We start from the raw sequence: 288,358 nt of genomic DNA, 5'->3' as shown, positions 1-288,358 counted from the left end.
AATTTCCCCTTCAAAATAAATATAATTGTGTTTGAGAACTATACTCATCATATCGATGATGAGACAGATTTTGTCCCATTCATAATCAGCATATTTTCTCATACTTCTAGCAAATGCTTCTAACCCCTCATCTTTCGGTATACATGTAAATAGGTCGATTACATCAATGGTAACAAATCTTAGACCCTCATTAAAGGCAGTAATAGGGTACTGGGAAAGAAACTCCCACGAATCTTTCACTAAATGAGGGATTTTCCATAAACAGATTTTAACATAGTATCAATAGCAACCCCCAATGGGAAGGTTTTGGATCTGCTTCCTGAAACAATCAGTCTAAACGGCGGATCCTCTATATTTCGAACACAATTATATTTATTTTGAAGGGGAAATTTTTTTCCATTTGTGTTATCTAGTTGCTGCGAACGCTGTTTTTTTGGTCTTCACAATGGGGGCTATAACATCCTTAGACCTGGATGAGATGCCCTCACTTATGAGGTGCACAACATAGAATGCTTTCCTTACCACAGTGGAAACTTGGTGGTCAAAGTTCAGATTGCTATCTACATGCGTTCCTAGGTCTTGTACAAATGGGTTTGAGCTTAGAGGGGTGTTGTCAATACTGTAGTTAGTGGAGAATTCTACTTTGCCAAAGGAAATAATAATGCACCTTTTTCCATTTAGTTTTAGACCGTGGCTTTGGCACCTATCATTTGTCTGTGTTAGCCCTTCCTGTACAGTAGTACGTTAACATCATTGGGGAACTCAGTGATTGCACCCAATTTGTAATCATCAGTGAACTTGGTAAGCCAGAAGCCATCTAATTTAGCTTGGATGTCTGAGAAGTATATTCCAAACAGTAGAGGACCCAGTACAGAACCTTGTGGTACATCACAGGTGATGGGTCTACTGGTACAGGTGGAGTCACCAACTATGACAGTATGTGTTTTGTTTGTGAGCCAATTGGCAACCCATCTAGTGATGTAAGGGCTAATCCCCAACTGAGAGAGTTTTTCAATGATATCTGAGTGGAGGATTGTATTAAAAGCTTTGGCCAGGTCAAGATAGGTGGTATGCACTGTCTTACCTTCATCCTGGGCTTTGGTGATGTTCTCAAAGAAATCCACCAGATTTAATAAGCATGATCTACCCTTACTGAGGCCAAACTGGGTTGGGTCTAGAGATTGAAGGTCGACTGTGTCTTTGTTGATAAGGTCTATGATGATTTTTCCATGGCCTTGCAGTTGATACTGATTAGACTTATAGGTCTATAGTTCCCAGAGTCTGTTGATGGCCCCCTTTAGTACAAGGGGCTTACTACTGCTGTTCTCAACTCCATTGGAATAAAGCCATTTCTCAGGCTATGGTTAAAGACAAAGAGAAGTTGTTCTGCTAGGTGCTAATTTAGATTGCTTAATAAACATCCTGGGATGTTATCTAGTCCCACTGAGGCCATGTTTTTGGCCTTGGAGAGCACAGATAAGACCTGATCTCTAGAGATACTAGGAAGAGGACTGGTGTCAGGTATGCTCTGGGGTATGGCCTCTGGGGCCAGGGAGGTGAAGTTTGCACCAAATCTGCCAGCTAACAGGTTGGTGATTTCTTCTGGTACAGAGTGGTACAAAGCTGGGAATTCCCTTTTAGGTTTTGTACATAATTAAAGAGTGCCTTATGATTATCCTTAGCTAGGGACACTATTTTAGCTTCATACTTAGCTTTAGAGGATTTAATAAGATTTCTGATTTGCTGGTTTAAGCTGAGGAGGGAATTCTTCCTCTGTTGAGTCAGTTCACTCTTATATTCTTAGACATCAGTTTCTATACTTGAGGTCCACCATGGTGGCTTGTTTTTTTGGGAAGACCTGGTTTTGATCCCGTCAGGTACAGCTGACTCTATACAGCTGCTGAAGTGTTTGTAAGGGGCATCTGAGTGCACCTCAGCATATAAGTCATTGTTGTCTGTCAGTGCAGGGGATATAAAACTTTTTATACAATTGCTTAGTAGTCTGAAGTTTGTTTTGGAAATGTCTTTAGTTTTTTGCTCCTGTGGGGATGTCAGGTCCAATAGTTACTTTGAACAAGACAGTTTTATGGTCCGTCTTTACCAGAGAAGATATCACACAGGGGAGAGTGCAGTGACTCCCCATGTTGGTGAGTAGTATATCTAGGTCATTTGAGCCCCTTGTAGGGGTGCAGGCTATCTGTTCCAGACCATTTGAATTAACAAAGTCTAAGAACCTCAGGGCAAGTGTAGTTAGTTAGTTGATAGAAAGATAGTTGGAATCACCCATAAATAAGGTGTTGGGCTACATGGAGAGTGATTCCAGTAAGTCCAAGTAGTCAGTGTGCTTTTCTTGGTTCATGGTGGGGGACCTATATCTAGCAATGATGTAGTAGGGTATTTTGCCTAGACTTAATTGGACATGGAGTAGTTTGAGAGACATACTCTTTGACCAGTCACGAGGTGTACTTGGCTTTAATGAAGATGGATTCCCCTCCACCTTTGTTTTTTTCATGCTCATTTTGAGGTCTGAACATATGAACGGCATTGTAGCCTTGCATGGCTGGGGTACTCTCCATGGCCTTGAACCAGGTCACAGTGACTAGACAGACATCTTCATCTTCCAAGGTGAGGAGTGCTTCCAGAGAGTGCAGCTTCATGTTTAGACTTCTAGTATTAGGCAGCAGAACATTGAGTTTGCCTGGGGTGGATTTTGTTTTGTCTGAAGTTTTACTGTTTCACCATTACTTAAAAAAGATACTGTGGGAGCAGCAAGCATCTTTGCCAGTATCCCAAAGCCTAGAGGAGACAGGTGCAGACCATCTTTGGTAAAGCAGCGTGACCTGTCGACCATGTCATCCCAGGCTGAAAGATACTTCGTCCCTCTGGACTGATACCAGAAGCTAAGACATTTGTTGACATCAGTTATTTTTTGTTTATATTGTGTCATTATCCTATGAGAAGGCAAAATGCTGCTTAGGGCTAGGGTCATACCTGCCTGGGATACACAGTCTGATAGTTCAGTCATGTCTCTCTTCATATAGTCCAGAGAAGTACATCTCAAGTCATTCACCCTAACATGAACTTTGACTGAGTCATAATGGTACTTGTTATTGAGTGACTTGAGTGCATGTGTGATCTGATGGATCCAGGCATCTGACAGGCAGTTGACTTTGACCTTCTCCTAGTCCATCCTAGTGAAGGGAACATCTGTGTGTCTCACTATGGAGTCACCTATGACCAGGACATTTGGTTTAGAGGTGTTTTGCTTTAGAGGCTTATTTGCTGAGACACATTTGTATGTGTTATTATGTGTAATTGCTTCTATTTGCGTAACAGTGTGTGCACTTTGTTTACATTTGGGACGTCTCTGAACTTTTGGTAGACTTCTAGTGAGTACCTTTGCTTATGTGGGTCTATGTGTCATGTCTTTAGTTTGTGTGAGAGGTGAAGAGTGTGCACTGACAACCTGTTTGGTATCCGGTCTGTTCTTACACGAGAGAAGTGATTCCAATTTCATACTGTACTTTCATCTCTCACATAGGGTATTTGCTTGCTGTAGGAGTAAATGGTTGACAGTATACATGAGCAATTACTACATTGCCTCAGTATTCCCATGTCAATCAGGCTAGCTGGAGAAATGGTGAGAAATTGTCTGTCCTTTATAGCAATTTTTTACCATATGAGCTATTAAGGAAATGAGTGGGCTAGATTGACCAGTTTTTGTACTAGTACTTTCAAGGGCTGTTCAGTTCAGGGTTGTGAATGATAGGTGTGGCAATGCTGCTCAGTGCTCGACTAAGTTGCGTTAATGCAACAGATAAGCTTGTGAGGTTTCCACTGACAGTTGTCTGGGGTAAAAATTAAACAGTTTTAAGCTAATCTACCAATAGGAAAGTACACAATGAACCTTCCTCCAGCAATCCGCAGCTCAGACAAGGCTGGATTCATACTCTTCTGCTACAAGGTTGCAGGGGGAGCCTTTCTTAATGTAAGATGGCTGGTTTAGTGCTCAAGTGTAACAAAAACAGACTATATTCAGCAGGTCTGAATCTAGACTGTGAAATCTAGGCTGAAAATACCATTAAAAACACGTATAGAACAAATGCAGTCACTACAGTAATAAACGGAAATAATTCAGTGACTGCAATTAATTGTACATTTAACTTAGAGAGACTCCATAACATACTTCACAAACATACTTCACAAAAAGGAACACCAGTTTTACCCTCAAGACTATTCAGCCTTCCTGTTATTTGATCAAGTTTTTGTGACTGGGGCTCATATGACTGGAAGTATGACAAAAGTTTGGGTCACAGGTCCAACGTTCACTTTACAACTTTAGGAAGACTCCTCCAATGACAGGAGGTATGATGCACGACTATAAGTGGCTCCATTTCAACAAAAAAAAAAAAAAAAAAAAACAAAACTCATTAAGTTTCTGTTGTCTCTGTGCCCTAGGTGAAAAGTGACAACAAATATCTGATATTAAGTCTTCTACTGGTGATTTCAGTCTTTTTACACCTGATTTGATGCAAAAAGTCTACTGCATGGCATGATAGGGTTGCCACCTTTCAGTAAGGCTAAAACCGGACCAAGGCCACACCCCCTCACATCTCCCATAACCCTGCCTGTCTCCTCCCTCTCTCCACCTACTTTCTGCTACTTTTTTGATGTCATCATCATGTCAGCTGAGGGAAATGCCCTCTTTTACCCTTTTCTGATGCTTTTTTCTGTCACTTTGCTTTTCTGTAAAACAACATTGTAACTTGATTTAATAAACTCTGATAGTCTGTTTCTTTTTTTTTTTAAACAGAATACCAGAGTTTGTACAGTGCTTTCTGGACTACCAGACAATTGGGTTTGATTTCCAGATAGTCCAGTAAAAAAAAAACAGATATGTGGCAATGTTATGGCATTGACAATCCATAATGAAAAAATCAGGACTAAGCACCTTTCATCATGACAGTACATAATCGTGTTTAGCAACAATGTCTGTAGCATTGTCTGATGAGTATGCAGCTATGTTTAAGAGCCAAACCATATTTCCACATTTTGCATGGTCAAAACATTCAGCCAGAATCACAAGGAGTTTATCTCCTAGATCAGTGCTCTGATCTAAATAAATGCAGTAAGGCTGCTTCCGAAAAACTGCCACATCTTTCTCATATTTTGATCCCAAGATATCTCGTGCAAATGTATGCAACCTTAGTGGTTCCACAGCTTTTCCTCAACATTTCAAGATCACTAACGTGTTTTCATGTATTTCAGCAGATGATCCCCAGCATTAATAGCAGGTTGTGCTCTGCAAGTAAAGCAATAAATCTCACCAGCGTATAACACTTTCTGAGCTAAGCTTGATTGTCAGGCTTGGATGGTTAACATCTTGGTTACGTTCCTTCCAGGTGCAACATGCTTTGCATTCAGCCTGCATTTCTTCGAATCCATTTGCCTGTGCAGATCATGGTTAATGTTGCTGTAACAAACTTTGCCAAAGTCATACGCTTGAACAAGCTTGCTTTCACTTAGTTAATGAAATGACATCGTCCAAGTTTCTTGGAAATAGGAATTTTTTTTTTCTTACACAAGATGACCTGTTTAAAAAAAAAACACTTAACCTCCTCTAAGCATGAAGACACCAGTTACCTTCCAAATCATTTTACTAATAATGAGATGTATAATTAAGAGAACATCTCTTTCCTTTTCTGACTTTAAGCAGCATCTCTTCCACCAATTGCCCTTTAGAATGCGGGATCACTGGGTCCTTAGTTGCTTTGCTTGTGGTTGGTACAGCTACTGCAGGTGCAGCTTGGAATGAAGACACACTTTTTCCCTTGATGAGACCAATTTGTAAAAAAAGAAAAAACTTCTTAACCTCCTCTAAGTATGATGCCAGAAATTATGCTGGAAGCTACATTTTACTAAAAATTTATATTATTGAGAACAGCTCTTATGTTTTTCACCTTCAGCCATGTCTGCTTGTCCTTCAGAATGGATGGTGGAGGCTGTGCTATTTGTATTACCTGAGACTGGTGCTACAGGTACAGCAAGTGTACTTTGTGAACTCCTGTAAAATCAAAGTGCAACATCATGCAGTTGCCGGTCAGTGCAGTGTACAACAAACAAGGAGACATGGAACAGTTTGGGCCAGCTAGCTGATTGTGTGTGTGTGTGTGTGTGGGGGTAACTGTGACTTTTGACATCTTTACTTTTCAATCAAATTCGTTAAATAGACAGGTTTAAGACACACACACACACACACACACACACACACACACACACACACACACACACACACACACACACACACACACACACACACACACACACACTAAAGTCTACATAGAGAAATTGGCCCAGGTTATTGCCTGTATGTATGTTGAAGAGTAACTGTTCTGCTTTTACACTGTGCATGTACAATCTAAAATTAACTTGCAAAGTATGTATGATTCATGCCTATTAATTTCAGAACAATGTATTATGAATAATGGTATGGAAGCAATGTATCCCAGCTAAAGATATCTTCTGAGCAAACTTTCAGATTAGATGAAATGCTTTACAATCAGTTCTGAAACACAAGAAGCGAAATAAGAATTCATTAAAAACTCATGGCTTTATACTGGCTGCCACACAATAACTAGAAAATATTCATAGTAGACCAAAAATCAAGTGTACTGTTCTCTATCTGATGGTTCACCTAAGCAAGGCCTGCAATGAGGACCCCATAAACTTCTTTAAAAACAGCAGACATGTCAGCATTGCGATCCTTAAGAAATGTCTCACCCTTCAATATTTCTGAAAGCAGAAAAAGTAAAATTATTCCTGAATATTGTTATTGTATTTTAATACAAGCAATCCATTAATACTGTGCTGACAAGTTCAGAAAAAGGGCAAATTATTTCATATATGCAGTTGGGGTTTGGCTTTATTGAGATGAGTGAGCCATTAAAAGCATAAAAAAGTTATGAGCATTCACGAACCATTATAGGTGAAACACACTGGAGTGCTCTTAAGGGGCTATTTGCAAATATTCTATAGATAGGAAGTGTAAGGCTGGGCAGGTGTATTGCAATGCCACATCGTGCAGTGGAATCCAAAGTACAGGTATGTGAATTCTAAGCTTGTGGGCCCCCAAACTGCTTCTTCTTTCCTATCTGGCAGGTAACACAGAGAACTAAAGCTCTGACCTTTTAATGAGCTGTTTCCTATGCCAAGGGTACAGGGTTTGAAGATTTCCACCTTCACTTGCCTACTGCATGACCCTGAGCAAGTCATAACTAGATACTATTGTGGGGAAATATGGGGAATGTGGGCTAAGCTCTTTATCAGTCTTCTGGGCTGCATGCCTAGTAAATACCTGTGTGAACCTATACAAGTGAGAATCTTTGCTAGAAAACCTTTACAACATTTTAAGTATGTCTTTACAGCTGATACTATTGTGTAAGTATATTATGATGATACAGTAGAGAGTTGATTATCTAAACTAATTAGGACCTTGGGTAGTTTGAGTAATCAAACTGTTTGGATAATCAAACTTATAATTGAACTGGATAAAAAACTTCTAAAATCTTGCTTTTTCTGCATGCAGGAATATACTTTGCAACCATTAAGCGATTTTACAGGGTACAGGTACAGGGTTTGAAGATTTCCACCTTCATTTGCCTACTGCATGACCCTGAGCAAGTCATAACTAGACACTATTGTGGGGAAATATGGAGAATGTGGGCTAAGCTCCTTATCAGTCTTCTGTGCTGCATGCCTAGTAAATACCTGCGTGAACCTATACAAGTGAGAATCTTTGCTAGAAAAAATTTACAACATTTTAAGTATGTCTTTACAGCTGATACTATTGTGTAAGTATATTATGATGATACAGTAGAGAGTTGATTATCCAATCTAATTAGGACCTAGGGTAGTTTGAGTAATCAAACATATAACTGAACTGGATAAAAAACTTCTGAAATCTTGCTTTTTCTGCATGCAGGAATATACTTTGCAACCATTAAGCGATTCCAGTGGACAATAAAGAATATTTTTCACATCCGAGCTGGCTACAAGCTCAAAAAACATGCTCAAGTGAATGCGTATGTTTATATATTCAGACTTTATGATTTTTCCTACATGAAATCTTTGGAAGGCTGGCTCTGATAATTGACGTTTTGGATAAATGATGTTCAGATAATCAATGTATTGTATTACTGTCTGGCCTGCACTTGCGTCTGAAAATAGAACATAAATGTCCAGGCCAGCTATACCTAGCAAAAACACTAAGTAACATACTTTTTTTTCACAGAATATCCAGATTTTTGCCTTTCTGAGAAATCACTGGCAAACCATTGAGGACTGAAGTCAGAAAATAATGGCATACATTTGAATTTCAGACTTCATATTCTTCAAAAAATGCATGTGAATGCAATACTTATGAATCCATCAACTTTCTAAGTTAGTAATAGCACTATTTAAAGAGTGCCCCTATTCTTGGGCCTTTGTTCCCCCAGTATTTGTCAATTTGTCCAGATTTCTTGCTCTAAAGAGGTTAAGAGGTATGCTAAGTAGAAAAAAGCATACTGTTTTCCACTGAGGTTGCATGTGAAAACAGGACTGTAAACATCCAGACCAGCTACCCTCTTTAACTGTTGCTTCTCAGATTTGTATCAAAGGTATAACATGCTTCCCATACTAGCACACCTGAGTGGTTTAATGTCAAAGGTCAACACCTTAGGACTCCTCACCCCTTGTCTCATGTGTCATTTGGTAAGAAAGTCTGTAAAGCTGTCACACCATCTTTTGTTCTTTACTTCAGCTAGCCTGCATAAGTAGCACATACAACAGATATTTCCAATGCAAACAAATAAAATTAACTGTAAAAGGCATGAAATATAAAAACTACTATGGCTTACTGATGCTGTTCAAACCTGTTGCACATTTGTAATGAAAATGCTTCATAGGTTCATAGGTGTGTACTAGGCTAATGGCCCTGGGGCATTTACAAACCTAGCCATAGAATTACCCTGGCATTGTGCCACCCGACCTTAGTTCCCAGTGCCTGTGTCGAGTAGAGCCACTGGAGTTATCCCCGGGGTGAATTTCTATTTCCCATCTACTCATCAGGATTTCTCTTGAAGGGGGCATGGCCAAGATGAGCACTGAGTAACAGCACTTTATCTCTGCTCTGCTTTTTCAGAATATCTATAACAGGATTTTTTGAATTTATCTATCCTATTTTTTTTTTTTACATATTTGGACTCTACTAATCATCCTCTAGGATAGTATATAAAATGTTCTATAATTTGTATATTTTTTCCTGTCAAAATGTACTAGAGAAAATATTTTGACTCCAGGCTACAGAATGAGCTTCTCCAAAAGTTAAACTACTGTCCAAGAAACAACTATTAAGAAGGAATTTCAGTCACTATTATCTAATATTCAAGAATTGACCACAAAAATTGATAGAATAGATGTAAAATTGGACAATTTCAAAGAAAAATGTTCCCAACAAATGGACATGTTACATGAAGACCTCAAACAAAAGAGACAGATTACAGGAATAGAAACTTCACTGAGTGATATGGACACTAGAATTCAAGAAGGTGAGCATAATATAGACTTTCTCTTAAAACAAAATACCCTTTTACAAACAAAAGTTGATCATCTAGAGAATAGATCAAGAAGAAATAATATTAGGGTCTTTGGACTACCTGATAATGTCAAAGAAGGTAATATGGAAAAATTCTTAACTTCTTGGCTTCCTGAGGTATTACAGCTTCCTGAAGCTCTCTCATATGGGATAGAGAGAGCCCACAGGTCCTTGGCTTCTTCAAAAAAAAGATAAAACCAATTCTACTAAATCTGTTATAGTAAAGTTTTTATCATCACATGATAAGGAGATAGTGCTAAAGGCTGCATGGGCTAAATCGCCTATTAAATATAAAGAAAATGTCATACGCTTTGATAATGATTGCTCATCTTCTGTAATAGCTAAAAGAAAACTTTTCCTGCCAATGCTTAAAGAACTTAAAGCCCAAATAAAATCTCACCTATTATTTCCAGCCAGATTAAAAATATTTCTTCAAGATGGTCAAAAAATATTTTATGACATAGAAACTGCCATCACTTTTATCAAAACAAGAAAACTGCTTGATAAAATAGAGGATATGGATTGGGCAAATGCCAGTCTTAAAAGAAATTCTGATAACAGTTCCTGGAAGATCTATTAACATAAAAAGAAGCTCAAGAATAAGTGATTAATTAAAACATTTTACACTGGCCTGTTTTTATTCAAGATTTATTACATAACCCAGAAGTTAGGGAGATGGAAATGGTTCAACAGGTGAGTTTTCATTGTTTAAATTTTTTTTAATGGTACATAGCTATTTCAATGGCATTTTTATAGTTTATTATTAGTAAATCTAGTTCACTTTATTAAATGCGGCTTGATAACTATAGCAAGTAAATGCTACTTAGTTTATTTATTATTCTCTAGTTTTATTTGCTGATTGTTATTATAAGATGCTCAGTATAACTGGGGAATTAATTCTGTGGTATCTTGGTGACAAAAACAAGTATGGAGACTTAAAGATGGTAAAACGAGTGTCTTTGGTACTGTAGAAATTGTTTTCTGTATTATTTTTGTTACCTTATCTCTATTTGACGAGAGACTTTTGATAGATATTATTTCTGTGAAGCTACTTTGTTAATAATATATATTTTTTTGTTGTCCTGGTAGTGAAGTTTGTTGGTGGTTGTTGGAAATACTTTTTAGTAAATGTTTTAGTAAACTGATATGACTTGGTTTTGACCTTGGGTGTTTGATTATAACTGGGACTGTATAAATGTGATGTTAAATGGATGGTTTCTATGTAGTTAATGGTAGAAAGATTCCTTGATTATCAGATTATAGAATAGTTTTAAATTTTGTTAGTATTTGTGATAGAGAAATGGAGGGTTTGCTGTTGGTTGATACATCCATGGTGATCTGGTGGTTTATTGGGTTTGACAGATGGAATTTGTCATGTTTATTGTATTGAATGTCATCTCTCTCCCTCTCTCTCTATTTTTTGTGTGTTTTGTTTTGTCCCGGAGTTGCCTCAAGGTAATCAGCCACTTATGTTTTCCCTCCTGGGCCTCATGGATTTGACTTGCAAAACTTACCTATGATGCAGTCGCACTACGGCTGGTAGATGTGAGGGCAGAAAAGAGTGTTGTTTCCATGGAAACATATACTATACAAACTCTGTGCTGAGGAACTTCACAACACAAAATAATAGCCTGAATAGTCAGTCTATAATGCCATCTACAAGAGAAAAGAAAGAAATGCAGTTAAGTAATCTGCATAGAATGACTATGCCAATGAAACATTTGCTGACGTTTATGAACATTTAGTTCTGATATATTTAAACTCTTGTCCTTTTAATACATATCTTCATAGTTTGTGTTTACTTAAGTAGAGCATTCGCTGTATTATATAACAAACATATAAATGCCTAGCAACATCACTAAAATGCTGTAAAATCATTACTTGAGACCTGTACTGAATTTTATATTATTCTTACAGAGGTTAGAAGTCAGATTTGGAAACAATTCTAATGATTTTGTAAAAACCCACCTTTTGAAAAAAAAAAACTGAAATGGATGTTAAATATCTGAATGCAAGTCATTTATTACACACAGTGTGGGTGACCTGAGATGCATCTGTGTGCTTTTACAGGTTGCAGCAACATAGTCTTCTTTAGGTGATTTAATTTCTGGTATATTAATTAATGTTTTGCTGTATTCTGCGGGAGATGAAGACTGATTGAGGTTAGGAAAGATTTAAAAAAAAAAAGTTAATTTCCTGGAAAAGTTGTCTCTTTCCTTATGGTCGCTTCCCAGTCCTGGACCATCCTCTACTAGTCACAAACATATGTTGCATTCCTTCTTAGAAAATATAGAGGAATATGGTAGGAGTTCACTTTTATGGTGGGGTAGCTATATGTCAGGATTTATTGCATCCTTGCTCTGAGTTATATGGAGATGAGGTGGTGGTGTTACTAGTTATTGTCTCAGTGGACAAATAGATGGGGGAAGGTGGACTATAGGCTTGTAGAATGTCCATGTGATTGAATTATCTCCTCAACACTGTCTACACACTTAGACTATTGCTAAAGGACATCTACCATTTTTGACACTCATTTAGATGTTTTCAGAAAGCATTTAAATAGCAAATTTTTTTCTGTTATATTAAAATCCTTTCAAAATCATATATATGCTTGGACTCTAGAAGTAAATCTGTTTAACATGATCAGTTTGTGAGAGTAAGTTTATTCGTTTCAGCTCATAATGTCAAGCTATCAGTTGTCAAAACACAGGTCCAGCTGTCAGCAAAGGAAACTCTTTCTGTGCTTTATATTCATCACTATAGAAAAATATACATATACATATGAACATACACAATTGAATAAATTCATGAATATAAGAATAAACAAAATATTTACTTTTCCTTATACCTAGTTTTAGGAATAGTCCAAGAAATCCTGACTTTACCAGAGTCTCACAGTAAGGATCAAAAGTTCTTCAGGGTATAGCTTGCTTACGGACCATTATAGCAATTTACTGTAAGTGAATTAGTTATGTTTTCTATCTTAGTAGAACCCTTCTTACTTTGTTTGGGGGAAGAAATTTGGTAATTCATAATTTGTTTTCAAGCTAGAAGTGTCTAAAGGCCATACAGATTGAAGTTTACCTTTGAATACAACTTAAACATTTCATGTAAAACGAAGGACCAGGTGCTTATGTTAATGGAAACAAAATATCCTGAAAACACTTTGGTGTTGGTTCACTGTAGGACATTCTAGCTATCTTAAATAACAGATTTAAAAAAAATCCATGATTTTGTTATAATCTTTATTTTATATTTAAAACATATGGTTGGCCCTTATGATATTTTAAACTCAATCTCATTTACATAAAGAGGAATTTTCACAGTACATATTTATTATATATATATATATATATATATATATATATATATATATATATATATATATATATAATTTATGATGGCTTGAAGTGATATTAAAAATGTATAACATCATAAAATCAAAATGAAACAGTTACATTTGATATGTTTTAGTATGTTTCTTGAATGATTACATACAAATGTTATGGAAGTATTTTATTTCATAATTTTTCTTTTTTAGTCCCATATACTGCCTAATAATGCAAAAGTATGTAACAGCAGATATATCTGGGCGGAGATGAGATTAGTGTTGTTACTAGTTAGATGGTCAATTTGAGTGACAGATGTCACTCAAATTACGAGTTTTCAACTCCAGGGGGGTTTTGGATAGTCTTTATGTTATGTAAATTGTTGTTAATAATTATTATGATGTTCACTAAATCTCACAAACTTTAATTTGATATAAAGATATCTTATTGGGAAAAAGTTGTATGTAGTTCATATGTAACTTATAATTGTATTCCTTATAGTCAATTTCTATTGTGTTCTAAAACATGGAAAAAAGGGAAATTTAATCAACAAGTAATATCCAGAAATATAAACATTTTATGGCATCTTTAAAGTGTATATCATTAAACATTAATGGATTAAATAATCCTAACAAGAGATGATCTTTGAATACATATCTTAAACTACATAACTCTCAGCTAATATTTCTCCAAGAAGCTCATCTATTAACTGAAGATATGACAACATTGGATACCAAATCATATAAACTTTTGATTAGCTCTGAGCATACACAAAAAAAAGAGGAATGGCCATACTATGGAAAAATACATTACCTATGCCTAAAATAATTGATACATATAAAGATAATAAAGGGATGTTATCTTTGGTTGTTATATAATTTAATAACAAACAAATTTTTACTTTAATAAATATATATTGGATTCCTGGCATTGGACTTACAACAGTAAAACAACATATAGATCATATAGTACAGTTTTCTAAGGGCAATATTATTCTTGCTGGAGATTTTAATTGTATCTCAGATATAAAATATTCTAATACTAATGGCAAAAGGAAAATTCCAGCAATAGCCAATATGTTAAATGAATTCTCTGATTCATATATGTTGAAGGATATTAACAATTTTGCAGATATTAAATCATTGTTTTATACATTCTACTCACATATACATAATTCATATTCAAGAATAGATAGGATTTTTATTTCTAATAATCTGACTCCCTATTAAACTCAAAGGTTATTTCATGTCTTCTTTCAGACCATAATTCCATAACATTTGATTTTATAATAAATTCCACATTTAATTTTCAAATTAAATGGATATCCATGTATATAACTAAACTAAAATACTTCATTATTTTTATCTCTATAGAAGTACAAAATGTTATTGAACTTAATAACACAGAGGGGACTTCTGAAATATATATCTGGGATGCTCTAAAAGCTTACCTATATGGTAAAATTATTGATTGGTATACAAAGAGAAGAATCTCATGGGATAAAGAACTCCAAGATATACAATCAAAGCTAGATAGTTTAAGACTTGATGGTTCAAGAAATTTAGATAAGAAAGCTAGAATAAGTGAAATAAATACTTTGAACAATAAGTATTTAGAAATATTAAATCATAAAACTGAATAATTTGGAGAAATATAAACTTGTAAATTGTTCTGTAAATCCTAGATCTATGAATATTCTAGCTAACAAAACTAAAAGGTTAAATAAGTTAAATTAAATTAATGAAATATATTCTTCAACAAAAAGAAAAATGGTTTCTGGTTTATCTAATATATTAAAAGAGTTTAGAGAATGTTTCTTAAAAATAAATCAATCCAATATTATAATTAATGATACAAGAGATATTCAATCATTTATCAATAATAACATAAAGAACAGATAATCAGGTGCACAAATAAAGCTAATAGATAAACAAATATCATTTAAAGATATACAAGATCAAATTACTAAACTTAAACAAAATAAAACTCCATGTAACGATGGTATAATTTCTGAAATCTACAAAATTTTACCTACCAAAGCTTTAACTTTGTTACACACAGTATTCAATATAGCTCACAATAAAAACATTATACCCCTTCTTGGAAAGGGTCTATATTGAATCAGCGAATGCTTAAAAAAGCGAATGCTGATTCATCAACACTATTTAACTGAAAGCTTACAATCCCGAACACCCAGAACAGCAATTTTTTTCCCAGGGGAAAAAAATCGCTGGGCCAGTTTCGGGAGTTTGCCATTTCCTCCACTATGGTGTGATCTTGGAGTTGGTATATTTAAGTAGGGGGGATGTGGGGGTACAGCCCCCCACATCAGGGGGTGTGGGGGTGAACCCCCCCACATTAAATACTGATTTAAGATTTTTTTTCTTTGTGGAACAGCGATTATTTTCCCTGGGAAAAAAAATAGCTTTTCCGAGTGTTCGGGATTGTAAGCTTTCGGTTAAATAGGGTCGATGAATCAGCATTCGCTTTTTTAAGCGTTCGCTGAGTCAATATAGACCCCTTGGAAATATACCTTTATTTCTCCTATAATAAAGCCTGATAAAAACCCTAAAAATGTTCGTCATATAGGCCCATTTCATTGTTAAATACAGACTATAAAATGTATACGTTTATTTTTGCTGACAGACTTAAACATTTTTTACCTTCCCTGGTAGACATGGACCAAAGAGGCTTCATAATCAATAGAACTTCCTATGATAACATCAAAAGAACAATAACTTTAATTGAATCAATGAAAATCTTAAGGAATAATTTAACTCTAATCAGTTTAGATATCAGCTGTGCTTTCGATTCACTTAATTGGGATTATCTTTTCATTTTATTGAAGGAGTTGAAATTTTCTAATAGTTTTATTAATCTTATCCCTCAGTTATATAATGGAAGTCAAGCCTATATAAAAATTGGTACAAATGTATCCCAGAACATATATATTGTAAAAGGAACCAGGCAAGGTTGCCCTTTATCTCCTCTTTTATTTACATTATTTATGGAACCTTGGGCAAACTTAATAAAAGATAATAATATTATACAAGGTTATAGACTAAACTTCAATGAAACATCAAAAATTCAAATGTTTGCTGATGCTGTATTAATTACTCTTGGTGATACTAATCCTACTTTACAAGAATTGTTCAAAAAGGGTCTATATTACATCACTGAATGCTTAAAAAAGTGAACAGTGATTAATCGACCCTATGTAAGCGAAAAGCTTACAATGTCGATCTGTCAGAACAGCTTTTTTTTTCCAAGGGAAAAAAAATCGCTGTTCCAAAAAAAAAAAAAAGAAAACCCTTTAAACATTACATTAAGTGGGGGACTTTACCCCTCACCCCTACTTATAAATACCAACTGTGAGCCGAATACGGCAAAGTAATGAAGCAGCCAAGCGAATTCTTTCCCAGGGAAAGAATTCGCTTAAAAGCTGCTTCAATATTTTGCCTTTTCAGTCTTTTAAGTAAGACTCAGATGCATTTGAAAGAATGTGCCTTCGGTCTTCTAATAGGAACCAGTTCAAAAATATGGATATATTTAAAAAAAAATTCTGGTCTTACGTTTAATATCAGTAAAACCCAAATTCTTTTAATTGGTTCAAAAAGTTATAATGTACAAGATGAATATAAAAAATATATATCAATCCCAACAAATAACATATTTAGGTATAACTATAACCACTAATAATAAAGATATTTTACAAATAAATTGTAGTAATAGTATATCAACTATAAAGAGTTTAATAAGTAAATGGAACAAAATTCCATTCTCAATGGAGGAGAAACTTTCCATTATAAAGATGATATTGCTTCCTAAAATTTTGTACATAATACAATCTATATCTATTCCCCCTACAAACTCTTTAGTAAAAAAAAATTAACACACTGATTAAAAAAATTCATGGCATCCAATAAAACCTAGAATTGCATTATCTCATCATATGTATAGTTGGGAAAATGGAGGCATATCTTTACCAAATTTAGAAATTTACTCAGTCTCATCAGTAATTAAGACAATTTTCTATCTTATAGATGGAGAATACTTAGCAAAATGGAAAGAGATTATAATTAATCTCAGAATACTAAAAATAATGTTAATACTCATCTGTCAAAACTAGTAAATAATTAATTTATATGGAGTTTAAAGGACTACTTTTCCAATTATTCCACTCATACATTTAAAGCTTCTTATGTAGTTTTAATGCTAAAGGCCATTAAGAAGGGTCTATATTAGATCAGCAAATGTTTAAAAAAGTGAATGCTGATTGATTGACCTTATGTAAGCGAAAGCTTACAATCTCAAACTGTCAGATCAGCAATTGTTTTCCTAGGAAAAAATATCGCTGATCCAAAACACATACACACAACACAAGCACACCAAACAAACAGAAATCCACACACATACACCTAAAATCTGACACCTAACCCTACACTAAACTATGCACACACCACTAACTATCCACTTACCGTAACCCAAACCCTAACCCTAAGGTCCGTCACTATCGCACACTCACCTCACCCGCTCCCTAACCCTAACTCACCTAAACCCACCCTAACCCTCACATCCACACAATCGCACACATACCTAACCCAAACCCTAACCCTAACTCACCTAACCCACCCTAACACTCACATCCACACAATCGCACACTTACCTGAATCCAACCTGGAACTTTCCACCACAGCACTGAAAATACTGAAACAACAGAAACGGACAACTGAATTCTTTCCCTAGGAAAACATTTGAGTTTCTGTTGCTTCGATATATTTAACTTTCGCTAAAATAAGGTTGATCAATCAGCGTTCGCTTGTTTAAGTGTTTGCTGATCTAATATAGACCCTTTAAGAACTATATATTTAGGTTTAGAATGTTTGAGAATTGGTTGTTTCTCATCTTTCCTATTGCCTATACAGAAGAGATATTATTATCTACAGATTATTCTAAAATGTCACTATTCAAACAAAATCATTTAATATTTTGGCATCGAATGATAAATAAAAATGAGGTAAAATCTATTAATACTCTTATAGAAGAATATAATTTTTATACTATACCTTGGTTAGAATTTCAAGAATTTTGAAATTATATCTAGATAAACTAGATTTAATTCCCTCAAGTGCTAAGAATTCAATACCCAAACTTATTCAATATTTGATTTTATCTATCCAGCATAATTTCTGAGTTAAAAATAATGTATCATATATTTATAGAGCAATTAAACAAGATCTAGATGTATACTCAGATAGCTTTTGGATTCATTTTCTGTAAGCAATAATTTTAATCCTTCAGAGAAAGACAAATTTAATTTTCTTCAGTCAGCCAACAAAACTACTACTCTTAAATGGAGAATCTTCACATGGAAATTCTTACATTAATCCTTTCTGACTCCACAAAAAAAAAAAATTAGTAGGATAATTAAAGAAGATATTGTTTGCTGGAGATGTAGCACAGAAATAAATGCTGATTGGAATCATATTTTCTATGATTGTCTATTATTAAAAAGATTTTGGGAAGAAGTTAATATGTTTTTACAGGCAATATTTACAGATATTTTTTTACTCATCAAATCATTTACATTATTCAACACAACAGTTCCAGACTGTATAAAGAAAAGCAAATATTCTTTGTTCTGGTCTATATTGTCCATTGCCAGGAAAATAATAACAAAAAAACTGGAAGTCTTCATCTATTCCTTCACTTAAAGAATTTAAAGGTCTTCTCTTGGAAATATCTGAGTTAGAAATGTTGACTATTAAATCCAAATCTACGAGAAATACAAATTTATGTTATCACTGGAAAGACATACATGAACTATTAGCTAAAGAACTAGATTAATGATTAATGCAGTAATCTTTAATTTTTTTCTTTATCTTCTATATTATTTCCCTTATATTTTTTTCTATAAAAATATTAATATAACTGATTTTGCTGTTTGATATATAGTGAACATCATTGTATATAGTTCTGCGTTATTATAAATATTATATTAATATTTTCTATTTTTAAATTTTGTCCTAAAAAAAATTTTGTTCAATCTTTTTTCAAAATATTTGTTCATTACAATAATGGTTTTAATAAAGCTGTTTTTTTTTTTTTAAAAAGATTTCTCTTGAAGAGGGTAAGCAAGGTGCTCTGCTTGACATGTATGGGAAGTCTGTTCCATGGATAGTCTCTGGGTTATGAACCTGTCCCTCCAGCATGTTCTGTTGATTGTGGTAATGAGGTTGAGGTCTCTGGAGTGTGTGGTGTGGAGGGATTGGGATTTCTTTAGATGTAGCATTTGTAACAGAGCTGGGTCAGACATAGCTTTGTAAGTCAAGCAGAGATCACCTCTAAGTAGGTGATATGAGGCAAAGAATAGTTGGAGTTTTTTGAGTCTGTCCATATAGGACAAGTGTTTAAGGCCTAGAATCCACTTTGTGAGGTACTTTTGTGGCCTCTCCAGTTGTTGCAGGTGTCTAGTGAGGTACATGCTAAATGGGGCATTGTACTCGATGATTGGCCTAATGAGGAAGAGTAGTGGGAGACAATGAACTCTTTCTTCCTGGATGCAAAACCCTTAGTAATGAGATGTGCCACATAGAAAGACTTTCTGACTACAGTGGCAATGTGGTGATCAAAAGAGAGTAGCTATCAACCTGTGTTCCCAGATCTCCTATAACACCTTCTGCGTTCAGTGAACTACATTCAATGTAGTAATTCATGGGAACCGGGTTTTTCCCAAAGGGGATAATGACACATTTTTTGGCATTGAGTTTAACGCCATGGTTCTGATACCAGTCATTGGTCTCAGTGAGGCATTCTGTAGGATGTCAACATTACTTGGGGAGTTAATAATAGCTCACAACTTACAATCGTATGCAGACTTTGTCAGCCAGAGTCCTTTTGTGTTGGTCTGGACTTCAGAGAAGTAGATACCAAACAGTAGAGGACCCAGGACCCAACACTGTGGGACTCCACTCATGCCTAGTCAGTAGTCTGACTTGGAGTCAGCTGCTTTCACACTGTGGGTTCTATCTGTGAGCCAGTTTTTAACCCATTTATTGATATAGGGGTTGATGCCAATCTTAGTGAGTTTTTCTACAATTCCTGAGTGGGGAATGGTATCAAAGGCATTGACCATATCAAGGTAGGCTGTATGAACCACCTTGCCTTCATCCACAACTCTTGTGACTGACTCAAAGAAGTCGACCAAGTTGAGCAGGCATGATCTACCCTTCACAAAACCAAACTGTGTGGGATCCAAAGTTTGGAGATTGCCTATATCCTTGTTTATTAGGTCCATGATAATGTATTCCATAGCTTGCATATCAGACTCATCAGGCTAATGGGACAATAGTTCCCAGGGTCTGTAGTTGCACCTCCTTTGTGCAGAGGGATGACTATAGCAGTGCCCCAATCGTTAGGGACAAAGCCTGAGGTGAGGCTGTGATTGAACAGGCCATACAGGTGAGGTGCCAGTTCACTTTATAGTTCATGTAGAACACAGCCAGGGATATTGTCAGGTCCCATAGAAGCTGTAGTCTTGGCCTTGGACAGTGCTGTTTTAACCTGTGCAGCAGTAATACTGGGTGCCTGGCAATCTGCTGCTATTGTGATTGATCCTTTGGGGGGGAGAGGGGTAAAGTTGGCACTGAGTCTGTCGGCTAGTATATTGGCAATATCTGTTGGCTCGGTATAGGAGGTACCATTTTGCAGTAGCTCAGAGCAAATCTGGGTACTGCCATGGAGATTGTTTACATAACTATAGAAGGCATTGTGGTTGTCTTTACTGTCTGCTATAATTCTTCTTTCATAACTAGGTTTAGAGGATTTGATGAGGGATCTCAACTTTTTGTTGAGGCTGATACGGGAGTTTTTCCAGTCTTGGGACTTCATCTTATTTTGCATCAGTTTCCTCCTTCTGTTGTAGAGTTTGTTTATGGCAGGGGACCAACAGATTGGCTTCCTTTTTATGGAGGAGAGCATTTTGGTTCTATTGGGTATGGCGAGATCCATGCATTTGTGCACATGTTCGTACAGTGCATTGGTGTATGATTTGGCAGTCATGCAACTATTCCCCCATTTGCATGGGTGCCGTGAAGTTAGCCATCTCTGTTTTTAGGAGCCCAAAGTTAGCTTTGGAGATGTTTTCCATGGTGATTACCTTTGCAGGGAGGTGGGTGGGAGTGATGTTGATTTCCAAGGTGATTAGTTTGTGGTCGGATCTAACCAGGGAGGAGCTGCCTATTGGTTTAGAGCAACGGTCGCCCATGTTAGTATTAACCATGTCAAAGATGTTGCTACCTTTAGTGGGGGTAAGAATGAGCTGGTCCGGGGCATTGGAATTAATGAACTCAAGGAAACATTGGATAAGTGTATTGGTACATGAATACTTTCCCCAGTTAATGGAGGGGTAGTTGAGTCACCTAGTATGAGAGTGTTAGGTTGGATCCTAATATTCCCCAGGGTGCTTAGGAACATGGGGTGTGAGTCTTGCAATATGGTTGGTGACCTATAGCAGGCTACAACCTGAATTTCTGTCTTACCCAGTGTTAGCTGCACCTGAAGTATCTCTGATGTGTTATGTTGGGCTACCAGGCTGGAGGTGTGTGCATCCTTTATAAATATGGAAACATCACTGCCTTTGGAGCTTTGGCCCAAGTTCTGGAGCTGAAAGTTGTGGAAAGAATTATAGCCTGGTAGTGTAGGGGTGCTTTCTGCTGCCTTGAACCAGGTCTCTGTTACAGCACAAATGTCAATGTTCTCCATTTTAAGGAGTCCTTTAAGTGAGTGTATTTTGAGATTTAGATTTCTAGCATTGAGCAGCATGATGCCCAGATTGCATTTGTTTGTAGCTGTTACGGTGGTAATTTGGTTTTGGAACACCACCTAAAAAAAGTACTATAGAGGTGGCAAGAGCCTTGGCAAGTATCCGGAAGCCCAGTGGTGACAGATTTAGGCAATCTCTGGCAAAGCATCAAGGTCTGTCAATCATGTCATCCCAGGCAGACAGATACTGGATCCCCTTAGAGTGACACCAGAAACTTCGCCATTTTTTGAAATCAATCATTTTATGCTTATACAGTGGTATCATTCTGGGTGATGGTAGGAGGATGGTCAGAGCTAGGGTCATACCCGCCTGGGCTACATAGTCCGAGAGCTCCTCCATGTCTCTTTTCATGTAGTCCAGGGAGGTACATCTCAGGTCATTCACACCCACATGTACAATGACTGAGACATATTTGTACCTGCTGTTGAGTGACCTGACTGCGTGCATTATGTGGTGGATCCTGGCACCTGACAGGCAGCTGACTGTTACTTTCTCCTTATTCAACCTAGTGTGCCTCACTATCGAATCACCTATGACTAGTGTGTTGGGTATGCTGTTTTGCCTTAGGAGCTTTGGTTGAGTGGCACCATGTTTAGGAGAGTTATGTGTCTCGTGATTAGTGTTGCGATGTGGTGGTCGAGTGCATTTCTGCCTTAGAGGTCTCTGTTGTTTAGGTAGGTTTTTGCTGAGAGCCTCCACAAAAGTGGGTATGTGGTTTGTGTTTTTATGTGAAGGCAGTGCTGGTGTGTGTTCTGGGGGGGCTATGTGTTCCATATGGTGTGGTACAAGTGTTGACCTTCTCCTCTTGACTAGCTGTTTTGGTCTTGGCTGGAGAGTGCATGGCTTCCAATTTGGATATATAAGTGCATCTCTCACAAGTCTGAATGTTGGGAAGTAAGAAGAGAGGGTTGCCGGTGTACATGAGGCAATGGCTACATTGCCTCAGGATGCCCACGTTCACCAGGTTAATAGGAGAAAGCACAGGGAACTGACCTTTAGACATGCCTGGAGGGGTGGGCATTAATAATAAGTACTGGAGCTGTTTCCTTCTAGAACGTTTAGTGCTGATAGCACTTTTGTGTGCTACAATGATTGCTACAAGAAGTCTGGTAAAGTGCCAGACTAATAAGCTAGTAAAAGTGCAGGAGAGGAGAGAACTAGCAGATCTAAGGAAAAAAAATGAAGAGCAGACTTTGGCACCACTCAGAAGCCTACAAACTGTCCTGGATACAGCAAATCTGTATCTGGACTAGACTAGTTACAGGAAAGGTGGGAAATGATTGCAAATGCAGGCTTTTAAGCCAGAAAGTTGAAAGAGATGGAAAGACTGCCCAAATGGCCAATAAACTACCATTTCTGGGCCAGAATCCACTCTTCTTGTGGTAGATAGGTGACCTAGTGCTTACCACTCCCACTGAAAAGCAAGAAGGCTTCCTTAAACAAAGAAAGGTTTGGGGGGCTCAGAAGCTTACATACAGTCTTGGATATAGCAAATCTGTATCTGGACTAGTCTAGTTACAGGAAAGGCGAGCAAAGCACAAATGTGGGCTTTTAGACCAGAAAGTTGAAAGAGATGAGAAACTGCTCAAACCACCAATAAACTACAGTTTCTGGGCCAGAGACCACTCCTCTTGTGGTAGATGGCTACCTAGTGCTTACCACTTCCACTGACAAGCTATAAGGCTTCCCAACAAGGCTTGGTGGGGGTCAGAAGCTTACAAACAGTCCTGAATACAGCAAACCTGTATCTGGACTCGACTAGTTATAGGAAAGGTGGGAAACAAGCACAAATGCAAGCTTTTAAATCAGAAAGTTGAAAGAGATGGAAAAAACTGCCCAAATGGCCAATGAACTACAATTTCTGGACCAGAAACCACTCCGCTTGTGGTAGATAGGCTGTCTAGTGCTTACCACTCCCACTGATAAGCTAGAAGTCTTCCCTCCAAGACAGAAATGCTTGGGGGACTCAGAAGCTTACAAATAGTCCTGGATACAGCAAATCTGTATCTGGACGAGACTAGTTACAGGAAAGGTGGGAAACAGGCGCAAAGACGGGCTTCTAAACCAGAAAGTAGAAAGAGATGGAAAAACTGCCCAAACGGGCAATAAACTATCATTTCTTGGCCAGAAACCACTCTTGTGGTATATAGGCTTCCTAGTGCTTACCACTCTCACTGATAAGCTAGGAGGCTTCCCTCCAACACAGAAAGGCTTGGGGGAGCTCAGAAGCTTACAAACAGTCCTGGATACAGCAAATCTGTATCTGTACTAGACTAGTTACAGGAAAGCAGGAAACAAGCTTAGAATTTTTTTTTTTGCAATTAAATTAACAAATGACTAAAAACAAGTGCAGAAGGCAGTAAATTAGGAGGCTACTAACAAGCAGTAATAAGTGCAACATAAGAGCAACTGAACAGATAAGAGCACACAGAACAGCAAACTAAGACAGTTACAGTAAGAACTGCCGAATAAAGTAATTTTTTTTCGGTGGGGGACAGAGCAGGATTAAGAGGCTACAGGGTTTGTCCTTCCCAAATGCTCTCTCTATACACCCAGTAGATAAAGCTGAAGATATGAGACTAGCAGGAGTGTCTGAAATCAAGATATGGTCTCACTGTACGCAGTTGAATGAGCAAATGAGGTGAGCCTCGAAAGAGTGTCCAAACACAAATTTACAAGAGGGGCATGCAATTTCAAAGCCACCAAGATAAACAACTGTTGAGACACAGAGAGACTACAATATTCAATTCAATTAATATTCAATGAAAAAATCAATAAAATGCAGTACTATATGAAAAAAGTGCAGATAAAAGTGTACTTAATTTAGCTTATATGTCAAGCTGATTGCAGGTTAATCTTAGCCAGACAACAGCTTAGATATTTAGCAGAAATAAGAAAAGATGTAACACTTATATTCAAGACAAACCCCTAGGCTAGGAGCTAAACACAGAATATCAAAGATGTGAAACTACCTCAACTGTTACCACTGGCTACACTTCTAACAAGCTCCTTGTAGAGACACAGGGAGACTACAATATTAATTCAATTAATATTCAGTGAAAAAAATGAATACAATGCACAAGAATAGGGCGGGTGGGGAACCGACTGTAGAGAGACAGAGAGACTACAATATTCAATTCATTTAATATTCAATGAAAAAATCAATAAAATGCAATACTATATGTAAAAAGTGCGGACAAAAGTGTACTTAATTTAGCTTATACATCCAGCTGATTGCAGGGTTAATCTTAGCCAGCCAACAGCTTAGATAGCTGGCAGAAATAACACAAGATGTAACACTTATATGGCAAGACAAACCCCCTAGGCTAGGAGTTAAACACAGAATATCAAAGAAGTGAAACTTCCCCTACTATTACCACTGGCTACACTTCTAACAAGCTCCCTAAAGAGACACAGAGAGACCACAATATTCAGTTCAATTAATATTCAGTGAAAAAAATGAACAAAATGCACAAGAACAGGGAGGGCGGACGAGGAACCAACTGTAGAGACACCAAGAGACCACAATATTCAATTCAATTAATATTCAGTGAAAAAAATCAATAAAATGCAGTACTATATGAAAAAAGTACAGATAAAAGTGTACTTAATTTAGCTTATACATCCATTTGATTGCAGATTGATCTCAGCCAGCCAACAGCTTAGATATTTTATGGCAAGACCCCTAGGCTAGGAGTTAAATACAGAATTTCAAAGAAGTGAAACTACCCCCAATGTTACCACTGGCTACACTTCTAACAAGTTCCCTGTCGAGACACAGATAGACCACAATATTCAATTCAATTAATATTCAGTGAAAAAAATGAATACAATGCACATGAATAGGGGAACCAACTGTAGAGACACAGAGAGACCACAATATTCAATTCAATTAATATTCAGTAAAAAAAATCAATAAAATGCAGTAGTATATAAAAAAGTACAGATAAAATGTACTTAATTTAGCTTATACATCCAATTGATTGCAGGTTAATCTTAGCCAGCCAACAGCTAAGATATTTAGCAGAAATAACACAAGATGTAACACTTATATGGCAAGACAACCCCCCCAGGCTAGGAGTTAAACACAAAATATAAAAGAAGTGAAACTACCCCCACTTTTATCACTGGCTACACTTCTATCAAGCTCCCTGAAGAGACACAGAGAGATCACAGTATTCGATTCAATTAATATTCAGTGAAAAAAATCAATAAAATGCAGTACTATATGAAAAAAATGCAGCTAAAAGTTTACTTAACTTAGTTGATATGTCCAGTTGATTGTAGGTTAGTCTTAGCCAACCAACAGCTTAGATAGTTGGCAGAAATAACACAAGATATAACACTTATATGGCAAGATAAACCTCCTAGGATAGGAGTTAAACACAGAATATCAAAGAAGTGAAACTAGCCCCACTGTTACCACTGGCAACACTTCTAACAAGCTCCCTGTAGAGACACAGAGAGACCACAATATTCAATTCAAGTAATATTCAGTGAAAAAAATGAATATAGATGCACAAGAACAGGGAGGGCAGGTGGGGAACCAACTGTAGAGACACAGAAAAAACACAATATTCAATTCAGTTAATATTCAATGAAAAAAATCAATAAAATGCAGTGCTATATGAAAAAGGTACAGATAAAAGTGTGCTTAATTTAGCTTTATTGCAGGTTAATCTTAGACAGCAACAGCTTAGATATTTAGCAGAAACAAGACATAACACTTATATGGCAAGACAAACCCCCTAGGGGGTTAAATAGAATTACTATTCAGTGAAAAAAATCAATAAAATACACATGAACAGGGTGGGACCACATAGCACAGATCAGAGGCTGTTAGGTGGTGTCTTGCTCTGAAAGATCAAAACAAGTGCAGACAGCAGATCTCTCAGTCTCTTACCACAACAATCAGTGACAAAGCCAAAAATATAGGAGGTGGAATAAGGAGGCCAGAAGTCAGGGAGACAGTTTAAATATCACCCTTATCAAATTGTTAGAATAACAGGTTTTGCATTATAATGCATTTTCTCAGTAGTATGAAGTCTAACACTAAAAGGCACCTGCCTTTATTTTACACACTACAGTCCTCAGTTTGCTACAAAATCACACATTTTGCAAGAAAGAAAACAAAAATATTAGACAAAAATAAGGGATATTCTGCAAAATCACAGGAACTGTTACCAGATACAGACAGTACAGTGACTAAAAAATGCTGACAACACATTGAAACTGAAGATTTTTTTGTCTTCATGCCATATCAGGCACCTTAGCAATATTACTATTAGGACAGCAATCTGTGTCTGTATTGTATAGACGTGGACAATAACCATACCTTGAATACACATGCATAAAGAAACTGGAAGGAGCAGACTGTATTATAAAAGCACAAATAAGCATCTGGACTGGTATTCCACAGCAGGATTTGTTAACTGAAAGGGCACATTGTGTGTATGCTCCAAACATGGCCATGGGAAAGAAGCTAAGACCCATTAGTTAAGATGCAATCATACCAGAAGAAAAAGCTGATCCTGGCAAAATTGTGGCAAAAGGGCAAAGTATCAAACACTGTAGACAGTAGAGTATTTGTGTAAAATTATTCAATATACACAGGCAGAAGAGAAACAAATTAATCCCAGCAATCAGGGAATGACAGGAGGCAGGTGTGAGATTCAAGCTACTGTGTCCACCTATCTTCAGAATATTTTTTCTTGGAAAGATCAAAATAATTTTTTGATGCAGAGTAGGCTACAGAGGAAATACAAAAGTTTTTCCAACAAAATGCGGGCCATCAAACATAAGGGGCACTCTGCTTTTCATTAATTTAATAATAAAGCTCATAGAGAGACTTTGCCTGTAAAACCTTTTCCAGTGTTCCAAAGGAAAATGCTTAAGAGGCAGAAGACTAGTAACAGCAGAGTACCTTTGCTTCAACCAGAGTCTGAGGTTGTGATATGGAGATGAACATGAAGAAGAACAGCAACATTGAAATTAGTAAATAACTAACTGTAAGTTGGGTGCTGTCATTGACTCCCAGTTGATGTTAACATACTGCAGGAGGGTCTCACAGCTACAAATAACTGGTGCCAAAGTCATGGCCTTAAGTTAAATGGATAAAAATGTATTGTCATACCATTCTGCAAAAACACATCCCCTACTGATTACCACATCAACGGCAACCCCCTAAGCACACAACCTGTTATGAGAGACCTGGGTACTCAGACTGACAACAATTTCACATTCAACCATTATGTGGCAGCGGTGGTCAGAAAAGCCTTTTACTTGGTTCATCTCATAAGTAAAGGGATTGCATCCAGAAAAAAGTAGGTTATTACCTCTCTGTACTCCTCCCTTATTAGACCTATAATTGAGTATAATGCTCCATTTGGTATGTACCTCTCCAAACACCTGCACCAACTGGAAAGGCCACAGAAATACCTCACAAAGAGAATCCGTGGCCTCCAACACCTATCCTATATGGACAGGCTCAGATTACTATCATTCTACTCTGTATCATACAGATTGTTCAGAGGTGATCTGTGTCTCACCTACAAGGCAATGTCCGACCCTGCTCTACTAGAGATGCTCCATATCCGTAGGTCTAATTCCTAGAGCATTACCTGCTTGATAGACCTAAATCTAATATGCAACATCAACAAAACCTGTTGGAGAGACAGGTTCATCTCTCAGAGGCTTTCCCATCTTTGGAATAGACTTCCCATACATGTCAAACAGAGTACCTCTTCAAATGCAACCTTGATGAGTGGATGGGAAACGATAAATATGTCCATGGGGTTCCACCTTTGTCCCTCACTGACAGGGGTGACAGGTGCTGACTGAGGTTTCTTTTTTTGGGGGGGTAATCTCTTGGCTAGGCTTGTAAGGGCCCGAGGGCCATTAACCTAGTAATCTCCTATGATCCTTTGATAAGAGACTATAACACGTCAACCACATTTGTGAAGTATGGCCTTACAAGAAAAAGTGGATGAGAAAGATTGGAGGAGGAGTGAAGTTTATGGGAAGGCAGGAATTCAGCAGTTTATGTAATGCTGGATTGATGATAGTTATACAAAATACATGATATATAATGTTTCTTACTGTGAATGTGTTAACATAGGTTCATAGGAGATTACTAGGCTTTCGGCTTAAGGGCCTTTGTCAGCCTAGCCAATATAATGTGATTTTACCCAATATATGGACCCTAGTGGCAAGAAGATGGCATGGATTTGTGCATGTGCACTGAGTATCTTACAGATTGCCCCCATCCATAAGCGATATAGGCACTACTTCAGGTGTGACATTGTGACTCTCCATCCATTTATCCAAACTGTATTTGAAAAGGGGTAGGGATGGGCTCTGCTTAATGTAAAGAGGAAACCTATTCCAAAGAAAGGGCAATCTCTGAGACACCTATCTGTCTCTCCAGCATGCTTTGCTTCAGTCACTGACTAAGTTTAGATTTCTAGATCAGGTGACCCTCATCATGCTTCTCAACCTCTTAGATCAAGAAATCTGGACAAAACCATAAATTAAAAGGTACAAAATCCCAAAATAGGGATACTTTTTTAAATATTGCCCTTAAAAACATAGAACATTGATAGAATAACAGGTTTTACATCAGCATGAATTTTTTGAATGGCATGGAGTCTGAAACTCACATATGAATCATTATTTTCTGACTTCCACCCTCAATGATTTGCCAATGATTTGCCAGAAAACTAAAATTTTATGAGAAAAAGAACAAAAATATGAGTCACAAATCTGAACACCCTGTGAAAATCTGTACAGTTGAGAGGGATGTCCTCATGCTGTTTGACTTTTGGATGTGTAGCTGCTCTAACAGGGTTGGATTTGTGAGTGCCTTATAGGTCAAGCATAGGTCACCCCTTAATAGTTGGTAGGAGACAGAGTAAAGGGATAGGACTTTTAGTCTATCTGCATAGTTCATGTAGTATACACCCTGTATTTTCTTTGTGAGGAACCTCTGAGGTTGTTCCAACTGCTATTAAGTAGCTAGTCAAGTACATGTAAATGGTACATTGTACTCCATTATTGATCTAATGAGGGCTGAGTACAGCGGGACTATAATTTCCTTTGATCTGGATGCCATACCTTTACTTATAAGCTGTGCCGCATAGAAGGACTTCCTCACCACTGTGGTCACATGGTAGTCAAAGTTCAGGCTACTGTCTACCCGTGTACTTAGATCTCTCACTTCTGAGTCTACTGTAAGGGATGTGCTATTGAGGTTGTCATTTGCAGGGGTATTTGACTTCCTAATGGGTATGATAATGCATTTTTTTTGCATTTAGTTTTAGGCCACAGCTCTGGCACCTCTCATTTGTCTGATCTAGACCATCCTAGAGGATATCTACATCATTGGGGGGTCAGTGATCGCCCCCAGCTTGCAATCATTGATGAACTTTGTCATCCAGTGGCCTTCCACATTTGCTTTAACTTCAGAGAAGTATATTCCAGACAGGAGTGGTCCCAGTACTGAGCCCTGTGGCACACCACTAGTTAACTGGCCTCTTTCCAGATCTGGATTCACCGACTTTAACAACATGTGTCCTGTCCATGAGCCAGTTGACTATCCATCTGGTGACATAGGGATTTATACCCAGTTTTATGAGTTTATTTATAATACTTGAGTGGAAAATTGTATTAAATACCTTGGCCATGTTGAGGTAGATGGCATGTAGTGTTTTGCCATCACCCATGGTCTTAGTGACTTTCTCAAAGAAATCCACCAAATTTAGTAGACATGACCTGCACTTGACAAAGCCTCATTGGATTGGGTCCAGTGTTTGGAGGTCTCCTATGTAATTATTTATCAGGGCTATGAGTACTCTTTCCATGGCCTTACATATAAGACTAGTCAAATGTATGGGTCTGTAATTTTGAGAGTCAGTAGATTATGCAGAGGTATGACTGTTTCTGTCCTCCATTCTACTGGGCCAAGTTCAGTGCAGATGCTGTGGTTAAATAGAGATCCTAATGGGTCTGATAAGTTCTGATTTAAGCTGTTTAAGAGGCAATCTGGTATATTGTCAGACTCCACTGAAGCCATGTTTTTAGTTGTAGAGAGCACAGCAGCAACTTTTTCTTTGGTGATAATAGGTAGTGGAGTGGTGGAGGGCATTTCTTGGGGAAGAGCTCTGGGTGATGAGGAAATGAATTCTTAACTGAATTTGTTAGTCAGCAGATTTGCTGAGTATAGGTGATGCCATCTACAACTAATTCTACATATTGCAGACATAACTGAAAAGGGCTTTATGGTTATGGTTAGCTTTGCAGGCTATTTTTACCTCAAAGTCTACTTTCAGAGACTTGACTAGTTCACTGGTTCACTTGTTTAGACTAATAGTATTGCTCTGTTGTGCACATTTCCTCTTACTTCTCAACAGGATTTTATTTCTTTTGTTGTACAATCGATTAATACCAGGGGTCCACTAGGGTAGCTTGTTTTTGCGGTTTGACCTGGGTTTATTTTATTCTGGTACTGTTGTTTCTATGCAGTTGCTTACATGGTCATACAGAGCTTTTGTGTATGCCTCTGCATAAGTTTCTGTATTTTCTCGATGTGAGGGAGCTTGGAAACTAGCTATGCCATTCCTTAATAGGGGGTAATTTACCTTAGAGAAGTTCTTAAACTTTTTGGGGTTAGGCGGGGGTACTAGTTTTAGCTTTATTGTGTTCTGATCTTACCAGTGAGGACATAACACTAGGGGGGGGTGCAGGCTAGCTGCGTCAGGGCATTTGAAATTACAAAGTCAAGAAATCTTTGTGTCTGCATGCCAGCGATCATTTATGTCCCCAATTAATGGAGGGGTAGTTAAAATCACCCATGAATATGGTACTGGGATGGATGATGAGTGATTCTAGTAACTTCAGGTATGATATATGGATTTCCTGGTTCACAATGGGGGACCTGCAGCTAGCAAGAGTATGGTAATGGACTTTTTTCCATAGTTAGTTGGACATGGAGGTGTGCTTATGTAGATGGATACACCTTCTCCTTTTGCTCTTTCATGTTCAGTGGGTTGTCAGAATGTATTATAGTCATCCACTGTTGGAGTGCTATCCATGTTATTGAACCATGTTTCAGTAACTGCACAGACATTAGCATTCTCCAGAATGAGGAGAGTTTCCAAGGAGAGCGGTTTCTTGTTAAGACTCCTAGCATAGAGAAGTAAAATCTTTAGCTTGTTTTGAGCAGCTTTTGTTATATTTGTCAGGTTTGTCTGTTTGGCAATGTGTAAAAAAGGTGCTACAGGGGTGGATAATGTTTTGGCCAATATACCAAATCCTAGAAGTGACAGGTGAAGATCACCTCTGACAAAGCAGTGTGGCCTATCAACCATGTCATCCCAGACTGACAAGCATCCCTTTGGAATGACACCAGTAGTTAAGCTATTTGTTAAAATCGATAATTTTCTGCTGGTATTCTGGCATTATCCTCGGAGATGGTAGAATTCTGCTCAATGTTAGGCTCATACCTGCATGTGACACATATTCTGACAGCTCAATTATGTCTCTCTTCATATAGTCCAAGGAGGTATATCTCAGGTCATTCTTGCTGACATGGACTTTGACTGAGTCATACTGATACTTAGGGGTACATGACTTGAGTGCTTCTGTGATCTTGTGAATCCTGGCCCCTAACAGGCAACTAAATGTAGCCTTCCTCTTATCCAGCCTGGTAAGAGGGATATCAGTGTGTCTCACAATGGAGGCTACTATGAACAGAATATTGAACTGTAGAGTGTTTCACCTTATGGGCTTGGTAGCTGAGGCACAATGAGATGTGACTTTATGTGTTATGATGGGAATTATCTTATTTGTGTACATACAGAGAGGTTCTGAGGACTGCACCGGAGAGGCCTTTGAGGTTTGGGTAAATTATGTGTGAGCACCTCCACATATGTGGGTTTATGTGTGTGGTCCTTTGCGGGTGCGATGAGTGATGTGTATGAGCCGCTGATGACCTGTTTGTTGGGTTTTTTTGTGTCTGTATGTAAGAGTCTAACCTCCAGTGTCAATGTGTAACTACATCTTTCACATACTGCATTTGTCTGTTCAATAATTAAGTGGTTGTCAGTGTACATAAGGCAATTGTTATGTTGCCTCTGGATACCCATGTCCACCAAGCTGGATGCAGACATAGCAGGAAAGTGATCATTCATGGTTGCAGGTTCTAAAGTGTACTTGAAAGGAATAGGAGTAGAGGGTGTTTGTAGATGGATGAGGGACGGGTGCCTACATGGTGTAATGAGCAGCTACCCTAACCAGCGATACTACCCAGTGTCAAAATCAGATACTCTGTGAGCAGCAATAATCCTGGGTGGTATAATAAAGTAACTAGCACAGTAAACATTTACAGTATAATGAAAATAAGCAAATGTTTCCAGATGTTTGTGTTTGTACAGGGCACTGGAACTCTGAGTAGATATGTGCAAATGTGCCGAATTTATACCAGCACTGGAAATACAGAAAACTGACTGAGCCCTCTACCCTCTGGCCAATACAGTGACTACACTTAGAGCCCTTTTGTGTGCTTCTTATCTCAGATAGATCAGGGAAACACCTACTCCCACTAGATAAGTTATCCCAGTCCTTCTAATGTAAAAGCACAGTGGTTTGTTTCCTTTTATATAAATGCATGTTTGCCTATGTCTTAAGTGATAATTCAAAAAAAAAAAAAAATCTGATACCTGAAAAAAGTATGGCATTATTACTAACTGACTGTAAATCTCAGTGATTTACTAGAAAATCTACAACAGAGCCCATCACAAAACTTGACCAGCCAGGCAGCTACTGGTGTGCAGTTATGTTCTACACCACCAAATACTATTCCTTTACAGTAATTAACTGAAGTGTTATCAGTAAAAACAATAATAACAAAACTAAGCACCATCCAAAGTAATATAAAACAAATAACCAAATAAAAATGTTGGCTAAAGAACTGAGTTAAAAACAATTTATTTCACTAAAAGTTAAGAGCTTTTGTCCCAACCTTTGAGACTTCATCAGAACTAAAAAAACAACTCCATGAAACCACTTTATATAGTGTAGATTCATTAAACTTCTTGTAAAGACAACCAATAACTAAATAACAATTTAATTACAATCAATTACAATGACTTATTTATTTATTTATTTATTTATTTATTTTATTTTACATTTGTTGACCGGGCTAGTCTAACTGGATACATGTCCATTTTCAGTAGAGGCCCGGGGAGATGAGCTTCAAGATAGAACAATGAAATTAGCAAGATAACAAAATAAGGAAACATTAAACAAAAAAATCATATTTACATTGCATATTACAGGTTATCACAGTAAATTCAGCAGTGCAGAATACAGGCATAACATAGCATGCTAGCACAATCAAGATGTTCTAGAGGGAGATAGTATTATGGTTAATAAGGAAGGAATTACAGTTAATGAGTAGAAGGGGTAGGAAGAGCAAAGTATTAAGAGATACATAACTAGTCAGGCATAGTACAGGGGCATAACCACTGTGTTCCGAGGGACACTTTCAATTTGTTTTTGAAGCATGATACTGAGGGAAGTGAGGATAGTTCACTGGGGAGGAGATTCCAGGCTTTTCCAACAATATTAGAAAAGAGGGAGTCACCAGCCTTGTTGTTTGGTTTAGTGGTATGTACTAGATGTCTCTGAGAAGACCTTAAGGATTTCAGGTTTTTATAGGGAGTGATGAGTGTGGATAGAATAGGAGTTTTGGAAGGTTTGTAAAAAGTGTTGTGGGCTATAGATAGTTGATGGAATTTAATCAGATTTTGTAGTTCAAGCCCAGCTGCTTTAAATTAATGCAATGGTGGGTTCTAAATGGGTTGCCTGTAGCAAATCTGGCAATGTTATTGTAAGACATTTCCAATTTGCTAAGATTATTTTTAGATAGATTAGTAAAAATGGGTGAGGCATAAATAAGTGAAGAGATTAGATGAGTGTGTGCTATAGTGGTTTTAGCTGAAGGTAAGAGGAAGGATTTACCCTATAGAGAGAGCCAAGTTTTTTGTTGACAGTTTTTATAATATTGTTAATATGGATATCAAAGTTCAGATTGTTGTCAATGGCGATACCCAACAGTTTGGTGGTTGGATCAGAGGATATAATAGTTTTATTGGTAGAGATAACTGAGAAATCAAGAAAGGACTTATTGGTTGGAGAGAAGAGGAGGTGTTTAGTCTTTTTGGGGTTTAGGAGAAGGCATCTATGTGTGAACCATTGCTCAACTGTGTTAAATACTTGTTGGGTAAGAGATTGAAGTTCAGAAGAGGAGGTGGCTGAGCATATCAGTGAGGAGTCATCTGCATATTGTATGCATGTGGCTTGGGGGATGGCAAGGTGAAGGTCATTAATAAATATGGGAAAAAGTAGAGGTCCTAGGATGGACCCTTGAGGGACACCAAGTTTGACAGGCAGGTGAGTGGAGAGAGACTTGTGCCATAGTATGGCCTGTTGTCTTTTATCAAGGTAGGACTGGAATCACTTTATAGAACATGTATCTAGTGACAGGGATTTCAGTATTTTGATGAGAATTTGGTGATTTACCATGTCAAAAGCTTTAGATAGGTCAATAAATAGTGCTGAAGAAAGCTTGTTAAGATTGCGGTTTTTGTTGATACAATCTGTGAAGGAAAGAAGGGCAGTGGTAGTGCTATGTGAAGGTCTGAATCCATGTGGACAGTTGGAAAGTAAATTATTTTGGGTTAGATGGTCAAGTAATTGTCTGTGAATGCATTTCTCCATGATCTTTGCCAAAGGAGAGAGAAGGGCAATGGGGCAGTAGTTGGAGAGTTCAGTGGAGTGTCCACCTTTATGGAGGGGGATAATATGGGAGATTTCCATAAATTGGGGATATGACTTTCAGTAATAGTTCTATTGATCAGAATAGAAATGGGATAAGCAATAGCTTTGGCTGATTGTTGTAGGAATTCAGAAGGTAGTTGGTCTGCTGAGGGTGAGCATGGTTTTAGTTTCTGTAGAAGTGTTAGAATATTTGTTGTTGGGACAGGTTGAATATGAATATGAAAAGTAGGGGGTAAGGTTGATTTATAGGAAGGTAGAGTGAAGTTATTAGGTGATAGTTGACTAGCTAGTGTTTGTATAGCATTAGTAAAAATTGTATTGAAAGCATGAATATATGGAAAATGAATAAATTGCTAAATTAAATCAAACAATTTATTTTAAAGGGTATTTCCACCATTAACTCCCTTAAAAATGCCAATGCATATTTAAAAATAATATAATAATACCTTTCTATTACAAAACAAATAATGAATAATAAAAATTACAAAACACTATTAAAAATGGACTATTTAAATGTTCAGTTAAAATATACTAGGGTCACAGTTTTGCTGCGGTTATTTTAGTAAACTAACTAGTGAAACAGCATCATTTAATCCTGGTTTTTCACTTGCATCTAATCTCACTTGCCACAAGAATTCCCTGTACTCCAAAGTATGTTCCTATGGACCACTTCTTGGGTTTTTCATCACTTGTTCCAATATGGAAAAAATAAAACTTTTTATTTCTCCTGCAAACAGTATGGTGCCTGTATAAAGCACATATATCCTTATTATTTACATAATAATAGTGTTCATCAATACTTCTATTGAGGGGGTGTTCATTCTTTCCTATATAAAACAATGACAAAATTCACAGAATGCCAAATACACTACCCCCTGCAGTTTTACAGTTAAATCTCTAACAGAATCAGAAAATATATTTCATACTTGGCAACACAATAACATCTTCATAAATACAACTACATTGTTTACATGTTCATACATATCCTCTTCCCTTTCTTCTCATATTGGCAACCTATAACTTGACTTAATCCACCATTCTCAATCTTTTCTTTTAAATTGCTGTATCTTTTTAAACCAAATAACAGTTTATCACTCAAATTTTCTATAATCTCAAGGTCAACCTCAAACTCATTCCAGTTCTTCTTAATAAATCTGATTATGTTATTCTCAGAACCATATTTGAGCAACAGACTGTGTTCACAATTTAAACATGGACCCCCTTCCATCTTATCATTTATTTCTCCACTATTTTTTTCAGGTAGTCCTTTACCTAAAAGTGAAAAGATCTTTATGTTTCTCCCCTTAATAATTTCACTGTGGAGGTCATTTATCATTTGTTCTGGGTAACCTCTTTCAATTAACATTTTTTTCAACACCCTTAATTCACAGTCCAAGTCATAGTCATCAGATATAAGCATGGCCGGCTGAACCATTGGCCCATTACCAATTTTCTCTTTTGCTTAAATATATGACAACTATTAAAATGCAAACAGTAAAGTTGGCTTCCTATATAATTTGTACTTTAATTCCTTTTTATCAAGATTTGTGATTATTAATACAACAAAGTAATTAATATTCTGGCTAGAACAATTATAGGAGAATTTCAAAAACTTAGTAGTATGATTGATATAATCAATAAATTATTTTTATTTTACCTCATGTCCATCCTATATTATAAAAAAGTCATCCACAAACTTTTCATCCACAAACTTTAAACAGGTTATGGAATAGGGAGTGAACATGGACCTAAAAACATATTTCTACTTCCAATTCCACCTAATAATATCATGTGCATAAAGTGGGGCAGATGCGGCACCCATAATGACCCTGCTGATTTTCGTATCAAACCACCTATGAATACCACATGTGCATAAATTAAGCAAGGGATGTAAAGGAGGGGTTTAAGTACTTTTCCTAACCAATTGTGGACCTCTCATTTTATTCAAAGGAGGTACAATTAAAACAATAGCTGCGGTAGCGTTGTCGACTCACAGCAAGACGTTGTGCCATTCACTTCTCAGCTAGAGCGTCTTCTGTGTCGAGACATGCATGAATGGGCATACCTTCATTGAAGGTTGTGCGTCAGGGCTGGCAAACTCGGCACGTAAAAAATCTCCTGCCAATCATTAGCGGACCGGAGTTCCGCTGTGGCGACCCCTAACTGGGAAAAGCCGAAAGACACAAACATATATATATATATATATATATATACACACACACACACACACACACATATATATATATATATATATATATATATATATATATATATATATATATATATATATATATATATATATATATATATATATATATACAGAGAAAGGAAGCCATATTTTTCTAATGACTATTTGCATTGTAATAGTTGCCATCCATTTAAGCAAAAGAGAAGTTTGGTTAAGGACCAAATGGTTCGGCTGGCCAGGATTATATCTGATGACTAAGTCTTGGACTGTGAATTAAGGTTAAAACAAATGTTAATTGAAAGATGTTACTCAGAACAAATGTAAATGACCTCCACAATGAAATTATTAAGGGGAGAAACATAAAGTTCTTTCCACTTTTAGGTAAAGGACTACTTGAAAATTGTAATGGAGAAATAAATAATAAGAGGGAAGGGTCCCAGTTTAAATTATGCACATGGTATGTTGCTCAAATATGGTACTGAGAACAACATTATAAAGAACTTTATTAAAAGAAACAGGAATGTGCTTAAGGACTACAATGAGATTAGGGAAAACTTAGGTGATAAACCATTATTTGGTTTTAAAAGGTACAGCAATTTAAAAGATAAGATGAAAAATGTGGATTAGGTCAAGTTATAGGTTGCCAAGTTGGGAATAAAGGGAGCAGGAAATGTGGATCAAGTAAACAATGTATTTCTATTCATGAAGGAGATGTTATTAAGTTGACAAGTTTCAAATATATTTTCTGATTCTGTTAGGGATTTAACTGAAAAACGTCAGGGGTAGTATATTTGGCATTCTGAGATTTTTAAATTCTTTTTATATAGGAAATATTAAATACACACTCAATAGATATATTTATGAACATGATTATGATGCAAATAAAAAGAAGGAAACAAATGCCTTATACAGGCAATGTACTATTTGCAGGGGAAATAAAAAGCTTTGTTTTTTCAGACTGGATCTAGTGATGAAAACCCCAAGAGATGGCCCCTGGGAACATACTTTCGAATACACAGAAATTTTGTGGCAAGTGTGGTTAGATGCAAGTGAAAAGCACGGATTAAATGATGTTGTTTCACTGGTTAATTTACTAAAATTAAGAGCAGGGAAACTGTGAACCTAGTATATTTTTTAGCAGTGCATTTTAAACAGCTCATTTTTAATAGTTTTGTAAATTCTATTATTCATTTTTCATTTTGTAATAGAAAGGCATTTTGATATTATTCTTAAATATGTATTTGAATTTTTAAGGGATTTAATGGTGGAGGTATCCTTCTGAATAAATTGTTTGATTTAATTTAGGAATTTATTCATATATTCATGTAATAACTCATTGTAATTAAATGGTTATGCAATGAATGGTTGTCTTTAAAAGAGGTCCAATGAATTTACACTATATAATGTGGTTTCAAAGATTTTTTTTTTAGCTCTGATGAAGTCCCAATGGTTGGAATGAAAGCACTTAACTTTTAGTGCAATAAATAGTTTTTAACTCGGTTCATCTGCTCCTTTAGTCAAACTTTTTATTTGGCTATCAATAACAAAAGTAATATTTGCTCTCCTCTGTGTTGGGTAACTTGCTGGTGTACAAACATTTTTATTTGAGCCACATTTGCTCAAAATTCAACCCACTGAGGATCAGAGCTTCTCCACAGGAAATCAGAGTTGGCAAGCTGTGCTGGCTATGATACCCTTTCTGGGGAAATTTCCACCTTCTTTAAATTGGTGCAGTGATGGAGTTGGTACATATATATATATATATATATATATATATATATATATATATATATATATATATATATATATATATATATATATATATATATATATATATATAATCTGTGTATAGGTTTACTATCAAAAGAGCAATCTGACTTTGTTCAATTTACATTAGCCCAAACGCCCAATTCAGTATTAGGAAAGAACAAAAAATTGATTTGCTATTGTGAATTTCAACATTTTAATGCAGATCGTAGTATAGTGGGGATTTGGAAATGTACCCTTTCCCTCACTGTAGTGAGATCTTTGAGTTTGTATATATAAGTAGCAGGGGGTGTGGGAGGTGCAGCAAAAATGTTCTTTGCTGTGTGTTGCACGGCAGCACCACTTGCAGAAATGTAGATAATGTTCAAAATATGTCAAATTCAACATTTTCCACTTCTGTGTTTGACTTTTGTGTCAGTCAATGTTTTTAGGCTCATTTGGTTCATTTAACCGATAACTAGCACAAACTGCGATCAGACAAATGATAGTAAACCATATATATAAGTTGGGGTTGGGAGCTTCCTCTCATATGGAGAAATACAGGGGCTTGTCCCCATGCAAAAACACTTAAAAAGTGGGGGGGGTTGCCTTTTTTGGGCGGAATAGTGTTGAAGGACTTTGATCCTTGGCATGTTTGACTCCATGCACTCATAGTGAAAGCCTATATTTAGTGAAATCAAAACAAAGAAAAAAGTTATGTAGGCTCAGCCAATTTACTTTTAGTAAGTGATTCACTGCCTTTAATCAAATCTATAAGAATGTTGCAAAAAAGAACACTAGATATTCTAAAATTAATGAAAAAATACTCCTGAGATACCCTCTCTCTAAGCAGCTGGGATCAAACACTATTAATCTATTTCCTTCCATGGATGATCTGGTAGTTGAGATAGACTCTCCATCTCTGAGAACAAGACTACCCTTTCTCAGACTAATTTTAGTACTTTAGCTGGTAACAAAGACAACCCAGTCAGTCACCACTAACAACCTACTCACCTAGGTAACAGACATGGGGTATTGCCAAAGGGGGACAACAGAGATTGCTTTCCTTCAGCAAATAAAGAAAAAGGCATCATCACTTCAAAAGTCACTCACTGATTGCCTAATATGCATTGACTGTAACTGCACATCCTGTTTATCCTCCCTTCCTGCAGTGCATGCTATTGTTATTCTATTTCCAATTTTTCTTATTAAAATTTTAAGATAATTTATCTATCTTATTATTTTCCTAATAATAGAGACTTGCTTGTGATCATGTGCATACTCCTTGCTTACTGCTCATATACAATACCAAATAAATAAATCAACAATTAACATACAAGTATAGTGTCAGTGGTGCAACAGGTATCACGCAAGCCTTTGGTGTTGAATGCTATTGTTTCTATTCCAACATTAGGTGCATGGATTGCTGACACTGCAGCATAAGGGGTGGATGCACCCCTGTATGTGTTGGACTTTAGATGAGATGTTAAACCAAGATCCCACCTGACTGAGTTGGTGGTAGCTCAGGTGGGTGTAAAAGATCCCATTGCACCAATTAAAAACAGGAGCGGTCCTTTATTTATATACAAAAAATAATTATATTTACAACATATTTACAAATATACAAATAAATAGAAAAACAAATATATTTATACATATTCATAATTTTACTTACTACCGTATCAGATTTTAGTCACTATTCTACTCCCATTCCTTTTTCCATAATCACCATCTGATTTTACTTAATATTGTTCCAAAAATCCATTTACCATTAAATATAATTCCATTTATTCTTTCATCCCATATAAGCCATAACATAAAATCATTTTTATCTATTCCTTTAACATAACCTTTTCTTCTGTTCTTATAATATCCATATTTAATCATATCCATGTTTATTTTTTCCACTTCTTTTATATCTTTGAAAAAAAAATTTACATAGTTTCCACTATAACTTTTCATGCTTTTATATTACAAAAATACATGTTCAGTATTTTCTTCTGTTTGGCAATTAAAACATATTCTATTACATTTATTTTTATATAGCATATTTTCTTTAACTGGTAATTTATCTATTACCAGCCTCCATATAAAACCTTGACATTCTGCTTTTCGATTTCACTATTTGCTTCTAATTTTTATGGCCTTTTTTCATCTGTTAGATTTTCTCATGGTTTTACACAGTAATGTTTTATCATTACATTCTTATACTATATTTTTCTCTCTTTCACTATATCATCAATTTTTATTTTTCACAAAAATATTCTTTCTTGATAATTTATTTCTTCATTTATACACTCTTTTCTCTTTTACTCTTTTTTACCACACCCCCCAATTTTATCATACTTATATGTATACAGTTTCACTACTAATTTCACATCTTTTTCATGTATCCACTTTAGCACTTTGCACAAATTTAGTGAAACAGCATATGCCACTGGGTTAATTAACCCTAAACCTCCTTCCTCTTTATTTATATACAAAACTCCTCTTTTACTGGGTTTTATCTAGAACCCCACATAAATTAAAAAAAGAATTGCAATAATTCCTTTTCAACTACTGTTGGCAAGATAAATACACTTAAGTATGCCCTATTCAGTACTGGATTTATCAAAAGCCTTTTTTTTCTGAATGATAATGTATTTGTTCTCCAGAAAAGGTATTTGTTTTATTTCTACTTTTGCTTTTTCCCCTGAATTCTACTTACATCTTTATACCCAAATTGTATACCTATCAAAGAAAATGTCATTAATTGCAACATATATACCATCTCTCTTTGCTACATCACGTAAACCTTTATTTATTTCTTTATTTAAAGCCATCCGAATCACATCTAGACACTCATTTGTATCCAAAATATGATTTTTGCAATTATTATAATGTCATCTACATATGTTAACTGAACTGGAATTCTTAACCCTTCACATGTTATATATCCAACTTCTTCATTTTGTAATTTCACATACTACTACATTCATAACTAATGCATAGAACATATAACTCATTGGGCATCACTGTGGAATACCACTCTTCACATACACCTCTTGGTTTAACCAGCTCTTTACACATATTTTTACTTTATTGTTACTATACAGTGACATGCATAAATTCCTAACTTTCTCATTTAAATTATATTCTTTCATTATTCCCCATAATATTTCAGGTTCAGTTGTATAAACTGCCTTATTAAGGTCTCCTATAATGATTTTCACTTCTTTACTATTCATAATATCATCCACAGTTTCTCTTTATACTATATATGTTCCAGTTTAGTTTCAATTTTTTTTTGTATTACTTTCATAAAGATCTTATAATCTGTATTATTAAATAATATTGCCCTCCAGTTTTTTAATTGTCTTCTATCATTCTTATTTCATATGAATTTGTGTATTCCACTACATAATTCATTATATATAAAACCTTTGTTTAACCATTCATTCAAAATCTTTAAAACATGCCTTTTTGCTAATCCCTTAAAATTTTATACATTTCATTCCCTATTCCATCTGGTCCTGCAGCCAAATCTATATTTACTTGACCTAATAGTTTATCAAGCTTATATAAAGAAACCTTCTTTTCCAACTCCTTATTCTCTTTTGTATTACCTTTTTTACTTTCCATGTTTTTTCACCATCTCCTTTTTTCTACACTGTTCATGATCTTTTATTGAGTTATTTGTATTTTTCCTTTTGCAGTTTTTATTTCTCTCACTACACTACTGCCCTCCTTTACTAGTCTGCTTAAGTAACTCAATACTTTTCTTTTTGTTTGTAAAAATATCTTTGCTTATATAACAGTTTTTGTAATTTTTCTTGATTTCTTTCATATAATTCCTTTTCTTTGTCAAAGTACTTTCTATCATTGTTTTTAAATCTTCCAATGCATTATGTATTCTTTTATATTTTTATTTTTCTACTTTTCTTGCATTTTATTGTCACTGTAAAAAAATTATACTCAGACCGATTTTTATAAAGTGTTCTCATAGTAAAATGATCTTTGCATTACTATACTACTAATCTCTTTTCTGCTTCAGTCCATGCTTTCTGATTTATATATTTTTATATATTCCTTGTTTTCTTTTATCTCTAGCCACATTGCAAGATGATCAGGAAAAAGAAGTTATATACTCAACATAATGTTCCATCTGTGTTGTCCATTTTTATTCTTCCTCAACTGATGGGTTCGGATCCGAACCATTGGATCTAACTCAGCTGTTGCAAAAACTTGTGGCAACTTAGAACTCTGAAGCTTCTCCCTTACCCAGAATGCAACAACTCCGATTACCTCAGATCTTGTTTGCTAGCTAAAGCATATAGAAGCAACTCTTGTATAAAAAAAACATAACAAGAGAAAAAGTGAAATGTTAGACAAGGCTGTGTCTGGAGCTTTGTCGTGCTTGGATTATGTCAAGTCATTCATATCCCTCACTCTTCCAGAAAGGCCAAAAGGAGGGGGTTGGTGGGTGGGAATTGAGAAAGAATGAAAATGGACAACACAGATGAAACATTATGGTGAGAACATAACTTCTTTATCTGATGTTGTCAATTGTCATTCTGTCCTCAACTGATGAGACAGAGTCCCCAGAGCCTAGACTCAAGGCAGGATATTCCTGAGCACCACTGAGACAAATTATGTTGGGTTCATATTATATGATCAAATGCTAGAAATAGCAAATGATCTGTTATCAAACCTAAATGCATGAAACCATAAAATGAGGAAGGAACGGATCAGCGATTTTTTTCCCAGGGAAAAAATTCACTTATCCAAAAAAAAATGTACAGGCAACATAACCCCACACCCGCCAGAGTGGGGGGCTGTGTCCCTCACACCCCCCACCTTAAATATACCAACTCCGAGATCACACCACAGTGAAGTAAACAGCAAAGTCCAGAAAAGAGCCCAGCTGGGAAAAAAATTCACTGATCCATTCCTGTGATATTCTGTGGCTTTGTGCATTTGGGTTTGACAAATGAGTGTTCACTATTTCTAACATTAAATCATGTAATAGGAACCCATGATGCTCTACCTCTGGATACCAAATCTACTTTGTAATGAGTGATGAAAGTATGAGGGAAGCCCAAGTTGCTGCTGCACATATTTCATTCATGGAAGTCCTCAAATGAAAAACTGAAGAATTGCTACAGACTTGGTTGAATGAGCACAAGCTTGCTTTGGTAAAGGGCTGTACAATTTTTTATCAACAAAGGAGATGCAGCCAGTAAGCCATCTGGTGAGAGAAATCTGGATACTCGTTTATCTAGTTTCATATCAGCAAAAGAAACAAATAACTGATCTGTAGTTCTGATGTCCTTTGTTCTATGTAAGTTGAAATGCAGTTGCCTATGAGCATCCAATAAATGTAACAAATATTCACCTTTGTTTGAAAAATTTGGAAAGAAAGCTGGTAAATGGATGTACTGGTAATGTTAGATTCTGAAACTGTCTAGGGCAAAAAGGATGCATTATGCCATACTGCAACACTATCTTTCTGAAAAAATTAGATAAGGGGGTTTTACAGATAAGGCTTGAATTTCAGAAATACATCTGGCTGATGTAATGCCTACCAAAAACAAAGTTTTCCAAGAAAGAAGTTTAAGATCACAGTCATGTGCTGGTTTGAAGGGTGGGTGAACCAGGGCTTGCAGTACCAGAGTTAGATCCCAAGGAGGAGTAGGATCTTTAAACAGGGGTCTTAGCAGGTGTGCCTTTTAAAAAGGTCATGAGAAGCAAGTGAGAAACCATCAAATCCAATATGGAAATTAGAAATTGCTGTCAACTGAACTTTAATTGTCAAAGAACTAGCTCCTTGATTGAAAGGAGGAACCGAAAAATCAACAATATTATTAAGCGGGGCAGAAAAAAGTTCCAGATCATTTTGCAGTGTGCTGAGCATATCTAAACAATCCTACCTTGGTTTGTGACTTATTGATCTTTACTGTTAAAAAGAATTGTGACTGCGAGCCATAGTGAGCAGAAGCTGCTACACGCCTTCATGCGTGACCATATATTAAGGACTGGACTGATGAAATAAATAATGTTAGGCATAGAACAAATAGAACACATTTAGGAAACAAAGCATCCATTTTCTGCAAAGATCATTCAGCCCGTATGAAACAAGTCGATGCCCCTGACAACTCTGGAATTCTGGAGGCAAGTATTCAGCAATCTGAGGATCCAGTTTGTTTAGAAGGAAACAAAAAAAGAATGAAAGGAAGAAGTTCACAACAAATAAGAAAGAAAGATAAAATGATTAATGACTGTAAAGGAAAGAGAATACATAGCAAAAAGGCCACTGCTTTGTTAGGTAACACACAGGTTACAGGGAATGATGATATTTTTCTATCAAAAAAACTTCAGTCTGCAAAAAAAGCATCATTTTTCCAATTGAGAAGATAGAAGAAAGAGTTAAGGAGCAGGTGAAAAGGAAGAAATCAAAACTGAATGTGGTAGGACTGAAGAACATTGCTGTAAGAAAAAAGAGAAAGACAGATGTTGACTACATGGCTCAAGCTGTGGATTTACAATATCAGCTGGATGAGAATTTAATACACAATGAAAACAGTGTGATTAATAAGACTAATGGTGATGAAGATCTAGCCGTTGTAACAATTAATAGAGCAGATATCAGTGTATTAGAAGCTGAAGATTATTCAGAGCTGGCCAGCAAAGATATTCTTGTAATTGGTAATTCAAGTATTAGAGGAACTGATACTTATATTTGCAGAGAAGATAATGAACATCAAATAGTGTTATGCTTGCCAGGAGCAATAATAGAAGATGTGCGACAAGCCTTGGAATGTCTAAATGTAAGGAAGTACGGATCCTTTTTATTCATGTTGGTACAAATGATGTCATCTGCAAGGATTCTCTGACTGTGGGGAACTGACAGCCCTCATAGATAGTATAGCTTGTACTGGTGTTAGGACATATTTTTCACAAATCAGCTATAGAAAGGACAATGAGTGAAAAGATTTTTGGGTAAATACCTACATGGAAAAAAAATGTCCTGTTTTAAAAAATGGAAATGTGTAGAGTATCCAAGCCTAGTTTTCAGCACACGTGTTCAGACTGGATGGCGTGCATTTGTCAAGATCAGAGAAGAGAATTTTTGTAGCAGATATTTTGCAATATTTGACAAACACTAGGCAGGATTTTTGCCAGGTTGAAAATTTAACAGCTCACATATAGCAACATTTGATGCATCTCTGATGGTTGTTAATGCTAGGAGCATTAATAATAACGTTTTTTTTTTACTGGAAAATTTGCTAGGTTCCCAATAGAGTGATGTTGTTATTCTTTGTGAAACATCATTAAAGAACAATGACTGGAAACTAGTTCTGTTAGGGTATAAATGTTTTTACTGTAAGAGACATTCTAACAGAAAATCAGGTGGAGGTGTTTTGATAGGGATGAAAAATAATTATGAGACCCATGATTATTACTTGTTCAGTGATAACACCAGTACTATAGACTGTAACTGTGACAATAAAGACAACCCTGGAACATATAACAATTGCTGGAATGTATAGATCATCAAAGTCAAGTGCAGATGAGCTAGAGGAATTTATATATGTCTTGCATGAAACACAGGAGGGAAGAATAATATTAGCTGGGGCCATACATTTACCAGAAACATATATATATATATATATATATATATATATATATATATATATATATATATATATACATAAGATGTGGAAGGAGTGCAGACACACAAATTGATAAACTGTGTGCAGATTCTAAAATTTATTCTCAGACACAACAGATTATAAATATGATATATTTACAAAATCTTATGCAAAACTGTTTGGCCCCACAAATGGGGTGATACGTTGTCCTAGTGATATCCAGGTAACCCCAGATACTGGAATCAAATTAGATTATATTGAAAAAGAATTGTGCAAACTGGATCTAAACAAAGCACAGGGAGGAGATGGAATTAGTAACAATGACCTGAGAACACTTCAGCAAGAACTTACAGTACCATTATATTTGTTATTCACTAGGTCATATAAATATGGGGAGATTCATCAAAACTGGAGACACACGCTTATTAAACCTGTCTTCAAGGGAAAGGGGAGTAGGCCAAACCCAGGGTCATGTAAACCATTAAGTCTACTTTCATGTTGTGGAAAAATAATGGCGAAGGCAATATTGGTTACGTTATTGTCAGAACTGGATAGGTTGGGACTTGAAACCATATATCAGCATGCATATGCTGAAAACAGATCTATTGCCACCTTTAACATGATGTTTTATAACAATATAATAAGAGCTATGAATGAAAATGTGATGTAATGTGTAAAGATTTAACTTCAGCATTTGACAAGGTCACACACAAAACACTGATCAATAAATTAATACAATTGGGTATTGATGTACTCTTGATAAGATGGATAGCTGCATGGCTTACAAATAGGACATGGCAAGTATCATACAGCAAATGGACAGGTGAAATCCTTGGTTACAGTCAGGGTGTCCCACAGGTTATGTACTAGGCCCTTATTTGTTTAGATTGTATCTTCCAGACCTACGTTTTTCATCTGGGGTGTTCTACTGTCTATATGCAGATGACCTGAAATTGGGTAAATTGATTACGTGGTACAGATAAGGCATATCTGCAAAATAAAGTGACTAAATTAACTATTTGGGCACAGGAGAATAATATACTGATAAATGCATCAAAAACTAAGCATATGACATCTGGGAGACATAAATTGAAAGGTGAATATTTAATACAGCACTCAGTGATTGAAACTGTAGACTCATTTAAGGACCTGGGTATATGTGTAGATTCAGCTATGAGTTTTTCTAATCATATCAACAAATTGGTTAATGATAGTTATAGAACTATAACTGACATAAAAAGATTTATAAGTCTAGGAAATCAAAATTGATGAAGTCATTGTATGTTAGTTACATTAGACCCAAACTTGAGTATGGAATAACAATATGGAAACCCTATAAGAAAACAAGCATGAGTAAACTGGAAAGAGTTCAGCAGAAATATACCAAGGGCATCCATGGATGTGAAAATTTAAGTTATTATAAAAGACTAAAATATTTGAACTTGTAGAGTGTCTCTTACAGATATCTAAGAGATCTTATTCAGGGATCTAGGGCATTTACAGACAACTACCTCTGGGAATATTTGGGGTTATCAAAAAGTACTAGAGAATCATCAGACAACCTATGTAGAAGATTCTGTAGGAATGAGAAGTGCACTAATTGTTTCTCTGACAGAGCAGCTGATGCATGGAACAGACTACCAAATTACATTAAAGCAAGTACTAATTTAGATATTTTAAGAACAGCCTGGACACTTATTATGGGAACAAGTGTTTTGGTATATTGGCAAGCTAGAAGGGCATTAATGCCTGCACTTGAAATATTTGTATGCATGTATGTATATATCTATTGTACAATTCTTTTCCATTTACTAGATTAAATTTACTTGTAGATGATTTAAGGGAGGATAACATCTGGTGGACAGGAGACAAAGGCATAGGTTGTCTGGCTATTACTGGAAATGGAGAAACCAACTTGTCAGCTTGAGATTGGGGAAGTTTGGATGCATCGTGAAATGCAAAGAGATCACAGCAAGGCTGGCCCCATTGTAGGAAAATCAATTCCGCTAAATTCCTGTTGAGGGATCATTTGTGAGGTAGTAGTATGTGGCTGCCCAGTTTGTCTACTAACACATTGGACTTCCTGAGAATGTGCATTGCTATAAGAAAGCAGTTGGATGAGGTCACCCATTGCCCAATCCCTGTGCACAACACAAGGGGTAAGATCTGGTTCCTCCTTTTGCACAAAACCTTGTGCCTTGGACTGTCTTTCTCAGGTAATGCCCTCCCCAACCTAGCTGGGAAGTATCTGTAGTCACAATTGCCTTGGGCTGAGGAGTAATGAACAAACAGCCTTGTAAAACCTCTTCTGACTAAATCTGCCACATTAGATCCCTCTTCCATATATTGGTGATCCATATCGGTGCCGATAAAGGAAGGTGAAGTATTGACCTTTGGGAGGCCAACATCCACTGGAGAACTCTGATGTGAAATCTGGTTAAGGGTAGTAATGTTATTGCTGCCACCATTGACCCAGTGCCTAAAGGACCAAATGGGCTGAGAATTTGGTACTGCAAACTATATTTTCTACCTGTGATCTTATTGCCTGAGCCCTGGAGAGGGAGGAGTGAGGATACAGTTGATTTTTTTATATCACGCTTCCTGAACCTGTCCATCACCTGGGGATGAAGAGAGGAACTTTCCTCTGCAAGTTCCTTCTTAGTGGCTGCCACCACAACCATGGCATCAATAGACACACCCTTGGACCAAAACTGCTTATGCTCTGGAACTGTCATTATCTTACCCAATTTTCTGGGGAATGTCTGAATGGTGTTTGGATCCTGCCATGCCCACTGGGAGATCAGGTTAATGAGCTTATCGGCAGTTGGAGTTGCCCAGGAGGTAGATGGGCCAGTATCAAATGCCTCCAGGAGTACATATTCCTCCGATGAAGAGTTGCTGGACTTTCAGCCACCTCTTTGTTTTTAGGAATTCTAGGATGTCTCCGAATGAGACATCATCAGGAGTTGACTGTGGGGACCTTTTGGCTTCATCAAAATCTGTATCTTTGGTGATAGAGTCAGGGGAACCTAAATGCTTCCTCTTGCATGTTTTCTTCCTGGAGACCTCCTCAGCAGGATACTCTTGGGAGGTGTCAGAAGATGTAGGGGTACCCTGATGGGAAGTCTGAGGCTGTGATACTGGCTGTCCCTGTGGAGAGGATAGTTGAGGCTGGAGATGCAGAGATGGAACAGATGTAGACAGAGGATTTGAGGGGTTAGGCACCATCTGAGTCAGAGGGTCAGACAAGGATCTCCCCATGACTGCAAAGGCAGATCGCTTCAGTAAGGTATAGGACCCTGGACCTGAGACAGCCAGTGTCTGATCCACAGTCCCTCCCCACCCTGAGGACAGTCCACCTGAGGCTGAAGTAAGAGCTGAACTAACAATTGCCAAGGCTACAAGATGTAGAGATGGCTCCAAATCCCTCAAAGTCATATGCAACACCTTAGATCTGACAGGATAGAATCAGCTCCAAGATCTCTCTGGTTCTGACTGAACTGAAGAGCTCAGAGCAAGTTTCTGATTCAGGGTAAAGGATTTCTCAAATCTGAAGCAGACAAGCCCTGGAAAATTGGATCCAAGGGCTCCAAAAACTTGAATGGATTCCGAAGAGGAACAGGCAAAATTGGAGTGCTACAAGAACAGATCTCCTGACCCAAAGGGGAAGGAGCCAATATAGGACTAACTGGCTCTGTGCTGAGAGAATTTTCCTCACTAGCCTCTCCACATCATCTTCTGTAAAGCTTCTAGAAGAGCGAGTGGACAATTCTGATGGAGATTTAGGCCTTTATAAAAAGGGGAAGGAAACTCTAGGAGGAACTGGATCGAATGAGGGGGAATATTTTGTTCTGAGTAAACTTATGACATCCTCAGATTTATGTGTCAGATCTGCGGGGGTCTGGTCCAATGTATATTTAATTTTAGGCTTGTTGGATCTGAAGAGGCAATCTGATATGAGGATTGTTTCTTTATATGTCTTGGATCTGAGGATGAAGTCAGATCCATAGATTTTTTTCACTTCTGAATAGGATCTGAGGGAACAGACAGATCCCTAAGAGACGTCTTCAAAGATTTCTCTGAGGACTGAGAAGAAGTTGTGGAAATGCTCGAAGGAAATAAATTTTATTAGATTTTTCTTTAGTTTTTTCAGATAAAGACTCGATAAAGTAGGCTGGATGTAAACCTTTCAATATTAATTTGTTTTTGTGGTCAACCAAATTCCTTGGGATTGAATGCATGACAGATCAAATAGTTGGCGATATTTTACTTGAGGGCCTCACCAGATGCGTAGTAGCAAACCCCACCCAAATCCCACCCCTGTGATATGTCATTCATGAATATGGATTCCCTTCGAATGTACCATCGGATGTCAAAAAAAGAAAACAAGTGCACTGACATGTAATATAACAATAAATAAAACAGTAAAACATTACCAACATCAGTAATTCCCAATATTATCAAACGTCTGAATAATGGCGATATCTGTTGAATTACAAAACTTCAGTGTAAAGATGTACGGACAGGTAGAATATTATAATTTCTTTCATGATAACAAATAACATAAAAAAATAACATACAAGCAGCAAAAAATATTTCATATTGTATCCTTCTAGTGTATAGGAATATGGAATAACACCCATGTACATAAACACTAAAACACCACGTATGGACAGGTAAAATATTATAATTTCTTTCATGATAACAAATAACATAAGAAAATAATGTACAAGCAGCAAACATATTTCATATTGTATCCTTCTAGTGTATAGGAATAACAGAATATGGAATAACACCCATGTACATAAACACTAAAACACCACATAACATTTAATACAGTTATAATAGATTTATGTATGAAACTTGAAAATAAGTTCTTCTCCAAAACAACAACAGTAGGTTAATTAGCTAAAGTCTACTTTTGTTTTTTGACTAATTTGATGATTGACATTAAGGAGACCTCAGGATGTAGTGATCACAAAGTTAAAAGCAAAGATACAGAGGGTTTGAGAGAGAGAGAGACAGATTACTTGAATGCTAATTACATATGCAGACTGGGCTGTCACTCAATTCACGACATGCCCACTTCTGCGCGAAACAAAATGGTGAGGCCCTCAAGTAAAATATCGCCAAATAGTTTTCCTGAAGATGACTGGGACTAAGACACTGCAGACCACATTTTTCACCATTTTTAAGCCCAGCCAGGCTTTTGTGTTTTTCTGACATTTTTGAAAATATTCTGGCAGGAAAAAAAAGCACACAATAACAATAATCTAACAAGAACAATGACTGGAACACTTAGTGTAAAACCTTTAGAGAATCTAAATGTAAAAGTTTATTTTTCTTTTTAAGAAAGAATAAAAAGGAAAGAGAAGGGCTACCTACAAAGCTAATGAAGAGGTATGACGGAAGTACAAGTGAAGGGAGAAGATAATACTAACAATAGTATTAAAAGCGTAATGTATAAGGGAAGGGAGAAGATAATACTAACAATAGTATTAAAAGCGTAAAGTAGAAGGGAAGGGAGAAGATAATACTAACAATAGTATTAAATGCGTAAAGTACAAGGGAAGGTAGAAGATAATACTAACAACAGTATTAAAAGCGTAAAGTACAAGGGAAGAGAGAAGATAATATTAACAATAGTATTAAAAGCGTAAAGTACAAGGGAAGGGAGAAGATAATACTAACAACAGCATTAAAAGCATAAAGTACAAGGGAAGGGAGAAGATAATACTAACAATAGTATTAAAAGCGTAAAGTACAAGGGAAGGGAGAAGATAATACTAACAATAGTATTAAAAGCGTAAAGTACAAGGGAAGGGAGAAGATAATACTAACAATAGTATTAAAAGCGTAAAGTACAAGGGAAGGGAGAAGATAATACTAACAATAATATTAAAAGTGTAAAGTACAAGGGAAGGGAGAAGATAATACTAACACTAGTATTAAAAGCGTAATGTATAAGGGAAGGGAGAAGATAATACTAACAATAGTATTAAAAGTGTAAAGTACAAGGGAAGGGAGAAGATAATACTAACAATAGTGTTAAAAGTGTACACTAGTACAAGACAGATAGAACAATTAAAGAATAAAAATGAGCAAGAGAAATAACAGTACAAAGGAAGAGAAAATTTCACTTATCTAATAATAAAGCTTGAGAGACCAGAAACCACGTCTTTCGCTGGAACCGGCAAATGAGATCTGAGGTAATTGAGGTTGGTGCATTCTGGGTAATAGAGAAACTCGAGAGTTCTAAGTTTCCATGAGCTTTTGAGATGCCTGAGTCAGATCCAACAGTTTTTATCCGAACCCATCAGTTGAGGGCAGAATGAAAATTGACAACATCAGATATTCTGTTTCAAGTGCCTGCTTTTCTCTTATAATTAAACCTTCTGATACTATAAATAATATATTTGAGTTATATGCATACCCCTTTTGCCCATGAATTTTTGCCCCAGAGTTTTCACTTAGCACATCTTATAATTTCTAGCATTCTTCTTATATCATTTCCTTTCTTTTTATGCTTGACTCTTAAATCGCAGTTAAAAGTCTCCAGTTATTATAATATTCATATGTATCACTACATAGTCTAAAACAGAATAAGAGAAACCAGTTGCCATAATGGTTAAAGTCTTCACCTCCCATGCACAAGGTACAAGGTTTGATCCTGACCTCCGACCAATGCCTGTTTGGTGTTTGCATGTTCTCCCTGTGTCTCTGTGGAGTTCCTACCACCTCCAAAAAGTATGCTGACTGTTTTCATCTCAAACTCACCAATGAATGGAGCTGTGTACAGCAGCACAGACTCTACATGGTATCCGATAGGAGGAAGAGTTGTACAGACCAACTGTTTTGGGCATCCACTGTGTATCCTCAAGATAGGAGAACATGGATCAAAGACTGTGTGCCATGGCAGGGCTAGCCACTTGACAGTGTAAAATATGAATATGTGATTTGGTCATGTTGGCTAATGTTGCCAAAATGGGTATGGGACCTACACCAGGGACCCATGCTAATGGAGAGAGGGGTGTATGTGCCCTATTGTACAGCATGTGCTGCCTGTGTGTGCATGCCAAAAGGCCCAGTTATTGGGTCAATAAGCTACAGGCTGTCTGGTGTCCAGTTGCTGATATGATATGGAGGAGGCTGGACATCCTATGTATCCAAGCGAGAACTTGAGGTCAGCAAAGCCACTTGGCCTGGGATCCAGAGTCTGCTACTCAGGATGAGGTGTGGGAATTGTAGTGAGAGAGAGGCTTCAGAAGGCAGTGAGAATATCATCGGAATTAGTGACATATTCATGGCAATCAGACTCCAGCCTACTAATAGGGCAGTAGTCATAGTCTCAACCTATGCCCGTATGCCCCAGGGTTGTGGAAGAAGAATGCATTCATACAGCAGTTGTAGAACCTACTAGATAAAGCAGGACAACATTAATTGGTGTTGATAATGGATGGCTTGAATACACATATCAGGACAGACAGAACAAGACTGCCTGAGTGGGGCAAGGAATAAGGATGGAGAGGCCATTCTAGAAGTCAAAGTAAACTTTATTGTCTTTCAGAATTACACAAGTGCAAAAACTGAACAAAATTCCATATTTTTAGACACAAATGTGCAGATATTGCATAGACTTAATACAAGACATTAATACACATATAACTACTTACTATATACCATAATGTTCTACATAGATAATCCTGATATTGCACATAAATTAAATTCACTTTAACATTTATTATACAGTGATGTCTTTGCTTGCTTGAGTATTGCACAGTACTGAGGTAAGACATTGCATTAAAGACTTACATTGTGTATTGCCCAGAATAAGGCATTCATGAGTATTGCACTGTGACTGAGTTACAGACTAGCATTAAATATTGCAGTATAATGAGACATTTCTCTGGTCTTACTACTACCTCTGATGACCAGTGATTTGGCTCAACTTACTGAGTATTGCACTAATATTGGATTGAGACAGGCAGTCAAGTTATTGCACAATTTAAGATAGTATTCCACATTGAACTGATGGCCCAGACGGTTGGCATGGAGTGTGATTGTTGCCAGAGTTCATCAGTCTAATAGCCTGTGAGAAAAAACTGTTTCTGTTCCACATCTTATGTTACAGAAGCGCTTGCCAGATGATAGGTAGATGAACAATCTGTGAACGGGGGGGGGGGGTGCAGTACTTAATTATTCCTTTGGCCCTGCCTAGACATCTGGACATGTGCAGGTCATGGTTGGCTGGCAAGGTGGCCTTGAATGTCCTTACGGCTGCCTTCACCACTCTCTAGAGAGCCCTGCGCTCAGAGATAGATCAGCTTCCATACCACACTTTGAGGTTGTTTGTCAGGATGCCTTCTATTGTACCCCTATAGAAGGTTGTGAGGACTGTTGATGGTATGTTTGCTCTCCTCAACCTCTCAAAAAGTCACATACAAGAGTAGCCAACATGCAGCTCAGGTAGACTGTCTCCTAGTAAAGAAAGGGCACTGGCATAGAATCAGTGATTGAAAGCCATCCCCAGTGAAACAGTTGTCCCACAGCATAAACCACTTGTTGCCACAATCAGCAGCAAACAGTGGTCAGAGAAGGTTCTGAAATCAACAGAGACGAGGCTGAAGACTTGGAAGTTGGCTGGAGAGAAAGTAGAACAGTTCAAGGAATTACTCAGGGCTCTAGCACCCCAAGAAGAGGAGGAAATAGGTGGAGCTGAAAAAGAAACAGCATGCATGAGGACTACAGAACTGATATCTGGCTGAGCCAAGTATGGGAAAAAGGTACAAAAGAAAACCTTGTGGTCGAATGTAGAAATCTAGCAAGCCACCAAAAGAAAGAAGGAGTGCAGGAAAGAGAGAGATAGAAAAGACTGACCAGGCTAGGAAGGAATACTGGTTGGTAAAAGAAGAAGCTAAGAATGGAGTTGCAATAGCAAGGAACAGGGCATCGAAGGCACTCTACCAGTTTCTGGAAAGTGACTCAGTAGGGGGCACAGAGACACTATATCAGTTTTCAAAACAAAGACAGAAATATAATGAAGATACCATTCATAAGGGATGCCAGAAACAACCTGCTCACCAGTCCACAGAACATCGAAGGCAGGTAAAGGAGTACTTCCAGCAGTTTCTGAATGAAGAAACCCCACATAAGTTGTACTGCCCCAGACACAACCTACAATGAGAGAAGAAGAGGAGCCCAGCACTAAGGAAAATGAAGTCAGGGAAAGCATCAGGCTCAGATGAGGTCACAGCAGATATGATAAAGATGCTGGGAGAGATAGGGGAGAAATGTCTCATAGCAGCATGTAGAGAAAGGCATATCCCAGATGAATGGATAATAAGCATACTCATGCCAGTGTACAAGTACAAAGGGGACTGTGACCAGTACAGAGTCATTAAGTTCATGTCACATTGCATGAAAGTTCTGGAGAGGGTGACTGATAAATGGATATGCAGAGCAGTAGAATGTATGATGGCAGATGTGCAGTTCAGATTCAGATCAGGATGCAGCACAACTGACCCGATGTTTGCAGTGAGACAGATAACTGAGAAGAAGCTAGAGATGAGGAAAGAGTCCAACTGGGCATTCCTAGACTTGGAGAAAGCATATGACAAGGTCTCAAGAAAGATAATTTGGCAGTACTGTGGTGGTTCAAAGTCCCGGAATCACTGGTAAAATAAGGTACTGGAATTTTATCCTGGTCATTTATTTTCAACACAAATTGAGTTGCAGCAGTGTCATTTAGAAACTAAACATCTTGTTATCCTACTTTCAACTTAACAAAAAGTTCTTCTTGATCTACTTGCATTAATGCTCTTATGTTTACTTCACCCCCCGCCGAGTATTATCAGTATATCCCTCCTGACATTTGTTGCCATTCTGGGGTGGCGGTGGTACAGAAACATTGGAAGGATTCTGAGTTTGCTGATGCTGCATTTGTTGCTGTTGCAGATTTTGGCATTCTCCTTTCCAAATGTCTCATTTGTCCACAGTTGTGACAAGCCCCCTCTCCCAGCTTGATTTTGATTTTTTGAACATTCATTGCTCTTCGTCTACTCTGCCTACCTCTTCCCCTTCTTTCAAAACTCTGACTTTGCAATTGCCTGAGTTTATTCTCTGCACCTCATCTCTTTTTATCTACTTGCATCATGTAGTGCTCTGCGAATTCTTTTAACTTATCTATTTCCTACTCCTGCCAAGTGACCTGGTTTAGCTTTACTAATGTCTGCACATTAGAGAAAAGTCCATGTACGAAAGCAAAATTAAAAGTTGCTTTAGCATTGGCTCTGCAGTACCAGAGTGTGCTGAAAAGACTCCTCTAAGTCTGCTAAAATAATCAGCTGGTGTTTCTCCCTTGCTTTGCTTACATACAGTGATTTTATCCCAGTTTGGTTTAACAAGACAGAGTGTCAGAATCTCTTGTAAGAGCTTTTCTCTGACATCTATTAATGCCCTTTTCCCTTCAGTAGTTGAATAATTTGGGTCCTCTGTTGGAGTCAAAATGTCGAAATGATCCCTGCCACAGTCTCCAGTGATGTGAAGCAAAACAAATCAACTTTGGACAGAATGGCACTGGTCACAGCACCAGCTGAAAAGGAATGCTTTTTATCATATAATATCATGCAGCTATTCAATTCAATACACAGGCTGTCAAAGGTTCTGGATGCAAACACATTATTTATTAAAATGTATCATGATACTGGAATATCTCAAAACAGAGAGATTCAACCATATACACAGATGCAAGCCTTTTTATATCTTAAAAATAGAAAAAGTAGATTGGTTAATACAGAGTTCAAAGCTTTCCCAACTTATGATAAAACACAGACTTTCCAAGGCTGAAAGGAGTAAACAGATAAATAGGTATGTACATGGGATGATAGCTTAAAACTTTTCACATCCTTCAATCTTGACGTGGTTTATGTGTTTACTTTCAGCAGACTTATCTCAGAGATGCTCCAAGCAAGTACAAGGTACATCATTTTCTGCCATGGTTACATGATTAAATGTTTCTTTTAATCATGTAACCATAACTTCCTGTCATGGTTACATGATTAAAAGAAACATTTAGCATCTACTTGCTAAGGTGTAATGGACTTTAACAAACATCAAGCTGTTCTTCTCAGATAAAAACAGAAAAATATGAAATAGTTGCAGTACTTTTTAAGGTAAAAGTATATTAAAATAAGCATTAATAAGCATTAAAGAAATATATCCACTACAGCTACTTAAGGACTGCTACTCCTATCAATATTAGGGTCATTTTGCCAAGGGCCATCCTTGATCCTGTTTCCTCTACTGCCAAATATTCAATCCCTGGCACAGCCTTCCAGTACCAACAAATGTCGACTAACCTGTCATTGGTTAGGTCAGTCTCAAGGATGAATGTCACTTCACTGGATCTGAGATGAAGTTGATCTTTTCAACTTCATTTTTGTGTTCAGGATTGTTAGCATCAATCCACTGCTACCTTTTGTCTTAGGTTTGGAGCAGTTGCTGAGTATGACTGTGACTGTTTATGCTTCTCTGCATTATCACTGATGATTCAGGCTATGGCTCAAGGACTTCTCTTACCTGGTGTTGCTGTAATATACCTCTGTCTAGGCCAGGTTAGAGATAACAGCAGTGTCATTAAGAAGTACTGACCATATCTGGATCTCAGTCTTCAATCTCCTTAGACTCTCTCTTTCTTAAGACCCTTTGGAAAACCTAAGTTTAAGGGCAAACACTTAGACTTATATGATTAATCTCACACCTAGATAGAAATAATGAATAGAAGGTTGCATCTTCCACCATTTTCACCAATGACCAAAAATTTGGGAAGATTCTGTCCCAACCATCACCCCCTGTCTTGGTGGTTAACTCATCAAAGCATCTTACTACAGCATTGTGAATCATTCACTGTGCTGTAGGAAGATGCAGTACTGTGAGTCATTCAGCGAGGGTGGAGAGCACAAGACTATCGGTTTATATCTATGCCTGGTTCCATCTGATAGGAAGATGCAGTACTGTGAGTCATTCAGCGAGGGTGGAGAGCAGAAGACTATCGGTTTATATCTATGCCTGGCTCCATCTGATAGGAAGATGCAGTACTGTGAGTCATTCAGCTGGGGTGGAGATCACAAGACTATTGGTTTATAACTATGCCTGGTTCCATCTGATAGGAAGATTCAGTACTGTGAGTCATTCATCGAGGGTGGAGATCACAAGACTATTGGTTTATAACTATGCCTGGTTCTATCTGATAGGAAGATGCAGTACTGTGAGTCATTCAGCTGGGGTGGAGAGCACAAGACTATTGGTTTATAACTATGCCTGGTTCCATCTGATAGGAAGATGCAGTACTGTGAGTCATTCATCGAGGGTGGAGAGCACAAGACTATTGGTTTATATCTATGCCTGGTTCCATCTGATAGGAAGATGCAGTACTGTGAGTCATTCAGCTGGGGTGGAGAGCACAAGACTATTGGTTTATAACTATGCCTGGTTCCATCTGATAGGAAGATGCAGTACTGTGAGTCATTTAGCTGGGGTGGTGAGCACAAGACTATTGGTTTATAACTATGCCTGGTTCCATCTGATAGGAAGATGCAGTACTGTGAGTCATTCATCGAGGGTGGAGAGCACAAGACTATTGACTTATAACTATGCCTGGTTCCATCTGACAGAATTTGCCAAAAACACACATAATTTAACAATGCCCCACTTGATAGAATTTTGTTTTCTGGACACAAAGTCAAAACCAAGCATGAAAGTGAGAGCAATACATTATCTAAGCCTGGAGTGAATCTGACTCACAGCATATGTTTCTATTGAATCAATACAGCCTACATTATCTTTGGTTTTGTCACTCCCAAAAGAATAATTTTCAAGGCTTTGACAAGGGATGCAGAGACCACTGCAGCTTCCAAAATGCTCACGTTCCCAAAGGAAGAGATTTTGGCAGAACGACCAGGTTACCATGGTACTCATTCAGGAAGACATCAATTAACTTCCCAAGGACTTTCCCAGCTGCTCTGATCTTGGAGGCAGTCTGGGATCATCTATTCCTCTACCAGACCACATCATTGGCCAAGAAAAGCAATAGTTGGCTCAGGGCCATAGTATTCAGAAGCTATATTATTTCATTCATGAACTTCCAAACCACAGTGTCTCCTCTTCTGGTTGTACTAAAGCTTCCACACTACAGGCTCATAGCTTGGTCATAGAAACAGCCATCCCAAAGGTCCCACCAGACAACACAGACCTAGGCATCTCCAAAAGTTTTGCTTTACTCCTCAGAAAGACAAATGGCCTTAAGCTTATTCTCAATTTGCATGGCCTCAGTTAACATATACTCAAAGAGCCTTTCACATGGTAATGGTACAGTCTATCTTTCCCTGAAGTCTGAAGGAGACTGGATATGCACTCTGGACTTCCAGGGCTCACAACTGTCCATCAAGTTTGTCAACAAGTTCAGTGGGTTTCTTTGCTTCTGTATAGGACAAGGTCATTTTTATTTCAGGACTTTGACATTCAGTCTCACTGAACTCCTCAAGATAGTCACCAAATTAATATTAGTAGTGTCAGCATGCATGTCTGACTCCTGCAGGTCCAAAATGTGGACAGCCTTACTGCCTCTGGGGATTTCCATCTCATGGTTTTCTAGTCTTTGTGCATAATGCTCAGCTTTGTGAAGTCCAATTTGATGTTTATGCAGTCAATCACCTTCACAGCTTGCACTCTTGGCACTCGGTCATGCAGAACCTTTCTTCTGATGGACAAGATTCCATCTCTCAGAATAACTGTACTATATGTGATTCAGAACATTTCCTTTGGCTACTTTCTGCCCTCGTACATGGGTCTATATTATGATATCACACACTCACAACAGCGAACGACACATAATCGACCCCATGTATGTGACAGCTTACAACGTCAAAACCTCAGAACAGCAATTTTTTTTCAAGGGAAAAAAATTGCTGTTCCGAAATTAAAAAAAACAAACTGTAAAACATTACATAATGTGGGAGGCTTCACCCCCCACACCCCTTGACATGGGGGGCTGTGCCCCCCACACCCCCTATTTAAATATACCAACTCCAAGATTGCACTACAGTGCTGAAAACAACAAAGTAGCGAAAGCAGCCAAGCAAATTCTCTGAAAAGCTGCTTCGCTATTTTGCCTTTTCACACTTTTTGGTTCGATGAAGACGCATTCGACAAACTGCATCAATGACAGAGTAACAGGGAACCTTGTACACTAGACCTTATGGCATCTTCCTTGTACACAGTGATTTACAACAGATTTCACTTGCAGGTTCTTCACTTAATACTAAATGTTTAAAGGAATACGCGTTCAGATATGTCAGAAATTTATATCAGAATATCAACAAAGTGTAAACACAATCTTACATGGTAAACTCAAGAATCCAATCTTTCTATGAACAGACCCTTCCAAGATTCCATTCCCTGAAGACTATGACCATGGAAGCTTCTGCTATTGGTAAGGGCATTATTTGGAGTACACAGTTCAAAGTAAATGGCTGACTTACAGTGCCAACCTGTCCATCAAAATTCTGGAAAATGAAAGTTAGCCTTCTCACCTGGTAGGTGCTGCATGACTTCCTACTAGTAAGAACATAGCAGTGGAATGGTGTATAAACAAGCACAAAGAAATTCATTCTTACCTTCTGTGCTGACAGGGCATGAGAGTTTGGGAGTGGGCTTTCTTACCGAACTAGCATTCTCACTGCCTCTCGTATGAAAGGTCAAATTAATTCTCTAGCGGTCTGTATCAGCTGTTGTTTGCTGATGTCATGGGCATTCCTCTCTGGAGGGATACATTTTATTTTTTGAAATATAAATAATTTGTCTATGTTTGAAGGATGGGTTAAGAAAAATCTATGCATTTATTTATTTATTTTTGTTTGCTGGAGTCTTTTCATTGAAACAAAAGACCTTGAAAATGTGACATGGGTTCAAATGGAGATGAGAAGAAACAACTGCATAAAAGATCAATATGCCAAATATCAGTGTGTGGATGAAAGCTAACAGTTTGAATTTATGCTCCCAAAAGAACTGCCGTGTATGATAGCTGGGAGTAATAGCTTTCTGTCATAACTACTCTGTCTATATTTTCATGGAATGTAAATGGCCTTACAGGTATAGAGAAAAGCAAAGCATATTGAATTATTTTAAGAACAGGATGCAAAGGGCAATATTGAAGGAGACACATTTGGATAGAAATGAGCATATGACTTTGACAAGGAAAATATTTCAGGGTGAACATTCACTGGAATGTCAGGGACAAAGGAAGAGAGGAGTAAAAACACTGGTTGCTAGAGGGATTCCAACAGTGACAGAAGAGGAAAAAAAGATAATGATAGATTTGTGGTGGGAAAGGGTTATTGGCATTAGAAGATGATTACTCTGATGAGTGGAGCTTAAGAGAATTTTGAGAGATATAAAAAGCTTTCAACAGGGAATATTTATGAGTGGAGACTGGAACCTAAATTGCAATAGTGAGGATATATCAAGTGAACCTAGAAAGGAAAATACAACAAAAAGGTAGATTTCTAAAGAAATATATGATACTATTTGGCATAGAAGTTGTGAATTCAGCTATAGAAAAACAGACAGAATTTACATATTATTCCCCAAGGTACAATAACAGAGCAAGACAGTATAAACATTCTAATCTCAACTCTACAAAGCCATCAAATAAAAATAAATAAATAAAATAAGGCAACCCGAAGGAAAAAAAAACATCTTACAGAGATGAAAAAAAAACTTAACAGGATAAAATTAATTCACAATGTTAAGCACTTTAGTCAACAGACACTTTGACTTCATCAGAACTTGTTTTAAACATTAATAAAAAAAATTCACCAAATAAAAAGAATGTACAATCATTTCAATTATTTTTAAAGACAAAGCTTTCAACTTATTGTAAATGCTTGCAGAGTAATTTAAGCCTGACAAGACACAACATTAAGTCTTAACTCCCAATCAGCTTCTTTGCTTTCCAATAAATTATTGGCATCACCAGCACTTAAAGAGAGACTGACAAAACATAAAGTATTGCAAAATAAAAGGTATCTCACAGAACAAGATAAGATCCAGCTGCAGAATGCTAAATGGAAAATAAGGGAGTATTTGGATATAATGCATGAGTTTAGAAAGGTTGCTGTTAAGCAACTATTTTTTATAACAACACTGGAGCACAAAACACTTAGCACAATAAATCTGGCAACAAAAAGTAGAAAGGGGTTTTGCCAAACTTAGGGAGCCTAGAACAAGAAACATAATCAAAGATATATAGAGGTATTAGAGACATCTGTGAAAATTGTATGAACATTTCTATAAACCAGGGGAATGTGGAACTCAAGAAAAGAAACACATGTAAATATTTATGATAGACTTAATTATGCCATGATCTGAGGGGGAAGAGGATCAACAATTAAGAGCTATGATAGGAAGAGATGAGATATAAATAGTGATGTATATTCAATCCTCAGGAAAGTATCCAGCAACAGATGGTATTCCTGTGGAAGTTTGGAAGCTGGAAGGTAAGAAAATGATGAAGATCTAGAAGGTTTTGTTTAACAGTATTTGAAAAGCAGGGTGGGGAGTACCAGCATCTTGGAAGAAAGCTGTGGTTGTTGTAATACAGAAAGAGGGTAAAGACCCTTCACACCCAGCTTCATATAGACCCATTTCAATTTCAAATCATGATTATAATGTGATTATGTCTATAATACTCGAGAGAGTGGTAAAGGTGCTGCGCATTTGACAACATGAACAGAACAATGATGATCAGGAGGGAAGCAGAATGTACCAAAATGCTACTATTTTTGGTGGATATAGATGCAGAGAAAGCATTCGATAGTGTCATAGGTTCATACTAGGCTAATGACCACCAGGATCATTACAAGCCTAGTTGTGCAACCCAACCCAGTTTTGTCTCAGGGTTATGTGGATGCCTGTGTGGTAGGGTAGGTAAGGGTAATGGGGGGGGTGTTAGGTGGGAATTAATTTACTTATAGCTGACCTCTGTCCATCAAGAATACAGGCCCATACTAGTTATGACTATGTGATTTCCCATCCAATGATGAAGGTTTCTTTTGAACAGGGTCAAGGGATGAACTCTGCTTCATGTAGATATAGAGCTTATTACATAACATGGGGATCATTTGAGATACATATTGATCCCTGGATCTAGTGCTTCCTGTGTTGTCTTGCAGATGTGCAAGAGTTTCATCAGAGCTGGATCCGAGGATGCCTTAGATGCTAAGCATAGATCGTTTATCAGTAACCTGTAAGAGACTGAGTATAGAGATAGGACTTTAAGGTGATCTGTGTAGAACAGGGGATCATACCCTAGATTCTTCCAGTGAAGAACCTTTAAAGGCATTCCAACTGTTTCAATTGCCTGGCTAAGTATGTGCCAAAGGAGACATTGCACTAAACGATGGGTCTGAGACAGACTGAGTAGCCTGGATGACATGCACTAGTTTATGTGTTGGGTGACATAAATTATTTTCTCACTATCTTGGCTATGTGTTGGTCAAACGCCAGATTACTGTCTATATATGTTTTTAGATCCCTAACTATCAGGTCAACTCTTAGGAAAGTTTTATCAATGAAGTAATTAGCTTGGGTGGATACTTTATCAGGTGGCACATTAATGCACTTATTTACATTGAATTTTAATCCTTGTGTTTTGCACCAGTCATTTTTCTTATGTTACGCCCTCTTGTAGGATGTTGGTGTCATGGGGGGAATCTATCATCACTCCCAGTTTACAGTCATCTGTGAATCTGGTGAGCTACATGCCTTTGACATCAGCTTTGACTTCCAAGAAGTGGATGTCAAATAGGACTGGGCCCAACACAGAGCCGGGGTTATTCCACTGGTGACTGGTCTCATGGTGGAAGTGGTCTCACCGATCCTGACTTCATGGGTCCTATCTGTGAGCCAGCTGGCAGTTAAGTGAGTTATGTATGGATTTATGTCTAGTTCTGAGAGTTTGTCAACAACACTTGAGTGGAGTATTGTATTGAATGCTTTTCCCAAGCAAGGTAGGCAGTATGCACCATTTTTCCATCATCCATAGCGACGGTGATCCTTTCAAAGAAGTCTTCCAGGTTAGGTAGGCAAGAACTTCCCTTATCACAGCCGTACTGGGATATTGATTATTTTCATGATATTTTGTTCCATGGCTATGCATATTAGACTTGTCAGACTTCCCTTATCACAGCCGGACTGGGATATTGATTATTTTCATGATATTTTGTTCCATGGCTGTGCATATTAGACTTGTCAGACTTCCCTTATCACAGCCGGACTGGGATATTGATTATTTTCATATTTTGTTCCATGGCTGTGCATATTAGACTTGTCAGACTGATGACTGTGTAGCTCACAGGGTTAGTTGATGGCCCATCCTTATGAAGAGGGCTGACTGTTGTGGCTTTCCATTCACCTGGCATGTAACCTGTTTTGAGGCTGTAGGTGACGAGTTCCTGAAGTGGTTCAGCTAGGTCATGGTTTAGGCTATTTAGGAGGCAACCAAACATATTGGCGGGGCCCACTGATGCACTAGTTTTGGCCTTAGTGAGCACGTCCTGAACCTAATCCCTGTCGATAGTTGTGGGGGATATGCTAGAAGGGATTTCACAGGGGGTAGTGGGGAATGAAGTTAAAGGTAACTATATCCTCCAGTAGATTTGCTATGTCACCCTGGTTGGAAAGGTTGTGCCATTTATCACCATTTCTGCACACTGTTGAGTATTACCTGTAAGTTTCCTGACATAGCTGAAGAAGGCCTGGTGATTTTTCTTAGCCTGGGAGGCTATCCTGACCTTGTAATTTGCCTTTATAGACTTTATTAGACCTCTTAGTTTCTTGTTTAGCTAAACCAGAGAGCTGTTATCCCTATGGGAGTTGCTATTGCTGATTCTGACTTTAATTTTTTTCCTTTTGTTATACAGTTTGTTAAGGTAAGGATTCCACCAGTGTGTTTTGTTTTTGGTGTTAGATCTGGGCCTGGTATGCAAGGCATCCTCAATATAGCTGTGTCAGCTGGGGTTTTATGAAGAGGGAAATGGCAGCATTTGCAATCCATAATAGAATAGCACAGTTAATTAGAAGGCTATATGAAGGATCAGATGCACAGATTAAGGTGGGACATTTCCTCTCTGACAAGATCTATTTGAACAGAGGATCCAGATAGAGCGTATCCTCTTCCCTTATTTACTTTATATTTACAGACAAAGAAAACAAAGGAAGGACTCACAAATTCAAGAATATAAATGGTATGGTAATCAAGAAAAGTTAATTTTATTTGCAGATGATACTATTTTGTACTTGATAAAATACAGAAAAGGATATCTTGGTGTTATGAAACATTTTGAGACAGTTTTACGTCTTTTCAGGATCCTTACTATAGAAGTAAACTATGCACCCACACATGGAACTGGTTCAGCAATACCCACATTTATGAAGACATGATCTTCTTCTTATTTCGGCTGTTCCCATTAGGGGTCACCACAGTGGATCATCTGTTTCCATTTCTTCCTAACCTCTGCATCTTGCTCTGTTACACCAACCACCTGCATGTCCTCTCTCACCACATCCATAAACCTTATCTTAGGCCTTCCTCTATTCCTCTTACCTGGCAGCTCCATCCTTACCATCCTTTTCCCAATATACCCAGCATCCCTCTTAAGCACACGTCCAAACCAATGCAAACTTGCCTCTCTGGCTTTGTTTCCAAACTGTCCAACCTGAGCTGACCCTCTAATATACTGATTCCTAATCCTGTCCACCCTCCTCACACCCAATGCAAATCTTAACATCTTTAACTCTGCCACATCCAGCTCTGACTCCTGCCTTTTTGACAATGCTACCATCTCCAACCCACATAACATAGCTGGCCTCTCTACCCTCTTGTATATCTTTTCTTTCACTCTTAATAGTACCAGTCTGTCAGAAATCACTCCTGAAACTATTCTCCACCCACTCCACCCTGCCTGTACTCTCTTGTTCACCTCTCTTCCATGTTCACCATTACTCTGAACTGTTGATCCTAAGTATATAAACTCATCCACCTTCACAACCTCTACTCCCTGCAGCCTCACCATTCCTCTTGCCTCCCTCTCATTCACACACATATATTCTGTCTTAGTCCTGCTGACCTTCATTCCTCTTCTCTCTAGAGCATATCTCCACCTCTCCAGGGTCTCCTCCACCTGTTCCCTACTCTCACTACAGATCACAATGTCATCTGCAAACATCATAGTCCACGGGGACTCCTGTCTGATCTCGTCTGTCAACCTGTCCATCACCACTACAAATAAGAAAGGGCTCAGAGCTGATCCTTGATGTAATCCAACCTCCACCTTAAATGCATCCGTCACTCCTAATGCAGACCTCACCACTGTCACACTACCCTTGTATATCTCCTGTACCACTCTTACATACTTCTCTGCCACTCCTGACTTCCTCGTATAATACCACAACTCCCCTCTAGGCACCCTGTCATATGCTTTCTCTAAGTCCACAAAGATACAATGCAACTCCTTCTGATGTTCTCTATACTTCTCCATCAACACTCTTAGAGCAAGCATCACATCTGTAGTGCTCTTTCCTGGCATGAAACCATACTGCTGATCACTAATTATCACCTCTCTTTTTAACCTAGCTTTCACTACTCTTTCCCATAACTTCATGCTGTGGCTGAGCAATTTTATCCCTCTGTAGTTACTACAGCTCTGCACATCACCCTCATTCTTAAATATCAGCACTGAAACACTTCTTTATCACTCTTCAAGCATCCTCTCACTTTCCAAGATTTCATTAAACAATCTGGTTAAAAAACTCCACTGCCATCTCTCCTAATCACTTCCATGCATTCACAGGTATGTCATCTGGACCAACAGCCTTTCCATTCTTCATCCTCTTCATAGCTGCCCTTACTTCCTCCTTGCTAATCCATTGCATTTCCTGATTCACTATCCCAACATCATCCAACCTTCTTTCTCTCTCATGCTCTTCATTCATTAGCCCCTCAAAGTTTTCTTTCCATCTGCTCAACACTCTCCTCACTTGTAAGTACATTTTCTCATTATCCTTTATCACCCTTACCTGCTGCACATCTTTCACAGCTCAGTTCCTCTGTTTATCCAATCAGTACAGGTCCCTTTCTCCCTCTTTAGTGTCCAACCTCTCATACAACTCCTCATACACCTTATACTTAGCCTTTGCCACCTCTCTCTTCACCATATGTCTCATCCCCTTATACTCCTGTCTACTTTCTTCATCTCTCTGACAATTCCACTTCTTCTTAACCAACCTCTTTCTCTGTATACTCTCCTGTACTTCCTCATTCCACCACCAGGTCTCCTTGTCCACCTTCCTTTGTCCAGATGTCACACCAAGCACCTTTCTCTGCCACCCAATGCTTGTCTTAACTCTTCCCTAAATTCCACCTTACAATCACTCTTTTTCAACTTCCACCATTTGATCCTTGGCACTGCCCTTACACTCCTCATTCTCTTCTTGATCACCAACATCATCCTAAAGACCACTAACCTATGTTGCCCTCTACACTTTTCCCTGCCACTACTTTACAGTCTCCAATCTCCTTCAGACTGGCCCTCCTACATAGTATTTAATCCACCTGTGTGCATCTTCCTCCACTCTTGTACATCACCCTTATGCCCCTCCCTTTTCTTAAAATATGTACTCACCACAGCCATGTTCATCCTTTTTACAAAATCCACTACCATCTGACCTTCTGCATTCCTCTCCTTAACACCATACATATCCATCACTTCCTCACCCCCTCTGTTCCCTTCACTAACATGCCCATTGAAATCTGCTTTCTCACCCTTGGGTACACTCACCACCACTTCATCCAACTCACTCCACAATGTTTCTTTCGCTTCCATCACACACCCAACTTGTGAAGCATAAGTACTAACAACATTCTGCATCACACCATCATTTTCCAGCTTCATAAACATCACTCTATCTGACACTCGTTTTACTTCCAAAACACTCTTGGCATACTGTTTCTTCACGATAACCCATACCCCATTTTTCCTCCCATCCACACTCTGATAGAACAATTTGAACCCATATCCAATACACCTGGCCTTACTTCCCTTCCACTTGGTCTCTTGTGCACACAATACATCAACCTTCCTTCTGTCCATCATATCAGCTAGCTCTCTCCCTATACCAGTCACACTGCCAACATTCAAAGTTCCTACCCTCACAACCACACTCCTAACCTTTCTCCTCTCTTCCTGCCTCTCTTCCTGCCTTCAGGCATGCCTTCCCCCTCTTCTCCTCCTTCTCCTTTGGCCAACAGTAACCCAATTTCTACCAACACCCTGTTGGCTAACAGTACTGGTAGCAGTCGTTGTTAACCCGGGCCTCAACCGATATGCTATGGAAATCTGTATTCTTTGTCTGCATATGTCATTTGGAAAAGGTTTTACACTGGATGCCCTTCTTAATGTAACCCTTCCCATTTATCTGGGCCTGGGACCAGCACAAAGAAATGCACTGCCTTGTGCAGCCCTAGTGGCTGGGTTATTTATGGAGACGTGATAAGAACAAGAATTTAAATGTATGGATTAAAAAGAATTTTGTTGTAGCATCTAAGAATATGTGGGAAGAGACTAAACAAAAGATAAAATGAAAAACAAGAAACTAGAAATGTCTTCAATGTATTTTGATTGGGCTTTATAAACCAATCAGCAGTTCCTTTCCCCTAGCAGCTTACACTGCCATCAAGAATGTGACGAGCATGAGCAGAAGGATCGCCATTACAATAAGGCTGTAATCAAACTTAATGGTTTGCTTAGCACTCCTTCTGACACATCAAAAATTTTCAAAGTATCTTGATTATCTTTTACTGAGCAATCAGCAGTTCCTTTCACTTGACAGCTTAGCGTGCCATCGCCAGGACGGTGCACATGAGTAGAAGGATCACCGATATAGTAAAGCTGTAATCACTCTTATGTTTTGCTCTGCATTCCTTTTGACAATTTAGATTTTTTTAATTGTATTTGGATTATCCTTTACTGACCAATGAGCAGTTCCTTTGCCTTAGGAGTGCACTGAGCATGTGCAGAAGGATCACCATTGCTAAAAGACTGTAATGCAACATAATGGCATTCCTTCTGACAAATCAATTTCAGTATATTTTGATTAGCTTTTACTAACCAGTCAACAGTTTCTTTCCCCTAGAAGCTTAGGTTGCCATCAAGGGTGCACTGCTCATGCGCATCGCTGATACAATAAGTCTGTAATCAAAAGGAATGGTTCGCTGTGCATTGTTTCATAAAGTTTTTTCTAAGTATTCTGACTAGCTTTTACTGACCAATCAGCAGTTACAGGAATTTCTGAGTAGAAGGCCAATATTATGAAGACACAGTGCAAGAGAGAAGAACCAGTGTGAAAACACAGCAGTCACAGTTCAAAATATCCACAGGTAAAACAGGCAGCAAACAGTAAGCAGCAGGTAAAATAAATCCAAGTTTAATGCATATACAAACTGGTAAGTGCTTTCGCTATGGAATCATAGCTTCTTCAGACCCTAATGAAACAACATCTTTACTAAACATTTATATAACACTCATAATACACAGACCAATCAAAAGCTAAAACTAATAAAACAATTAAATAGTTAAAGCTGAACTCACTAAAAAAGTGAACCCAGCAAAAAGGAAATAATTACTTTTTCCTTTTCCTTCTAGCTTGTAAAACAGGTTTCAAAGGTATAAATTCAATGAAGCCCAATCCCATATGAGGACATAGTTTGGCTATCCATCTTGCTTCACATCTTTCTGTTTTATTTTCAATGTTACCCAACCTAGCATTCTCATATATAACATCTAACACAGTAAAAGAAAACCTGTGCATTACCTTGCATCTGAACATGTTTAGCTAAGGCACTGACAGTGTTACCTTTATTCATACAATATATATGATCTCTAATACGTTCACAAAACCGATGGTTGTTTTTTGCCAACATAAAATAAGCTGCATTGCTCAAAGTTGGCTAAATAAACAACATTTATGGTGTCACAGTTAGCCATAACATTTAAAAAAAATAATTCTTCTCTGTCTGTGAATGAACAAACTCATTACTCTCTCTAACATGCTGACAAAAATTCCAAGTACCACACTTTTTAGTACCCTCCCCGTGTTGTCCATAAGCCATCTTATCCGGGTAACACAACAACCTCTTTAAGTTCACCATATTCCTGTAGTAAAACTTCAGAGATGTGCCAACTAATGCTTCAACAGATGAGTCAGAAGTTAAAATATGCCAATTCTTTTTAATTACATCAGTTACCTTATATTTGTCACTGGAAAAGTCATAGGAACTCTTAAAACATTGTCCCTTATAACTTGCCTGCATGGGTCCCGGGTGGGGATCATAGGGTGAATAATAACCAAAGAGAATTGACTCCAGCTAGAACTAGTACTGTTGAGTAACCAGTGGTCAAAAGGAACACTCCTGTTGCTTCAATGGGGTAAGGTTTTTCAACTCTGCCACAGCTCATCAAAACACAAGGGTCGGGCGACCGCTCATGTAGTCGAGCCGGGATGCCTCCTGTTAAGAGTCTGCATGTCCTCCCTACATTCGTGTGGGTTTCTTCTGGGTACTCTGATTTCTGCCCACATTCAGAGACATGCATCTAGAGCATTTCTCCCTGGGCCTCCACTGAAAATAGGCTCTCCCAGTTGGACTTTACTGGTTAACAAATCTTAAATAAATTGTATAAATTCCATAGCGAAAGCACTTCGCAGTTTGTATATGCATTAAACTTGGATTTATTTTACCTGCTGCCTGTTTGCTGCCTGCTTTACTTTTGGATACTTTAAATTGTAACTGCTGTGATTTCATACTTGGATTTATTTTGCCTGCTGCCTATTTTACCTGTGGCTATTTTGAACTGTGACTGCTGTGTTTCCACACTGGTACTGCTCTGTGCACTAATTTTTGATTTCTGGCTACTAATGTGGTTTGTCTGCTGGTGGAATTTTTGTATTTTATATTATGAAGACACAGTTGACAATAATTGTCCACTTCCCTTCAGTAACATTAAAGGACAATTATGGGGAAGAGAAAAGATTAAGTAGAGGGGCAGAGGTATACATAAAGTGAGCATAGAAACAGTAAGGTGCCATATCAGAAGGCATTAGGGAATTGTATGCAGTTTCAAACAGGTATAAAGTTTTAGGACTAGAATTAGATCAGAAGGTACAGGCAGCAAAAAGGTAAATAGCTCCCACACTATTATAATACCACAGAGCCCAGAAAGACAGTTCAAGAAATGAACAGATGTAACTGCCTTGATTTGGGGTAGACAGAAACAAAGAATGGCCTGGGAAAAGTTGAATATTATAAAAGTCTGGAGAGGTTTAGGATTTCAAGAAGTGCATTATTGCATTATTATTATTATTATTATTATTATTACAGAGCAGCCCAACTGACATGGTTTTCTCTTTTTCAGTCTGTGAAATAAATGCCAAAATGAAAGGCAATGTGAACGGCATGGGGACCCAACTAGAATGAGTGACTGGGATGCAGAAATATGGATGAAAATTGAGAGTACAGAGAAAGGCATATTAGAAGGAACCAGGGAGCCAAAAATGGTTAATAAGTGAATTGAATTTGGATGACTGGAGACTTAATGGTGTCTCTTAGGGCTAGTCCTTTGTTCTAAGGGGTTTGGAAAAGTACAATGGAGAGCTAACCATCCTGACATACACCAATCAGGGGAGTACTCAAAATATTTGTTATGGATAAGATTTTTAGGCTAAACGTAGGACTATTCTGGAGAAATTGTGGCTGCACAGGGCAATAAACCAGGAGTATAATAAGTACAGGAGGAGCTTAAATAGGCAAGGTTAACAAAAGTAATATAAGCACGTACTTGGTAACCAAAAGGTGCACTAGGAAATCTTTATACGGCCTTAGTGGAAATTAAGGTTCCAATTAAGTAACCAAGAAAAAAATAAAATGCAACATGATGCTGAGAAAGAAAATGACACCTAAACTATAAATCATGGTATATATTCATACAAGATATGCAGCCTGTTCTCAGAGGTTCAGAATATGTGTAATTTAGTACTTCTACATTTCAGCTAACATGACAAAAGCTTATTAAAACAGTATGTTCATAGGAGTTACAATGTAAATGAGCTTAAAGCCATTTCTGATTTGCTTGTACCCACACTTAGGCCTTACCTATCATTTCAACATGTGCAAGGATAGTCCTACAAGGGATGAATTTCTAAACCAGCCAGTGAGGCACACTACTTAACTTGTTGGAGAAGGTGTTTGTTCCAGAGAAGGGGTAGGTACTATATTACAGTCTATACCGTCTCTTTGTCTTAAATAAAATAAATAAATAAATATTTACATGTTGGAGTAGATTGAGGATCTCTGGCCCTTGTGTTATCTGGACTGTTTGATTTACTGAGGTATATGGGTTCTTGAATTACTGGATTTCTTATGGCCCTATAAGAAAGACACAGTTCGTCCCTAAGGAGTCTATATGAAACCAAGTATAGGAATAAAAACTCCAGCTTTTCATTGTATTTCATATCATTTAGGCCCTTGATCTTCTTAGTTGCAAACCTCTGGGATCTTTCCTATTGCTTGATATGCTTAGTAAGGTGCAACCCAAAGGAGGACATTGTACTCAAAAATGGGTCCAATTAAAGTGGAGTACAAAGAGAATATATTCCGATACGGATGAAATACCTTTTGCTAAGAGCTGTGCAAGGTACAAGCATTTCCTAACCACCATTGCAATGATGGTCAAATGTAAGGGATCTTTTCATTAATTTGCCCAGGTCACTCATGACCATTTCATTTTGGAGTGGTGTGTTATCTCTACTATAAGCAGGGGCTGCAGAGGTGCTTATGAAATGATACAATGTTGAACTTTTGGCACTGAGCTTGAGCCCATTTTTATTACACCAGTTACTGACAAGTGTAAATTCATGTTACGGTGCATGTATGTCAGAGCAGGACTTCACGTCTCCCAGCTTACAATCATCTGCGAACTTTGTTAACCAAAGATCCTCATTTGATAAAAGAAGTAGATGCTGAACAACAGATGTCAAGACACAGATCCCTGTGGAACTCCATGGGTCATACTTATCCTTTCAAAGAACATACCCTCTCCTACACCATGTGATTCCTTTCTCTAAGCCAGTACCACATGCAGGTCAGTTTATACCTTTTTCAACTTGCTTATTTTATTTGCATGTGGTATGGTATTGAATGCCTTGGCAAAGTTAAGGTCCTCTGTGTGGGCAGCGTGTCCACAGTCTATAGTCTGAGTAATATTCTCAAAGAAGTTTACAAGATTCATTAGACAAGATCTACACTTCACAAAACCAAATTTCTGGGGGGGGCGGTTCGAGTCTGATAAAGTTTTTGATATCATAGTTAATTAGGTCAGTTATAGGTTCATAGGTTCATAGGTTCATACTAGGCTATCTGCCCGAGGGCATTTACAAGCCTAGCCCATCGTTTTGTGGCTTATGCCACCCTTTAGTATGGGGAACTATACCCATTATTTTGCTGTGCCTCTGTCGAGCAGTGACACTGAGGTAATCCCATCCATTGGTCAAGATTTCTCTTGAACAAGGCCAGCGAGGTGCTCTGCCTCACATGTTTTGTTCCACAGCATAGGGAGTCTTTGGGTGATGAATCTATCCCTCCAGCATGTCCTATTAATAGGTTTAAGTCTCCGCCTTGTGGCTCTGATGGATCTAGATTTTTGAGGTGAAGCATATTCATCAAATCTGGGTTTGACATGGCCTTGTATGTTAGGCAAAGGTCATCTCTGAATAGAGCTGGAGTTCTTTCAGTCGGGCAGCATAGGACAGATTTTTGAGACCCTTTATCCTTTTGGTGAGGAACTTTTGTGGCCTCTCCAGCTGCTGCAAGTGTCGGGTCAGATACATCCCGAATGGGGCATTGTACTCAATCACTGGTCTGATGAGTGATGAGTAAAGGGAGACTATGACCTCCCTTGATCTAGATGAGAATCCCTTCATGATAAGGTGGGCAATGTAGAAGGTCTTCCTAACTACTTTAGCTACATGGGTGTCGAATGACAGACTACTATCAACCTGGGTCCCCAGGTCCCTGATAACTTCTTCTGTGCTCAGTGGATTGCCACCTATTTGGTAGCTATTTTTCCCAAAGGGTATGACTATGCATTTTTGGCATTTAACTTCAGGGCACCAGTTATCCGCTTCTGTGAGACCCTTCTGAAGGATATCTGTGTCGGATGTGTTTTCTACTATCCAGTTTGCAGTCATCTGCAAACTTTGTCAGCCATAACCCTCCTGTGTTTGCAAAAGTAGATGCCAAACAAGAGTGGGCACAGGACTGAACCCTGTGGGACACCACTTGTGACAGGTTTTGAGTCTGACATGGCGCCAGCAACTCTGACCCTGTGGGTTCTGTCACTCAGCCAGTTTGCAACCCATCTTGTGATGTATGGGTTAACATTTAAGCTGATGAGTTTTTCAATGATACCCTAGCCAGATCGAGGTAGGCTGTATGGACTGCCTTATGGCTTTGGTGACTGTTTCAAGAAGTCAACCAAGTTTAAAAGGCATGATCTGCCTTTGACAAAGCCTGGATCCAAAGTCTGCAAATTCCTATGTCTTTATTTATGAGGTCCATTATGATCCTCTCCATGGCTTTGCAGATAAGGCTTGTCAAGCTAATGGGCGGTAATTTCCAGGGTCTTGTGAAGTGGGACCACAGTTGCAGTATCCAGAGGTAAGACTTTGATTAAACAGCTGTCCTAGCTGTGGGTTTAATTCCTCATTGAGTTCGTGGAGCACACAGCCGGGGACACCATCAGGTCCCATGGATGCTGTGTTTTTGCTTTGGAGAGAGCAGTTCTCACTTGGGCTGGAGATGTTTTGGGGGCCGCAATCGCTTGGTTTATATATCTCTCCTTTTGCACTGAACCTGTCAGCCAGTATGTTGGCAATGTCTGTAGGATCAGTAATCTTCACATCATTTTGAACTAGTTCTGAGCATATCTGGGAGTTTCCTCCTAGGTTTCTAACATAGCTAAAGAAGGCCTTATGATTGTCTTTTGAGTCTTTAGCTATTTTTCTCTCAAAATTTGCTTTTGATGATTTTATGAGAGCTCTTAGTTTTTTACTTATAGTGATCAAGGGTGTCTTACCTTTTAAGGATTTTGCTCTATCTTGTAGTAGCTTCCTCCTTTTATTGTAGAGTTTGTTTATGGCTGGGGTCCACCAGACTAAGAGTCTTTGTTTTGTTTGGGATTGCCTTATCCATGCAGTCCTGCAGGTGCTGGTAGAAGGTGTTTGTAAGTGATTCAGCGGCTTGAGTACTGTTTTCCAAGGAGACCACACTAGTCTTTAGAAGTGTGAGGTCGGCTTTGAGAAGTTCTTTACTGTGGTCTTTTTATTTCAGGTGGGGTGGGATGAGGACCTCCAGTGAGATTAGTTTGTGATCTGATCTCACCAGTGAGGGGTATACTTCGGTGTTGAACATTGTGCTCCCATGTTCGTGATGATGAGATCAAGTATGTTATCTCCTCTTGTGGGGATGGTGACTAGTTGTTCCATGGCATTTGAGTTTATGAATTCCAGGAACTTTTGGGCTAGGGTGTTTGGGCTTGAGTAGTGTTCCCAGTCTATATTAGGGTAATTGAAGTCACCTAGTATGATGGTGTTTGGTGATACATTTATCCCCTCTAGTGTTTTCAGGAAGGCCATGTGAGGTTCCTGAGTTTGTGAGGGTGGCCTGTAACATGCTACAATTTGCAGAGCAGTCTTGCCTATGGTTAATTGCACCTGGATGGTCTCCGATGCATCATGCTTTGCCACCAGTCTTGAGGTGTGGGTGTCCTTGATGAATATGGATACCCTCCTTTCTTGGTATTGTCCAGATTTTGGGGCCGGAACGCATGATATGAGGTAAAACCTGATAGCTGGGGTGCTCTCAGGAGCCTTGAACCAGGTTTCTGTCACAGCACAGACATCGATGTTCTCCATACTGAGAAGGGCCTGCATTTTGAGATTGAGACTTCTGGCATTGAGCAGCATTACATTTAGTTTTTTCCTTTTTGTGTTCTAGGGTGGTAGGTTTAGAATTTGAGCCTTGCCTAAAAAAGCACTATAGAGCCTTTGCCAATATCCGGAATCCCAGGGTGACAGGTGCAAGCTGTCCCTTCATGGCTTGTCCAGCATGTCATCCCAGGCAGACAGATACTGGATCCCCTTTGAATGACACCAGTGTTTAAGCCAATTGTTAAAGCTGATCATCTTATCTCTGTATTGTGGCATCACTCTTGGTGAAGGTAGGATACTGCTCAAGGTCAGGGTCATACCTGCCTGGGCTACATAATCAGAGAGCTCCTCAATGTCTCTTTTCATGTAGTCCTACACCAGCGTGGACAATGACTGAGTCATATTTGTACTTGCTGTTGAGAGACCTGAGTGCTTACAGGCAGCTTACTGTGACCTTCTCCTTACTCAGTCTGGTGAGCGGGACGTCAGTGTGTCTGACTATGGAGTCACCAATGACTAGTGTGTCTGGCATTGTATTTGGCCTTAAGGGCTGTGACTGTTTGACACTCTGACTGTGAGGTCTATGTGTTGCAGGTGTTGTGTTCTGAGGTGGTGGTTGTTTGGGTGTCTGCTTTGGTGGCCTCTGCTGTTTTGGCAGATTTTTGATCAGAGCCTCCGAGTATGTCTTTGTGTGTTTATGTGTATGATTTGAGGTTGTAATGGTGCTATGTGAGACTGGGTCTATAGTGTGTGTGGTAACCTTCTCCTCCTGACTGGTCTTGCCAGTCCTGTGTTGAGAGAGGTCAGCCTCCAGTTTGGCCGTATAGTTGCATCTCTCGCATGTATTTGTGTTTTGTGGGAGGAGGAGAGGGTTGTCTGTGTACATGAGGCAATTGTAACATTGCCTCAGTATTCCCAGGTTCACCAGCTGAGCAGGAGAGGACACTAGCAACTGATCCCTCGACATGCTAGAAGGATAGACAAAAACTTTAAAAAGATTCAGGGGACGTGGGTGACCGAGAAATGGGGGTTACCTTTTGGGGTACTATCTATGACAAGAGTGCAAGGTAATAAGTACTGTAGGAGCAAGTGCTAGGTTTAACAGATAGAGAATAGTCTACTTGGAGTCAAGTGGAGATGATCTTTTAGTTATAGGATACGCTGATTAGATCAGTAGTATAGTTCGAGGAAGGTAGTTTTAAGGGAAAATTTGAAGAGTGGACTTTAGGTAGCCCGAATAGTTTAAACCTGCCTAACCGGCTGCCCTAGTGTGCAACAGTGGCAGCTCTTTATACCAGGGGCTGGAAAAGCTAGAAACTGGCCCAAAACGACCAATAAACTACTAGTTACTGGCTGAAACCTCACAAAACTGGACAAAAGGCAGCTCAATGCTTCCCACTCCCACTGGTAAGCAAGGTAACTTCCTCTCCCCCAAATAAGGCAAGGAAACAGTACACAGGAACTACAACCAAGGCCCAGGAATCAGCAACTCTGAAACTGGACTAAACTAGTAAAGCAGGAAAAACAAGAGATATTTTTTTCTTTTTTTTCTTTTTTTTCACAAAACAGGCAGAAACAGGTACAGCAAACACTTATAAATGCTATGAATCAGCTACTACAGCTTACACAGAAGAATTTGCTACAAATACAGTCAAATAGTAACAAACAAGGATTCCAAGTGCAATATTAAGTTAAATGCAGTAAAAACAGCTTCAATGTAACAGAAAGGCAGGCGAAATACAGTCGCTAGGTATTCAGATGTGGAAAGCAACAAAAATATACTTAGTATCAAGAAAAGTATATGTTTCATGGCTTTGCATAGGTTCATAGGTGTGCACTAGGCTAATAGCCCTGGGGCCTTTACAAGCCTAGCCCATAGGATTACCCTGGCATCATGCCACCCAACCTTAGTTCCCAGTGCTTTTGTCAAGTAAAGCCACTGGAGTGATCCATGGGATGAATTTTCTATTTCTCATCCACTCATCAAGATTTCACTTGAAGAGAGCCAGTGAGGTGCTCTGCTTGACATGTATGGGAAGGCTATTCCATAGCATAGGCATTCTCTAGGTTATGAACTTGTCCCTCCAGCATGTTCTTTGATTGTGGTAATGAGGTTGAGGTCTCTGGAGTGTGTGGTGCGGAAGGACTGAGGTTTCTTTAGATGTAGCATTTCTAACAGAGCTGGGTCAGACATGGCTTTGTAAGTCAAGCAGAGATCGCCCCTAAATAAGTGATATGAGGCAGAGAATAGTGGGAATTTTTTTAGTCTGCCCATATAGGACAAATGTTTAAGGCCTAGGATCCTCTTTGTGAGGTACTTTTCCAGCCTCTCCAGTTGTTGCAGGTGTTTAGTGAGGTACATGCTAAATGGGGCATTGTACTCAATGATTGGCCTAATGAGGGAAGAGTAGAGGGAGATAATGACCTCTTTCTTCCTGGAAGCAAAACCCTTAATAATGAGATGTGCCACATAGAAGGACTTTCTGATCACAGTGGTTGCTGTCAGTCTGTGTTCCCAGATCTCTTATAATGCCTTTTGTGTTCAGTGGACTACCATTGATATGGTAGCTCATGGGAACCGCGTTTTTCCTAAAGGGGATGATGACATATTTTTTGGCACTGAGCTGAAGGCCATGGCTCTGACACCAGTCATTGGTCTCAGTGAGGCCTTTCTGTAAGATGTCAACATCACTTAGGGAGTTAATAACAGCTCCCAACTTGCAGTCGTCTGTGAACTTTGTCAGCCAGAGTCCCTTCGTGTTGGCCTAGACTTCAGAGAAGTAGATACCAAACAGGAGAGGACCCAGGACCAAACCCTGTAGGACTCCACTCGTGACTGGTCTGCAGTCTGACTTGGAGTCAGTACTTTCACACTGTGGGTTCTACCTGTGAGCGAGTTTGCAACCCACCTAGTGATATAGGGGTTGATACCTAGCTTAGTGTGCTTTGCTATGATTCCTGAGTGGGGAATGGTATCAAAGGCCTTGGCCAGATCAAGGTAGGCTGTATGAACCACCTTGCCTTCATCCACAGCTCTGGTGATTGACTCAAAGAAGTTAACCAAGTTGAGCAGGCATGATCTACTCTTCACAAAACTAAACTGCGTGGAATCCAGGGTTTGGAGATTCCCTATATCCTTGTTTGTTAGGTCCACGATGATGCTTTCCATATCAGACTCATCAGGCTAATGGGGCGATAGTTCGCAGGGTCTGTAGTCGCTCCTTCTTTGTGGAGAGGGATGACTGTAGCAGTGCACCATTTGGTAGGGACAAAGCCTGAGGTGATGATGTGATTGAACAAGGCACACAGGTGAGGTGCCAATTCACTCTGTAGTTCATGTAGAACACAGCCAGGGATATTGTCAGGTCTCATAGAAGCTGTATTCTTGGCCTTGGATAGTGCTGTTTTAACCTGTGCATCAGTAATACTGGGTGCCTGGCAATCTACTAGTATTGTGACTGGTCCCATGAGGGGGGAGAGAGTGGTAAAGTTGGCACTAAGTCCGCCGGTCAGTATATTGGCAATATCTGTTGGCTTGGTATAGGAGGCACCATTGTGCAGTAGCTAAGAGCAAATCTGGGTTTTGCCGATGAGATTCTTTACATAACTATAGAAGACCTTGTGGTTTTCTTTACTATCTGCTGCAGTTCTGTTTTCATAGCTAGCTTTAGAGGATTTGATGTGGGATCTCAACTTTTTGTTGAGGCCGATAAGGGAGTTTTTCCAGTCTTGAGACTTCACCTTATTCTATATAAGACTTGTTAGTCTGATGGGTCAATAATTACCAGGGTCTGTTGTAGGACAAAGCCAGTTGGTAGATTTCAGTTGAAGGAGATGAGGAGTGGTTCTACTAATGTTTGCTTAGTGCTACTAATTTGACAGCTGGGTATGTTGTCAGGTCCTATGGATGAAGTATTCTTCATATAGGTGAGTACCTTCATTACACATTTTTTTGTTATGGTTGTTAGCCTGATTAAATCATGGATAACTGGGTCTGGAATAGATGTCTTTGGGCTGAATGTGGCACAGAATTTATTAGCCAGTAGGCTGGGAATATCCATTGAATCAGAGTTAGTACCATTACGAATAAGCTCAGAACAATGTTAAGTGTTATTTCTTGGTTTTATGACTTAATTAAAGAAGGACTGGAAGCTCTCTCTGGCTTTGTATATTTCATCTTTGAATTCTGTGGTATTTGTTTCTGACAGTTTGGAGATTCTGACTGAGGCTACTAATTTATGGTTAGATTTGATCAGTGTGTGGGAGGGGGTATTTGAAGATAATACATAATAAGTTTAAGACCAGGTCAAGTATATTCTGCTCTTAGTGAGTTCATTAAAATTGTTGTCCAGGGAGTTTTTGTTTATAAAATCTAATAATTTTTGAACACATATTACATTGGTAGAATACGTCCCCAAGTTAATCATTAATTAGTTAAAAGCACACAGGATAACAGTATTCTTAACTATGAGGAGTTCATCCAGAATATTTAGGAATGTTGCATGATTCTCTGAAGACACGGAGAAGGTTCTGTAGCATGCTATGAACTGAAAGCTGATGTTATTTAGCATGAGCTGAATTTGCATAAGCTCCATTTGCAGGTTTCTAGATATCTGCCTTAAGGTAATGTGGTCGCTAACAAATATGCATGCACCATTACAGTTTCCACAAGGTATAAATGAGCAGCAGTAAGCACAAAAGACAGGAACTGACAAGGTGCTCTCTGGACAACTGAACCATGTTTTCTAACAAGACATACATGGATGTGCTCCAAATGAAGGACAACCACAAGGTCTGGCGGAATGATGTGTTGATTTAGCATTAAGTAGCACCATTTTGATATGGTCCAATGGTTGACTGTTTTGGAAGTTAAGTTGGGAAGTTTATCAGATATGCAATGCCTAAAAGAAGAGACAATTGGAGCTGCAAAATGTTCTACCAGCATACAGTATGCAAAACCAAGAGGAGTTGTCCAGCTTCTCATCTCATGCCAACATATACTAGATCCCCATAGAATGACAAGAGTTAAGACAATATGTCAAAACCAATTATATTTTCTTTATACCTCAGCATCATTTTGGTAATAGAAGGATTCCACTCAATTCCAGACTCCTGCATTAGTGACCTGCACGGAGAGTTCTGCTATGTCTCTCTCCATATCCCTCAGGGTTCTGCACATCAGATTGTTTAGCCCCAAAATGAGACACCACAATGCTGTACCCATATTTATATGGTTTATGAGACTATTGTAATATCAGCAATCTTGGCTCCTGAGAGACAATTCACTGCCACCCTGTTTTTATCCAGCCTCATGAGTGTAGAATCCTTGTGCCTAACTATGAAGTTTCCAATCACTAGTGCAGTTGTGCTTGATGACTGCTCTTACATCTGCCAGCTGCATATGTGAACTTCAAGCCTTGTGTGTCAACCCACCATATGTAGTCTTTTACAAAGACAGAGCTAAACCTCATTTATTCCTAAGGTTGCCATTGAGACAAATATTGATCAGACTATCAAGCTTCCATTATCCCTCCTATATAGAACTACAACTATTTCAATGTCCAGATGTTGACATTGCCAGTTAACTAGTAGACAAATTCAGCAGTAAATTTACCTCCTCTCCCTTCCAATATTCTCCTGGCTGGCCTGAACATGAACTGTCAGATCCCACCCAAAGGCTATTCAACATTATCCTTAAAGCAGGCCTTGTGCCAAATGAATGGAGGCGACCAACACTCATTCCATTGCATAAAGATAGGGTTACAACATACCCAGGTGATTACAGACTTACAAGCCTGACTAGCTTCATAGGATCCTAGGAGATTACTAGGCTATCAACCTAGAGGTCATTTTAAGCCTAGCTGTTTCAACCCAATGTGATACAATACAAGAACTAGTCAATACCCAAGATTGCATTTAATGAAGACTGCCCATATCCAGGAGGGTCGTGAATGCTATCCCCTGTAAGAATTTATGGTGTCTGATCCACTCATCCAAGTTCCTCTTGAACAGTGTCCTAGAGGTTCTCTGTTTCACATGAATTTGTAGCCTGTTCCAAAGAAGTGGCAGTTGCTGAGAGATAAATCTGCCCCTCCAACATGCCGTATTTATGTCACAGGCCATATTTAAGTCCCTAGAATGGGTAGCCCTAGACCCACTTGATTTATGGATATATATTAAGTTCATTAGGTTTGGGTCTTGGGTTGCTCTGTAGGCCAGGCATAAGTTTCCCCTAAGAAGTCTATATGATATGGACTATAGTGACAGAGTCCTTTAATCTTCTTTTTTAGAAACCTCTGAAGTTACTCTAATTGCTGGAGGTGCTTAGTACAGTGCATACTGAATGGGGAGTTATATTCAATTATGGGCCGGATAAGTACAGAGTATAGGGGGGTTTAACTTCTTTTGCTCTTGGGGCGATGCCTTTACTAATAAAGTGAGCTATGTGGAAAGCTTTCCTTACAATGGTAGACACATGGTGGTCAAAGTTAAGGTTGCAGTCAAACTGTGATCCCAGGTCCCTAACCACTTCATGGATACTTGGGGTTTTGTTATTGATTTGATAGTGTTAAGTGACATTGTTTGTGCTGAAGGGAATGATAATGCATTTCTTTGCATTTAGTTTAAGACCGTGACTAATAAACCAGTCGTTGGTCTGTGTGAGACCATCCTGGAGTATACTGACATCATTTATGAATTCAATGATTGCACCTAGTTTGCAGTCATCTGCAAACTTGATCAGCCACAACCCTTTAGTTTTTACCTGAACTTCTGAGAAGTATATACCAAACAGTAGGGGGCCCAGCACTGACCCCTGTGGCACCCCACTGGTAACAGGTCTGCTGGTTGATGTGAAGTCACCCACTTTGATAGTGTGTGTCTGGTTTGTGAGCCAGTTGGCAACCCATCTTACAACAAAGGGGTTTACATTCAGTTTGCTAAGTTTATCGGTAATGCCTGAATGTGGGATTGTGTCAAAAGCCTTTGCCAATTCAAGGTATACTGTGTGCACAGATTTTCCCCCATCAATGGCCTTGGTCACACTTTCAAAGTAAATCACCATATTTAACAGGCAGGATCTGCCCTTTATAAAGCCAAATTGGGTAGGATCCAGGGTTTGGAGGTCACATATGTCTTTATTTATGAGGTCCATAATGATACATTCCATGGCCTTACAGATGAGGCTGGTCAGGATTATGGGTCTATAACTCCCCGGGTCGGTTGCTATTCTACCTTTGTGAAGGGGAATAACTGTAGCTGTTCTCCATTCTGCAGGAACAAAGCCTGTGGTTAGACTATGATTGAAAAGGGTACTTAGTGGTAATGCTAGTTCATGTTTTAGCCTGTTTAAAAGACAACCTGGGATGTCATCTGGTCCCATAGAGGCCACGTTATTTGCCCTGGACAGGGCTTTGAGGACGTGCTCTTCAAATATGTAAGATGAGTGGGAAGTTTGGGGGAGGGTTTGCTGTAACTTAAGAGGGGATAAGGGAGTGAAATATTCATCAAACCTATCTGCTAGCAGGTTTGCTGCTTCTGTAGGATCAGTATGTGTGATACCATTGGTCACCAGTTCTGCACATGCTTGGGTCCTACCCTTTAAGTTATATACATAGCCATATAAGGTCTTATGGTTATCCTTGGCAGTACTTGTAAGTTTCTCTCAAAGGAGCTCTTGGAGAATTTGACAAGTTGTCTTATTTGCCTGTTAAGGCTGAGGAGGGTGTTTTCCCATTGTCGGGTCCTTTTATTTGTTTTCTTGGACAGCAACTTTTTGTGTTTATTGTAGAGTTTGTTGATGCTGGAAGTCCACCATGGCTGTTTGATTTTACTTGGGGCTCTGGCTTTGATTCTATCTGGTACAGCCGAGTTTATACATTTATGCAAGTGATTGTACAGGGCTTTAGTGTAAGCTTCGGCATAGTTACCACTTTCAATTTGGAGTTGAGCTTGGAATGCATTTATACCTTCACCTAGGAGGATATAGTTTGCCTTGTTGAAGCTTTTTAGCTTGATTTCACCCTTTGTGAGCTCTGGTGTTAGTGTCAGTTCAAAGGTGACTGATTTCTGGTCAGTTTTAACTAATGAGGGTCCAACAGTTGAGGCAGTGCATCTGTTTGACATGTTGGTGAGAACCAGCTCTAGAATGTTTGTTCCTCTTGTCAGGATATGGACAATTTGCTCCAGGGAATTTGAATTAACAATGTCAAAGATCTTTTGTGCTAGTGAGTTTGGGCTGGAGTAAGTTTCCTAGTAGATGGTGGGATAATTGACATCCAACATAACCAGTATGTTCGGTAAAATTTGGATTGTCTTCAATTTGATTAAGTAGGCTTCATGGGTGATCTGACCCATGAAGGGAGATCTATAACCAGCTAAGACTTGAATGGGGGTCTTACCCACTGTAACCTGCACCTGGAATAACTTCATGGAGTTGTCCAGTCTAACTAGACATGAGGAGAATTTTGTCTACTATAGAGTGAAACACCGCCTCCTTTGGTTTTCACACATTCATTTTGTGGTCTAAAGGTGTGAAAGTCATTGTAGCCTTGCAGGGCTGGGTTACTCTCTGAGGCCTTAACCAGGTTTCTGTGATTGCACAGATATCTACATCTTCTAGTGATAGAAGTGCTTCCAGGGAGTGAAGGTTTTGGTTTATGCTCCTAGCATTTAGCAGCATGAACATTATTTTGTTCTGATTGGTTAATTTCACATCAGTAATATTGTTTTCGAGACCTAGCCTAAAAAGGCACTATGGGGGAGGCAAGAGCCTTTGCCAGTAGCTGAAAGCCTAGGAGTGCCAGATGCAAACTGTCTCTGGCAAAGCAGCAAGGTTTGTCAACCATTGATTCCCAGGCAGACAGAAACTGGATCCCCTTGGAATGACACCAAAAACTAAGCCAATTACCAAAAAAACTAATCCAATCAGCAAGGCTACAGAAAGGAACATTATGCAACTAAAATAGAGATATAGGTGACCTACAGACTCTCAACCAAATGGAATGTGGATTTGTCAAGGGCAACTCCTACTTCCTTAGCCTGGTTGACTTCTTCAAAAAAGTCAATGAGGCAAAGCATAAGTCAGTGCACACTGCTTATCTGGACCAGGCAAAGGCATTCAGCACCATCCCACACTTAGGCATCATAAACAAACTCTCCCAGCTAAATGTTAATCCCTGTGTAATTCACTGGGTAGCAAATCATCTAAGAAATAGGATCATCGTCCATAGTCAAATGCTAGCCTACTTCCCCTTTTGATCAATTTTTAAGCCTAGCCAATTTCTCATTTCTGAGAATCAAACCCTATATCTTGTGTTTGGGAGGTAAACACCTTAACCATTACCCCAGCCTTCCAACAAAGTCAAATGTGTGCCACTTGTAACCTATAGGTTCATAGATTAGTACTAGACTGCCATTGTGGACCAAGTTACCCATCTAAGAATCAAACCCTGTACTTTGTGTCTGTAAGGTGAACACCTTAACCAATATACCAACCTCCCTACTTTTGGGTTAGCTTTGACCTCCTAGAAGTAAATGCCAAAGAGAAGTGGCCCAAGGACTGGTATTTTGGAGGAAATAGAAAACAGGAAGTAAAAATGAGTAGCTCTATCTCCTCCAAAAGACCTGTCATTAGTGAAGTGCCCCAGGGATCAGTCCTTGGGACACTTCTCTTTGGCAATTACTTCTAGAAGGTCAAAGCTAATGTGATGGTATTGTGGCTGACCAAGTTGGCAGTTGACTGCAAACTTGGTGTCATCACAAACTCCCCAGAGGGCACCATGATCCTACAACATAGCCTGCTAAAGCAAATAGTCGGTGCCAAAACCATGCACTGAAACTAAATGCCAAGAAATGTATAATAATATCCTTAGAGAAGCATGACTCCCTTTGTAACTACCACATTGACAGCAGCCCTTTGGAAACTGATTCTGTAATTAGAGATCTGGGAACCTGTGCTGACAATGAACTGTCCTTTGATTACCACATATCCACTGTTGTAAGAATGTCCTTTTTCATTGCATAGCTTATATTTCAGTGTATAGCCTCCAGATTCAGAAAAGTAACCGTTCCTCTGTACATGGTACTCATTAGGCCAGTCACTGAGTATCATGTCCATTTAGTATGTACCTGCCTGAGCACTCGTCACAGCTGGAATGACCACAATGCTTCTTCACTAAAAGAACTACAGCCTACATCATAAACACGACACAGACTGTCTCAAAGTCTGTCTCTCTTCTCTGTGTCATACAGACTACTGAGAGGCAAACTTTGCCTTGCATATATGGCCTCAACATATCCTGTTGCATTAGACCTATTATACATTCAGAAGTCTAATGTTATCCGAAACACCAACTCAAGAGACCTAAATCTCCTTTGCAAGATTAACAAAGCATGCTGGAGGGAAAAGTATTTATCACAGAAAATTCCACTTCTATGAAACCAGCATCCCCTCCAGATAAAGTAGAGCACTTCTCTTACTCTTTTCAAATTTAATTTGGATGAAAGGAAGTGTAACTGCAAATTCAAACTGGTTTAGCTTCAATGGCCCTCATGGGCAGGGGAAATGTGTAAATTGCTAACATATACTTACGCAACCTTACTTTGGAAATTCCTAATGCAAAATATAACAGCTAATAATTACCATGGGAATGCAGGGCCTAGGTTTCTAAAGATCCTCATAGATCAATAGTTAGGTAAGTGCTTATGAACCTACTCAGCTGTGTTTCCTATAAACGCAATTTAATAAGGACTTCTTCATTGATTTACTAAGGTAATGCAACTAATCTCTCCTCAAAACTCTGCCTCTAGGTGAAGCCATCAGTCTTTTCAATAACACCTTTCTCTCTAAACAGAAAAAGATAAAGTATTATTGCCAGACGGATATTCAGAGAGGACAAACACCTAATGTCACAGAGGAATAATGCATGGAAGCAACAGAAAAATCTGAACACACAATCTAGACAAGCTTATAATGCACTTTGTAAAAAAATGTAATTAGAAATACCAAGTAGTCATACTTCCAATGACCACTACTACTTAATTACAAAAAATAACATTAAGAGATACTGGACTACTATCAACAAGCTAAGTCAATCCAAGGAGAAATACTATGCCCAACATTCTATCAAAAAACAACATATAAAATCACCTCCAACTTTAAAAGACAATTGACTGATGCAACTAATTCTATTTCCCCAGACTCTAAGGCAATAATTCATTATCTTCTTAATGACCACCATAATTTCTCATTTGAGCTACAATCAATTAGTGTTAGATAAGTCAAAAATCAAGTGTAAGTCTTCGTCTCTAACATCTGATCTTCTTCCTCCAGAATATTGTCAACTCACAGCCGAGACTACTGTCTATCCTGTTGAAATCTATCTCTGCATATTATGTTCCACAGCTTTGGAAAAGATCCTACAAAACCTAGTCTACACAGAAGGCACACAAAACAATCTCACTAAAACAGCTATTAAAACACTTCTCTCAAAAATACTTGAAAATGCAAAACAAATTTTATGCTAATAACCTGTTATTTCCCACAGTATGAATTCATATCAGGCCACAGCACCGAAACCACTTTGATATCCTTCATAAAACATGACACCCACAGCAAAATCTCAAGCCTATTCACTTCCACTGTTTTCCTCAACCTGCCTCAGGCCTTCAACACTGTAGCACATCCAGTACTCATTATAACACTAGCCAAAATGGATCTCAGTAGGAACACATTATTCTGCTTCAAAAGTTTCTTCTCTAACAGGTCACAGACAATTAGAGCGTCTCAATCAGTCTCAGAATTTCAACCCACCAAAACAGATGTCCACTAGGGTTTCATACTTGGTCAAATCCTGTTTAGCATTTTTGTCAACAATATGCACAGCTTAATTCCCAATTCTAAACTCATTCAACATGCAGATGACACCATCATTTTCTATTTTGCCAAATCCCTTCACTAACTACAAACCATATAATGTTGCCTCTTTAGAACACCATCTTAAATAACTCTCAAATCCTACTAGGCCACAATTAAGCAAAACCGGTCCTTTTCAGCTTTGGTGTGATCACTGTTACCTCAGATAGCAGCACATTATTTGAGCAAGTCACTGACACCAGACTTCTAGGACTAATCACTGACCATAAACAAACCTTTAGCAAACACACACTGACGCCTAAATAGTGCACAAAATATAGGCATGCTCCATAAATTCAAGCACTACTTATTGGAATCAACACAACTAAACACAGCTCAAACATTGTCCCGTCCTACCCTACTATAATCTTCCTCTGTTCTCACTAACATTCCAAATACATAACTACAAAAACTAGAATAAACCTATAATAAGGTAACAAATTGCATAGCTAATGTCCCTAATCATGCTAACCACTTCACAGCACTTTAAACAATCAACTGCCTGAAACTAAAATATCAGACATTATCCACGTAACTAAAAATACCCACAACTTGCAATTTAAACTAAACAGGTATCTATTACTATCGACTGTCATCAATAAATCCAATTTTAAACCAGGGATCTATCTTCCTTAACCATTCAGAGGTTAGCAAATTCAGGAACTAGTACAGTGATTCCTTTTATTCCATTCACCTATGCAAACTATGGAATTCCAAACCCCTAGATTTTACAAATGAAGACAACCATAACACCTTACTAAGCAAACTAAAGCATTTCAGCTCCACCTGTTCATATCCATGCTCCTAACTTTCTCTTATAAAAAGAAAACAGTGGTATAATTTTGTCCTTCCCTCTCGTTGACTTCAATATTCAGTTTCTGTTTCACTCCTCCTTATAGCTTCCATTGTATGACACCTACCACCTAGCCATCTTCTCCATTTATCATCCCACTCAACCTTTTCCACATGGACCTTTTATTCATAATTTCAAATAGTTTTACTTGTTATGGTATCATGCATGTACTCAAACCATTTGCTTGTTAATCATTTTTCCAGGACCAAATTTAATGCTTTCTTGTTTCATTTTCATTTCTGCTTATAAATATTTGCAGTTTGCTGCATCGTTCTGTCAAATGCAATTTTTTGGGAAATGTTTCTTGTTGCAACATTAAATGGTGAAGCTATTCTCTCCAGGACTCCTTTGAAAATGGGGTTCTAATTATTCAGAGTATCACAGTTACTGCATGTAAGAAATAAACACAGCAGTGTCAGTTGTGACTCACTCCCTTTATTTTACTAAATCTGTAGTATTGATTGAAAACATATTGCTAATATTGAAAGTCATTATGATTACTATTATTCTTATCCTTAGTATTATTACTGTTATTAGAGGCTGTGGTGGTGCAGCAGTTAGCATTGTCACCTCATAGCAAGAGGTTCTTTGTTTCAATTCTCAGTGGAGAACCTTCTCTGCAAAGTCTGCATATCCTCCCTGCAGTCAAATGAGCATCAAAGACATGCATGTAGGTGCGTGGATGTGTGTGCCGGGCTGGAAACTCAGCACTGCAAAACTCCACTGCCACTCAGTAGCAGACCAGTGATCTACTGTGGTATCCCCTAACTGGGATAAGCTGAAAGACAGCAACATTATTATTATTAATAATATCATTGTGTATCAGCTGCATTTATTATGCCTTCATATACTGCTATGCAATAACCCTGCTATTCTCTCGCTATACATATATATATATATATATATATATATATATATATATATATATATATATATGGGTCTACCTTGAATGATTGAAATTACAAAACTTCAAATCTCATATGGCAGGGACCAGATGATTGAAGTTTTGTAACTTCGAGCATTCAAAAAAAAAAAAAACAAATTAAAACACATTTATGCAGGGGGGCAAGCCCCCCTACACCCCCCACTATTAATATATACCAACTCCGAGATTGCACTACAGCGAGGAAAAGGGAATATTCCTATTCCGCGCTGTATGGAGATCTCTGATTAAGTGTTTGGAGTTTTAAAACTTCGATCATATAGTTTTGGCCATATGAAATTCGAAGTTCTGAAACTTCGATCACTTGAATGGAACCCATATGTGTGTGTGTATATATATATATATATATATATATATATATAAAATGTGCCAGTATGTAACAAGAACACAGAAAGGCGAGTGCAAGAAGCCATACAATTTAAAATAAATATTTGTTTTCCTACCTGATGGAAAAAAAGGCCACTGGGCTATCTCCTCTCCTAGTATTTACTTTCAGCTTAGCAAAAAGGCATGCAGACCCCACGGTACCTCTCACAGAGAAAGAACTTCAAAACAGGACAGTATCCTGATATGGGACATAAAGTGTCAAGAGGTCAAAAAGGGTGATACAATCACAGGATGTGGAAGAAAGCTTAAGATCTTCAAAGCAAATGCCTCTTTTATATCTCAGAATTTATTTGTCAAAGAATAATAAACTTGGGAGAGAAAAACAAGCTGTGTTCTGAAGGCTGGCACTAGAAAAAATATGTGTCTTTCTTCCTGCTGACTTGAGTTATGTACTGCAGACACTTATACAGATTCAGCTATTCATTCCTGATGCTTTCTTCAGTAATAATTGGACAGCCAGTATTCCTGCGGTATTGAGATATTTACTCAGTTTTATTAATTATTCAGCATCCGTAGCAGTTTAAATATTCAGACATATGAGCTACCCAGCTGATGCAGCTACAGTTAAACAGACTTGAAGGAGTCTTGTTGGGGTATATGAATGAGGGGGTATATGAACAAGGGGGTATATGAATGATGACTACAGCCACATTCTGACAAAGGAACTAGAGACACTCCTCCCATTCCCATCTCATCAGCTCATTCTACTGTGTATAGAGTGAGCATTTGGGAAGGCCAATCCCCTTAGTTTCTTAATCTTGAATTATCTTCTCTTCCTTCCCTCTGCACAAAAAAAAAAAGTACACTTTTTATTCTGCTGTATTTATTACTGCTTGTTAGTAGCCTGATTACATTTGTCTGTTATTCTAACCCTCTTAGTTTTGGTTTTAACACTTGGGCTTCAGGCCAGTTATTTTACATTTAAGAAGGTTTTGTGGTCTACACTGTTGAGAACAAATGCTTATCAAAACCCTCTCACCCCAAGTCCATCCAAGTTTTAGAACACTATGTCTAGACAATTCTTATCATTTTCTCTTGCCAGCCTCGTTGATGTGGGCATACTGAGACAGTGTAGCAACGGCCTCATGTTCACTGGCAACCCTCTTCTCCTAGCACATACCTCTTCTACTTGTGAGAAATGCCTCTATATCAGTAAACTAGAATCCATGCTCTCTCTTGCCTCAGTCAGTACCCCTGACAAAGAGGAGATTGCCAGTACAAACACCACACGACCAGCATCACATAGCCAAGCACAGCACACACCCACATATACAGAGGTCCTCAATAAAAACTTACCTAAACAGCAGAGACCTCCAAAACACACTCACAGACATTCCACACACAACACCAAACACATCACAGATAGCAGACAACACACCAGTGTCTCACAGATACAGTCTATAAGGCATAACAATAAACTCATACAGCCCATAAAGCACAAAATTAAACCAAACATACTAATCATTGGCAACTCAGTTGTGAGACACACCAATGTCACCCTCACCAGGCTTGACAAGGAGAAGATCATGGTCGGTTGTCTGTCAGGTACCAGAATCTGCCACATCATGCATGCACTTAAGTCTCTCCACAACAGGTACAAGTATGACTCTTCCATTGTTCATGTTGGTGTGAATGACTTGAGATGTACCTCCCTGGACTATATGAAGAGAGACATAATTGAGCTGTCAGAGTATTTGTCCCAGGCAGGTATGACCCTAGCCACAAGCAGCATTCTACCTTCACCAAGAATGATATCACAATACCAACAAAACATAATTGACTTCAACCATTGGCTTAGTTTCTGGTGTCATTCCAAGGGATCCAGTATCTGTCTGCCTGGGAAGACATGGTTGACAGGCCTCGATGCTTTGCCAGAGATGGTCTCCACTTACCACTCCTGGGATTCAGGATTCTGGCCAAGGCTGTTGCCTCCCCCATTGCAATTTTTGTAGGGAATGTCCCACAGACAATTCTTCCAACATAAAAGATCTGACAAAAAGCAAATTGAAGGTCATGCTGCTTAACGCTAAGAGCCTTAACCTGAAAATGCACTCACTGGAGGCTCTCCTAGCACTGGAAGATGCTGACATCTGTGCAGTCACGGACATTTGATTCAAGGCTGCAGAGAGCACCCCTGCCTTGCCAGGCTATACCTCATTCCACACATTCCAATCCCAAAATGAGGTTGGGAAGACTAAGGGTGGTGGAGTTTCTATTTTCATTAAAGACAAGCACACCTCCAGACTGGTTTGCCAGCATGATGCACTAGAACTTCTTCAGGCGCAATTGACAATTGGCAAGACACCCATCCAAGTTATAGCCAGCTATATACCACCCTCCATGACTCAGGACACCCACTTCTCCTAACTGGACCTACTTGAGTCCATCAAGGTACCCCCTAACACCCTGATCCTTGGTGACTTCAACTACCCCACCATAAACTGGGTAAACTATTCCTGCTCTAATGCACTCACCCAACAATTCCTTGACTTCATCAGTTCTATTGCATTAGACCAGCTTGTCTCATCCCCCACAAGGAGAGATAGCATTCTAGACTTGGTTTTCACCAACATGAGCGACTGCTGCAGCACTCCCATAGTAAGTTCTTCCCTGGTGAGATCTGACCATCTGTCTGTCTCATTCAAAGTGTCTATCCCGTGCAACCACCCCCCCCCCTCCCAGCCGTAACCAGGCTAAAACACTTCTCAAAAACTGACTATAATCTTCTAAGGGAGGGTATCAGTAGCTTCACACCACCGCTCCCCTTCAGAGGATGCAAACAAATATGCTGAACAGTATGCCACTGCAGTATACAAGCACCTGTACAACCACATGGACACAGCCATACCCAGCAGAACTAAAACTTGCTCCTCAGGGAAACACAAACCTATGTGGTGGACATCCACTATCAACAGGCTTTACAACAAAAGGAAGAAACTGTTGTCCAAGGGTAAACAGACACAAATTCCCAATTGGAGAATCTCCTTCCTTAGCCTCAACAAGCAAATTAGATCACTAGTGAAAACATCCAAAGCCAATTATGAATCAAAACTAGACTCCTAAACAAAGGCTAACCACAAAGCCTTTTTCAGTTATGTCAGAAACCTCCATGGCAAAGCCCAGGTTTGGTCTGAATTACTTCTTAACAGTACCACTTACACTGATCCTGTTGACTTAGCCAGCCTGCTAGCAGAAAGGTTCTGTGTAAATTTCACCCCCTGTCCCCCCAAAGGCCCATTTGACATCCCCGATACTTGCCCTGCACCTCAAATCTCTGTAGATCAAGTGTTAAAGGCTCTATCCAAAGCAAAGAACATAGCTTCTATGGGACCTGATAGTATCACAGGCTATATTCTGCAACATCTCCAGCAAGAACTAGCCTTGTCATTGAGTACCCTATTCAACCACAGCCTAAGTACAGGCTTCATTTCAGCAGAGTGGAGAACTGCCATTGTCATCCCTTTGCACAAAGGTGGTGCCACTACGTAACCTGGAAACTGTCACCCCATTAGCTTGACAAGTCTGATCTGTAAGGCCATGGAGCAAATTATTATGGACCTTATAAACATGGACATAGGCAATCTCCAAGCACTTGACCCCACCCAGTTTGGATTCTTCAAAGGCAGATCTTGCCTGTTGAACCTGGTTAACTTTTTTGAGACTGTCACCAGGCCCTGGATGAAGAAAGTCAGTACATACAACTTACCTTGACTTGGCTAAAACCCTTGACACAATCCCCCACTCAGGCATCATTGAAAAGCTAACGCAACTTGGTGTAAATCCCTGTCTCATCAGGTGGGTGGCCAACTGACTCACTGATAAGGCCTACAGGGTCAAGATAGGTGCCACTACCTCTGATAGCAGACCTGTCACAAGTGGTGTCCCCCACAGATCTTTCCTGTGACCCCTGTTGTTTGGCATGTACTTCTCAGAGGTCAAGACAAAGACAAAAGGCCTGTGACTGACTAAGTTTGCAGATGACTGTAAGTTGGGTGCTGTCATTGACTCCCCAAATGATGTTAATATACTTCAAGAGGGTCTCACAGCAGCAAATGACTGCTGCCAAAGTCATGGCCTTAAGTTAAATGCAAAAAAATGTATTATCCTACCATTTGTAAAAAGCATGGCCCCTACTGATTACCACATTAGCGGCAACCCCCTAAGCACACTACCTGTGATGAGAGACCTGGGTACACAAGTTGACAACAATCTCACATTTGACCATCATGTAGCGGCAGTTGTCAAAAAGGTCTTTTACTTGGTTCATCTCATAAGTCATTGGATTGTATCCAGAAAAAAATGAGGTTATTACCTCTCTGCATTCCTCCCTCATTAGGCCAATAATTGAGTACAATATCCTGTTTTGTATGTACCTCTTCAAACACCTGCATCAACTTGAAAAGCCACAGAAATACCTCCCAAAGAGAATCCATGGCCTCCAACACCTGTCCTATGTGGGCAGGCTCAAATCACTATCACTCTACTCTGTATTGTACAGATTGCTCAGAGGTGATCTCTGTCTCGTCTACAAGGCAATCTCAGACCCTGCTCTACTAGAGATGCTCCATATCCATAAGTCTAACTACTCATGTAGTACCTGTTCAGAAGGCTTAAATCTAATATGTGACATTAACAAAACCTGCTGGAGAGACAGGTTTCTGTCCCAGAGGCTGCCCCGTCTTTGGAATAGACTCCCCATACACATCAAACAAAGTACATGGCTGACCCTCTTAAATCACAGCTTTGATGAGTGGATGGGTAACCACAAATCTGTCCCTGGGGTTCTACCTGTGTCCCTCATTGTCAGGGGTGGCAGGTGCTGACTGAGGTTTCTTTTTTGGGGATAAGCTTTTTGCTAGGCTTGTAAGGGCCCCAGAGCCATTAGCCTAGTAATCTTCCATGATCCTATGACTGCATCTTGCTGATTCAGGGCCTGGCCATCTACATATGCAAAAATTCCATCTGCAGTGAAGAAAGTGTGCAATTAAATGTTAATTTGTAAAGGAGATCACATGGATTAGTAAATAATAATCTTCAGTTTTTGGATTCCCCTTGAAAGTAGACACAGAACTCAGGATTGTTTTTTTCCCACAGAGCTCAACTAGTATCAAAGACCCTTAAACAATGAGACTCTGTTAACCAGGACTTTTGGATGGAAAATGAATATTTTCTTTGTTTTGTCTTAGAATTTCAAATGGTGGTATCTGACTTACATGCCAGCCACAAAAAGTTGACATAAGTTTTTTTTACTTATTAATGCTGTAAAGCACTTTTTAGTTAATGTCTACTCATTAATTAAATTTATTTTAATATTATAATAAATTCTATTTTTAAACAAACTCAGCCTGGTGCATGCTAGCCATTTTAATTATTAGCTTGATTTCAGACTAGAACAGCATGTTGGGAAAGGGGTGAAACAAGTGTTGAGTCTACTGATTGTAATCTAAAGATAAATGTATAACTGATAATATGCTACATTATATTCCTCACAACTTGTTCTGTCATATCTTCGCTATTCTTTACAAGTCTTTCATTTATCATTTTCCTTGTAACACTGTATTCAATTTGTATTTAATCATTTGCATTTGATAACTCAGCATATGTAGCCTGGTAAAGTTTATCCTGTTCAACCTTTATACAGATCCCATGCTGCAATGTTTAAAGCATCTCACTGACGCAACATTTACAAAGCTGAAGTTCATGAGCTTTATACCATTTTTGTAATACTCTTCATTTAAAACAATTTACAAAGCACATATTTCAAATTCAGTAACTATAATTTTAAAGCTAATTAATGCAAAGTCCAGTAGTTAATACAAGTCTCTTCACTGGCCAATAATTATTATTTACAGAAATTGCAACTTCCTTAACATTATGGCAGCTTACGTTGTCTAGCTAGTTACAAGTATGGATGACCACAAATGCTGCATGATTGCGTTAAATTACTGCAGTTTACAATGGTTGTGATTATTCAGTAAAAAGCACAGTGAGACAGTTGTACTGGAGAACTAAGACTGGGTGAGAATACGTTTTTTTTTAAATGATAGAATAATGGCAGTTGAGAAGACGGAGAGAACAGGGTTTGTCTAAAGTTCATTTAATCTAAATTAATTTGATTGAGTCCAGTTCATCTAAAACTCATTTCATCAAAAAGTGCAGAAGTCTATAGAAAGCATGTCACAGTGTCATTTTTTTATCAAAGGAGTTACTATGAAAGTGAGTCCAGCAGTATTTCTAGTTTGCAATGGTCATCATCATGTTGTACGGCCAGATTTGTATACTATTGTATTTTTGCTCCAGCACTGATTTCACTGTGTGTTGTGTTTTTATTTTTCTCTGAAATAATATGACCATGAAGTTGGTATATATAAGTAAGGGTGGTGGGGTGCAAGGGGGATGAACATTTTTATGCTATATTTGTTGTGAAGTAAGTTTTTGATGAAACAAACTTTTTATGAAATAAGTTTTAGAACAAAGATCAAATGAATTTAGATGAAATGAAATAAACTGGAGACTGGACTTGTAGTCTTTTAATAGTTCATCCCTTTGGCTAAATATGATGCATTCTGGAATAAAGCCTTCAGAGCTTTCTGCCAAAAGAGAGAGAGGGAGGCTGAGCCCTGAAAGAACAATGCTAGGAACAATAAAAAAAACAAATATCCACACTCTGATATAAAAAGCACACCAAAAAACAAGTGGAATGGAAGAAGGTAGCGGCTGCTGCAGCAGTGATCACATAAACATCTACTGTTATGGTAAGTTTACCTACGTAATTCATAGGTTCATAGGTTCATACTAGGCTATCTGCCCGAGGGCATTTACAAGCCTAGCCCATAGTTTTGTGGCTTACGCCACCACTTTAGTATGGGGAACTATACCCATTATTTTGCTGTGCCTCTGTCGAGCATTGACACTGAGGTAATATCTCCCATCCATTGGTCAAGATTTCTCTTGAACAAGGCGTGCTCTGCCTCACATATACTATTAATAGCCGTGTCGAGGTTTAAGTCTCCCGCTCTTGCCCTTGTGGCTCTGGCGGATCTAGATTTTTGAGGTGAAGCATATTCATCAAATCTGGGTTTGACATGGCCTTGTATGTTAGGCAAAGGTCACCTCTGAGCAAGCGGTGGCGACTAATAGAGCTGGAGTTCTTTCAGTCGGGCAGCATAGGACAGATGTTTGAGACCCTTTATCCTTTTGGTGAGGAACCCAGCTGCTGCAAGTGTCGGGTCAGATACATTCCAAATGGGGCATTGTACTCAATCATTGGTCTGATGTCATGATAAGGTGGGCAATGTAGAAGGTCTTATGACAGACTACTATCAACCTGGGTCCCCAGGTCCCTGATAACTAATAACAGAGTAATTGTACTCTGTTTATCATATTAAGTACTAGTAGCCTTAGCTATTTGTTTAATTGGGTCTACTGCAGCAGAATGAAAACCCATATATTCAAATTCCATATTGCCAAGATGGCATTATTGCCGAAACTGCAAAAGACCGTAAATTTAAAACGCCGAAGCCCACATAACCGAAAAGTGCTCCTTGTATATCTTTGACCAATCCATCAATTTATCATCCTTTAAACAACAAAGTAAAAACTTTCCAGTAACCTGCTAACTTAAAATAACTCACCCTAAACCACAATCACAATGTCCCAGTACACACAATTTCCATAATTCTTTATGAACTTAAAATAGCAATACTGTAATCTAAGACACTCTGTTCTGCTCCTGCACTGTGTGTTTTTATTACAAGCCTACCTCACAGATCACTCTCCACTGAAATGTACGTAGCCTCAATAACACAAATATGACATGGGACTATGGTGGTAAGCTAAAGGCTACAAGTATTTGTTTCCTATGTTTGTGCAGGGGGGGCAAACCCCCCTGTAGCCCTTATAGCCCCCACAACTTAAATATCCCAACTCTAAGATCACACTATCTGGAGGGAAGGGGCATTTTATATCTGTTGTATAGTGCTGCAACTGACTACATATCAGTAAGTTCTTTCACTTATATGGGATTAGACCTTTTAAATTTCCAATCTTCTGCAGTTTCGGCAATGTCGTCTTGGCAATGTGGAATTTGAACGTATGGGTTTTTATTCTTCTGAAGTACACCCATTTAATTACAGGTAGATTATCCAAGCTAACTACATTTAGGAGGTAGAAGGATAAGAGTCCAGGAGACCCTGGGGAATGGTCCTAGCAAAGCCTGATCTGGACCTAAAGAAGGAATTATGTTTGTAGTGTTTTGTAAAAGTATGTACAGAGGAACATGTAGCAGATTCTAGAATACTTCTAGAATCCATCCCTTTCCAAAAAGCCATAGATGAATCCAAGGGCATGGTAAAGTGGACCTTGACCCTGCCTGGAACAGTTTTATCATGGTGAGTATAGCAAAAGGCAATAGACGTAGACAATCATTTTGGAACAGTCTATTTTGACAAAGGTTGTCCCTTCTTCTTAATTTCACAGGAAATGGACAGCAGATCTGAAGATCTGAAAGATTGAGTTCTTTCAAAATAGTACCTGTGGAAATCAAAGGTATGGAGTATCCTTTCTCCCAATTAGGTTCAAGAAAGAAAATGGGGAGATGGATAGCTTGTTTTAAAGTAAACTCAGATACCACTATAGGCATAAAAGCATTATTTCTCAGAGAAGCCCTGTCCCTATGTAAAATAAGATACGGTTGGCTCACCATAAGAGCTTGCAACTCAAACACCCTTCTTTCAGAGATCAAAGCAATCAGTAGAACTGTTTTCCATCTTAAGAACCTCAAGTCAGCCAGGTTAGCTGGTTCAAATGGAGCAAGTGTTAGCCTCTCTAACACAAAATTAAGATCTCAAGAAAGGGCCGCCAGTTTTCCTGGAGGCCTCTTATGCAAATTCCCCTCCAAAAACATTTTGACATGAAACTACATTGAAACTGGAGGACCCATGGCCAGACATGCTGAAATGGCTGACAAATGATCTTTGAGAGAGGAAAAAAAAAGGCCATGGGACAGTAATTTACATAAATATGGTAAAACCAGTGAACAACTAGTCTCAAGTGGCTGCTGGTTATGTTGTGGCACCAATTAGAAATCCGTTTCCATTTGCTAATATATGATTTTGTAGTAGCGGCTTTCTCACCTCCATTAGTACCTGCTGCATGTTCTCAGTAAACAGGTGCCTAAAAGGAATTAAGACCCTTTCATCCACGCAGTAAATTAAATTTGAATGGTGTTGGGGAGTATCAAATAGCCTTGTTCTTGTGTGAAATGTCTGTGGGAAAGCTTGTGGTAACTGCCCCTGGTCATTTCCACAAGAAGGGAGAACAAGGGTTGCTTGGGTCAAAAAGGAGTTACCACAATGATCTTGGGTGATTCCTTCTGCATCTTCAGAACTACCCTGGATATTAGTGGAAAGGGTGGAAAAGCGTACAAGAACATTCCTGTCCAAGGAAAAGAAATGGCATCTGTTTTCCAGGCCTATTTGCATGGAGTCCTGTTACATAATCTTGCTAGCTCATTGTTCAGAGATAAGGTAAAGAAGTCTACTTGAGGAACTCCCTACAGATGGATCAAATCTTGAAAGAACCCCTGATCTAGTTTCCATTCATCAGGGTCTGTCCTGGTTCTGCTCAGCTTGTCAGAATGTAGGATGCCTGTACAGTGTTGCAGTCTTGACTTGTGGGAAGATTTTCAATGCGGAAAAGAGGGAGGAAGGAAATTAGTGAGAGGAGAAGAAAGGATGCCCTGCAGTATAACAGCAGTGAGTGCTGCTCTGGACCTAGAAAAGACTGCCAAGTGGTAGTATTTGGTGAAGGTATGCACAGATGACCAGGTGGCAGCTTCCAAGATGTCTTTAGCAGGGACCCCTTTCAAGAAGGCAGCAGAGGTTGCAGTAGCCCTAGTGGAGTGTGACCTGACAGCCTCAGGAGAGTTTTTTGCCATGACGTCTGTAACAAAAGGAATACAGTGGGAAATATATTTAGAGATAGCCAGTTTAGAAGTTGATTTTCCCTTAGAACGAGGGGCAAAAGTCAGAAAAAGCTGATCAGACTTTCTCAAAGCTCAAATGGAGACAATGTCAATTTCTCCTGAACAAAGTTAAGGCCCCATGGAGAGGTAGGTTGCCTCCTGGGTGGTCTGATGTGGGAGACTTCCCTAAGAAATTGCCTTAACAGGGGATGTGAAAAGACAGGAGGAAGAGCAGGTATATGGACCAAATGACATGAATTTTAATGGAGGAATAGGAAAGACCCTAATCAACAAGACTATCTAGGTAATCTAGAATGGTATCAATCTGGGCTGAATCAGGATTGTGGTGCTGCTGTTGGGACCAGATGAAAAATTTTTCCACTTATCTGAGTATGATTTCCTAGTGCTAAGATTTGTAGATTCCTTGAGAATCTCCTGAACCTGTTTGCTTAGGGTAAGCTTGTTCCTGAATGCTGTGGAATTAGCCAAGCTGAAAGGATGAGCATCTGCAGGTTGGGGTTCACAAGTTTTCCCTTGTCCTGAGTGAGAATGTCAACTCTCAGAGGAAACAGCCATGGACTCTGGTTGGTTAGTTCAAGAAGCAGAGGATACCAGTGCTGCCTGGGCCAGTCTGGGGCTATCAGTAGTGCCCTTGGGCCCTCTTCCCTTTTCTTATCTTTGGAAGTACTTGAGGTAGTAGGGATATTGGGGGGCATGCATAAATGAAGAGATAAGTCCAAAGGAAGGAGCAGCCATCTGTTTTCCAGGCTAATTTCTGTTTGATCCTGGAATAGAATCTTTCCAGTTGAGCATTTCCTTGGTGGTGAAAAGGTCTATCTGTGGGACTCCTCATCTCTGAGCCATGCTAAGAAATATTTTCCAATGCAGGTGCGATTCATGGGGGTCCATCAGATTACTGATGCAGTGATCTGCCAGTGTGTTTTGCACCCCTGGAAGGTATTGTGCCAGAAGGTGCAACCCAACTGAATGAGCAGTTTCCCAAACTTGCATTGCTAGACAGCATATAGGGTAATAATGGGTGCCCCCGTGCCTGTTTATGTACCACATAACTGTGTTGTTGTCTGTTTTGAGTAACAGGACCCCTGGTTCCCATTTTGCCTTGAAAACTATCAGGCCTTTTTGCACTGACATAAGCTCTTTCCAGTTTATGTGCCTGTCCTTGAACTTAGTGTTCCACTTCCCTTGGGATTGGAGGCATTGAAAGTGACCCCCCCCCCAGGCTATCTCTTAGGCATCTGTGGTGAGAGTTTGGCCCTGGGGAGTGAATCTGAATGGAAGGCTCTGATTTTGGGCACAGGCCTTTTTGACACAAGGGATCAGCTGTATCTCGGTCACCAGGGGCTGGTATATTGGCACCATACATTTTGAGCTACCACTCCTCATGTGTTGCCTGCCCAGGGGAACCATGAGCATACAAAATGCCATGTATCCCAGTGCTCAGAGAAACTCTGTGGCCAAGATGCATTGTTTCTGATGGATGCTTAGAAAGTAGTGGGTGAAAAAGGAGAACTTGTCTGGGGGAAGAAAGTCTTTTTGAAGTGAAGAGTCCAGGAGTGCCCCCAGGAAGACTATCTTTTTGGTTGAAACAGCGCTGGATTTTTGCAGATTTATTGTGAAGTCCAAGGAGGACAGGAGGTCTTGTGTAAACTTCAGATCCTTGTGAAGTTTTGATAGATTTCTGGCCTGTATCAGATAATTGTCTAGGTATATTTGGACCCCTCTGGTCCTGCAGAATACAATTGCAGGGGCTAAGCACTTGGTGAAAACCCTTGGAGCAGTAGACAAGTCAAAGGGCAGTGCTGAAAATTGGTAGTGTCTAGAACCTGCTCTGAAGTGAAGAAAGCTTCTGTGCGATTCTTGAACTGGAATGTGCAGGTAGGCATCTTTTAGATCCATAGAAACCATAAAGGCCAGTTGGGCTATCATGGGCAGGAGTTTTTGAAGAGTCAACATTTTGAATTTGGAACCAGGAGAAACTGATTGAGGTTGGGAAGGTCTAAGATAGGTCACCAAGAGCCTTCTTCTCTGGAAACCAGGAATACCCTGGAATAGACCTTTTGCCTTTTTCATGTTCTGGAATAGGATCTACTGATCTTTGAGAATACAAAATTTGAATTTGAGAAAAGGCCTCTTGTTTTTTTTTTTTATTCTGAGGAATATCTAGATAGCCTGAGTATTTTAAAGGCTCTTTGAAAGTGAGCTTGTAACCGTTTAAAGTAATGTCTAGAACCAGCTTGTCTGAAGTGATGTGAGCCCAGTTTGGTTTAAACAGGGACAGCCTTCCTTTGAGCCTTGTGGGGGGGAGTAGGATCAGTGAGTAATTGTTGCTCTCTAGTAGAAGCCTTGGGCATAGAACTCCCTTGACTGGAAGTTTCTGAGGTCCATTGCCTGGGTCTCTGGAGCTGTTGCCGCTGCCTATGAGTCCTTTCCTGCTGTTTTTTCTTTTTTTTGTCTCTAGGTTGGGAGGGAAAAGACCAGTGTTTAGTGGGAAAGTTCCTACTAAACCTAGGAGGTTGAACTTGGAGGAAGTCTTTCACAGTCTGCTAAGTCCTATTGGTATCCCTTAGAAAGGGAGCTGGTAGGCCAAGGTGAAGGCCCTGCAGCAGTACTTTTCTTAGGAGTCACTTTGGCCTTGGACCTAGGGATGTCCGACATTCTGATGCCTGTCTCTCTGGAAGAAAGATGAACCAGTGTAAGCTGAAGCTGCAAAGGAATGTCACGGAGAAGAGTGCTTTTTGGAGGCTGAGGCCTGGAGAGTGGCCCCGGATGCAACTGATGAGCTGAAAGAAAGGGCCTGTGCCAAAGAGGGATCCCACAGCATATCAGACTCCAAATGAGTGTCGATGGAGGCCTGCACCACCCCCTCTGGCACAGAAAGGGACTGTGAATGCACCTTTCCGTCTTCAGCAGTCACAAGCCTAGAAGAAGAAACAGGCAAAGAATTGTCATCTGAGGGCCTAGGCTCGGGTTTCTTATCTTTTTCACTCTTACATCGAGGCTGCTCAGCCTCTGAACAACCAGCAGATGCCATGGGATGTTGATGAGAAGAGTCAAGACTAAGGAATCTTTCTAAAATCTCGGCCCTACATCTGATTGTCCTAGAGTTAAAGCAGGCACAAAAGTGGCAACTAGAGACATCATGATCTGGGCCTGAACAGGTGACACAAAACTAGTGGAAGTCTCTGTGTTGGATTTGCTTACCACAGCAGAGACAGTTATTTACTTTATCTAACATGAATTTAAAGCAAAAGAAAGGAGTTCCCTGAAAGTGTACTTCTCTTTCAAATGCCTTCTCTCTGGTGCAGCCTGACAGATGCACTGAACCACTGCTTTGGGCTCTGATGGCAAGAAAAACTGATTTCATGACATTGGCTGGCTGCCTATATACACAAGCATACTGATGTCAGTTAGGGTATCTGCTAGCCTTAGGAGGAGGAAAGAATTTTCTCTGGTAGTCGGGCCAGCCAAGGGGTTTCATGGCAGAAAATCCCATAAGTCATAAATCAGGACTGTAACAGTGAAACATGAAGAAGAAGGGTTGCATGGGTCAGAAATGAGTCACCATAATTATCTCAGGTGATTCCTTTTGAATCTTCAGAACTAACCTGGATATTAGAGGAAAGGGTGGAAAAGCATACAGGAACATTTTTGTCCACAGAAAATAAATGGCATCTGTTTTTCCAGGCCTATTTGCATGGAGTCGTGTTACAGAATCTTGCTAGTTCACTGTTCAGAGATGAGGCAAATAAGTCTACTTGAGGAACTCTTCACAGATGGATCAAATCTTGGAAGAACCCCTGAACTAGTTTCCATTCATGAGGGTCTGTCCTGGTCCTACTCAGCTTGTCTACCACAGTTTTGCTCTGACAGAATGTAGGATGCCTGTACAGTGATGTTATGCTGTGAAGCTATATCCCAAGCTAACATGGCTAGTCTGGAAAGGGTTAGAAGCTGGATGCCCATTGCATGCTGATGTACCACTAGAAGAGGTCCAAAGGAACAAAGATGGTTTAGCGGGTTGAGTGCCTTGATCAGGGCATGCATTTCCTTGATGTATATGTGTTTGCGTCTGTCCTTTGTGTCCTACACCCCTGCACTTTTTCCCTCCTGAAACTGCTTAACAAGCAAAGTCTGAGATGTCTGTGGTGACTTACAGCTTTGGGCAGGGAGTGAGAAGGGGAGATCTGGATTTAAGGATATCTTTTGTCCAGACCAAATGACTTCTATTCTGACAAACCCCAGCACTGGGATTTGAAAAGTTAAAAGGTGCTGGTGCTGGGACCAAATAGAATTCAGATACCACTATATCTTTCTCATGTGGAGTCTTGCCAGAGGAATCACGCGAATCATAGACGTCATGAGGCCCCAAATCCTAAGGCATTTCCTTCTGGTGACCAAAATCTGAGTGAAAACCTTAGAAATAGATTTAGATATAGATCTGTTGTTTCCTGTGGAAGAAAAGCTGTTTGAAGTGAGGTGTCTAGCTGACATCACAGGAACACAATTTTGTGTAAAGGAGTCGAGAAAGACTTTTCGGAATCCACAATAAAACTGTCACCAGCAAGAGCAGAGGCAATCACAGACCGAATAAACTTCCAAAACCAAGATGAAAAGTAAACCAAAACTTTTATTACTCTTTGATGGTTAAGCAGTTTTGTCCATCACCATGGACTTCTTCAGAACAAAGGTTTCTTTGAAATAATATCCATTTTATATACATCTTGTGTACACGCCCCTCCCTTTTAATCACATTTAAAACCATTCAGATGGACTCCTTTAATTAGAAACAATTAGTATTTAAACTTTGAAGAAAAAATAGAGTAAAACTTCATAAAAACACAAATAAAATATTTTAAAACAACCATTTGAATACTAAATATAAAAGACCATATACAGTCTATAAAAAAACTTCTAATGTTAATGAAATCATAAACACAACTCAAAGTTTAGGTGCTCTCATTTTAAGTAATGGTTGCAAGGAAATGTGGTCATTGAGACCTAGAGTAACAGTGGCATCTAACTTGATTTGCCAGAGGAGTTCCTTGTACTCTAACCTGTTTTCCCAGACATCTTCTCTGGCGTCAACTGGAACAACTTTCAAAATACCAAATACAAATTTTTTGAAACCCACACAAGTTGTGGTGTGTCTGTATAGTGCATTGTTTGTGTTTGCCGTTTTGATAATAACAGTGCTAATAAATCCTCTTGGCCAGTCTCCTCTCCCTCTCACCCACATAAAAACAGTCACAGTAATTACATAGTGCTAAGTAAACTAAACCAGTTGAATTGCAATCTCCTCTCTTGAAAATATGTGGGTTTGACAATAGTTATTTAGCATAACGTCTTCACTTTCAGATATATGTTGGCAACAATTACATCTACCACATTTCGTAGTACCAACTCATTGTGTAGTTTTATCTTTTTCCAAAACTTCCTTGATGTTGTTAAGCACCTTATGTATAAAAAGTGGTTTGTCACCCAGGTGTTTGTAGAGTTCATCCATTTTTAAAATAGCCCAATTGTGGGAAATAATACTTTTTACCCTGTTGGTCAGTCTGTCAAACTTAATAGCCATACCCTGGTTAAAAGTCTTTGGGTTACAGTAGACCTGTGAATGTGTACCTAAGTCCTTCGCCCAGTTAGATTTGCCCAAAATACATGGGAAGTGAGTTTCCATTTTCTCTGTTATTTCCTTCCTTAATGATTCTAAAAGTTTCTTAGGGTAGCCTCTGTTGGTAAACATTTTAACTAAATTCTAAAACTCTTCTTCTAATAAAGCATCTGTGGATGTCATTCTGGCTGCCCTGATGAACTGACCTTTGACAATATTCCTCTTATAGTACATCAGATGTCCACTATTAAAGTGGAGGTAAGAATTGGAAAATTCTTTCCTGACTATTCTAGATGTCAGTTCACCAGAATCCCATTTCAAATGAACATCCAAAAAGCGTGCCTGTTGCATTCGGGTTTGTCTGAAAACTAGTTTGTCAAAAAACTAGTAGTGTTGCTCAAGTATGTATGAAATGTTTAAAGTGTCTCCCAAGTTACCTGTCTACATGAAAAGCATATTTTATGTAGCGTAAAATGATCAACAATTAGAAAATCTGGAGTTGAGAATAAATCTTTTTTCCCATGTTAACATGACAAGGTTTGCAAAAATGGGGGCACAAGCTGCCCCCATTATAACATCACTGGTCTATTTCCAAAATTCCCCTTCAAAATATATGTAGTTGTTGTATAGTATCAAGTCCATAAGCTCAACCAAAAATCATGACTGTTGGACATCAAAAAAGTCATGTTCCATAATAGCTTCTTCAAAAAACTCTAATCCAATACTGTGGGGAATACAGGTAAAAAATATCAACCACATCAATAGTAAAAGAGCAGGTCAAGTTTTTTAAAGGTTAATATTTTACTTAGCCAAAAAATCCCACAAGTCACGTAAGATGTGGGGGATAACAATTCAATAGGAATTTCAATTTTTGATCAACATATATGGCCAAAGGGTAGGTTTTTGAACCCTGTGCCGCCACAATTAATCTATAAGGGGGATCTAGTACACTTTTATGTGCTTTACGGATACCAAAAACTGAAGGAATTTTGGGATTCTTGGTGGTCAAAAAATCATAAATTTCAAGTGTCTTGTAGTTAGGAGTCTTCTAGGAACAAATCAATGTTTCTATAAGAAAATGTTTACCTCATTTCTAGAGGCTGTCTAATAAGTTTTGTCCTGTGGCATGTTAAAAATCTTCCAAACATAATCTGTCTGAGTAGTAATCATGACCCTCCCCACCCTTATCGGGTTTCATAATATGAATATCTTTGTCTTTAGTTAAAGCTTCAAGCAAAGAATGTTCCTCAAAGTCCAAGTTGTTGAAGCCTTTTTTCCTCTCCTGGTCTAATAAATAAATGTTTCTTTCAGAAACTTTTTCAAAGATGTCCAAAACCTTGTGTAAAAGGGGGGGGTTGATGGTACTTACCTTTTTATGTTTAGAATTATAGTATGGTTTTAAATTATCTTTATTAATATAGGAAAGGTTAAGTTTCCTAACAAAAGGTTTTAGGTCTAAAATCACTTTGGCTATGTTACCCCTCTGATGGGTAACACATTTTAAACCTTTCTCAAACAGTTTGAAGTGAGTCAAATTGATAGCCAAACCAGAAAAATTGTAAATGTGAAAGTCATTGTGTATCAAATACTTGCCTTAGTTTTCAGATTTAATTTTGTCATTGTCACCTTCCTCTTCCTGTTCTAAAGGGCCCCTTGTTAGTGTTCCCTCCCTCTGGGGATCATTTTGCCTCTCTGTGATCTGCCAGTCGTAAGGCCTGGTATGTACCCTCTTCCTCTTTGTTCCTTATCCTCTCCAATCTCCTTAAATGGGGAGGCGAGGTTCCTTGACATTTCCCTAAAGGGACTGTGTCAGTATCAGTATGATTAACATCTGTTTTGTGACCTATGTTGTTGTGGTCATGAAATGGTACATTAGGAGCCAGATCCCCCCCTAGTCTCATCGTTAGCACTAGTATTATTACCCAAGAGATAAGCCATACCTTCTCTGTAATATTTACTATCTCTTAACAATTATTTCATTTTTCTTTGTAACTTGGACAACATGGTCATTACAAATTTAATAGCTAGATCAAAACTTTTTTGGTATTCAAAAAATAGTAAATCAATGGTAATAGTGTGCTCTAGGATGGCAACTTCAATATGTTCACTGTTGTATTTGATAATGAATTCTAACAATTCAGCACCATGTCTATTAAATATGTCTGTTAAGGTAAAATATTCCTTGGAGCTGTAAATGACCCCAAACTGAAACTTGAACATCCTCAGTCCCTTAGGGATCTCCCCTCACTATAAGTATTCCCTAAGATATGCATTGTCCACTTGCAGTGTTCTCAATTTCTGCATTTTGTTTTCAAATTCACTGATATGATGTTTAGGACTAACCTGGGTATCTTCTGAATGGACAAGGAATGTAGAAAATGCCAAATCTTGTACGAGTCACCTTTTAAAATCTCTGTGACCCAAATTCTTAATGGGTTGTGTGTTTCTCTCCTCATTCATAACATCTGCATGATGAACTTCTTCTGGTTTGTTCCTTGTCATTTCACTAAAAGATCCATGTGCGTTTCTTCCATTTAAGGAGCTGGCATGGGTTGAACCATGTGGGGGATAAAAAATAGGTCCCACTGAGTCATTAGTCTCCTGACCACCATGCGTATGATGAGATAACTGTTGAAGTCACTTGACTCACTTGTTGGGTCAACAATTTAATAAGTTGTGTAAGTTGACCTATGTTGTCATTGTATGTAAATAGGTTTGATTCCCTCTCCATAGAAAACTGAATGGAATATGCCAAAGTCAAGGAAGTCCGGAATACAAAAAAATCAAGAGAGTGAGTGTATAATATCTACATATAGTGGCAATCGACGGTTTTGTTGTGGATTCCTAGTTGTTTTACTAGAACCGTTTGTTGGTGCGCAAGAAAGACCTTTGAATGTTCTCTTAGAAACCCAGCTTGCATAGGAAAACTCTCATACAAGAAAGATTCTTGACGCTTTGAAAAAGACTCTGCAAAGATAAGCAAGTTATTTAAATAGAGAAATGTGGATACCCTGTAATCTGCAATGAGCTATAACTTGATCTAAACACTTTGTGAACACTCTTGGTGCATTGGATAGTCCAATGGGTTAAGGCAGAGAGCAGATAATGTGATTGGGACACACAAAATCTTAAGAAATGTCTGAAGACTGAATGAATAGGAATGTGATGATAAGCATCTTTAAGGTCTAGTGTTTCCAAGAAACTTGAAAGCGAAAGAAGAGGTAACAGGTTGTAAAGTGACATCATTCTGAATTAGGGCACTATCACAAACAGGTTTAGGTAAGAATGACCCAGAACGTGTTTACAATCATTTTCTTTCTTTGGCACTAGGAACATCCTTGAATAAAAACCCTTCCCCACCTAGGAAGGAGGAACTGGTTCTATCACTCGTTGGGACAGCATGTGATAAAGAAACAATGGAAACAAAACAGCCTGCTATGGAAGATGAGGTATGACCCCCTGTGTGAAGGCTGCCAGCCTAGCTAGATCGAATTTTGTAAATAATTCTATGTCCTTGTATATATCAATATGATCCATAGGCTTGTTTGACAAATGTAAGAAAACTGTGTTATGTGTTGAGCTTCAAAAATGTAACCACAGAGCACCCTGCTGGAAGAAAGCTGATAAGTAAAGGATTTTATGACTGTGTGTCCATACATGACTGTATTGGACCAAGAGGCTATAGATTACAGTACGTATATATTTCTGGACAATTCTCAACCTAGGGTACCATCCATTTTTGGAGTACCCAGGGTACACAAGAATACATACGATCCACCATTAAGACCTATTGTGGCGGCTCAAGGGTCTAAAATTTCTCCGCTTTCAAAATTTTTAGATTATAAATTCAAAAGTTTATGGCCCAAAGCTACTCATTTATTAAAGGATTCTTGGGAATTTTTGAGACATGTCACCCCCGAACTTCGGGTCCCTAACTTAAAATTCCTGACCATAGATGTTGTGGACCTGTTTTCTGTGATACCACATGAAACAGGTTTACTATGGTTGGAAGAGGCCCTTACATCAAGCTCCAAGGCCAGTAACAACGACACCTTTGTAATTTTGGAGCTTATGGAATTGGTCTTACACCACAATTTTATTCACTTTTCAGGTGAATATTATAAATAAACATCAGGTGTGGCTATGGGGGCAAATTGTGCCCCCACATATGCTGATATTATTCTTTCTGTCTGGGAGAACAAATATGTATTCAATAGTCCCTTTAGGAAATACTGGGTAGCCTATTTTAGGTTTTTGGATGATATTTGTATCTTCTGGACTGGACCAGATACCGTTATCAGGGACTTTATGGAATATTTAACAGCCACTACTAACTTTCTTACATTTACATATCACGTTCATGTGAACAGAGTTGAATACTTGGATGTTTTACTTAGCATTGATGGTGATGGTAAATTTAGATCTACTGTCTATCGAAAACCTACGTTTTCTAACAGTTACATACATTTTGACAGCTCACACCCTATGCAACAAAAGAGAGGCATTGTTAAAGGTCAATTTGTCAGGATATCACGGATGACCTCCAATGACCAAGATTTCCTGTCAGAATGTGATAAATTATTTCAATTGTTCCGAGACAGGGGTTATCCAGAAGAATTTATAGGCAATATATGTGAACAAGTTAAAGAAGGTAGAAAGAACAGATTTCGACCAATTTTGGGTTTGGGCACGACTTACAACAACTCAAGTAAAGAGAATAATCAGCTAGATTTTTAAAAAGCCTTTATTACACAATACAGTGCCAATTCCAGTAACATTAGGGACATCATCTCCAATGAATGGGAAACTTTCAAAGAAGTCACTGATTTGTACAACTTGCACGGTAAGGATATGAGGACGGTTTTTCGAAAAGGGAGAAGTATAAAGAACATACTAGAAACAGGTCCTTTTCAATATAATTCAACCCGTCCACATAAAGGCACCTTCAGTGTGGATCATGTGCACAATGTTCATACATTGTGCATGATGAACAAATATTCCTTTCTGCCAAAAATAGGACCATCAAGGCTACAGCATATTATAATTGCAATAGTCATGGGGTGGTATATTTGGCCATATGTTCAATTTGTCCGGCATACTATGTGGGGAAGACTGAGCGTACTTTAAAACGCAGAATTTATGAACATATACATGACATACAAATAGAAAATAACACCAATGCCTTGTTCAAACATACATCTGCATGCCCCACAGCTAAATATCAATTTTTTGTGCTGGAAAGTGTCAACAGGGACCCAAGGGGTGGGCCGTGGCAGGCAAAACTAGAGCAGAGAGAGACCTTTTGGCAAATCTCCTTAGAAGCCAACAAGGAACCCGGCTTGAATGATTATATTTCTATCAAGCCTATATTAAAGCTAAAAGCTATTAATATATAGGGTCTACGATAGATTATATTTATATATATACATCGAACTAGTCCACATCATTCAATAACATAATATTTCATTTTTATTTTTATTTCAAGGTATGATGTATTCATTTATTTTTAGTAATACTTATATCTTGAGTAAGTTTTATTCAAAATTTTTATATATATTTAATGTTTTTAATATATATTCATTATTTATAACATTTTATAAATATTTTAAAACAATGTAGTATTTTTATGATGTTTGTCCTTTAAGATCTAATTGCCTTGAACAGGTGCATTCATCAATTAATTGTATATAAGTTGTGAGGATACTTTCTTATGTTGTCTGATGAAGTTACATTTTGTGACGAAAACGTGTGGTACTGAGATTTTACTTGCGTTAATAAACCTGAGTTTCGGATTTCATTTGGATATTCATTGGCGATATATCTCCACCAGTGTTGGTTTTCTGGTTTTTGGTTTCATTTACCAACATTTGCTTCCGTACAGTTTGGTTTTAGTGAGGCACCTGACTCTCAAGGGAAGGGGCAATCTGTATACTGGGACAAAGGGGTACTGTATAGACAGTGGACCCCTGAGGGAGAGATAGAAGGTGAGAGGATACAGCTGTTGGTAGTGCCTAGAGCCTACCATCTGGCACTTCTGAATATAGCCCATGTTATTCCCTTTGCAGGTCATATGGGCATAAAACATACAAAGAGACTTATTATGCAGAACATCTATTGGTCTGAAATTTCCAGAGATGTAACAGGGTACTGCAGGACCTGTGAGCAGTGCCAAAAGGTAGGCAATGCAGGACACAAAGTGAAAGCTCCTTTGATGCCTTTGTCTGTGATTGAGGAGCCATTTCAGAGGGTAGCTATGGATATTGTGGGGCCTCTGAGTACCCCAAGTTCCACAGGGAAAAAGTACATCCTAGTGGTAGTAGATTATGCTACAAGATACCCTGAGGCAGTGGCTTTCTCTGCCACTGAGGCAGAAAAGGTAGCAAATACTTTGTTAGAGATTTTCAGCAGGGTAGCTTTCCCAAAATAAATACTGACTGACAGAGGTGCCAATTTCATGTCAGACCTGCGGGCTTGTCTGTGGAAGTACTGTGGGGTGAAGCACTTAAAGACCACCCCTGCCATCCCCAGACTAATGGTCTTGTTGAGAGGTTAAACTCTACACTCAAGTCCATGCTACAGGCATTTGCAGACCAGTTTAAGAGGGAGTGGGACAAATATTTGCCCCATCTGTTGTTTGCTTACTGATAGGTTCCCCAGGAATCCAAAGGTTTTTCACCCTTTTAGTTGTTGTATGGGCATAGGGTGAGGGGTCCTCTAGACTTAATTCGTGATGAGTGGGAGGGTGAGTGTGAATCTCACCAGGAGTCTGTTGTGGTGTATGCCCTAAACCTCAGGACAAGGCTCAGGGAACTCATGGGCTTGGCCCAGGAGAACCTGGCAGAAGCTCAACAATAGAAAAATGCCTGGTATGACAGGAATACTTGAGCTAGAGAGTATGCTGTAGGACAACAGGAAATTATTTTCATTCCTGTCAGACACAGCAAGCTGAAGGCAGCCTGGGAGGGACCCTTCAAGGTGGTAAGGAAGGTCAGTGATGTTAACTACATGGTGGAACTGCTAGGCAGGAGCACAAATTGTCCCATGTTAACATGATGAAACCTTACCATGATAGGGGAGGCCCTTGTGCTGAGTATTTGCAGTGGATTGCAGGAGTCTGATGTTGATCTGGTGACTGATCTCCTCAGTGAGGCTCGGACTGACACCTCAGTGGAAAGGGTAGCAATATCCCAGCAGCTATCTCCTACCCAGGTTCAAGAAATCCAAGCAGTGTTACAGGGGTTTGGAGACATATTCACTGGGAAACCAGGGTGCACCACCTAGTGCAGCACATGGTGGATACAGAACCCCAAAGGCCAATTAGGCAGGCCCTTTATAGGGTGCCTGAGAGAGTCAAATAGACTCTGAGGGAGGAGATACAGCAACTGTTGGAACTAGGGTAATTCAGGAGTCCAGCAGTCCCTAAGCCTCCCCAGTGGTGCTGGTGCCAAAGGAGGATGGCAGCACCAGGGTCTATGTGGACTACAGTAAATTAAATAGTCACATAGAGTCAGATGCTTAACCCATGCCTAGGACAGATGAAGCCCTAGAGCAGCTGGGCGTGGGTAAGTACCTTACCACCATTGAACTTACCGGTGGGTGCCCTTGAGTCCCAGTGCTAGGGAGAGGTCAGCCTTTGTAATTCCTTTTGGCTTTTATGAGTTCACAAAGATGTCCTTTGGGATAAAAAATGCCCCGACGACTTTCCAGAGGCTGGTAGATCATATCCTAGCAGGAGCAGGAGATTTTGCCCTTGCTTACCTAGATGATATTGCCATCTACAGCCATTCCTGGCAAGAGTATGTTCAGCATGTCAGGGAAGTGCTGGGCAGACTACAGAGGGCAGGGTTGACCATTAAGCCCAGCAAATATCAGGTGGGTATGGCAGTGGTCTCCCACCTCGGAAATAGAGTGGAAATGGTAAGATCAGGCCAGAACCTGCCAAAGTGGAAGCCATTCAGGCATGGCCTGCACCTGTTACAAAAAGCAGGTGAGGGCATTCTTAGGGACAGCAGGGTACTACAGTTTGTCCCCAATTATAGTACCATAGCTGCTCCCGTCACAGACCTGATGAGGAAAAACTGGCCAGATAAAGTAGTGTGGACCACAGCATGTGAGCAGGCATTCCAGAAGCCTAAAAAAAGCTTTGGGAGGAACCCCTGTGTTAGCCAGTCCAGATTACAGCAAATAATTTGTTGTGCAGGTAGATGCTTCAAACCATGGGGTGGGGGCTGTACTTAGCCAGATTTCTTCAGAGGAAGAAGCACACCCAGTGGTTTATCTTAGTCATAGGCTCCAACCCAGGGTGGAATGCAAAGCAGCTGTAGAAAAGGAATGTCTAGCCATAATGTGGGCATTAAACAAACCTCTGCCTTATCTGTATGGAAGAAAATTCACTGTAGTTGCAGATCACAAATGGCTACATCGAGCCAACCAGCAAAATGCCAAGTTGGTAAGATGGAGCCTAGGGCTGCAAGCATATGATATATCAGTGCAGCACCGCAGTGGGATCAGCAATCCCAATGCAGATGGGCTATCAAGACAGGGAATGAGGTAAGGTATATCCAGATACTCAACCCTCTTAAGCAAGGGTTCTCTAGGGTCACTTGAAAAACTAGCTTGAGTTCTCCAGAGGGGGATCGTGAAGGCTGCCAGCCTAGCTAGACAGAATTTTATAAATAATTCTATGTCCTTGTAAATATCAGTATGATCCACAGGCTTGTTTGACAAATGTATGAAAACTATGTTATGTGTTGAGCTTCAAAAATGTAATCACAGCGCACCCTGCTTGAAGAAAGCTGATAAGTAAACGATGTTATGACTGTGTGTGATCTCAAGCTAGAAGACAGGATGTCTGCAGCTAGAAATTCTTTCTATTGTCCTAAGACAGAGATAATTACTAGGTTTCACATGTAAAGTGAGTTTTATTACTGTGGCTTCCTGGCAGGTGCAGATTACAAAGAAATATTAATTTTTAAGTTCTGTGAGCCTGGGAAACTTAAGCAGAAGTGTCAAGAATGATATAATCTGAAATGACTTGGCAGTAATGTGTATTTTCAATTTAAGGACTATCTCAGAAAGTAAGGCCATTTTGTATTTTGTTCTGAAGCTGACAACAACTCACCAGCACTTCTCATCTATATTTGCTTGCTCGGTAAGTAAGATATTTAGGTGCAGTGATTTCTCTTAGAGATAGATAGAAATAGTAAGATTAGTCTAGCTGTTTTCTATATTTATGTCAGACTGTCCTACAGTGTTGATTTAAAGTTTTTTCGGTGATTTCTGAACTATCTAATGTCACTTGCTGAATTAAGTATTGTCTTGTGTTTATATTATTTATTATTAAATATTTTTAAACCTTTTAACTGTGGCTGTTTTGTGTAGAGATAGTTTAAGCTCCTATAGTACATGCATGTATTTGGTGATAGTGTACAAGCCACTTCAATAGCCTTGCTGTTCGTCACACTTACTATTTGGATAATAGTAACATTGCACAGTGGAATTGGACACAATTTGGTAAGAGCCTTTAGCGTAGCTGATAAGAGCAGTTGGTGACAGTGATTACTACCTTATAGCCTGGGCAGAAGGGGGGCATAGCTACTGAACCTGTGCTGTCCTTCCACAGGAGTGTTTGTGTGTTTTTATATCAATCAAATCTCAAAGTGTGTGTATGTCAGCTACTTGGGCAGGGACACAAAGCACTGGTTGGACAGAGAGGGTACTGGAGGTTTTGGCTTGACTACTTGGCTGTGCCAGAGGGGAGTCTTATTGGCGGATCTGGAGAGAAATGAAGAAACCAGCCCCAGACTGACTGTGATCTCTATGTGCTCTTAAGGGGAATTGCACTTTGCTGTGTGTGTACTTGTTATCCTCCCAATGTGGATGCCTCTCACTGGTGCTAGTGGTGGCGGTTGAGGCTCCTTGATTATTGGGCCAGTGCATGGGTGTCACACCCTGGAAAGTAGGAATTTCCTCCCACTGCCACCTATAACCTAGATGAATGATTTTCAGAACCATTTGTCTGAAACTACATTCTGTCAAAGAGAAAAATGAACATTCAGACTTTCTGGAAGAAAAAAGGGGCCACATTGCGAAGGGATCATAAGGTCTTTTGAGTAGTCATTCAAACTTGTTGGACTGTACTTGGTTTCAGGAGGTTTAAAACTTCTTTTTGCAACATCCTTGCCATTTCTTTAAAAATGATTGTTTACCTGCATTTTGTTAAGACTAATTATTTTGCTTTTTTGCCAAAACTGGATGAGGATCTAGAAAATCTCTTGAAAAGTTTAGAAAAGAAGGGTTGAAAAATCTTAGAGATTTTGTGGATCAGCTCGCACCTTTCATTACACTTTTTGATTACCTCTGAACAGATGGATCAAGCATTGCATTTCTATTCAAGGGTGAATTTTAAAGTCTTATTTTTAACATTATCTGGGAGAGTTTGAGAATACAGCCATGCAGACCTCCTCAAAACAGTAGCAGTGGCCATAGCCCTTGAAGAAATAACAACAGAGTCATACAAAAAGTGAGTAGTGTGACCTGTTCAGTAACAGAAACTAAGTTATTTAAAGCAGATTTCCTCACAAGAAAAAACTGTAGATAAAACATCCCTTATACTTTAACATTTAGGACAAACTTTAACATATGAGCCTGATGATAATTCCAAATTCTAAAAAACAAAGTTACAGAAATATACACTTTTCCCCTCATACCTATCAATAATTTTCCCACCTTTATCAGAAAGGGTAGGACTGGAATTAACTAAGAGCTTAGCAGCAGTGGGATCAACTAAAGCTATAGCTGCCGGGTCAGGTTTGGGAATAGTGGACAAAAATGTAAAAGACTGAGGGACTTTTACACATTTTATCTGCCTTTGTAAAGACAACTGGCTGACTATCACAAACATTTGCATCCCAAAAGGAGAGATATCTATCCCAGCGGATTGTAGCCTCCCACACATCTCAAATGCTCAGGTGAAAACTGCTCTCTCCAAGGCAAAAAACACAGCATCTATGGGACCAGATGGTGTCCTCGGTTGTGTGCTCCACAAACTCAATGAGGAATTAAACCCGCTGTTAGGGCAGCTGTTTAATCTTAGCCTCACCTCAGGATACGTACCCAAGGAGTGGTGTACGGCAACTGTGTTCCCACTTCACAAAGGCGGTGCCTCCACTGACCCTGGAAATTACCACCCCATCAGCTTGACAAGCCTAGTCTGCAAAGCTATGGAGAGGATCATAATGGAACTCATAAATAAAGACATAGGGGACTTACAGACATTGGATCCAACCCAGTTTGGCTTTGTCAAGGGCAGATCATGCCTTTTAAACTTGGTTGATTTTTTTGAAACAGTCACCAAGGCCATTGATGAGGGCAAGGCAGTCCACACAGCTTACCTTGACCTTGCAAAAGCTTTCGACACAATACCCTACTCGGGTATCATAGAAAAACTCACCAACTTAAATGTAAACCCATATGTCACAAGATGGGTTGCAAACTGGCTAAGTGACAGAACCCACAGGGTCAGAGTGGCTGGCGCCATGTCAGACTCCAAGCCGGTCACAAGTGGTGTCCCACAAGGCTCAGTCCTGGGCCCCCTCTTGTTCGGCATCTACTTTTCAGAAGTACAGGCAAACACAGGAGGATTATGGCTGACAAAGTTTGCAGATGACTGCAAATTGGGCGCCATAGTTGAAAACACATCAGACACAGATATCCTCCAGAAGGGTCTCATAGAAACGGATAACTGGTGCCAAAGCCATGGCCTAAAGTTAAACGCCAAAAAATGCATAGTCATACCCTTCGGGAAAAACAAGGTTACCCCTAGCTACCATATAGATGGCAATCCACTAAGCACAGAAGAGGTTATCAGGGATCTGTGGACCCAGGTTGACAGTAACCTTTCATTTGACACCCACGTTGCCAAGGTAGTTAGGAAAACCTTCTACATTGCCCACCTGATCATGAAGGGATTCACATCTAGATCAAGGGAGGTCATTGTTCCCTTGTACTCATCACTCATCAGACCAATGATTGCGTACAATGCCCCATTCAGAATGTATCTTACCCGACACCTGCAGCAATTGGAAAGGCCCCAAAAGTTCCTCACCAAAAGGATAAAGGGTCTCAAAAATATGTCTTATGCTGCCCGACTGAAGAAACTCCAGCTCTATTCAGTCGCATACCGTCTGCTCAGAGGTGACCTGTGCCTAACGTACAAGGCCATGTCTAACCCGGAATTGATGGACATGCTCCACCTCAAAAAATCTAAATCCATAAGAAATACAAGAGGAAGAGACTTAAACCTTAACACAGTTATAAATAGGACGTGCTGGAGGGACAGATTCATCACCCAGAGACTTCCTATGCTGTGGAACAAAATCCCGGTACATGTGAGGCAGAGCACCTCGCTGGCCCTGTTCAAGAGAAATCTTGATCAATGGATGGGAGATCGCAGGTTTTCCCCGGGGATCACCTCAGTGTCACTGCTGGACAGAGGCACAGTAAACTAATGGGCATAGTACCTTTCAAACTTAATGGGTGGTGAAAGCCACATAACTTTGGGCTAGGCTTATAAATGCCCTAGGGCAGATAGCCTAGTATAAACCTATGAACCTATGAACCTATGGAAGTAATAAACAAATTCTCTAAAGCAGACAAAATAGGAGGAATACCTGTAGGATATGGAAAATCCTTTTGTACAACTTAATATTTTCTGAGGGACTGAGAAACCTCAGTAGTGTTCCACTAAAAATACTGATACATTCTAGAAACAGAGTCAGAGAAAGAGGGAAAATCTGAAGCTGAGTCGGAATCAGAAATCTGAGGAAAACCCTGTACCAGTCCCTATATCTTCCTGTTCAGATTCAGAATCTTAAATTTCTTCAGGAAAAGAGGAATTCTTTCTTTTACCAGAAACTACTTTACAAGAAAGATTAATAGCCTGAATTAAACCATGAACCAGACCCAGTAAACTACTCCTGTACAAACAAAATCAAGGAAGAGATACATGCTAGGATTTCTGTTTCTTTTCAACAGGAAAACTGGGACTGGCCATGTTATTAATGGCAGCAGCAGCTTTCCCTGGTATGGCACAGCATTCTGGCATTACAAGGACATCTTATTTGTTTCCTCTTCCAGGACCAATAAGAGTTGCTGTCCCTTGCCCTCTGAGAGGACTCCAACAGCCACAGAGGATGTAGTTAACCCCCGGTCCATAGTGGTTGTAGGTGCTACACCAGAGAGGTCCGTGTTAAAAGATAAGTGGCCTGAGGTATATTAAATGGCCACAGCAGAGTCACCCACCTGTGGCTGAGGCAAATTGCTAGCCTGCTGTGGTGGCAAATGCTATTTGCAGAATTGTTTCTTTTATGATAGAAGAAGAACCAACCGTGTGACCAGCAGTCTATTCCATGGTCAAGCCAAATATGGTGCCTCTTTCCCTGAGAAGACAAGCAGTAGATACCAGTTAATAATACCAGTCTACAAAAGATAATTTTTTACAGAAAGGCACAGTAAAAACACTTTAAAGCATTATGCCAGCCCTACAAAAGTAAAATAAACACAATTTCTCCACAAAAAAATGTTTTCATTTACTTTACCAAACTTTTAAACTGAGAGGAAAAACAAGCACTCTATTTAAAAGTGTGTTACAGTCTTGTTAACAGTCCTTTAAAATACAACACTTCTAGCCTTAAAACAACTTTCCTATAAAGGAAAGTGATAAGACAACAACAGTTATAAGAAAATGGAAGTTTTTTTTCACAAAAGGAACTTATCTATCCAGCAAAGAAACATCAAGAGTAAACCATCAATCTCAAAAGCCTCACAGGAGCATACTCTTTGGCATAGTAAAGGTCTCAAGGGCTCTGCACCCAGACATGTCTTGTAGTCATCTTGGCTCAAGCTGCCTAACAGTTTGAGCACGTGGAAGGTACACTGAAGCTTAGGAAGCTAGCTGGCTGTTGTATCCATGGCAGGATATAACCCATATAAGCTAAGACTAGTGCAGCAGTGATCAATATAATGAACATTTGGAGTTTTCTATTTAACTACCACATGCATGCTTATTGGCTCTAGAGAAGTTAATCAGCAATGGGCTTTTTTGACGCATGGCCATACCTCCACATGATTTGATCACTCAGCCAAAGACCCCCAGTAGAAAAACACCTCAGAGTGATTCTTAGCCTACACTAGGAAAGCTACCAATAAAAATGTGTCGTTGGTCACATGTCCCTCTCCTCATTCCAAAGAGAAATGAGCAAGCTAAGCATCCTCCTTCCTGATCTTCCCTCCAATGTTTCCAACAGGTGCCAGAGTAGGTAAATGAACTCAAGATGCTTGAGACATAGTTAACACATTACCTTCTGTGACACCAGACTTAAAAATTAAATGTCTTAAAGATCCATACTGAAATTACCTCTTTTATAAAGTCTTTAGCATATTATTACTTTAATAAGTTATTTTAAGTATTTTCAATTTTAATATCAAATCTACACCCCCATCAGGGGCAGCAATATCCCAGACCTAGTCATTACCAACATGGGCGACCGGTGTTCCACACTAGAGATCAATTCCTTGTTGGTCAGATCCAACCACAAGCTAATCAGCTTAGACACCCCCCCCCCCCCAATTAGGGAAACCACCATAAAAAATGTCTCCAAAGCCAACTTCACGCTTCTTAAGACAGAAGTGACAAACTCCATGACACCCATGCAGATGGACAATAGAGGTACGACTGATGAGTCATACACAGATGCACTTTATAAGCACCTACATGAGTGTATGGATCATGCTATCCCTAACAGAACCAAGATGCTATCCTCCAAGAAAAGAATGCCAATCTGGTGGTCCCCTGCCATAAACAAACTGTACAACAGAAGAAAGAAACTGTTGCAAAAAAAGAGTAAAATCCCATGACTGGAAGAACTCCCTGGTCAGCCTCAGTAAGAAGCTGAGATCCCTCATAAAATCCTCCAAATTAGTTATGAAAACAAAATTGCCACTGATTCTAAAGACAACCACAAAGCATTCTATAGCTATGTCAAGAATCTCAATGGCAACACTCAGATTTGCTCTGTGTTACAGCACAATGGCACTAAATATACAGCACCAACTGATATTGCCAACATCCTGGCAGATAGGTTCAATGCTAACTTTACCCAACCACCCCACCCCCTAAAGGGCCCATCTCTATACTGGAAAAATGCAAAGTTCCGGTAATCACAGCTTCACAGGTAAAAATCACACTCTCCAAAGCCAGGAACACAGCATCCATGGGACCTGACAACATTGCAGGCTGCGTTCTACATGAACTACAGAATGAACTGTCACCCCACCTAAGCACCATGTCCAATCTTAGCCTCACATCAGGCTTTGTGCCCACTGAGTGGCGCACAGTGACGGTTATCCCATTCCATAAAGGGGGAGCCGCCACAGACCCTGGGAATTACTGCCCCATTAGCCTAGCGAGCCTCGTCTGCAAGGCCATGGAATGTTTCTTCATGGAACTTCTAAACAAAGACATCGGTAATCTCTAAACTCTGGACCCCACCCAGTTTGGGTTTGTAAAGGGCAGATCATGTCTCCTAAACCTGACTGACTTCTTTGAAGCAGTCACCAAAGCCGTAGACAAGGGTAAGGTGGTTCACACAGCCTATCTAGATCTCCCCGAGGCTTTTGACACCATCCCCCACTCTGGAATTATAGATAAACTCACTAAACTACATACAAAATCCCTGTGTCACAAGGTGGGTTGCCAACTGGCTCACTGACAGAACCCACACTGTGAAAGTAGCAGACTCCAAATCCGACTGCAGACCAGTGACAAGTGGAGTACCACAGGGTTCAGTCCTGGGTCCTCTCCTGTTTGGTATCTACTTTTCTGAAGTACAGGCTAACACAGGAGGTCTTTGGCTAATGAAGTCCGCAGATGACTGCAAACTAGGAGCCGTAATTGAAACCAACAATGTGGACATCCTACAAAAGGGCCTCACTGAGATAGATGCCTCGTGTCAAAGCCATGGCCTCAAGCTCAATGCCAAAAAGTGCATTGTCATCCCCTTTGGTAAAAACTCTGTACCCATGAGCTATCACATAGGTGGTAGTCTATTTAACACCGAAAGCGTGATAATAGACCTTGGGACACAGGTGGACAGTAGTCTCTCCTTTGATAATCACATTGCCACAGTAGTCAGGAAATCCTTCTACATGGCACACCTCATCACAAAAGGTTTCTCATCCAGGAAAAAAGAGGTCATTGTTCCTCTCTACTCATCACTCATTAGACACATTATACAGTACAACAACCCTTTTGGTATGTACCTCACAAGACATCTACAGCAACTGGAAAGGCCGCAGAAATACCTCACAAAGAGGTGCCATTATTGAACCCCCAAATGATGTGGATATTCTACAAAAGGGCCTTACAGAAACATATGCTTGGTGACAGAGCCATGGGCTGAAGCTCAATGCCAAGAAATGTATAAAACATGTACCCGTGAATTACCACATAGGTGGCAGTACACTAAACACTGAAAGTGTGATAAGAGATGTAGGGACACAGGTGGACAGTGATCTCACCTTCGATAACCACATTGCCACAACAGTCAGGAAATCCTTCTATGTGGCACACCTCATACTAAGGGCTTTTCATCCGGAAAAAAGGAGGTCATTGTCCCACTGTACTCATCCCTCATTAGACCCATTATAGAATATAATGCCCCGTTTGGTATGTACCTCTCAAGACATCTGCAACAACTGGAAAGGCCGCAGAAATACCTCACTAAAAGAATCACAGGCCTAAAGCAGATGCCCTATGCTGACCATCTAAAAATACTCCACCTATACTCTGTCGCATATCATCTACTCAGATGCGATCTCTGCTTAACATAAAAGGCCATGTCAAACCCAGAGCTGTTGGATGTGATATACTTAAAGAAATCCCAGTCCCTCAGAGACACACGCTCCAGGGATCTAAACCTTGTCATCACAATAAACAAAACATGCTGGAGGGATAGATTCCTGACCCAGAGACTCCCCAGACTTTGGAATAGACTGCCCATATATGTCAAGCAAAGCACCTCTTTGACCCTCTTCAAAAGGAACCTTGATGATTGGATGGGGGATAGGAAATTCACACCAGGGATCACGTCAGTCACCCTGCTAGACAGGGGTCCAGGGAAATAAATACTGTGGAAAGAAATAGTCAAGGAATTGTTATGGCTAGGCTTCTATAGGCCCTAGGGCCGATAGCCTAGTACCAACCTATGAACCTATGAAATCTGTATCTTTAAACAGATGATTTTCTATAAGCTTTCTCTACTAAGAAGAATTCTTTTTTTCAGATTAAACTACCAACAGATTAGATTTTTTTTTACAAAAGAAAAAAGGTACGTTTTCTTTCACTTATATGCTAGAAAACATTTAAGATAGTGGGACTGAAATTTTACTCAGAGAATATTCCCAGTAGGATTTCTTGTGGCTAATAAAATGGACTTTGGTTCATGGTCCCAGACCTTGAACAACATATATTTACATAATTATTAACCAATTTATTTGATTGGAATATTTTGTTTTCTCATACTTAATCCAATTTACGTGATTTAAAATGGCATTTTTGTTTCTGAATTACATTTGAATGTCTCAGCACATCCTCTCTACCTTTACTTACGAAATTTCAACATACATTTTCAAAGGTACAAATCCAGCTCTGCACATAGGGCTAACAGACCTTAAATACCGAAAGAATAACCCACTTTTTAATTCCTGAAATTCATGCATTTCGTTTTAAAGACAGAAGTAGTGTTATAATCTCGATCAGGTTTTTTTTTTTTTTTTTTTTTTTTTTGGGGGGGGGGTGGATTTTGTTTGCACCTCAGTCTATAATAATTACAATGAGTTTTGGTAGAAGGAAGGCCATTAATGTCAAGACTTTTAGCATCAGTTTATAAACTTTTACTGCTTCGTCACACAACCCATAAAGAATTTATTTAGTAATTAATTTGGGGAAAAAAAAGCAAACCATTTTACATTCCACGTATTTGACAATAGAACAGTTGGGCATGATTTCCCTGCTAATATGTTTATTTATATAGGGGAAATGAGTACCTGAAAACATATGAGGTAGTCGTACTACAAGATATAGTCATGAAGGGCAACTGCTTATTGACATTTCGCAAATATCATAAAAATAAATATTCCATTTACCTTATATGGCTTGACTTATACAAGCAGTAAACACTTACAGTGACACTTACAATGCTTTATTTTGCTTCAATTATAGCTAAACTTATAATTTTGTCCATCAGGAAATAATAGTCCTCCAGACAGTTTTCTTTGGCATAGCTGGCGGTGTGGTCTTTAGAATGGACTTATGTCTTTGCATTGTTTAATTGGAAGCTGCGGTGGTGCAGCGGTAGCATTGTTGCCTCACAGCAAGAGGTTCTCCTACTCGATTCTCATCTGGAGCGCCTTCTGTGTGGAGTCTGCGTGTCCTCCCCGCAGTCGAGTGGTGTTCGAAAGACATGCGTGAATGGGTGTGCCTTCGTTGAAGGTTGGGCGTCAGGCTGGCACCTCGGCACTGTAAAAATCTACTGCCAATTATTAGCGGACCGGAGTTCCGCTGTGGTGACCCCTAACCGGGAAAAGCCAAAAGAAGAACAACATTGTTTAATAAATGCTTTATTTTTTCAGTTATAACAGTTATAATCATTTATATATTTGTTATCGCTGCATTTATATTTTTGTTAAATTCAATTAAATTATTTATAAAATTGCTAGTGAGATATGCCTGCGTATTACATATTCTTTCTCCCTGTACACCCTTTTTCTCTTTCATTGTCAGCATCCCTATGTACATCATCTCAGGTCCATTCAACAAGCTTCTTTACAAATGGAATTTATAGTCAGTCTCATAAGTTATTATTCACACTGTCCTGACTTAGTGTAACCCACTGCCATAACATTATACACTGTCATCTTTATTCTTATATTGTACCCCAACCAATCCCAATCTAAACCACAGAAGAATCACTGTATCCTAAACTCACATTCAGCTTTAACCATCAGCCTTCTGTCTTAGTAATAATCCTATTTCTAGTACAGCTCTGCACTCGTTGTCTAAACCCCTCATGGTCCAACACCACAATCTAACCCTGTAGCACCTTTTCCCTAAATTTCAGTGATTATGATCTATTCTTGATAGAAATAAAGCCCATATAACTTGTGCTAGTATCCACACTACAGACAAGCACCACAGGGCCTGTAAGGAGCTGTGCATAACACTTATGAAAATCTTAGATTGTATAATATATCCAAAGGAAGTTTGTTTCATATCCTTGCAACTATGATACAAATCTAGCTCTTTTAATAGTTCTGTATTAGTTGAGTAGTATGTGATTACTATCCCTTAATATACTTATATTAGACAAAATCTCAAGACCAAATATTATTTGTAGAGCATTATCAGCAAGTGCTCTGAAGGCTAAGCATGATTTGCCTTTAACTCATTACAGCTGAGTTCAACTCCAGATGTTTCTGCAGTTACCTCTTACTGCGCCTCAAGCTGTCAAATATTGCTTGTTCATATTTGCATTAGTAATTCCAACACAAATGCTACATACAGGCTATCAGAATATTGTATGTTAAAGCATACATGATTGCAAACATAATTGTATTGATATTTCACCTCTGTCAATGATTATTTGTTAAAACTGTAAGGTGATGACTTCATTTTTTTAAAAGCTCAAGCCACAACCTCTGGGAGTTAAAGGTACACACTCAAAAGAGCTGTACTAAAGGGAATGAGGTAATAAACAGTAAGTTACAGAATACAAAAATTAGAACTTTTTAGAAAAAGACGTTCTGACAGGCCAAAATTCTTTTAGAAAGTTTGATTTATACCCCCTTAAATCCGTAATAAATCCTCCCTTGGGATCTGAAGTAATTACTGAATTGTGTTCAACTCTTATTGTAACGTACGCAAAATGCATTTTGGTTAGTAAATCAAGAGTCCTAGAAGCTAAAATCTGAAAATAAGGCAAATAACCATCAATGATTCTGATTTGACAAAATTGCTGTTGTCTCTGTAACACATATTACTGTTTTGTAGAATTCCCAGCTCTTTATATCTGTTTATAGTATTGGTAGTAAGGCTGTTGACTGTTACAGCAATACTGATCTTCAGAGGACCAAAAAACATTTCCCATCTTTTGTCAGAGTTGATATTAAACCCATTTTTTTTAATCAGTCATATACTAAGAAAAATAGACAGGAAAAGATGTATAATTTTTATTTCCTACCCTGCTTATATGTCATTGGCATATTTTGAGAATCAGCATTTATTTGCAACTGGCATAAATGAAAAGAAAAAATAAAACATTAAACAAGACAGGTCCCAAGACAGATCATTGAGAAAAGCTTGACTTCACATCTGATCAGTCAGAAAAGTAGCCAGCATTGCAATCACAGACTAATTCAAATTTAATTTAATCATGCTATTTATTAGAATATAAAGTGGTAAACTGTCAAAGGCATTTGCCAGGTCCAAAAATACAATAGTAATGCCTTCTCGCTCATCTAACCCTTTATTAACATGGTCATAGAAGTCAAAATGGTTGGTAAAAGTAGATCATCTTTTCATGAAACCATGTTGGCTGTCAATGTTGGACCTACAGCCACTACTTCTTTCAAGCATGGATACTAAACATTTCAAGTAACATTTTCCAAACAAAAAATTGAAACTAACTGCCTGATAGTTGTTTACTGAAACACAATTGCCACCCTTATGTGTAGGTATAATATTAGCTAGGATTATGATCTGCATCTTTAAATTTATCCTTTATTTATGAAAGGTTGTTCCAGGGTTGCTCCTCAATGGAAGCACTCATGTATATTACACTTGCCTAAGTTTATCTGCTACAAACATAAATTATATTAAACAAGTGCAATTTTACAGTGAAGTGACTTGAAATGTGAACAATAATAGTAGAACATACCTCTGTTTACTACAAAGTTAAACAGTTAGCATATATGAAACAATCCAGATTTATTTGTTAAATTAATTGAGTTACTGATTTTGTGAGACAGCTATGTCTAAGATCATACTGTATTAACTCCAAATAAGACCAGTTGATCAGATTACATTAGTAGTCCAGGAATATTTATTCAAGTAACGTAACAGAATAAAATGTCCTGGAATAGAAGTGTCAGATTCAGTCTGAGAACACAGCTGTGTCAGATTATTCAAAATGCAAACAGTCAAATATTTTTGCTGATGTAAAGCTACTTTGTTCACTCTAAAAAACCTTTTTGACTATGAATCCCAGAATCCGCATCACATATTAACTTAATTTACAAATTAAAATGACCAAGAAGATGCCTTGCAGGGCAAACGTTTCACCACCAAAAAACAAAATAATACAAATACCAACAACAACTATGGCAGTGAGGCAACCATGGACAACTCAAAGTTCATATCCCATAAAACGTTTATTATATTAACAACATGGTAAGCGCTTTCGTTATAAGCTTCATCAGATCATTGAAATACGTTTCATCACACACATATGTGTGTGTGTATGTATATATATATATATATATATATATATATATATATATATATATATATATATATATATATATGTACAGCTTCATGTACTCAATTATCCAATCAAGCAAGCGTTCAACACTTAAAGAAAAAAGCATCATTTTAAAATGAAATAAAATGAAATAAGCCTATATTAAAAGCTTACATGCAAAATACAATTAAAACCAGACAATTCCTGAAATCCATATAAGAGGCACATGCATGAAAGGTAAATACCCTATAAAAATATATACATAAATAAAAAGGGGCTAGCTGAGGGTTAATCTCCTAGATTTTAATAGTGGTTTCAGTGAGGCTCTTTCATTAACTCCTTTGCCTCTGTCTGCCCTAAGTCTTAAAATCCGTGAAAGCGCTTACTGTGTTTTTAATATAATAAATGTTTTATGGGATGATCTTCGAGTGGTCCATGGTTGCCTCACTGCCACAGTTGTTGTTGGTTTTTGTATTATTTTGTTTTTTGGGGGTGAGACATTTCCCCTGTGGGACACCTTTTTGGTTGTTTTTATCTACATATTAATAGTGGTGATATTCTTTGGAGACATGGCCAAGGGATTTACCCAGGAAATTGAGTTGGAATACAGACCAATCAGGTCTGGTGATAGCAATAGGAACCTTGTTGATAGGTTCAATGAGTGCGTCAAGACTAGCACCAATCCTTTGATGCTATATGAGGTCACTTCCAGTGACGTGACTTCTTCTATGGATGGTGAGATGGCTAATGGATTGAAGGAAACGATGGAGAAGCTGGAATTGGATATGTTAAAACTTAAATGACTACAAACACAGAGACAGCACTTTGAGGTGTGTTTGGTGAAGAACATTATACCAAGAGGCTTGCACATTTTAAAAATGCCTACCTATGGGACTCAACACTCTGAATTGTTGGCTAGGTGGCAATGACTCACTTTAGAGGTAAGCGATAAATATTTGAACTTACTGATTGACTATTTTAAACCTGAGGAGGAAAATTTGAGAGAATCAGTTAAAGTGCAACAAGCTACTCTCTATAATAAGTTTCCTAGACATATTGCTGACTGTGCATTTGACTGTATGTTGGATGGGGTGTTAGTCTATGAGAAACACTTCTCCAACAGAAAAAAATCTAAAATTGACAGAGATACACTCGACTTTCAAAATGGGCATGGTTTTACTTGGCCCAGAAGTAGTAGTAGTTTTAATGAATTTAGGCGTCAGGAGGATCTCACTTATGTCAACAATTATGAGTGCACTACAACTAATGTTGTTTCTTCTGGTGCAATAAAAGATAAAAACATTCCTGGACAAGAGGATACCACAAAGGAAGTTACTGATACTGTGACTACTGAAGCAGTTAATTCCAATCAGTCAGTCAACGAAGTTAGTTTGGCTATTTCATCTAACTTAAGTACCAGGGCCTTAGGGGTAAGAGATGTACGACCCAAGGCCTCTTCTGCTTTATATAATTTACCTACCACAGAACCTTCCACATCCTCCATTGTGTTTTCTAATAATTTCTCTTTACCAATAGAAGGGGACAAAAATGAAAAGGAGGACTTGTTCTATGAGCCGCGGTCAACAAAAATGGAAATTGTCGACCGAGAGACAATCCACTCAAACACTCAAGAAAATGTGGAGTCCAGTAGCGGCTCATTAGTTTGGAACATATCTAAATGTGTTTTAAGTTCTGAGGAAATTTCTGTGTTAAGTAAAGGCTTGACTTTTATTCCCTTTAGTACCAGTAATTTATCTGGTACTATGCTTGATGTGAAGATGTTCAGTAGGAACATCATGTTGAAACTTGAATTTGGTGATGCATCTGTAAATAATGTCTCTATGTTTAGAAGACCTAGTTTATACATGCCAACCTCACATCCCCTGGTAGAAGCATTTATCAAATTAGTAGAAGATGATTTATATTGTTTTTATGATAATAAGAGATGTGTTAATAATGGTAGAAATCTGAAATCTAATTTGAATTATAGGGAACGTGTAGCCTTAAAACAACTGCAGAATGATGGAATTATTGCCATTAGACCTGCTGACAAAGGCAGTCATAGGTTCATAGTTTCATAGGTAAGTACTAGGCTATCTGCCCAAGGGCATCTGTAAGCCTAGCCAGAATGTGTTGGCTTTTGCCGCCCCCTTAGATTAGTTCCCTGTGCCTCTGTCCAGCATAGCCATTAGTTCCCTGTGCCTCTGTCCTGCAGAGCCACTGCAGTGATCCCCGGGGTAAATTTTCTGTTTTCCATCCACTTGTCAAGGTTTTTCTTGAAGAGTGTTAGTGAGGGGTTCTGCTTAATAGATTGGAATCCTGTTCCAAAGCATGAGGAGCTTCTGAGACAGGAATCTATCCCTCCAGCAAGTCCTATTTATCGTTGTGGTGAGGTTTAGATCCCGAGAGTGTGTGGTTCTCGGGGATTTTTTTTTTTTTTTTTAGGTGGAGCATGTCCAGCAATTCTGGGTTAGACATGGCCTTGTATGTCAGGCAGAGATCACCTCTGAGTAAGTGGTATGCAACCGAGTACAGCTGGAGTTTCTTCAGTCAGGCTGCATAGGGCATCTGTCTGAGGCCAGTAATCTTCTTGGTGAGGTACTTCTGTGGTCTTTCCAGCTGTTGCAGGTGTCTTGTAAAGTACATCCCAAATGGGGCATTGTACTCTATGATGGGTCTGATGAGTGATGAGTAGAGGGGCACAATAACCTCTTTTGTTCCAGACGCGAACCCTTTTGTGATTAGGTAGGCCACATAGAAGGATTTTCTAACCACCTTGTCAATATGATTATCAAAGGAAAGATTACTATCTACTTGGGTCCCCAGTTCCCTTATTACATTTTCTGTATTTAGGTGATGGCCACATATGTGGTAGTTCACGGGTACTTTGTTTTTTCCAAAGGGGATGACTATGCACTTTTTGGCATTTAGCTTGAGACCATGATTTTGACACCAGGTATCCATCTCAGTGACACCCTTCTGGAGGATGTCTGTATTAGCCGGAGAGTCAATTATGGCCCCCAGTTTGCAGTTGTCTCTGAACTTGGTCAGCCATAGTCCTCCTGTGCTTGCCTGTACCTCTGAAAAGTATATACCGAACAGGAGGCGTCCCAGGACTGAGCCCTGGGGGACGCCACATGTAACCGGTTTAGAGTCAGACCTAGAGCCTGCAACTCTCACTGTGTGGGTTCTATCCATGAGCCAATTGACAACCCATCTCGTGACATGGGGGTTTATGTTCAGGCTGGTGAGCTTGTCTATAATACCAGAATGGGGAATGGTGTTGAAGGCGTTTGTGAGGTCTAGGTAGGCTGTGTGGACCACCTTTTCCTCGTTTATAGCCTTGGTAACTGTCTCAAAGAAGTCCACCAGGTTTAAGAGGCATGATCTGCACTTAACAAAGCCAAACTGGGTAGGGTCCAATGTTTGGAGGTTCCCAGAGTCTCTGTTAATGAGTTCCATGATGATGCGCTTCATAGCCTTGCAGACCAGGCTAGTCAGGCTTATAGGGCGATAGTTCCCGGGGTCCGTTGTAGCTCCACCTTTGTGGAGCGGGATAATTGTTGCTGTGCACCACTCTATGGGTATGTAGTCTGTAGAGAGGCTGAGTTTGAACAGTGTGTTTAGGCGAGGGGTTAGTTCATTTTCGAGTTTGTGTAAGACACAGCCTGGGACACCATCTGGTCCCATTGAAGTTGTGTTTTTGGCTTTGGATAGGGCTGTTTTAACCTGTGTGTCAGTGATTGCTGGGGCGCTACATTCTTCTGATATGGTTATGGGCCCTTTAGGGGCTGAGAGGGGGGGTGAGGTTTGCACTAAACCTGTCTGACAGAATGTTGGCAATATCAGTTGGTTCAGTGTATTTTGTGCCATTCTGCACTAACTCAGAGCAGATTTGAGAGTTTCCACTTAGGTTCTTGACATAACTAAAGAATGCTTTGTGGTTATCTTTGGAGTCCTTGGCAATTTTTCTTTCGAAGCTAGCCTTGGATGATTTTATGAGGGATCATAGTTTCTTGCTGATACTGATCAGGAATGTCTTTCCTTCTTGGGATTTTACTCTTTTCTGTACTAGTTTCCTCCTTCTGTTGTATAGCTTGTTTATGGCAGGGGTCCACCAGACTGGTTTCCTTTTCTTGGAGGAGTGAGTATTGGTTTTACTTGGGATAGCACTATCCATGCATTCTTGCAGGTGCTCATAGAGTGCCTTTCTAAGGGATTCAGCAGCTTGGACAGTGTTGTCCTTTACCATGGGAGTTTTGAACCTTTCCACCTTGGTCTTAAGTAATGTGAAGTTTGCTTTTGAAAAGTTTTTCACAGTGTTTTCCTTGATTGGGGGTGGGGGCGGAATGTGGATATCCAGAGTGATTCGTCTATGGTCTGATCTAACCAGCGAGGGGTTAACCTCCGGTGTAGAACACCAGTCGCCCATGTTGGTGATGACCAGGTCCAATATGTTGTTACCTCTGGTGGGGGTATTGACCAGTTGATCCAGGGTGTTTGAATTTATAAATTCTAGGAAGCATTGGGCAAGGAAGTTAGTACTTGAGTAGTTCTCCCAGTTATTGTTTGGGTAATTGAACTCATCGAATATTAGGGCATTTGGTAGGACCTTCATATTTTCCAGTGTCTCCAGAAATGCGGAATGGGGGTCCTGGGTCATGGTGGGTGATCTGTAGCAAGCTACAATTTGAATTGAAGTTTTGCCCATTGTTAGTTGCACATGGATGATCTCTGGGGCATTGTGCTGCGCCACTAACCTGGAGGTGTGGGTATCCTTGATGAATATGGATACACCCCCACCTTTTGTGTTTCAGTCTGGGTTCTGTGGCCTAAAAGTATGGTATGAGTTGTAGCCTGGTAGTGCTGGGGTGCTCTCTGGAGCCTTAAACCAGGTTTCTGTTACTGCACAGATATCAAAGTTCTCCATATTGAGGAGCGCCTTGAGTGCATGCATTTTGAGGTTTAGACTTCTGGCATTGAGTAGCAATACCCTTAGTTTTTGGTTACTTGCGCTATTTACGGTGGTGGGCTTGCCTTTTGAGCCTTGCCTAAAAAATGCACTATGGGGGCGGCAAAAGCCTTGGCCAGTATTTGAAAGCCTAAGGGTGACAGGTGCAAGCCATCTCTTGTGAAGCAACGTGGCTTGTCGAGCATGTCATCCCAGGCAGACAGATACTGGATCCCCTTTGAATGACACCAGAAACTTAGCCAATTGTTGAAATTGATCATTTTTTCCTTATACTGTGGCATCATTCTTGGTGAAGGCAGGATGCTACTCAGGGTCATACCGGCCTGGGCTACGTGATCAGAGACCTCTTCCATGTCTCTTTTCATGTAGTCCAGGGAGGTACTTCTCAGGTCATTCACACCAACATGGACAATGACAGAGTCATATTTGTACTTGTTCTGGAGTGACCTGAGTGCTTGCTTTATGTGGTGGATTCTGGCGCCTGACAGGCAGCTAACTGTAACCTTCTCATTGTCCATCCTAGTTAGTGAGACATCAGTGTGCCTGACTGTAGAGTCACCTATTACTAGTGTGTTGGGTATGTTATTTTGCCTTAAGGGCTGTGATTGCATGGCACACTGATTATGTGAAGTATGTGTTTCGTGGTTTGTGATGGGGTGTGGAGGTTGCTTAGGAGTCTGCTTTGCAGATCTCTGTTGCTTTTGCAGATTTTTATGTATGTTTTCAGGTATTTATGTGTGTTATTTGCCGGTGTTAGTTTAGTAGGTCTATTTGAGATTGGTGTTGTGTTGCAAGTATTTTCTTTCTCCTCTTGACTGTCAGTTCCAGTCTTGGGTTGAGAGAGCTTTGCCTTCAGTTTGGCTGTATAATTGCATCTCTCGCATATATTAGTGTTTGGTGGTAAGAGGAGAGGGTTTTCTGTGTAAATGAGGCAGTTGTAACATTGCCTCAAAATGCCCAGATTCACCAGTTGGACTGGAGAGTACACCTGAAACTGCCCTTTGGACATGCCTGAATAGGTAAAGTGAGCTGTTTTACTGATTGGCTGGTAGGGACGAATAGAGATCCTTGTCCTCCTGGACAATATAGGGGGGTCTAGTGCTAGGGTTGATAAGCGCTTGCTATGAGTTTTGAGCAAGTGCTGGGCTGTTGAAAGTTTGTCTAGTTCCAAGGGAAAAATTGAAGAGTAGACCGTGGAGCGAGGAATAGTTTAACCCTAGCTAACTGGTGCTGCCCCTCTCACAAAACCGCGCAAATGCGGTTTTTATAGCAGGGAAATGAAAGAGATAGAAATTAGCCCAAAATGGCCAATAAACTACTAACTTCTGGGCTGAAACCACTCCTCCAGGGACAGATAGGTTGCTCAAACCTCCCCTCTCTCACAGGTGAACATAGAAACTTCCTTTTATCCAAACAAGGTATGGGCAACACAGAAACTTGTAACACATTCCTGAATTCAGCAATAACATTAAAACTGGACTATACTAGTTCAGAAAGGTGGGAAATAAGCATATATATTTTTTTTTCAGAAAATAAAGCAGATACAATAAAAAACACTTTAAATGCACAGAAATAGCTATCGCACTTTAGTGTGTAGCCTACAACAGTTAAGCAGATTATTTAAACACAAAAATGACTTAGTTCAAGTGCAGGCAGCAAATAAGTACAACATGCAACAGAAACGAGCTTTTTAAATCACAGAAATGCTAAAAAATTGGCGTTTTAGGTGGAATTAGTTAAATACAGCAAGAAAATGCAGAAAAATGATAATCACTCCAAATTCTCTCTTTTCTCTCTGCTGCTGTAGAACTCTACAGGACACCTGGCAGGCACTTACTGAGCTGAATACCAGCACAAAAAAAGTGCAAATGTGTTTTTTATAGTAGGGAAATGAAAGTGATAGAAATTAGCCCAAAATGGCCAATAAACTACTAACTTCTGGGCTACAGCAAACAAGGCGCACAAATTTTAGAAAGAAACAGTTCAAATAAGCAGGCACAATAAGCCTTTAACCAGAAATTCCCAGCTCAGAAGGGTAGAATCTAGCCTCTCCTCCCACAAGAGTGCAGACCACAAACCTTCTAATGTAAAACAACTGGTCTGAAGCCCAAGTGCTTAAACCAAAAGGCTTAGAATAACAGTTACAAATTAATCAGGCTACTACCAAGCAGTAATAACTGCAGCAGAATAATACAATTGAGTACTTTTAAGAAGAAGCACAAGCAAAATAAGGTAATAAAGTGGGAAGAAACACAATTGCAGTAAAAGCAGATGAATAAAGTGCAAACTTTTTTTTATAACAATAGAAAACAAGCAATTTAAACAAATTACCCTATTAACCTGTAAAAAAACTCAAAACTGATCCCTGTTCCAGCAGTCTTTAATCAGACAAGTTCTAACCTCACACTCCTGCCACTAGGGTGCAGGGGTACCTTCTCCAAAAAAAGATGGCCTGGATTAGTGCTCAAGTTATACAAACAAAGCTAGATTCAGCAGGCCTGAATCTAGTCTATGCTACAGCAGACAAGGCACACCAATATCAGAAAAACAGTTCAAATAAGCAGACACAGTAAGCCTTTGGTCAGAAATTGCCAGCTCAGAAGGGCAGAATCTAGCCTCTCCTCCCACAAGAGTGCAGACCATAAACCTTCTTAATGTAAAATAACTGGCCTGGAGCCCAAGTGCTTAAACCAGAACTAATACACTTTTAAAATAACAGACACTGGGCCTTCAATCAGCAATTCTCAACTTAAAATGACGTACGCTACCTGTCCTGCCACAACAGTGCAGACTACAAACCTTCTTAATGTAAAACAACTGGTCTGAAGCCCAAGTGCTTTAACCAAATGACTTAGAATCTTCTTCTTCTTTCGGCTTTTCCCGGTTAGGGGTCACCACAGCGGATCATCTGTCCGCTCATGATTGGCAGGGGAGTTTTACACTGTCGAGTTGCCAGCCCGGCGCCCAACCTTCCACAGAAGGCATGCACTCACACCTAAGGCTAATTTAGACTGTCCAATCCACCTACAGCATGTCTTTGGGATGTGGGAGGTAACCGGACCACCCGGAGGAAACCCACGCAACCTCAGGGAGGACATGCAGATTCTGCACAGAAGGTACACCGGCCGAGGATCGAACTGGAGAACCTCTTGCTATGAGGCAGCAATGCCATCCGCTGCACCACTGTGGCCGCCCTAACCAAAAGACTTTAAATAGCAGTTACAATTTAATCAGGCTACTACCAAGCAGTAATAAATGCAGCAGAATAAACACAAATGAGTACTTTTAAGAAGAGGCAAAAGCAAAACAAGGTAATAAAGTAGGAAGAAACACAAATACAGTAAAAGCAGATAAAGTGCAAATTTGTTTTTTTTTTTTTGTTTGTTTTTTTATATAACAATAGAAAGCAAGCCAACTGATTTAAACAAATGACCCAATTAATCAGTAAAAAACCTCAGAACTGAGCCCTGTTTCAGCAGTCTTCAATCAGACAAGTTCAGGGCCCAAGTGGGTATGCCTACTCAGATGTTCTCTCTGCATTAGGCAGGATGAGCTAATGAGACTAGACTAGGATAGAGCTGGGATAGGGCTGAACAGATGGGAATGGTAGGAGTGTCTGAAATCGAAATATGATCTCACTGTACTCGGTTGAGTGAGTAAATGAGATGGGCCCTGTTATGAATAGAGATCAGTACTGTAGCTGCATGATCAGTATGTTGAGTGATGGACATTTTTACACTGTCATAGATATTAATCAAGTCTATAGATTGTATAACAGGATAGTGCACATGTTAGATGATATGTTAAAAAGTAACCTCCTTACATTTGAATTGTATAAATATTTGAAAGTTGAGCACCCATTGATACCGGGAATACAAGATTTGCCCAAAATACACAAAGATGGGCGAAAACCTCCGATGAGACCTATACTTGCCTGAAGGGGCTGGTGCACAGAACCAGTTTCATTATATCTGGAGAACTTTTTACGCCTTACTTTACATGGTAATCTATATGTCCTTAGGGATATGTAGCAGTTTTTAACTGATTTTTATCATTTTACTGGTACCCTTGATGCAGATATTGATCCTATATGTGTCACACTAGATGTTCAATCTCTTTTTACGATCATACCTAATTCTATAGGTATTGAACATATACAAAGCTATTTGACTATGCATAGTCAGTATAGTGGGGAGCAAACTGATAAACTTTGTTTATTCCTAGAAGTCATTCTAGAGAATAATGTTTTTCTTTGTGGTGGAAATGTGTACTTGCAGAATGATGGCATAGCTATGGGCACTTTGTGTGACCATAGCTACGCCAACATGTTTCTATCCACATGGGAAGAAGATGTCTTATTTGAACTAGATATTTTTAAACAGTACGTCCCTTTTTACAGATGTTTTGTGGATGATGTTTTTCTAGTGTGGGTAGGTAACAGTGAGCAGCTGAATATGTTTATAACACATCTGAATGGACTCACAGAATATTTGAAATTTACCATGGCATTCTCCGGCAGGAGGATTGAATATTTAGATGTGTATATTGAGAGATGTGACAGTGGTCTTATCAACACAGGGGTGTTTAGAAAGAGTTGTTATAGAAATACCCTGTTACATAGGTGCAGTATGCACGCTCATTATGTGTTTACCAGTGTTATCAAAAGACAAGGTATGAGAGTCTCCAGGCTCAATACCTCAGATGAAGGATTCCAAACAGAGTTATTAGACCTAAAACGTAGGTTGGAGAGAGAGGGTACAGTCAAACAGCAATAGATAAAGGGCTCCATGATTTAAGTCACCTTAGGCAAGAGAGAGCAAGTCCCTCTTTTTCTTCCAGAGGTTGCAGCTATGTGACTAATTCTACATCTACATGTGAGCTAGGTATGAGAATCCCTGTGTTTTATATGATGGATACCTGGGGTATTATGGAAATTATTAAGAAACATTGGGGGGGGTTCTAACTGTGGACCTCAATGTAAGGAATGTAGTGGGGGACACGCACATAGATTTAAATTTATGGTTATTGATCGTATGCTACCATGCTTATGAGAGGGTGATATTAGAAACCACACAGAAGGTAGGGAAGTAAAATGGATTTTAAGACTTAGGGCTGATAGAGGCAAAGGACTTAATGAAAGAGCCTCACTGAAACCACTATTAAAATATAGGAGATTAACCCTTAGCTAGCCCCTTTTTATTTATGTATATATTTTTATAGGGTATTTACCTTTCATACATGTGCTTCTTATATGTATTTCTGGAATTGTCTGGTTTTAATTGTTATATTTTGCATGTAAATTTTTAATATAGGCTTATTTCATTTTAAAATGATGCTTTTTTCTTTAAGTGTTGGACGCTTGCTTGATTGTATAATTGGATACATGAAGCTGTATATATATATATATATATATATATATATATATATATATATATACATGTGTGTGTGTGTGTGATGAAACGTATTTCAATGGTCTGATGAAGTTTATAGCGAAAGTGCTTACCATGTTGTTAATATAATAAATGTTTTATGGGATATGAACTTCAAGTGGTCCATGGTTGCCTCACTGCCATAGTTGTTGCTGGTATTTATATTACAGATTAGTTTAGTTTCTATTAACTCATTGGAGATAACAACTAAGAGCAACCTTTTCTGCTTTCTAGGTGCTTGTACATACCACAATATATGTAGCATAAGCCAAAATCTTTGAACTCTATGAGCATCAGAAAGTCTTTTTTTCACTGCATCCTGTTTTCGCATCCTTTTTTAATTCAGTTTTGCAATCTCTCTCCTCAGGCAGGACTATCACTCCATATACATCACATATATTTTTCATTGAGCATAATTTTAAATGGTAACACACACACACACACACACACACACACACACACACACACACACACACATACACACACACAAACTTTCAAGCTAAATATCTGGGGAAACTCCCAGTTCTTTCATATCTAAAATTTTTAGTTTCAAAGTAAAACACATTCCTTTTTTTCTTTTTCATTTTTCTTCAGAGTAAAACACATTTCTACAAATTTAAAGGGTAAACCTTGCTTAATATTTTATAGACCCCTATTAAGGACTAATACATTTTTATCATAACCATCATTATAACTTTGACAACAGACTGTATTGGAGCAGATTATTGCTGACATGTTTAATATCCTATGGACTGCCAAATGCCCATTCTGAAAAGCTATAGTCCTTACAGAGTCACTTAATGAAAATTCATTCTTTCTAAATGGAAAAGTTTTTGCAAAAGAAAAGTATATAGGACAAATATATTGATTTCCTAACAGTGGGCCTGCATAACAAAGATTAATAATGTTTAGATTCTAATTACAGTTTCTAGTTAACAGAATCTTAACGAAAAACAATTAACACAATATATGAGAAGAGAGAATGTTTTCAGAAATCAATACGACTTTCTTAATGGCTATTAACTATAGATGGAATTGAACTCATACAGTGTAAATGGATTATTAATGTTAACTTTTATCAGGTGTGCCAGCTTTTTTTTTTTTTGCCATTTTGGAATTATTGTATACACCTTGGTGAGTTAGAAAATTGGACTACTTCTTTGGTACAGTGTGTCATTTTAGTACTTTCAATTGTTTTACTTGTAGTTATTAAAATGTAAGTTCATCTTCAGCTCATATGCTTTCAGATATTTTGATGAAGTCAAATAAATCATAAGAAAAACATCTTGCAGAGTAAGTTCATGTACATCATACATTTTTGGGGTAGAAAAGCCTACTTATTACAAAAAGTCTGCATTAGTCATTTCAACTGACCAGACAATGTAAAAACATCAGTATAGAGAAATGTTAAAAGATCAAGAAAAAGGTATAAAATGGAAAGCGGCTTCTACTTTGAATTCCCATCTTATCTTGGAGCTCACTAGAGTGCATCATGATTTGTGGCTGCATTTTCACAAGCTTGCCCCCTTACAGCCATGTGACTGTGAAACGCATTGCACGATGATGTTTTTTGTGGGAAGAAGCTTTCCTGTCTCTAGTTCTGCCTCGTAGCAGTGTTATTATTATTATTATTATTATTATTATTATTATTATTAATATTATTATTTTATTTATGGCCATACTTCAAAAACATTACAAGTACCTGTTTCTCTTCCTTAAAGTGTACAAATATAGATAATATCCTTGGGTTTTGTGTGTGCGTGTGTGTGTATGTGTGCATGTGAGTGTATGTAACAAACACTGTAACCTAGATACAGTAAACAAAGCATTTGCAGAAATGCAAAGTCAAATAAAGAACAGTCTGGTAAATGCAATATTTACTGAATAAATGTTATTAATCAAATATTGCATTTAGTAGATTGTACAGCTAGGACTGTGTTTTCTTTTATTTTTTCAGCATATTTTTGTTTGTTTACTAGACATATTTTTATGCCAAGTACTTCACGCACTAAGCAAAAAACTACCATCTTGCTAGACGTGATGAAGTCTGTTATAGAAGGTGTCTGAATTCCGTACACTATGAATGCTACAAAGAAACATTTTTTGTTTTAATTTTTAAATATCACAAATTAAGCAATTTGATTCACAGTACTGCATTCTGTGACCTAGGCACACACTTTATGTGGGTGGACAGACCTTCAGAATTTTGTGAAAGGAGAAGAAACTTTACAATTGGATTTTTAAGATTTGCAGGAAAAGTGTAGACTTGTAGAGTTTTAATAGTTATGAAAGAAAAATTACTTTAGGCATGTACAGCTTGGCCTGTTCATTGGCATTTTCAGTAAACTTTTTATTATCAAACATACGGAGCCTGATTCCAAATGATCTCAGCACAGTGTAAGGGACAGACTCTGCCATCCAGCAATGCTACTGAGAATGTACATTTCTGGTGTGCCCCATACCCTGGCATGACTTCATATCGGAGGCAGCAAAGACCACCTAGAAGAATCCAGATGCTATGCCATACTTCACTACCTGCAAAATTAATGCTTCACAATGACTAGTTTCATAGGTTCATAGCCCCTCACTAAGAAGACAATTAAGAGAGAAATTCAGCAGCACTAACAATAACCCCCATTATGCAGATTTTCCCCACATATCCACGTAAAAATTTGTGATCACCCATCCAGTCTTCCAGACTAGTTAAGTACTCTGCCTGATATGTAAGCGCAGTCTGTTACACAAATGAAGAATACGATATGTACCTGTCATGCCATTCAGCGTTATTGATATGGTGGTGTAGCTTTAGGTCTCTACAGCATCAGGTTGCTTTAGTAATGTTTCTAGTTACGAAATGGAGTTCAAAGATTCAAGGTCATTCATAGCATGGAAGGCTAAGCAAAGATCATCGGTGACGACTCTGTACAGCACCATGTAGAGGGAAAGAGCTTTCAATTTGCCAGAGTCACTGAGACCTGAGATCTTTTCTGTGATGAAACAATCGGGTCTCTTCAGTTGATTTAAGTGCTTTGTAAGGTATATACCAAAGGGAGTATTCAATTCAATGATGGGCCTAATAAGGGAGGAATAAACTGGAACTTCTTTTAGCCCTAAGGAGAAGGAGAAGCTGTGGAAGATAGAATGATTTTTAAAACATGATGGGGACATGAGTATTAAAAGAGAGCTATCTACAAATGTACCCAAGTCCATGATGAATGTATCAGATTTAAGTGGAACATTATCTATATGGTAAACAGAAGTAAATTACAAAAGGAAACTATACTGCATTTTTTTGGCATTGAGGGCAAGCCATGATTTACACAGCAAGCACTTTGGAATAATTTGCAAATGCAGCCATAGTTCACTGATATCTTTCATGCCAGAGAAGTAGAGGCCAAAGAGAGAGTCATATGGGACAAAGCTGGTAATGCCTTTCTGTCTAGAGCAAATACACCTGATCTTACTAGAATGGATTCTGCCAGATAGTCAGCTAAGTATTAAATGAACTATGCATGAGTTAATGCTGAGTTGGGACACTTTGCCAATAATCCCAGCATGGGGGATAATGTCAAAAGTCTTGGCAAAGTCCAGGAAGAAAGCACGGATTGTATGCTCCTTATCAATGGCATCAGAAAAATAGAAGTGGGAGAAATAAAACCCTACACCCTTGACTATAAGAAGTGGCTTTTTAACAGTTCAGAGCCTTACTCATCTGTACTGGCTGTCAGGTAGAAGCAGGATTCAGAAATATTCTATTACCTGTACATACAGACTGAGTCATCCTGAGCTCATGGAGTTGTCCCTGATGATACATAAATGGACCTTATCCAGCAAAACCACCTGTGCATTGCTCATAATACTGCATTTATGTCAAGTAAAAATATGTCATGCATGCAAAATAATGGGTGACATGCTGTGGTAAAGTGCTCATACATCACAGACCTTTATTTGGCAATAGAGATGTCAGCTGTTCCGCATACTCAAAATAGATGACTTGCAGATAATCCCAGTTGTACGTACACACAATCCTTGGTCACCCCATGACATGCCTGCAGCCTGTAAGTACAATTCCATTTGTACTTCAGAAGTGGTACTGCAGGTTTTTCTGGTACCATTGGTGATGTGCATTAGGTAGGTTGACTGGCAACTGTGATTTCTTCTAAGTGTGCATACAGTGTGTGTGTGTGTGTGTGTGTGTGTGTGTGTGTGTGTGTGTGTGTGTGTGTGTGTGTGTGTGTGTGTGTGAGAGAGAGAGAGAGAGATGCAGAAGAAAAGCTTGGCAACCTACTTCCATTCACAAATTGTTTTATAAGCTCTAGGTGTGAGGTGAATGTGCACTGGGTTGCTACAAGAATTGGCTGCAACTTGTGAGCTGTACGGATGGCTGGATATCCCTCCTAAAGTCCCTAACATCCTCATTAGTCTAAGTATCTTGAGGATTCCAGGAGCCCTTCTTTTTTTTTTGAATGTAGACATGTAGTTAATAGTTACCATAGCATGCTACTCCAAGTGTAACTCCTTTTGGTATTACACAGAAAATCAGTATCTAGTGCATCTGTTTATTCACAATTATATTGTATCTATTATTTATAACTGCATGTGGAAACACAGACCTCTCCATGGGGTCATTAACCTAGTAATGACCTATGAAGCTATAACCCATAAAATAACCAGATACATTTGGGAAGTATGGTTAGGCTTAAAAAGCCCACCTCCCCAACCCAGGGTCATTAACCTAGTAATGACCTATGAACCTATAAACAGTGCTACTTATTATTATTATCATTATTAATTTTAAATACAGAAATGCACTTGGCTTTTCTATGAAAGAGCCCTGTCTGAAGGTCCTAGGAGTAAAGATGCTATACTGAAGGATCTATTAAAGCAGAATGCTTACTCACCATATAATGATAATTGTTAAAGCATATTACTAGAAAGAGTAAAATATACTGCAGACTTTCAATACATATATATTTCAAGAATTTTATTGGTGTCATTTGAATTAAAAATGGGCATACAAAAGGGAATATTATTTATGTTGGTCTCTCTTCTGTTAATCGGGCAAGTTTAAGTAGGACAGCACTACAGGATGTACTGCGATAAGTACAGAAGTGTTCTTTTCAGAGCTGTAAAACCAATTAGACTGAATCAAGGACTAAAATGAGTATTCCAACACTAGTTGACTATAGTGTGTTGCTATAATACAGCATGACAATGGAGAATGTGGCAGCGATTCATAAATAAGCAGTGAAGTATAAGAATTGTATTTCCATGGGAATTAGCCACTCATAGGCTACAGCAAACTAGCAGCAATTCAAAGTCCATTGTTATGATACAGTGCAGAAAGCCTGAATATGCAACAGAAGATATATACAAATGACCCCATAATATTATATGAATGAATTCAAGTATGGCGATGTGGTCCTAGTGACTTTGAAATATATCTGAGGTGAAAACATTGCAATTCAAGTCATATTTGGGGGGAAGATAAGCTACAATATGCAGGTAAATATAAAAGAGTGACGCGTGCAGAAAGTCTGAGCTGCAGATAGTGAGAAGACCTGGAGTAAAAATGCAGGTCATGCAGCAACAGCATACTACAGTGCTTAGCCCTACTGTTTACCACTGGTAATGTTCAAGATGGTGAACAGCACAGACCGAAATGCTAATTTTGGTGAGTGACATCCTATTATTTAATAGTTAAGCGATCAATGACCACAATAAGGTGAAGAAATACAATAGGCCCTGCTTGTCATATATCACCCATACAAGGAATGCATAGCCCTCCCATACCTCTGCAGCCCAAGCCATACCTCTTAACTGTGCCTGACTTTCAAGGACATCCCTGATTTTGACTCAAATTTTAGCTATGTCCTTCTTAATCCCTCCTAAATTTGGTGACTTTGGAGAAAAGCTGATGAATTATACTTAACAAATAATTGCAATAATTAGAGCTGTAGACCTCTATTAATTTGGAAAATGTATATTAATTCACATTCTCTTACTCTGTCAGTGTCTCAGGTTAACAGTACTAATATTTTAAAAGCTTCCCTGATTCTGTTGAGATTTGTCCCTGATTTGTTGAGAGCTATAGCTCAAGGTATGTACAGCTCTTTCAATTCTAGCTACAGGGATCATTCAGAGACTAACTGGGGACATCCGGTGTATTTCACAGCCCTCCACCTCTTGAACTCTTAAAAGGTTCATTAACATAATGGTTCTACATCTAGACAATCATATAGTACTTCATAGTACATCACAGGAGAGAACCAATACTGTGCAAGTCTATTACGATACTGCCTGCCTCCTTGATGTACTGGATGCATAAATTGTACATATAGCAATAAAGGACTAAATTGGCACACAGCACAAATGTTTGTAAACAGAAAGGGCTTACATTCTCTGAACTGCCTGGTAGTGCGTGATGCATGCGGGATTATTACCAGCAAGTCAGCACAGCACCCAAGCTGCTTGCATGATTTACATATATGGCAACATCTCAGCTCTACTGTCACTTCCTACAAGGTTTAAGTGTAAGCATTGTGGCTGACATTAATGTACACAGCTACATTTATGTTGTGCCCAAATTTATTAATTCCCTCCTGCAAGCTGATACTATACCGCAGATGACACAAGATACAAATTGCTGTCCTTGCTTAGAATGACTATATGAAACCTATATAGCATGGCCAAACTCCAATATAACATTTTGCATACACAAACCTGTAATGTTGTACAGTGAATTCCTAAAATGCCTCAGCATATCTGTGGGCAGTCCAAAAGGATCATGACACAGGCTACAGGATGTGTTTAGCATGTATGCTATATAATATGGTGTTGAAGTGATCAGCAAGGCAGCTCCAGGATACTGGTATGGTTGGACCACACACACACACACACACACACACACACACACACACACACACACACACACACACACACACACACACACACACACATGTATGGACAGCAGTGAAGGTGTATCATACTGGGTGGCAAAACTGCACCAAACACCCCTGGATACCAATCTGTACAGTTCATGGTTGTGCAAATGAAGCAGTACAGCCCCACTGGTACACCAAACTAGTTGCTCCATTTGTGTGGGTGTCACACAGTACAAACATGATGCATGAGCATCAATACTGGACTTTGCTGCTTGGTGTATATTTAGGTCACACTGAATATCACACATCTCCATATACACCACATACACACAGGAAGGAGGGTGGAGAAGGTCACAGTCATCATTCATCATCATGTGCTTAAAGGTCAGTGGACACAATGACATGTCTGTATGCCCACAGTGTGTGTGTGTGTGTGGGGGGGCACCTGTCACAAAGCAGAGACAGGGGTCTTCAGGAAACTGTTACAAAGATAATTTTCTTGTATAATGGGGCAGAATGCTACTATTCAACTATGACCTCAGGCCACTCTGCTGGATTTCAACACTAGGATCATGGGACTCCACTAGCATTGATAGTTTGTCACTGCAGGCCCATGACCTGGATGCAGTCTGCTCACAAGCTGTGCAACGAGTGAAGGCCAAGTGTATAGCTACCAAAGATGAGGGATGGCAAAGAATCACACACACTTACAGATACAGGTACAGACTGCATCATGGGATGGACTCCTACCTGCTCAGCCCTAATAATAATATGCAATCTACACTGACCTGGGATACAACTACCACTGTAAACAGTGATGATGGCACTACCAGTCCTCAAAATGGAGGTGGAGACAAATTCTGTGTGCATACATCACAAGACCAATGACTGATGAGTCCCTGGATGCCAAGTCATCACAGATACTATACAACACATCAGTCAATTCCATGCTGGACTGGGTTGCAGCAAACTGTGAATGGATAATATCCCAGTACAGGGGCCAGCTGTGACCAGCTATGCAATAAGTATACCCATATCAGCATAGTGATCTACTTTGAGCATCAGACCTATTAGAGACCCCAGTGGGGAAGTGATCTCTCAAACTATAGAACTTGATATTCATCTTGGGATAAGATCATATTTTCACCCTGTACTGTGGGTACATGCTCAACCCAAATTGTGACAGACAGTGCCTCTGTGTCATCACACTGTCAAGCATCTGTGGTCGCATTGTCAGCCCCCGTACAAATGCATGCAGCCAATTGTCCTGCTACAGCCCCTGTATGTATCTCTGCAGTAGTTTTTTGTCCTTTTATACACAACAAAAGCCAAGGAAGTGCAGATAAATACCTATGCTACCCTGTGGTAAAAACTGTAAGAGTTAACATGCAAGATGTAATGTACAACCCTGTACTACCTCTGCTGCCATTCTGTTATAGCTGGATACCTCATGTTCATAGAACATAAAATATGCAACATATACTGTGTTCAGTCTACTTTCTCTATGTACAGTGCTGCTGTACACACATTTGCTGAATTGAGACTAATCCAGATGGGATGTGGCCATCTTCAAGGGGTCTATATCAAAACCACGAATGTTCACAACTGTGAATACAAAATCACCGACACATAAATGCCGAAGTGCTAAAACAGCGAAAGACGTGAACAGCAAAAATCAAAATGCCAAGCGTATTTCCGAGAACAACAGCGCCATACAGGTAAGGAAAACCTATGTAAACAAACTTCATTAAACACACTTTTGCAGGGGGAAAGCCCTGCTGCACCCCCCACACTCCCCTACTTAAGTATACCAACTCCAAGATTGCACTACAGTGGGGAAAAGGATATATTTCCTCTTCCCTCAAACATCCTGCTGGCCGCAGAAATAAGTTCGGCGTTCCAATTTTCGCTGTTTATGTCTTTCACTCTTGTAGTACTTCTGCCTTTATGTGTCGCTGTTCTTGTATTTGTGGTTTTCAACATTCGTGCTTTTGAAATAGACCCATGCTTAAGACAGTGCCCTCTCCTCCAGGATAATTCTAGAATCACTATCCCTCTGTAATGACATCAAACCTCCTCTGCCATTTTCACCCTACTTCTTCTAGGTGTTCCTTCTGTGCTGCCAAACTCTCAGATGGTATGGACAGTGCTTTACTTCAGTATGGTGTAACAGGTCAGTAATAAGCATATGATACTGCTGAAATGTGTGACTGTGGCCTACCCATGGCATTTATATCATGCTTTCCTGAATGTCACATAAAGACTGTTCAGCATCACCCCTCCCAAACAGCTATAATCCATGTGTCATAAGTACCTGTAGTAGGGGCATCATTTACAACATTTGAAACTGGCTGGCCTCTGACATCCACTGTATCCTTTATACTTGCAGACACCTGTGAATACATCACTCAGAGTTAAAAAATATTTATTATTGGGGCTAGTAGAATGAAATCCACAGGAAAAGGAGAACCTAATTATTCCATATTATATTGACAGAGATGGCTGTGAGGGTAGGCTATACAACTTATATAAGGGTAGGTATGGGGACTCATGCAGCAGGTGTACTTATGTGACACACGCTGGTACACATGCAGTCCTCAGAGAGCTCATCCACTTTGTTAGGATCAACATGTTGTATAGGTAAGGTTAAGACAAGCATCCCTGCAGCCACAATTATGGGACACTTTGATAAAGCCTACTGACATGACCCTATCTTAATACATTGGGGAATATATATGTGTAGACACAGGACTGATGCATTCACCAAAAATATGTCTCAGTATAAGTCCTTAGGTACTTATTAAGCACCAAGGAGACCAGTGAGAAACACATAGATTAGATAGACCATATCATCACTAAACACCATGACAAGCTTGTATGGGGACACATTTTCACCAGACTGTTGGACTAACTAGTACAATTCACTACCAGTAAACACATACAGGCCCACATATTCTTATTGTTATATTCTGTGATGGGAATTCTAGTGCAAGGGAGCAAATTCTTAGAAAGGTAGGGAAAAAAAACAGCTTACCACATACTTTCAGAGTACTGTGTGTACCCTCAGGACTGTCTACAGGTCCAGATAATGTGTTTACTCCTTTTAAAACTGTTGTCCAAACATCTAATCATGCATCCCATATCTGCATGTAATAGCATACAAAAAGGCAGCATGACTCTACTAAAACATTGCAAATTCTTTTTGTACATTTCTTCCTGCCTGGCCTCATACAACCTGCAGCTATAGTCCTGGTTCCTGTACTTGCCCAAACCCAGATCATCACACTGCTCCTTAACATGTATCCCAGATATGATATGTTCTCCAGTGAGCCCCCTGAATCCATGGGAAGGTGACTTCTTGGTGACTCATGTTTCAGCTCATGCAGTGACAGATCCCAAGAAGGAGTTATGAATACAGAGCTGGGAGGCATCTTTTTCACTCCAATCAGCCACGGTCCTTAACTGGCAGTGTGGTTAGTGCAATGACACCAGGATATCACAACTGACCTCTTGTATTAACTTGAGATGGCCTGCAAGGCTCCTGGTCTGTCAGACATTAGCTTTCCATACACCATGTCCCTCAGACTGGAGACTTGGTCACTGGATGCTTCATCACTGGTAGCACTGTTGGAGGCCCTGCCTCTGATCATTGGGTGGCTACTCTAAAACAAAATAATTTTTCATCTGTTTAGCACAACACATAAAAATCAGGTCAGGGTACATGAAAGTCTATGAATCAGGTTATTTTGCTGCTCTGCATCAGCAGTTTTACAACATGTTGTTTATAATTAACTTTGGTCACTTGTGTTGCAGACTAGCACTAATATGAGTCAAATTACTTTGCAGTTACTTGTTACACTACCCAAGATTCAGAAATCATGCTGCAGATTTTATTCCGAAAGTGACAGCATTTTCAGAGGAGATTCAGGAAAATGCCTCTTTCTACTAGTGCCCACCAGAGACAGCCAGTGTAGCGCCTGAGGAACAGCAATATTATGGTCTATTTCTTTTATGCCATTCTCAAGGAGTATCTACTCAGCTTTTATAATGGTGCTTTCAAAAATGCTGATGCCTTAATACAACCTGGCTGAGGAGTTGTATTTGATCAAATAAGACAAGGCAAGAGCACAAGCATTTTATAGTAACTTGTGGGGTAGATTTCATGAGGATCTCTGTGTCTGGGAAATAGAGAATAGGCAACATCACACAAATTATATAGAAACTGCACAGTATTTAACCTTTTTTTTCATGTTTTATGTACAGGATTGTTCTTGCTAGTGGCAAGTATTTGTTAAAGTCAGCTTAGAAAATGTCTGTGTGCAACTGTGTAAATTTTCAATGTCAGGGGAACCGGAGACACTTATGTAATATGCTAACAGCATTTGATGTTGTTTTCTGTGGAAGCCTGTTATCGGGAGGGGCTATGCTTATGTCTCATAGTACCTGATCATAATGTAATGTATCCGTCTATGTAACTTTGCCATTTTCTGTGCTATGTTAATATATGCCTGCTGCCTCTTGCTTGGCTTAGAGGACATATGTTTGTGACCTTAACATGTAACTGTTGGTCATGCATCTTATCTTAACACTGATTGCAGTTCCCTGAAGTGACATTTTTTCTCACCATGAGCACAGTATGACAGTAATGATGTCAGCTTTATTAGAAGGCAGGAGAGGCCTGTGCCCTGCAATGGCGCCAATAATGCAAATGTGTGTTTTAAATATATTTATTCCAGTGTCAGTATAATATGAGGCAAATGTCTTCTCACTGCAAGTCCAGCTTATAGATTTACTTAGTTTTGCAAGTACCCTCTCTATAGGTTTATAGGTTAGTACTAAGCTAACTGCCCTTGCGAGCCATTTTAAGCTTAGCCAATTATCCCTTGTGAGACTCAAACCCTGCTATGTCTCACTTCCCTGCTGAAGATGTTGCTGTGATATATAATGGTGAAAAGACTGGGAGTGTACTAGCCCCTCAATGGAATTTTTAAGCCCAGGCCCATTATTAGCCCTTCAAAAAAGAGAAGACCAGACTACTCCTATATGTTGTATTTGTATGTGTTATCTAATGCTTGCTGCCTTTCCCTTTTTCTGTTTTCCCATGCACCCTTTGCTCCTCTTTGTGTAGCTGACAATAAATGGAGATCTTAGCATTGTCTGCAAATGTCTACAGCTGTATAGCTTCCAGTGTTGCTGTTTGCCATCCTGCCAAGGCAAGGGTTAACAAGAATAGCCTGGCTGCTACAAATAGAAGAGATATGGCAAGTTTTGAAAAGGAAGCTACTTGAATGCAAAGAAAAAAATGTTCAACATCTTGGCACACAATGCCAGGAAGATATATTTATGTAAAAACAGAATAGTTAAGATGAGAGACAGAAAATATAAGAAATGAAAATTAGGTCAAACTATAATTTTGAAAATAGAAATACACAAACTGGATAGACAAATTAAACATAATGCGAGGCAAGATGAAAAATTGAAGAAAACATGTATTAACATATTAAGTATAACAGGAAACCATTTTATAAATAAATAAGATGTGTTAAGAATAAAGACAAATCAATAAAACTGTGCATAGATTATAAAATGTATTTTGAAACATAATGTACTATAGATAGGTTTACAAAATTTTATGAATATAGTTTGGCACCATGGCGGGGGGGGGGGTTGCGAATGTGTGTTTTCAACAATCTCTGTCCAGTTGATAGCAGCATGACAGCTTTATCACTAGAAGCCATTTTTAGTGAATAGGTATTATTGCACTTTCTCTGCTACTCTGCAACAATGGAGTTAGTATATATAGTTTTGGGGGTGTGGGGGTTCCCCCCATACAGGGAATGCATGCAAAAAAAAGCTTAAGAACTGCTTGCTGAAAGTAACTTTCAGCATTTTTTTCACTGTTTTGTCCTTCAGAGAAAGAGTGCACAATTATTAATCACGAATTCAGGTAATTTGTGCTAGCAACTTCCAGGTAACTCCAGATGCTGGAATTAATTTAGAATATATTAAAAAACATTATCCAAACTGGACCCAAGCAAAGCACAGGGAGGAGAAAGAATTAGTAATAATTACATGACACTTCAGTACTTACAGGATCACTACATCTGTTAGTCATTAGGTCATTCCAGCATGGAGAAATTCCTCAAGACTGGAGACATGCACTTGTTCAACCTATCTTTAAGGGAAAGTGGAACAGGACAAACCCAGAGTAATTTAGACCCACAAGGCTACCATCTTGCTGTGACAAAATAATGGAGGTTATTTTGGATAAATTATTGTCAGAATTAAAAAGTTTTGGGGGGATTGGTATAATGGTTAAGGTGTATACCTTACAGATGCAAAGTTCAGAGTTTGATTCTCACTCTTGAAGAAAACTGGCTAATCTTAAAATGACCCAGAAGTTCAGTTAGCCTAGCACTTGCTTATGAAACCATATATCAGCATGCATAGTCAGATTTATAGAAGATCAATGTGTTGTTACTGCCTTATATATTTATAATGAATTCTCAAAGGATCAGAGACATATCCTTTCATACACAAGCACCATATGATATGGTTTGCATGCCTTTTTTGCCACAATTTAACATTTTGCATTATAGTCCACTGGGGCCATTGTTTGATGTTCTGGTCACCATGCAAAATAGAGTAATACTCTAAAATCTTCTTTACTCTGATGACAACAGCTCAGAATTGTTACATGTCACCACATAAACATACGCATGCATTACTTTAAGTTAAAACATCCACATGTGCTATGACTCACTGGTTCAGAAGTGCTCATTGCCACAGTCTAAAACTCTGTATGGTGCTCCATTAGCTTTGTAGATGTTTTCTTGGGCTTCTGTTTAGTATGCAAAATGCAATAACAGCCTAGAATAAATCTTTACTGGGCTGCCCTTATTGTTTTTCATTTAGAAACTGACACAGATAACAAGGCCATATGGTGAATACTGGACCTTACATAACTGCAGTTTCAGTGTACCAACCAACATCATTAAATTAAATCTAATGTTCTCCATAATCACTACTTCTTGAATTGTACTGCTGTTTAAGTTACACAGTCATGATTTGCAGTAAACAGACAATTGGTTTAGTATTTTTTTCTTGTTTTAAGCACAAGACACAGATGATCAGATAATTTCATTAGTTTTGTTTTAAGTTTTAAGTTTTTGCCCCCTTAGCCATCCAAAATTACCTGATTTATTTAGGGCAGTAGAACTTTACTCCTCCCTTACAACCTACTTACAAATCGAATTAATGAAAAACACCATCAGAATTTGTCAGAATATTACAGAGGCAGCAGATGCCAAACAGTGCTATCATTCTGACATTTACAAATGTACAGGGGAGGTGCAACATTCTCCGCTATCACATGGCACTAATCTTAGGTGATTTTTGTAGGCGAACACCATGTGGTAGCTGCCTGGCACTTTCCTTAGGAAATCTGAAAGGTGATTGAGAGTCTGCCTTTTCTATATAGGTAGGTGATTTAGTGGATAACAGGTGCTCAGTGTTACACTCTGATATTTTTGCATTATATTCTGTTTCCATACTGGCTGCTCTTTTTAACATCAGAGTAGTATGCTGACTGAAGTAAGGTGATAGAATACTTCTTTACTGACTTACTTTACAAAGAACTAAGAGTTGTGTATATATTAGAACAAATATATATATTTTTTAAATTTGCAATCTGCCATGCATAACATACCATAGACTAGAGCAATTAAAGTGGCTTGGTCAAATTTAGAGTAGTGCAGCAATGAAACCCTTAAGGGTAGAATTTGTATTTAGTTTTTTGTTTATATATATATATATATATATATATATATATATATATATATATATATATATATATATATATATATATGTAGTTTAATACTGTGTAGAATGAAAGTGGGATTGAGATATGGTTTTCTTCATGTAGGCAGTTGATCCAGGGGTTCACTCTGTTTACTGTCGTATCTGCAATTTTGCTTTACACACTGTTTCCATTGTGTCTGTTGTTCTGAACGGCTAAGTATGCCAAGTAAGATAATGCCCTATACCCTTCTTTACTGAGGTGACATAACATGAAAATAAACATTTTGTATATTTTAGTGGGCAAATACATTTTTCATTAGCTAAATAATATACATAATATGTCACAACCTGGAGCAACTAAACTGGTATGGTGACACTCAGTGAAATGCTACACAAAAACCCAAAGAGTTGAATGGAAATTATGTGTGATTTTTGTGGCCTAACACTGTGTTATGACAGCCTACAATTTCCTAATGAAGTCTGAAAAAGGATTGAGACATGGGAGGGAATTCAATAAAGCCTAAATGGAGCGATTTTCCATGTAGGCATTGTGGCACAGCCCCAACACAGAACATAGCCATTGAGCAATCAAATAAACATGAGCGTGCGGACACGGAAGTGTCCCTGGAATGCAAATCACCTAATAAGCTGGTGAAATCCATGCAAATGAGGTGGATTTGTGATCCAATAAGCTGAAAGGCACACGTGTAGGTGACATGTTGGTGTTAGAAATGTACTTGGACAGAAACCGTGTACTGGAATGTAAAATTTAAACAGGGGCTATAAAAGGCCAAATAAAAGGGTGGATAATGCACTGTAGGCATGCAAATGGCCAAAACTATGGCCAGTGAGTCTAAAAAGCAATGCAAATTAATAAAAAATATACTTTTAATACAAATATTATGTTTGTGTGGCATTCAGCATCATGCAAACATGCCGTTATGCAAAAAAAAAAAATTGAAAAGTGTAAAAAATGAAAATTAGACATTTTCGCAAATATTGCATTATAGTACCCAGCATGCAGATTCTTACAATGGCAGGTTTCAGTGGTTACTACACAGGCAGGCCCTCAAGTACTGAAGTATCCTGGGTATACTCATTTAGCTGTATGTAAATGAACTGGGGTTACTGAATAGCAAAAAGGGCCACTGTGTCTGCAGATACAACCCATGGCAGGGCTAGAACTGTGTAGGTAGTAGTAAAACAGGCAGCTGACATCAAAAGAGTGTGTGTTATGCTATGTGTAAGTAGATTGGAGCTCAGTGGCGCCTGTTTGCACTCAGCTAGGCACAGCTATGAAGGGGGGGGTGTCTGATGCTGCTGAGCTGTGTTTAGTCTCACGGCACATATTTTAGCTGGTTTAATAAAAGCTGAGCATGCCCATGCACAGGGGAGTGTCTTACTTGCTGAGTATTGTTTACACTAGTGCCACAGGTTTGTGCAGCATGCCCCAGTGCTTAGCAGTGAAAGAATTTAAAAAAATGAAAAAAAAATGGAAATAGCTAGGGGAAGCCAATCAAATAGAAATGACCGATTAGCCCTGTTCAACAAACATTGGCCCATTCAAACCCCCAATGATGTACCTGTTAGGTGGAATGCATCATAGTGAGCCAATCACATAGGCTGCATCTTCTGCAGTACACCAGTATAAACCATGCATACAACTTGCAATCTGATTTTTCCCACATACTCTACACCATTGGAGTATTCACATGGGAATTTTAACTGACAAAATGATAGGGGCTGCAGCTGCTCTGCTACATCTGTATGTGCTAGAGGCTGAGGTCAGTGATGATGCTGCTGCTGAAAATAGGCCTAGACAGAGAAAGAGAAGAGTGCTCAGGGCCAGGGTAACCTTCCAGGAGCTACATGAGCTGGAGATAGTAGACAGCTACAGGGTGGACAGGGACATACTACAAGAACTCACCAAGCTCTACCACCTTCAACTCAGACCTGGAGCCAACAGAGGGAACCCATCCCACTGGAGACCAAGGTATGTGTAGCCCTTTGAATATTAGCTACAGGTACTTTTCAAAGACCAGCTGGTGATATAATGGGGTTCTCACAGACATCTGCATCCAGGGTACTCCACCAATTCCTGGATACCATGCAAGCACATGCCAATGAGCACATTTATTTACCCCACACCCCTGAGGAGAGGGCCAGCAATATGTGTCTCTTCCACCATGTAGCACACTACCCTGAAGTACTGGGTACCATAAAGAGCACTCATGTGCACATCAAAGCACCATGTGGTGAAGAGGGTAGAGTCTATGTCAACCACAAGGGGTATCACTACATCAGCTGCCAGGACATGTGCAATGCCCAGGGCATTATCATGAATATGTGTACTAGCAGCCCTGGCAGTTATTATGACTCCCACATCTGGCATGCATCACAGCTGTATCAGATGTTTGCCAGGGGGGACATACTATATGGCCATCTGCTGAGGGATGCTGGCTACGCACTGGAACCGTGGATGACGACATCCATCAGAAATGCACACCACCAACCACAGAATGCCATAATGAGGCATGTGCACAAACTAGAAACATCACGGAGCATGTGTTTGGGCTGCTCAAGTCACAGCTCCGCTGCCTCGATATATCTGATGGAACCCTGCAGTACTCTCCAGCCACATGTGCACACATGTTCACAGTATATGCCATGCTACACAATATGATCCTGCAGAAACAGCTGCTGCAGAAACATCATGAGGAAGGGACACACAGCCCCCCACCAGTGTCAAGGTCCCTACAGTCACAGGGGGACTCAGAGGAGGGACCTCTTGAGCCTGTCCCTGTAGGTAGATGTAGGCATGCCTAGTATGCCCTGGCCTTGGCAAAGAGGCAATGCATAGCACATGCACTGACAACCTAGGGACTGACACCTCACTCCTACTTACATACATACTCAAAAGGGATATCAGCCACAACACACAACCTGTACCTTAACATGTATTGGCTGTATACTGCATGCATCCAACAGAGTCAGCCCTGAAGCACAGTTAATCCACTGCTGCAGGCACAAGATAAGTCACTCTTCTTTACAACAAATGTATGGAGCACTACACTATGGTAGCATAGGTATGGACCTGCTGCATGTATGCAAGGGAATAGAGTGGGCTACCAAGATAGCTGCAGATAATTGACAGTTATGTGGAACAACAAGAACTCTCTGCCCAATAGTGGCTGCCCCATATTATGCAGTAGGCCTCAAGCCAGCAAAGCTCACTGCACTATGTGAGGAAATTACAAACAGAGGGGTCATAGGTGTTAAATAAAAACAAAGATAACAACACAGGAGGCTCAGATGCAAAAATTTACTAGTGTACACCAGGAGGCAAAAAACCATACAAGTACAGAATTTTGTCTGACATGATGCAGGAAGTACAGAATATTTTATAGTGTTTACAATCAGGTTTTGCCCACCTTACTGACGTGGTTAGTCACAGGGCATCTACATCACTTTTACTAACAGTATTCTATTCATAAAGATTGCTGATGTTATATTTTTTAAAAAGCTTTCCCTTGGGAATAATACAGCCTTGCAAAGCACCTGGTCAGTTATAATGTCTTTCTGTAAATGTTACTCCTTCAAGGTTTCAGGCCTGCTTGAATACAATAGCTGGTTCAGTCTTGTAATACACTTCTTTGTTCTTCTTGCAACATTTTCTCAACAGCTGTGTCTTATCTTGGTAACATTTACAAGGCCAATTGTCCCAGAGGAAGGAGAAGAAGATTTTCAATGCTTTATACATTTAATTTCCTGACCCAGCAGACAATCATTAGTGAAAAACATAAGCTTGCTGAGCTGGCTACTGCCAGGGTCAGAGTTCAAATACACTGCAGTTCCAAAGCTTCAAGCAATTACATGTAAAATCATTCTTATTGCCATATTATCAATAGAATAAAATGCATTATATACTATTTGCTTTTTAACTAGCACTTTATATATGTTCAAATACATATTTTTCTAACATTTTCCTCCCTTTTAATACTTTTATTCTATTCTGAAATATAAACAATGTCATTTCGTCCCCTAGCTTTCTCCTTTAAGGACTTTCAACCAGGCAAGTCATTTAGTTTATACTTCGGAAAGAATTTCATCTGAAATTAATTTTTCTAACTCAATGTCTTGGTACAAAGTTTCATTTACAGATATATCAATAAAATCTTTGATCAATCTTTTCATGCAGGGAATCCCACAACAGACACATGTTCCTAACAGGAGCAGACCCACACAAATAGCAATCAAGATGTTCATTAGGATAGAACCCCACCCACCAAACAGACTCTGGAAAAAGTTCATCAGTGGGTTTGGGCCTGGTTCAGTCATGGCCGATACCTGCTGTATTACCTCTAGGTGGTCATTAATTTCATGTCGATTGTCTGGTATAAACGCACAGCATTCTTCTTTGATAAGCGCGCACATACCACCTCTCGCCGCTAGGGTGAAGTCAAGAGCCATTCGATTTTGTAGCACAACAGTTCTCATTGCATTCAGTTCATCAGTCACTAGTTCGAGAGCAGAAAAAGTTGCATTACTCATTACTTCGAGAAGTTTCGACAGCTTTCTCAACTCCCAGATCGATTTGACTGCTCCATATGCTGGAAGTATTCCAGCCCAGGATATTACACTGTCACTCAAGTCCATATGAGTCAATTTTTCTTTGTTTTTTACGGAATGATGGTCTTTCCAACCAGCTTCGATTTGTCCCACTGGATTTACAGGTCTTCCGATTGGACCTTCAGGTTTCCGGGCTACATCTCTCACATTTCGTATCTTACCTAGAGGTAATTCTGCAGTATGTCTTATGGCCGGAACCAGATAACCCAAAAAACAACTGCCGGACCAATTCTCAGGTAGCCATTTGTATGCCTTTTTCCCACAAACAAAATAACAGTTTTCTACTTTAGTACTGATGCTGGTTAATTCTGAATGAAACATTTTCTTGTCTGTAATAGACAGTTGTTTATGTAAAACAGGATTTCTCTGCACATCACTTAATGTTGTTTTCATTAAACTCAAATATGAATCATAATTCAGATTACAAACAGTGCCTCTATCTTTAACTTTAATATAGCATTTGTAAGATATGGTTATATTACAGTTACTCCAACCCACTTGAAGTGTATCATTTTTATAAAAACATACAATTCCCTTCTGTGTAATAGGTAAATACAATGTAATTTTGTCTTGTGATCTTACAGATCCTGTATCAAAAAGTAAATTCTCCCAAGTCTCATTTATCCCCAAGGGGACAGCGGACATTAACAGTCCTCCATATGCTGTTGGTATAGCAGTACAAACCCAGCAATTTGAAATGTTCATAGTCTCTACATATACACGCTTCATAGCTAGGTATGTGTTAAAGTTCGGATGCCAGTCTATAGACAGTTCATCACGTTTCTCCACTTTCACTTGTGTGGTTACATGTAGGAAAAACCACAACAAAAGGAAGGTCATCACAATCATAGTCAATAAATGCATAGTCAACAAGATGATTAAGCAACATCTTTGGGGTTGATCTGTATTTTTACTCGTTTTGCTCTTGGCCATCCTGCCTTTGTTGTGTATCAGTCCCAAAATGTTTATCAAGTTGAAAATTCTTTACCGGTTTACAGTGCATCAGATGGACCCAGGACATCCTCTCAGCAACTTTGACTGCAGTAGGCATTGCCAGCAGTACCTGGTACGGTCCTTCCCACTTTGGACTCTCCCAATTCTTCCTCTTCGTAACCTTCAACCACACCCAGGTGCCCGGAGTCAGCACTGCTTCTAGCGGTCCGGTCTGTCTTTTATCTGAAAAAGAGTTCAACTGCAAAACAGTTTTATTTGTTAACAGTTTTCTCATGTAGCTAGCTAATGAGCTGTCAGCCTCTAGTTCTGCAGGCATGAGAGCTTTCCACTGTGGCACATAATATGCCCTTCCAAATATCATTTCAAAGGGAGTCAAACCCTTTACATTTGGAACTGTTCTCATATTCAGCAGTGCCAAAAGCAGACAGCAAATCCAGTTTTTCTGTGTCTCACTCACTAGCTTCCTCAATTTGTTTTTTAGAATTCCATTGTACCTTTCCACCAGTCCTGCAGACTGTGGGTGGTAAGCACAATGATTTTTTAAGGAGATTCCAAAGAATCTCCCAAGCTGGTGAATCGTCTGATTAACAAAATGTGTCCCATTGTCACTATAAACGCCAAATCTGGGAATTATTTCTTTTACTAGGGCTTTTGCCACGGTTGCTGCATCCGGATTTTTAGTTGGAAAAGCTTCTACCCATTTGGAAAACATATCTATAATTACTAAACAGTATTTTTTCCCTTCACATTTATTCAATTCTATGAAATCCATACAAATAGCGTGGAACGGATATGGTGGTGTAGGAAAACTCCCTTGCTTGGGTTTGAATGCCCCTTGTGCATGATGTTTGTTACAAATATGGCATGCTGCACAAAATTTTTTTGTATAATTTATGAATCCTTATGTTTGGAATATTCGATTTACTAACTGTACCATCCCCCCTGTTGAGACATGGCACTGCCCATGGCTCAACAAAGCTGCATATCTAAATAAATTAGATGGTAATATTGTTTTTTTCTCTTTGGAGACATACAGTTCATTTTCGAGGATTGCACCTCGTTTCTCCCATTTTTGTTTTTCTGCTTTCATAGTTAGTGTCTGCATTGCTTTTAACATTTCTAGATCTAAAATCTCAGAGGGTTGTAATTCCTCGGTTAAAAGTAAAGTTTCTGAGTCTGAGGCTGCTTGCTTTTACTAATATATAATCAGGTGATTCGGAATATTCTGGTAACTTGGAGGGGTGTATCAAAGTCCGTGATGCTCCTGAGTCACACAGGAATTTTACTTCCCTCCCCTCCACCAGAAGTGTGACTTCCGGTTTTGTGTCTGCCAGATAGAGCTCCAAGCTGAGTAATGCCAAATCTAAAATTTCACTTTCTTCCTCCTCTACATCTGCTTGCACTTCCTCTGTTCCTTCTACTACATTTACATTTGTCCTTTGTTTGTTAGCCTTTCCTGATGATTTCTGACTTTCATCACTATCATATAATCAGTCCTCATCACCCTTACTTTCTGTAGTTACCTTTTTATTTAGCCTGCAATCCCTTGCCAAATGTCCTTTCTTTCCGCATTTAAAGCACTCACCTTTCTTTTTTCTCTCTTCAAAATCTTCTGACCGTTTGTCAGATTGTCTATTTCCTTGGGCATTTTTCTTACCCTTCTTACCGGACTGTACTACAAAAACCTCAGCTCCGTCTTCAGCATTGAAGACTTGTGTCTTCTTTTTCTTTTTACTATTAAAGTGTCTTTCAGCATGTCTAGCATATTTAAGTAAGGCTTGTAGCCTACTTGTTCGATGATCTATCATATGCTTCGTAATAAAGCTACTGATAGGTGCAATGCAACCTTTCAAAAACGCATTTTTCAGTTGCTGTTCATACGAGGTATCATGTGTCTGGTTTTCAGGAATAGCCATACCACTATGGTTATTGAAACATTCCAATAATCTACCATAATACCCATCTACAGTTTCATTCTCTTGTTGTATGCATTGGTTAATGCAAGTCCAATCTGCTCTAGGTTTCCATTTTTTGGAAATTTGGTCTGTAAGACCTTTCACTCTGTTGTCTAGTTCTGCGTCACTATGTGGGAGTGGTTTAAGTTCTGCATTACGAGGATTCCAGATGCCACAAATCATGTGCCAGTCTGGACCCACAATTTGTCTAACTACCTTTTCTACTTCTTCCCCATTCAAGTGGTAACTTAGTCTCATACCTTGTAAATCTTGTAAAAACTTTGTGTAATTGACTTTTGGATGGGGGAGTCCCTCTGTAGCTTTCCGAATATCTTCTGGTGTCCATGGTCTGTATACTAGAAGAGTTGGGACCTGCCCTTCCTGTCCTGCCTGAGGATTTGGTACCTCGATTAGTGGACAGATTTCTTCCTCATTTTCCTCTAGTGTGTTTCTCCCTACTTGATACAAGTCTGTGTCCCCAAGTGTTTTATGTGTCCGGGACCTAGTTTCAATAGGATCTCTAACAAATGGTTTTAGTGTTCTTGTGACATCAGGATAACGTGGAGGTGGACCAGCTTGTCCTCCTGCTTCATATCCTGAAAAAGGCATCGGAGGGGGCGGGGGAGGAGGAGCTGTCGCTATTACCATATTATTATTATCCTCTTTATCTAAAAATAACGTCTTAGCATTTTTAGATTTTTGTTCCCTTCGGTTTACTTCCTCAATCCACCTGTGTGCCTGAGGAATGCCTAATCGTTGTTGTTTTTTTGCCTGACCTTCTGCGTCAGATTTAAGTTGTTTTAAGAGTTTAACTAATGAAATTTTATCCAATTTACCATCAAATCTGTATTTATTAACCCATTTTGTATAATACCTAACATTATCAGCCCGTTGTAATTGCATATATTTTGCATCCTCAGTTAGGGCCGGATCTCGCGATGTTTTAGTGCACTGATTTCCCATATCAAAAGAAAATGTTACGTAACCCTTTTCACCACATGGTATTTCAGTTCCTTACACAGTTTATCTAGAATGACTGCCTACCTTATTCTGTTTCCCTGATCTCTGACAAAATATACAGTAATTTCCTTTTGTCCCTGATCTGTATAACAAATCTTCTGACAATAGTATTTACTGCAACCTAGTCCCTGATCTAAAACAGAAAAAAGGCAAATATCTTCCTACCTGAGCCTCCCGAGTCGACCAGTTCGAGACCGCTCCTCGGCCGCAGATCAGAAAGTGGTCGGCCTCTCAAAACGACAATTCAGTCGGAGGTCTTTTGTATTTCAAGAAGAACCGTTTCAGTAGCTTCTCCTGCGCAGTGTTCGACCACCGGTACACTCTGATCTGTAGATGTCTGAGGGTTTCCGATTCAAGAAGGACCAAACTGTTATATAAAAACAAAGATAACAACACAGGAGGCTCAGATGCAAACATTTACTAGTGTACACCAGGAGGCAAAAAACCATACAAGTACAGAATTTTGTCTGACATGATGCAGGAAGTACAGAATATTTTATAGTGTTTACAATCAGGTTTTGCCCACCTTACTGATGTGGTTAGTCACAGGGCATCTACATCACTTTTACTAACAGTATTCTATTCATAAAGATTGCTGATGTTATATTTTTTAAAAAAGCTTTCCCTTGGGAATAATGCAGCCTTGCAAAGCACCTGGTCAGTTATAATGTCTTTCTGTAAATGTTACTCCTTCAAGGTTTCAGGCCTGCTTGAATACAATAGCTGGTTCAGTCTTGTAATACACCTCTTTGTTCTTCTTGCAACATTTTCTCAACAGCTGTGTCTTATCTTGGTAACATTTACAAGGCCAATTGTCCCAGAGGAAGGAGAAGAAGATTTTCAATGCTTTATACATTTAATTTCCTGACCCAGCAGACAATCATTAGTGAAAAACATAAGCTTGCTGAGCTGGCTACTGCCAGGGTCAGAGTTCAAATACACTGCAGTTCCAAAGCTTCAAGCAATTACATGTAAAATCATTCTTATTGCCATATTATTAATAGAATAAAATGCATTATATACTATTTGCTTTTTAACTAGCACTTTATATATGTTCAAATACATATTTTTCTAACAATAGGACAGATGCTTGACTGTCAGTGCTAGAGTCACCTACCCTCAACACACCCATCTTCAAATATAGCTGCAGTAAATTCTGTTTGCAAGGTAATAAATAGCAGCAGACCACACAATCCTAGGGCTGTCCCAATCAACCTGGTGACATGTTCCATTTCCACAATATGCAGGGGTCGCTGTGATATGTAAGTCTGTGGTTGATAGTTTCAGGAATTAAATTGTACTGTCTGGTGGCTGTCATGGCATACTGGGTTATGTACATTACCATGGTTGATGGTGCTCATAGTTTGAGACTGGCTGCACCTACTATTTTGCATGTGAGCTACACCTATGGTAGGAGGTCTACAGACAGTCCATATGTCACTATTTGTTACTGCAGGAAAGCTGGACAAAGCCAGTGACAATGGAAGGGCAGGGGGCCGCAGATATGGACAGTACAAAGGTCAGAGTAACCTAGACGGTGACTAGTAAAACAGCAGGTTGTAACATGTCAGGCAGGTTGTCAAGGCTGTCACGTAACTGTGTCAGTACTTACAACAAGTCAGTGGGCACCACCATACCCTTCAAATGTAAGAGTGGCACAGAATGTCCACATTTTTGTCTCATATATATGGTCTGTTTTTCATAACATTGCATTTTTCTGGCAAACCACTAGCAAATCAACAAAGGCTGACATGAGAAAATAATGACAGACAGTTGAGATGCACACTTCATACCCATCAGAACATTTATGCTGATATAAAATCCAAATTTTATCAACTGTGTAAGTTTGCAAGAACAATATGAAACAGTTGTCCCTATGTTTGTGCCTGTGTCTGTGTCCCACTATTATATATGGCTTTGTCCAGATCTCTGGCTCCAAGAGGTTGAGAGGTATGGGCATCATGTAGCCTTAGAATAACAGTACACCACAAACCATCTGAAGACCAGAGCAGACAGAGCAAGGCTGGACATCCTGCAAAACAGGAACAGTCAGAGGTGTGAGGTCTTTAACCCTGTGTGTGGTGTTACATCACATTCCCCAGTCACAGCATACCTACAACTACATAGAGCAGCAACTGTGGACAAAGCCAGGAAGTGGAGCAGGGCAGAACAAAGGACCACATATAAGGAAAAGGAGGAACTAATGGCCAGACAAATGTAGAAAGTGCAGAGTAGAACAGCTTGTGCAGCAGCATGGGTCCCAGGCAGTGTATGGAGTCAGTAACCCAAATGTCGGTCAGCGGTTTCTCATGTCAATCTACCATGATCTGTCACTGATGTACCAGAAAAAGCAGCAGACATATGATGCAAAACCCTGTTCAGTCTAATACACTCAGGACATACCCTAGATATGAGTCAGATATTAAGGAAAGCACATAGCCAGGACATCCCTCAGGCATCATATCAGGGAGGTGCTGGACTGTTTAATCAGGTGCAGCAGCCACTTGACTGCAGCATACAAACTCCCAGACTGCAGTACAGGTAGGTCTGACCTGGAGTCCCCTTGTAAGTACCGATGGTCACACTGGGCATGCTCCTACACTTAGCTAATTTCAACCCATGTCTGAAGGCACATCTGACTATAGAACTGAAATGTCCATATATCTTTGTGCATACAGACAGCTGTGTATACCTGTCTCTCCCTATCCCCTTCAGACATGATTGCCCTTATCTATTAGTATGTGCCGCATATAAGATACATATGGATCTGCAGAGTTTTATATAGCTACACACACACACACACACACACACACACACACACACACATATATATATATATATATATATATATATATATATATATATATATATATATATATATCATATATAGAGAGACAGAGGGGGGAGAGATACACACACACACACACTCACACACACAGAAAGGCATATATAGTGACGTATTGCTGCAGCCACTTGTACACCAAGTATAACCATTGGCATGTGCAATTAGTACAGTGAGTTGTAGTGTGTAATAGTAGGTAGGTAGGGGTTCTAATCACACATCAGCCACCTTGTGTGTTTGTGTAGATGTTCCACATATAGCAGTATGCATACACACTCAACAGGCCTATGTCTGTGCAATGGCCACTCCTTTTATGGTCCTGTGACCAGTGACCTCCACAACAGTGGCCTCCCTGTCAACAGCTTCTGATGTCATCCACCCCAACAGCAGTGGCAGACACTCTCCAAAGGCATAAGTTCTGTGGTGTATGTGATAACTGTGTAGCACTGCAGTATATACAACTAGATAGGTAGTGTGTCTACTCCCAGCAATGGCAACTCAGTGAGTGCATGTGTGTGTAAGTATATCCCCTTGCAGCAGGGTGTGTGTCCTGCCTATTTGTGTGCAATGCCAGTAAATTTTAAGGGCTGTGCCTACCTGTTACCCCATGACTAACCTCACAGGGCCTGATGATGTCATCCACCTTAGAAGCACAGTTAGACACTCTTTAGACACCTAAGCTCTGTGGCACATGTGATAAGTATGTCACACTGTAATGTATACAACTAGATAGGTAGGGGCTCTAATCCCAGCAATGGCAAATCGGTGAGTGTGTGTTTAAGCATATCCCCTGCAGCTGTGTTTTGTGTGTGTGTGTGTGTGTGTGTGTGTGTGTGTGCGTGTGTGTGTGTGTGTGTGTGTGTTGGTTCATTTTAAGGCCTGTGCCTACCTGTCATCCCACTATTACTTCACAGGGCCTGCTGATGTCATCCACCTTAGAAGCACAGTTAGACACGCTCCAGACAAATAAGCTCTGTGGCACATGCAATAAGTATGTATCACTAAAGTGTATACAGCTAAATAGGTAGGTGGCCTAATCCCAGCAATGGCAACTCAGTGAGTGTGTGTGTGGGTGTCTGTGTGTGTGTGTAAGCATATCCCCTGCAGCAGTGTGGCTGTCTTGGCTGTGTGTGATGGTTATACCATTTAAGGCCTGTGCCTAACTGTTATCTCCCCTATGGCTAACTTAACAGGGCCTGCTGCTATCATCCACCTTAAAAGCACAGTTAGACAGGCTCCCAACACAGTAGCTCTGTGGACCATGCTATATGTATGTAATACTAGAGTATAGATAGGTGGAGAGTTTAATCACATACTGGCAACTGGGTGAGTGTATGCATATCTCCTTGCAGTAGTGTGTCTGTCTTGCCTGTGTGTCTTCAATGGTTATACCATTTTATGGGCCTGTGTAAACCTGTTAACCCCCACCACCCTTTACAGTGCCTGCAGATGTCATCCACCTGAATAATAGTGGCAGACACTGCAAAATCATATAAGCTCCGTGGAGCATGTGACATATATGTAGTGCTATAGTATGTACAACTAGACAGGTAGGAGTTCTACTCTCAACAAGGGCAGTTCATGAGCATGTATGTGTGTGTCCATATATCCACTTGCAGCAGCATGACTGTGTTAGGGCCACCACCTACTATGGTAGGTTGCAGTCCATGTTTGGACAGGTGTATCCTGTGAAAACAACTTAACCAATACTTGTGTCCTGAGAGTGTAGGACATCAAACATGTCCTACATTTGTGTAATAGTTGCATAAAGCAGTCATTTCACATCAGAAACACATTACTGCTGTGAGACAGATCATAATATATGCAAATGCTACAAAAATAAGCCATCATATTTTCAAAAAAATGGGAGGTCCTGTCCTTTGCCCTGAGTATGGTTTGTTCTGGCATCTGTCACAATTCTACAAGAAGTGTCCCACATTGGCCATTTGATAAAGTGGCAACCCTAGTCTGTCTTGCCTATGTGTGTGCAATATGTATACATGTTGAGGCCTGTGAGTAGCTGCTTCCCCTAAATAACCCACATGTATGTAGGTATGAATGCCACAACTCACATTTGTAGGTACTGACCAAGGCTGTGGTGCATGTAAGTTGAGTAATGTCTGTCACTGACCCACCAAATGATGTTAACACACTGCAACAGGGTCATACACCAAGTGCAGGCTGGTGGCAAGGTCCTGGCCTCAAGCTAATCGCAGAAAACTGCACTATCATACCAGTCGGTAAGGACATGGCTCTACTATTTGCCACATCGAAAGAAACCCCCTAAACACACAGTCTGTATTGAGAGACCCGGGTACTCAGGTTGATAACAATGTCGCACTCAACCATCATGCAGTGGCAGTTGTCGAACAACCCTAGTACGTGGTTCATCTCATAGGTAAAGGAATTGCATCCAGAAAAAAGGTGGTCATTTCCTCTGTATAGTCCTCAGTCAGTAGACCAATATGTTACAACCATGCCCTGTGTGTTGTGTACCTATCCAGACATCTGCACCAACTGGACAGGCCATTGTAATACTCACAAAGGTAATCCACGGCCTCCAACACCTGTCCCATGCAGACAGGACTGAATCAGTAGTGCTCCACTCCGTATAGGACAGGTTGACCAGAGGTAGGCTGTGTCATACATACAAGGCAATGTTGGTCCCTGGCATTCAACAGCTACCCCATATATGTGAGTATAACTCCTTGCATATTACCTACATGCTGGGTGCTTTCACCAAATACCCTAGTGATGTGGATATCCCCAAGAGGGTCTCACGCATAAACATTGCAGGTGCCAGAAACATGGCCTCAGGCTGCATACCAAGACAAGCAGTGTCATCCACTTTGGGGAGAGTGATGTTCGCACATATTATCACAGTACTAACAACATCCTAAGCACGCAATCAGTTGAGAGTGATTTGTGCACACAGGTTGATGGCAACATGACATTTGACTACCATGTTGCTTCCTTTGTAAGGAAAGCCTTCTACATAGCCCACCTCATACATAAAGGTATGTCATCCAGGGACATGGGACTCATAAAATCCCTGTATTCCCCCCAATAATGCTCAGTAATGAGTATAATGCCCCTTTTGTCATGTACCTCACAAAGCACATGCAGCAGCTGGGTAGATCACAGAAGTTCCTCACCATCCCTCTGCCACTGTCATACAGACTTATCAAAGGTGACCTCTGTCTGGCATACAAGGTGATCTCAGACTCCACTTTGATGGGATTGCTGCACAACTGCAAGTCAAGCCACACTTTAGTAACCTGCACACATGCCCTCAACCTGGTGTGTGACATCAACAGGACTTGTTGGCAGGTCAGATGTGTGTCCCACACACTCACCCAGCTGTGCAATGAACACCCTGTCCACATCAGGCAGAGTACCTATTCACATCATTTCAAGGGGAAACCTGGATGAATGGATGGTTAACAGGACATACACCATTGGGATACCACCTGTATCCATGTTGGACTATGGCATCGGGTGCTGACTTGCATACACATGGGCTAAACTCTGGGTTAGGCTTATGAGGGTCTCAGGGCCAATAGCCTAGTAACCTCATATGATCCTAGGTATACCAGTTATGGCCTTGTATGCTGTGACAGATTGTGCTATGTGTCCACACCCATCACTACCATCTACTGTGGTGTGTCCTCTGTGGGTGACATACAAGTACCATGTCATACAGCTACCATCCAACAAATAGGTGAGTGGTACTACAAGTGTATGGGGACAGTCCAGCAACATCTATGTAACACAATTACAGACAGCACTGCAAACGTGTTGTAGGGTACCATCCTTGTGGGAGTTCGACATCTGCAGTACAACATGTACATGTGCCTGATATATGTGGACCCTCTGCCAGACGAATGTGGATGTCTGTAAAACCGTTTGACAATATGTAATGGTTGTTTCCAGACAGTGGGGACTCTGGCTGTCACACATCAGACACCTCAGCAAACAGTTATGGTACTTTAATATCTGGTACTGTACTCATTCCCTTACTTTGCATGCTCATTATGCACACTCAGTTGCTGAGGTGCAGCCTGTGTCCCTCCATTACAGCTGACTATAACCTGCTGTCCTGCTGTAGGGGGTCAACAGATATGCTAGCCATAGCTCTCAGGCAATAATATACAGGTGTTGAGTACACAGTGACCTAGCCAGAGTATGTCAGAAACAGTCAGGGATATCTGGAGAATGTTTGAACCATGCCTTTGTGACATTCACAGACTGAGAGGAGCAGACTGACAGTACATCATGTGATATGCCAGCTGTAGCTACCACTGCTGACTGTCACTTTTGTCTAATACACTATCCAGTAGCATTTGTACATGAGATGACCATTGCTAGGGGGACTCAGTAGCCAGAGCTGTGATCTACGTCACAGCAGACAGAGCCAAAGCGAAGCCTGTAGCTGCTGGACAGCTGACTAACAGCGACATGTAATTCCAAGATATTTACCACAGACCTCTATTGTTGTAATCCCTATTTCCCATGAATATATCCCCCCATCTGCATCCCGTTATATGGGGAATACTATTACATACCTGGTATAGTGCTGTACTCCTGTATGTGCAGAAATCCAGTGGTAGAATGCTAGGATAGCACAGTCTGTCAGCATAGAGAAAGTCACAGACCTGTGTACTACAGGCAGCAGCTTGCCTTTTGTAGGTAATGCTCATGAACAGCTGATTGTCTATGCACCAATCTGTGGTTCAGGCATGTTAATTGCATCCAGAACATCTGGGTTGCATTTTCATTAACCAATGGCATGGCAACACAGTGCTGTATTTCAGGCCTTCATGTAGGCCTTGGCCCTTTTCCTGGCCTGTGAGAAGGACATTATCAAAGTGTGAGGACTACAACATCACAGAGGTTAGGTTGAAATACTGTCCACTGTTTGGATGTATGTGGTATGTCCACAGTTGTGCATGCTGTGTTTGGCCATTGTGAACAGACTTTCTGAATATGTGGCAGTTTACTGTTTAACGATGTGGACTAAGGTCAGTAAGGAGACAAACAGATGTGAGTGTCATATGTCATTTGCATCAGAATATGCATGCTGCTGCAGTAGCTGCTATCAGCTGGGTGTGTTTGTAGGGGAAGACTTTGACACATGTCCCTGTCACTTGACCATTCCCCCCTCCACTTTCTGTATGGGTGATGTGTGGATTCCCTGTTCTATATGTGTTTGGGAGGTATGTTAGGTCTCTAACAGGTAGCTGAACATACTCATGCATATGTTGCATGCTGCAACTGCTGCATTTTGCCCAGGAGTCATACTGGGGATTGTGAACATATTGTGGGACAGCAAGCTGTATATATGAGTGAGGGAGCAGTGTCAGCTCTGTTGTCACAGCATAGCTAGGGTGAGGGTACCCATAACAGTGCAGGTGAGGCATGTGTCTCTGGTACATATGTTATGTAATAGTGCCATCCAGAGAGTGGTATGCGACATTTAGGACACCTATACATATTTATGAAGTGTGTCCCAACCTACAGGCCTTTGAGGTGCTAATGTGGGTGACAGTGACTGCAGTAGCAGCAAAAATTTCTGCTTTAAATTGCATGGCTTACTCATTTCATTGTTTTGACAACCATATACTTGATATGCAACACACTATGGAAGCTAGGACTGTGGGTGGAAAATGTTCAGCATGCTATGAGTGTAACAGATTGAGCTACGGTGTCAATACTACAGCAGGTGTATTTTCAAGACACATGTGTATGCATACAGTCTGATACACAGGATTGGCATGAACATGTGTGATCGGATAGCTATGATGTGTAACACTGGACTGTCTGTCATGATTTCATAATCTCAATGTGTACTGACTTGCCAGTACTTCAGCACACAGCATAGGTTGTGTGACAACTTTGCCAAATATAGGAGGCACAACTGTGGACATTCTGCAACAGTCTCTGCAGTTGTCAGCTCTACCTGATATCCTAGGCCTCATATCCATCCATCAACATTTATGTGTCTGTGTACTGGTTTGGTCTCTGTATCACCATCCCAAGTACATTGCCATTTCTCCCATTATATGTACAAGAAGTGTGTCACTGGCAATAAGGAGATGTTTATGGAAACACCTACTGTACTTCAGAGCTGACTGGCTTAGTGGGCTAATGCAGTGTGCTGTAGTTGACAGGGTCCTGGGTTTGAGACTTGACAGTACTGACATTTTTTCTGATGTGCATCATTGATAATCAGGATAAGTTTATGGAAACACCTGTCATTCTTCAAAGTTAAGTGGCCTAGTGGGCTAATGCAATATGTCCTAGTTGGCAGGGTCCTGTGTTTAAGACTTGGCAGGGCAATCATTTTGCTGATATGCAGAACAGTTTCAGAAAGACAGAAGGTGATTAAAGCAGTGTTAAGCAGCTTTAAGTGGGTTTGCGTGGGTTTATGCAACTCACCACGATGCAAAGTTGCGCTTATCCACGTTTAAACCCACGCTATTTTCAAAAAAGAAAAGAAAAAAGAGGTGATAGGAAAGTGGTGAAATGGGAGCAATCAGGGGGAAAACAATGTGAAAGGCAGGTAGGGATGTGTAGGATGGGTGTAGGAAAGGACCCTAGCTCTCCATTTCTTCTACAGCAACAGCTGTCCAGGTTGTGGACAATTTGGAATTTGGAGCCTCACATCTCAGAGGCAGGGGTATGGGTGATATAACTTTGTTGATTAATTGCTGTAATGATTGATTTTGGGCAGCCTACATGGGGGTAAAATGGAGAGCTATATATGGGGTGATTTTTTTGTGGGACAGATGCCCATTTTTTTTTTAAAGAGACCCTGTCGAGCCTGGTCTGCAAGGCCATGGAACGTATCATCATGGAACTTATAAACAAATACATTGGTAATCTCCAAACTCTGGACCCCACCCAGTTCGGGTTTGTAAAAGGCAGTTCATGTCTCCTAAACCTGATAGACTTCTTTGAAGCAGTCACTAAAGCTGTAGACAAGGGTAAGGTGGTTCACACAGCCTATCTAGATCTTGCCAAGGCTTTCAACACCATCCCCCACTCTGGAATTATAGATAAACTCACTAAACTAGGAATAAATCCCTATGTCACAAGATGGGTTGCCAACTGGCTCACTGACCGAACCCACACTGTGAAAGTAGCAGACTCCAAATCTGACTTCAGACCAGTGACAAGTGGAGTACCACAGGGTTCAGTCCTGGGTCCTCTCCTGTTTGGTATCTACTTCTCTGAAGTACCGGCTAACACAGAAGGTCTTTGGCTAACGAAGTTCGCAGATGACTGCAAACTAGGAGCCATAATCGTATCTCCTAACAATGTGCACATCCTACAAAAGGGTCTCACTGATACAGATGCCTGGTGTCAAAGCCATGGCTTTAAGCTCAATGCCAAAAAGTGCATTGTCACCCCCTTTGGTAAAAACTCTGTACCCATGAATTACAACATAGGCGGTAGTATACTTAACACAGAAAGTGTGATAAGAAACCTTGGGACACAGGTGGACAGTAGTCTTTCCTTTGATAATCACATCACCACAGTAGTCAGGAAATCCTTTTACATGGCACCCCTAATCACTAAAGGTTTCTCATTCAGAAAAAAAGAGGTCATTGTTCCCTTCTACTCATCACTCATTAGACCCATTATAGAGTACAATGTCCCTTTTGGTATGTACCTCACAAGACATCTACAACAACTGGAAAGGCCACAGAAATACCTCACAAATAGGATTACCAGCCTCAAACAGATGCCCTATGCAGACCATCTCAAAAAACTCCAGCTTTACTCCGTCACATATCGCCTACTCAGAGGTGATCTCTGCCTAACATACAAAGCTATGCCAAATCCAGAGCTGTTGGACATGCTCCACTTAAAGAAATCCCAAACCCTCTGAGCTACACGCTCTAGGGACCTAAAGCTTGTCACCACAATAAACAGAACATGCCTGAGGGATAGATTCCTGATAAAGAGACTTCCCATACTCTGGAATAAACTACCTATCTATACCAAACAAAGCTCCTCATTAGCACTCTGCAAGAAAAATCTTGATGATTGGATAGGAAATAAGAAATTCACCCCGGGGATCACCTCTGTGGCTCTGCTCAACAGTGGCACAGGATAATTTTCTTGGGTGGCAAAAGCCAGGGTACCTTTTTGGCTGGGCTTGTATAGTCCCCAGGGCCGATAGCCTAGTACGTACCTATGTACCTATGAACCTATGAGAGGAATGTTGGAAAAGGGATATAGGTACATGTGGGGAGGTAAGTTGGGTAGGAGAGGTAACATTTGCAAACAGACAAGACAGCAGACAGGAGTGGTGTATGACACATGAGAGGAGTAAACACCTTGGACGGGGAGGGTGTTTTAGAATCAGAGAACTGAGTGCCTCCAGACGGCAGCAGTGAGACTGAGCTTCCCACTCATTGGCAGTCACCACTGCTCCTTCACAGCCTTGAAGGTGGCTGTGCTGGGGCCTGGGTGCAGGGCCTGCCTGCCCATCCAGGTTGGCCGATCTGCCCTCAATCCATTCCAGTCAATTGTCCAAATCATGCTTGACAATCCTGCGCACCATCCCTGGGAGCTGTCAGTGGTTGACCATTCCCTCTCCGTGCCCGCACACATGGAGGGGGGCATCCCCTGAGGTAGTTTCACCCATAGGTGGTGCAGGACCAGCAGAAGGGGCAGCTCCAGGTTGGGTCCCAGATGTGCCTGGATCCGGTGCCATGGTTGGTTGAGGTAGGGTAGGTGAATCCATGGGAACCCGCCTACCCAGTCGAGCTACGGTGTTGAAGTTTTTAAAAATGTGTAGGCTAGTAATGAAGAGAACATGTGGTTAGTTGTAACAGCATGCCAAACAAATCACATAGCCCAGAAATGTAACATGCCATAGCATATAGAACACAGCAATAATCGGGATGGCAGTCAGTTTGTAACAGCATGCCAGTAACAGTTATGGCATAAGGCAAATAACATAGGTAATTCAACAGGGTATGTTAGTATGCAACCATTGTAATACATAGCAATAATACAACACAAGGCCCAACATAACATTTTGTGAACAACATATGTCAAAAGTAAACCATATCCGATGTATAAGAATAATAAAGTATGATGTAGATAAGAGGTGGAGGGAGAAAGAAAATCATGCCATTACTACCAGAATAGGCTATTTTATTGTTTGCAACAGAACTCTTTTATACTCTACAGGTCTGCCCTTTCTTTATGTATACAAGTGCCCTATAGCTTTCTGTAGCACCTACATACCTCTCAAGCTATCCATATGGGACAGTATGGGTCAAAACACATACAGGTACACAACTACAGGGACTATTACAGTTCAGGGGAACATATGTGACTACCAAGGAGTACTGTGGACTAATGAAGTATGACTGTGCAATTCAGATAACTCAAGTGGCTGTTAAATCTGTGTCCCAGGGATTTGGCAACAGTGATCACAGTTCATGACAGAGTGACATTTGAGAGACATGTATCATGCACAGTAGACAGAATGTATGCTTATCATTTCGTCCTTGGCAGGAATGGGGTTAGACTATCAGCAGACATTCACAGACACAAGGCATACAGCCGTATTGAGGCTAAACACTTTTATTTGTTTTAATAAGTTGTATTAGTATTCTACATGTTGACTGTTCATTTACTGCAGTCCTATCATCTTTCTTAGCAATGCTGTTAACACTCTGGTACATCTGGACGCAGAAATTAGTAACCCATTCAAACAGCTACTACAGCCATTTATTTATCTGTAATTCCTGTAGGGAGAACATCTGTTAACAATACATAACAGTTTCTATTAATATTTAGTAGTACTTGTTGCTGGATTTGAACCCTGCTCTGTGTGTGACAAAATGGATATTACGCCTAATGTTTATCATGCTGAGCTACTGCTGAATATTGCTTGAGTAATGTATGCCTAGAGCTCACCAGATAACAAAGTGTGACCCGGTAGTAGAGGGAGAGTGTCATACAAGACTGCAGAGACACTTGAACACACATGCATGAGATTCATGCATGACAGAGATAGTACATGAACTGGGTATTAATACTTGGAATGCAGGTGTACACATGTAACCCCTAGTGGATGGGAATATGTGTGATGTTTACAGACCATATCAGACTGCTGGGATGGCTACCTGACCCATATACAGTTGCAGATGGTATATTTGCAGTCTACAGCTATTACAGTATCATACTTGCCTGTAGCAGCATAACTAAGTTCAGGAATGCATATAACTGAAATGCAATGGTTAACACAAGACAATCCTGAGAGAAATACACTATAATACCTTAGCCATTAGTATTCTAGGTTCAGATCTTAGTGCATAACAAATATCATAATGCATAATATCTTGTAGTACAGCTCCACATGTACACTTTATCAAAACAGTTCTTTATCAGCTAACCTTCATTCACTTCATGTTATTATTCCTTTGTTTACCTCACAGTATTTCTAATATACGATTTCTTGACCAACGGCCCAAAATACACACATCTGGCAAAATTCAACTTTATTCAGGGTAACATGAAACAGTGATTGCCATACATCTAACAGTCTTTATTGATGAACACTTTAAACAATGCAGGCATTGAAAGACAGCTGTTATTCCACAATGTATGCAGTACTAACATTATTCCCTTAACAATTATGAATGCAGTTGTACTTTTTTTCCTTACAATTATGAATGCAGTTGATGTATTCCCTCAAAATTTATGAATGCAGTTGTACTCTCTTACCACAACATTATTATTAATACAGTATAAACTTTTATTTCTATTATGTTATTAATGCAGTGGCAACTTTCTTTTCTTAACATTAGCAGGTGTCCTGCTTCCATCTATATTGAACTGTACTTGACATTACTCACTTATATAATTCCAGGTTTATGACCACATTCATTGCAGTACACTCACAACAGAATATACCTACTGGCAGTTACTACTGTACTCTTTCCTATTTAGGTTACTATATATTGCAAGCTATATCTATACTCAACACACTCTCTGCTCATCCTGGCCAGGCACCCTGCATGGACCTCCAGGTTGCAAGCTCTCTCTTCTGCAGCTGTAGGCAGAGGATAAGAACATTATGCATACCTGTCTATCACATATTCATACTAGCATTTTGCAAAACAATCTTACAATACTTACAAACTTGCGAGCCATTGTCCACCTGAGGATCTTGGATCCAAGTGGCCAAGAGATCCCCTTCCTATGTTTCAGGTCACCATAGTGGTGAAGCACCTGCTCACCTGTGTGGCGGATACCAGTTGCACTGGTGAGGTCACATGCCACCCTGTTCCAAGCCTCTAATTTGTATTCCAACCCCTGGTACTGGCCCTGTAGCTGTTGTAGGTCAAGGTCTTTCACAAGGAGTCCAACCATGACCCTGGACTCCAAAATGCCCCACTGCTATGCCCAGGAGCATGCACCCTCTCCAATTCTTGCCATAGCTGCTACACTGATCAAACAGCAACAGGTTCTGGCTGTATTCCCACCTATTGCACTTAAATAAGGCTGTTTTCCCACCCTTTGCCTCCATTGGGCCATTTTTAAAAATGCAGCACTTCACTTAGCACTGCACAAGCCCGCTGAGCTCAGCCAAGCAGTGCTTAAACTGGCAATGCTGAGTAATGCTTAATGGTGTGCAAACCAGCTTAGCTGAGCTAAGGACTGCTTAAACAGGGATTGCTTAGCAGTTCTCAAACCAGCTAAGTACTGCTAAAATGGGTCCTGTTTAAGTACTGCTTAGCTTGACTTAGTGCTAAGCAGAGCTCAGCTAAGGGCAAACCACATTTCAAAAAGACAAAATAAAATAAGATTAATAGTACATTATTTATACATGACTATTACTTTATTATTCTGTGTATGTATTGCACGTCTATATTTCCTGACCTTCTGTATTTTAATTTTTTATCTTGGCATGTGTATTTTACGTATTGTGGACCTGTGTGTAATTGAATCTTTTCGCCACAAGTCTCCACTGAAACTGGGCTTCTGGCCCAGCTGGACTGAGCTGGTTAACAAATGTCAATACATACATAATTCATAAAATAAAAAATATATGACATATTGTTATCTAATGTAAAACGCTGAATGGTCTGTCTCTGTATTCAGACTGTGCACCTACTGCACACAGGACCGTGACTCTAACCATTCAGCGATGAAGATATGTTGGGAGCTGCTATACATTTCTATATATCTCTCCACTATGTTTTAGCACTGCTAAGCACCGTGCCACACCATGTAAACCCACTCAGCTATGCTTAAACATGACTTTTGTGGTTCAAATTAAAAGTATCTGGTTTCTATTTTTAGATGTCTGGCATGTGTCCATTGCTAAGCACTGTGCCAAGCCACGCAAACACACACAAAAAAGGAAATAACACATTTTACTTTTATATTTCAGTGCCATCCTGCACTTTAACAGTGCAGGAGTTGTGTTAATCATGTCTGAACTCTGTCACACACACCCTACACTGATTCTGTAACACTGTTATATTGCTCTGTCTCTGTAGTGCACCTTCATTAATATGCAAGGTGCGCTGCTGAGGGGGAGCAACAGACATGGCCACAGTGCAATCCGTGTAGGCTTCCCACTATTCCTACATGGAGTTCATTAAATCCCCACCATGGTCTTTTACTAACAGGAAATGCACACTCTGGGTATTGCTTTCATTTCCTGGTCAGTACGCAGAGTACAATAATGGCTTCAAGTATTTTTTTTTACTAATTTGTCATTATCGCAAAGCTAAAAGTCTGACACATTTTAAGAGAAACAGGAGATTTTTTTTTTTATTCACAAAGTAACACAGATAAAACACCAGAGCAGCTAAAACGGTATGGTCCCAAATAATCACAGTGCTGCACTGAAACCCCCTAAACACAGAACAGCAGTCTTAGGAGCTATTTGCAGTAGAACACTAAGTGGCAAGCAACTCCCTAAAAAGTTTCTTAATGATATCCAAAAGGGGGACTGAGATGTGGCCTTTATTTTACAGAAAGCTGATCCACTCTTCAATACTACATTCTCAGATTTTGTGTTATAGTGCATTTCCATTGTGGTTGTTGTTTTTATCTTTTGTTCAGTATGCAGAGTAGACTAAGGGCCCGCAATTTTGGTTTAATGAATTGCCATTTCAACAGAAATAAAACTGAATATTTTACTGGAAACTAATTCATAAAATGTCATAGATAACATACAATATACCAATTCAGTGGTTCAAAGCCGTTTTTGAATATCATACTGCTGTACCTTCTAGAATTTTCTTCCTCATCAAGCCATCTTAACACATCTTCCCTTCTAACAACTTTGCCACCTATCTCTCCCACTTCTCTATTGCAGCTTCTCTATACAATGCTAACAGCTTCTGCACTTTCTAATACTGTGTTAACAGTTTTCTGTTTGTACTTTTAGCTTCCTGAACTGTCTGGCCACTGGCCTTTTACATGTGGTCTAACCCCCTGTATATACTCTATGCCTCTAAATCTTCTGCTTTTCCCATAGCTTCCACTAGCCTATGTCATCTCATTATATTTTCCTCTATTATTTTATGTACAAAACTCACTGTACTTTATTATGAAGTATATATTGTACATTTTTTCTTGAATGTTCTTATTTGTATGCTTTCTCTGTCATTTTGGAACTTTGTACTATGTATACTTAGTTTATATAAAATCTGATCATGTGTATATTTTACCATGTAATTTAACTTTGTTTAGTTTTTCTATTGGAACTTTTCTCCTCAGGTCTCTGCTGAAAAAGGGCTATTGCCCTGTCAGACTAACCCAGTCAACAAATCCATCCATCCATCCATCCATCCATCCTCAACCTATTTTTCCCATTTTTTTTTTTTTTTTTTTTTTTTTGCACATGGGGTTGGGGTGTCACTTCTGCAGTGACAATCAACTTGAGACAAGATTTACACCACCGGGTGGCTAGCCCTGCTGCTGTAGTTCATTCGTACCACTCACTTATATACACACTCTCACCTATGGCCAGTTTAGCATGACCAATACATCTACTGAATGTCTTGGAATATGGGAGGAAACTGGAGCACCCAGAGGAAACCCATGTGACCACAGGGAGGACATGTAGACTCTGCACAGAAGGCACCCAACCAAAAATCAAACCAGAGAACCTCTTGCTGTGAGGCGACAATGCTAACCGCTACACCACAGTGGCCAGTAAGTGTCAAATAAATAAATAAAATAAATGTTGCATTATATCTTGTTTCCATAATGCTCTGAACATCTCTTCAGTAATACAACTACAATAACAGTGAGACCACACTGTCAAATGTTTAAAATCACGAACTCCCACAACATTGTATTTTCTCTATTTTCTCTCCAGGTAAGTATCCATTTGGCCACCAACAATGAAATTATAAATATAAGCAAATAAAACCCACAGAAGTAGGGGGCTTTCCCCCCCCACACACCACACCCCCCTAACTAAATATACCAACTCAAAGATCACATTACAGTGGAGAAAAGGGCAGAGTTCCCCATGGTGGCTAAGAGGTTACTTTCCCGGAGAGAAAATACAATGTTCCAGAAGTTCATGATTTTAAACATTCAACACTGTGGTCTCGCTGTTATGAAAGTTGACAAAATGGTAAGTTATTGTTATGAAGGGGATATATATATGTAGTTCACTTGGTCAAATGTTCATTGTAATGAGTTGATATTCATAATGTATTAAATAATAAGAGTAAGAAACAATATTTTACTTTAAATAAAGATGAAAGAACAGCCTTGCTTGAACTTAAAAGGAACACTGGGTTAAGATTTATAAAGGCAGATAAGGGTGGGAGGATAGTTGTTATGGATGTTGTCGATTACATTACAGCTATGGAAGCTATGCTAGCTAACACAGATGAAAATTCTTTAGTTTCTATCACTGGTATTCACAAAAGTTTTAGATTGATACATTCTGTGCTGTATGACTGTTTTATGTGTAATGTTATTGATTTTGAATTTTATGAATTTCTGAGAATAGATAACCCAAGAATAGGGTTCCTATTTGGGATCCCTAAAATCCATAAGTGCGTTGAATCCCCCACCTTTATGTCAGTAGTATCTGCCCTAGATAGCATTACTGAAAGTAGTTCACTATACCTGGATATTGTTTTTAATCCCTTAGTCCAGAACCTCCCGTCATGTGTAAAAGACTCCTGGGAATTTTTGGACAAAATAAGAGTTTAATCTAGAATATAATTATCAAGACAAACATGTTTATATGGTCACTGTAGATGCATGCTCACTATTCATACAAGTATCCCCCATGATTAGGGGTTAAATGGGTGAAGGTTTGTCAGTTCTCAGGGCATAAAATTACACTGTGTGCTGCCAGTTATTCTATTAGAATTACTTTTAGAAAACCTTTTTTCTTATTTAATAAAAAATACTACAAACAGATAAAGGGAGGTGCAATGGGGTCAGCTGTTGCCCTGGCCTTTGCCAAATTGGTACTTGGATGGTGGGAGGCACATTTTTTGTATAACAGTGAACTAACCACCAAAGTCAGATACTACAAGAGATTTGTGGATGACCTCTTTTTCATTGTTGCTGGCAGTCCAGAATATAGTGTTTCATTTCTCGAAAACCTCAACAAGGTTGGAAAATTTTTAAGTTCACTTCTGGAGGGATAGGTTTGAAGGTTAATTTTTAGATGTAACCTTAGAATGGACTGTCAAATACAAGAAGTTTGAAAGTTGTATATACAGGAAACAACCCTTTTCTAATGGTTACCTTCACTTTAATAGTAACTACCCCTATTTTATGAAGAAAAACATCCCAAGAGGCCAGTATATTAGGGCTTCCAGAATGATTATTGATGAATTGAGGTTTAAAAATGAGATTACATTTATTACTTCATTATTTCGAGAGATGCGGTGGTGCAGCGGTAGCGTTGTCGCCTCACAACAAGAGGTTCTCTCGTTCGATTCTCGGCTGGAGCGCCTTCTGTGTGGAATCTGCATGTCCTCCCCACGGTTGAGTGGCATTCAAAAGACATGCATGAATGGGCGTGCCTTCGTTGAAAGTTGGGCGTCGAGCTGGCACCTCGGCACCGTGAAAATCTACTGCCAATCATTAGCGGACCGGAGTTCTGCTGTGGCGACCCCTAACCGGGAAAAGCAAAAGGAACAACAACATCATTATTTCTAGAAAGGGGTTATAGTGAAAATATGTTATCAAAAGCTGCTAATGAAATTATAGAAAAAGGTGGGTTGTTTTCCACCCTATTCTAAATCAGCGTATTAGTTAGCCTGTCCACAAGGAAAAAGAAGGAGGTCACATTGATAGAACTAATGTCTGTTTTTTAGACATGTGTGTAGATGCAGGTACCATTCGAGAAGTTATCAAAAACAACTGGAGAATTTTAGAGGGCAACCCAGACCTCATTAGGGCTATAGATAATACTCCAAAGTTTGTTCATAAGAAGACTAACAGCTTAAAAGTTTTGTTACAGAAAGACAGCACAAAAATCTCTTTACCAGAGACAGCAAAAGTTAAGGGTACTTACAAATGTGTTTTTTGTAATGCATGCAGATTTATTTTAGAAGTACCATATATTTTGTTAGATCATATAAATGAAACTATTACTGTCCCAGGGAGGCATACTTGCAAGTCAGTGGGGGTAGTTTATATCAGCATGTGCTCAGAATGCAATGCCTTCTATGCTGGCATGACAACTAGAAGCCTTCAGAAGAGAATTAATGCACATCAGGATGACGTCAAAACTAAAGATAAGAAAAATACTTTGTATAAGCACTCCATCATTTGTAAGAAATATAAAAAGTTCTTATTCTCTGTGTTAGCCAGACTTAAGAGGACAGAACTTTAAAATTAGAGTAGAGATAAGGGAAGTTGAATGGCAAATAAAGTTAAGAGCAGACAAGGATCCAGGTCTAAATGAAGGTTATTACTATTAAGTATTTCCTAAAGAATAGAAGGCTAAAGGTTTAAAAATTAATGTTCTTGTACTTCTTTTGTACTTTTTTATTTCTATTCTATAGATCTGTATTACTATTTATGAAGTTTTATTTTAAGATTTTCTAACTGGTTATGCATTTAAAGTGTTAACTAAATAATTTTAATTGAATAATGAATTCACGTTTTTCATTGGTAGGCTTTTATATAAAAATTGCTTGAAATTTTTGATTGAATAGTTTCCGATGAAGTCTTTTTGGATGAAAGCGGTGTATTAAACTTTGAATGCTAATTCTGTTCTTGTGCTCCTGACTATACTTTTTTTCAGTCTTCTTCTTTCGGCTTTTCCTGGTTAGGTTTTTTGTTTTTTGAACTGTAGTGACGTTTTTGCAACCAGCAATTTTTCTGAATGTCTGAGCAACTGCCAGAGTGTGTGTGTGTGTGTGTGTGTGTGTGTGTGTGTGTGTGTGTGTGTGTGTGTGTGTGTGTGTGTGTGTGAGAGTTGCAGTATGGATTAAGTAAGAGGATATGTTTAGCGTATGTGCAAGTCTGTCTGTTTTAGGAGTAAGGTAAGGGGATAGATGCATAGTCGGCGTTAGGCACCCGCCAAACCCGTGGCGTGGGGAGCCCCTGATTATCTCCCCATGCACAAGGGCCCCCTTATGAAGCAGCTGCAGGTTTCAAAATCGCTCGTTCATTTGGCAGCGCCATCACGCGATTCCGCTTTTTTTTTTTTCCCTGAAAGAATTTACTTCCTTGATGGCTGCAGCCAATCAGGTCCCTTGCTTTACTTGTTAGCTGTTCTCAATCAGGTCTGCTTCAGTGAAGCAAGGGACGTAATTGGCTGTAGCAATCAAGAAGCAAGTTCTAGCTTCCTGATTGGGTTTACCTTAATATGTGGTCTGTTGGGTCAGTTCTTTTGATTGTCGACATTAGGCAAATATCTGAACTGCCCAGATTTTTAAGAATATCCAGATTTTTGCTTTATAGTTTTGGTTTGTTCTTCATAAAATTTGTGGTTTTCTTATACAGTAATGAGTACTGAAGTCCTAAAAAATAGCAGATACATTTAAGTTTTAGACTTTATGTCCTTTAGAAAAATGTATGCTAAAGCAAAGTCTGAAAGCAAGTTTGTAAGTTTATATAAGCAATATTTAAAAAGCGTCCCTACTTTTAAGCCTTTGTACCCCTATTATTTGTGGCTTTGTCCAGATTTTTCATGCTAAGATGTTGAGAGGTATGCTGTGAGGATGGATGGAGGATGCAGGTTTTGCTGGAACGACATTGGGACCAGCAAAGAATCTCTATTTTAACTGCCCTTGTAAGGGCAATTTCTAAAAGATCTGAAAAACTGTCCTTTTGAGGGCAATTTAAAAGGGCTGAACAGGTCTGGTCTGTGTGTAGTAGAAGCAAGCAGAGGATTAGTAGCAGCCTTCTATCAACTGCAGAAAAGGTAAGTTGCTGGGTTTATTTTTAACTTTATTTTTTGCTGGGGGGAAGAGGATTGTATATTTTTTTTCTGCAGAGTTGTTACACTTAGATGATTTGTGTGTGTGTGTGGGGGGGGGGGAGTGAGGGGATGTGGTTGTAACAGTTTTATTTTATCTTTGTCCAGAATTCTTCTGCTAAGAGACTGAGGAAGGAAGGCTTGTTTGTAATTAATGTAATTAATGTCCAGATTTGATGTAGTTTTTTATCAAGTCTTGCATAGGAATATTCAATATTGCATTTTTTTTTGTGTACAATTGTGCTGAAATATTGGTAGCGGGGGGATAGTGGCTGTGAGAATGCTGCAGAATATACAGATGTTTTAATGTATACCAATACAAACCCTGTTCTGCTAGTTTGCTTTATGTATACTGGTAATGTCTACAACTATCCCTGATGCTACACCTTTGTTCTAAGATAATGTTTTTGCTCTGTCCAGAATTATTGTGCTGAAGGGTTGGGGGGGGGGGGGAGTTAATGGCTGTGAGAATGTTGCAGAATGTACAGCTGCTGTTTTCATGTATACTAATGCAAACCCTGTTATACTAGTATTGTGTACACCAGCAGCATTTACAACTATCCCTGATGGTACGCCTTTGTTCTATGATAATTTTTTGCTTTGTCTAGAGTTATTGTGCTGACAGGTTGGTAGGGGTGGTTACAGTCTGTGAGAATGTTGTGCAATATTTAGATGTTTGCCTGGTATTTATCTATTTTCATTAAAACATGTGGGGTACGCAATGCATTTTACTTCATAATCTGTTATTCCAGCATCTATATTTGCTGATAAGCACATTGTTTTTTATGTTATGCCTTTGTGTTTTTATTTTACTTTCACTTCATCCAGATTTATTGTGCTGAGATACTGGGGGGGTAAGGGCTGTGACAATTCTGCAGAATGTACTGAAGTCTTAATGCGTGCAAGTGCAACCCCTGTTCTACTATTGAAGTTGATCATAGCAAAGTTTCAAACTATCCCTGATGTTATGCCTTTGCTTTGCATTTTCTTTTTTTTTTTTTTTTTTTTTGGGCTTTGTCTGGAATTGTTAAGCTGTGAGGTTAGAAGAGAGGGGTAGGGGCTGTGAGAATGCTGCACAATGTTTAGATGTTTGACCTGTATTTTTGGTCTGTTAGTCATCAAAAATGTGAATTCACACAATGCATGCTACTGGAAAAATCTGTTATTTTACGATCCTACCATCTTTATTAGTTCATAACCACAATGTTTTAAACCCCCTAATGTTATGTCCTTGTCTTTTTTTTTTTTGTTTGTACCTCCTCTGTACCTCCTCTGTGCTGAGACTTTTGGGGGGACTATGAGAGTTCTGCAGAATGTACTGATTATTGTAATGAATGCTAATGCAATCTCTGTTATTCTAATATCTTTCTGAGTTTATCGTAGCAATGTTTGTAACTATCCTTGATGTTACACCTTTGTTCTGCAGTTATTTTCAGCTTTGGAATTATGCTGAGAGGTTAGGAGGTTGGTAGGGGCTGAGAGAATGTTGCACAATGTCCAGATGTTTGTTAGTTTTGATCTGTTCTTCAAAAATGTGGGGACACACAACACATGCTACTGCAAAATCTTATTCTAGCATCATTATTAGTTCATAAGACCAGTATTTTAAATTCTTAATATTCAGTCTTACTGTAGTGCTGTCCATCATGTGTGGGTGTCTATGTCCTGTCTGCGAGTCTGTGTAACTGTATGCCTCATGTCTCTGTCCTGTGTGAGGGAGTCTGTGTGGGTGTCTTTGTGTACCTCTGCAGGACTGGCTACCTTGATGCTGTACAGAGGCTTGCCATAATGTAACAACATTACTACTAAGTGCCAGTCAGTGTGTGTGTGTGTGTATTTGTGAGTGGCTACCTTGCTGTGGTACAGGGCTTGTCGTAATGTAACATTAGTATTAAATGTCAGTCAGTGTGTGAACCTCTGTGTGTGGCTGTAGTACAGTGGCTTGTCATAATTTATTGGTACTAAATTTTATTTATTTAACATTTGTTGACCGGGAAAGTCCAACTAGGACAGGGCCTATTTTTAGCAGAGGCCCAGGGAGAAATGCTGCAGAAGCATGTCTTTGGAATGTGGGAGGAAACCACACGAACACAGGGAGGACATGCAGACTACACACAGAAGGCACCCCAGCTGAGAATTGAACCAGAGAACCTCTTGCTGGGGGGGGGGGGGTGACAATGTTAACTGCTGCACCACTGCGCAGTCCCAGTCAGTGTGTGTGTGTACCTGTGTGTACCATTGTGAGTGGCTACCTTACTGTGGTACAGAGGCTTGTCATAATGTAACATTGGTACTAAATGCCAGCCAGTGTGTACCTTGACATTTCAAGTCTTTTTAATGGTCTGAATGTAATAATACTACACAGTGATTGTTAAATGGTGCTGCATGAGCTTGATAGGGAAGGAGGCATGATGGCAATATGGTCACACTTTTTATATTCTCCTGGGTAGGGCCCCCAACTTGAAACTTGCTGTGGGCCCCCAAAATACTAGCACTGACCCTGGATAGACGTGTATGTGCAAGTGTGTGTGTGTGTTTTGGGGTTAGGTAATGGGATAGAGTTAATGTGTGTGTGTCTGTGTGTGTTTGTGCATGGTGAGTGTATAAACTGTTTTGTGTAATGGTAGCGTTGCAAAAAGTTTTTTTTTTTTTAAGTAAGGTTTACAGTTAGGATTAGAGATAGAGTTAGGTTTAACATGCATTATGAATGTGGAACATACAGGCGAAGTGGATATGACACTGTCTAGTAAATATATTACATGTTGAACATATTTTATATTACTTGTGTATGCCACTGCTGTCAGTATATTGTGTAGCGCGTTTACTGTTATGTAATCATACAAATTTTTCTACAGGTATGTAACAAGTACTCATGGGTAACTAGATACTCTATTCACCACAACGGTGAATGCTATTTTCCAAGTTTCATACTCATATAAGCACATTTCACCAGCATGATAAAGGCTTTCATAATAGTATGTGATAACGTGTAACACAGCTTGTGGTACTGTTTAGGAATGGCACCCCAGTGGACTGTTACAAATTCACAATCCATCACAGTGCTAGCATGTATGAAACTTGGCTGACTTGCTGTTGCACATTGCTTTACTTGATAAACTGTTTGCTGTAGACATATGCTCACACTACTCAGATAATGGAATTCTAACAGTTAACAACTTAACGTGTATCCAAACATAGCCACACATACTCCGTGGTACACTATCTGTGACATTCTAGACATACCTGCAAAGTCCAGTTTTCTATAATTACTCTCATTCTGGTGGAAAGTCCTGCATCATACAACAAAGTTCTCTGAAATACTTTTTTTCCAAAATCCATGGAGGTTTCATGGGCTGAGCTGACTTTTGTGGATGTGTGTCTCTTTTAGGGCTCCTCTCCCTGATAACACATTATTCAGTGTAACTCAGGTGATTAACACCTTATGTTGGGGTCACCTGCTGGGTACAAGACAGGGTGGGACTGGGACTTATCACTAACACTCATACAGGATATCTAGAAACAGTGCTAGGAGGCCCTACTCCTATGGGCTGGCATTATTCAGAAGGTGGTTTTGAGTTAAAAGGCACTGTCTCTCTTTAGATGTGACCCCCAAAAGTGACAGGACCCTATCATAGCCTGCTCATTCTCTGAGCTCAGATGACATTCACACATAGTTTTGGCCTTGATTAAAGCCCAGAGCTAGAAGGACTACATGCCTCACTCCAGTATATTGTCATTATCACTTCCATCAGAGATGAGCAGACAATACCTCATAATTCCTTTCTCCACAAGGTCCTACAAGTGGCTGGACTATATAAATTAATCCAGGTCAGTATCATTGTCAGGGCTTTATCCCTCTGCACTTGCAGACTTGGACATATACTGTTGGAACAGCAATTGTGTGAATGTTGGCAATGTGTGTAATCAATCCCTGGCAAGGTACACATTTGTAGAAAATAAAATTCTGGAACATTGGATGCTTATGAGGCCTATTAACGATGTATGGCATTAGACAGCTAAATATGGTGCCAAAATGTCATACAGCTCAGTAATATTCTGTGACATACACATATATGTGATTATTACCTCCACTTAAGGACATAGTGTCCAGTACTGTATGTCAGCTTGTCTATTACTTCACATCCACTGGGCTGCATCATGTTTTAGGTCTTTTGTGTAATTGCACTAGATTACAGTGCTCTTGCCATGTATTGATGTTGAAGAACACTTCTGCATGGAGGACACAATCTAACTACATGAGTAAGGTTTCCTTTGGATGCTGCTGAATATATATATATATATATATATATATATATATATATATATATATATATATATATATGCTGTCTAAGAGTAAGAAGGAGTGAGCCCTAAACTGGAAACACTCCCTCCTCAGCTTAAACAGCTTAAGCAAGCAAATAAGACTTCTTGTGAAGTCCTACTAAAGAAGCAACAAACCAAATTAGCCTACTCAGCTAAGGACAACCATAAGGCAGTCTTTATTTACATCTGTAACCTAAAGAAAAGACCCAGATTTGTGCAGAACTGGTAGCAAAAGATACCACATATACTGAGTCTGTGGAAATAGCTAACCTGTTGGCTGACAGGTTCTGTGAAAACTTCACTCCCCTGTCCCCACCACACGTACCACATGACATCCCTACCACCTGTCCCCTACCTTGTATCTCTAAAGAGCAGTTTGTAAACACCCTCTCTAAGGCCAAAAACACAGCCTCTATGGGACCTGATAACATCCCAGGCTGCATTCTACATGGGCTCCAACAAGAATTAGCAACACCATTGAATACTCTTTTCAGTCATAGTCTAAGCACCGGCTTCATCCCAGCTGAATAGGTGGTGCTTCCACAGACCCCAGGAACTATAGCCCTATTAGCCTGACTAGCCTTATCTGCCAGGTCATGGAGTGAATCATCATGGACCTTATCAACAAAGATATAGATAATCTCCAAACACTTGAGCCTACTCAGTTTGGATTTGTCAGATGGAGATCATGCCTGTTAATTGGACTTCTTAGAGACAGTCACCAAGGCCCTTGGTGAGGGGAAATCTGTGCATACAGCCTACATAGACTTAGCCAAGTTATTTGACACTACTCCCTACTCAGGCATCATTGACAAACTCACCCAGCTAGGTATCAACTCTTATATCATTAGATGGGATGCCAACTGACTCACTGACTCACTGATAGAACCCATATAGTCAAAATAGCGGAATCCACCTCCAACAGCAGACATGTAACCAGTGGTGTTCCACAGGGATAAGTAATGGGACTTCTACTGTTTGGAATCTATTTCTTCTATATATTCCTCTTTTAATCACATTCAGAGTATAATACAGGTTCACTGCTCTCATTCTGATATTGTTAGGAATAAAAACTACACAATGAACTACCAAACAAAATAATAGTGATTCATTAATTTACATATTTGTATTTATTAAGGAGTAGGAATCCACTATTAAAGTTAAAAAAACATGCATAGCATTAAGTTTAATTGAGAGTACATTTAACCTTATTAATAAAACAAACCGTACTAAAACAATAATGAATTTATAACTATAATAAATGGGAATTCAATAATTTATTGAAAAGAGTTGTACATCTTGCTGAAGACAAGGGCTATACTTTTTACAAAGATTTTAAAAATCTTTAAAAAATAACAGTAGAAACAAGACTAAAACAATATAACAATGATAAAGGTGCTTTTAGGCTTCAACTAGGTATCATGGGCTATAGGAGACAAAGAAAGGGTTAACAGCAAGTGTAAGTTTATGACATTTTAAAGAATTTGAATGGAACCCTTTGAAAAGGTAAAAAAAATAAACCTGAATATTGCTTGGCTAAAGGTACAGATAGTCAGCATTTCTTGAGTGTTAAGCAGGAGATGCAGAAGAATAATGTAGAGTGAATGAGCCAACACCAAAAAAGTCTTAGAATGAAACAAAATATGTAAACAAAGTAAAATAGGCAAGAAAAAAAAAAGACAATGCTAAGCAGAGATGTACAGTACATGCATGCAGAAATAATGTACAGGCTAGCTCAGAAATTCTGAATTGTTTACAGCTTGCAAATGTGAGAAGTCTAACAAGCTTTTATTATCCTAAATTCAAAAAATAGAAAGAATATGCCATAAAAAGTGAAAAATTTGTTGAACATCACTTGAGTGTAGAGCTAAGAATACACCTCATAGTAGTTATGAAACTGCAATGTTCTGCAGTTTTCATCACTATTTCTATGAACTGGCGAAGTTCCAAGCAGGGATTTCAATAATATGAGAAAGTAGTGATTTGGGGAAAAAGTGTTGTTGGGGGGGGGGTTATTTACTCAACTGGCCGATTCATCCAAATAAGGCTCTGTGCCTTCCTGCGCCTAGCACTCTCTGCTTGTCTCTCTGTAAGGTCCAGCAACAGTTTGTGAGTGTGGTTCAAACCTTACTGGGCTAACCCCAGCCCAAACAGAAGTACCCTACAGAGATGGGCTTTGCAGAAAGAAGGTGGCCTTTGAGACAGTTCTAAGGCAATACAATATATTGTGATAGCTCAATGGATTTGAGAAAAAAGGTAGTCTTTAAGACAGTTCTGGGTCAACTTGGGTGTTACCAATAGCTTTTCTGGAGAGGAGTACATACTCATCTCCTACTAACTCAAACTCCAAAATGCATTAAGAATTACCTTGTGTCACATTATCCTCAATAGTACACCATAAACATGGCAAGACTGCAACAAATGGAACAGATTTTCAAGTACAACTTCAAACACGTGACACTGAGTACTAAATACAGTATGTATAACAGTAGTCTGAATTCATGGGTACCAGCTATCAAAAGCTCTGTTTTCAGGGTACCATTACAGGACTCAGAAGCAATCTGCACTTATTTTCTCTGCAGCTCTCCAAGTGACAGACGAGTGTTATGAGAAAAATTCTCAGTATGCCTCGCCAAGTTACTGTATAGCTTTTTGTAAGACTAACATTCAGGCTGATGTTGAGTAAGGCCTTCTTATACAGTAGTTCAACATTTCTTTTTAATTTATGGAAAGTGCAGTTGTGTAAAATATTACCATAACAGATGTCCTTCTCTTCACTGTTGCAGTATTCCTTATAATAGGGAACCCCTGCCAAGGGCAGCCCGATGGCCAACCAATATACCAAAACCTTTTGGCTGTAAAGAGTACACAGTATGTCACACACATGCTCCCTGCACATGGCATAGGGCATAAAGGTGACACCCAGAAGTACCATCCGAAGAACTGAAATGCCCCAATAGGAATGACAGTCAAAGGATAAAGGTAGGTAAGAAGCACATCCAGAAGGAAAAAAGGAACATAGGAGCAGGGAGTGAAGGAATACTGCAACAGTGAAGAGAAGGACATCTACTGCTATGGTATGATTTTACACAACTGCACCACTGTTGCAGTATTCTTTACAATAGGTAGAGTGTAAAAGCTCAAGAAGAAGACTGGGAGGAGGAAGGACTAGCAGAGCCCTCTAGGAAGCCGTGGAGAATGGCCCTGGCAAAACCAGCTCTGGCCCTAGAAATCACATCTAAATTATAGTGCTTAGTAAAGGCATGCACAGAAGTCCTGGTTACTGCCTCAAGAATAGAATTAGTATCCAAACCCTTGAAAAAAGCACCAGAAGAAGCCACGGCCATAGTGGAATGAGCCTTAACATAAGAAGAAAGGCTTTTGCCATGAAAACAATAGCAAAATAAAATGGCCTTTGATATCCAGGAAGAAATTGTTTGGAAACAGCTGAACCTAAAGATCTAGGATGAAAAGAAACACAAAGCTGTTCACATTTACAAAAAGCATTAGTTTTATCCAAATAATACCTGAGTTGTCTCTGCAACTCAAAGGTCTGTAAAACCTTCTGAATAGCAGACTGTGGAGAAGGGAAAAAAGTGGGTAAATGAATAGACTAATTAAGAGACAACTCATTAACCACCTTAGGCATAAAAGAGAAATTAGTACACAGAGAAACCCTGTTCTTATGAAAAGGCAAAAAAGGAGGAACAGCAATAAAGGCTTGCAGCTCAGACATCTGTATAGCAGAAGTAAAAGAAGAACAGTCTTCCAAGATTAATGCTGTAAGGAAGCGGAAGCTGAAGCAGAAAGCTCAAAAGGAGCCTAAATCAAATTTTCTAAAAAAAAAAAAATTAAGGTCCCAGGATGGAGGGACAGTCTTCCTGGGAGGCCTAATGTGAAGAACACCTTTAAGAAACTGTTTGGTCTCACATCTAAAGGCTAAAAGGGGTAGTCAAAAGCAGAAAAGCAGAGATAGCTGACAGGTAGACCTTAGCAGAAGAATATACCAACCCAGTATTGAGCAATTCACACAAATAAGAGAATCAAAAGAACATCCACAGTAAGTGGATCCAGATTACAAGAAAGACACCAAACAAGAAACCTCTTCCATTTCAATAAGTAACATTTTCTAGTAATGGGTTTCCTGACCTCTACCAGGACCCAAAGCATGTCCTCTAAAAAAAGGTGACTGGGGGAGATCAAAACCCTATCACCCACTATGTCAGTTGAAGAGTGGAGAGGTGAGAATGGATGAGAGATCCCTTGTTTTGTGCAAGTAGATCTACCCTGTGAGGTAACTTATGATGACTGCCATAGGCAAGCTGTACAAGAAGGGGGAACCAATGCTGTTTGGACTAAAAAGGAGTCACCAACAAGATACTGGGACCATCCTGTTTTATCTTGAACAGGGCTTTGGGAATAAGAAGAAGGGGAGGGAAGGCATAAAGAAACATCCCCTTCCAAGAAAAAGAGAGGGTGTCGACCTTCCAGGTCAGAAGCCATGGGATTCTGACACAAAATAGATGAAGTTGTCTGTTCAGAGGGGAGGCAAAGAGATCTTCTTGAGGAGTACCCCACTGGTGGAAAATATCCAAAAGCACAACCATGTAAAGCATCCACTCATGGGATAGTGTTATGACCTGCTCAGAACATCTGCCACTATGTTCTGATCTGAGGGAATATAAACTACCTGAAGGGATAACCTGCATAGGAGATAAGACCTTGTCTCCCCTTGTTGTTGACATATCACATCACCGTGGTATTGTCTGTGAATCTTGAGGGGCCCTGGAAGAAAAAGAGAATGAAAAGGCTGAAGAGCCAGCAAAGCAGCTCTTATCTCTTTGACACTGATGTGATCTTTCTTTTGACGGAGCAACCAACGGTCCTGATCCTTTAGAGGGCCAAATGAGGCCTCCCATCCCACATCCTAGGCATCTCTGAAAAGTTCCTGAGAGGGGATTGGAGGTTGGAAAGGAAGCCCTGGGTTGAGGGACAGCTGATAAATCCACAACTGATGTTCCAACTTGAGGTATGGAAGTAGGGGGATTAGAAATTCTAAAGGATGAGAATGTTGAATTGAAACAGACTTTAGAAACCACTGAAGCTTTCTCATGTGGAGCTTGGCTAGAGGGAGCATAGGAATGGTGGATGCAATGTAACCCAGAGCTCTCAGAAATTCTCTGGCTGTGATTGTGGCTAGAGGAACAAAGGGATTGAAAGAAATCAATGAGAGTAAAGGCTTTGGGAGGAGGCAGGGATGCCAGCATTGGAACAGTCTGGATCGTGCAATCCAGAAAAACGTGATCCTGAGAGAGTCAGAAATGACTTCTGGAAATTTACAGTAAATCCCAGGCTTTGCAAGAGGCAAATGGTAAAGTGTAGATGCTGAAGTAAGATCTCTTGAGAGGAGGCCTGAATAAGCGGGTCATCCGAGTAGGGAAAGACCTGAATCTCACTTAGTCTGTAGAAAGAATCATAGGAGCTAAGCATTTGGTGAAGACCCTTGGGGCGGTAGAAAGGCCAAAGGGCAAAACAGAGAACTAAAAATGCCAGGAAGCAACAGCTCTGAGTCATCATTATTTAATCTCATCAACCTGTCCACCTGTCCTTTTATTATATTATGTTTGCAGAGCTGAGTTCAGCTCTAGAGTCCCTTAAACTGGATTTTATAGAAAGTGGTTATAAAAGTAAAGATGTAGACAGGTACATTAAAGAGGCATGGAAAGATAGACATGGTAGGTGTAAACCATATTTTACCAACAATGCAACAGTATGTGACCCACATGTAGATAGTGTTGTTGAGAGTAGTGAGATGCTACGACAGATCACTAATGAGAGTAGTAATGATTTGAGAATAACTTTGACATATGCCAGTTATATAAATGTGATCTGCGATGTCATTAATAAGAATTGGAATATACTCTCTACTTTGGATGGGTTGAAGGAGATAGTAGTAGACAAACCTAAGTTTAGTTTTTGAAATAATAAGACCCTAAAGAACCATCTTTGTTATAAATCTACTTTAAATAGGACTACTCTTACATCAGACAGAGTAGGTACATATACATGCAGAAGTTGTACTGCTTGTGCATATATACACACAGGTACTAACTTTGTACACCCCAAGCTAGGCTTCAGAATACAGCCTTCTCACTATGCTGACGGTAAAACAGTCAATGTAATATATTTGAGTTATTGTGTCAAATGTTTTTCATATTATATTGGCATGACTAATCAACAGTTCAAAGACAGGATACTTGAACATATGAGGATATAAGAAATAAAAAGGAAAGTAGTGCCTTGGCTATGCACATCAAGAATGAAGGTAGTGAGCATATGTTTTTAAGTTTCTGTTCTTGGAAATACTTGCAGTCAGAAAAAGGGGAGGAGATATGAGGAATATTACTGAGATGGTTAAACAAAAATGGATTATGTTACTGCGTGCTGATAAAGCGCATGGTTTGAATAATATGGTCTCCATTAAACCTTTCCTGAAAGCAAGACACTTGAGACACTAGCTTTTAGTTTATGTATGCTGTGATGTTTTAAAAAATGTTATATATGGCTTTAAATAATTTAATTGTTTTTAATTGAAGTAATTGATGTTAATTGGAGTACTATTTAATGTGGTTGTTTTAAGTCATTTTTATCAAAGTCTGATGAAGAGGTGAACCCTTGAAAGAGCTTACTTACAATAAATTGGATATTCTGCTGTGTTACATCCAGTGCTACAGTGTTTTTTCTCATTTGCTTCTTTTTGCTCTGGTTGTTTTATTGCCTGAGGCTATATTTTTTTCTTTATAAACTTTGAGTTAACTTCATTAACTGAAAAATGGCTTTGGGTCTTTGGCCATGCAAACACATTGCCATTCCATAAGTCATGGATGTCCCTGTCAAGCTTCTTCTTTTCTTGGGCAACTAGTCACCTCTGTTAAGCCAAAACACTGTCTGTAACTTCTCCCATGGCTTTATTATAAATTTCTATTGGACTCAAGTCATTGAGTCATTTCTGTCTCATATTTCTGTCATGAACTAGAGACTGCTCCATAGGTCTAAAAAAGTTAATCAAGAGCTTGATGTAATTAAAACTAAGCTCAAGATTTAACTGCTGCCAATCCCTTAACAAATAAATAAAAGTATCACCGTAAGTGGGCATTTTTAATATCTTGAGCCACCAAGGGACTACCTTATAGTGAATGCAGGCTTTGAAATGCAAACATTGATACTGTTGGCATTTAAGTTTGAATAAATCATTCTCAAGAGTCTTTAACTCTTTATAAAAAAGCTCATTATCAAAGTTATCAGCTATGCATTCAGTATCTTTACTATCTACATAGCAGTCCAATAATGGGTTATTATTGATGTTAAAGAGTTTCTCTAAACAGTCAAAGCCTGACATTACACTTACTGCTGTATAACCCAATTCAATATTAAATCCTTCCACCATGGTCCACAGGTGTGCCAACAGATAAATGAATCCAAAGAAGCAAAACAGTACTCCACTGTGAAACGGTCCCAAGAATAACAAAGGTAGTACCAAAAACAACAAATTCTAGTGAGGAACCAGCCACAGCAGACAGGAAATATAATAAAATGGCAATCTTTTATTGAATGGTGAGTGCTTTCATGCCCGACTGACCACTTCTTCAGATCAATAGAACCAAATGCAACTAGCAATTAATATATATACAAAAAGGAAGTGACATCACTTAATTAACTAGTATACAGTTATTTAAATAATTTGCAAGGTTTTAAGGGAACATATCCATTTAACCCTGGATGTTTGTCAGCCTGAAACCTTGCAATCCAATTTATTTCATGTTGTTCTGTGATATTCTTATCATCCCCAAGCCACTTTACAAAATGTAAGCATTCTAGAGACCTAAACTTATACATGTGTGCATTATCTCTTTGAATTACATGTTTAGCTACAGCATTATTGGTATCCCTGTTCCTAATGGCCATGAGATGATCTCGAATCCTCTCCTTCAACATCCTGTTAGTTTTCCTTACATAGAAACAGGGGCATGTTTGACAGCATCCTAAATAAACCCCATTAGGAGTCAAGCAAGTGGAACAGGTCTTGAGCTCAAACTCTTGACCAGTTATAGAATGTCTGAGCATTCTATTCTTATCTATGTACTTAGAAAAATTATAATTTCTACAAGGTACTGTCCCTGTAAACTTGGGCCTACTAACCTTCTCCCCATCTTTATAGCATTACAGTGTTTTCAAAGACTTTTTGTTCTTAAAAACAAAATGTGGACAATCCCCTACAACATCTCCAATCTCAGCACTGGATAGTAAAATGGGCCAGTTTTTCTTGATTATATCACAGAAAACATTGGTACCATTAGTATAGTGCATCAAAAAGTTTACCCTTTTTGTGCTCTCACTGGCACTCATCTGATTCACCTCTTCATGCAAAACACCTCTGGAAAAATATGGTCGAGCTGAGCCATGCTTAGATGCTTTAACAGTCCTAACCATGCTGCAAATCTCTGAATCTCTGTAACCTCGATCCTTAAATTCAGATGCAAGCATATTTAAGTTAGAATCAAATTTATTCTCTTTACTATTGAGTCTCGAATTTGTCATGCCTTGCCCTTTTAATACATTCTTAAAAACTCTAGATGGATGCATGCTATCTCTCCTTAGGGTAGTATACATACGGCAAGTCTTCCTGTAAAGCCTAGTGGCAATGGTATTGTCTTCCTTTCTATATACCTCGACATCTAGAAAATCTCTAACAAATCTTTAGCATTTAAACGTGAATTTCAAAAAAGAGGTGGTGTCATGTAGATACTTAATGAAGTCTGGGATATCACCTTCACTGCCTCCCACAAAATAAAAATATCATCCACAAATCTCTTAAAAAACTTTATGTGCTTACTAAACTGATTACCATGCAGAACATATGTATTCTCCGAATGGGACATAACTAAATTGGTGTAGCTGTTTGCGCAGGGGGTGGCCATGACTACCCCCTGTTTCTGCCAATAGTAAGTGTCATCAATCAAAAACACATTGTTCGCTAGTATCAAACTGGTAAGGGAGCAAATCAATGCTATCTTCATATCACTGAATTTACTATGTTCCTTTAAATAAACTTGCAAAAAATTCAGGCCTTCATCATTTGTTATAGAAGTAAAAAGTGACTGTACATCCAGGGTTAAAAAATATACATCACCTATATTATCAAGATCATTAATGCATGTACATAAATCGCTTAAAGACTGCTTAGTATCTTTTAAAATAGTAGCAGAAGAATGTACTAACCCCCTTAACTCCTTTTCAACATAAATGGAAAGTGCTTCAGTTATCCACCCCCTCCCAGATACAATAGTTCACATGGGAGGCTTATCTAAACATTTATGTATTTTAGGTTAACCATTTAAGGTGGGTACAACAGGTAAATTTACTCTAAATTAATTGTACAAATCCAAAGTTATCATACAGGCTGCTAAAATATTCCTTAAAGCTTGATGTACATCATTAATAAGAGCATGCACTCTCTGTAGATCTATTACTTCATAAACATTAGCATCATTAGGCAATTCATGCATCAATTCAATATAAAAACCTCTAATATAACTAAAGAGCCACGTTTATCAGCAGGATGTAACATTATGGTGTTAAATAATTGTAATTCAGAAAGAGCTCTTCTTTCAGCATGATGCAGGTTACAAAACCTGCCATGTGAAGATTCATTCAAAAAAGCCTGCCTGATATCATTTTCACACATCCGGCAAAACGCCTCTACTGTCGGATCAATCATAGGTACATCGCTACTGGGTTTTTTATATAAATGGACTGCAACCTGTTCTTTAAACATGGTGCTTAACATGACATTCCTAGAAAATATTTTAATGCCCATAATAATGTCTGTTAAAAGCACACCTGTAGATGGAATAAAAGTTAACAATTTTTGTAATAAAGAACACTGGGCTTCCGTTAAAACTTTTGAAAATAAATTAAAAATCAGTTGGTCGTTTGATCATGCCACATCTTCTTTATCATGTTGTCTGAGCCTGAAAACTGCAGCTGACACTTCAGACTCCGACTGCATGCATGGTGTTGAGCTGGGGAGTCTATTTTCCTGATAAGGAGTGATAAAACAGGAAAAAAAGTCTTCTGTTGTTTCTGCGTTACCATCTTATTCCTCACAGCTGGATTCTGTTGTTCTGCAGTATGGAGGATATGATATGGTGAACGTCTGCAAGTATAGTAACTTCCGATGCTTTAGAGCTAACAATAGGATTCAGAGTTGGTATACTGATATTTAGGCCAACCAATCATTGCTCCCATGTGGAAGCAATAACTCTGGAAGCAAACTTTGAGTTAACTTCATTAACTGAAAAATGGCCATGAAAAAATATGGCCATTCCTGAAGTCATGGATGTCCCTGTCAAGCTTCATTTTTTTTGGGCAACTAGTCACCTCCGATAAGCCAAAACATTGTCTGTAACTTCTTCCATGGCTTTATTATAAATTTCTATTTGACCCAAGTCATTGAGTCATTTCTGTCTCATATTTCTGTCGTGAACTAGAGACTGCTACATACATTTAAAAAAGTTAATCAAGAGCTTGATGTAATTAAAACTAAGCTCAAGATTTAACTGCTGCCAGTCCCTTAACAAATCAATAAAAGTATCACCGTAAGTGGGCATTTTTAATATCTGGAGCCCCTTAGGGACTATCTTATAGTGTATGCAGGCTTTGAAATACAAACATGTTGATACTGTATGTGTTTAAGTTTGAATAAATCATTCTCAAGAATCTTTAACTTTTTAAAAACAAGCTCTTTAGCAAAGTTATCAGCTATGCATTCAGTGTCTTCACTATCAACATAACAGTCCAGTAATGAGTTATTATTGATGTTAATTAACTTTTTGATGCACTATACCAATAATACCAATAATACAAATGTTTTCTGTGATATAATCAAGAAAAACTGGCCCATTTTGCTATTGAATACTGCGAATGGAGATGTTGTAGGGGATCGTCTGCATTTTGTTTTTAAGAACAAAAAGTCTTTGAAAAGACTGTTGTGCTATAAAGATGGGGAGAAGGTTAATAGGTCCAAGTTTAAGTTTTGGAAAGTGCCTTGGGGATGTTAAGAATATCATAGAACAACATGAAATAAATTGGATTGTAAGGTTTCAGGCTGATAAACATCTATGGTTAAATGGATATGTCCCCTTAAAACCTCATAAATTATTTAAATAACTGTGTATTAGTTAATTAAGTTATATCACTTTCTTTTTGTATATATATTAGTTGCTAGTTGCATTTGGTTTTATTGGTCTGAAGAAGTGCTCAGTCGGGCATGAAAGCACTTACCATTCAATAAAAGATTGACATTTTATTATTTATCCTGTTTGCCGTGGGTGGTTCCTCACTTGAATTTGCTGTTTTTGGTACTATAGATGGAAAGAGTACTTTGAGGGGCTGATGACTGAAGAGAATGAGAGAGAGAGAGAAGGTTGGATGATGTGGGGATAGTGAATCAGGAAGTGCAATGGATTAGTAAGGAGGAAGTAAGGACAGCTATGAAGAGGATGAAGAAGGGAAAGGATGTTGGTCCAGATGACATACCTGTGGAAGCATGGAGGTGTTTAGGTGAAATGGCAGTGGAATTTTTAACCAGATTGTTTAATAAAATCTTGGAAAGTGAGAAGATGTCTGAGGAGTGGAGAAAAAGTGTTTTGGTACCGATTTTTAAGAATAAGGGTGATGTGCAGAGCTGTAGTAAGTACAGAGGAATAAAAATGATCAGTTACAGCATGAAATTATGGGAAGGAGTAGTAAAAGCTAGGTTAAGAAGGGAGGTGATGGTTAGTGATCAGCAGTATGGTTCCATGCCAGGAAAGAGCACTACAGATGCAATGTTTGCTCTGAGAGTGTTGATGAAGAAGTACAGGGAAGGTCAGAAGGAGTTGCATTGTGTCTTTGTGGACTTAGAGAAAGCATATGACAGTGTGCCCAGAGAGGAGTTGTGGTATTGTATGAGGAAGTTGGGAGTGGCAGAGAAATATGTAAGAATGGTACAAGATATGTAGTGTGACAGCAGTGAGATCTGCAGTGGGAGTGACAGATGCTTTTAAGGTGGAGGTGGGATTACATCAAGGATCAGCTCTGAGCCCTTTCTTATTTGCAGTGGTGATGGACAGGTTGACAGACAAGATCAGACAGGAGTCCCCGTGGACTATGATGTTTGCAGATGACATTGTGATATGTAGTGAGAGTAGGGAACAGGTTGAGGAGAACCTGGAGAGGTGGAGATATACTCTAGAGAGGAGAGGAATGAAGGTCAGCAGGACTAAGACAGAATATACGTGTGTGAATGAGAGGGAGGATAGAGGAATGGTGAGGATGCAGGTAGTAGAGTTGGTGAAGGTGGATGAGTTTAAATACTTGGGATCTACATTTCAGAGTAATGGCAAGTATGGAAGAGAGATGAACAAGAGAGTACAGACAGGGTGGAGTGGGTGGAAAAGTGTCAGGAGTGATTTGTGACAGACGAGTACCAGTAAGAGTGAAAGGGTAGATCTACAAGAGGGTAGTGAGACCATCTATGTTATATGTGAGAAAAAACAGAAAATATTCCCGAGTTGACCACCACATAGCTAGAAGATAGTGTTGAAACCTTAATGTTTAAAATTTAAAACTTTAGGCTTTATTTAAACATAAAACTTCATTTAAAACCAAAGGGTAAAAAAGAAGAAAAGCGCTTTCAACCTATTCAGGCATTTTTCAGTTCAGTAAATCTTTTAAGTTTGTGCTGAATGTTTTGAACATCTATGTACCCATCAGGAACATTTATTTTGGGCACGCCTTCAGTAGCTTCAATTCATTAAACACTTAAAGAGCAAGCGTTCCTCAGATAATCAACTAATGGATATACACCTATTTTTAACACAGGTTTAAGGGGAACTACAGCATTTAACCCTGGATACTTGTGTGCTTTAAGGTTAGTGATCCATTTTATTTCTCGGGTTTCTGTTAGATTCTTCACATCTCCTCCTTTGGGACTTGGTATAATTATATCCACAGCTTGGAAGTAGAAAGAATGTGTAGGAAAACATTTCACATGGTTGGACAAACTATTTTGAACTTCTTCATGTAAAATATCTCTAAGGTGCCTTAAAATATGGTCCTTGAAGCATTGGTCCATTTTCCCTGTTTACAGGTCACTAAGTATGCTAGATGTTTGGTGTTACATGTGGCAGATACCTTAAAAGTATATTCTTTGCCATTTACTGGATACCTAGATCCTGGAACAGGATTAATATGTAGGCATGCTTTGCATCTCCCACATTTTCTCATTCCTGTGGGTTCAGGGGATCTTTTATGATGACCATCTTTATGGCAAAGTAACAGTTTCAAGTTCTTTTTATTTTTATAAATGAATCTTGTTTTTTCTCCCACTAATTCTTTAAGCTTCTCATCTTCCAGGAGTATTGGCCAATATTTATTAATCATTTCACAAATTTGCTGATTATCTGAGCTGTAGGTGAGCAAACAATTAATCTTCTGCCCTTGCTGGCTCTCCTGGGGTTTAGCTTTGTGTTCATCATCAGATGCTGTTAAATAGTAGGGACAACCTTTAGTCTTTCTGAAGGTGTTATGATCTATTGGATTATTCAGATCTGATCCTTTATAGCATCTCTTTCTAAGATGTCCTTTGAGCAATTCACATTCCTCCTTAAATATATCTTCCTCAGTGCATAACCTAGATAGGTGTATCCTTTGATTTTCCATTATATTCTTGTAGGTATGACTTGGGTGCATACTATGGCGATATAAATAATGGTTACGCCAAGTTTCCTTGCAATGTACTCCTGTTCAGAGACCTTGCATGACATCATAGCTAATTTTAACATCCAAAAAGTCAATCTCTTTATCTGAGTATTTAACTGAAAATTTAAGGAACTCTGTGGTAGAGTGCAAATAGTCTATGAATGCTTGCAGATCTATGACCTGCCCCATCCACACAATAAAAATATCATCCACAAAGTGCCCATAATATAATAAATGACTTTTCCATGGATTCTTCGAGCATATTATATTTTGTCGTTCACAATATGCAAGTACCAAGTTTGACTAGGTGTTGGCACATGGTGTGCCCATTGCCACCCCCCATGTTTGTAAGTAGCATTTATCACCATAAAGAAAAATGTTGTTGTGAAGAATATCTAATAAGTGACAAATAATGTCAGCATTAAACTTCAGTTCATGTGCTAAAGATCTTACTGCTTCAATCCCATAGTCATGAGGTATTACCGTGAAAAGATTGTTAACATCCACCGTTACCAAAAGCACCTTAATTCCCTGTTGGATTGCATTCATTTTATCTGATAGATGTCTTAAAAAAGTACCAGTATCTCCGATTATGGAATGTATTCTTGATAGTTGCTGCTTTAACTCATTCTCAACCTACATGAAGAGGGGTTCAGTCACCCAGCCACGTCCCACCACAGTTGGTCTCAATGGTGGGTCCTCCGGGTGTTTATGGACCTTTGGCAAGCCACTTATAGTTGGAATAATGGGATGGTCCACACTAAAAAAATTGTACCGTTCTTGGTTAATCCTATGCTCCATGAATAATGCATAGATATCATCATTTACTTGTTTAATTTTTCTTTCCCGTACATTTTGGGATATAAATTCATATGTTCTGATATCCTGTAACAAGGATAGCATCTTTTTTCTGTACCATTCAGCTCCCATTACCACAATGGCTCCACCCTTATAAGCCGGTTTAAACACTAAGTCCTGCCTTTGTTGTAACTTGGATAGCGCTTTACAATCATCTGATGTCATATTCATAGAGCGCCTTTTGTTCATCTGGTTATCCCTAAGTTTCCCTACTTCATTTTCACATAGGCGGACAAATGTTTCCACGGTGGGATGATTAACTGGAACAAATGGACTTGGTTTTCTGTATGTCCGTTCATTAGTAGAAAAGCTATTCCCAAAAAATTGATTTTAGAGTTAAATTCCTACCAAACATTTTTATATCAACATAGAACTCATTTAGGTCAGAAGTTAATGAGGGAATAAATGTCAGTCCTATAGACAAAACAGTAATACTTGCTTTATCCAGGTGTTCATTTGACAAGTTAATCAACAAGGACTGTTCTTCTGGAATCCCTATTAAAATTTCTTTCTCTTTCTTTCTTGACTCTGAGTTCAACCAGTTCTCTGAAACCTGTCTCTTACTTGGACAGGAAATTGGTAGGGAAAAGGAGTATGGTTAGCCCCTACCTTCGCTATAGTGCCTGTGGAAGTACTGGGCACTAAGTTAATATGTGTGGAATGTGGCTTTAAATTTGCCATAGTAACAGTCGAGGTAGTAATTGGAAACTCATTCGATATGGCTGTGGATACTGCCTCCAGGGTTGACCCATTTGCAAAAGTATCCACCCTTGGTGGCTGGTTAGGCGGTTCTAAAGAAGTGTGGTTCATAGTTTGAACTACACTCTGTCATTCTTCCCATGGCCATTCAAAGATGTTGCCATCTTTAAAATCTTTGAAATCCCTCATTAACTTTAGCATTTTTATATTCTTAATCCTTGTGTCGTAAGCAGTTAGACGTTGTTGTAAAATTTCCAATTTATGCAAGTTCGATTCTGATAGATCCATTCCTTCCAACTCAAGTTGTTTCATACTAATTAGTTCAGTAGCTTGCTCTTCCTTGGGTTTAAAGCGTTCAATTAATAACATTAAATAATTGAAACTGGTATCCTTGTGTAAGCAGTTGGACGTTGTTGTAAAATATCCAATTTATGCAAGTTCGATTCTGATAGATCCATTCCTTCCAACTCAAGTTGTTTCATACTAATTAGTTCAGTAGCTTGCTCTTCCTTGGGTTAAAAGCATTCAATTAATAATGTTAAATAATTGAAACTGGTATCAAGATTTATGCTCTGCCATCTGGCTAATAGCTCACGTCTACTGTTTCCGTACGTAGGCAGATACTTAACCCGCATTCCCCTAGGAACGATTCTGTAGTGTAAACATGCTTCAAAGTAGAAGCACTGTCATGACAGTCTTTTCAAACGAAAGGCAGCATTTTCCACTTCTCTATAGATAACTTCAAAATGTTCATTTACATTAGGTTCAGGCATATATGTCAAAGTACCAGTTTCCAAATTAATATTTAACAATGGATTAGCTAAATCTCCAAAAGGTTCCATTAGAGTTTTATCTTTAGGTATATTTTTGTCATTTGTATTAACAGCAGCGATAGCGTTGTCAGCCATGTGCAGCTACAGAGAGTCAAAATGTAAACAATGGCCGAAAAAAACTTCCTTAGCTGCTAAAGGTCTTCCCAGGTGCAAACAAGTGAGAAAAGAACAGAAAATATTCTTGAGTTGACCACCACGGAGCTAGAAAATAGTGTTGAAACCTTAATGTTGAAAATTTAATTTACCTAATGTAAATGTGGGAGGAAAATGGAGCACCCGGAGGAAACCCACATGACCACAGGGAGGACATGCATTTATAGATAGATATATAAATGTATACATGCATAAATATACATGCATATACAGATGTAATTGAAACTAAGATTAATTCAGCTTTTAATCCATAGCCTTAGCAATCACTTCTGTTGTTTTTTTTTTATTTTTAAGTTTATAAATGGTCATTTGTTCTGTCTGTATTTCTTTTAGTATGCATTCCCTGGTTCTAAATTGTGTACATATTTTGCATTTCTTAGTTTAATTGAGGTGGTTTGACAATGCTATCGATACCCTGAAGAGGGAAGATCAAAGTAAAGAGTGTCAGTGGAAGGCAGGATTACCTTAAACTGTTCACTGACAGTTGTGTCAGTCAGATATAAATGTGGACAGACTGATGAAGCATCACTCACTCCGTGAACACTGATACACTAATTGACATTACCAGCTGTGCAGTCAAGAATCACTGAGGACTGTCCTACCAGCTATCAGTCAGAACTCAGACATAAGATGGCAGTGTTTTTGCACCCTAAGATTGTACTGAGGCCCTTCATCCCACTTTTACTTTTAAACTGAGGAGAGTCAGCACAACTCAACCCATTTGATGTTTTAGAGTTCTTTTTGGACGTTGCACTGCCCGCTGCATTACTTTCCTCTAAAATGCAAAGAGCTCATTCTATTTAACAGTGCAGTAAGTTGATGTATCGGATTGTCACTTAATTCAATGGGCTGTTTTCACACCACAAAACTGAGTTTATGCATTTCAGTACCACAATAAGTATCTGGAAACTTCTACAAAAACATCTGAGACAAAGAACTGTTTTTATAGCCACCAGCCTCTCTCCCACTGTAGCTTCTTCCATAGTGTTCAGCCCGGTGTTGACCTGTTCTTTCCTCTCCTTCTATAGCACTGACCTACAAAACTTACCTTTTCATTTGTGCTTCTCCATGCCGAGAGGACTAACTGGATATCTCTTGGTGAGGCCTGCAGGGTCCTGAGATGTTCTTCTTCCTTATCGTTTTTTTTTTAAGGACAGACTAAAAAGTTTATCTTGTGTATAAAATCATGGCATTATGTATTTCACTGTTAACAGCTATCTTATGGAATGTCACTTCTTTCACTTAGCATTATCTAGGCCATCCAGCTGTCCAAGAAAATTAATGCCTAAGAAAACTTACAGTTTGTCTAGGTCCGATTTAGCTTTCACATCTTCTCCAAGGATGAAATTCCAAAGCTTGTTGTCATTTTTTCTCATCTTAACTCTGATACCACTGTACTGAGGTTCACTTTCCCCTCGCAAGGAACAGTACTCCCCATAACTGACACAGTAAGAGAACCTTTGAAAGAGGTGCTCTAACATTCTGTTATCTTCTACTATTTACACAGATGACTCAGTCCTGCTATTCATTAGTATACCAGCCACATTTGTCTTCTTCTCTGCTACCTGTAAATAATGTAAATTATAACAGCAAGTCCTACATCTCTGCAAAATAAATAATTTTATAATAAATTATAAGTGAATGTTAATAGCTTCAAAACTTCTTTTCCTGGAACCCCCATCAAGAAAGTTGATTCATACCTAATATCTGTTGACTTAGCAGGTACAGGAAGAGGCCTAATTATACAGAGCTTGAAATTTACATACTACATGTGGACTGTATATCAGAAAACCAAACCCTCGCATAGCTGCACTGTACAATGACTCTGTTTTCATCTGTATTATAAATAAAATCAAACTAAATATAAAATTAAGATGTAATTAAGGGTCCAAGATAATGACAAATTCTAAAACAAGTAGGCTGGAGATGTTACCTCTGAATTAGCCATTGTCCTGCCAAACTTCTGTTAGCATGATGGCTGATTCTTGTGTTTGACAGGGTGGAAGGCAGCATATTGTATCACAACAGTTTATGTTACATGTTCAGCACTGGGTACATGAGGATACTTTACCCACAAAAACATACTTTTAAAACCACATGAAACACAGGCAATACAGCATCACAGTTCACCAATAAACCACTGATAAGGAACCTGCATTCTTCCATAGCACAGCACAAACCACCAATCCAGAGATGGCATTTAATATAATTTATACAGTTGTTTTAAATTGTAGCAAAGTTCCTGTTACCAGTTGCTTACTCTACCAGTCCATAGCGAGTGACTCAAATGCAACTTACGGTTGTCTGACCTTAAGTGCTGTGAATAAACCAAGACTCTTTGAACCCCTTCACCTAAACAGAGCAAGTGTTAAAACAAATACCTGCTCTGGAGAAATAAAGTTGTTCTACCACATCAAAAGCACAAGATGACATGACCAGTATCTGACATGTCTTCCCAATTTCTGACCTTAACTAAAAAGCAAAGTACTTTCCTAGCAAATTGTCATATGAGATTTGTGGAGGAGATTGTACTTAATGAGGACATTGTTATACTTCCACCCATAATGTGTGACGTGGCTCTGATTTTCAATGGTTTACACCCTGTAATACTTACATAGAAATAGGTTTCATAAAATGTTTAAAGATCTACAAAAAAGAAAACAAAATTCAGCCAATTTCAGTTTTCTGCTGTCTTGTGTTGCTTGAGCAAAATATTCTGAGATATGACTCTTGTACCTGCAGCAATCTATTCAAAGTTATGCATGTATATATAGCACAGAACTTAAAATAAACAAGCAAAAACCTTCATATGTGCATAAAAGAAAATGCTGATTTACTAATTATCTTGCTTTTAATTAATCCAACTAGACTGCGAATGTTGCCAGCACATAAACAGCATACATACTAAAGCAATGTTATTACAAAATAAGAGATTTAAAGCTGGCTTTTTTCAGCTGAAAATGAGAGGAGTGGCTAAAGATGAGAGGATTGGTTGCAGATATATATTGTTTGCTTTAGGAAACACACAGGAAACAAAGCAACAGTGCTTTTGTGCATTTACCAGTTGTAAATTATTCTGAGATCTGGAATTAGTAATGCACTTTAAAAAACAGAAAAACCTAACTCAGGTCCATCAATAAATATTGCATTATGATTTTTTGGGGGCACTGCATTAGAGTTGTTGATAAAACAAATGTATCCAGAGCAATAACAGTGCAAAAAAGCTGTATAATAAATGTTTAACAGGTAATATGATCTAACACTGCATATATTCCCGAAAAACAGTGAAATCTCTGCCAGCATGCTTACTGGTGCTGAAATCAGTAGCATCACAAACACAGATGAGTTTCTGTTGAGCTTTTGAATTTCAGCTCTCAGCTTTCAACCAAGGAACATTCAGGAATAAAAATACTTGATTTTCCAAATTCTTCACTGAAATAAAAGACAACAAGTACAGAAGAAACTTCAGTTAAACATGACTATATTTCTTCCCCATTTAAACATGAAACTTTAATCTTACCCTGACAGTGAAACATCACCTTCCATGTAAAAAAAAAAAGTTTTGGTCTCACAACATTGCCCAGCATGGCATCAGCAGCTGCCAAATTCCCCTCAGTATGCAGTGGCATAGCGACTTCCAATTCTAGTAGACACACAACACTGGAAGAAAGTTTTCATTCACGTGCTTCCATTGTGTGTGTCAGATGATCGACTTTTCAGAAACTCAAAAAAATATCAAAAAGACCATATGATCAAGTTTCCGAAAACTCTAACATTAAAAAAAAAATCTACCTTTTTTGTATTTTTGCAGGGGGGCAAGCCCCCTGCACCCCCCACACCCCCTGCAAAGTATGTATAACAACTCTGAGATTGCAGTACAGTGAGGAAAAGGGTAAATTTCTTATCCTTGCTGTACCACAATCTCAATTCAAAAACTTTTTGTTTTCAAAAACTTGATCATATGGTCTCAACCATATGGAGTTTGATTTTCTAAAAACTCGACCAACTGATAGGGACCCCTTCCATTACACCAGTGACCAGTGTAGCATCAGTGGCAAGTCAGCTCCTATCTAACTACAGTATCAAAACACCTTCCAGATCAGGGTCTTACACCACACCGGGTCAAGCTTTCATTCATGGTTGTTTCCATTATAGCAGTGTCCAGTGTGATTTCAGTAAATGTCGAGTTCTCTATAGAATGACACAGGGAGTTCCACATCTGTTTACAATTGTATGTCTAAATAAATTTTTGATTCAAATGTCCTTCTTTCACTACTGCCCAGAAGTCATATAAAAAGTCAGCACTAAAGAAACAGAAAAAGTCATCACAGCATAACAGATAGAGCAGGAATTAGGAAGTCCTGACAAGGAAGAATCAAGCTATATTTTACCTTTAAATGCCTGTCCAGAGTTCATTTACAAATCAGCACTAATGAAACAGAATTCATCATCACAACACAACAGACAAAGGAGGAATTATGAAGTCCTGAATGGGAAGCATAAAGCTGCATTTCACCTTTAGATGCCCGTATTACAGATATTTGTGTTTGAAAGTTTAAAGAAGCATTGCTGATAAAATGCATTTTCATACAAAAACTGTGAACGTTGCCTTTTGCAGACTGTGCATTTCACTTGTCCTACTAACATGGGTGATTTGTAACTGCTTACTTAACACACTGCTAAGCTCAGTATGCCTAGCGATGAAGCACAAGCATTCATACACACACACAGTGCATGTAGTTTCAATACATACAACCATGTCTTTTTCCCAATATTGTCTTAATCTTACATGTCACCTGCAGCTGGCCAATAGTGATCTCCCGCAGTCAGTGGTGACTTCTGTACACTTTCAGGAATATACCATTGGTAGGAGAGTAAAACGTTATGTACTTACCATAACATTCCATCTGTGTTGCCCATTTTCATTTTTCCTCAACTGATGGGATTGGATCCTATCCCTCTAATATGACTTGGCCATTGCTAAAGCTCTTGGCAGCCAAAAAAACTCTCAAGCTTCTCCCTTACCCATAATGCACCAACCATAAGGTACATCACATCTTGTTTGCTGATTTTTGCCTGAAAGGAAGTATTTACTATACATAGATAAAAGCAGGTGAAAATTGCATACAGTTTTTACATAAAAAGACTATATCTGAAGGTCAATATAAAGGACAGTTATGTCCCGTAAAAACATTCATTCTTCTAGACGTTTACAAAGGATGGGGCTGGCGAGTGGGGAGTTGTGGAAGAATGACAATGGACAACATAGATAGAACGTTATGATAAGACCATAACTTCGTTATCTGATGTTGTCAATTTTCATTCTAGCCCCAACTGATGGGACAGAATCCCCAGCTAGCTAAAATCCCGAGTGGACTCAAGGAAGGATGTTCCTGAGCATAGTTGAACCAAATGATACTCTATCTCTGGAGACCAGATCCAATTTGTAATGAGTAACAAAGGTATGGGGAGTAGCCCAAGTAGCTGCTACACGTATGTCATCTATGGATGTCCGGGAAAGAAAAACTGAAAATGTTGCCATGTATATAGCTGAATGAGCTCACACTGGTTGTGGTAATGTAACACCCAATTATTTTATAAATAAATGAGATACAATCTGTTAGACATCTGGCAAAAGTAACTTTGGCAACTGGTTTTCTAAATTTCAAATCTGCAAAGGAAACAAGTAATTGATCTGTTTTTCTTATGTCATTTGTTCTATGCATGTAAAAATGTAATTGTCTATGAACTCCAGTAAATGTAACATGTATTCACCTTTGTTAGTAAATTAAACTGGCAAATTAATGGACTGATATTTGATACTGGATTTGGACACCACCTTGGGAAGGATGCATCGGTTCCTAATGTAATTTTATCCTTGTGAAAATTCAAGTATGGAGGTTTTGAAGACAATGCTTGAATTTCTGAAATTCATCTAGCAGATGTAATGGCTACTAGAAAAACTGTTTTCTAAGTAAGATATTTAAGGTCAAACTTAGCTGCTGGTTCAAAGGGGAATGTATACGTGCCTGCAGTACTAGACTGAGGTCCCATGGGGGAGTAGGGTCCTTAAATGGAGGTCTCAAAAGTAGAGTGCCTCACAAGAAAGCTTTACACAACTTGTGAGATGCTACTGAGGAAGCCTCAAACCCAGTGTGAAAGTTGGATATCACTGCTAAGTGAACGAGATGCTACTGAGGAATCCTCAAACCCAGTGTGAAAGTTGGATATCACTGCTAAGTGAACTTTAATGGTTGAGGACTGGAACTAGCTCATTCTTTAAAAAGTAGGGCCAAAAATAAAGGTGTTGTGAACTGGAGCTGAAAAAGGGTCAACATGATTTTTGATATGCCCAGTACAGAAATCTTTTCCATTTACTGGAATAGAGTTTACATGTTGAAGATTTATATGAAGATGAATATGTATGCCAGACAGGGGAAGAGAGCATAGGCTGTCTGGCTATTAATGGAATTGGAGAAACCAGGCCATCAGCCTGAGGTTTGATATATCTGGATGGATCATGCCTGTTGGATGAGACAGGAGTTCTGGAGTCAGATCCAAAACCCAAGTTTGGTGAAGTAAGTGAGGTCAAAGGAAGGGGAAACATATCTGTTGAGGCCAGTATGGTGCAATGAGGATGACTTTGCTCTTCAACATGGCAGCTTTCTGTAGGAATTTCAGAATTAGTGGGATTGGTGGATAGGCATATAGTAGACAGGGGGGCCACTTGTGAACTAGAGCATCCCTCAGTGATTCTCTCTGTGGGGGGTTAGGGCAAAGTTTAGAGGAAAACAAAATGATCGCAGTAAGGCTGGCCCCATTGAATAAAAATAATTTCAGACATATGCTTGTTGAGACACCACTTATGAGGTAGATGAATGCACCTGCTCAGCTTATCTGCTATCACACTTGACTTCCCCGGAATGTGCGTATCTATAAAAAGCGAATGGATGAGATCACCCATTGCCACACACTGAGCACTTCTCAACACAAGGGGTAAGATATGGTCCCTCCTTGTTTGTTGATGTACCAAGCTACCCACATATTGTCTATTTGAATTGCAATCATCCCAAAAGAGAGAGTATCTTTAAGGGCCTTTTAATACTAAAACCACACCACTCTCATCTCTAGGACATTGATATACCAATATGCCTCTTCGGGGTACCAACTGACTTGGACTGTTTTCCCCAGAAAGTGTCCCCGCACCCCAACTGGGAAGCATCTATGATCACCATGGCCTTAGATCGAGAGGGGAATGAATGGATGGCCTTGTAAAACCTGATCTGACTGAATCCACCACCTGATATCTCTCTCTCTCTTGCATGTCTCAGTGATCCATATTTGGGTTGACATGGATTAGTAAAGTATCAATCACTGAGTTGCTAGCATCCATTGGAGAATCCTCATGTAAAATCTGGCTAAAGGTAGTGTTATCACTGCCCGACATTGATACTAGAGCTTGAAGGACTAAGCAGGCTGAGATCTTGGTACTGCAGATTATTTTTCTGACCTGTGATCTTATAGGTTGAACCCTTGAGGGAGGCAGTGAATATATCATTGACTTTGTGCTGAACAGTGCTCCTATGAATTCCAAATTCTGAGTTTTCTCCAGTTGAAATTTGTTGTAGTTTATTTGTTATCTCCAGATTAAAACATGTTTGGAAAACTTGATCTCTTGCCTTTATTAATTGATGCCTGGTCGGGGCTGTAATGAGCCAATTGTCTAGATATGGAAACACCTAGAATCCTTGCAGTCTCAAGTGAGCTGCTACTGATGCCATACATTTGGTGAACACCCTGGGGGCTGTGGTGAGACCAAAGGGCAGAATTCTGAACTGGCAGTGACTGGCTTCCAGCCAGAAGCGTTAGTACCTTCTAGATTGTCTGGTCATCTTTATGTGATAGTACACATCTTGACGGTCTTTCGAACACATTTGGTCATACTTGCCCAGAAAAGGGAGTATGGACTGAACCATGACCATCCAAAACTTATCATGAACTGACTTGTTTAAATTGCTGAGATCCAAAATTGGTCTCCAGTCCCCTGTCTCCTTTGGCACTAAAAAGAACATTGAATAAGTTCTGCATTCTATCTGGTCTAGCAGCACCTGTTGGATGTCTCTTTCTTCTAGTAGCTTTTGAGTTGCTGCTTGTTCCCTTTGACTGGGTAGAACATCAAGGATCTTTTTTGAGATTGGAGGTGAAAGGGAAAATGGTACTATATAAGCTCTGGAAATAATCCTCTGCACCCAAGTACCTTTTGTTATGTCTAGCCAGGCATTCTGGTGCAGGGATAATTGACCCCTGATTGTCTCCAGAGGTAGACAGTTGGGTCTGCTTTCAGGAGTGCTGGTAAGTTCTGTCAAAGAAAGAATCTCTGGACCCCTGTTTATTTGTGGGCCACCACTGCCATGGGGGTGTTATCAACCATTGGAGTTCCCTCCTCTGCCACTAGTGGAAAATCCTCCATGCATGTCCTAGAAAGAACCCTGGGATCTCTTGAACCATATCTTCTAACCAACTCATTGATTCCTAGAAGAAGATTTCTGAGGGATCAAAAAATGTATGATCATGGCAGATAGGGTCTTTCCATCTTTCTCACACATGAATAATGTTCCCTTCACTTTGGGGCCAAACAAAGAAGTGCCATCAAAAGGAGAATTGATGAACAAAGACTTGAAGGGCTCCACAAAATCACATAAGTGCATCCAGACATGTCTTCTGATGGAAATGATTGAACCCGCTGCCCTTGAGGTTCCTTCGTCTACATGTGGCATGAGCTTCATGGAAGAATTCAAAATAGATTACAGGTTTGCCAACCAAGAAGTCACGGATGATTGGACCTCTGCAGAAAAGAATCTTGAGAGGGTACTTGAGAGTTCCTTAATCAAATCTCTCTATAATCTTGTAAAATGTGCCATATAATTCACTGACCTTAAGCATAGACAATCTTCCCAAGCCTGTCCATAGCACTAGAACCCCTAGTAGGAGTATAAACAGGGGAACTGTCCTCAGCAAGTTTTTTGGGTGGCTGCCACCATGGCCATGGCATCAATGGGCACCTCTTTACCTGAAAACTGCTTATCCAAAGGTGGTGCCATAATCTTTTCGGGTCTCCTAGAAATGGGTTCAACTGTGTTGGGCTCCTTCCATGTCTGCTAAGAGAATAACTCAATAAGCTCATGAGTGGGTGGAGTAACCCAGGAGGTAGATGGGCCAGCACTGAAAGCCTTCAGGAACATTGATTCCTCAGAAGAAAGGTTGCACAGCATGCAGCCACCTCTCTGTTTTAGGATCTCCAGGATGCCTCCAAATGAGACATCTTTAGGAGGTGACCATGGGGACCCTTCACCTTCATCAAAGTTCGTATCTTCCATGACTGTCTCCTCTGGGGCATCCAACTGCTTCCTCTTACACATATTCCTCCTAGGGACCTCCTCAGTGGGATGCTTTGGAGAGGTATTGGAAGTAATTGAGATACCCTGTTGGGAAGCCTGGGGATCCCATACTGGCTGTCCCTGTGGTAAAGAGTGATGAAGCTCCAAGTGCAGAGACATAAAGGTAGAAGGCTGGAGATCATAGGGGGATGGAGCCATTCATTCTGTTGAGACAGACAAAACCCTATTCACAGCCTTGAAGGCAGACCACTCCTGAGAAAGAAAAGACTGTGGAGATGAAAAGACAAGCGTTTGGACTGCTGTCCTCCCCTACTCCGAACAAAATCTCCTGAAGGTGAAAACTAAAGCCAAGCTATCAAGTGCCAAGACTCTGAGGCACAAAGACTGCTCCGATTACTTTGGAGTTGACTCAAACACCTCAGATCCAACAGGGAAGTTTCGGCTCTAAGAGGTTTCTGGATCCGACTGAACCAGAGCACTCAGCCTAAGCTTTAGATCCAAAGATACTGCTTATCTTCGAATCTGAGCAAGATGGAACTGAGCAGCTTGGATCCAGGGACTCTGAGACAGTTGAAAGAATCAGAGGAGGAGCTTGTAGTGAGGGTGTGGTCGAAGAATGGACCTCCTGACCTGGAGAGGTAGGAGCCAGTAAAACACTCATCTGACTCTGTGCCGAGAGGATCTTCCACACCACTCTTTCCACATCTTCCTCCATCAAACTTCTGGAAGAATGGGTGGAAACAATAGAGGGGGACCTGGGTCAGTCATCTTCCAAGAAAGGCGAGGGCACCGGATCCACAGATGGTGAGTATCTTGTTCTGCGTAGGTGGAACTGGTAGCGCTGGAAGCAGTCAGATTTTTTTTATCAGATCCATAGAAGTCGGAGTCATCATTTTTTTCTTTTTCTGATCTGAGCGTGAGGTTGGATCCATCTTGGCTCTTTTCTTTTATGGCTCCGAAAACCATGGAAGATGTAGACGGCTTCAGAGAAGACGTTTATATTACTTAGTTTTGGGAGACTGATCTCCAGATATAGCCTCTCTAAAGGCAGAAGGTAATAAGCCTTTTAAAATAAGCTTGTTTTTACATTCAATAAATACTTTGGGGTTGTATGGAACAATCTTCCTGAAGATGTAACACTCCTAGACAGTAGAAACACATAGTGTGGGCATTAGACTTGGAATGTTTGTGCCCACACAATGCATTTTTTAATCCCAGTGGGTTTTTTTTCTGCCATAGCAGAAACTATAAAAAATGGCAAATTTTAAGAAAGAATAGATTTTTTTTTAATCAGGCAAGAGAAGAAGACAGGAAAACTACCAGCAATGGTAGAAAAAGGGACTACACCAAGTGTAGAAATAAAATAAATAATAATAATAGTATTTAAGATGTACACACTGTACGATAGTCCTAAAAAGGGGAGAAATACTAACAATGGCATTTTGAAAAGTACTAATTGTATGAGCAGGTAAGGGATAGGTAAAACTTTAAGAATTTAAGAGAAATTAGAACACTTATCTGACAAATGCTCAAGAGCTATGGTCAACCACGTCTTCTGCGTAAAGTGGCAAGCAAGATCTGAGGTAACTTAGGGATGGTGCATTATGGGAAGGGAGAACCTTAAGAGCTTCTTGGTTGCCACAAGCTTTAGCAAACAGAGTTGGATCTGCGGGATCAGATCCAAACTCATCAGTTGAGGATAGAATGAAAATTGACAGCATCAGATTAATTGTTTCAGACCGTCATTACCCCATTAGTATGCAGTAGGCAAGTTCTTTTAATGCAGAAGAGCTAAGCATGCTTCTCGTCTCAGCATGTCACCAGTTGGTACTGCTGAGGAGGATAACGATGACTTCTGATGCCAGCAGTGAATACTGTCCTGCAGCAACGTCTTACATTTGAATTTCATTCACTATGGGGAGTGCATTGCCCTAACTCCTCCTTGCAAACAAGAGAAATAACAAGGGCTAGACAGGCATGCTTAACACATGGCTTTGATAAATGAATATCTCTACTGTTAAAGTCAAATAAACACGGGAAACAAATACTTAAATGTTTGGTCCCAGTACCAGGGTGCAGCATGCTGTAATATAGAAGTTTGAAACTGAAATGTACTAAAGGCACAGCTACAGATGTAATGGCATTAGCAGTGTCCATTAAAACAACTGTCAGAAAGTATAGACCCCCTGCATGTTACAAATCATAAGTGTAATCCTTTTATCATAAGTTATCCATGTAGTATATTCAAAATTTGTAAGACTATTCTAACAATAACATTCTTTAGCTCTAAAATCCCTGACCACAGAACTCTCCTGTGTCTGTGTGTGTGTGTGTGTGTGTGTGTGTGTGTGTGTGTGTGTGTGTGTGTGTGTGTGTGTGTGTGTGTATCTGTGTATCTAACTGGCTGCTGTGCGTTTCTGCCTGGGAGCTTGCATGTAGTAAGTTTTACTGTCCTGCATTATTTCCACTGAATTTTATGTATGTCTGCTTATCACTAAAGCTATAACTGTTGCTGTCAATGTTAAATGTATGTGTTGAAAATATTTTTATTTTAACATTAAGCTAGCGCTGCTATCATTTGTCCTATATTAAGCGTTTGTTTGCTGGATAGCATTATACGCTTGGCTTAATGATTCTTTGCAACTATGTATCCTTAGATATGTTCTTCAACTGCTTGTGTTTGCTTGCTATGCATAGCAATCTGTTAGTTTAGTAACGCTCTTACTTTTCCTTGATTGTATAATCAGCTCCGACCATGTATGTTTATACATAATTAAGCTGACTACTGTGTAATATTAATTCCCTCTCGCTAATTGCCCTTGTTAGATTTATCTTTATATTCCATCGTTGTGAGCATTTTCACTCCAGTTCTTGTGGACTTTACTGATGGGTTAATGATACATTGTGCTGTACCTCCGGAACTGCTATCACAGTACCAGCCATTGTCGCTGCATTTTTCCTTAAATTTATTTGTACTCAAACAATCAGCCACTGCTACCGCTCTTTACCTATATCAATTTTTTAAGGATATCGTATGCGCTGCTAATTTAATCCTAAAATACTGCCCTCTGGCATATACTAGGATATCCTTACTGGCCTAACACAGTCAGCGTTGTGCACGTGGAAAGCACTAAGCGCTTTGATTCCCTGAACCGACTAATTGCACTCCTATACTCGAGGGAAACATTGTGGAATTACTGAGACTGCTGTGTCTGCTTACGCATATTTCTAAACAGCATCTCTGTTTATAGATTCCTGTGGAAAGAATCACTTGGCAGGAACCTCCTATATTTCTTGGTTCTACACAATCTAACGTGCATTGCCAGGTCACTAGTCCTTACCAAACAAGTTAGCGCTCTGCACGAAGAATGTTATATATGTTCCAATACTCCTGTAGCTCTGGGGATTGTATCTGATTACCTCATATTACATAAAACAGACCTGGCTCACATACTGCTAATGCTGGCCGTACTTTCAACTGTCTATGAAATACGCATTAATTTCCTTAGGTTGCTGCTATACCGACTAACCATACAGTATTACTGTTTTTGTACTATATATATGCTCAACTCTAATGGACTTATTGTCTGCCTAAGGTTTTAGATAATTTAAAAGTATTTTATTCTTTTGTATCAATGCTTTGTAACTGAATTTTTCATAGAGCTTTTAGAACCATTTTTAGTGGTACAGTCTTTATGCTAATGTTTTTAGAAAATATATTATAGAATTTAAAAGTATTCTATCCTTTGTCTTAACTGTTTGTAACTGACTTTTTAGTAGAACTTTTAGAACCATCTTAGTGCTATAGTCCTTATGAACCTTTATATGTTTGATACAAATGATGTTTTGATTTATGTAAAGGAACTAGTACTTTTTCAGCATTATAATTTTCTTGTTTTAACTCTAAATACTTTGTGGCTGTATACCTATTCTTCTTGACTATAACACCTAGTTTTTACTTACCTCATCTCCTCTGTCTTTCTAATATATACCAGCCTTGTGAACCTGTGCCTTCAGAACCTACAAACTTGCAAACCCCCTTGGATAGTCTCTGGAAACTAGCGTGGACTCTGAAAATACCACCTGCTCCCTGAGAGCCAGCCTTTTTAAAATCAGAGAACGTATGTACTGTCAACAATACCCGACTTTTTATCATTACTTATAGCTAAAAAGCCTGTTATACCAGCCAAGTCTCCCTTTACAGATAGCCAGCAGCCTATAACCTACTAAACTTCTTTTCTCTCCTGAAGTTTCCACCTAATTTACTCCTTGACGTGCTCTACTTACCTGGGTGTCTTACATCTCCCTACCTCCCCTGGCCTGTAGCCTACCCACTCCAATACAAAGGATCTGTAGCAATCTATTTCCTGGCCACTAGGTGGTGCCTTACCCCTACTGCTCAGTATCTCTACCACAAAGGCCTCATTACTTAACTTCCTATCTCACTTCACTCTTTTGTCTTTTCTCTAGCCTCATCCCCACTCTGTCATTATCTACATCTTCCTAACCTCTTAACATTAACTAACTCAATCCTACTTTTCTTATTTGCATTTGTACCTTACACTACCCTGATAAATTAATCTTGCCTAGAAGCACCCTACATTCCCCTGGTAAATTACTTCTACATTCTCTAACTCCTCACTCACCTGCTGTTCACTCTCACTTTTCTGATAGTCTTCCTTGCTTCTACACTCTTTTGTCTCTGCCTGCTCCGTTCGCCTTTTGGGTTCACTCCGCTCCCCTACCCTACCCCCAAATTCCACCCACCCCCAGTGCTCCTACTTAAATAGCACTCATGGCCACACCCATATCTTAACCACCCAATCACATCCATACCTATCATCCAATCACCTAAATAGTTATAATTCTTAACACACCCACTAATTAACTTTACCTTCATCCTACATCCTCACTTCAACAAAGAGACTCCTCCTTTACCACAGCTATAACCTACCCTTTTACCTCCAACAAACCTCCACTCCTCAAAAATGGGAACATCTATCCCTTCACAACTAAAACCACTTATCTTCATTTTATTTACCTCCTGCCTCATCGCTACCTACCTCTTAACCTTTTATGAATACCCATTCTACTCCACTCTTCCTTATTTACCCAAACATACCTCTTCACCTATATCATCTGTGACTCCTACCTTCTCTAAACAAACTACTCAACCCAAATACCTTCTAGCTAAATACCACAGACTAGAACATTTAAAGTTAAGCAAACCAAAATCTCGGAAACTCCTAGACTCCTTTCAAAAACTTCTCCACACAAAAAACTATAGACTCCTTCACTTATTGATGGATGGAGATATCAATCCTAACCCAGGGCCACATCATACCAATTCTAAGCACCACAATAAACAAGACAATTCTACTTCCACTTCACCCACTAAATCTACAAACTCTCTCTATATTGCTCATCTGAACATACAGAGTATTTGTAATAAAACCACTCAAGTGCATGCCCTTCTAGAAACCCAACAATTCGATATCTTATGTCGAACCTAAACATGGCTAAAGCCAACCATCAAAGACAATGAAATCACCCCACCTGGGTATAATATTCTTAGACTAGATCATACTTCAAAAAAGGGTGGAGGTGTTGCAATTCTCTATAAAGCACATTTGCAAATTAGTATTTTAGATCATACTCTTATCCCTGATAATCATGCTGAAATTCTTAGCTCTAAACTTCAAATCAACAGTACAAAAGCCTTATACATTACATGTATCTACCTTCCCCCAGGTAACAACATCAATACACTAGAATGTATCCTCAGCTCACTTGCAAACTCCCTCCCTCAAGAAACAATAGTCCTATGTGATTTCAACATTGACTGGCTTTCCTGCAATACTTCAAACCCTACCTCCCATATTAACCTTCATGGCTTTACCCAACTAATAAATAGTCCTACCACAACTAATAAAAGCAGCAATAAAGAATCCATCTTAGACTGGATCCTTACAAATACTCCTCAACAAACCTATCAATCAGGTACTCTCCCTGATGCCCTAAGTGACCACTCACTTATTTATGTTACTAGGCATAGAACCAACCTAAGACTACCTACCACATATAGAACACTACGTTCAAAAAAACATTTTAACCCTGATGAATTTATAGCTGTATTATCTCAATGTAACTGGTCCCCTCTAAAAAATCTCCCTCTTAATGAAGCTGTAGAATATTTTAATTCCACATTCTTATCTATCCTGGATCATTATGCCCCAAGTCACACCATCAGAACCAAAGCTAAAGCAGCACCCTGGCTAACCAATAACACCAAGCAAAAAATTATCCTCAGAGATAAATTGTGGTCTAAATGGCATACCACTAAAAATGTAACTGACCACCAAAACTTCAAATAACTTAGAAACAGTACTAAAAAAGCTATCCTTCTAGACAAAAGGAACTATTACCTTCAATTACAACAAACCACCAAAAAGGACCCCCAATAATCTGGACCAGCATCAATAATCTCTTATCCCCTGGCCAGTCTATCACACCTAACCCACAGGACTGCAACCCAGAGAATCTCATACAAACAGCTAACAACTTTAACTTATTCTTTACTAATACTATTCAAACTCTAGCCAGTCATCTCTCTCCTGACACCTCTAAGCTACTCTCACCTTCCCTGAATCACCCTCCTTCCTTTCACCTTCAACCCATACCTACCTCCTATATCTTATCATTGCTCCAAAAACTAAAACCATCTACTCCTTCTGCAGACAAGCTTCCTGCTGAATTCTTGAAAATATCTGCCAAAGCTATTGCCTACCCCATCTCTATTCTGATAAATAGATCCTTAATCAAAGGTATTTTCCCTTCTATCTGGAAAATATCTCACATCATCCCACTTCACAAAGGTGGTAAGTCTAATGACTTCTCTAACTTTCGTCCTATAGCTCTCCTATCTCCAATAGCTAAAATCATGGAAAAATGTATCCACAAGCAACTACTGAATCACCTTCTGAAAAACAACCTACTTGCAAACTGTCAGCATGGTTTTAGACCCTTCCACAGTACTACCACTGCTCTTCTCTCCTTTACCAACTCCATTAACTTCAACCATAACAATAATTACCTTTCATCCTCTATCTTCATAGACTTATCAAAAGCTTTTGACATGGTAAACCACAAACTTCTTCTGCACATACTAAAATCTCTCTCACTTGATCCTCTTTCATTAACATGGTTTATAGACCGCCAACAAGCAGTTCTTTGGAAAAATGCACTATCCAACCTCCTCCCTACCTCTCTAGGAGTACCTCAAGGCTCTATCTTAGGCCCTCTTCTATTTTCCATCTATATTAACGACCTCCAAGTAGCTATCCCACATACAACCTGCATACAATATGCAGACGATTCTACTATTATCTGCACTGCTAAGTCACAAACTGAACTACAGTCAATCACTCAAAAAGCTTTTACCACTGTTGAACAATGGTTCTCTAATCGCTGCCTACTCCTTAATCCTAAGAAAACCAAATTACTATTATTCTCACCTTCCCGCAGATCTACCACACTAAACTTTACTATTTCTGCCATGGATAGCACTCTCATCTCTCCTGACTCAACAACCAAACTATTAGGTATTACTATTGACAATAATCTCACCTTTGACACTCACATCAATAACACAATAAAATTAGTTAATAAAAAATTGGATCCCTTTATAGCATAAAACCCTTCCTTTCACCTGAAGCAAGGACCACCTTAGCCAGATCACACCTGATTTCTACCCTTCTATATGCTTCCCCCATATACACTAATCTCTCCAAAAACAACCTCAATAAATTAGCAACATCTTTCCATAATAATGCTCAATTTGCCACAGGATCCCCTTACAAAACCCACCACTCTCTGAACCTAAGAAATCTTGGATGGCTTAAATTTCAGAACCTACTTACACTGCAACAACTCATAATAGCTCATAAGATCCTATACCGACCAACCAAAACACCTATACTCTCTAGCCTCATCTCACCATACAATAACCTGAAACATTTATGCTCTTCCAACAAACTATGGATAAATATAACCAAACCCAATAATTCTGCAGGTGACTGTCTCTTTTCCAACTCTATTGGCAAAATATGGAATAAACTTCCCTCAGAAATCCTTTCTTTGTCCTCTCTTTCACTTTTTAAAACACAGCTAAAAATGTATCTCAACAAACACTGGCTATGCTCTTGCACTAACCCTGATTAACTCTTTTTCCACCTCCCAACTTCCTATAATCTATGCCTCTCATTAACATGGATGTATTTCACTGTGTGTTGCAAAAAAAAAAAAAAAAGTGTATTTTTCCACTTTATATGATTAGTGTATTTTCTATGTATTTGAATATTTTCATGTACTACCACTTTTCAATTGCCCTGTCTTTAGCATTAATGATGCTGTACCTATCTTTGTCTTTGTCTTGTTCTATTGTACTTAACTTTGTGGAGCTTTTCTCCCCGGGCCTCTACTGAAAATGGACATATATCCAGCTAGACTAGCCCGGTCAACAAATGTAAAATAAAATAAAATAAAAAAAATAAAAAAAATAAAATATGGTCTATATTAGATGAACGAATGCTTAAAATGTCGAGTATGACATGCTCGACAGCTTTTAAGTGAACAGTCATCTAATTGAAACCCCAGAATATCGAAACAAGGAATTTCGAAAAGTTATAGTTGGCCAGCCATCAGGAAACCAACGGCTGACAGCTACAATGTACTGTACACCATTACCCCCCCTCAAAAAAAATCGACAAACAAAACAAAGTGGGGTGCTTTGCCCCCCCTCACTTAAATATACCAACTCTGAGATTGCACCACAGTGGAGAACTGTCATAACATTACACAGGGTGAATGTCGAGACTGCACCACAGTCGAGGACTGTAAGAACAGCGAGACAGGCTGAACGTTCTGATGTCAGCTATTGGCTTCCTCACGGCTGGCCAACTGTAACTTTTTGAAACTCCTTTTTTGACATTCTCAAGTTTTGCTTAGATGAACATTCACTTAAAAGCTGTCGAGCGTGTCGTACTCGACATTTAAAGCATTTGTTCATCTAATAGGGAACCTATATATATATATATATATATATATATATATATATATATATATATATATACATACAAATATATATATGTATATATATGTGTGTGTGTGTGTGTGTGTGTGTGTGTGTGTGTCTACATACGTGTATATTTATATCTATATATCTAGCTATCTATATACATGCATACATATATATATATATATATATATATATATATATATATATATATATATATAAAGGTTCATAGGTAGGTACTAGGCTATCAGCCCAAGGGCCTTCGTAAGCCTAGCCAACAAGGTATCATAGCTTACGCCACCCGAGAAAGTTATTTTCCTGTGCCACTGTCCAGCAGAGACACAGAAGTGATCCTCGGGTGTATTTCCTATTTCCCATCGACTCATCAAGATTTTTCTTGAAGAGTGCTAATGAAGAACTTTGCTTGACAGATGGGTAGCTTGTTCCAGAGTATAGGTAGTCTCTGAGACAGGAATCTATCCCTCTATATATATATATATATATATATATATATATATATATATACACACATATATATATATATATATATATATATATATATATATATATATATATATATATAGTGGTGAATTTAGACACAACGCAGGGGCATGCGCATCCCCCTGTTCAAGGGTGCTGGAACCATAGGGCTAGGAGGTGAGCGTTCCCTCACTTTAAATAATGTCATGAACTGTGCCCCCAGCTCCTGGCTCACATATTTTTTAAATAAAGAAAGCTGTGTCAGAGGAAAGAGAAAAGGAACATCAGAAAAAGAGAAATTGTGTGTCTGGTTGTGTGTGTGTGTGTGTGTATGTGTGTGTGTGTGTGTGTGTGTGTGTGTGTGTGTGTGTGTATGTGTCCAGTTGTCTGAAATGCCTGTGAATGCATGTATGCCAGTGTTTGAAAGTATGTGCATTTGACTATACATGAGTGAACGTGTATATGCTGGTGTGTGCAAGTGCATTTGTATATGTGAATATTTGTGAGTGCATGTATGTGAGTGTATGAGTGTGTGTATGTAACTGTACATAACTACACATGTATATGCTAGTGTGCAAGTGCGTGTATGCAAATGTGTGCTAGTGTGCGTATGTGATTACATGTATATGACTGTGCGCAAATGCATGTGTATATGTGAGTGCGAGTGACTGCCTCTATGCGAGTATGTGTATGTGTGTAGAGTGTAGAGGGTTCATAATCGGACATAAGGGAAGCTGTTTCAGAGAACATTATGTTTTTTTAAACTTTAAAACATGCATACCTGTCAGCTGTACAGATTTTTGCAGAATGTCCAGATTTTTGCCTTATATTTTTGGTTTGCTCTCCTCATAAAATTTGTGGTTTTCTGGCAAATCATTCAGGATTGAAATCCCTAAATAATGACATGCATTTGAGTTTCAGACTTCAATTCATTTGAAAAGTGCATGCTAACACAAATCCTTGGTTATAAGAGCAATATTTAAAATCAATCCATGCTTTTGGCGCTTTGTCCAACTATTATTTTAGTCTTTAACCAGATATCTTGTGCTAAGAGGTTGAGAGGCATCTATTTAGGGAAAATAATTATTCATTTTATTGCAATATTCCCTGTTTTCAGTTAAAGGAAAAGCTATCAATGTAAAATTCAGCAAATATTACTCAACAAATACATGTATTTATTTATTTTATTTGTTTTTGTTTACTGGGAATGTCTGACCGGATAATATCAATTTTCAGCACAGACCCGGAGAGAATGCACCATTTGCTTACCATGCACCATTTGCTTACATTGCATTATACTAAGTTCCAGTTAAGCACAGAGTAGTTCTTAGCATTTCTATTTACATTCATGCACAAATAGTAGTTACATTTATACATTCTAAGATTTTACAGATGTTGAAGTTACTAAAGAGAAAGAGATTGTACAGGCAGTAGTTATGTAAAAAAATTGAATTGTCATTTCAGTGCGAGGTTGAGAATATGTATTTGGAGAGTATCGTACAGTGAACACAAAGTCTTAACCTTGTGATGAGCATGTGCAGGACCAGGACTGGCTAATATGTTGTTTAAGCAGTGGTTTAAAACTATTGAGTTTGCCAGAGAGCTTTATTTGTATGGAGATATTATTCCAGTTTAGCAACATATTGGGACTAGAGCGAGTCTACTGCAACATTATTTGATTTATTTGTAAGTAATAAGAATTTGTTACTAGTCCCTTGCTGGACAGTAGGGCAGTAATAAAATTTGTAGTGCAGAGTATTTTTGTGGATGGTGAATGAGTTTTTGTGCTATAGTTAGTTTTGAGTATTTTAGTTAGTTGTAGAATTCAAGCCAGCTTAATTGCTTTAAGCTATGACAATGGTGGGTCCTCTGAGGGAGATTGATGGGAAATTTAGCTATTTCATTGTAGCAGGAGAGATTGCTGTGCAAATTCATTCTATCAGGAAATCAGTTATTTTTTATCGTGAAGCAGCAACTTCAAATAATTATAATATACCAGTGCATGGGAGGTGTGGTGGATTTGACCACAAAGAAACAATATTTTGGAGTGTTTAGTGCTGCTCAGGCAACACACTTTTATCTGAGTAATATAGTCAATAAATATTTTGTGAATAAAAAGTGGAAACAGGACCACCACAAAAATTAAATAAACTTTTAATAAAACAAGCGCTTTCACGTGTTCAAGTACACGCTTCTTCAGGTTTAGCTAAAAGCATTTCAGAACGCATATATATATACAACTCTCAGATCACAGATTAGCACAATTAACATATAAAATCAATTAAACAATTAATTAACCAGAACAGAGTGTAGAAACACTGCTATATTCACAAACCTTGTGAATCACAAGGGCATCAAAAACCTTACTAAGCTGCATCAGAACAACATACTAAGAAAAATATAAACATCTACATTAAGGCAGGCTTAAACAAGCTCCTGCACCCAGGCCAGGCAACCACCCCCACTCCAACAACTTGCAAACTAATCATAAACCGTGCCTTGTCAGAAGCCTTCATCCCTCCATATGGAAGGTGTCCATTCATTTCTCCATAAAGGTGGTAGCTCACCTAGACAACCAACTAACCACCTATATAGCCTATCTCACCCTTCCAAACCCTGGCCAAAATTAGTGTATCTAACAAATCAGATGTATATAAAACATATAAACTGATACACTATATATGTATAAAATATATATGTATGTATACATATATAAAGTGAAATATAAAATAAAATAAATGCATCCATCTATCTACGGGCTACTAAAGCTGCTCTAATACTAACATATTGATTTAAACCAGGCACAATATGGGCTCTTAACTTAACAATCCAACCCAGTTCATCTGATTCAAGGTAACTAAAACTGTCACCCACTCGTCTATCTAGTTTAACAATTTGTAGAACTCTAAATGAAAAGACATGCTCAGGGTGGGTAGTAATGTGTTTTGCTAGTGCATTAGTAGGATCTAACTTCCTAATGTCATAGATATGATTATATATCCTCTCTTTAAGCTTTCTAGAAGTCATATCCACATAAAAAGCTGTACATTTCATGCAAGTAGCCAGGTATACTAAATCGGTGCTGTTACACAAGGCATAGAATCGAGGGGTAAACATATAAGCCATACTAGGATGTGAAAATTCTTGTTCCTTAGTAATATACTTACAGAGATTACAATTATTACATGGATACGTACCATAATTTATAACTCTTAGATCTTTAACCAAGCCTTCATTGAATCTCTCTATACAAAGTAACCTTTTCAAATTCATGCTATTCTTGTACCTAAAACTAGGAAAACTTCCTAGTAGGTCAGAAAGGCTTTGATCTGTTATTAAGACATTCCAGTTTTTCTTAATAATTCCTGTAAAATTCTAGTTATCGTTAGTGTATCTAATGGTAACAGCCAAGCGGCCTGATTGGGGAGTAGTAAACTTCCCCAAACCTCTATCATTATACCATGCCTTCCGATTGTTATGAACTTCACTGCCTTTTGTGATGTCAAAAGAACTACATATCAAACTTCCCCTTATGCCATTTATGATCTCTTCTGTATAACTTCTATCTAGAAAAAGTTCATCTAAGAGTTTAAGTTGTAATAATCTATCTATAGGATCTCTACAAATATTACTAATCCTAAGATATTGACTCTTAACAACATTGGGAAAAATGAAACGGGGATGCATACTACTAAAATGTAGTAAAGCATTCCTTCAAGTTTTTCTATATAGTGAGGTAGACAATCCTCCCATCTCATTCTTACTAATGGTTACATCTAAAAAATGTATTTCATGTAGAGAAGTTTCCATTGTAAACTTTAAAAAAGTTGTGGTAGTTCCTAAATAGGATATAAATTCCTGTAGGAGGCTCATATCAGCATCCCAAATGATCAATATGTCGTCTACAAAACGTCGATATAACCGGACATGCTGGAAAAAAGCCGTATTAAAAACAAACCCCTCCTCCCAATGGTACATTACCAAAATTGGCGTAGGAATTGGCACATGGGATGCCCATGGCGTCACCCCATGCTTGCTAATAAAGCATGTCCTGAAACATGAAAACATTGTTGCTGAGAACTATATCCATCAGGGTACATATCAAAATCTGTTTATCATTAGTGTACCTCTCCATGGCATGTAACAGTTCCCTTAAAGCCTCCAACCCATACTCATTAGGGATGGCAGTGAACAGATTTTTTACATCCAAAGTCACTAATATAGAAGAAGAAAAAGATCCATGTTGTGTCTTCAGAAAATCAAGGTCATTCAATAACTGGCGTGTATCTTTTAGAATGGTGGGTATACTTCTAACTAAAGGACCTAGGTTACTCTCCAAATAACAAGATATATTCTCTGTGAGCCATCCTTGTCCAGATACTATAGGTCATAGGGGCGGAGGATTAACCCCTTTATGTATCTTAGGAAGGCCTTTAATGTAGGGAATTACAGGATGTTCTACATGGAAATAACCAAAAAGCTCATAGGATATTTGCCTGCACATGAGAAGATCATATAGTTCATCACATACTCCCTTAATGATTCTATCAACATCATCTTTTCTAATCTTAACATAAGTATCATTGTCATTTAGTAGCTCTAGCATCAAAAGGATGTAATGGTGTGTGTCTAATAACACCCCCCCCACACCTTTATCAGCTGGTCTTATCGTTAAACTAGCATCCTGAATGAAATTATTTAACGAACATCTCTCTTGTGTGTTCAAATTAAAGAAAAGACATTTCTTAGTTTTGTCAGAAAAATAATTATAAAAATCTCTCTCACATGCCCGTATAAAACATTCAACACTTGCAGACATATTAGGAATAAAAGTACTTCTGCACTTAAAAGCAAAATCACATGAGTTATCAATGGTTACCTCATTACTAAACAACAGTTTTAAAGAAACTAGCCTCCCAAACATACATTTATCAGTAAAAAGCTCCGTAAGGTCACTTCCTTGAGATGGTATAAAAGAAAGTCCTCTGTTTAACAAACCTAAGTCCGAGTCACTTAATTGATGACTTGATAGGTAAAAATATTTTGTTATAGCACAAAGATCATTACTCAATTCATAGCTAGTAGAAGTTACTCACATAATTTGCTTTCTTTTATATAAATGTATCTTTGTCTATGTCTTAAGTGATAATTCAATAAAGGTGTTTGCCACTACAGCAGGCTGTTAAGTTGCCTCATATGCATATGAGACACTCTGCTCTGGTCAGGCTAGTTCCTCAGACTACTGTCCTTTTTCCCTAATATCCTCTGTTTGGCAAATATAGCCCTTATGCACTGGGGGTTATCAATGTCATCTACAGTTATAGGGCTCCCCTTAGTGGGCAAGGGAAAACCACTTTTGTTGGTGTTGTATGAAGGGGCAGGAAAAGTGCTCCTAATTAACCAGAATGCTGTGCCCATCCCCGAGGGAACTATTGCTGCCATTAAAAAATGTGTTATAGCTTCTCCTGGTGCATTTTCCCTGGACAGGAGTAGTTTATTAAGTCTGGCTCAGGGTCATTTACTGGCTATTGACCATACTTATCAGGTGGTTTCTGGTAAAAGAAAAACTGATTCCTCTTTTCCTGAAGAGATTCAAGAAATTAAATCCAGAGAGGAATGTGATGGAACGGATACATTTTTTCCCCTCAGAATTTTGATTCAGACTCAGTGGAGAGCATGTGACCTGAATCTCCCTATCAATGATTCTCTTTCCCTGAGAGCATTTCCAGAATGTGCAAGAGTATTCAATGGGAGAACATAGATTTTTCTCTTTCCCCCAGAAAATACTATCAGCTGTTATAGAAGGAACTTCCAGAACCTTTACCCATTTCCCCAGTTCTTTCAGCTCTGGAGGAAGTGTGTCACTGCCTACAGTTTTCCTGATACTCAGCTTACTGTCTCTAAAAAGGCAAATACAATGTATTAAGTTCCTCAGTCTTTTACATCTTTATACACTCTTCCCAAACATGCCCCAGCAGCTATAGCTTTAGTCAATCCAGCTGCTGCCAAACATTTTAACTTTAACCCTTCCCCTTTTGACAAGCATGGTAAAGCAATTTTTAAGTTTGGGGAAAAGTGTTTGCTTCTGGACCTCACCAAGGCCTTCAACACCATCCCCCTACTCTGGAATCACAGATAAACTTAATAAGCTGGGCATAAATCCCTATGTCACTCAATGGGTTGCCAACTGCCTTACTGACAGAACCCAGACTGTAAAATACAGCTCCAGACAAGTGACAAGTGGAGTACCTCAGGGTTCAGTCCTGGGACGGCTCTTGTTCGGCATCTACTTTTCTGAAGTACAGGCCAACATTAAGGGACTCTGGCTAACAAAGTTCGCAGATGACTGCAAACTGGGAACCATTATTGAAACCCCAAATGATGTGGATATTCTACAAAAGGGCCTTACAGAAACATATGCCTGGTGCCAGAGCCATGGGCTCAAGCTTAATGCCAAGAAATGTATAGTTATCCCCTTTGGGAAAAAACATGTACCCATGAACTACTGGGTCTACATCAAAACTTCAAAGAAGTAAAATGCCGAACACTGAACCCACAACATCAAATGATGAAAATAGCGAAGCCCTGGAACATCGAAATCTTACCTAGGGCAAGATTTTGGTGGGCCATTCCGTGGCTTCGCTATTTCCTCCACTGTGGTGCGAGAGTTATGGACCTTAGGGTTAGGGTGCGGGTTAAGGTAAGTGGATAGTTAGTAATGTATGTGTGGTTTAGTGTGGGACTGGGTTTTTTTAACTGTATGTGTGTGGTTTATTTATTTTAGTGTGCTTGTCTTGTGTGTATGTTTCTCGGAACAGCAATTTTTTTCTCTGGGAAAAAATTTGCTATTCTGAGCATTCAATGTTTTCAATATTTGAAATTCCAAGTTCAAACATATGTTGTTCAACATTTTGGAATTTCGAATATATGATATAGACCCAAATTACCACATAGGTGGCAGTACTCTAAACACCGAAAGTGTGATGAGAGACTTAGGGACACAGGAGGTCTCACCTTTGATAAGCACATCGCCACAACAGTCAGGAAATCCTTCTATGTGGCACACCTCATCAGTAAAGGCTTTTCATCCAGAAAAAAGGAGGTCATTGTCCCACTGTACTCATCCTTTATCAGACCCATTATAGAGTACAACACCCCATTTGGTATTTACCTCACAAGCCATCTGCAACAGCTGGAAAGGCCTCAGAAATACCTCACTAAAAAAATCACAGGCCTAAAGCAGATGCCCTATGCTGACAGTCTAAAAAAACTCCAGCTATACTCTGTGGCATATCGTCTACTCAGAGGCGATCTCTGTTTAACATACAAGGCCATGTGAAACCCTGAGCTGTTGGACATGCTCCACTTAAAGAAATCCCAATCCCTTAGAGCCACATGCTCCAGGGATCTAAACCTTGTCATCACAATGAAAAAAAACATGCTGGGGGGATAGATTCCTGACCCAGAGACTCCCCATACTCTGGAATAGACTGCCCATACATGTCAAGCAGAGCGCCTCCTTGGCCCTCTTCAAAAGGAACCTTGACGACTGGATGGGAGTTGGGAAATTCACCCCGGGGATCATGTCAGTTGCCCTGCTAGACAGGGGTCTAGGGAAGTAAATATTGAGGGAAAAATATCTGGGGAATTGTTTGGCTAGGCTTGTATAGGCCCAAGGGCCGCTAGCCTTTTACCAACCTATGAATCTATGCAACTGTAATTTTTATAATTTTGAGCTGTTAGGCTCATATGTTAAAGTTTATTGTGACTAGCTGTGAAAATATGAGGAACGTTTTATCTGTAGTTCCTCCCTGTGTGGAAAAATCTGCTTTGTGTGGTTTGGCTTCTTTTATTTTTCATATCACTAGTGATTTAAAGTGTGTTTATGAGTGTAGATACTACATTTGGTGAGGTTGACACTGGTACTGTGTTGAGGAGGTTTGCCTGGCTTCATTCTCAGAACCTCCTACAGGATGCAGAAATGAGCTAAGTTCACCTTTGGATAGAGATTTTGGTTCCACTGCTGCAGAGCTTATCAAAAATTTGACAAGAGGGTTAAGCTGATACACAGGAACTTTCTCAGATTTTTTTTTTATCCCTCCATCTCTATATTTTCCAAAGGTTATTTTGCTCCCTTGTCCAACTGCAGCAAGAAACAAAACAAAACATACAATCTGAGCAATATGTTGACAAGCAGACATTAAAAAAACTGGTGGGGAGGGTCCCTAAAAGAAAGCAGGAACCCCTTGGAATAAAGAATAGTCAAAAAAGTCTGAATGAGTATGTAAGGAGCCTTGTCCCACCTCCCACCCTGGCAGTCTCTTATCCCTTTCAGAAAGTCAGATTCTCCATTTCTAGCTCTCTTTGGCAACAGGTTGTTTCAGGCAAATAGCTTCTGAGATCAACTCAGTGGGAAGAGATCCCTCCTTTGCAGGGAATTATTCCACATCCCCAGACCAAAACCCTCTGCTCCTTCCAGTCCTACAGCACATTATTTGGGGGAGGGGTAATAGAAATAGTTCCTTTTTCCCAGTGGGGAAGAGGCTTTCATTCAATAATGTTTCTGATCCCAAAAATAGAAAGTGCCTGGAGATTAGTTATGGACCCTTTGCAGAAACTAGTTTGTGATAGTGCCCAAGTTCAAGATCCTTCCACAACACAATCTCATCCCTTCTTTCCCATTTGAGATTTTTTGGTAATCTTAGATTTAAAAGATGATTATCATCACATTCCTAATCCATTAAGGCTTCAGATGTTTCTTAAGGTTTTATGTATCTGGCTCACATTATCTGATCTCTGCCTAACTCTTTGGGTTATCTACTGCCCCAAGAGTGTTCACAAAGTGTCTAGCTCCAGTTATAGCATATTGCAGGCTACATGATATCCACACATTTCCATATCTATATGTCTTGCTTATCTATGCAGGCTCTTTTCAAAGTGTCAGGAACCCCTCTCTTTGTTGACAGATCTCATATGCAGGCTGGGATTCCAAGAGAACCTCAGTGCAAAGAGCTTTTCTTCCACAGGAAAAAATATATCCACATTTAGGTCTATTCCAGGGTTTTTCCCCTGATCCATCTGGTGTTACACATACAACCACTATGGACTGGGGGTTAGCAATGTCTTCTGCAACTGTTGAGCTCCCTTAATCGGTACAGGAGGGAATACCTCAGGATTCTGAGTCTCTTAGCATCTATGTGTCTCTTGGCATCTATGAGTCTCATGATACCTCTGGCAGGACTCCATATGAAATATACAGTGGTATCTGAACTCTCTTTGGTCCCAGCAACAACACCTGTTAACTTTTCAGATTACAGTTCTGGAATGTGTAAGAAGATAAATCACTTGGTGGAGACATCAAGTACCCTGAATTCAGCTCTCTCACTCTCTCCTCCTGCTCCAAAACAGTCAGTCAACACAGTTACCTTGCCCTTTGCTATAGGGGCTAAAAGTGCAAGGTATCTGGAACAACAAAGACAGACACATGCATGCATATAAATGTAAAGGAGAAGCCCTTATCAATGCACTCGACTCTCTAAATGACCTTTGGCCCCCAGGACCACTTCAAGTTGCTACGGACAATGTGGTACATAAAAAAGGAGTGAGAACCAGATCCTTCCTCCTTTTCAGACTAAACATTATCATGGGATATAGTTTTACAGCATAATCTCAGTCTACTTCCTACAATCTGTCAGAGCAAAAGTGTGTGTCAATCAAGCCGGGCAGGACAAAGACAGACCTTCATAGATGGAAACTAGATCTGGCATCTTCTAAGATCTGATCCATCTGTGGGGAGTTTCTCAAGTAGGCTTTTTTGCCTTCCCAGTGAACAATCAGCTTGCAAAATTCTGCTCCAGGACTTCATGCAAGAAGGCCTAGAAGACAGATGCCTTTTCCTTTCCTTGGACAGGAAATATTCTTGTATGTTTTTCTACCCTTTCTGATATTCAAGGTAATTCTGAAGATTCAGAAGGAATCCCATGAGATCATTGTGGTGACTCCCTTCTGGCCCAGGCAACAGTGTTTTTCCCTTCTTTTGGAATTGGCCAGGGGCAACTACCACAAGTTTCCTCACAGACTGGATCTAGTCATGCAAGAACAGAGATAAAAGAGGTAACTGGGAACATTTTTTTTAGATTGTAATGAGTTGTCAGACTTTAAAAATTCCCTGCTGACTACTCTGTCAGAAATACTGGGTGTGCTAATTGGTGTAACTAAGGAAATTATATTTTTTTATATGTGATACAGAATTGGAATCCCCTAGACATAGAAAGGCCTTGCTGAGTTTAATTCTGGTAGCTGCCAAAAATCATTTACTATAAAATGGAAAACAAAGTCTAAACCAGCTGTATGTACTAGAAGTAGTAATTATAGTAACAGAGATAAAACAACGGGAAGTGAGATCTTTAGAAAAGAGTAGGAACAAATTACATGAAAAAGTAGGAATAGTGGGAACAATACATACAGAATAATGTTTTGAAGGAGGAATTAGGTTTAAGGGAAGGCAGGAATTCAATGAGCTTTGTAATATTTGACTGACAATGACTGGATAGATTATAAGTGATGTATAATGTTTGCAACTGAAAATATGTCAACATGGTTTGCCTTCGTTTATATAAATGTATGATTGCCCATGTCATAAGTGATAATTTAATAAAGATGTTTCTGGTTAAAAAAAAAAAAGAACAAGGACAGTTTATACATCCCAATCCCAAACAGCTTTAACTGACTGCTTGGATCGTAGGGTCTCAGTACCTTTTAGGCACTTGTTTACTGAGGATGTGCAGGAGGTACTAATAGGGGCAAGAAAGCCCTCTACTAGAAAATCACATATTAGCAAATATAAGATATTTTCTAGTTAGTGCCAAAAACATAACCTGAACCCAACTCATAGTATTGTTTCACTTGTTTTACAATATTTAAGTGAGTTGCTTTTCTATTTGCCTGTCTTACTCCTCTATCAAAGTTGATTTGTTTGCCATTTCAGCATGTTTGTCCGTGGACCCCTTTTCAAGACATTCCCATTTCAACATATTTTAAAGGGGGTTTTGTGTAAGAGACCACCAAGAAAACCAGTGGCTCCTACATGAGACATTCATATTGTGTTAGAGAAGCTAACACTTGCTCCATTTGAATCAGCTCATCTGGCTGACTTGAGGTTCTTAACATGGAAAAGAGTTTTACTCCTTGCTCTGACCTCTGCAAGAAGAATATCTGAGTTGTAAGCTCTTATTGCAGGGCCTTGTTTCATTTCCACAAGATATGGTCTCCTTGAGAACTAATTCTTTGTTTATGCTTAAAGTGGTATGTATTCAAATTGACTTAAAGCCAAACTATCCATATCCTTGTGTTATTCCCTGAGCCCCAACATGAGGGAGAAATGATACTTCAAACCATGGATATCCACAGACAGTTCAAGTATTATCTTAACATTACAAATTTTTTTAGAACTTCTGCTCAGTTCACTTCTTGTTAAGGTAAGGAGAAGGGACAACCTGTGTTAAAGCAGACTATTTCCAAATGGATATCTGGGGGCTATTACCTTTTGTTATTCCCACTGCAACAAAACTATTCCAGGCAGGGTCAAGCCATATTCTATCATGCCTTGGTTTATCTATGCCTTTTTGGGAAGGGTTGAATTATATTAGTATTCTAGAAGCAGCAACTTGGTCCTCTGTACATACTACAACACGACAGATTCCATCTCCAGGTCTTGTCAAGTTTGGTAGGACTGTTCTCCAGGGCTTCCTGGACTCTTCTTCTTCTTCCTCCCAGTTGTTTTAAGATATGATAATCTACCCATACAGCTTAGGCTATCACAGCAATGATTAATATAAAGAACATTGTACAGATGTGTAAATAAATTTACCATGGCAGTAGATGTTCGAATGACCCCCCCCCCTTGTTTTTTGGTGTATTTTTTTTCCAGTGTGTAGTATTTTTTTTTTATTCCCAACAATGTCTCCTCAGGGCTCGACCTTCCTTTCTCAGTTGGCATGACAGCTCTGATGAGCTTGACCCCCAGACCTGGCTTTGTAGTCAGCTCAGCTCAAGCTAATGGTTTGAGTGAGCTGAAGGTGCCTTGAAGCTTTGTAGGATATAAAACATATAGCTTTGGCTACTGCGGCAGAGATCATTTGAATATCTACTGTTATAGTACATTTACCTACACAGCTGTTCTTTTCTACAACCCAAAATGATTGCATACAAATTTGCATTTTATTTCATTATTATTTTCTGCAGTCAGACTGAAAACTCATAATACGGGTTTAAGTAGCAAAGTTCTGTGGCTGTGCCTATCTGTATGTGTTCTTTTAATCAAACTCAGAAACCAACATTTATTGTCAACAACAGTCTAGAACATACCAGATTAATAGAAACATAGATTCCAGTTTTAGTCTGTTTCTGACTATAGTGCTGACAGCTCAGTGTATAATTTTTATTCTGAATTTTGAAATTACCAACCTGTCTTTACTATGTCCACTTGCACAATATAAAGTCTACATTAGGCTGTCTGGACAATGGCCAGAAACAGACTAAAATCATACAGTCCATGCCATATAGCAATTACAATTGTTGCTCACCACTGTTTAGTTTAAGTGTTGCAATGCCCAAATAAACAGATGCCAGAGTTTAACATTGCCTGTTAGAACTTCTGTCCTCCTTTAATTTACTCATTCAGGTTTTTAGCACACAGGCAGTCTTTTTGAATGGTATACTCAAACGCTAGTCATTCAGGTGAAAGTACATGTCCTATTCAAACTTGCAATGGGGTGATGAGAGACAGTTGTTTCATTTATAATTTTACTATGGAATTATGCAGAATTATTCTTAATGAAACAGTTGGCCATATATGCAGCTATTCAACACATATCATATGTGTACATCTTTTATCACAGTTAATAGTAGAAGATAAAGTAGAAAATGCCCATTCCAGGTCACTACATGCCCCTCGGCCCTCTGCCCCGACCAAGTCTTCAGCATCTTCTGGCACCTCTACCCATTTTTAAAATTTGCTGCTCATTTGTGGCTTAAAAAGGAAATGCACTGTACTTATACAGAAACTGGTAAATGTGCTGCCAAAAACAGTACCTCTTTCCATTTCAATTTATCAACACTTTTTTCTTTAATTTCTTGCATCAAAGATGCATCAGGGATACAATTGAAGGTTGCAGTCAGGTGATCTGTTCTATGATTCTGAATAACTCCTCCAACTGCATCTGTACTATAGTTCAGGGAAGGCACGTTTGGTGACAGTTCCTTAGAGGGAGGACTCAGTCCTTGATAAAAAGAATAGTTTTATATTTATGTTGTACTAACTCGGCATGTAAAAATCTACTGCCAATCATTAGCAGACCGGAGTTCTGCTGTGACAACCCCTAAATGGGGAAAAAGTCGAAAGACACAACAACAACTAGTAGAACCTAGTAGTAGCAGTGGCGGCTGGTGACTTCAAATCAAAGGGGGGCTGCAGGGGATAGCTGAATGGGTGGGGTCAATAGGAAGAGGTGCGGCCAACTAGAAAGGGGAGGAGCTATGCTCAAAACCACAAAAACTAACTTTAATTAAATATGCTGCCCTGGGTGCCAAACCCTCATTATGAGAGTCCAATCAAGACAAACGAAGTATAAAAGAATAAAACTATTTAAATGCATTGGCTGCAAGACAGCTTACTTAATATCTAGATGGAAACAAAAATGTTGTGAGGCATGAAAAAATAAATTACTTTTTAAATACATTACGGGAATGCCAGTCAAAATCAAGTATAAGAAAAACAACCAGCACTCAACTCAATTTACTTCTCCTTGCCTGCAGTTCTAATTATAATTTATATTCAGCTTTATTAAAGCACCAAGTAACATGCTGAAAGTAGCATTCTCTGTGATGCCCCCACTTGTAAAAATGTTTCTTATCCAAAACAGACCTGCTGCCTGACAGCTATCTACTTGTTTCATGGGGAAAACACGATCAAAGTAAAAATGAAAAGCAAACAAGAAACAAGCTCAAGATACATTGCTTAAATTATTACTGTACAGGCTATGGACCACACATGAATGGCATTCTGTTTAGATTAATTGTTTTATAGTAAATTATAGATGTGAATAAGTTTTTAAGGTTTTAGTGCAATGATGACTTTATTTGTCAATGTTTAAATTACTCAAGCACAGTTTACTTACTGAAAATTAAGGCAAACGAAATATACCTGTAATATATGTTTTAAACAGCAGATGGTGTAACATAATAGAATTACATTGAAATTTATTAATTAAGCACAAGCACTTTATTCAACTATTACATATATATATTTTTTTATATATATTCTTTAATTTAACAACTGTATTTACTGAATTATGTTATTGTCAATTGTTTTACAGTTAAATCAACGATGTGAAAAAGTTTTCATGTTTTAGTGCAACAATGATTTTAACTCGTTAATATTCATGAGGCCGTTTGTTGATTTGTTCATTTTAAACTGTTATTATGAGATTTATTGCTTGTTGGGATAATATAAGCCAGTATATATATGGCTAATTTATTTTTAAATGTTGTCTGATGAAGTCCATTTGTTTTGGATGAAAACGCCTGGAGTCATTATTGTTTGAATAGCGTTAATGTGTTGGTTCGTGTTGTGTTATTAAATACGCATTATAAGAGCAACGGAAGTCACTGGGAGTTCTTTTTTGACATTTTGCACTCCTTTTTGGATTTTATTGGTATATTGAGTGCTTTTCAGTGTTTGGATTCTGTTTAGTTTACTGGTAAAGCCCTCAGAGATCACTAGAAGTCTCCAACAAGTGTAATGAGCTTCTTAAAATAATGTAATCCTGTCCTTTACTACAAATACTGTCATATGCATTTCAATATATAATGTTTATACATTATCTAGTTAAGTATTCTCTGCATGGCAACAACAGAAAGGCTTCAATGTTGGCAATTCTTTAACAGTATGCTTATTAAAGCTTACTTGCGCGTTATGATCTCAGACAAGCTTACTTGATGGTCATTAAAGCATTGCTACTTAAAACACAGAGCAACAGGCACTTTGAGTAATAAGCATAAATCAACAGTACAAAAATATGACAGAAACCAGACCATTCTGCAAAATCAAGAACAGATGAAAAGCCACTGTAGTACTTGTGTCTACCTTGTATGGGGGGGATACGCTGCACATTTACACTGCATAACTGCTCCTTGCTTTGCTTGGACACATCTAGAGTCACTACATGGGGGAGTGGGGTGCAACAAGTATGTCACAATTTGAAATGTCTCTGGCTGACGGTGATTGGCACTAACACATTTGTCATACCTCTCACCCTCAGGGCAAGAAATCTGGGCAAAGCCATACATAGAAGTGGGACAAAGGCCCAAAAATAAGGAAAATTTTTAAATATTGTTCTTATAAACTTAGAAAGATAATAGAATAGTAGGTCTTGCATTAGTATGAATTTTCTGAAGGATATGAAATCTGAAACTCAAATGCCTGTCATTATTTTCTAACTTCAGTCTTTAATGATTTACCAATTTGCCAAAAAAAAAACACAATTTTATGAAAAATGGACCAAAAATGTGATGCAACAATATAAAATAGCCACACAATACAGCTGGGAACCTGTCAAAGAAGGGGCACTTTAATATTAGTACTGCTAACTTGAGCAGCTGACAAAATAAAAGAGTCTACATGCATTTGTGAAATAAAAGTAATCTATAACTCTGATTATTACAGTTATTTCTTAATTGTAAACCTTCCATGTTTTCTTCCAAACTTGCTATTTTGCAGAGGGATTATTAGGGGAAGAGCAACATTTTGAGCCAAATTCAGGGAAAGTTGAGAGGGTTGGCTATGCCTAATTCTATAAAGCAATTTGCATGTACCTCTCAACCTGTTAATGTAATAAATCTGGACAAGGCCAAATATATTGGGGGAACATATAAACAGTACTAAAAATTTCTCTTGTATAAACTGGGACAGTTGATAGAACAGGTCTTACTTTAGCATGCATTTTTCTGTAGGTTATGAAGTCTGAAACTAGTGTGTCATTATTTAGTGACTTAATTCCTAAATGATTTGCCAGAAAACCACAAATTTTATGAGGAACAAACCAAAATAAGAAGCAAAACCCATTCATTCTTTGAAAATCTAGACAGTTGGGAGATATAGTTCAGCTGGGGCTGTCTAAGTTTGCCACCCTTCCCCCTCACAAAACCATGGTCGAATGGAGCCTCCCCCTGCAGCCATTCCAATGTTTCATTACTTTGCTATTTCACTCCATTTACCATAAACACTAATGTGCATACTGATTTACTTCTATGATGATTTGAACTTCATTTGAAAGTTTTATTTTGCATTTTACAGCACAAACACTAAGACATCTGCTAAACAAACGTGGCATTAAAACTTCTCTGCCCTTGAAACTCACATTCATTGAAACAACATTAAAACCCACATTCAAAGAAAATACATTTTACCTGTGACAGATAAAAATTAATTCTGGGCTGTTTTCAAATCATAGGTTCCTTGCATATGAAACATACATGTGCTCTTTGATACACCTTCCTATTGCTTTGAAAATTTTTCCAGTAAACAATGAAACAAAACTGCCCAATTCAGAACATTTCCATCATAAAAGTCTACTCAAACTGCTACAGTCCACTATTATCAGTAAATATGCACAATTCTACAGTTCACCATTATCAGTAAATATGCACAATCTCTGAAGTAGTAAAAAAAGTCATCTAAATAATTCCACGTTAAATAAATCTGTAATGAAGAGGTTGCTGCTAGCAGTCACCTTTATATTTCATGGTTTCATCGAACAATAAAGTGTCTGATGCCCCTGAGGAATAAATTGCCTAAATTACATTAAAAATAAGCTAGTAATATTGCAATAGGAAATGGATGGCAAACAGATAACAGGCTCATAGTTAGTATCAACTTTTCAGTACAGCAGCATTCACTCCTTGTGGGAGTAGAACCAACAACCTTCTGCATCAAAAGCAAGTACACAACCTGTTGTGTTATTAACATTGCAAGCTGATTTTCCATAAGCAGCACTAAACTTCTCTTTCCCTGCAGCTCTCAGCTCCTTGTAAAATCTATTCAATACTCAACTGCATCTCAACTTTGCAGCAGAAGAAATCTGGAAAAAGCCAAATTTATTGGGGGGGGGGGCTCAAAAGGCCAAAAACCAGGGACACATTAAACATTGCTTGTATAATCTTGGAAAGTTGTAGAAAATGCTGTGTTACCACCATACATTTTACTGCCAAGATCCCTGTGCAAAAGAGTCAGAGCAACACACCACTACGCCATATCAGCTGCTTTGTGACAGAGAGGAAGACTGAAACTTAAATGGCTATCATTTAATGAATTCAGTTCTCACCATAGCTGTCAACCTCTTAGCACAAAACACCTGGACAAACCCAGTAATGAGGGAATACAGCCCTCAGACATATTCAGTGAATTCAGTTCTTGCCATAGTTGCCAACCTTAGCACAAAAAACCTGGACAAAGCCAATAATGGGGCAATACGGTCCCAAAAATAAGGACGCATTTCAAATATTAATCTTATAAACTTAGAAAATTGCTAGAATAAAAGGTCGTGTTACTATGTATTTTCTGAAGAATATGAAGTCTGAAATTCAAATGCCTGTCAATTTTATTTAACGTTTGTTAATCAGGAGAATCTGACTTGAACAAAAAAAACAATTTTCAGAAGAGGCCAGGAAGAAATAATGCAGACATGTCTTTATAACATGGGAGGACACAAAAGCAAACCCACACAAACACAGGGAGAAGATGCAGACCCCACACAGAAGGCACCCCAGCCAAGAATCAAACACAAGAACCTGCAGCCGTAAAGCAACAATACAACCACTGCACCATCAAATATCAAGCATTGCAACATTTAGGAACCACAGATATTATGAGGAACAGATCAGATCAAATAGGAGGCAAAAATCTGCAATTTTTTACAAATGGTGGTGGGTAGGGAATTCAGGTCCTTAACACCTGCATACAAGGTACAGGGTTCAAGCCTGAGTATCTCTACCCAACACCATTTGTTCTCTAGCCACCAGTATATAATAACTGGGGCATTTTACACACACACACACACACACACACACACACACGAGTCCCTTCTTTCTCTCTCTCTCTCTCACACACACACACACACACACACACAGTCCCTTCTTCTGTCTCTTTCTTTCTCTCTCACACACACACACACACACACACACACACACACACACAGTCCCTTCTTCTGTCTCTTTCTTTCTCTCACACACAGACACACACAGACACACACACACACACACACACACACACACACACACACACACGAGTCCCTTCTTCTTTCTCTCTCTCTCTCTCACACACACACACACACACACACACACACACAGTCCCTTCTTCTGTCTCTTTCTTTCTCTCACACACACACACACACACACACACACACACACACACACACACACACACACAGTCCCTTCTTCTGTCTCTTTCTCTCTCACACACAGACACACACAGACACACACAGACACACACACACACACACACACACACACACACACACACACACACTTCTCTCTCTCTCTCTCACACACACACACACACACACACACACACACACAGTCCCTTCTTCTGTCTCTTTCTTTCTCTCTCTCACACACACACACACACACACACACACACACACACACACACACACACACACACAGTCCCTTCTTCTGTCTCTTTCTTTCTCTCACACAGACACACACAGACACACACAGACACACACACACACACACACACACACACACACACACACACACACACACACACACACACACACACACACACCCCCAACATAAATTCAAGCACACACACACCATGCTTCCCCCAACACACACACACACACACACACACACACACACACACACACACACACACACACACACACACACACCATGCTTCCCCAACATAAATTCAAGCACACACACACCATGCTTCCCCCAACACACACACACACACACACACACACACACACACACACACACACACACACACCATGCTTCCCCCAACATAAATTCAAGCACACACACACCATGCTTCCCCCAACACACACACACACACACCATGCTTCCCCCAACATAAATTCAAGCCTTATATCATTTTACATTTTAACAGTGTTCACTGCCTCTCAAACAGTACATGATGGAAGTTAATAAACACCATCTTAACACAACTTAAAGGAACAAAAACTTAAAAAAATAATAATGCAGGACAAATAAGGACAGAATTCTATCTGAAAGTAAACATTTGGAAATATTTTCTATGTATGTACCCCAACTGTGCAAATGCAAGATCAGAGAATATGAATGTAGACAGGTTATTGCAGCAATAATCGTGTAAGTTGAAAATGAGAAACTTTCCTCTAAAGGCTGACAGCGCAAGGGATATTCTTTTATTTATTTATGAGACAGCGGGAAAATATTGATAAAGTGAATTAACAGTGCTGGCTGAAAGCAAAGAAAAAGTTGATATTCTTTAATATGCACAACAAGATACGTGTAAATAAATCTGCATACATTTTTCTTAACAAGTGAAGTTCATCTGTCTTAGTTTAATAGCTACACTATCACATAATATTTTAGATTGACAAGAAAAGTAATTAGTATCCATTCAGTACTCATAATAATTGCAAATGAAAAATAGCAAGCATGACAGTTTACATATGCACAAGAAACATTACAGAGGACTAAAGAAAAGGATTTTGTGATATCGGGACAATGCAAGCTTAGATGTTTGCATTATAACATAACAGCAGTTTCTTGTTGTTTTCATAAGTTGCAGACAATACAAAACTTCTAAGTTTACTTTAGGCTAATTTCTACTTTTGCTGTGTATGACAAGCCGTCAGTGTTGTGGATTCTATATTTTTTTCTGTATACATCAGAGCTTAGAGGAATATCATTATCATGCATGGGTGAGATGGTTAGTCACGTGACTCAGGTACACGTGACCCTTTTCTTCAGTATGCTATGAACATAAATTATTTAAATGCACTCTCTCTCCCATTATGCAAAAAATAATGAAACACAAAATAGCAGCACACATCAGGACACAATTAAGTTGTATTCTGAAGAAACATTAGGCTGTATGTAGCATGTTCATAACAAATTGGTATCCAACAGATGTTGCATTTTAACAGGACACACTATTGGAAATGTTGTGAGAGAAATAAAATGAAGTAAGCCTTAGCTGTCTGTATGGAGAAAATCTATGTAACACGTGATGAAATTCTTTGCCAAGTTTCTGTCATTAGTCTTATAGAGTGACATAACAGATTTTCAGCTAAAATTGTTTATTTATTTTTTTAATGTAACTGTGGTTATAATGACATTATGATATATGAACATGATAAGGCACAAAAGAGCTGGGATGGGAACTAGAAGTGAATAAAACCATAAGATAATGTTTATAAACATATAATTAAAAGCACGACTGGCAGAATATGTTGTGTAATATATACATCAGTCATTTTTAATTGGGGAAATTATTTTTAACTATTCTAAAATGATTAATTTATATACAGGACATACAGTACGCAGACTTGCCTTAATGTGACTGCAGAGTTTGTAAGGCTTTTCAAGCCCTTATTTCAGGTGTTAGCCAGCTGTGTATGGGCTATCATCTTTACATGGACCACTTAGAGAAGTGTGAATATTTTGAAGTAATAATGCAATGCGAAATGGTGATGCATGACATGCAACATTTATAATTTAATATGAGTAATACTTAAAATTATGCAACTCTTGATGTGCATAACAAATTGAAGATCTGCATGACTGGCATTTAATGAAAACTCATTTGTCTCTGGAGTATAATTATACTTCAAATAAAACAGCTATTGCCTGCCTACACATGTATATTAAGTAGGCATGCCTGCCTGTGTTTACTAAGTAGGCATAGCAAACACAACCTTAATAATTCACTGTTGCACTCACTTTTAATATTTGTTGGGCAGCTGATCTGTATACTGGAATCAATCAGGACTGATGCACACATAATTATACAGCAAGTGGATGCGTGTGGTCCAAGCACCCAGAAATGGTAGAAGTTCATATCTATAGCTGCTTTCCCTTTTTCAGATACCTAAAATCAACAATGCTATTAATGCTGTTGTAACCATCAGAAACAAGGATTGAGGAGGGAGTTACGTCAATTAGCAAACACATTTGAGATGCAAATAGTTGTTTTAGATCACCCCTAACTTGAAGAAATATGGGTCTGTAGACAGAGATGACAAGACAGTGCATGTCCCAAATGGTGGTACTGCCTGATATCTTAGAATGTACGGCCGAAATGGTGGTACCCCCTGATATCATAGTGGAAGTCAAGGGCTATCATGGGTTTACTAGCTTTACTGATGAAAATGGTCCAGTCATCAACGATGCATCTTCTGCATATAAAGAACACCATGAGAAATCATGAAGTACAACTTGCATATCTGCTGAATATACTGACCACATAAAACTGAGAAATTGTGAAAACCAAGGAGACCTGCATCAAGCACACACAATAACTTCAAAACTTCAAGCACACACACACCATTAAATTCAATGATTCCCCCAACATAAATTCAAGCACACACAATAAATTCAAAACTTCAAACACACACACACCCCAACATAAATTCAAGCACACACAATAAATTCAAAACTTCAGACACACACACACCCCAATATAAATTCAAGCACACACAATAAATTCAAACAAACACAAGTACATCATTAATCTGACACACTTTCCTGTCCGTTCTCCATACATGCATGTACATCCAAAGACCCATGTAATCCACTGCCCACGAGATCCAAACCCCTTCCCGACCCGCGACTCCAAAGACCCGCGAGATCCAAACCCCTTCCCGACGAGAGACTGACTGCTGGGGTTGCAGTCCGGCCCCGACACGTTTTCCCAGCTAGTCTATGCGGTTTAGAACTGCACAGACCGTTCCTCATGTTTCCCTATGAGGACTGTCGGACTGCCTGGAGCATGCGCATAGACTTGCAGTAGTCTGGACCTACTGCGCATGCGCGAAGTCCGCGAATTTTTAAAAACTTTTTTTTTTTTTCTTTTTTTATTTATTTGTTTTTAGTTCTTTTTGAGGGGGCTGCAGTCCGGCAGTCCGATAGCACGGGCCGCCCCTGAGTAGTAGTCACAAAGCCAAAAGTGCAGATTTGATTTGTTGGTGAAGATACTGTTCGAGTAATTTGCAAGAGAGAGAGAGAATAGAACTTCAGTGTTCAGAGACCCTGAGGTAATTCTTTTTTCTTCAAAGATGGCTTGAAAAAATCCTGCCAAAGCGGTATAGTTCACCAGAACCAAATGCTGATACAGTACCAATAAGCTTGAGCAGTTAGAAGCCAGAAATCCACTGTAGACCAATTCACTGTGTAAATCCAATTTATTGTACAAACGCACAAACACGATAGCAGATAATCCAAACTGTCAGAGGTTAAGCGCTTTCATCTGTATAAGTCAGATTTCATCAGAACCACCATAGAAACCTTGATCATCTTAATTTATACCAAAAAATGGCGCCAAAATACTAATTAATTATTCAGTCAATATAACATCCTGATTGGCAGCTTAATTCTGCATAAAACATAAAATACAATAATAACAATACAAAATTAATAACAAACAGGTAACCAAACAACCCTATATGCCCTACTCTACACTGTATACTAAATTTTAAAAATTCTATTATATATGTACTGCAATGTGCATAGATACTGATATATCAAGGAATTGATAAGTATAATAATTATGTATAAAAAGTATAAAAAATGTATAAATAATGTATATGTATGTAAAATTACTAAAATCTTTTTATAAATATGTGAAAAGCCTAGCCTACCATACACACAACATCTATATAATTGTAAATAGAAATTGTGCTGTACAAGATATATACAGAGTGATACCTGTTGGTATATATTAATTTAGAAATTTTAAGATGATTCTAAAATAAGAAAGGGTTTTAAACTAATGTGTTCATTCAGGCCAGGATATGTAGTGGTATCCAGTACCATTTGCCACTTACTCTCCAAGGTGCCAAGTCGTGCCTTCCAATTGCCACTTCCTACACTACTGTTCACTTGATCTATAATTGCAAATTTAAACATGTGATCTTTGCCTTTGGACTTAACATGTTTACTGAGGGCATTTTTCTCGTCCTCTTTTTTTATTTTGTATATATGTTCGTACATCCGTGTTTTTAATTTTCTTTCCATTTTCCCTTTGTAATATGCTGTACATGCTGTACAGGAGGCTAAATAAACCACATCTTGGCTATTACAATTTCCTGGTTTAAATTTATATGTGCTTTTCATTATATTATCCACAATAGTGCTTCTATCCTCACGAATGTGTCTGCACTGTCTACAAGTGCCACATCTAGTAGTTCCCTTTCTCATAACTTGAGGCTTTTTGTTCATATATTCACTTCTTTCTACTAATTTCTTTAAATTTTTCCCAGTTTTAAATACAATACTTGGTGTACAACCAACTACTTTTTCTACTTTCTCCACATGTGTGAAAATAGTCCAGTGTCTATGTAAAATATCCTTCACAGTATTAGTATAAGTTTTATACAAAATAACACATACTCTTCTATTGAAGGGTTTGTTCATCTTCAAACACATGCCTTCTTTCCCAAGTAGAGGTGTATATTTTATTCCCCACTGTGATTTTACATAGTTTACTACATCCTCAAGCATAGTAGTGGGATACCCTCTTTCACTGAATAGTTTAAAAATGTAATCTAGCTCTAAAATTATGATCTCACTAGTGGATGACATTCGTGCTGCTCTCACACATTGACCTTTTACTACATTTTTAAACATGTAGGAGGGATGGCAACTCCCATACTGAATGTAGTCATTTGAGAAAGTAGGCTTCCTATATAATTTAGACACAAAACCTTCACCATTATTACTAATATATGTGTCTAAGTATACTATATCATTTTTTCCAATTGTATGGGTAAAGCTCAAGAATTCCGTGGTGTGATTAATATATTTAATAAAATCCGGAATGATATCAATTTCTCCTTTCCATATAATGAATATATTGTCCAGGAATCGTGTATATAACAACATGTTCTTGTAATATTCACTGGCAAATATAAACTGATCCTCCCAGTCCAACATGACCAAGTTAGCGAGTATGGGTGCACATGATGCACCCATAGCCACACCTTTGGTTTGTCTGAAGATTTCTCCCTGAAGTTCAATGTAATTGTGATCCAAAACAAGGCCCATCATGTCCAATAAAAGGTTAATTTTGTCATCTGTTAATCCAGAATACTTCCTTAAACTGTTATAGAAGTATTCCAACCCTATATCTTTAGGTATGCTAGAAAAAAGATCCTTTCCATCGACTGTGATGAAAACAATATCCTTATTCCATACTTCCGTAGTTAATTTACTTAAAAAATGCCAAGAGTCCTTGATTAGATGAGGTACATTGTTATATACCTGTTTGGTCCAGTTATATATAGTTACACCCAGATTAAAAGTTTTAGATCTAGATCCAGATATGATGGGTCTAAATGGGGGTCTTTCTATACTTTTGTGAATTTTTGGAATACCTACAATATGAGCCATCATTGGGTATTCATTCCTTACAAAATTATACAATTCCTCTGTAATTCTATTATCAAGTAGATATTCTTCTATAGCTAAATCTATCCGTTTGTATCCAATATTAATCTGGTTTAAAGAAACTTGTTCGTAATTGCCTGAATTAAATAAAAGCTCATAAATATTGCTCTGGTATTCACTGTTATCATATAAAATAATACCCCCACCTTTATCTGGTTTCATGATCCTGATTTCTTTGTTAGAGATAACATCATTTAGCATTCTTCTTTCTTCCTTCGTTAAATTATCAACAAACTCACCTGACTTCCTAATCTTGTTGTATGTAGCATATACTTCCTTACATACCATATGTTCAAATAACGTAACTTGTGAGTTTTGGGGTGGGATGTAAGTACTTTTCTTCATTAGTCTTTTACCACCATCCTGATACTCTTCCTGGTCATTATTGAACAGTATAGCCAAATTTAATCTGCGGCAGTATAATTTTATTTCTTTAATGGTATCAAATAGGTTAAACCTTACTGTCGGAATATATTTCATACTTTTACTAAAAAGTGTAAAAAATTCATGTGTAATTTCCAAATTAGTGTAATTGTAAACCTTAAATCCATTAAAATTGTGGATACTGGGTCTATTGTTATTACCTGTCACAACTTCCAAATTGGGAACATATGTCTCAATTATCCCCTCATTAGGAATTTCAATCCTATTTTCAATTACACTGTTAGTGTCATTGCTCAATACCTCCTTGGTAGCTTCTTTGGAGCCGGGTAAAATCTGCCTCCTTGAAAATTTGCTTCATCATCTACTCTATGCTGTTTACCTCTACCCATACTGGGTTCCAAGTGGGTCATGTTAGTGACTTCCCTATTGTGTTGTGGCCAAATATATACCCTTCCTGATCTGTACTGCTCAATATCTCTTTCAAATTTGTGTGTCTTCCTATTGTATATACTTTTAACCCTGTAACTAGCTGTCTGAAACTGTTTATAATACAACTCTTGCCATTGCTCAAATTCAATATCAGATATCATTTCATCATTTAAAACATCCAATTCATTTACCAACATAGCTATTTTTTCATCATTATACTTCATCAACACCTTAATATACATATTTCCAAATGTATCAAATAATGTATTAAATTCTTGTTTAACACTCTGATGGTACTCTATGCCCAATGGTAATTTAAAAAAACGAAGTCCTTTTGGTACAATGTGTGCATTCAAACATTTTTCCAAATATACATTGTCCAGCTTAGTGCTTTTTAACTGTATTAATTTTTTACCTAAACTGTAAATCTTCATTTTTAAATTATTGGACTGTACCCGTGAAGTGTACCTATCATTTGTATGTTTAAAATCACAATCAAAATAAAAATCTACATCATCAGTTAAAAAATCTTTCATAACATTACCCACATTTCCCCCTATATCTTTACCTTGGTTCACAGTATCAAGTCCACGTGTCTTATTCTGTTTATATATGCATTTAGGGCTAGAAATAAATTCTTTAAAAACAGTACCTTTTTTATAATTATTGTCACCCTTGCTGGTAACATTAGAGTATGTCCTGATATTGGCGTTCTCACGCTGTTTAGGTCGTGCCCCTAATCTCTGTCTCTCTTCTGTTTGATGGAATAGGCTGAAATCAAAAGTAAATTCAGCCTTTTTTTATACTTTTTATACATATATATTTATTGATATTATTATGCTTATCAATTCCTTGATATAGCAGTATCTATGCACATTGCAGTACATATATAATAGAATTTTTTAAATTTAGTATACAGTGTAGAGTAGGGCATATAGGGTTGTTTGGTTACCTGTTTGTTATTAATTTTGTATTGTTATTATTGTATTTTATGTTTTATGCAGAATTAAGCTGCCAATCAGGATGTTATATTGATTGAATAATTAATTAGTATTTTGGCGCCATATTTTGGTATAAATTAAGATGATCAAGGTTTCTATGGTGGTTCTGATGAAATCTGACTTATACAGATGAAAGCGCTTAACCTCTGACAGTTTGGATTATCTGCTATCGTGTTTGTGCGTTTGTACAATAAATTGGATTTACACAGTGAATTGGTCTACAGTGGATTTCTGGCTTCTAACTGCTCGAGCTTATTGGTACTGTATCGGCGTTTGGTTCTGGTGCATTATTCTTTTCTTTTTGTTCAAAGCGGTATAGTTGAGTGTGTACTTTGTTTGGCTAGTTTGGATTAAGCTATGTAGTTTGTGAGAATACAGGGGTATTATAAAATTAGGTGCCTTCATAGTGGAGTCAAACAATGTGAACTTCCTACTGTCATCCCTGCATCTGTTTTCTATTTGGTATAGTCCACACATGTTAGCAGCCCTTTTGAGAGAAATACTAAAAGCAGTAAAGCTGGGATAAAACTTTTTGGGCTTTTGAGGACTGCTAGCAGGGACGTCAGGAGGCATATGCACTGTACTGATTTCAGTACAACTTCTTAGAAGAGGGGGTAGCAATAAAAAAAAAAACATACGTATTTTTAAAGGTTGTTGGCTCCTTTAAGGGGGATATGAGCCAGTCGGAAGTGAGCTCATGTCATGTCCGGCATTAGCAGTGATCAAGATATGAGGTGCCATATCAACTTGCACATCTGTCTGCAGATATTTCACAAAGTACCGAACACATCAGTCCCACCATCCTACATGAATTGATGTCACAGGGGATCTCCCTATCTCATTGCCTGTTTCAAAACTAAATCAACATCCCTTGTCCCTTCATGTTATTTTTTTCTCTTAATATTTTTGCAAAATGTGGAAATAAGAAAATGTCGTATGGCTTGCAATATCTAACGTACCATTCAGCCCAAATATGCACCTGATTTAAATGCTGTGTTTTATACTTTCCTGATTATTTTACACTTGTTTGTGTTGATAAACTGAAGGCAGATTATATCTATCCAAAAGCAAAACTTGTACAAGAGTGTATTTCAGCCCACCTACCTCTCAGCCCCTCAGTCCAGCCACCTACCCATCCTATAACTCATCAAAGCTTTGTAGCTCTCCAGCTTACCTCATTTTCTCTTGACTGTTTCCTATCCAGTATCTTCACCTTCATCCAATCGCATTTCCCTCTGCTGTTTGCACAATGGCTGTACCAGACTTTTTTTCTCTCCTCTCAATTCATTGTCTTTCTCTTTTTTTTTCCTTAGTTGCAACACCATCCTGATCCAATTCTTATCCATTTCATAGTGTTTCTCTATTTTTTTTAATGCAACATAGGCAATTTATTCCTCAAGAGCAACAGGCACTTTATTTGTAGATGAAACCATGAAATATAAAGTTGTTTGCTAGCAGCAGCCTCTTCATTAGTTACAGATTTCTTTAATGTGGAATTATGTAGATGGCTTTTACTAGTTCAGAGATTGTGCATATTTACTGATACTGGTGGACTGTAGAAGTTTGAGTAGACTTTTATGATGGAAATGTTATGAATTGGGCTGTTTTGTCATTATTGGTGCATGTATTTTGTTTCATTGTTTACTGGAAAAATGTTCAAACCAATAAATTTAAAATGATCTCTAACAACTATATTGTATTGTACAAGGAATATAATTTAATACAGTCAGGAAGGTGTATCAAAGAGCACGTGTATGTTTCATGTGCAAGGGGCCTATGATTTGAAAACCACCCAGAGTTAATCTTTATATGCCACTGGCAAAATTTATTTTCTTTGAATGTGGGTTTCAATGCTGTTTCAATGAATGTGAGTTTCAAGGGCAGAGAAGTTTTAATGCTAGGTCTAGTTTCATTGTGAGACTACATTGCCTTGTTTAGCAGATATTTATTGGTGTTCGTGCTGTAAAATGCAAAATAAAACTTTTCTGGCAAATCATTTAGGAATGAAGTCACTAATTAATGACCGACAAGTTTCAGACGTCACAATCTTCAGAAAAATGCATGCTAAAGCAAGACCTGTTATTCTATCAACTGCGTTATGTTTACACAAGATCAATTTTTAGTACTGTTTGTATATTCCCCCAATATATTTGGCCTTGTCCACATTTCCTGCATTAAGAGGTTGAGAGGTATGTGCAAATAAATTGCTTTATAGAATTAGGAATATCCAAACCTCTCAACTGTCCCCAATTTTGGCTCAAAATGTTGCTCTCCCCCTAATAATCTCTCCGCAAAATAGCAATTTTGGAAGAAAACATGGAGGGTTTACAATTATAAATAACTGTAATGATCAGAGTTATACATTACTTTTATTTCAGAAATGCATGTAGATTCTCTAATTTTGTCAGCTGCTCATGTTAACAGTGCTCATATTAAAATGGTGTCCCTTCTTTGACAGGTTCCCAGCTGTATTGTGTGGCAATTTTATATTTTTGCATCACATTTTTGGTCCATTTTTCATAAAACTGTGTTTTTCTGGCAAATTAGTGGCAAATCATTAAAGACTGAAGTTAGAAAATAATGGCAGACATTTGAGTTTCAGATTTCATACCTTTCAGAAAATCCGTACTAATGCAAGACCTACTACTATTCTATTATCTTTCTAAGTTTATAAGAGCAATATTTAAAAAAAAAGGTCATTATTTTTGGGCCTTTGCCTCATTTTTATTTATGGGTTTGTTGCTCTAAGAAGTTGAGAGGTAGGTGTGTGTGTCTGTGTGTGTGTGTGTGTGTGTGTGTGTGTGTGTGTGTGTGTGTGTGGTAGGTAGCATACCTCTCAACTGGCCATATTTTGCAGAATGTCCAGATTTTTGCCCCATATTTTTTGTCTGTTCCTCATAAATTTTGTGATTTTCTAGAAAATCATTGAAGGCTGAAGTTGCTAAATAATGACAGACATTTGAGTTTCAGACTTCATGGCCTTTAGAAAAATTCATACTAGCACAAATCCTGTTATTTTAGCAACTTTCTCATACTAGCACAAATCCTGTTATTCTAGCAACTTTCTAAGTTCACAAGAGCATTATTTAATATCTGTCCCTGTTTATTTTAGGCTTTGTCCATATTTCTTGCACTAAGAGGTAGGTAGGGGTGTGTGTGTGAATGAAACACCCTAGTTAGGGGTAGCAGGTAGTTAGTAATTTACTCAAGCTCAAAACCTGTACCTTAGTTACAGAAAACAAAAGCATGAATCCTCTACCCCAACTACCTTGCTGCATTTTTCAAAGAACTGACTTTCAGGTTAATTTTCAAGTCAAGGAACCGAGTTTGAGTGAATCTATATTATATTACTGAAGAGGCATTACAGCGAATATCTCTTCATCGACACTAAAAGAGCGAACCGTGAATTACAAGAATGGCCGTAGCTTGGCTGGGGAGGGGGGTAGCAGTTTGAGAGCTGTGAGTACAAATTTGAAAATCCTAGCTACACCCCTGACTGCTAGCCCTATTAGTATGCACATTCAGAACTTAAAAGTTTCAGGGGAAGGCTTTATTCATGGGTCAATTATTCTGTGGCTTTCTTAATCTTCATGGAACATAAAGACTGTTTCAGAAGAAAATGAGCGGCAATGATTTCAAAATGTGTATGCTTTTTTTGAAAGATTGGAAATGATTAAAGAGAGTTAACCTTTCAGTTTGTGTAGTACTGGATGCAAGGCAGCCTCTTCATTAAAGTAATCTATGGTATTTGTTAGACAGTTTAATTAGAAAGTTTGAAAATCTGAATTGAATAGTAAAAGTTAAATGTTTATGGTGACCTGAGAATGTTTTGTGCACGTTTTTTAATCTTTTTCCTTGTTATAACCGATTGAGGTCCAGTGATTAAATATATAACACAAGGAAGCATGCCCTAGTAGGAATATATTATTCATTATAACTTACAAAGTTTCAGATTGGGCTTGCTGGATGAAGGAAAGCTTTTTGACTAACATAGGATACATATTTTTTGGTACATATGGAAGAAAAAATGAGCAGCTCATGCTAATTGTTTTAATTAAGTATGGTATCTAGAAATGTAGTATCTAAATTTTGTTTTCTTTATTGCTCAGCTATATTGTTGGTAGAAGTACTACAAATAACTTCTAGACTGACAACATCTTGCAGCTTCACATTTGTTTCAGTGGGTTGATGTTTATGATGCTTCTGTCTTACCTATGATAGACCATATATAATTTTATGTATCTCTCCATTTCTGTCTGTCTCTCTCTCTATATATATAGATATATATCTATGTATGTGTATATAGAATTAGTGTAATGTATATACAGTAGTATACAAAAGGGAGGTGTTGTGTGAGTCTTTTAAGCTGTAGTGCAAAGTATATATGGACAGCGAACATTTTTCTATTGGCAATTATCTTTGTTAGAGTCACAGGGCCAGTGGCTGAAGGTGTCTGTATTTCAAAAAATTTAAGGTCCTTTTATCATGTACATGCTGCTTATTTCCTCAAGCTGATATTATCCATATATTATGGTGCTGTAATCATACCCATAAACTGTGGAGCTCTTTGAAGGTTGGGTTGGAAAAATGTATTATCAGAAATCGACCCTATCATGGGAACTAGCCAGTCTCCATATTACAGATTTCAAACTCCCTAAATTGAAATTACATGTCCTGATTACTATATGCTTCTTAATTAAGTTCTATATAACCCAAAACTGGTTAGATCCCACAAAACTTATGTGGGATGGTTTCAAGAACATGGCCATTGAATATATATTCGTTCAAAAACTTATTATAAGGAATACAAGTAAACATGTCTATTACCAGAAATTTTGGAAACTTCTCTTTGACCACATTCTCTCAGATTAGATTAAATGTAGAATTAGCACCTCAATGTTCTGTATGAAATACAGTGTGGCCCCTGTATTATATCTGCATGATGGGAATCTATTTTTGACTATCTTTACAAATGACCTTATATGCTGTTGCAGGTACTGTTTTCTATGTATTAGTAGCACTCTGTAGATAATGTGCAGAGTTAGTTAGCTGTTTCAGTAGTGCTAGTGCTTAGTTATTAGTTGTCACATAGTTACTGCAGTCGTATTATTGACTGTTTTCAACTGTCAGATTTTAACTTTTGTATTTATGTATAAAATCAATAAAATGTTTTTGGAAAAAAGGTCCCTTTGAGTCAAAGTATCAATGTCTGAAGCCAGTAATGCCTGATGTTAAAGATGAACATATTTTATTCTTTAAATATAAAACTCAAAGAAGCTTTTTTTTAAGTTATGTTGTGCATCTCTTAAATGAAGCCTTTGTTGATTTATCCAAACCTCTGTGCTTGTGGTTTATATCTGATGGTGCATGGCAGTAAAGTAGAGTTTGATTTGTGGTCCTATCCAAAAGACTACAATGGTTATAATACTTTTGCACATGACTAAACTGAGTATTTCTCTTTTAAGAGTTTTTCATTACATTTTGCTTCTTAATTGGTTGTGCTCCTTTTACTTAACTAAACTTCACTATTTCTACATAAATCATTATTTACTTACAGAAAAAATGCTTAAATTTACTGTGGTAGCCTCTGTGTCTGATGTTACCTTCCAGTGGGACTTGTTCATAGGTTATAACGATGATGCGTGCTGTGCCATGGAAGGGCATTATGAATGGCATGGGCAATGAAGTATTTCTTCCAGGTATGTGTTGAGAAAAATTGTACTAGCTGTAAATTTTCTGTTTCCTGCATAAGAATTATCTGTTTCTACTACCACATTCTCGGCAAAGTCATGTGCAACTGAATGTAAATCACTGTCTTTCACACATGGTCAAGGCATCTTATCTATCCACATCCCCCAAACCTACTGCTACACTTTCTCACTCCAACCTGGTAGTCAATTAAGCAAACTGCACCCCACCCACTTTTTGCACTTTCTTGGCTACACCACTGATATACATACACAAACACACAGATGTATACATACATATACAATAGATGTATATATGTACGTATATGTGTATATTCTTTCTGGTTGACTATTTTGGCTGTAATTATATTGTTTATTTTATTTCTCTTTCTCTCTTGTGACGCTGCTTTGTAAATCATGTTTATTAATTTACAATGTTAACACATTAGTACATATTATGCCTTTAGCAGTTGCACACTGTTAAGGGAATGGGCCTGCAAATGGTCAGCTTGGTAAAAGCTCTTCTTAATAAACAAAGCTATAGCTACAAAATTATATACATTCATTATTCTGTTACATCCCATAGTAAATCCATAGATCATTCAAAATCCATCTAAAAACTGACAAAAGTCTGAGCTGCATTATTTCATTATGAATGGTTTTATCATTAAGTTCTAATTTTAGTTCACTGTTTCTTTGATAGGTGAAGAAAGAAATCCTGCAACAGGCAACAGAGATGCAGTTTTTTTTTGTCAGAAGAGGGCTTGAGCTAGGGCATCTCCTTTCCAGAAAGTTCTTCTAGATACAACACTTAATTCTGTAACTCCCAATTAAGGGATATTTCCTTTGTTTTTTTTTTATTAATAGATATCCTTTTTATAACCATAATAAAAACATCATTCTTTTTGTTGATAAATTAGTATGGGACTTCATTTTTACTGAAGATTATAAAAACTTAATTTTGACTTGAGGATGGAACCATTCTGTGATAAATGACTAAGCGTAGTGAGAGATTAGATAAGACTAATAGCAGACAAGAGCTATCACAAATGTTGCATTTGGGTTCTGCAGTTTTATTGAATCATTATCCTAAAATAAATCAGTGGCACACTGAGCTTTGTGCGCAAGTAGAATACAGTAGCAAACCCCTGCAGAGACTATGACTAGGGGGATAGACTCAACCACATATCCTAAAAGTCTGAGGTAGAAAATTTAGCTGAAAAGCCACGGTATCCCCACGCAGACAAATGCCCCTGTACTATGTGCCTAACTGCTCTGCAGTGCATCCTGAACTCAGCTTAGAGTGACATGGAGCTGGGTTTAGGTTAGGGTGATTATCCTATTATTAGCACCAGGAGTCACTGTGCCCTCACCTGTTTGCATTCTTCAATAGAAATTCTGAGATGCTGACAATGCAAAAAATACAAAAAAAAATGTAAAGTACAGTTGTGTAAAATCTTACCATAACGGTAGATGTCCTTGCATTCACTGCTGCAGTAGTCCTTACAAATGGGATTCCCTGCAGTGAAGCCCACCGTCCGGCCAGTTTACCAAAGTCTACCATTGCTTTAAGGTATGTTGAACATCACCTACACACTCCTTGCACGGAGTAGGGCATAAAGGTGAAGTTCAGGTGCACAATCCTCAGAACTGATGCTCAGTAGGAACAGCAGTCCAAGGAAAACCAAGGAGAACCTGCACATCCGGGAAGGAAAAAAGACCAGGGGAATGGAGGGAGGGAGTGAATACTGCAGAGGTGGAGGGAGTGAATACTGCAGAGGTGAAGGCAAGGACATCTACCATTATGGTAAGATTTTACACAACTGTATTATGTCCTTACATTCACTGCTGCAGTATTCCTTAAAAATGGGAGAGTGCCAAAGGTCAAGAAGAAACCTGGGAGGAGGAAGCAGCAGAGCCTCCAAGAAGCCATGAAGAATGGCAGCAGCAAAACCAGCTCTAGCGCTGGAGATACCATCCGACTGGTCATGTTTGGTAAAGGTACGCACAGAAGTCCAGGTAGCAGCTTCAAGAATAGAATTAGTGCCTACGCCTTTGAAATAAGCTCCAGATGAAGCCACAGCTGTAGTGGAATGAGCCTTTACAGAAGATGGAAGGCTCTCACTATAAAAAGTGTAACAAAAAGAAAAATTTTTATTTTTTTATTTATTTTATTTTATATTTGTTAACCGGGATAGTCCAACTAGATAGAGGTCCATTTTCAGCGGAGGCCCGGGCAGAAAAGCTCCACAGTTTATTAACAATAATTAAAAGCAGACGGATAAACAAGCAATCATAGAACAAATGAACAAGTGAGCTATTAAAGAAGGCATATAACATATAAATCAATGAAACAATAAAGGCACATACAGTAGTACTAACAAAAGGGATAAACAAGCAAGCATAGCACAAATATACAAGTGAGATATTAAAGAAGGCATATGGCATATAAATCAGTCAAATAGTAAAGGCACATACAGTAGTACTAACAAGTATATTTACGGTTTATCTAGTGTCATCCGTTTGTGAAGTTAATAGGCTACAACCATTCAAGTTATGTAATCCAAACATTAAGTAAAGGAAAAGAGGGAAAATCTCGGGCAATTTATGGGATGCATGGACAGATCCAGTTTGTAGTAAAAGGAAGGTTGAGTAAGTGTTTGAAAGTTCGGGTGAAGGAGGCAGAAGTAATAGAAGTAGGGAGGTTATTCCAGGCTTTGCAGTGGTGTAGAAAGTAGTGCTTTTCCTGATGTGTTATTTGCCCTGGTAGTATTAAGGAGAGACCTGTTAGCAAGAGGGCGAGAGGTAGAATAGTGACATAATAGATGAGTTACGGCGGGAGTTTGTTCAGGGTAGGTGAGGATGGTGAAAGCTGTGATAAGTTGCTGATGGGTAAGAAGTTGTTGACGCTCTAGCCATTGTAAGTCCCTTAGAGTCTGGCAATGAGGAGTTCTGTAGGGAGAGTTGTTAGCAAACCTAGCAGTGTTGCTATAGCATGCCTCAAGTTTGGTAAGATCTGTTTTTATAGCCTGAGTTAGGATAGGTGCAGCATACAGCAGAGTGGATAGAAGGTGAGTTTGAGCGAGGGTGATTCTTGCCTTGTCTGTAAGGCATTTTTTATGAATATAGAGAGAGTTCCCATTTTTTTGTTTACCATTTTGACAGTTTGGGCTATATGGACATCAAAGAACAGGTTATCTATTTCTACCCCTAGGAGTTTAGTATGGCTAGTTGGAGATATGACAGTGCCATTAGAAGTGTTGATGGTGAAGGAGAGGGGGGAGTGTTGGATTTATTAGGAGAAAGCAGAAGTAATTTGGTATTGTTTGGGTTGAGAATAAGCTGAATGTTATTCATCCATTTTTCTATGGAGGTAAAAGATTCTTGAGTAAGCTTTTGTAAGGTGGTTAGGCATGGGGATGCGCAGATGAGTGTAGAGTCATCTGCGTACTGTATGAGTGAGGCTTGTTGGGTAGCATTAGCAAGATTGTCTGTAAAGATAGAGAAAAGAAGTGGACCCAGGATTGAGCCCTGTGGAACACCAATAGTTGTTGAAAGTTGTGGTGATAGAACTCCTTGCCATAGAACTGATTGTTGTCTGTTGGATAAGTAGTTTGTGAACCAGTCTATAGTGGCAGGAGCAAATTATAGGGTAGCTAGATAATTTAAAAGTAATTGGTGTGAGACCATATCAAATGCTTTTGATAGGTCCAGAAATATGTCAGAAACAAAGTTATCATTTCTGTACTGGTTGACCTGATGTATAAAAGAGAGGAGAGCAGTGGTTGTACTATGGTGAGGGCGAAAGCCATGTTGTGTTGGGGAGAGAAGGTTATTAGTAGTAAGGAATTGCATGGCTTGTGTGTGAATACATTTCTCAAGAAGTTTAGAAAGGGAAGACAAGATGGCTATGGGGCGGTAGTTGGAGAAGTCATATGAGTTTCCTCTTTTGTGGAGGGGTATGATATAAGAAACTTTCCAGAGCTGAGGAATGTAGGATTCCTGAACTGAATGGTTGATAAGTATGGAAATGGGGTAGGATAAGGATTCTGCAGCTATTTTTAGGAAGTTTGCAGGTATGTTATCAGCTGCGAGGGTAGTTGGCTTGAGTTTTAGGAGGAGATTTTTAATGGTGGAAGTGGGTATGGGTGAGAGAGTAAAGGAGGGTATATTTATTGGATTTTGTGATGGGGTCAGTGCGGATTTATTTGAGAATATTTTTTAGATAGTGACTGTATGGAGTCTATAAAGTGATGATTAAATTGGGATGCTATGTCAGAGTTGCTATCGGGGGGGGGGGGGTAGGAGAGGGTGTGGTTGTTTTACCAGGTTTTAGGAGGGAGTTCATGGCTTGCCATAATTTTTGGGGGTGATTTGAGTGTTTCTTTTGTAGTCCTAGGTAATAGTTTTGCTTGCCTAAATTTTTTTTGGCTTGATTCCTGAGTTGTTGGTATCTTTGCTTATTTTGTGGAGAACTGTCTTTTTTCCGTTGTTTCCAGGCTTTGTCTCTAGATTTTATTAAGGCTCTAGTATCCCTGGTAAGCCATGGAGCATAGTTTGTTTTCGCCATAATTTTCCTGATGTGTGCAATAGTATTAAGGATGTTGAAAAATGTGCTATTAAAGTAATTGACTGCTTGGTCTAATGCTAGGAAAAGAAGTGGAATCCAGTGACATAATTTAAATATAGTGTTAAGTTCCTGGGGATCTAAGTTCCGCTCATCTCTAACTTGTTTATATGTTATGGGTTGTGGAATAGAGGCTCATTTTCTTAGGAGAAAGATGGGGTGGTGGTCGCTGAGGACATCTGGTAAGCAGCCAGATGTGTAGTTGGGTTTGGGATAGTTTACTAGTATCCAGTCAAGAATAGACTGATTATGGGATTTTTTATCTGTTCTTGTGGGTTCTTGGATAGGATGGGAATATCCAAAGAGGTTAATGTGGTTAATGGGGTTGTTGGAGTTACAGGTTGACCAGTTGATATTTAGATCACCTAGTATAATGGTCTCTTGTGGAAGGTTATGTGAGACCCACTGGAGTGTTTCCTCAATTATTGGGGAGTTGTTTCCTGGAGGAATATAACTACAGAGAACATTAATTCTCTTTGTGTTGTTTATAGTTAGCATGGAGGCTAAGGTTTCTGCATTTTGGAATTTTGGCAATGAGAGTTGCAAGGGTTGAAGGTTGAGTGTGTTTTTAAACATAATTGCCACTCCATCTCCTTTCCTTCCTGTTCTGTCTAGTCTTTGGATATTGTACCCTGGGGGTAGGATTTCTTCATTTGGGATTTTGGGTTTAAGCCAGGTTTCAGTTATAGTTAGTATATCTGGGTAGTGTTGGGATATAAATGCATGTCAATTTCAAGTTTATTAGAGATGCTACGAATATTTATGTGAAGGATTAGTAGGTCAGATTTATGCCTGTTGGAGGGTAGGGTAGCATATGGTCCTGGGTTTGTATGTATATCACCTGAAATAAATACGTTTATGCTGGGCAGTATGATGTGTTTAATGATGTGAGCTACTTCTATATAGGATTTAGTTTGAAATTATTTGGTATATATATATTTGGTAGGCAGGTCCTGTATGAGTATAGTATATATGTATCTCTAAATAGTGAGGGGCAGATAGGGAAGTGTGTGTGAGTTGTAGGGTATGGTATACTATGTGTTGTGTGGTAGGAGGCATTGTGAAGTGGTACATTGGTTTGTACTGATGTTAGGTGGGCTACAGTAGCTAGGGCTAGCAAGAGATTTGATAGTAGTGTTTGCATTGTAGTGTTGAAGCAGTGTTTGACTAGTGGCAATTCTAGGGGATAAGTATAAGGAAGGGAAGGAAGTGGGTGTTATTCTAGTGAGTGATTTTATTGATGGCAGGGTAGGGGGTGTGGTTAGAAGAGATAGGAATTTGTAGTTGATTGGTGTTAAGGATGGTCAGGTGGTCTAGGGGTAGAAATAAATTTAACTGATATGGGGGTGGGTGGGAATGGGGGTAGGGGAGTGGAGCAAGCCAAGCAGAGCGGGTCCTAGCCAGACCTCTGGACTGCAGAGCCAATCTGTGGGTTCTGTTCAGGACAGGGAAGGCATGGAGCACAAAAAAGATTTGAGTGCAAAAACGTCAATTAATTTGCACAAACTATCTCTTGCCTGTAGCTTTGTGATTGCTATTTTGCAAGCCGTTGAAATCCAAGTGGAAATAGTTTGCTTGGAAACAACCAAACCTAAAGACTTAGGGTGAAAGGAAACAAATAACTGGTTAGATTTTCTGATAGCTTTAGTTTTATCCAAATAAACTCTGAGCTGTCTGTGCACATCTAAGGTATGCAGCACACTGTCACTGTCAGATTGCAGAGAGGGGAAAAAAGCAGGCAAATTAATGGACTGATTAAGTGACAACTCATTAACCGCCTTGGGCATGAAAGGAGGATTAGTACGCAAGGATGATTGCCCCTGGCTAGATGTAGAAGTAGAGTGAACCAGTACTGTCACATCCAAAAGGGAGTCGCCAACAAGATTTTGAGAGCATCCTGTTGAATCTGAACAAGACTCTCGGAAGGAGAGGAAGGGGAGGGAATGCAAAAAGAAACATCCCTTTACAAGAAAAGGAGAAGGGCATCCATCTTCCATCCCAGAGGACCTGGGACTCTGTCACAAAACAGAGGAAGTTGTCTGTTCAGATCATAGAAGATTACTAGGCTATCAAGCTGGAGGTCATTTCTGTTCATAGAGGAGGCAAGGAGTTCTTGCCAAGTACCCCACTGGTCAAAAATGTCCAGAAACATATCCCTGTAAAGCATCCATTCATGAGATTGAGTGAAGGACCTGCTCAGATTGTCTGTCACGACGTTCCAATCTGAAGGAATGTAAACTACTTGAAGAGTCACCTGATATTGGATAGCCAGATCCTATACCAGACGTGCCAGCCAGCAAAGATGGTAAGATCTCCTACTCCTGTTTGTTGATATACCACATGATTGTGGTATTGTCTGTGAATACCTTGAGAGGCCATGGAGAGAAGAGAGGATGAAAGGCCTGAAGAGCCAGCATAAGAGCCCTTATCTCTTTGATGTTGATGTGCTCCTTCCTCTGATGAGGTGACCACATTCCCTGAATCCTCAGGGAGCCAAACATTGCTCCCCATTCCACATCTGAAGCATCTATGAACAGATCCTGAGATGGAAAAGGAGGCTGAAAAGGGGGCCCTGGATTCAGAGACAACTGCTGAATCCACCACAGAAGAAGAGAAGAGGAACAGAAAAGTCTAGAGGATGTGCATGCTAAAGCCACACCACATTCAGAAACCACTGGAACTTCCTCATGTGGAGCTTGACAAGGGGGAGCATCAGAATAGTGGAAGTCATGAACCCCAGAGCTCTCAGAAACTCCCTGGCTATAAGGGAGGCTAGGGGAAGAAGATTTTGAAGGAAATAAATGAGAGTTAATACCTTTGGGGGAGGCAGGGATGCCAGCATTGGCACCATTTGAAACTTGCAACCCAGAAAGACATACTCTTGAGAAGGAGTCAGGGAAGACTATTTGAAATTTATTGTGGACTCCAGGCTCTGGAGAACAGAAAAGGTAAAATAAAGGTTTAGCAAAAGGATCTCTGGAGAAGATCCTTGAATCAGCAGGTCATCAAAATAAGGAAAGCTATGGATTCCTTGAAGCCTACAAAAGGCAATCACTGGACCGAGGCATTTTGTAAGCACCTTTGGGGCAGTAGAAAGACCAAAGGGTATAGCACAGAACTGAAAACTCCAGGAAGCAACAGAAAAATGCAAAAATCTCCTGAAAAGAGGATGAATCGAAATATGGAGATGAGCATCCTTGAAGTCCAGAGGCACCAGAAAGACCTGAGGGAGCAAGAGAGGAGAAAGAGGCTGAGGGGACAACATCCAAAAGGAAGATACCTACAAAAAGGTGTTTAGATGGGAGAGGTCTACAATAGGTCTCCAAGTACCTTCATTTCTGGGCACTAGATACATTCCTGAATAAAACCCTTTCCCTCTTTGGGACACAGGCACCTCTTGAATAGTTCCCTGAGAGAAGAGGTCTTGATGAACCTGTGGGGAAAAAAGTAAGTTGCTCCTGAGGAAGCTAAGTAATGCCCATAAAAGATGGGCAGAAAATCCAGACCATAAAGTACCCTTGTCAAATGATTGATAGAACCCAAGAATGCTGAGTGATTCAGAAACAAACAGAAAGAGAAAGAGAAAGGTGAAGAGAAAGAGGAATATGGTTGGGAAAGGGTGGATAGTCAGACAGCACCTGGTTTGTCAGGAAAGGAAGGCTTAAGAATCCCTGCAGCCTAAGTGGCATTAGCAGGAGGAGTCTGTTTACTACCCTTTTTATCTTTAGAAGGAGGGTGACACTGCCTACAAACAAAGGCTGGCTTAAAAGGGTAGTTTTGCTGAAATTTAGGCACAGGAGAAACAAAGACATACTTAAACTCCTGTAAAGCCTTCCCTTTGTTCTGAAGAGTCTTAAATAAACCAGCAGCTGCTGCACCACACAAAAGAGTATTATCCAGAGGAGCATCCATCATCTTAGTCTTAATATCATTGAGCAAAGATTGAAGTCGAAGCCATGAATATCTCCTCAGAACTGGACCAGAAGCAGCAGCCCTAGAAGAAGCATCAGCTGCATCATAACTACATTTGATAGAATGATGAACTACCTGAGAGGATGTCCCAAGCAAGGAACGAGCAGAAGATTTACTCTCAGAGTCTGGAAGATCAGAAAGAATCTGACAAGCCTGCAAAAGAAGAGCCAAGACATACCTAGAGATATGGGTCTGATAATTAATAGCCCTAAAAGTAGGGTAGCCAAAGTATAAACCTTCTTACCCAGCCTATCCATGGTTCTACTGTCCTTGTCAGAAGGCAGTAATTTGGACAAAGGAAGCAGTTGAGATGGCTTATCAGAGGCTACAGACACCACAGACCGTTCAGCACCTGGACATTTAAACAAAAAGGAACAATCCTCAGACACCCTATAAAACCTATCAGACTTCCTGGGAGCATGGGGCAGAGAATCTGATGCTTTAGACACAGTGGAAAAAACATCCAATAAAGCAGGCAAGACAGGAAGAATGGCTGCAGGTTTAGGAGATTCCATCTGCAGTGACTCATAGTACCTCTTATGGATATCTGAAACCTGGGCACAATCCCAGTTAAAAAATTCCGTCATCCTAGAGCTCATGTCCCCGAAGGAAATTTCCTCAGAAGGATTATCTAGAGTATGAGAATCCTCCTCCTCAGACCCATAGTCTAAAGGAGAAGGAACCTGGGTAGGATAAGCAAGGGAGTCATCATCAGAATCTACCTCAGAAGAATGCAATTTTCTGGGCCTTTTAGGGGAAGAGGAGAACCAAGGAGGAGGCAGGAACTGAAACCCCTTGAGGAGGCCTTAATGACAGTAAAGCATTAAATAACCCCTGAGTAAAGGCCTGCCACTCACTTTCTGGATCCCTAGGGGCAGAAGAAACATGATTTGTTTTCTGTATTTTTTAAAGGGACATCCATTCCAGAAACCTGAGAAGGCTCAGACTCAGGATGGCATTCCATACCTGCAGTAGGAACGTCTTCCCTAAAAAGAAACTTTGGGACCCCTTTATACCCCTCGGAAACAGTCAACCATGGTTCCGTCTGAATGCCTGAAATGGATGCCTGCAAAGCCTCATCAGATGTGCTGCCCACCAGATCCTCACTGGCTTCCAACCCAAAAGTGGTAGAAGAATCTGACAAAACAACCGGGTGAGCCTCTGGGTTCATAATAACCTCAGGAGAAACTCCCGGCAGAGACTGGATAATGGAAGATTCTGATCTTACCTTATGCACCCTCTTCTTCCCTGATGGCTGACCCTCGGGGCAGAAAGTTCCATCCATAGTATCTGCAGCAAGAAGCTTATGACGCTGGTGCTCAAGATACAAGGAAAGGGAAGAAAGCCTGATATGAAGAGTTTTGGGATCAAACGCCTGACAAATGAACAAGGCATATGGTTGTGAGCAGCACCTAGGCAAAAAAGACACTTATCATGGCAGTCTTTATGGGAAATCAATCTCTCAGACTGGCATTTACCCTTCCGGGAAGACATTAACCCTAAACAGCAGAAAACAAATACAGGGTACTTATCTGGAATTGTGAGAACTCCAGCAAACAGGAGTAAGCACAGGAAAGCCAACAAACAGACAAAAAAAAATAATAAAAGACGTAGGTAACAGACTGACAGTTAAAACAGCATTCAGACTGGCAGTGAAAAGGTTCTGAGGATGGTACCCTTGAACATCACCTTTATGCCCTACCCCATGCAAGGAGTATGTAGGTGACGCTCAGCTTACCTTAAAGCAATGGTAGATTTTGGTAAACTGGCCGGACGGCGGGCTTCATGGCAGGGAATCCCATTTGTAAGAAATACTGCAGCGGTGAAGGCAAGGACATCTTTTGTGAGGGCCTACCTCATTCGTTAATCTGCTTCTCTAATCTCTATTGTGCTCAGTCATTTCATCTTCAGGGGAAGTTTCCATCTTGATGTCAAAATGCATGTTTGTATTTAAGGTCATTTCAGAGAGCTACAGATCAAAATGCCAGTTATAAATTTTGCTTTGCAGCCTTTGATTATGTTAAAAAAAAAATGAAAACCTTGTGCATGACTTTTTCAGAAAGAGGACTCCTCCACCTAATTCTGTCTGCTGTCATCCAGAAGAGTTATTCTTGTATAGCTGTATAATATATAACATTGCTAACAGAGATGACAATTTTAAGATTATTGTTAAACCTCTGTTGCTAAAAGCAGTTATACTGACATAACTCAACATGGTTAATTCCATGGACCCACTTATCAGCCCTGATCCTGTAATGTTACACTTCACTATGTAGCAATACCAGGACAGTAAATTTGGCAAAGATGGCTTTGATGTCTGCAGGAGTTGAAGAATATTTCATCAATGACAGATATCCAAAAGGATAGCAAATATTGATGCCTGAATAGTGTTGTATTAGGTGAAGGATGGGTAACAAGTAAAGTAATAGGTTGGCATGGTAGAAGTAAGACTGCCTTATCAGGTATGATTTAGAGAAAGAATGGATCTTGGCAACAGATTGAGAGGTATGCCTTCAATGACATTTTAAATTATAGGTGAGATGAGACATTTCTGATCTCTATTGAGACCAAGTTCCACATATAAAGAATATAGACAATTGCCATTTTAGATTTATGATTGCATCTTAGCTATTAGTTTAGTGATAGCAGTTCTCTGTACAATGTGTATCATAGGATCATAGGAGATTACTAGGCTATCAAGCTGGAGGTCATTTCAAGCTTAGCCATTTCATCCCAATGTAATATCATAGCAATGCTTGTCAATACCCAAGACCGCATTTAGTAATGACTGCTCATGTCCAGGAGGGTTGTGGGCAGTATTCCTGGTAAGAATTTATGGTGCCCCATCAACTCGTCCAGGTTCCTCTTGAACAGTGTCATAGAGGTGCTCTGTTTCACATGAATTATTTGCCTATTCCAAAGATGCAGCAGTCACTGGGAGACAAATATGTCCCTCCAGAATGTCCTGTTTAAGTCGCAAGCAATATTTAGGTCCCAGGAGCGGGAAGCTCTAGTCCCATTTCATTTATGGATATGCAGCAAGTTCATAAGTTTGAGTCTGAGATTGTTCTGTAAGCCAGGCATAAGTCTCGCAGAAGAAGTCTATACAATACAAAGTATAGTAACAAGGACTTTAGTCAGTCTGTGTAAAGCACATGCTGGAGTCCCTTGGTCTTCTTTGTTTGAAATCTCTGGGGTATCTGCATTTACTGCATGGGCTTTGTACGGTACATGCCGAACAGGACATTATACTTAATTATGGGCCAGATTAGTGATGAGTATAAAGGGATTATCTCCTCTTTTGCTGTTGAGGCAATGCCTTTATTAATCAAGTGTGCTATGTAGAAAGCCTCCTTTACTACAGTAGACACATGGTGGTTGAAGGTAAGGCAGCAATCAACTTGGGATCACAGATCCCTTACCACATCATAGGTGTTTAAGGTATTGTTGCAGATTTGATAGTGTGAAGGGACATTGTTTGTGCCAAAGGGAATTATGATGTATTTGTTTGCATTCAGTCTGAAACTGTGACTAAGACACCAGTCAATGGTATGCATAAGACCCTCCTGGAGTATATTGACATAATTTGGGGATTCAATAATTGCACCCAGTTTGCAGTCATCTGAAAACTTGGTCAGCCACAACCCCGTAGTTTTGACCTTAACGTCTAAGAAGTATATACCAAACAGTAAGGGGCCCAGCACTGACCCCTGTGGCACCCTGCTGGTGAGAGGTCTACTGACTTGATGTGGCGTCACCCACTTTGATAGTGTGTATCTGGTTTGTGAGCAAGTTGGCAACCCATCTTATAACAAAGGGGTTTACATTCCATTTGTCAGTAATGCCTGAGTGAGAGATTGTATTGAAAGTCTTTGTCAAGTCGAGGTATGCTGTGTGCACAGATTTGCCCTCATCAATGGCCCTGGTTACATTTTCAAAGAAATCCACCAAATTTAACAGGCAGGATCTGCTCCTAATGAAGCTGAATTGGGTTGTATCCAGGGTTTGGAGGTTGCCTATGTCCTTATTTATGAGGTCTAAAATGATACATTCCATGGCCTTACAGGTGAGGCTGGTCAGGCCTATGGGTCTGTAATTCCCCAGGTCATTGCTAGGCCACTTTTGTGGAGGGGAATAACTGTTGCTGTTCTCCATTCTGCAGGAACAAAGCCTGTAGTTAAGCTATGAATGAAAAGGTTATTTAATGGTGACGACAGTTCATATTTTAGCATGTCTAGAAGACAGCCTAGGATGCCGTCTGCTCCCATAGATGCTGTATTTTTTGCCTTGGACAAGGCTTTGATGACCTGCTCTTCAGAAGTATAGGGTGAAAGGAGTTTGGGGGAAGATTTGTGATAAGTTTGAAGGGGATAAGGGAGTGAAACCTTCACCAAACCTGTCCATTAGCAGGTCCGCTATCTCTGTGAGGTTAGTGTGTGTGCTACCGTTGGTCACTAGTTCTGAACATGCTTGGGTCCTATCTTTTAGGCTATGTACATAGCTGTAAAAGGCCTTATGGTTATCCTTGGCTGTGCTTGCTAAGTTTTTCTCAAATAAGCCCTTAGAGGATTTGACAAGTTGTCTTATTTATCTGTTGAGTCTGAGGAGGGTTCTTTTCCATTGCTGGGGCCTTGCCTTTGTTTTCTTGGACAGCAACTTTCTGCATTTATTGTAAAGTTTGTTGATGCTGGATTCCACAGTGGTGGCTTGTTTTTACTTGGGGCTCTGGCTTTAATTCTTTCTGGTACAGCTGTGTCTATACACTTATGCAAGTGATTGTACAGAGCTTTAGTGTAAGCTTCGATGTAGTTACCACTTCTAGTTGGGGGTGGGGCTTGGAATGGATTTATACCTTCATCTAGGAGGGTAAAGATTGCCTTGGTGAAGTTTTTTAGTCTGATTTTGCCCTTTGTGAGTTCTGATGTTAGTGCCAACTCAAAGGTGACCGATTTGTGGTCAGATTTAACTAATGAGGGTCAGACAGTTGTGGCAGTTCATCTGTTTGACATGTTAGTGAGGACCAGATCTAGTATGTTTGTTCCTCTTGTTGGGGTATGAACAATTTGTTTCAGGGCATTTGAGTTAACAAAGTCAAGGAACTTTTGCACTAGCAAGTTAAGGCTAGTATAGGTTTCCCAGTTGATGGTGGGTTAATTGAAATCCCCCATAAGTGTTTGGTAATATTTAAATTGTCTCCAGTTTGGTCAAGTAGGCTTCATGTGCATCATAACTCATGGAGGCTGATCTATAACTGGCTATGACTTGAATGGGGTCTTGCCCACTGTAACCTGAAATTGGAGTAACTCCATGGAGTTATCCAATCTAACTTACTGGTGGCAGGGCATGTGTCTGTTGTATAGAAAATGTTGCAGATTGTCTCTAGGCTAGTAAATACATCTAGCCTGACAAAGGACTGAAGTGTCAGACGTATGTGTCCAGTATATGTGTTTACTCAAACACTGCAAATTTACTAGCAAGTTAGTAAAAATTGTTGATGCTTATTAGTCTGAGCAATTGCATGCAAATTACATTTTGAACTGCGGTTTGGGTATGATAACTGATTTATAATCTGTGGTAAATTATTATTCACAGGCAGGCCTGCCTCTGGCTGACTGGGTCAATTAGATGTAATAGGGCCTTGCATTTATGAGGGCTTCACATTTTTCTTTCAGCTGTATTCATTCTCCCAGACCCATTCCTGTAAATTCTGCTTTCGCAGCCCACTGAAGCAGCATCTCACAGGAATACTTCTTTGGCACCAGCAGGCTAAAACTTTCTTTTTAGAGAGCATGGCTTTTTACAACATGTAGTCTTGTTTCTAGGTAGGCATCAGCCTTAGCACTGAAGCCAAATACATATTCCAAAATCCTTTGACTCTCCACACCAGATCTTTTATTTAACAGCATAGTTTTTCTTCTGTTTTTTGTAATACGTTTGCACTGGTTTGTTCAAGTGTCAACTGGTTTGCTATTGCAACTGCAAGTGCAAAAAAAAGTCCAGTTGTGTAAAATCTTACCGTAACAGTAGATGTCCTTTTCTTTACTGCTGCAGTATTCATTGCAATAGGGATCCCCTACCAAGGGAGCCTGACGTCCGACCTGTATAGCAAACTCTTAGGTTGCTTGTACATCACATGCATGCTCCTCACATAGCATAGGCCATAAAGGTGACATCCAGGCACACCATCCTCAGAAATAAGAGCCCCAGTAGGAACGCCAGTTCAAGGACTACAGAGGTAATCAGTACATTCAGAAGATAAATGGAGCAGGGGGCGGACGGAGGGTGTGAATACTGCAACAGTGAAGAGAAGGATATCTACCATTATGGTAAGATTTCATACAACTGTACTATGTCCTTCCATTTTACTGTTGCAGTTTTTATTACAATAAGGAGAGTGCCAAAGCTCGGGAAGAGGAATGACCAGCAAAGCTCTCTAAGAAGCCATGAAGGATGGTCATAGCAAAACCAGAGTGCTTGGTAAATGTATGCACAAAAGTCCAGGTATCTGCCTTAAGAATAGAATAATATCCAACCCCATGAAAAAAGCACCAGAAGAAGCCACAGCTCTAGTAGTATGAGCCTTAACAGAAGAAGGAAGGATCTTACCATGAAAGGAATAGCAAAGCGAAATAGATTTAAAAATCCAAGAAGAAATAGTTTGGTTGGACACAGCCAACCCAAAGGACCTAGGATGAATAGAAACAAAGAACTGATGAGATTTACAAAAAGTCTTAGTCTTATCCAAATAAAATCTGAGTTGTCTATGCATGTCCAACATGTGCAGCACCCTCTCACTGGCAGATTGACAAGAAGGGAAAAAAGTCGGCAAATGAATAGACTGATTAAGAGACAACTAATTCACCACCTTGGGTATAAAAGGAAGATTAGTACAAAGAGACACCCTGTCCTTATGAAACACCAGAAAGGAAGACAAGCCATAAGGGCTTGAAGCTCAGACACCCATCTGGCAGAACTAAGGACTAACAAAAGTACAGTCTTCCAAGAACAATGATGCAAGGAAGCTGTGGCTGCAGGCTTAAAAGCTCAGTATTTATAAAACAGGATTAAGATCCAAGGGAGGAGGAGCAGGCTTTCTGGGAGGCCTACTATGAAGAATGCCTTTAAGGAATTGTTTAGCTTCAAATCTAGAAGCTAAAGGAGATGATAAAGGCAGACAAGCATAAACAGCTGATAAGTGGTCCTTAAAAGAAGAATAGGCCAAACCAACATTGAGCAGTTCACATAGATAAGAAAGAACCAAAGAAACATCCAGAGAATGTGGATCCAGGTTACAAGCAAGATACCAAACAGAAAACCTCTTCCATTTCGATAAGTAGGATTTCTTAGTAGTGAGTTTCCTGGCCTCATGCAGGACCATAAGCACGTCCTTAGAAAAACAGGTGGGGATGAATGACAGATCCCTTGTCTTGTGCAAGTCCACCCTGTGAGTTAACTTGTGTTGATTGCCCTTGGCTAATTGCAGAAGAAGAGGGAACCAATGCTGTCTCGGCCAAAATGGAGTCACCAACAAGATTTTGGGAGCATCCTGCTTAATTTTGAAGAAAACTTTTGGACTGAGGGGAGGGGGAAGAAAGGCATAAAGAAACATCCCCTTCCAAGAAAAACAGATGGCGTCCAGCTTCCAGACCAGAGAACTTGGGACTCTGGTACAAAATAGAGGAAGTAGTCTTTTCCCCACTGGTGGACAATGTCCAGAAACACATCCCTGTGAAGCATCCATTCTTGGGATTGAATTATGGACCTGCTCAGAGAATCTGCCGCAATGTTTTGACCTGAGGAAATGCAGACTGCCTGAAGTATCACTTGAATCTGCATAGCTTGTTCCCATAGTAACTGACTGGCAAAGAAGATAAGACATTGCCCCCCCCCCATTTGTTGATATGTCACATCACTGTGATATTATCTGTAAACACCTTGAGAGGCCCTGGAGAGAAGATAAGATGAAAAGCCTGAACAGCCAGAAGAAGAGCTGTCATCAATTTGATGTTGATGTTCTCTTTCTGCTGAAGAAGTGACCATACTCCCTGCACCTTAGGGGAGCCAAACACTGCCCCCCATCCCATGTCTGTAGAGTCGGTGAACAGCTCCTGAGAGGGAAGAGGTGGATGAAAAGGGAGCCCTGAATTGAGAGTCAATTGCTGAACACACCATTGAAGTTCCTACTTGAGACATGGAAGAAGAGAAACTAAAAATTCGAGGGGATGAGAATGCTGAAGCCAAACTGACTTTATAAGCCACTGAAGTTTTCTCATGTGGAGTTTGGCAAAAGGGAGTATAGGAATGGTGGAAGCCATGAACCCTAGAGCTCTCAGAAATTCCCTGGCTGTTACTGTAGCCATAGAAAGAAGAGACTAAAAAAAGGAAAAGAGAATTAGGGCCTTGGAATGAGGCAGGGATGCCAGCATGGGAACAGACTGGATCCTGTGCCCCAGAAAAACATGATCCTGAGAAGGAGTCAGAAAGGACTTTTTGAAATGTATTATGAACTCCAGGCTCTGCAGAAGGGAAAAAGCAAAATTAGGATTTTGCAACAATCTCTCTGTAGAGGATGCCTGGAACAGGAGGTCATCCCAGTAGGGAAAAACTTGGATCCCCGATAGCCTGTAATCACAGGAGTGAGACATTTGGTGAATACGCTTGGGACAGTAGAAAGAACAAAGGGCAAAGGAGAGAACTGAAAATGCCAGGAAGCAGAGAAACATAAAAACTTCCTGAAAGGATATCGATCAAGATATGAAGATAAGCATCCTCGAGGTCCAGAGACACCATATAAGCCTGAGGAAGCAGAAGAAGGAACAAGATCTGAACGGACAACATATAGAAAGAGGGGACCTTCGGAAAATTTTTGTAGAGGAGAGAGGTTTAAAATAGGTCTCTAAGTATCCACTTTCCTGGGCACTAAAAGCTTTCTGGAGTAAAACCCCCTTTTCCTTTGAGAAACTGGAAATTCCTGAAGAGTTCCCTGAGTCAGGAGATCCCAAAGCACCCCTGGGAAGAAGGGCAACTGCTCCTGAGGGGGGCTGAGGAATTCCCATAAAATGGGGAAGAGATTTTCTGACCATGAAGTACCCTTGGCGGATAAAGGACAGAACTCAGCAGTCTCCAGTAATATTTAACCAAACAGGAAGAGAAACTGATAGACAAAGAGAAAGAGGAATGTGGTTGAAAAGAACAGAATAGTCAGACAGCATCTCATTTGTCAGGAAAAGGAGACTTCTTGGGCACAGAAGTCTGGGTAGCTTTAGCAGAAGGACCCTGCTTCCCACCCTTCTTATCCTTGGGGGGAGGGCAAGACTACCTGTGAACAAAGGTTGGTTTATTGGGATAATTTCTCTGAAATTTAGGCATAGGAGAAACAAAACTTATTTAAGGTCCTGCAGGCCTTGCACTTATCCTGAAGAGTCTTAAAACAAATCAGCAGCAACTTCACCAAACAAGTGTTTCTTGTCCAGAGGAGCATCAATCAACCCAGTCTTAATATCATCAGACAAAGATTGAAGTCGAAGTCAGGAATATCCCCTCATCACAGAACCAAAGGCATCAGCCCTAGAAGAAGCATGTGCTGCATCATAACTACACTTAATAGAATGGCAATCCACCTAGGAAGACGTCCCTAACAGGGAAAGAGCAGAAGTCTTCCCTTCTAAGTCAAGAAGATCAGAAATTATCTGACATGCCTGGGAAAAAAGGGCCAAAATGTACCTGGACATATATGGAGCTGATAGCTGACGGCTCTAAAAGCTAAGGTAGCAGAGGTATAAGCCTTCTTACCTAGCCTTTCTATAGTTCTGCTATCTTTATCAGAAGGAAGTAACTTAGTAGAAGGCAGCAAGTGAGATGGCTTGTCAGAACCCACAGACACTACAGAAGGATAAGCTGAAGGACACCTATATAGAAATTTACAGTCCTCATGTTTTATAGTGTGCCTATTAGGTTTCTTGGGGCAGGGGCTGGAAATCAGGAGCCTTAGAAGCCATAGAAAAGGCATCCAACAATGCAGCTGAAACAGGAGGAACAGAAGGTTTAGAAGGATCCATTTGCAGGAACTCATAATACCTCTTCTGCACCTCAGAAACCTGGGCACAATCCCATTTACAAAACTCCATCACTCTGGGGATTGTGTCCCCAAAAGGAATTTCCTTGAAAGGAGTGTCAGGACTAGTAGATTCTTCTCCCTCAGTCCAATATTCTAAAGGAGAATGACTCAGATGAGTAAGTAAGGGATTCCTCATCTGAATCCACCTCCTCCTAAGAGAAATACTGTTCTGTGGGTCTCTTAATAGGAGTAGATGACCAAAGGGAAGCTGAAACAGAAACTCCCTGAGGAGGTTTCAAAGCCATCAAAGCATTAAGCATCCCCCGAGTGAAATTCTGCCATTCACTCTGCAGATCTTTAGGAGCTGGATAAATATGCTTACTCTTCTGCTTTTTCTTCAAGCGGAAGTCTGCCAGAAGCTCAGACCCCAAACATCATTCAATAATAGTAATCAAGATTTCTTCTCTGACCAAAATTTCAGGAACACTCCTAGGCCCCTTGGAAATAATCAGACACGGTTCCCCCCTGAATGTCCAAATCAGATGATTACAAGGTCTCCAAAGATATGCTTAAGGTAGGACCCACTACGGCCTCTAAAATGGTTGCAGTAGAATAATTCAAATTTGGAGGCAGATGATCCCCTGGGCTTTCACTCACCTTGGGAGAGACGTCTGCTGGGGGCTGAACAGCAGAAGAATCCAGCCTAGATTTCTTGGTCTTCTTCATGGACAGCTGGCACTCATAGTGAGAAGTTCCTTCCATTGTATCTTTAGATAAAATCTTAAGATGTTGATTTACCAAATACAAGGCCAAAGAAGATAGCTGACTACGGAGTGTCTTAGGAACAAAGGCCTAACAAACTGAACAGGCCATATGGCCGAGGGAACCACTGAGACAAAACAAGCACTGCACGTGATGGTCTTTATGGGGAATCTGTCTCCCACACTGGCATTTACCCACCTTGGATGACATGAAACCCCACAAGCAATAAATGAAAAGGAAAAGAAGATACAAAAACCCCAACTGGGTACTTATCTGAAATGGATTAGTGAGCCAGGAATAGAATGGCCATTCAGACCAGTGATCAAGAGATGGCATTCGGACTGTCAGCAAAGAAGTTCTGAGGATGGTACATCTGGATGTCAACTGGTTGTCCTACGCTATGCAAGGAGCATATATGTGACATACAGCATACCTTAAAGCAAACCAACGGCTTTGGTATGTTGGCTGGACGTCAAGCCGCCCTTGACAGAGGATCCCTATTGTAATGAATACTGCAACAGTGAAATGGAAGGACATGCAGCCAGTACTAAAAGATTTTATAGCAGGCTGTAATCTAAAGAGCCATTGTAAGTTGTGACTTATTTGGCAAGTATTTATTTTCTGTCATTTTTTTTCTGCTGGTTAAACCATATATATCAAGAGGCAGTTGCAAGATTGTGAGTTGGGATGGGATGGTGGTTAATTTCAACACTGCTCTACTGCCACGAGGTATCAGTCCACAGATTACAACAATCCACATTTTTTAAAAAGAAAATAGTGACAACGTACCACCAGAATCAGTATAGTAACGTTCCAATTCTGGTGGTATATTTTTAGAACACCAAGATTTTATTTTTTTTATTTAAATTCTTATGGCACTGACCTTGCTGCATAGATAGTGATAATGATGTCCCGCCCTGAGAACTGTACAATTTTTTTCAACCTCTCTCATACCTAAGCACTGGCTTTACCAAGAAATTGTCAGGACTCAGGAAGTGAAGAGTTTAAAAGCAGCATCAAGTATTCAAGCAGCCAAGCCACTTGGTCTCCAGACTTCATATGCATTTCTGCCTGCCACCCACAAGGTACCACTTGCTCCACAGATTGTAATGCTTTTAAAAGTCTGAAAATGCACTCCTGGAATTGGCACACTAATGTTCCTCTTCAGATGGTACATTAAATGAAATCATTTTTTTTTCATTGGCCTTGTACAGCTAGCATCTCTTTTGTAGTATTTAATTAAACAGAACACTTTAATGGAAAACAGATTACCAGTAGAATAACTTAGCACTTTCATTCCTGTATTAGTAAGCAAAACTTTATCAGATAAAAGTTTTGTTTACTAAAACAGGAATGAAAAAGGCTAAAATTTATACTTCTGGTCTGGTGAGTTTTAAATGTTTTTCTTTTTTATTTAGTTTGTTAATACACATTAGAGTTGCCCATTTTATTTTTTTGTTTGTTTGTTTCTTTTATAATATTTGAAATTAATGGCAATGCACAAACATATGTATGGAAACTGCAATCTGTAAATAATTATATCTTTATTTGCACTGCTGCCATGAGGTACCACTCCATCCTGTACAGATTAGAACACTCATCTATTTTTAAAACTAACACTTTTTTTGTTTAAATTGGCACTGGGTTTGCATAGTTAGCATGTTGTAAAATTTGTCAGTAATGGTAATTCATATAGTAGAAGAGGTCCAGTCATTGTTGCCTCACTGCTCATAGTTCTCAGTTGGGGGTGCCATCTTCTTTATAATGTGCATGCATTTTTGCTGATTTTAGTGGTTTCTTCCCACATTCCATGCTGTTAACCAGCTTACACAGCTATGAAACATGTAATTTGTAGGCTGGGGTAAATGCCATGGATGTGTTGAATTGATAAAGGGTGCAACCATGTACAGATATGCACTTCATGTAGGCTCCTACACGGTGTTTATATTTGCAGTGGATGTAGATGACATTGGGGGGGGGGGGTCATGTCACTTTTAGGAGTTTTTTGTGCTTAGTGTGCATATTTGTGGTGCATGTTGCTTGCCGCAAAAGGTTTGGGTATAGCTTAGCTTATTCGCACTATCAGACCACCCATGTTCTGGTTATGAGCTAGACCACTATAAACAGAAAGCAGATGTATTAAATTAATATACAGTTTTGCATAGCTATGCTGTGCAACTTTGCACACAGCTCAACATCGAGCACTAACGTAGGGCCTTTAAATCATGTCAGTTACATCCTAAACAGCTGAACTGCATCATAATTAGCCAATCCCACATGGTGAACCTACTTTAGAACTGTATAAAGTATGCATACACCCTACATTCTGATTTTCTCTCAATAATCTGAACCATAGGAGTAGAGACTTGGAAATTTTAACTGAGATAATGCTAGGGGCTGCTGCAGCTATTCTACATCTCTAAGTGCTAGAGGCTGAGGTCAGTGCTGCTGACAATAGACCTAGACAGGGAAGGAGAAAAGTGTTCAGGCCCAGGGTAACCTTCCAGGTGCTACATGAGCTGGAGACTATAGAGCACTACAGGGTGGACAGGGACATATTACAAGAACTCAGTGAGCTCTGCCACCCCCAACTCAGAGCCAGAGCTAACAAAGGGGATCCCATCTCAGTTGAAACTGGGGTATGTGTAGCCCTTAGGATACTAGCTACAGGTACTTTTGAAAGACCAAATGGGGACATGATGGGAGTGTCACAGGCATCTGCATCCAGGATACTCCACCAATTCCTGGATGCTATGCTCCCACATGCCAGTGAGCACATATCTTTCCCCCTTTCTCCTGAGGTGAGGGCCAGTGACATGCAACAGTTCTACCATGTAGCACACTACCCTGAAGTACTGCGTGCCATAGATTGCACTCACATCAGAGCACCACCAGGTGAGCCGGGTAGAATCTATGTTAACCGCAAGGGATACCACTCCATCAACTGTCAAGTCATGTGCAATGCCCATGGGGATCATCATGAATGTGTATTCTCGTAACCCTGGCAGTTATCTTGACTCCCATATCTGGTACACATCACAGCTGTACCAGATGTTTGCTAGGGGAACATCCCACAGGGTCATTTACTGGAGGATGCTGGCTATGCCATGGAACCGTGGATGATGACACCTATCAGAAATGCATAAACACCCATGGAAGAATGCCATACAAAGGCACATACACAAACTAGGAAAATCATAGAGCATGTGCTTGGAATTCTGAAGTCACAGTTATGGTGTCTTGATATATCCGGTGGAGCCCTGTAATATACTCCATGCACATGTGCACAATATTCACAGTATGTACTATGCTACACAAACTGGTCCTGCAGAAACAGCTGCTGCAGGATCAGCAAAGGTAAGGGATACACAGCCCCCCTCCAGTGCCTAGGTCACCATAGCCACAGTCACAGGAGGACTCGGAGGAGGAACCTCCTGGTGATTTCCCTGCAGGCAGATGTAGTGATGCTCTGTATGCCATGGCTTTGGCTAAGAGACAATGCATAGCACATTCACTGACAACCTAGGGACTAATACCTTACTCCTACTCACATACATATATCAAAATTGATGCCAGGCAACTCACACATCCTGTACCTATCCATGTATTGGCTGTGTACTGATTGCATCAGACAGAGTCAGCCCTGAACCATAATCCTCGGTGATGTTAATATTAACTGGACCGATATACAATCTCCTACTTCTCCACACAACATAAACTTATACAACTTCTCACAACTAATAAACTCTACTACCAGGCCCTCAAAACACTTCTCCTCTGGTTCTATTGACTGGATTCTTGTTTCCCACCCCCAATACATCTGTGACAATGGTATCCTACCTGACACTCTTAGCGATCATCTTCCCTCTTTCGCTCATTGCCTTCCCTCCTCCTTGCAACTATCCCACACTTATATCTCCTCCTGCTGTCTCCAAAACTTCAACCCTGAAACCTTCTCCAGCTCTCCAAAACACACAAACTGGAGTCCTCTAAAAACCCTCTCCCTAGATAATGCAGTAGCCTACTTTAATACTACATTCTAAGACCTGTTAAATATCCTTGCTCCCTCCAGAACCAAAAGAATTAAAAGTAAAACCGTTCCATGGTTAATCAAATAAACTACAACCATTATGCACCTCCCTGACAAAGCCTGGAAACATCACCAGAAAAATAAAATCCATACCACCCTGATTGAATATAAGCTACTACTTAAGAAAGTAAAAAAAAATTGTTGCATCAGACCACAAATCCTACTTCTCCACCCTTCAAAATAACCACAAGACCAACCCCAAAAAATTCTGGAATGGCATCTCCACCCTCCTCAATCCTGGCAAAAGAGACAACCCCTGCCCTGATCCAAATGTCCCAGACCTCTCCTTAGCCTCTCAATTTAACTCCTTCTTTATTGATTCCATAGCCAAACTACTTCCTTCCCCAACAAAGCTTCACTTCCACCTCCTCCTATTTCTCCCTCCCCTAACACTACCATATCCCAACCCCCTTCCTTCACTATGAAAGCCATTCCCATCTCCACCATAAAAAAAAACTCCTTCGGAAACTGAAACCATGCTCAAATGCCCCTGATGACCTTCCTTTGTACTTCTTCAAAATTGCTGCTGATGCCATCGCCTTTCCTATCTCCATTCTAAGAAACCACTCAATCCAAGAAAACTATGCACCCCTACTCTGGAAAAAGGCCTATATCATTCCCCTTCACAAAGGAGGTAATAACAACAACATTCTCAATTTCCAGCCAATTGCTATCTTATCCCCTATCTCAAAAGTTCTAGAAAAGTGTATCCACCTTCAGTTTCTACCCTACCTCACAGACAACCACCTACTTAGCCCCACACAACATGGTTTTAGACCTGGCCACAGTACCATAAACACTCTCCTCTCCTTCCTTGAAACCATCAACAAAGCCCGGGATTCCAGCTGTCTAGTGTCCACCCTGCTTCTGGACTTATCCATGGCCTTTGACACTATCTCCCATAACCTTCGCCTATCTAAACTCTCTAATCTAAACCTATCCCACTCTTCTGTCAACTGGTTTTCTAGTTATCTCTCCAACAGACAAGCTGTCAAATGGAAAAAAGCCACCTCCTCCTTCCTTAATACACCTACAGGCGTACCCCAGGGTTCCATGTTGGGTCCCCTGTGTTCAACATTTTCATAAATGACTTCCACCAAAACATTGCAAATGGGCTCTTCTTGGCCCAATGGACTATCCCAGTAAACAAACTGTAAAATAAATAAATAAACTACAGTTGTGTCAACTGCTGCATTTGCAAGGTAAGTCCATAACCCACACAGTATTCTAGTGTAACATTATGATATGTCATTGTAGCCATGGACCTGGTACATTATGCAGGTAACTATAGTGGGCTATTTGGACAGAAATTACATCCACATGGGACTACAGCCACCTATTCCACTATTATGTCTCCATTTGTAATCAGTAGGCCTCATGCATAGAATATTTGTGCAGTCCTCCTGCAACAGATTACTGGTACATCATTCAAGAGAGGTGTTAGAAAGTGAGGTTAAATGATAGACTAGTGTGTATCCTAACAAAACATGGGATTTGTTCCCCCATCCCTCAAAACATCAGTGTCCCCTTGTAACTGCCATAACAGTAACTTATCTATGCTATATGAGCATTTCACACAATTAGTATGCCACACAGTCTCAGGACAGTAATATAGAATTAGATCTTACACTGTATGTGTTGGGTAACTGAGGAATAGCAATGTACATATTTATGCAGGTGATTGTTTGATGAATGATTCCCTTTTTGTCAAGCTACGTATGTAGCTCAAAGGACTAAGGGATTCAGCTTCTGTAATGATTTTCAGGGTTCTTGTCCAAACATAAGCAGATATTTTGGATATGAGCTAGTAATACATTGTGTTTTACAGACTGTGTGTGCTATACTATTACTAACCTCTTTCTTATATTAATTCCATATTTGCATGCTGTGCCACATGTCTACAACCTATTTAATAAGTCTTAGTCAGTTTGCACGAAGTGCAGCAGTGCAGAAACAGGGACAGATGTCAGACTGCATAACAAACAAAATCCCAGCCTAGAGTACAGTTAGGTGTGGGCTGGAGTCATAGGTTATGTAATAGTAAGTCTCTTATGTAAGCAACATGCATCTGACTTGCTCACTGCTTAGCAACATGCAAACATGTCTAAAAATTTCAACGTGCATGCCTGCACACTTAGTAAAGCGGAGCGTAAATCGGTTGGGCCTCGCTCAATTTCTTTTAAAAAAATAAATGTGTGTGTGTGTGTATGTGCGTGTGTGTGTGTGTGTGTGTGTGTGTGTGTGTGTGTGTGTGTGTGTGTGTGTGTGTGTTTGTGTCCCTCTATATATATATATATATATATATATATATATATATATATATATATATATTCTCTCTCTCTCTCTCTCTCTATATATATATATATATATATATATATATATATAGATACAAATATACATATCATACACACACACATAATATCTGTGTGTGTGTGTGTGTGTGTGTGTGTGTGTGTGTGTGTGTGTGTGTGTGTGTGTGTGTGTGTTTGTATCTGTAGTGCCCTACATGCACAAATCATAGAGAGGAAAGCTACACTAAGCCACATATAATATTGTACAAAGGACCAAAAGTAAGGGCTCTACTTTAAGTAATGCACTTACAAAATGTGGAAGTGCATAGAATAACATGTATTGCATTTGCAGGACGTCTGAAGTTCAGATTTCTGGCAGTCGCCTTTCACTTAATGTCTAAATAATGCCACATTTAACAGTAAACCACAATTTAGTGTGAAACAGACATAAATATGAGTCAAACCTGTGGACTTGCTGTAAACATCTAGACAGTGGAGAGTTATAGTGCTCTACTATTCAAGACCACATGTCCCTAAGACTGCATGCGGATACCTTGAAAATGTATGGCACAGTATAAGAATATGTACATATATTGTGAAGCCATCTGTTTGTATCTGTGCCAGCAACAATACCTGCATTCACTACAGCCCCCTGTGTCTACTGGATTTCACCACACATACATCAACAACTGAACAAGCTGTGTAATATATAATGTTGTGTGCTCACTCATAGACAGAGCAAATTGTAGCTTCAGCCTTGCCCATCCAAATGCAAACAGACACATATGCTCAAAATGGGTAATGTCATATAGCTAGGCTACTAAACAGTTATTTGACTGCTAGGCTACTAGCTGCAGATGACAGTAAGAAGCAATGTGACTCTGCATGCTTCCCAAGATGTTCATCACAGGGGTTGGTTATGTCCTCTAGGATTAGTTCACCTGCAGTCATTTGTAAAGCAGACTGAACTGTGGTGTGTGTGTGTTAAGTACTGTGTTCTGTAGCCTGTAAAACTAGATAAGTAGGGGATCTAATCTCACTCCAGCCCACTTTGTGTGTATGTGTGTGCACATCTCTCTAAAGAGCAAGTTTGAAACCCACACTAACTTCCAAAAGGGCATGGGTTTGTACTGATTTGGGCATTACAATTGATGCAGGCCTCCAATCTCTTGTCCTGCACATGGCCTACTGATTTCAACTACTATAAGATTATCTAAAGTAATGTTAATGTCAGACTTGAGCCATGGTGAGTGTGATAACTACTGTGTTCTGTAGTCTGTAAACTTAGGTAGAGGCTCTGTTTTCATGGCAGCCAACTGTGCGTGTCTCTTCATAAAGAAGAGTACATGTCTCTCCATAAAGAAAAGTATATATATGAATCCCACACGTACTTCCACAATGGCATGGTTTTGCACTGTTTTGGGCCTTGCAGTTGAGGCAGACCTCCAAACTCTTATCCTACACAAGACCTGCTGATATCTCCTATAAGATTACCAAAAATAATGTTAAGGTCAGACTTCAGCTGTGGCACATGTGGTAAGTACTGCATTCTGTGGTCTATAAACTTATATTGGTAGGGATTCTATTCTCATGGTAGCCAACTTGGTGTTTGTGGATTTTAAGCAGAGCATTTTACATCAGCTTATGGAATGCTGTCCACTTCTTTTTGATAGACACTGCTAATGTCATTAGCAATAAATTATTTCTTGTGTATATGTCACAACAGGCCATGGTTACACAGTGGCCTGATAGATGCATATATGTAAGATATTATTACATTTATGGTGTCATTCTAAGGTAAAATAGTACCTGACAGTGTAGGATAACATGGTGGATAGAGTACACTGCTTTGCCAGACATATGGCAGTTGCCTGAACCATAATCCTGTTATTAGGCATGGTTGCAAGTGCAGACTTACAAATGTGATAATGTACAACTCCAGCAAAGTAAGGGTCATGTTGCTAAACCCTTGGGTTCACAGCATAAAACACCCTCTCTGTAGACACTCTTTGCAGTGAAGATGTGGATATCTGTGCATTCATAGAACACTTGTTAAGTTTTCAGTAAGTGCTTTAGCCTTGCAAGACTACAGTGCCTTTCAAAAAAAAAAAAAAAAACAACCAGATGGCAAATGGAAGTTGTGTGAACTAATGTGGGACTACAGTTATGTGTTCCAGTAACCTAAGTGTACAACATGACATACATAGGACATTCTGGATGGATAGGAACATCTCTCAAAGGTTAACACTCCTCTGCAGTAGGCCTCACATCCATGTCAAGCAGAGCATCTCCGTTACCCTGTTGAAGGGCAGGCTGCATGAATTGCTTTGAAAATGTTATCAAACATGGATCACTGCTATTGTAGACCTTGCTAGACAAACCTTGGACATCTATGACATCTGGCATTGAACATTATATTGTGATGCAACAGCTATGCTCCTAATCACAGTCAGCTCACTATCCTAGTCACATCCTATGATCCTTGGAACTCAAGATAAAATACATGCAAAACAAATTGGTCTGGCTGTTATTCAAGGCATCTACCTGGAAAAGGCTACAAGAAGCCTACAGACTCTTGCATTCTCTGGGACAAGACTGTGAATCACCAAACAGGCAGTGGCCTGCTTCTTATCTTGGGATTGGTACTATCATTTTGCTTCTGTTGAGAGAAGATGCAAAGGAGCACTGTATCCCAGCAGAGTGAAGCTGTGGTGAGACCAGCACTAGTAGTAGCCAGGCAGTAGCCATTCATGCGACTCCCCTCTTTTCTTCATTCTTGACAAGCTAATTTTTGTTTTCAGGAAGTACTGCTTGATTTGTTTCTAACTTCAGAATATCTGCCTAAATACATCATCATTACATTTTCAGGATCTATGTATTAGTTTCTCCTCAAGTGTTTGGCAGTGCTGTGTACAGATTCAGGCACATTGAGAGACATTTTTCCTGTAAAAGCACAATTGAATTTTTTCCAATATCTAGTTGCACACAAGACAACTAGCCTGCAGTGACAAGTACTGTCCCCATAGTTGCAAACTGGATACTCCTGACATTGATTAATATTCTCACTACAACTGTGTAATCAATAAGAAAAGGTCTGTTGTCATGGATATGAACTTTTTCACTGTCTGAATTACCAGTTTGGTGGATATGGGCACCCTGAGGCAATGTACAAATTACCTCATGTTTACTGACAACCATTTAATTCTCAAACAAACTGATATGGTATGTGTGAGATGTATTTACACAATGTCACTGAAGACAAATCTCTCACATAAAAGTACTCCTAATGTCAATAAGGTTGTCAGTAGTACACATGCTGCAGCCATCACACACAACTCAAAGCAGATATATAGATCCACATATGCTGAGGCACTTAAATGTAACATTCCTAAACTCCAAAGGCCTCCTAGATGAAGTGTACATAACAAATCCCCTCAGCAGCTGAAATGCACTCTTTCAAAACAACATCCACATCAACACATAAAGCTACATCTCATGGAGCCTGTAAACCCATAAGGCAAGCCACCACAAATTCCAACATTGTAGTTATTGGAGACCTCATTGTGAGACACACTGATGTCCCTCTCAGCAGGCTGAGTAAGGAGAAAGTCAAAGTCAGTTGCTTATCAAGGGCTATAATCTGCCACATTATGCACCTACTCATGTCATTGGACCACAAGTACCACTATGACTCAGTCATAGTCCAAGTAGGAGTTAATGATCTCGGACATATCTCCCAAGACTATATGAAGAGAGACATCATGTAGCTCTTGGAATATGTGTCTCAGGTTGGTATTAGCCTGGCATTGAGCAGCATTTTACATTCTTTGAGATTGACTTTAATAATTGGTTAGTTTCTGGTGGCATTCTAAGGAGGTGAAATATTTGAGAGCGTGAAAGGAGATGGTCAACAGACCACACTACTTTGCCAGAAATGGCCCTTACCTCTCCCATTTAGGCTTCCGAATATTAGCTAAAACATAGTCTTCTCCCATAGCGCCTTTTGTAAGCAATGCCAAACTGAAAGTACCTCTGACATAGCAAATCAAACACATCAAAATACAAAGGCATTACTGTCCAATGCTAGGAATCTTAACAAAAAATTCCATTCCCTAGAAGATGTCTTCATCCTACAGAATGCTGATTTATGTGGGGTCACTGAGGCATGGTTTAAAGCCATAGAGAGCAAACCAACAGTGCAAGGTTATAATGTCTTCCACACATTAAGACCAGAGACTTCACAGGTAGGGACCAAAGGTGGAGGTGTTTCTGTTTACATCAAAAATAAATATCCTTCAAGGCTGGTCAAACAAGTCAATGCACTTGAGCTGCTCCATGTTCAAATTACCATAAGCAAAATCCAGTACTACTTCCATGCCAGCTATAGATCACCCTCTATGACCCAGGAAACCCATACCATGTATTTAAACATATTAGAAACACTAACCATCCAACCCAATACCATATTCATGGGTGACTTTAATTACCACACTATTAAACGACAGGCATGCAGATTCCTGGATTTTGTAAACACAAACTCCCTGGACCAGATAGTCAATACACCATTCAGTGCTGCAACCATACTGGATCTGGTCCTCACTAATGTGGGAGAGTGCTGCACACCCCTTACTGTAATGTCTTCCCTGCTAAGGTCAGATCACAAAATTGTCTCCTTTGAAGTAAAAATAAAACCTGGACCCCCAACTAAACCTAGAATATTCAGCAACTACACTAAGGCTAGCCTATAACCTGGCAAGAGTTTAAGCCCCCATAAACCCTGAGAACACTGCTACCTATGCAGAACTGTTCACAGAAATCCTATACAAGCATCTTAATAGCTGCATAGAGGCAGTTGTACCCACCCGGAAGAAGTACAGAACTAACTCAAAAAACAATCCACCTGGTTGAATCACAAAATCAACAGGCTGTATAATAGAAGGAAGAAAATCACTGCAAAACTTAGGAGGTACAACACACAGCAGGATAAAATCACTTTTATCAATATTAAGAAACAACTCAGAAGACAAAAAAGTCTACCATAGCCAAATTTGAGGTAATTTCTTTAGCTAAAACCTCAAAGGCAATACAGAATTGTATGCAGAGCTCATTGTAAATGGAGCTACCTATAATGAGCCAGAAGATAAAGCAAACCTCCTGGGTGATAAATTCAGATCCAGCTTTAACCCTCTCTCTCCCCCTCAACCACCCCTCAGGTAATACCATCAAATATAACTCCACATACTATTAGTAGGGAATAGGTCCTTAATGCTCTCTGTAAGACCAGGAACACTGCATCAATGGGCTCATACAATATCCCAGGATGCCTTTTAAGTAGCATGAAACCTGTCATGGTCCCTGAAATTACTATTTAACTGTAGCCTGCAAATAGGCTTTGTGCCTCATGAATGGGGAACAGCAACAGTCATCCCACCGCACAAAGGGGGACCATCTACAGACCACGGAAAATACAGACCCATAAGTCTCACTAGTCTTATATGAAAGCTATGGAAAGAATTATCATGGAAATGATCAGTAGAGATATAGTAAACCTCCAGACATTGAACCCATCCTGGCTTGGTTTTGTCAAGGTCAGATCATGCCTACTCAACTTGGTGGACTTCTTTGAGAAGGTAACCATAGCAATGGTTAAAGGCAAAACTGTTCACACTGCCTACCTTGACCTGGCCAAGGCATTTGACACAACATCCCACTCAGGCATTGTTGACAAACTCAGGAGGTTAGGTACAAACTCGTATATCATCTGGTGGATAGCCAACTGGCTGGCAGACAGGCCCCAGGAAGTTAGGACTGCGGAGTCCATCTGTACAAAGAAGCCAGTCACAAGTGGAGTATCTCAGGGATCGGTCCTTGGACTGCTCCTTTTTGGCATTTACTTCTCTGAAGCCAAGGTCAATGTCAGTGGTCTCTGGCTGACTAAATTTGCAGATGATTGCAGATTAGGAGCTGTCACTAAATCCCACACTGACACAAATGTTCTCCAGGAGGGGCTGACAGAGGCAAGCAACTGGTGTCAGAGCCATGGACTAAAACGAAATGCCAGGAAATGCATAATAGTAACTTTTGGCAAGTCATCCACCCCTGGTAACTATCATATTGACAACACACCCCTTAGAGTTGACCCAGTAGTCAAGGACTTAGGGACATATATAGATAGTAATCTAGCCTTTGACCATTACGTGTCTACAGTAGTGAGGAAATCATTCTATGTTCTGCAACTTATAAACAAAGGTATGACATCTAATTCCAAGGAAGTCATTGTTCCACTGTATTTCGCATTCATCAGACCTATCATTCATTACAGTGCCCCCTCTGATATGTACTTAACCAGGGATATCCAACAATTTGAACATCTACAGAGGCTCCTCATTAAAAGAATACAGGGTGCAAGTAGAATGTCCTATACAGACTGCCTCAAGGCCCTATCTTTGTATTCTGTCTCCTACAGGCTTGTGAGGGGAGATCTATGCATGCCATACAGGGCATTGCTGGACCCCACTCTGATGGACCACATGCATCTCCACAAAACAAAAAACACCAGAATTACACATTCTAAAGACTTAAACCTTGCCTGTGATATAAATAAGACCTGATAGAGAGACAGGTATGTATCTCAGAGACTACCCTATCTATGGAACAGGCATGCAGTCAGGTGTGGAGACAAGCATATGGGTCTGGTAGCCTGAGGGGACCCAGCCATACTGCACACCTGAAGTCAGGACTGGTGATGTGGCTACTTCAACGAGGGAGCTACCCTGTAGCCATGAGACTACAGGTGAGCCACAGCTGCTAGTGGGTACTGATGTTCCCTTGGACAGAGAGATCGCAAAGGCAGAGATGAGTAGTAGTACCCAGCTGACAGTGAGGCACCACTGTCAGAAGAGGCCATAATTCTTGTGGAAGGGGAGTTGGGAAGGGTTACAAAGAGACAGTTGAGACAGGCTCAACTTTCAGACCCTATATTAAAAGGATTGAGGAAGGTAGCTAGGGAGACATCTGATTCTCAAGGAAAAGGGGATTTTGTACACTGGAACAAACAGTTACTATATAAGAGAGTGGACCCCTGAGGGAAGACTAGAAGATGAGGCAATACAGCAATTGGTAGTGCCCAGAGCCTACTGTCTGGCAGTTCTAGCCATAGCCCATGACATTCCCTTTGCAGGTCATATGGGCATAAAGCATACCAAGAGATGTATTATGGAGAACATTTATTGG

Source organism: Protopterus annectens, chromosome 15.part0, assembly GCF_019279795.1.
Source record: "Protopterus annectens isolate FY-2018-M chromosome 15.part0, PAN1.0, whole genome shotgun sequence".
Classification (NCBI taxonomy): Eukaryota; Metazoa; Chordata; order Ceratodontiformes; family Protopteridae; genus Protopterus; species Protopterus annectens.
Note: the sequence above shows the minus strand (reverse complement) of the source record.